The sequence below is a fragment of the Macaca mulatta genome, chromosome 11 (assembly GCF_049350105.2).
Source record: "Macaca mulatta isolate MMU2019108-1 chromosome 11, T2T-MMU8v2.0, whole genome shotgun sequence".
In the NCBI taxonomy this organism is placed as follows: Eukaryota; Metazoa; Chordata; class Mammalia; order Primates; family Cercopithecidae; genus Macaca; species Macaca mulatta.
Genome location: NC_133416.1, coordinates 1,221,286 through 1,450,000, shown reverse-complemented (window position 1 = coordinate 1,450,000; position 228,715 = coordinate 1,221,286). Strand labels below are relative to the sequence as shown.

Sequence of the window (228,715 nt, the reverse complement as noted above, 5' to 3'; positions counted from 1 at the left end):
AACTATTCCTGTGTTAGTTTTTTTTTCTCTCTCTCTCTCACACACACTCAGATGTACATATCTGTGTGATTAAAGGGATAGCCAGGAAGCTCATCTCGCAAGTCTCTAGTCCCACCTTAACACTGAACTGCTTCTCTCATTTGTAAAATGAAGTGGTGGTTGAACTGGTGCCTCCATTGGAGGGTTTGTGGTGGTTTTCTTGAGACTTTAAGCTCTGATTTCCATCCTCTACTCAGAACTCCATTCCTACGCTCCCACCCAGTCTTAAAGACTTGGCTGCTGTCTTTTCTGTCCACTCTCCATTGCCACCTCCAAGCTTGCATCCTCTCCTCCCCACACCCGGACCGGAGTCTGCTGTGCAATTTGAGACACAGTACATCAGTGACATTCAGGCATCTCTGTCTGAGGAACACTTTGTGGTTTCCCCGCCATTTAGAAAAGCTTTTAGTTATAGAAATTTTCCAACATACACAAAAACAGAGAGAATAATATATCTTCATGTACCCAAAACCCATTTTCAACAATTATCAACACACGAGCAATCTAGTGTCATCTGTATTCCCACTCACCACCCTACCACTGGATTATTTTGAAGCAAATACAACATATTGTTCCATCTCAAATAATCTCTAAAAACAATGACTCTTTTTATTAACATAGCCAAAATACCATATATCACCTAAAGTTAACAAAATATCCTTAATAATATTAGATATCTAATCAGTATTCAAATGTCCCTGGTTATCTGGTATAGGTTTTATTATTCAGTTGGTTTGTTTGCAACATAATCCAAAGTCTATACGCTGTATTTGGTTGATATGTCTCTTAGGTGGTTTTTTTCCTTTCTTTTTTTTTTTTTTTTTTTGAGATGAGTCTCCCTCTGTCGCCCAGGCTGGAGTGCAGTGACGTGATCACAGCTTACTGCAGCCTTGAACTTCTGGGCTCAAGCAGTCCTCCCAACTCAACCTCCCTAGTAGCTGGAACTACAGCTGCTTGCCACCACACCAGGCTAATTTTTTTTTTCGAGACAGAGTTTCACTCTTGCCACCCAGGAGGGCAATGGCACGATATTGGCTCACTGCAACCTCCGCTTCCTGGGTTCAAGCAATTCTTCTGCCTCAGCATCCCGGGTAGCTGGGATTACAGGCATGCACCATATGCCTGGCTAATATTTGTATTTTAGTGAAGATGGGGTTTCACCACATTGGCCAGGCTGGTCTCAAACTCCTGACCTCAGGTGATCCACCCGCCTCAGCCTCCCAAAATGCTGGGATTACAGGTGTGAGCCACTGCGCCCAGCCTAGGCTGATTAAAAATATATATATTTGTAGAGACAGAATCTCCTTATGCTGCCCAGGCTGGTCTCGAACTCCTGGACTTAAGTGATCTACCTGCCTCAGCCTCCTGAACTGCTGGGATTATAGATGTGAGTTGCTGCACCCGGGCCTGTCTCTTAAGTTTTCATCTATGAATTCCTTCTTCTTTTCTTTTTCCCTCTAATTTATTTGTTGAAGAAACCAGGTCAGGTTGTTTGCACTGTAGAATTTCCCAGGTTTAATCCATCCCTGAGTATCTTTAATATATTCCTATCTTCCCTGTGTTTCCTATAAACTGGAAATTAGATCTAAAGCATATTCAGTTTCAATATTTTTGGCAAGAATGCCTCATAGGTGCGGTGTCTGAGGAACACTTTGTCAGTGAAAAAGGCCTTGTGGGCCAGCATCCCGTCATGCCTGGATAAGTGGCTGTAATTTTGACTGTGCTTTGTAAACATTCTTTTTCCTATTCTTTTTTTTCCCCCTTATTTATTGACTTATTTTTATTTATTTTGAAGGAGTTTCACTCTTGTCGCCCAGGCTGGAGTGCAATGGCACGATCTTGACTCTTGAATCCGCCTTCCGGGTTCAAGAGATTCTCCTGCCTCAGCCTCCCAAGTAGCTGGGATTACAGGTGCCCGCCACCATGCCTGGCTAATTTTGAGTGTGTGTGTGTGTGTGTGTGTGTGTGTGTTTAGTAGAGACGGGGTTTCATCATGTTGGCCAGGTTGGTCTTGAGCTTCTGACCTCAGGTGATCCACCCGCCTAGGCCTCCCAAAGTGCTGGGATTACAGGTGTGAGACACCGCCCTGGCCTTTTTTTCCTTTTTTAAATATCACTTCCAGACTTGAAACCTCCACCCAATTTTGTGTGTCTTGGGGTTGCCCAGCCCACACACACCAGCCCTCAGAGGCTTATCGCCCATGCCTCCCGAGCAGAAGTCCATTGGTTCCCAAGAGGTGCCTTAAGGGGCAGCTTGAGAAATGGAGCGGGGCAGTTGGGCGGGGGGTGATGGAGGGGGTGGGACAGACAGGGCAGAGCTGGATGTGACTCTAGAATTCGAGCAGCTTCACTTTAATCTGCTTTATGTTCACTTCCACGTAAGATCACATTTAAGAGAAGGATTTCTCATCTTCAAAAAGTTTGCAAACCACTGATCTCTGTCTCTCTCCCATCACTAAGAAGAGATCAGCTATTCCTCTCCCTTAAGCCACCAAGAGAATGCCAGGCACTTTTTTTTTTTTTTTTTTTTTGAGATGGAGTCTTGCTCTGTTGCCAGGCCGGAGTGCCGTGATGTGATCTCGGCTCACTGCAAGCTCCCTGCCCCGGGTTCAATTGATGCTCCTGCCTCCGCCTCCCAAGTAGCTGGGACTACAGGCGCCGCCACCACGCCCAGCTACTTCTTTTGTATTTTTAGTAGAGACGGGGTCTCACCATCTTGGCCAGGCTGGTCTTGAACTCCTGACCTCGTGATCCACCCCACTCAGCCACCCAGAGTGCTGGGGTTACAGGCGTGAGCCACCGTGCCGGCTGGAGGCTCTGTTCTTAATCATTCATTGAACAGTGAGTCACAGTTAAAATCCCCCTCCTCTGGGAGCGAAAGAGCGAAGGGAAATTTTACTCACCACCACCAAGAGCGTGCCCAGGCCTCAGGGGCATTCCCACAAGGCTGTGTGCCTGACTTCCGATCGAGGCCTGAGCAGCCCGAACAGAAGTGACACATACGCAGTGACAGAATTCTAAATGTAGAATTTTGGTCGATAGCTCCACTGGCCAAGAAGGTAGCTACTAGCTGCTTAAATGTGACTACTTAAATGTGAATTCAGAGGCTGGGCACGGTGCTCACGCCTGTAATTCTAGCACTTTGGGAAGTCAAGGTGGGCGGATCACCTGAGGTCGGGAGTTTGAGACCAGCCTGGTCAACATGGTGAAATCGCATCTCTACTGAAAATACACAAAAAAATTAGCGGGGCATGGTGCATGCCTGTAATTCTGGCTACTCGGGAGGCTGAGGCATGAGAATTGCATGAAGTGCAAAGTGCGACTCTGTCTCAAAAAAAAAAAGGTGAATTTAGGCCAGGTGCAGTGGCTCACACTTGTAATCCCAGCACTTGGGGAGGCTAAGGCTGTGGATTACTTAAGCCCAGGAGTTCGAGGCTGCAGTGAGCTATGATTGTGTGCTGTACTCCAGCCTGGGTGACAGAGTAAGACCCTGTCTCTAAAATAAATTTAAACATAAATAAAATCAAAATATGTGAATGTATTGAAACTAAATCAAATTTAAAATTCAAATTCTTACTCAGCCAACCAAGTTTCATGTGCTCGATTGGCTAATGTGGCTAATGGTTACTATATTGAAGAGTGAAGATGGAGACGTTCAATAACACTGACTGCACTACTGGCTCCTTCCACAGACCCTCAGAAAGCTTCCCTTTGCCATCCCTGTTGGCCCTGGGATTCCTGGAGAAGTGAATTTGAAAGCAGCTGAGTTAATGTGTACATGGGCATAAGTGAGTTTGTAAGCATGTTCCGTAGTCCGCTTTTATTCTCACTTCTGTATCTTGTTTGACGTGGGTCTGCCCTACTCAGTCTCCATTAGCAGAGGCAACAGACTGTGGTAATTTTCCCTAAAATTTTTCTAATTACATAAATTTTCCATCAGGGAGGGTCTTATTGGTAAAATTAAACTAAAAGCATTCGATTCTTCTTGCTGTTTCAATTTTTTAAAAAGCCAATAATTTCTAGCCCTCAACTTTTACACACTGAAATTCAGACCTGTATCTGAGATCTTATACTGTTACACAGGAAGTATTTAATAGAAACATTTTTTTTTTTTTTTTTGAGACAGAGTCTCGCTCTGTCACCCAGGCTGGAGTTCAGTGGTGCCATCTCGGCTCACTGCAACCTCCACCTCCAGGGTTCAAGCCATTCTCGTGTGCCTCAGCCTCCCAAGTAGCTGGGATGACAGGCACGTACCACCATGCCCAGCTAATTTTTGTATTTTTAGTAGAGATGGTGTTTCACCATGTTGACCAGGCTGGTCTCAAACTCCTGACCCCAGGTGATCTGCCTGCCTCGGTGCTGGATTACAAGTGTGAGCTACCACACCTGGCCAAAACACACATTAGAAACAGAATTTAAGAGCTGGAAGGAATCTTAGGAATCAACTCTTTTGATAGCTTCACATTCACAAAGAAGAATGTAAACCCCAGAGAAGTTAAGTGACTTGCCGAAAAACACAGTGACTCAGCACACAGAGAGGAATCCAGGCCACTTGGCTTTCACCCTAGAGCTTTTCCCACAATTCAAAATTAAAGGATCTTCTTACTGCTGCCTTCTCGAGTACCCTGCAACAATGCTTTGCTCCTTCCACGAAGCAAGATCCCTAGGGCCTCATTGTAGGCCCCTCATTCCATGGAACTAGACTTGGAGTCGTTTCTGAGTCACTCTGAATGTCTACTTATCTGTAAGTTCAAGGATATTCTAAAATATACTTTCCAAGAGACAGTCTCCCTAAAAATGTCCCTCTGGCTTTACACCACAAAAATCACCCTGACAGTACAGAAAAATAGAAACCGTTTCCATCCAGTGATAGCCTCCGCGTAGGTGCAGTTTCAGTACCAGCCAAATGTCAGCAACTCTCTCCCCTACAACTTCCCTTGCCATCGAGTGTCTCACCAGGGCATGCATGTGGTGCTTTTATATCCCCACAGCGTTTAACCCAATATCGACATGGTAGAGACTCAGCAGTTGCCTCTCAAGTGGGAGTTAGACTTCAAAGACTCTGATCAAATTCTAGAGCAGCGGTCAGCAGACTACAACCTGTGGAACCAACTCTGGTCTGTTTTTATATCTGATTCTTTCTGTAAATAAAGTTTTATTGGAACACTCCCACACTCATTCATTTACATGTTGTCTATGACTGCTTTCACATTATTATAGAATTGAGTAATTGCAGCAGAAATCATATGACTCACAAAGGCTAAAAAATATTGGCTCTCTGGCCCTTTACAGAAAAAGTTTGCTCGCTGGGCACAGTGACTCACACCTGTAATTCCAGCACTTTGAGAGATCGAGGCGAGCGGATCGCTTGAGCTCAGGAGTTCGAGACCAGCCTGGGCAACATGGCGAAACCCCCGTCTCTACAAAAAATACTGAAATTAGCCAGGCATGGTGGCACGTGCCTGTAATCCCAGCTACTGGGCTGGAGGTTGGAGCCTGAGGTGGGAGGATCACTTAAGCCCAGGAGGTGGAGGTTGCAGTGAGCAGAGATTGAGCCACTGCACACCAGCCTGGGTGACAGAGTGAGACCCTGTCTCAAAAAACAAAACTTAAAATGAAAAAGCTTCATATAGCAATTTGAATTTTATAAAAAAGTAAAATGAAAAAGAAAAATTTTGCTGACCACTGGTCCAAGGTTACAGGTGGTAGATACGGTAGATAAACCGTTTTCCAAAGCCTTTTTTCTGTTTACTTCCAAACGATGCTTGTGAGATGGGGAAAGGTCCAAATGCAGAAAGATCTTGCCAAACCAAAACCATTATTATAACCAATTACAGCTGTTTCCTTTTCAAACTAATGTGCTTATTAATAGGAAATTTTTTGAAATATATTCAAGTCCTTTTCTCTTTTGCATTTTTTTTGTTCCTGTTTCCCTCTATTCAGCCAGATGTATCCATATTATCTAAAAGATAACGAGGATTTTCACAACAGGAGTGCAAAGAGAAAGAAATAGTTAATATGTTGCTTCTGGCATCCAAAATAAGGTTTTCCGGCAAGATTTTTTTTTTTTTTTTAAAGACATGGTCTTGCTCCATCACCTCAGGCTGGAGTGCAGTGTCATGATCATAGCTCACTGCAGCCTTGAGCTCCCAGGCTCAAGCAATTCTCCCACCTCAGCCTCCCGAGTACCTGGGACTACAGGTGCTGCAAGCTGCCACGTGTAGCTAAATTAAAAAAAAATTTTTTTGTAGAGACAGGATCTCACTGTGTTTCCCAGGCTGGTCTCAAACCCCTAGGCTCAAGTGACCTCCTGCCTCTACTTCCCACAATGCTGGGATTACAGGCATGAGCCACCAGGCCCAGCCAAAAATTTCTTGTACAGATGGGATCTCACGATGTTGCTCAAGCTGGTCTTGAACTCCTGGGCTCAAGAGATCCTTCTTTTTTTTTTTTTTTTTTTTTTTTTTTTTTTTTTTTTTTTGAGACGGAGTCTCGCTATGTCGCCCAGGGTGGAGTGCAGTGGCCAGATCTCAGCTCACTGCAAGCTCCGCCTCCCGGGTTTTTACGCCATTCTCCTGCCTCAGCCTCCAGAGTAGCCGGGACTACAGGCGCCCACCACCTCGCCCAGCTAGTTTTTTGTATTTTTTAGTAGAGACGGGGTTTCACCGTGTTAGCCAGGATGGTCTCGAACTCCTGACCTCGTGATCCGCCCGTCTCGGCCTCCCAAAGTGCTGGGATTACAGGCTTGAGCCACCGCGCCCGGCCGAGATCCTTCTGCTTTGGCTTCTCGAAATGCTGGGATTACGGGTGCGAGCCACATTGCCCAGCCAAGACAATATTTTTGACAACCAGGTTTTGTTAAGAGAGAGGATTTTCTAAATTTCTTCATTTCCCTTTGAATTGTTGTCATTGAATTCTACATCAGATATATCCCAGCCAAACAGGAGAAAAGAAAAAGAAGACACAGCATACCTTTTCTGATCCTGGATTAGGGGGACTATGGGAAGAAGTAAAGTCGTGGAAGAGAAAGGAGGTATTCAGACATAATGGTTCAGTTGTTCCTCTCTGAGCCAAAGTCATGGATAAGAAGATGGACTCTGAAACTAGATTTCCCGGGTTTAAACCTTGGTTCAACTTTGGGCAACTACGTAACCTCTTTGTGCCTCTGTTTCCTCACCTGTAAAACAGCGATAATAACATTACCAACTTCCCAGAACTGTTATGAAAACTCCATAAGATGAGTATACGTTAAAGTGCTCAGAATAGGCCCGGCACGGTGGCTCACGCCTGTAATCCCAGCACTGTGGGAGGCCGAGGCGGGTGGATCACCTGTGGTCAGGAGTTTGAGATCAGCCTGGCCAACATGGTGAAACCCCATCTCTACTAAAAATATAAAAATTAGCCGAGCATAGTGGCACACGCCTGTAATCTCAGCTACTCAGGAGGCTGAGGCAGAAGAATCACTTGAACCCAGGAGGTGAAGGCTGCAGTGAGCCGAGATGGCACCACTGCACACCAGCCTGGGCAACAGAGCAAGACTCCATCTCAAAAAAAAAAAAAAAGTGCTTAGAATAGTGCTTGTTACATGGTGGTATTATTATGAGGGGTGAGGTGATAGATATTACTGGGAGACGTTTTAAGGAGTGCTGAGAAGAGTGGGTTCTCATTCTCATTTGGGAATGTGGAAGGAGATCACCCCACAGGCTGCCCTGTGCCAACTGGAGCAGCCACATCAGAGCAAACTCGGCTGGAAGTCGGGCTGAGCTTGCCTTTCTCCAGCCCTTCGTCAGCAGCCGTCCGTTCCCATGTGTCCAAAGGGGCTCAGGAGCACTGGTCAAGCATCTCGCAGGAAAATTTCGAGGGGCTTATCTTAGAGATGGGGGCCACTGAGCTGCTGTAGTGGGATGGGGGCGCATACAAGTCAAAGCCAGGTCTCAGGACGGTCCGCATTGCCACGAGCCAAGGTAGCGCAGACAGCAAGGGAGACCACTGGATCTCAAAAGCAGAAAGAGAATCACCCATGAGTGACTCTAGCCCAGTATCAGACATCAGCCACCAGTGCCAGCAGGAGACCCTGGAGGAGGACCTGTGTCTCCTTAGCAGTCAGCAACTCGGGCAGGCCCATGGGCCCAGCAGCTCCAGGACAGAAACGAGCAGAGATGGAGAGGCCACAGGATAGATCCAAGAACCGTCCACAGCCCACTCGTCCCATGCAACTAGATGCCAACTTCTGCAAATCCGAAAGACTGAGCATGTGTCTAAAGTGGACTGTTTACCATTTAAATGAATAAATCCAACTATGCTTCATAGATTAGACTAAAATATGACCCCCATCCAATTGTCCAACCCTCCCTCGCACCACTGTCCAGAGGGATGGGAACTTATAAAGGCATTTCATAGAACTGAAGAAATCACTTTTTTTTTTTTTTAACATTTGAATGTGGTGAGAGTAAACGTGTGACTCTGCCTGTTTTCCTCCCGCCCGCACCTCTTTAAGCCCCGAATTGGATTACAGGTTAACACCCTGCCACGCACGTCTACGGACATCCCCACACCCACACGTGCACAAGCTTGTGTCTAAACCTTGCTTCAGGAACAAACCAGAAGAGTTTTGGGTTCTAAGGTAAACAGGAGAGAAAAAAAAGAAACTTTCTAAAAAAAGACTCGCCCCTGGTAAGTTTATTTTAAAAGCAGGGAGAATACTGCTACTTGCATAAACGGGCTTCGAAGGTACACCTTCTCCCTGCTCCCTCTATGGCTAATCAAGGGAGGAGTTGAAGGAATCAAACAATTTGTCAATAAAAACATATTGTTTACTCACTTTGTAGAATACAGCCTATGCTTTGGAGCCTATTAGGTAAACTACAATTTTTTAAAAAACTTTCAGGGATATAGGGAACGAAGCAAAGAACAACGGAAATCCCGATGCCTCAGTATTGAGACTTGCTGGAGGTCACCCCACCCGTGGGGACTGGGGACCCCACTCAGCGGTGAAGTCAGATAGTGTTGTCCTCAGGCTGTTTTTCCATTTCCTTGATAAATACCCAGGGTTTCTTTGCCAGCCGTAAAGCTCCTAGCTCAAAGCAGGCTGGTGACTTCAGAGGGCTCCGCTGGGACCGGAAGGTCACTGGAGCCACTGGTGAAAATCATGCTGTCACTACCAACCCAGAAGGCCACCTCTCAGTGTGCCAGGTGCCACCTCCTGCAGCACACACATGTGCACACACACACACACGCGCGTGTGCCTGTGTACACCTCCCCCAGGGGCTGCAGCCAAGACGGGCATCCCACATCAGAGGGATGAATGGCAGGTCTGTCCCGCCAGCTGTGTGCTCTCTCCTATCCGAAAGCCGCAGAGACTCAGACGGCAGAGCCTGGAGGAGCCCACGCAGTCTGTTCCCGGCACCCGGTGCGTGTGAAGGGACTTGAGGACAGCGAGATGGAATCAGAAAGAGAAGTCATCAACCTTCAAGTAAGTTCTCTCTGGAAGAGAGGCCGAGGGGAAATCGGGAGTAGAGGTGAAGCTGGAAGAACAGAGGGTTGATACTTTAGCCACTTGATAGTCTCCCTCCCCGTTCTCTTTCTCACTCACCCCCGTCTCCAAACGCTCCCTAGACTTTGTCTCTTTATTTTCTCTTTCTCTCCATTTCCCTGTCTGGTTCTTCACTTGTTTTGAAATATCTGAAAAACAGATTGGTTAAATCCCTTTTGGCCTCTGCTTCCTCGTCAGTCAAAAAGCTAATTAGCTCCGTATTACCAGAAAACGATTTCACATTCTGAGCTGTGCTTTCCCCAAGCCCCAGGACAGCAGACACTTCCCTCCGAGCTGCCGGGCAGTTCTTTGGAGACAGGAAAGATACGAGTTTTGAGGCTAGGAAGAGAGGCAGCTGGCCAACTTGGCATTTTACAGGTTGGAAAAAACTTGAGCCGTTTCTCGGCTGTCATCACAAAGCTCTACTGTGTGGGACAGAAAGCGTCTCATTCGGACAGTTGCAAGGAAAGGAAATCAGTCTAATCTCCTAGGAAGAGGCAGAGATGTGTGTCCCTCTCTAGCTGGAATGGGCTTGGAAGGCATCGGAGGTTCCAGTCCACCACTGGAGGGGAAAGGGGTGGGATGTTACGGTGAGAGGAGAGCCAGATTGCTGGGAGCTGTACTCCGACTCCCTGTCAACAGGTAGAATAGAATCAACCCTTCTATGACCACTGCTGTAACCACTGTGTAACATTTCAGAGAATCAAACAAAGTGTGGAAAAGGACTTTTGAGATCAAGAATTTCTGATCCTTGAACCTGGTCCTCGAACAAAATCTTAGGCAGCCACCCAATATAGACTTCAGATTAAAGAAGAGCTCTTTTGTTGAAGCAGAGTATGTGCATGCGTCTCTCTCTCTCTCTCTCTCTCTCTCTCTCTCGTTCTCTGTGTGTGTTTTGGGCAGGTTGGCGTGAGTCTGGCAGAGTCTCCGTCCTTGGCCCCTCCACCATTGAGGCACCACGAGGGAACTCGCAGGACTGCTTGGTGTGCTGTATCAAAACCATTCACCAAGTACAACTGCATACCCAGTGTTGTTCTCCTGGATTGGCAGCCAGCCCCGACAGCGGTCCCACCGCGAGGCTTGCTGGTCCCTCTGTCTGGAACCTTCTTTCCCTGGCTTATCTCCTGACTGGCCCTTCCTAGTACATTCAGGTCTCAGCTCAAATGCTACTTCCCCAGGGAGACCTCCTCTGACCAACCTCTTTACAGGATGCCTCCTCCCCAGTTTGTCTTTATCATTTGTTTAATTTCTTTCACAGCACTGCTCACCACCTAAAGTTACATCGCTTATTTATTTAGTATGTATTGCCTGTCACTCTCACTAGGACACAAGATCTCTGAGATCAGGGCCTCCCTGTTTTATTCACTGCTGCAGCCCTCGTGCATGAGGCAACTCTTGGTACACACTAAGTGCTTTAGAAAACATTTGCTAAATGAATGAGTTAAGGAAGCCATGAGTTGGAGAGGCTCTGAGATAGGAATAAGGTCACTTAATTGGCCCAAGACCTCCAGTCCATGTCTTCTGTCCCTGGTGTGTGTTTTCTTCTTACTTCTAGTTCTTGCCTCTATAAGATCCTTGGTTGTTAAGGAAACGGTGTTGCTGCTTATTATTCTCAGAAGAGCAAGTTTCTTATGTGCTAATGGGTTGAACAATCTAGAGTTACAGACTAAGGACTTTGCATCTGAACCAGAGGTTCAGAAGGAAAGAGGTGGTGGGAGGAAGGAGAAGGAAATGACTGGCTAGGCTTGATGAATGTCTATCTCTAGCAGGTAACTAAGGTGTCAGTGTGCCTTTCTCTTCATTTGTCATCCAGCCTCTTCCAATATGCTATTTGATTCTTGTATCTTACTCACATTTTCCTTTGGTCAGAAGGTTATCCATTATTTTCTACAATTTCTTGTCCACCTTTGGCTGGGCACAGTGGCCTACGCCTGTAATCCTAGCATTTCAGAGGCTGAGGCAGGAGGATCACTTGAGCTCAAGAGCTAAAGACCAGTCTGGGAAACATAGCAAGACCCTATCTCTATTAAAAATTTAAAAGTGATTAGCTGGACATGGTGGCGTGCACCTGTAGTCCCAGCTACTCAGGAGGCTGAGGTGGGAGGATTGTTTGAAGCCAGGAGTTCAGGTTGCAGTGATCTACAACCATGCCATTGCACTCCAGGCTGGGCAGCAGAGCCAGAACCTGTCTCTAAAAAGAAAACAATAACACTCTTTAGTTAAAACAATGTTTCCCAAAAATGTGGTACAATGATCACCAATGGGCAGTAAAGGTACTATCAATGACTGACAACTTCTTATTATAATGTTTATTTTTACAGTTTTTTTTTTTTTGAGACGGAGTCTCACTCTGTCGCCCAGGGTGGAGTGTAGTGGCACGATCTCAGCTCACTACAGCCTCCGCCTCCCAGGTTCAAGTGATTCTCCTGCCTCTCAGCCTCCCAAGTAGCTGGGGTTACAGGCATGTACCACCACACCTGGCTAATTTTTGTATTTTTAGTAGAGACAGAGTTTCACCATGTTGGCCGGACTAGTCTCGCACTCCTGACCTCAAATGATCCAAAAGCCTCGGCTTCCCAAAGTGCTGGGATTACAGGTGTGAGCCACCATGGCTGGCCATCTTTATAGTTTTAGTATTCATTAGAAAGAGCATAACAGGGCCGGGCTAGGTGGCTCACGCCTGTAACCCCAGCACTTTGGGAGTCCGACACGGGCAGATCAGGAGGTCAGGGGTTCGAGACCAGCCTAAAATAACATTAACTTGAGCCTCCATAATCAATGTTGCAGATGTGTCTCCAGGTCAGGACCTGTGAGACTGGGATGGGTAGCAGCAGCACAGCTGGCTGTGAAGAGTGGCCCACAGCACTCAGAGCAGGTGGCCTCCACCAGCTGGATGCCTGGAGCTGCTCCTTTTCTTCTACAGCCTGTGGCTGTGGCCTCCAAGCCTCTGCCCTTCTCCCTGCCTTCACTGGTAGCCCAGCCAGGGAGCTAAGCCTGCTCATCTCCCAGAGTCTGGATGTATGAAAGGTTGAGGATGATCCCTTTCTTCCCCTCTGAGCCAGCGTTGCAACCCTACCCCCAAGTACAGAGTTTAAGCTTCTAGCCTGGCTCCTTCTCAAAATGGAACTCCTCTTTGGGCTTCCAGGTTCCCCAGACAGATTCAGTTCTTGGCTCCTTTTTTTCTTCCTGTGCTGCATGTTGATGGAAATGTGAAGATGATCTGCTAAAAGAGGAACTAAGACTTGTCCATACCGAATGCAAATTCAGTATAGCTCCGGTTAAGTATAGCAAGATACAGATAGAATGAGATGGGAGTGGAGGTAAAAATACTTATGAATAGAAGAAAGTCTATAGACAAAGTTCTCTGGGAGTATTTCTGTTTGTTTGTTTTGCTTTTAAAGACATATATATATAAGCAGTTATATATGATATCTATATAATATATAATAGCAGTTATATATATATAAAGAATAGCAGTTATATATATAATAGCAGTTTTAGGTTCATGGCAAAATCAAGAAGGAAGGCAGAGAGATCTCCCATATAGCCCCTCACCCTACATGCATAGACTCCCCATTATCAACTTCCTCCACCAAAAGGGTACATTTTTTTTTACAACTGATGAGCCTTACATTGACACATCATTATGACCCAAAGTCTACAGTTTACATGAGGGTTCACTCTTGGCGTTAAACATTCTATGCGTAATAACATGTTTCCACCACTATCGTATAGTATACTAGAGACATTTTACTGCCCTAAAAATCCTCTGCATTCTGCCTGTTCATTGCTCCTTCCTCTCTCAACCCCTAGCAATGACTGACTTTCTGTTTTGCCTTTTCCAGAGTGTCATGTAGTTGGAATCATATAATATGTAGCCTTTTCAGATTGGCTTCTCTCACTCAGTAATGGCATTTAAGTCTCCTCCACGTCTTTTCATGGCTTGATAGCTCATTTCTTTTTAGCCCTGAATAATATTCCAGTGTCTGGATGTACGACTGTTTGTTTATTTATTCGCCTACCGAAGGACATCTTGGTTGCTTCCAAGTTTTGGCATTATGTATCATTCTGTATAAAGCCACTCTGGCCGGGTGCAGTGGCTCACACCTGTAATCCCAGCACTTTGGGAGGCTGAGGCGGGCGGATCACTTGAGGTCAGGAGTTCGAGACCAGCCTGGCTATTGCTAACATGGTGAAACCCCACCTCTACTAAAAATACAAAAAGTTAACCGACTATGGTGGCAGGTGCCTGTAATCCCAGCTACTTGGGAGGCTGAGGCAGGAGAATCGCTTGAACCCGGGAGGCGGAGGTTGCAGTCAACTGAGATCACGCCACTGCACTCCAGCCTGGGCAACAGAGTGAGACTCTGCCTAAAAAAAAAAAAAAAGCTGTGTAGGTTTTTGTGTAAACATAAATTTTGAATTCATTTGGGAAGACACAAATTGCAATTCCTGGATCATATGGTAAGAGTATGTTGAGTTTTGGAAGAAACTGCCAAACTGTCTTCCAAAATGGCGATGCTGTTTTGCATTCCCACCAGCAATGAATGGGTGCTCCACATTCTCCTCGGCATTTGCTATTGTCAGTGTTCTGGATGTTGGCCATTCTAGCAGCTGTGCAGTGATATCCCATTTTTGTTTTAATTTGCATTTCCCTGGTGACATAAGATGTGGAGAATATTCTCATATGCTTATCTGCTACCTTTGCATCTTCTTTAGTGAGGTGTGTGTTCAGGTGTTTTGCCTATATGTAGTGGGATTTTTTTTTTTTCTTTTTTTTTTTTTGAGATGGAGTCTCGTTCCGTCACCCAGGCTGGAGTGCAGTGGCCTGATCTCAGCTCACTGCAAGCTCCGCCTCCCAGGTTCAAGTGATTCTCCTGCCTCAGCCTCTCGAGTAGCTGGGACTACCGGCGCCCGCCACCACACCCGGTTACTTTTTCGTATTTTTTAGTAGAGATGGAGTTTCACCATGTTGGCCAGGATGGTCTCGATTTCTTGACCTCGTGATCCACCCGCCTCGGCTTCCCAAAGTGCTGGGATTACAGGCGTGAGCCACCACACCCAGCGGGTCTTTTGGTCGTCTATATAAACTAACTATACAATTAGTTTGTTGATATTCACAACTGATTTTGATTGAGATTGTTTGAATCTATAGTGAGTCCTCTTATCCATAAACATGGAATATCTATCTATCTATTTATTTTATATTTATTTATAAATTTATTTATTTATTAAGACGGAGTGTTGCTGTGTCACCCAGGCTGGAGTACAGTGGCACGATCTCAGCTCACTGCAAACTCTGCTTCCCAGGTTGAAGCAATTCTCCTGCCTCAGCCTCCTGAGTAGCTGGGATTACAGGTGCCTGCCACCATGCCCAGCTAATTTTTGTATTTTTAGTAGAGACAGGGTTTCGCCATGTTGGCCAGGCTGGTCTTGAACTCCTGACCTCAAGTGATCCACCCGCCTCAGTCTCCCAAAGTGCTGGGATTACAGGTGTGAGCCACCGTGCTTGACCTCTTCATTTATTTAGTTCTTTGATTTCTTTCATCAGAGTTTTGTAGTTTTCCTCATAATAGACATTGTACATATTTTGTTCGATTTATACATAAGCATTTCACTTTTTTAGGTACTAATGTAAATGGTAGTGTTTTAAGTTTCAGATTCTACTTGTTCAGTGCTGTTTCACAGGACAGTGATCGCATTTTATGTATTAACCTTGCATCCTGCAACCTTGCTATAATTGCTTATTAGTTCCAGCAGATTTTTGGTCAGTTCATTTGGACTTTCTACGTAGACAATCATGTCATCTGCAGAGACAGTTTTATTTCTTCACTCCCAGTCTGTAGTCCCTTCATTTCCTTTTTTTGAAGGAACTACATTGCATTTACTAGGACTTCCTAGCAAAGACGAGGAAATTGCTAAGATTTGTTCATACCGAATGCAAATTCAACGTACGAAGCAGTGGTGACAGGAGATATCCTTGCCGGTTTCTAATCTTAGTGGGAGTGCTTCTACTTTTTTATCATTAAGTCTGATGTTAGTTATAGGCTTTTTATAGACATTCTTTATCAAATTGAGGAAATTCTCTATTCCTAGTGTACTGAGAGTTTTTATCATGAATGGGTGTTGAATTTTGGCAACTACTTTTTCTGCATCTATTAATATGATCATGTGATTTTTATTTTATAGTCAGTTGATGTGATTAATTACATTAATTGATTTTCTTTTGTTTTTCTTTTCTTTTTTTCTTTTTTTTTTTTTGAGATGGAGTTTGGCTCTTGTTGCCCAGGCGGAGTGCAATAGTGGATCTCAGTTCACCTCAACCTCCACCTCCCAGGTTCAAGGGATTCTCCTGCCTCAGCGTCCCGAGTAGCTGAGATTACAGGCGTGCACCACCACGCCTGGCTAATTTTGTATTTTTAGTAGAGACAGGGTTTCTCCATGTTGGTCAGGCTGGTCTTGAACTCCCGACCTCAGGTGATCTACCTGCCTCAGCCTCCCAAAGTGCTGGGGTTAAAGGTGTGAGCCACCGCACCATGCATTAATTGATTTTCAAATGTTGAACCAGTCCTGCATACCTGGAATAAACCCCAGTTGGTGTGGTGTATAATTCTTTTTTTTTTTTGAGATGGAGTTTCACTCTTGTTGCCCAGGCTGGAGTGCAATGGCATGATCTTGGCTCGCCACAACATCCGTCTCCTGGGTTCAAGCAATTCTCCTGCCTCAGCCTCCAGAGTAGCTGGGATTACAGGCACGCGCCACCATGCCCAGCTAATTTTTATATTTTTAGTAGAGACAGGGTTTCTCCATGTTGGTCAGGCTGGTCTCCAACTCCCGACCTCAGGTGATCCACCTACCTCGGCCTCCCAAAGTGTGGGATTTACAGGCATGAGCCACCATGCCTGGCCGCATCCATTTCCTTTTAATCTGCATGTCTATTTTTTTTTTTTTTTGATACAAGATCTTACTTTGTCACCCATCACCCAGGCTGCAGTGCAGTGGCACCATCTTGGCTCACTGTAACCTGAAATGCTTTGGCACAAGCAATCCTCCCACTTCAGCCTCCCAAGTAGCTAGGACTACAGGCACACACCACCACACCCAGCTATTTTCTTATTCTTTGTAGAGACAGGGTCTCACTATGTTTCCCAGGCTAGTCTTACTCCTGGCCTCAAGTGATTCTCCCATCTCAGCCTCCCAAAGTGCTGGGGTTACAGGGGTGAGACACCACACCCAGCTGATCTACATGTGTCTTTATGTTTAATGTGAGTTTCTTGTAGACAACATATCGTTGGGTCATCTTTTTGTGTCCATCCTGACAATTTCTGCCTTTCAATTACGTATTTAGACCATTGACATTCAAAGTGATTACTGATATAGTTGGATCTACCACATTTGTTACTGTTTTTCTATTTGTTGCCCTCATTCTTTGTTCCTATCTTTGTCTTCCACTTTTTTCTGCCTTTGGTGGTTTTAACTGAGCTTTTTATATTACCTTGTTTTATCTCCATTCACAGTGTATCAGTGGTACTTTTTTTTAACTTTTTTTAGTTATCGCCCTAGAGTTTGCAGTTTACAAGTACAACAAATCCAAGTGCACTTTCAAATAACACTATACCACTTCATGGGTCATGTGAGTACCTTATAATAACAAAACAATCTTAATTCCTCCATCCTGTTCCATGTATCATTGCTGGCATTCATTCTACCCATATGTAAGCATATATATATGTGTATATATCATAAAACATACACATAAATGTACATAATCAAATATATTGTTGATATGTTGATTTGTTCATTTTGAACAAATTGTTAGATCAGTTAAGTATAAGAAACAAAATATTACTTTGTATATCACAAATATATGAAATTTTTCTTTTTTTTTTCCTTTTTTTTTTTTTTTTGAGACAGAGTTTTGCTCTTGTTGCCCAGGCTATAGTGCAATGGCGTGATCTCGGCTCACTGCAACCTTCGCCTCCCAGGTTCAAGCGATTCTCCTGCTTCAGTCTCCCAAGTAGCCGGGATTACAGGCTCCTGCCACCACGCCCAGCTAATTTTTGTATTTTTAGTAGAGGTGGGGTTTCACTATATTGGCCAGGCTGGTCTCGAACTCCTGACCTCAAGTCATTTGCCACCTCAGCCTCCCAAAGTGCTGGGATTACAGGCGTGAGCCACCGCGCCTGGCTGAATCTTTTCATTTGTTAATTTTAAAAAAGAATAGGAAAAAAAGTTTTTCTTTTACCTTCATTTATTCTTTCTTTGATACTTCCCTTTTCTTTACGTAGATATGAGTTTCTGGCCTATTTCATTTTCCTTCTTTCTGGAAGTCCTGGCCTCAAGTGATCTGCCCGCCTCAGCCTCCCAAAGAGCTGGGATTACAGACATGAGGCACCACGCCCAGCTTCATTTTCCTTCTTTCTAACTTTCAATATTTCTTGCAAGACAGAGCTACTAGCAACAAATTCTCTTAGTTTTGTTTGTCTAAGAAAGTATTTCTCCTTCCCTTTAGAGGGATAATTTTGCAAGATAGAGAATTCCAGGTTGGTGGATTTTTTTCCTTCAATGTTTTGGATATTTCACTCCACTTTCTTCTTCACATATGTCTGAGGAGAAATCAGATGTAATTCTTATCTTTGTTATTCAATAGGTAAGATTTTTTTTTTTCTTGTGGATTCTTTCAGTATTTTTCCTTTGTCTTTGATTTTTTTGTAGCTCTTTGGGCATTTATCCTACTTGATTTTTTCTGAGTTTCCTGTATGTATAATTTGGCATTAATTTGAGAGAAATGCTCAGTCATTATTGTTTCAAATATTTTTTCTGTTCCTTTCTGCTTCCTCCTTCGGTTATTTCTATTACATATATGATACGTGTTGTAGTTGTCCCACAGTTCTTGAATATTCTGTTCTATTTTTCTCAGTCTTTGTCTCTTTGCTTTTCCATTTAGGCCCTTTCTATGAGGTATGCTTAAGCTCAGAGATTCTTTCCTTAGCCATGTCCAGTCTACTAATGAGCCAATCAATGGCATTCTTCATTTCTGTCAGTGTTTTGGCCTCTGGCATTTCTTTTTGGTTCTCTCTTAGGGCGTCCATCTCTCCACTTATATTGCCCATCTCTTCTTGCACGCCATCTGCTTTATTCATTAGCACCCTTAGCATATTCACCATAGTTGTTTTAAATCCTTGGTCTGATAAAGTCCAATATCGCTGCCATGTCTAGTTCTAATGCTTGCTCTTCTCTTGCAATTGTGTTTTTTGCCTTTCAGTATGCCTTGTAATTTTTTCTGGATAGTCAGGTATGTACAAGGCAAAAGGAACTGCTATAAATAGGCCTTAGTATGTGGTGGTAAAATGTGAGGGGAGGGGAAGTGTTCCCCAGCTCTGTGATTGGGTGTCAGTCTTTTAGTGAGCCTATGCCTCTGGACTGAACATCACAACTGCTTCTAAGTACGCCCCGCTTAGGTGGGTCAGGATAGCTACGGTGTGCTGCAATCGGATCTTCTCCTTCCCCTAGGTCCCCTGGGCTCTAATAAAACCCCAGCAAGTTTGGCTCTGGTTAAATAGTTCTCCTGAGGTCAGGCCTTGTTAAGAAGAACCGACAGAATGCTCTGGCCTATTTTGAAGTGTTTCCTTCTCCCTTCCCCCTGCCAGAAGCATGAGATTGTTCTCTGACATTTACTATAGAACTTGGGCAGCTCCTAGAGGTAAAACTCACAAAAGCATTTCCTCCAACGCCCACCCCCATGACTGGGTCACCCTGGAGTTTTTAACTCTCAGACTTGTCCATTCTGAGCCTCCAAGCAATTTGTCAACTACAGTTCAGGGTTTCCTAGCTGGCACTGACTCCCAAGGAGAACTGCCCTTGTGAGTCTGCCCCATCAGTCACGACTCCCCGTATTCACCCGTCTGTCCCACAGATCTTAGAGGTAGTGGTTTGCCCTATGTTCTTATCTCTCTCTTGGATCCAAGAAGAGTTGTTGATTTTTCAGTTTCTTCAGCTTTTTACTTGTTAGGATGGCATGGCTAAGTCCAAGTGCCTTACATGCAGAACCAGAAATCTCCAGAAATTATTTTCAAATGGAAGTTCCAGAAAACAATTTGATAGTATAATGTGTGTCAAGATATCCATATATATATATGGTGTTTTTGTTTTTGAGACTGAGTCTCACTCTGTTGCCCAGGCTGGAATGCAGTGGTGTGAATCTCTTGGCCGAGCGCGGTGGCTCACGCCTGTAATCCCAGCTCTTTGTGAGGCCAAGGTGGGCGGATCACGAGGTCAGGAGTTTGCGGCCAGCCTGGGCAACACAGTGAAACCCTGTCTCTACTAAAAATATAAAAATTAGCTGGGTGTGGTGGTGTGTGCTTGTAACCCCAGTTACTCAGGAGGCTGAGGCATGAGAATCACTTAAACCTGGGAGGCGGAGGTTGCAGTGAGCTGAGATCATGCCACTGCCCTACTAATCTCACTTCTAGAATCAGCCTAAGAAAATGATCAAAGTTGTGTTTAGATATGCAAAGATGTTCACCAAAATATTATTCACAACAAAAAATGGAGAGTCCAATAATGAAGAAATGGTTAAAGTTTGATAAGTCTATAAATAAATATGGAATAATTTTTTATGTTTTGGAAGAATACTTAAGGGAATATCAAAATGCTAATCATACATTAGGTTAAAGAAATAAGATACACAAGCACATAAACGTTTCATCTCAATTTCCTTTAAATATCGTATACAATAAATATGTGTAGGAAAACTATTGGAAAAAATAAACCAAAAAGTTAATAGTAGTTATTTCTGGATTATGGGTTTATGAATGATTTATTTTCATCTATTACTTTTCTTTTCACTTTTTATTTCCTTTGCACATTTTCTACTAACCCATATATTATATTTAGAATAGAAAAAAACTTGTAGTTTAAAAAAGAAAATTAGAGAAGCAGGTGTGCCTATATGCAAATGAGTAGATTTCATGGGCTACTATATATATATACACATACACACACACGTATTTATTGACTGTTTCTGATTACCATAAAAACTCAACAGTTTATACTTAACTACTGTGTATAAGTAGGCATCTCCTTTTTTTTTTTTTTTTTTTGAGACGGAGTCTCGCTCTGTTGCCCAGGCTGGAGTGCAGTGGCACCATCTCAGCTCACTGCAAGCTCCGCCTCCCGGGTTTACGCCATTCTCCTGGCTCAGCCTCCCGGGTAGCTGGGACTACAGGCACCCGCCACCTCGCCCGGCTAGTTTTTTTTTGTATTTTTTAGTAGAGACGGTGTTTCACCGTGTTAACCAGGATGGTCTCGATCTCCTGACCTCGTGATCCGTCCATCTCAGCCTCCCAAAGTGCTGGGATTACAGGGTTGAGCCACCGCGCCCGGCCGGCATCTCCTTTTAAGTGGCTGTTCCACTTTTTAATAGTTTTACATAGGACAACTCTTGTTTTTTGTATCCAAATATGCTCCAAGACTAGAAATGTGATATCCCAGGTGGGCGCGGTGGTGCACGCCTGTAATCCCAACACTTTGGGACGCTGAGGCAGGCGGATCGTGAGGTCAGGAGTTTGAGACCAGTCTGGCCAACATGGCGAAACCCCATCTCTACTAAAAATACAAAAATTAGCTGAGCATGATGGCGCATGCCTATAATCTCAGCTACTCGGGAGGCTGAGGCAGGAGAATCGCTTGAACCCAGGAGGGGAAGGTTGCAGTGAGCCGAGATCGCACCAGTCGGCGACAGAGACTCCGTCTCAAAGAAAAAAAGAAAAGAAAAAGATAAAATCACTCCAGATAGATAGATAGATAGATAGATAGATAGATAGATAGATAGATGGATGGATTTGGGATGACTTCTTTGAAAAGATAGTCGTTGAATGAGCTCCGAAGGATGGATAGGACTTTGACTAGTGCAAGAGTATTGCACTATTGACTAGTGCAGAGAACAGTGTGAGCCAAAAGCTAGAGGCAGGAAAACACAGGGCATATCTGGGGAAGGATGAGTAGATAGATTTGTTTAGACTATAAGGTGAATGGAGGAGAAAAGTGAGAAATAGGATTATAAAGGTAAGTTGGAATCAGATTGTGATGAACCATGAAGGCCAAATTTGGTTTATTAGACTAATCGACCTTCCAGGTCCTGTGTAGAAGTCCAACTCTGACGGGGGCATGGGGTGGCTAGATTTGCAGGTGAAAGCCAAATTTTTTATTCCTTGCCCAGACCTTTCCTGGACCTCCATCTGAGAGCCCAGGTGCCTCTGCAGAGCAAAGAATACTCATGAACACAGCCATTCATTCGGTCAGTTCATCCCCGATGAACAGGTCTAGCTCGCGTTTTAAAGAGGAAAAAAATCAAGGTCCAGAGATGTGTGATGTTTAACTGGGCCTTGGAATCTTCATGGCATTGGGCAGGGTATCTAATGAACAACAGGCAGACTACTCAATAAATACGTATTTGTTAGGCTGGGCGTGGTGGCTCACGCCTGTATTCCCAGCACTTTGGGAGGCCGAGGCAGGCGGATCATCTGAAGTCAGGAGTTCGTGACCAGCCTGGCCAACATGGTGAAACCCTGTCTCTACTAAAAATACAAAAAAAAAAAAGAAAAAAAAATTAGCTGGGCATGGTGGCAGACGCCTATAGTCCCAGCTACTTGGGAGGCTGAGGCTGGAGAATCACTTGAACTCAGGAGGAGAAGGTTGCAGTGAGCGAGGCTCACACCATTGCACTCCAGCCTGGGTGACAAGAGTGAAATTCCATCTAAAAAAGATGCATTTGTTGACTAATTGATGTATCCAATTTGCCATGCACAGTGAAAGGGCGTTTCAAACACATGACACAAACGAATCCTCCCAGCTACCCAGTGGCCGTTACTACACCTTTAATGGATGCAGAACTGAAGCTAAGGAAGGTCAAAACAAGACCACAGAGCCTGGAAGCAGCAGGGCAGGACTGAAACCTAGGTTTTCTTTTTGCTCTACTCAGACTCAGTGGTTTTCAAATGTGGTCCCTGGAACAGCAGCACCTGTCACTCGTTAGAAATGCAGATCCTTAGACCCACCCAATCAGACACCCTGGAGACGAGAGTTTCTGCGATCTGTATTTCCACAAGCCCCCGGTGATCCCGATGCATACTAAGGTCTTAGAATCCCCACTTCAATCCATAAGTGACGGACATATGGGGGATATGGAGACTTCAAGACTGGCTCCTTTCTCCCGGGTAGTCCTGTAGCACTTGCACTAGACCTGGAGTAAGCAGCGCACCCAGAGTCACACAGAGATGGCAGCAGACCAACGCGCCCAGGTTGGAGCAGGTGCCAGGGAGGAGGAGCTGCCAGTCACTGTCTAAGAAGACAAAGGTTCTAGGCCTCTCAAGTCCAAACTTCTTGTTTCAGTGTGGGGTACCACCACAGTCACCGCTACTGTGTGCATGCCACATACTTGTGGGATTTACAGCCACTGACGAGAGGTGCTTTGGGATTCCTCCAGCCTAGGAAAGAGACATGTTTGACAGGCCCGCCCCCACTAGAAAGACTGAGCATAATGAAGGGCTCGGGTGAAGATGGACGTCTGTCTCCTGTCACCCAGCCTTGCCTCTCAGGAGAGGGGAGAGAGCTACTGAAGGCAAGAGCGGGCTTTCCCACGGGGCACCTGGGCACAGACACCTGAGGGATGGGGAAATATGCCTTTTACAGGGGTGGAAGAAAAGGAACAGAGGAGCCTGGCACCCCTGAACAGTTTGAGGGCCTTGGGAACAGGGGTAGGCAGGGCAGGGGGCAATGTGGAAATCAGGTGGGACAGAGTGCCAGCCCAAAGTCTGGAGCATCACCTCCACGCCTCTGTGAGAGAACTCCCAGTATCCTGGAACGGCGAGCCTCTGAGCTAGAAGTTGACCAGGCTCCACGCCAGGAGAATGGAAAACCCCTGCGCCGCTCCAGAGGTGAACTCCCTGTTTCCACAACCCTCGTCCAGGGAAGCAGGTTTGTTTACCCTCAGGTTTGAGGGGTCAGGCTTCTGTCGTTTGGTTTTGTGTGCTTGTCTTGTGCCTCGGGCATGGAGTCCAGAAACCAATTGTCTGCCCGGATACACATTTTCAGTCCTAATCTGTACACAGCCTCACTCACACAACCAGGACCTTTCCTCTTCAGCTGTAGTTTCCTAGAAATGTGACCGCCCAGTGTTATGATTCAAACAGGGCTCGGTCCCAAAGGATAGTGGGACAGGGTGGGGTTGGTAGTGTTGGATCTCTAATGCCGCACCCTTCCTCTGTTGCTGTCTCTCTTTCTCTGGTTTTCACAGTGATCTATGTAATTGAATGCTCACCCACACTCCTTGTTGTGAACTGCCTTCACTAGGGTTGGGAAGGGGAGCAGGAATCTTGCAGAACCCATGACCTAACCCGGTTGCTTCAAAGGCGTCTCTGTAAACGGGATCCTGGGCTGCTGCAGCCTTCCTGCCCCCAAGAGCTTCCAAGCTGCAGAGCTCTGTGCTTTTAGGCCCTCAAGGGGCAGTCCACAAGGTGGAAGCTCCTGTAAAAGCTGAGATTTCGCTTCACCATATAGGAGAAAAAAATACCCTGGGGGCTATGGAGTAGCCTGAAGAGGAGGCAGGTGGGATGGAGGGGAGCACAGGGTCGACAAGGCTTATCCTCAAGTTGCCACTAGTATCCTCAAGATCCAAGAAATCAGTATTGCCTGTGCTGTTTCCAGAATGCTAGTCACAGTAATAGTGGCTGGCAGGGGGCTGTCCCTGTGAGATTGTGTGAGAGAATTAGGAAAACAGAGAAACCCTGTTATTTTGTTTTCCATTCTCCATGTGACCTGCAGTATTTTTCCTCCTCCCATAAGAAGTCAGCTTCCTCCCTCACCATCCCAATGTGACCTACTTATCTGCTCCCTTGAAAGGGAGGTACCCTGGAAGCCATCCCAGTCTGGGGCGGTTCTGTCTGAGTCTCAGAGACAAGCTCTTTAATAAGGAAAATCCAGAAGCAATAAAACTGGGGGGCAACGTATTAGGGAGGCTGGAAAACGTTGGAGAAGAAGGGAAATGGAGGCCAGTGGCACCACAGCATTGTATTCGGTGGTGTGCCATCAGCCCTCATGGCTGACTCATGCCATGACTAAGGGAAATTGGTCATGGAGCCATCAAAGAAGGCAGATGTCAACTGCTGGAGAGAGTGCATGGACAGAAGTACAAGGAAAATAAAGCCCAGCTCTTCCCGGTTGACCACTTTGTGCCCCTACTTCACAGAGCTGTGATCTAATCTCTGAACCCTTTTCCTTATCTGCAAAATGAGGATAATAATTTTTATCTCAGAAGATTGATGAAAATACTAAATAATTTACCCTCTGTTCCTTCCTAGAGAAAACTTAAGCATATTTCAGAACAAAGGCACATAAATGATAACGGCTACCATTTATTTCTAAGTACTCCATAAGAAGTCCTATATACATAGTTTTCTCACTTAATTCTGTGAGGAAACCATTATGCTTATGTTACCAGTAAGGAATCTGAGGCCCAGAGAAGTTAAATCACTGTGCAAAGTCACACAGCTAGCGAGCAGCAGAACTGAGGCCCGTAACCATGTCTGCCTGGCTCGAGGCATGTACGGATTGACTGTAACATCATTTGCCTTCAAGGATTTGCCAAAAACCCTTGTCCCCAGACCTTAAGTACATTTAGAATGCTGAGTCAGATGGGGGCCGAAGGAATCAAAGAATAACTGGGTTATATAATGCTATGATTTTATGCTAATCTTGGCACTAAAGAGACATTCTCTCGCAATCTGGAAGAGTGTGACTGCCTATCTGGTCTCTGGCCACTGGGCCTCCAGTCTGGCCTCCCTCCAATCCATTCTCCTCACTGTAGCCACAGAGAACATTCTCCTGCTTCTATCAGTGGTTCCCAGCTGCCCTCAGGATTATATCCAAACCCCCTGCGGCCAGGGCTTGGCCTGTTCTTAGTAGGCCCTACCCCATTTTTAAAATCAAATGCCTTAAAATATACCCATATCACTTACTAAATATGAATTCTATCATTTAAATCTTTGAAACAATTCATGATTTGAATTTTGGAATTATTAATTTAAATGCTCATTTTTCCTATGTGGGTATCAATAAACTTTTTTCAGGTCTCAAATACTTGGGACCTTCAGGAAGCCCATAGCCCCAAGTACTATGCATATAATATCTGACGGTGAGACAGCTGTGTGTGTAGGCCCCGTCCCCCTGCCCTGTATGTCAGGCTTTCTGTAAATCCTTTTTCCTCTGCCTAGAACTTTGCTTCTGCTCCTTCTAAAACTGTACACTGCCCACACTATTCTCCCCTCCCTCCTTGCCCTGCAGTCTATTTATTTTGATGTAAGTTCATATGTACTTAACCTGTTTCCTCATCGGTAAAGTGGGAATAGCAGTGTTATTTCCCAGGATTATTAAGAAGACAGAATACGATAATACACCAAAGCCTTTCTACACAAAGTATCCTGGGAGCTTGTTGCAAATGCAGACTCTCAGGCCCCACCCCAGAGGCACTGAATCAGAACCTGCATTTCACCAAGATCCCCTGCGATTCGGACCCATTTATGTTCGAAGAGCACTGCACTCCCACACCGAGAACCGTGTCTGTTATCGAATAAGCACTCGATAAATGATGGCCAGTATGAAGGTGATGAAAGGTCAGGTTTTTACAGTTGTTTCTGGTTTTCCTTCTTGCCTTACGTTAACTTGCAGACTCTAGTTCAGTGGTTCTCAAACGGTGTTCCTGGGAACCTATGGCACCCCGGGAGCCGACCCATGGCACTTCAGCTACTGCTGCGGCGGCAGTGAAGCCATGGTGCCCGCGCTCAGGTCCCTTCGCTCCATCTGCAGAGGGAGACGGACAAGGAAGAGGGCAATTGCAATATCGCTCTTTTTGTATTATGAGGGCTATCAAATACTGTATTACGAGGGCTATCAAAAAGGGAAGTAGAGGGGCTGGAGCATCTTGTGGGGTCCAGGAAAGTGTTATCTAAGACCCGAGAGTTGAGTTGGTAACTCAGGATTCCCCCCGAAAGTGGCAAAACAGTTTCTACTGGAAGAGCAGACCGACTGCTCCCGTGATGCGAGCGGGGAGCAAGTTCCAGAAAAGATGCGACCTCTTGGCGGGTGGCAGATGCGCTCAGGCGCGGCTCCAACCACCGCCGCGGAGAAAACGTGGTGGCTTTGGCTTCGCGGCAAAGCAGCCGCCCGGTGGCTTCATCTCTCCGCGCCTCGGTTTCCTCGTCTCCAGCCCTAAAATGGCGACACGCCCCACAGGTCTCGGGAGGGTGACGTGAGGGGACAGAGTCGTGTTCCCGAATCCAATCGGGTGTTTCTTCCCTTCTTCCCTCCCTAGTTTGCGAGCCGCGTGGCCGCGAGCGGATGTAGGCCCGAGGGCGGGCGCGACGGCCGCGGCGACCCTTCCTTCCGCGGTCCCGGCTCCACGCGGCGCGAGGCTGGGAGGCTGCGAGGCTGCGACGGCGCCGAGGCTCCAGACAGCCGCGCCCCGGGGGCAGGGCAGGTGGGTCCCTGAGGGTCCCGGGGGGGCGCTGCGGGCGAGAAGGACGGGCCTGGGTGTGCCTGGAGCCCTCGGCGGCCCTCGCTGGAGGCCTGGGCGGCTGCAGGGGGACAGAGCGGCGCAGGGCGGCCGCGGAGAGGAGGTAGTCGCGGGGCGCGGGGCGTCGCGGGGAGCGGGGCGGCCGCGGGGAACAGGGCGGCCGGGTCCCGAGGTGAAGTCGCCTGTCCCGGGGAGGCGAAGGGTCCTGCGCTGAGCAGGCGGCCGCGGCCTGCGGGCCCACTCGGGGGAACTGCAGGACGGCCCCGGGCGCTGGGCTGAAGAGGCCGCGGCGGCCGGGCTAGCTGGGGAGGGAGGGCCGGGCCGGCGGGCGCGGAGCGGAGCGCGGGGCCGGGCGCGGGGCCCGCGGAAACCAGGTCAGCTGACGCGGGCAGGGGAGCGGGGCCCCGAGCCCACTTCCCGCATCCGGTCCCGCCGCGCTCGGGGCTGGGCTGAGCTGCGTCACGTGGCTGCACCTCTTCCTTCCCCCGCGGGAGGCCCGGGCCGCCCTCACCTTTCCCGACGCAAACCTCGCCGCGCAGCCCCTTCCCCTTCGTCGCCGCCGCGCCCCCCCCCCCAGCCCGCCCCGTCCGCGGGCAGCGTCGCCGGCTGCAAAGTCCAGGGAGCGCCAGTCCGGGCTATTTGGGTTCCATTTTTCTCACAAGAGTCCTTGATTTCCTGCTGAGTTTTCCCTAGGCGTCCCTCAGTTATTAATAATAATGGCCCCGGGCGCGGTGGCTCACGCTTGTAGAGGTGGGTTGTTTGTTGTTGTTGTTGTTTTGTTTTTGTATTTTTAGTAGAGACGGGGTTTCACCGTGTTCGCCAGGATGGCCTCGATCTCCTGACCTCGTGATCCGCCCGTCTCGGCCTCCCAAAGTGCTGGGATTACAGGCGTGAGCCACCGCGCCCGGCCAAGATTTTTTCTTTTTTCTTTTTTTTTTTTTTTTTTTGAGACGGAGTCTCGCTCTGTCGCCCAGGCTGGAGTGCAGTGGTCGGATCTTGCCTCACTGCAAGCTCCGCCTCCCGGGTTTACGCCATTCTCCTGCCTCAGCCTCCCGAGTAGCTGGGACTACAGGTGCCAGTCACCACTCCCGGCTAGTTTTTTTTGTATTTTTTAGTAGAGACGGGGTTTCACCGTGTTAGCCAGGATGGTCTCGATCTCCTGACCTTGTGATCCGCCCGTCTCGGCCTCCCAAAGTGCTGGGATTACAGGCTTAAGCCACCGCGCCCGGCCCGGCCTTATAATCTTAAAACATCTAGCAGTGTCGGTATACATCTGTTTGACCAATAGACCAGGCAACAATGTCTGAACTATATTTAGTCTTCAAACTTTCTAATTTAATTTTAACAACAATTTAAAAACTAATTTTATTTCCACCGCGCCCGGCCCTGGCTCACTCCTGTAATCCCAGCACTTTGGGAGGCGGAGGCGGGCGGACCTGAGGTCAGGAGTTCAAGACCAGCCTGGCCAGCAGGACGAAACCCCGTCTCTACTAAAAATACAAAACTTAGCCGGGTGTGGTGGCGGCGCCTGTAATCCCAGCTACTGGGGAGACTGAGGTAGAAGAATTGCTTGAACTCGGGAGGCGGAGGTTGCAGTGAGCCGAGATAGCGCCATTGCACTCCAGGCTGGGCAGCAAGAGCGAAACTGTCTCAAAAAACAAACAAAAAACTACCACTTCTGGGCCCTTTGTATGAAGCAAGCATTTTGCATAGACTCTTTTTTCTCTCTGATTTTTTAGGGCCACAGTGTAAGTATTATTAACCCCGACTTAAGATGAGAAAACTTGAAGTTCAGGAAAGTTAATGTGCTCAAGGTCACAGCTAGTCAATGGCTCAACTGGGATTCACATCTTAGGCTGTCAAACCGAAACTGTGTGCCCTTTTCGGCCGTCCACACCCCAAGGGGAGGTCATGCCAGGACCATGTAGAACGACGGTGTTCTGCTAGATTCTATGCTAAAGCGGCACTGTTCTCAAAGACAGATATTTTCTGAGCCAGTCTAGGAAATAACCTAGCTCCAGGGCAGTGTTAGAAGAGACTGCCCTTACAGCCTTTTTTTGTTTTGTTTTGTTTTTTGTGTTTTTTTTTGAGATGGAGTCTCGCTCTGTTGCCCAGGCTGGAGTGCAGTGGCATGATCTTGGCTCACTGCAACCTCCACCTCCCAGGTTCAAGCAATTCTCCTGCCTGAGTAGCTGGGACTATAGGCGCCTGCCACGACACCAGGCTAATTTTTTGTGTTTTTAGTAGAGACGGGGTTTCACCGTGTTAGCCAGGATGGTCTCAATCTCCTGACCTTGTGATCCGCCCGCCTCGGCCTCCCAAAGTGCTGGGATTACAAGCGTGAGCCACCGCACCCGGCCGCAGCCTGTTTCTTTAGCACAAGAGTCTGGTCAGAGCTAGTGATCTGGAATTCTTTCCTGACTCCGGGAGAAGCATTTTGATTTGGGGCACTCTCCTCCCATCCTCATGGCCTCTCCCCACCCCTTTCACCCTGAGGAGAAAAGTAGGCTTTGCTTTTGTCCAGAGACTGTCCAACTGGAACCCACCTGCAGATCAACGTGGACATCAACCCACTGCCTCCTGCAAAACAGGAGGTGGAGAGGGTGAGGGGAGGGGAGGGAAGGGAGGCAGGAGGGGCAACTCAGTGCAGCCACTTTCCCGTGCCCCCTTCCAAGTGGGAAGGTAGGGCTGTTCCGGAAGGGAGAAGCAGTAGTTTTGAAAACCAGAGAGCAGTCTGCACGTGGAAGGCAGAATTTTTGTTCTGATGAGACATTAGTAGGGCAATGGCTGGTTTTCATTATTTGAAAGCAGTACAAGCACATTGTCAAATAACTTCACCTCATAAACATGGTTACATAAGAGAAAAGCCTGAAAACCACCTGGAGTACCCATACCGTAAGAACTCTAGACGCAGGCAAGGCAAACAATTTCTGAAGATCACTTCTAACCCCAGTCTCTTAAGTTGCAGCCTTCCTTCCATTCTTCTGGGACTGAAGTTGGGAGTGGTCTGTAGCATTGGAGCCACGGCGGAGGGGTTGGAGTGGGGTGGTGGAATGGAGGTATGATTCTCCTTTTCTGTATGAGTAAACAAAACACAAACAGAACAATTAAAAATAAAAATGTGGCCTAGCACAATGGCTCACACCTGTAATCCCAGCACTTTGGGAGGCCGAGGTGGGTAGATCACTTGAGGCCAGGAGTACAAGACCAGCCTGGCCGACATAGTGAAGAGACGGGGATCTCTACTAAAAATACAAAAATTAGCCCTACTCGGAATGCTGAGGCATGAGAATCACTTGAACCCTGTAGGCTGAGGTTGCAGTGAACCCATATGGCACCACTACACTCCAGCCTAGGTGACAGGGCAAGACTCAGTCTCAAAAACAAAAGGAAATGAAAACAGGACCATTAAGAGGAAAGGAGGAATAGAAGTCAAGTACCAGGGATGAATTAATGACTGTAGCTGGGACTAAAGGCCCTGCTGTCATTGAAAGGGAGGTCTGAGTGAATTGTATTGGAAGAAGTACACTTTAACTTTGCTCAGGCAAGGAGCCCTGAGGCCTACCTTTTTTTTAAAGCTTCAGTTGCCACATTTGTAAAACAAGGACTTTGAATATGATGGTTCTGAAACGGCCTCCAAGTTTGGAAACTTCTGATTCTGAGATGCCAAGATATTTTCATTAAGTGATGCCCAATTCTTCCATCTCAGTACCTTGGTAGTCATGTGACTAACTGCTCAGCTTTCCTGCTTTTGTGCGATCATTACTGCCAGTTCCAAGTGCATTTGGCTGCCAGAGAGCAAACATTCCATGTGTGAACCAGGGATATATATTGCTATGACAGTAGGTCTGCACATTGGAGGGATGCTGACTTCACCTGAAACAGCACTAAACACAGTGTCATCTCCAGCACATTATTCGGGGGCCTAGGCCTGCGCAAAGCCTTCTAATTTGCTTTTAGATGGCATCAATATTTGTTCCTCAAGCTTTTGAGGAGCCAAGAATCAGAGTCCTAGGAATCTTATACTTTGTACCTATGTTTCTATAAAAGTTAGCAGGTCTACCCCTGCTGCTTTCAATCAGGTGGGATTTGTTACACCTGGACCATCATTAGCCAGCTTAATAGCTGAAGTTGTACTTGATATGACCTAGGGTTGGGGCTGGAACCCGTCCTCAGGAGGCGCTTGCTGGGGAGATCTATGTATATCACTTGACTAACACAGTCACAGCAAATGGTCATGTTCTCTCAGTAGCAGCCCACACATAGTTTCCAGAAGGCATCAGTAGCTCCTTATAGGTACCTCAAACCTACAAGTCCATAAACGGAGCCACAGGTTAGGGTGGGAATGGGGATTTTTTTTTCTTTTCCGTTAATTCTTACACAGCGTTCTGAGTGCCATCACTGAGGCATACACAAAAAGTAGAAACAAAGAAAAGCACCTTCAGCATAGAGGTTAAGGACACAGGCTCCTGGGCTTGAATCCTGGGTCTGCCGCCTCCTTGCTGTGCTGTCTGACCTAGGGCAAGTGACTTCACCTCTCTGTGCCTCAGTGTCTTATAAGACTATTGTGAGGGTTAAATGAGTTAATTCATGTAAAGCACTGTGAGTAATGACAGCCCCATGTAAGTGTGACTGTTATTGTGGCAAGTCCTATGGCAACTGACTTAGACATTTATTTAACATTAACTACAGTTCTTTTTGAAAGGGAAAATACAGGAAATTACTGAGTTCTGCCACACTGGATTGTAACAAATGTCTGTGACTAGGGGTACGTAGGAGGAAGGAAATAAACAGATGGATGGACCAGGCCCTTGTTTCTTTTACTTCCTGCTACATAAAGGGCTTTGTACTGTGCCTGATTGCTTTAATTTTGGGGGACTAAATAATATGAATTGGAAATCTCTCCATGTCAGAATATGTAGATCCACCTTATTATTTTAACTGTTGCAGAGTATTACTTACTATAGATCTACACTAGGTTATTTACATATTCCCATATAGTGATTGACACTGATCTAATGTTCATTGTGTACTGGATGTGGGAGGGAACATAGGTGCTAAAGCAGGGTTCCCAAGAGGTTTGTAATTTTGAGGGTTTGTAATTTTGAGGGGGAATTCAAGACTTACATAAAATAATTGGAAACCAGTACAAGAACCTGTGTATAAAATATTAAACTGGATTGAAAACTAAGTGTCAATACTAGTGTAATACTCAGTGGTGGGTGAAAAGATGGGATTTAATAGGAAATAACAACACAATGCATGCATATATTGGAGTGGAGGCCCTGGCTCCTGGAAGCCCTGGCTGGAGTAGAGAGGAAATTTACCCTCTAGTTCTTCCAGCCTCCCTGAAAAATTACTCAACACAAGGACAAGTCTACACTCCCTTAACAAGCTACAACACAGGAGCACACGGGTGTCTCTGCAGGAGGTGGAATGCAGCAGACCTAGGTGCTCTCCTGCAACTGGCTCAGCATGTGGGCAGCACCTTCCTCCTAAAGCATAGGGGTGCAGGGGAGAGTTCCCACTCCCACCTTCTGTTAGAGGCCAGTGTTGTTTTCCAGTGTTGTTTTCCCTGAAGCACAAATGGTGCCGGTCCTTCAAGGTACAGTGACTCTGCTGAAGGAACTGGATTGAGAACTCCCTTTTTTTGAGGTCCTTAATCCTTTGTTTGGCCCTGATTCCTTGGGAAGAACTCACAGGGTTGTGAGAACAGTTCCCCATAGGGCCGAGCTGAGGACATTCTGTGCCTAGGTATTCATAAGCCGAGGCTGTATTTCTTCTACCCCACCCGTAAGCACGAATCACTAACCTAAACCAGCAACACCGGGTTGCCACAGGGAATTGGGTTGTGTCAAAGCCCACACTTAGCATTCCTTCTGCAAGTCCCTACCCAGCAGCATTTGGGGTACATTAATTGTGGTAAACCCTTTTTTTTTTTTTTCTTTTTGAGATGGAGTCTCACTCTGTCGCCCAGGCTGGAGTGCAGTGGTACGATCTTGGTTCACTGCAACCTCTGCCTCCAGGGTTCAAGCGATTCTCCTGCCTCAGCCTCCTGAGTAGCTTGGATCACAGGCGCCTGCCACCACTCCCAGCTAATTTTTGTAGTTTTAGTAGAGACAGGGTTTCACCGTGTTGGTCAGGCTGGTCTCGAACTCCTGACCTCGTGATCTGCCTGCCTCAGCCTCCCAAAGTGCTGGGATTACAAGCGTGAGCCACTGTGCCCAGCCTTTTTTTTTTTTTTTTTTTGAGATGAAGTCTCGCTCTGTTGCCCAGGCTGGAGTGCAGTGGCACAGTCTTGACTCACTGCAACCCCCGCCTCCCAGGTTCAAGCAATTCTCCTGCCTCAGCCTCCTGAGTAGCTAGGATTAGAGGAATGCACCACCACACCCGGCTAATTTTTGTATTTTTAGTAGAGGTGGGGTTTTACCATGTTGGCCAGGCTGGTCTTGAACTCCTGACCTCATGATCCGCCCGCCTGGGCCTCCCAAAGTGCTGGGATTACAGGTGTGAGCCACTGCGCCTGGCCAGAATTTCCTTCCTTTCTAAGCCTGAATAATATTCCATTGTATGACTATATCGCATTTTGCTTATCCATTCATCTGCCAGTGGACACCGGGTTGTTTCTGACTTTTAGCTGTTGTGAATATGCTGCCATTAACATCGGTGTATGGGTATGGGAGTCCTTTCTTTCAATTTTTTTGGGGTACACACCTAGGAATGAAATTGTGAAGTCATATGGTAATTCTCTAACTTTTTGAGGAACTGCCAAACTGTTTTCCACAGTGGCTACATCGTTTACATTCTCACCAGTCATGCATGAGAATTTCAATTTCTCTATATCCTTGCCAAAACTTGCTTTTTTTTTCTTTCTTCTTTCGTTTTTTTTCAAATAGTCATCCTAATAGGTAAGAAGTTGTATCTCATTTTGTTTTGATTTGCATTTACCTAATGACTGGTGACACTGAGCCTTTTTTCATGAAGCTTGTTGGCCATTTGTGTATCTTCTTTGGAGAAATATCTACCCTAGTTCTTTCTCCTTTATTGAATTGAGTTGTTTTGTTTTCTCGCTGCTAAGTTGTAGGAGTTCTTTATTCTGGATTTTAATTCCTTAACAGAAATATGATTTACAAGTGTTTTCTCCCATTCTGTGGGTTGTCTTTTCACTCTTTTAATTTTTATTTATCTATTTATTTATTTATTTTGAGATAGAGTTTTGCTCTTGTTGCCCAGGCTGGAGTGCAATAGCATGATCTCAGCTCACCACAACCTCTGCCTCCCGGTTCAGGCTATTCTTCTGCCTCAGCCTCCCAAGTAGCTGGGATTACAGGCATGCACCACCACACCTGGCTAATTTTGTATGTTTAGTACAGACGGGGTTTCTCCATGTTGGTCAGGCTGGCCTCGAACTCCCGACTTAAGGTGATCCGCCCGCCTCAGCCTCCCAAAGTGCTGGGATTACAGGTGTAAGCCACTGTGCCCGGCCTATTTATTTATTTACTTTTATACAGAGTCTTGCTCTGTTGCCCAGGCTGGCATGCAGTGGCATAGTCTCGGCTCATTGCAACCTTCGCCTCCCAGGCTCAAGCGATTCTCCTGCCTCAGTCTCCTGAGTAGCTGGGATTACAGGCACCTACCACCATGCTCGGCTAATTTTTTTGCATTTTTATTAGAGACAGGGTTTCACCATATTGGCCAGGCTGGTCTCGAACTTCTGACCTCAGGTGATCTGCCTGCCTCGGCCTCCCAAAGTGCTGGGATTACAGGCGTGAACCACTGTACCCAGCCCTTTTCACTCTTTTAATAGTGTGCACAAGTTCTGTATTTTGATGAAATCTAATTTATCTGTTTTTTTCTTTTGTTGCCTGTGATTTTGCTGTCACATTCTAGAAATCACTGTGAAGTCCAATGTCGTGAAGATTTTTCCCTGTGTCTTCTTTTAAGAGTTTTACAGTGTTAACTCTTAAGTTTAGGTCTCTGGTTCATTTTGAGTTAGTTTCTGTATATGGCATAAGGTACGGGTCCAGTTTCATTCTTTTGTATGTGGGACTATCCAGTTTTTCCAGCACCATTTATTGAAAAGATTATCCTTTCCCCATTGAATGGTCTTGGAACCCTTGCTGACAATCAGTTTACCATATATGCCAGGGTTTATTTCTGGGCTCTATTCTATTCCACTGGTCTATATGTCTGTTCTATTGCGTTTAAATAAGTATACAGGGGCCAGGTGCGGTGGCTCATACCTGTAACCCCAGCACTTTGGAGGCCAAGGCAGGCAGATCACCTGAGGTCAGGAGTTCAAGACCAGCCTGGCCAACATGGTGAAACCCCATCTCCACTAAAAGTACAAAACTTAGCATGTCATGGCACGTGCCTGTAATCCCAGCTACTCAGGAGGCTGAGGCAGGAGGATCACTTGAACTGGGGAGGTGGAGGTTGCAGTGAGCCAAGACCACGCCACTGCACTCCAGCCTAGGCAACAAGAACGAAACTCCATCTCAAAAAAAAAAAAAAAGTATATGGGGACTGGGTGCAGTGATTGACACCTGTAATCCCAGCATTTTGGTGGGCCAATGGGGAAGGATTCACCTGAGCCCAAGAATTCTAGACCGGCCTGGGCAACATGACCAGCTCCTGTCTCTATTTTTCAAAAAAGAAGCGTATGGTTTCTTCCAACCTCTTGTACTTATACCATTCCCTCAAAGAGAAGGAGAATTAGGAGGAAAAGTCTCAAACACGAAAGAATTTAATGTTATGGTGTCCTGGGTTTGAATGTTCTGAAGATGCCAGTAGATGAGCATTAAAATGTCAGGGTTGGGCAAACATTTTATTCTGTCTTGAACTCATCCCCCCTTAATATCTTAGGTACAACCATTCTCTACATTTTCTGTCTGTGCTACTAAACTTAGAGGACCCAAGTCAGGATTGGGAGGAGACTGATTTTGTATGTGTTTGGCCTTTACTGTAGAAGAAAAAGAGCTGCAACTAGGCCAGGCACAGTGGCTCACGCCTGTAATCCCAGCACTTTGGGAGGCAGAGGCAGGTGGATCACGAGGTCAGAAGTTCGAGACCATTCTGGCCAACATAGTGAAACTCCATCTCTACTAAAACTACAAAAAATTAGCCGGCTGTGGTGGTGTGCGCCTGTAATCCCAGCTACCAGGGAGGCTGAGGCAGGAGAATCGTGTGAACCTGCGAGGCAGAGGTTGCAGTGAGCCAAGATTGCACCGTTGCACTCCAGCCCAGGCGACAGTGTGGAAAAAAAAAAAAAAGAACTGCAACTAATCAACATTTATTTACTGAGCACAACTTATGTGAGGCACTATAACTTACATAAGTTGTGCTCAACTCATGGTGGCTTATAGTCTTATCGGGGAGGTATATATATCAAGGCGTGACTTGTTACTTGGAGATAGAGAAATGCGAATTGAAGTAGTTGGCAAGATATCCTAAGGTGGGGTCTTTTGGTTTTGTTAAAGAAGAATAAATTCAGATTCAGGAATGAATGAGGAGAAAACTGGGAATGAAACAGGCAGGAATGAGTAAGCTATCTGGGACAGTGCAAAGGCCTTTCTGACCAGATCAGACGGTGTGTGGGGAGGAAAGAACAACTGGATAGGTGGGGTGGGGCCGAATTATGGAGGATTTTTAAATAACCAGGCAAAGGAATGTGTACTCGATTCAGTAGACAGTAGAAAACTCAAAAGTGGTTTGTTTGTTTTTTTACACAGTCTCACTCTGTTGCCCAGGATAGAATGCAGTGGGGCAATCTTGGCTCACTGCCACCTCCACCTTCTAGGTTCAAATGATTATCCTGCCTCAGCCTCCCAAGTAGCTGGGACTACAGGCATGTGGCACCATGCTTGGCTAATTTTTGTATTTTAGTAGAGATGGGATTTCGCCATGTTGGCCAGGCTGGTGTTGAACTCCTGGCTTCAAGTGATCTGCCCGCCTCAGTCTCCCAAAGTGCTGGGATTACAGGCGTGGGCCACTGCACCCAGCCTCAAACGTTTTTAAATGACAATTTTTTTTTTTTAATGGAGGAGTGGGGCACAGTTTTAGGTAGGTTGGTTCAGGAAGGGATGCAATATAGATTAGAGGGCAGAAATTGATTCAGTTCTCAGAGAACTTCCCTGGAAAAGAAAGTCATAGATCTTTGCCCCAAGCCCAATGCCAAGCTGAGGTATCTTTCACGACGTTTCTGACTGAAATCTACTGACAGAAAATACACTGGATCTAAGATCTTCTGAGATCTTGCCCAAGCTTAACCCGGCCCACTAACCTTTTGTGCTAATGGCATGAAATGCCCACACTTGGTTCTGGTTTGGGCTGGCACCCTCCCCGGCTTGCCTCACTGTGGTGCCATGTTTCCAAAGCTTCCACACTCCAGAAAGGGCTATAACTTTAGTTTCCTCATTTTTACAAAAGGTCAGGTTTTCAAAAGCTTGGATCAGCTGGGATTTGTCTATGTTGCTGAAGATACATGAAAATGGGGACATTGCAGTTGACCTTTAGGGCCTTCTCTCCACCCCCGCCCCCATCTCCATCACCCCAGAGCTAAGCCTCCTCAGGACCTAGTACTTCTCTTCATGCAGTGGTTTCTCACACTGCTGAAAATTACCTGTGACTCATACAAGTGGTTCAAGCTGCTCAGTCCCAGAAAGGAATGTTGAGTCTTGCCAGCTGACATGTTGGGGTCACAAGAAAGAGAGAGCAAGTGTCCTGTGGGCTGGAATCAGGGGAGATGCACAGACACCCTGTGAACATTCCAGAGTGCGGGGCTGAAGAATGGCCTGAGAGGTAGATTTCCCTGTGGTCAGAGGCTAGCTGCAATTTTACCCTCCCTTCCCTGCCCAAACACTCCTGACATTGGAATTTCATCAAATGGCTACCGTGTTTGGTTTTCAACCAGGACAAACAAAGAAAAGAGATTTGCTTTCCTGTCTGCTTTTGCTGAATGGAATCTCTGATTCTAATTACCAGCGTGCCTTAGACACCCTGGGGCTGGTTAGGACTTTAAAACCTTAAGCACACAGGACTCTCAGCTTTACTGAATCTTTTTCCATATCCTGAGCCCGAGTTCAAACTTATCCTCCCGGTCCCCCATGTCCCTTCAATCTCTGATTAATTCTCCAGTCAACTTCCTGCTAATAGTCCACCCACAAATTGCTATTTCAGCTGAACTTTCCCAAAACTTGAGCATCCTTACCAAATATCTTGGACTTCCTCACAACCTGGTTATCTTCTCATCTGCCTGCCTTTCTGCAATAATTTTGAAGTGTTAAAAAAAAAAATCTCCTCTAATTTTCAAGAGCATGCAGGAAACTCAGCCCCTAAGGAGCACTGCAGAAATCTGGAGTTCTACTCTGTTTATACCTAAATCTAGCCTTCCAGGAGTTTCAGATAGTGTCCTGGAAGCATTCTTAATTGAAAATGGGGTGAGGAGCAAGACAGGGGATTGTGAATTACAATCACAAACAGTACACACATAACACAGCGACAGTCTTTGCATTTCTCATTTCTGATCCCATGGATCAAGAGGTAGAGGCAGGCCGGGCGCGGTGGCTCACGCCTGTAATGCCAGCACTTTGGAGGCCCAGGCAGGCGGATCATGAGGTCAGGAGATCGAGGCCATCCTGGTCAACATGGTGAAACCCCCGTCTCTACTAAAAATACAAAAATCAGCCGGGCCTGGCGGTAGCGCCTGTAGCCCCAGCTACTCGGGAGGCTGAGGCAGGAGAACCGCTGGCACCCGGGAGGCGGAGGTTGCAGTGCACGCCACTGCCCTCCAGCCTAGTGACGAGCGAGACTCCGTCTCCAAATAAATAAATAAAGAAAGAAAGAAAAAGGTAGTGGCAGCTCTCAGGTGAGTACATTCGCAGATGCCCACGCGTGTCTGGAACACACCCCAGGGGTCATTAGAGACGCCCAGCAGAGGCGGGAGGATCTTCCGTTTGGTTTTCTTTCAGAACGTTTGTCCGGAGAGCATCCTGTTCTGTTACATGCATATCCACCGCCGTCTCCAAATTGCTAGGTTGAGCACAGGACTCAGGGCCCGGCACTGAGTTAGAAATAGAAAATGAGCTGACGAGTCCCGGCCCAAGGCCATGACAGGGGCCATTACTGAGCCCATTCCCCACCAACCTTTCTGCTGTTTCACTGCCTCTCCTCCTTCCCCTCCAGATCCCAAGCGCTTGACTCCTACCTCTTCTACGGCATTTTGAAACGTTTGCAAATGCACCCTTGATCCAAGCACGTACTGAAGAAGCAGCTCCCCCCAAAACATCTGGCGTGAAGTTGACCCCTTCTTCCTCCCCCGCCGTGTGCGTCTGTGCACAGGCCCCGAAGCCTACTGGGGAGGGGCACGAGGCGGGGCTGGGGCGTCTCCGCAGGGAACCCTTCGCCCTGCCCAGGGCGCACACCCCCAGCCTTTGAGGGAGGAAACTGAATGGGGCCGGCGGCTGGCTCTCTTTGGGGATTTGCATTATACAGGCTATATTTAGAAGGCCGGAGCGGTGGCTCACGCCTGTAATCCCAGCATTTTGGGAGGTCGAGGCGGGCAGATAACCTGAAGCCAGGAGTTCAAGACCAGCCTGGTCAACATGGTGAAACTTCGTCTCTACTAAAAATACAGCAAAATTAACCAGGTGTGGTGGCCGGAGCCTGCAGTCCCAGCTACTCGGGAGGCTGAGGCAGGAGAATCTCTTGAACCCGGGAGACGGAGGTTGCAGTGAGCCGAGATCACACCACTCACTGCACTCCAGCCTGGGCAACTAACCAAGACTCGGTCTCCAAACAAAAACAAAAACAAAAACAAAATCACCATGAAAAAAAGAATAAAAAAAAAAAAATAGAAGCAGCTTTCCTGCTGATAGAAAGCAGTGGCCAACTCTGCTATAATTACAACTGAAGAGTCACTTTCTTTCAAAAACTCTATTTTCAGATGTTTACCACTTTCTTTAAAAAGGAAAAAAAAAATTGCCTCAAAGGCAGGCAGTCCCCAGGGCGTTTCTGGTCTCCTGGGGAAGGAACCTAAGAGCGGTTTGGTAAAATTCCATTTTGCTATCTTGGTGTTACCTAAGGACAGGAACTGAGGTGGGGCTTTGGTGACGGCAGGGACTGAAGAGCGTTCTTTTTCATCGTCCAGGGTGTCCAGTTGTTTGGTTTTCCTGGGCCACACTGGAAGAATTGTCTTGCCCCACACATAAAATACAGTAACACTATGATAAACTCAAAAAAAAAATCATAGAAAAACTTCATGTATATATATATTATATATATAATTTTGTTGTTGTTGTTGGGACGGACTTTCACTCTTGTCGCCCAGGCTGGAGTGCAATGGCGCAATCTCAGCTCACCACAACCTCTGCCTCGTGGGTTCAAGCGATTCTCCTGCCACAGTCTCCTGAGTAGCTGGGATTACAGGCATGTGCCACTACACCTGGCTAATTTTGTATTTTTAGTAAGATAGGGGTTTCTCCATTTTGGTCAGGCTGGTCTCAAACTCCCGACCTCAGGTGATCCGCCTGCCTCAGCCTCCCAAAGTGCTGGGATTGCAGGCGTGAGCCACCAGCCCAACCAAGAACTCATAAAGTTTTAAGAAAATTCACGAATTTGCTTTGGGCTGCGTTCAAAGCTGTCCTGGGCTGCACGGGGCCCACAGGCTATGGGTTGGACACGTTTGCTAGACTGTCATGAAGTGAATTGTGTGGAGAGACCTGGAAGACAGGAATCCTGGGTTGTGTTGGACTCTCCCCGCCATTGGACCTGTGCTCCCTCCACCCAGGTAGCATCACAGTGGCCAGTGGAGAAGGGAGCCAGACTGCCTCGGTGCAAATCCCAGGCTCCTAGTCCTGTGGACCCTTTGCTCCTTGGGTGAACTTGGGAAGCTCCTCATCCTTTAGGCCCCAGTTTTCCCCCATGTAAAATGAAGATAATAATGGGACCTACCTCGTAGGATCATTGTGAGGATTAAATGAATTAGCACATGAAAAGAGTGTCATTACCGGAAAGGGGTCCCGATCCAGACCCCAAGAGAAGGTTTTTCGGATCTTGTACAGTAACTCTGGGCTATTCCATAAAGTAAAGTGAAAGCGAGTTTACTAGAGAAGGAAAGAAACACAAGAACGGCTACTCTATAGGCAGAGCAACCCTGAGGGCTGCTGGTTGGCTCTTTTTATGGTTATTTCTTGATCATATGCTAAATAAGGGGTGAGTTATTCACGAGTTTTTTGGGAAGGAGATGGAGATTTTCCCCCTCCCCCAATTGAGGACTCCTCCTTCTTTTAGACCATGTAGGATAATTTCCAGGTGTTGCCCTGGCATTTGTAAACTATCATGGCGCTGGTGGGAGTGTCTGTTAGCGTGCTAATGTATAATTAGCGTACAATGAGCAGTGAGGACAACCAGAGGTCGCTTTCATCGCCATCTTGATTTTGGTGGGTTTTGGTCGGCTTCCTTACTGCATCCTGCTTCATCAGCAGGGCCTTTGTGACCTGTATCTTGTGCTGACCTCTTACCTCATCCTGTGACTAAGAATGCCTAACCTCCTGGGAATGCCACCCAGCAGGTCTCGGCCTCATTTTACCAGCCCCTATTCAAGATGGAGTCACTCTGGTTCGAATGCCTCTGACACAGACACATATTATATAGGCATTACCATGGTTATGTTTTTTGCTTTCCCTGTCTGTCAAATTAGGAAATGCTGTTAATTGTGATGTTGGTCACTCTGTACCAGAGTCAGGAAGAGTGTCCGTTGTGTGCCAGACACTCCTTGTAGGTGATGCTGTGAGGAGACGCAGAAGCAAGGAAAGAACTGGCTCCTTCCTATGCAGTCTGAGATCTCTGTGAGAAGCCTTCTCCCTTCCCCTCTAGGAAGAGTGCTCATGGAGATCCCAGACTGCAGACGAAGGGAAACATCCACGCCCAGTTTTCCCTGGTGGAAAGGTGTGACACAGAGGTCTGCCAGAGGCTTGTGGCCCCTTCTCCACCCAGAGCAGCATCTCAGCTCAACCTGGGGATCCAATAAAGCGGTGCAGGGATCCTGCAGGCTCTGGCAGACTCAGCCTTGACCTTTGGATCCAGCTCTCTGTCCCCATGGCCAGTCTTCTCACTCCCAGGCCTTCTGTCTGGCACAGGGTGTGAAGGAGGAGCCGGCGGGCAGGGCGGGGAGGATGCGGCAGGGACAGGGACAGCACAGGAAGGACTCGGCCTAGCCGATTGAGATTTTTTTTTTTTTTTCTTTTTGAGACAGCATCTCGCTCTGTCGCTCAAGCTGGAGTGCAGTGGCCCAATCTCGGCTCACTGCAACCTCCATCTCCCGAGTGCAAGTGATTCTCCTGCCTCAGGCACCCAAGTAGCTGGGATTACAGGCGCCCAGCTCTAGCTGAGATTTTGGCAGGGGTCTCTTGAGCAGCTGATGGGCTCCTGTCACTGCCCAGTCTGTCCCAGGCCATTCTGGCTCCACTTAAGCCCGGTCTTCCTGCCCCACGCTCAGAGCCCAGGTCTGGGCACAGTGGTACCATCCTTAGTGTGTGTGTGGTATGCTGCAGCTGTGCCCACAAAGTCTGCCCCGGCCTCTCATGAACACCCAACCCATTCGAGGCTTCAATAACTAGAATTTTCCTTGCTTCACTTTATCTAAATCCTATCAAACTTGTCAAGGGCTACCTCAGTCTCACCTCCTCTAAGAAGTCTTCTCTCATTGCCCAGCGGATGTCAGTCTCACTGTCCTAAGTTTCCTAGTTCTCTATTTCATTCATTTAGAAATTAGAAATGTAGAAATGTACTGAATTATATTCTCAAAAAATATTTGAGCACCTGTTTGATCGCAAGGCAGCGGGAATGGGTGTTGGGGCATCCATGAAAATACAGGACAGGATCTTCTAACAAGAAGCTTAAATTCTAAAAGGATGAAAAAAATTCTAAAGGCATGGCCTAGATAATTCCTTATTGCCATATGTTGCTTTTCAGGTTGGATGCTATGAGTTAATTCAAAAATAATAGTTAACAGTTGTTAGGTGCTTGCTATGGACCATCACTGTATTTAGCACTTTACACAAATTATTTTATTCAATTAATGTATTTTTTTTGAGATGGGGTCTGGCTCTCACCCAGGCTGGTGTACAGTGGTGTAATCACAGCTCACTGCAACCCTGAACTCCTAGGATCAGACAACCTTTCCGTCTCAGCCTTTTGAGTAGCTGTAACTGCAGGCGTGTCTTACCACACCTGGGTAATCTTTTAATTTTTGTAGAGACAGGGTCTCGCGATGCTGCCCAGGCTGACCTTGAACTCCTGGGCTCAAGCAATCCTCCCACCTCAACCTCTCAAAGTGCTGGGATGACAGGCGCGAGCTACTGCACCAAGCTAAGTTATTTTATTTAACTCTTCAGAGTATCCCATTTCGTAGATACTATTATTATTATTCCTACTTTAGAGATGAGGAAACTAAGGGGCAGAAAGGTTGAGTGACTGCCTAGTATCAGCTAGTGAGAAAGCCAGGATTTGAGCCAGGCACCCTGACTCCATTGTTTATACCCTTAACCACAGCGCCAGATTTCTTCTGTGTTTCAGCTTTTATGTTCAGCTAGAGTGAAACTCTTAAGTCCTGGAGAGCCCTGTGGCACTTAGTGCATCAATGCCTTTGTAGGTAGGAGGCTGTGGTAGGAGGTAGTCAATATTCAGGGATGCCTTGATGATCAGGCCCTGCGGCAGAGAGAAGAGTGTCCAAAGTTTCGTAAGTTCTGGGCAATAGAATTGGGAAAAGCAACCAGGAGTCCAGCACCTAAATATTGCTGTATACTAACTCTTAGCTCCCACTACCTCCTTGCGAACGCAGCTCTTTTTTCAGGCCTACACCATGGTTCCCGTGAATGTAGCCAGCAGATATTAGGAGGGCTTCTTGTGAATACTTCTTCACTGGGTGGACACAGGCCCATTAGGAACAGGCCCAGAGGCCTAGTGACTTCAGAGTAACGCTCGCCAGGACCAGTGAGGTCAAAACATTACCCAGAACTGAGGCTTGATGTCCTGTCTCGAGGACAGACTCATCCCATCCTATCTGCCGAGTTATAGTGATTGTACTTCTGAGAGAACAGGGAACACTCCAAGCAAGAACGTATCAGTCCTCATTCAGAGGGAATGATTCTCCTACATTTAATGAAACTCTTACAGCCTAATCCCTCACCTATCATGACATCTATTTATTTCATATTCATTGATCATCTACTTGGTACAAGAAACTGTGGCTTCCTCCCCATAAAGGAGGTGATTCCAGTTTTAGACGCACATATCTACAAGATGAGTCATAGGATAACGATTATCCTATCAACCATTTATTAAAAATTGCTTATCCATTCCCTCTGTGCTAATAAGTGTTTTGTTAGACTCTATCTCATTTAATCTTTAAAACAAATCTGGATATAATTATTCCACATGGTGGACCAAGCTCTGAGAAGGGACTTTATAGTAGAGTCTGCTCCTAAGAACTATACTGTCCATGAGAGGTCCAGACGGTGAGGACCGTGGAGAACAGAGGCCAAGGTCCCTATTGGCTTAGCTGACCAGAAGTAACTTGCTGGAAAAGACTCCTGTAGATGTTCCCTCTTCTAATACTGCTACTCAATGCTTTCTTTTTCTTCATTGTAGCCTCCAGAGAACTCCCAAATTAATTTTTCTAAGATACAGCCATGATCACCACAAACTCTGCTCAAAAACCTGCAGTGATTCCCCTAAAATTCCCAAACTACTCTTCAGCCTGAAATGCAAGGTCTTGACTTCACCTTGGCTTTCTGACCTTGTCTCTGTCTACTCCCTCTCCCTATGTTCTTGCCAAATAGAACTACTTGCTAGTCTGCATGTAGGTCCACCCCGCTGCTTCCAAGGCTCTCTACCATTCCTACCACCTAGAATGCCTTTTCGTCATCTTTGCCTCTCCAACTCTTACCCATCCTTCAGTGTCCAGCTCAAATATCACTTGCTACATGATAGTTACTAAGCTAGGACCGTAACTTTTTTTTTTTTTTTTTTTTTTTTGAGACGGAGTCTCGCTCTGTCGCCCAGGCTGGAGTGCAGTGGCGCGATCTCGGCTCACTGCAACCTCCATCTCCTGGGTTCAAGGCAGTTCTCCTGCCTCAGCCTCCCGGGTTGCTGAGATTACAGGCACACGCCGCCACGCCTGGCTAAATGTATTTTTAGTAGAGACGGAGTTTCACCGTGTTGACCAGACTGGTCTTGAACTGCTGACCTCAGGTGATCTACCTGCCTCGGCCTCCCAAAGTGCTGAGATTACAAGTGTGAGCCACTGTGCCTGGCCATATATATTTTTTATACCATAAAATGTGGTTTGTATGTCATTTCCTATACTAGACACCAAGCTTCTTGAAAGTGAATCCAGATTTCATTCATTCATATATTTTCCCATATTCCAGTATCCTGGTATATCTTTGTATTTTTCGGTATCCCCATACACTAGTATCCTAACCTAATTAGAGTTCTGTAAATATCTATTGGATAAATTGATTTTTAAAATCAAAGAGTAAAATACATAAGCAGAAGGACTGGTCTTCCCTGCCAATCTTCCTTTGAAGTGCTCATACCTTTACACATAGGTTGAGTCTACAGATAGAATGGAACCCAGCAGGGTAACATTGTAGAGAACAATGAGTCATTTGCATAGTACGTTGTAGAGTAAGAGGATGGGAGGTAGAGTAAGAGGATGGGACGTAGAGTTCAGGGTGAGGGTAGAGGAAGGGCTGTAATAGCAAAAAATGAATTTCATTATTTGTCTTTTGCTTTTGTTTTTGAGACAGAGTCTCGCTCTGTCGCCAAGGCTGGAGTGCAGTGGTGTGATCACGGCTCACTGCAGCCTTGACCTCCTGGGCTCAAGCGATCCTCCTACCTCTGCCTCCGGAGCAGCTGGGACTACAGGCGTGTGCACCACCACACCTAGCTACTTTTAAAATTTTTTGTAGAGACAGGGTCTCACTATGTTGCTCAGTCTGATCTTGAACTCCTGGGCTCAAGCGATCCTTCTGCCTCAGCCTCCCAGAGTGCTGGGATTACGGGCATGAGCCACCATGCCCAGCCTCACTCTTTGAAATATTGCCCAACATCCTGGTATTTGAATTCACCTCCCTTGCCTGGTGCACATCGTGGCACCCCAGCCAAACCTAGCAGCCTGGCCTGTCACTAGTGAACCCCAGATCCCTTCCTAGCCTGTCGCCTCTCACTCATCCCAGGGTACGTGCTGGTTGCAAACTAAGTCCAAGAGTGGATTTGGACTCAAGCTGGTAAATAACGACTGGACTTTTAGATTCAGAGTTTGGATGATGAGAAAAGTGAAGTTTTGAGTGGGTGGGAAGAAACCTTCCCTGATTTTGGCTGGTACATTCAGAGACTCACAGCACGAACAGACAGGGCGGGCTGGCGGGGCAGGAGCCCTGGGGAAAGGTGTGTTCACGCAGGGCCTGAGGCGAAAGGAGAGCTGCATGTGTAGCCATAGGGGAGGGGGACGGAGGCTGGGAGATGCTTCCTAGAGATGGGAGGCGCCTTCCGCTTCAAGAACCGCAAGTCTGCAGGCTCGCAGCTCCTAGGACAGGAACTTACAAAACCGTCACTGTCAGGAGGGAGTGTGGCTCTCAGATGGACTCTGTTCCTCAGCCCCTCTCTTGCTTCCATTCACCTCGCACCAGCTGCGCAGAGAACCTAGCCTGGAGCTGATGTCTGCCTTTGCGGTGTTGCGGCTGAGTGCGTGCTGTCTTCTGCTGACCTGGTCTTCCAAAATCTAAGAAGCCTACAACAGCCTTTTGGGAGATGGGACATGTGGAGGTCTCATTACAAGTTCCGTGGGACTTTTAGAGCTTAGATCTACGGACAACTAAGGGAAGGCAAATTTAAACTTGTTGGAAACAATCCATACAAGAGTAGGTTTTCCTAACCTGGGCTGGCGTGTCCGTACATTCCCAAGGGAGTCCGTGTGAACTCAGGAGGTGATGAACCTGCTGAAATTACGTGACAAGTTATTCACGAAAAAATAAAAATTTAAAAAAAAAAAGAAAAGTTATCCGTATGTGGCTGCATCTAGGGTGGGGTAGGGGGTCCATCACCTTTATCAGATTCTGAAAGGGTCTGTGACCTGAAAAGTTAAAGAAACACATTTTTCTAGAGGATGAAGCTGGGAGCTGGGTGTCAGGGGAGTTTGGAGGACATTCTAACTCCTCCCACTTCCCATGTGCTGCAAACATGTGTGCAGTAGGAAACAATGACAAATACTAGGAAGTGGCAAAAAAGCACTTCTTAAAAAGGCCTTTAAACAAACAGAATCCTGAGCATTTCCCAGATTTTCTTATAAAAGTTGTCTTCCTCTCTGTAAGTGACCCACTTTCTTCCCTTCCTTCCTTTCTTCCTTTCTCTCTTTCTCTCTTTCTCTTTCTTTTTCTTTTTCTTTCTTTTTTTTTTTGACAGGGTCTCACCCTGTCACCCAGGCTGGAGTGCAGTGGTACAATCACAGCTCACTGCAGCCTCAAACTCCCAGGATCAAGCAATTCTCCCATCTCAGCCTCCCAGGTAGCTGGGACTACAAGTGTGTGCCACCATGCCTGGCTAATTTTCTAAGAATTTTTATAGAGATGGGGGTCTCCCTATGCTGCCCAGGCTGGTCTTGAACTCCTGGGCTCTAGCCGTCCTCCTGCCTCAGCCTCCCAAAGTGCTGAGATTACAGGTGTGAATCACCATGCCTGATTGTACACTACTCTTTCTTACTTGTCTCTCCTCCTAGTTTGTCTTCACTGCCACAGGGGAACCTCTTCTAGTCGCTGCTATTTCTTCAAGAAGGATGTGAGGCTAGAGACCCAGGACTGCCTGTTTGTTCGGTTGGACTTAGGAGCCATGTCCAGAAAGGACTGAGTAAGTCCTTCATCTCATCCAGTGGTAGCCAAACTTTTCAAGCCTGAGTACCTCTTTAAGACTTCAAATGTAATCCCAGCCCTCTGGGAGGCTGAGGCGGGTGGATCACCTGAGGTCAGGAGTTCAAGACCAGCCTGGCCAACGTGGCAAAACCCCATCTCTACTAAAAATACAAAAATTAGCTGGGCGTGGTGACGCACACCTGTAATCCCGGCTACTTGGGAGGCTGAGGTGGGAGAATTGCTCCAACCCAGGAGGCAGAGGTTGCAGTGAGCTGAGATCCTGCCACACTGCACTCCAGCCTGGGTGACAGAGTGAGACTCCGCCTCAAAAACAAACAAACAAACAAACTTCAAAATCACGTTTGGATCCTTCCAAGTCATTGTAATTGTACTTTTAGTATCTACAAATGAAAAACTGCGTGCTGATAAAAGCTACCATGCATTCAGTAATACTTTTCACATCTATCTTAAAAATTATAGCAGCATCTCTGTGCATTTGACAAACAGCACAGCCTTTCCGTGTGAGATGCATCATCTATTTGTTCTCCAGGCAACGTTTGCTGTGCGTCTGGATTCAGGGACCCCATATACTGTCTGAGACCCTCTCGCCTTCCTGCAAAGTGGGGATCGCTGGTCTAGTTTAAGCTGTTTTATAGATGAAGAAGCTGCGGTCTAGGAAAACAAAATTCCTAATGAAGTAGTTTGGGGCCCGTTTCCATCCAGGTCCCTTGGTTGTGTCCTGGGCCCATTGCAGGATGCCCACGAGCCATAGAATGGACACCCAGCGACGACATCTGGTTTCCCACTCCCACACTGCCTGCGCTCTCCCCTCACTAGGAGGTGTCCAAAGGGCACCTGAGGGATGAGAGGACGCTTCAGGGCTTGCCTGATCCGAGAAACAGTCAGACAAGAGGGCGAACCATGAAACACCAGGCTCTGGCAACAAACTGGAGCACAAAGCCATGATGTGGCTGCCGTGGGCTCAGGGTGCCAAGCTGGGAGCTAAGCCCTCCCTCACTTAGTCCTCACTATAACCCTGACTGTTAAGGAACATTATCTTCACTTTACAGATGAGGAAACTGAAGCTTAGAGAGGTCAATGACAACGTCACACTGTTACTAAAAGCTGCAGAGATAGTATTCAAAGCCAACTCTAAATCCAGACCCTGAAATGGTAGTCACTATGCAATACGACTTTATGCAAGGCTGCTGGGCTCAGGATACTTGGAGCTTCTTTAGGATCCAGTAATTTTGCTACCTCTTTACCCAAGGAATCATTCTAAACCCATCCCCAGCTCACCAAGAATGTGTAAGTCCCTCTCTTCCAGGAGACTATCTGCAGCACTAAGCATCCCGGCCACATCCTGCAAGGGCCCAGGAGGACTCCGCAGGCAACATGCAACCCTTGCAGGACACAGCGTTCTTTACGTTCTAATTCTAGCTCACAGCCTGTGTACAGAGGTAGAAAGGGTGAGTCCTATGCTCGTTCCCATCTCTCTCCTCGGTTCACACACTGACTGCAGGGTGTGGGGCTGTATACAGATTGCCCCGCTCCATGAAGCTCTTCGGAACTAGATGAGCCCACACGGATTCTTCTCATTCCCACTAAAGCATGTTCTCTTTGGCCACTAACATAGCTGCTGCCTTTTCTCTTTTTTTGAATCACATATGAGAGTCTTATATCCCCAGCAAGCACCTTGCAACCAGGGGCCAGGTCCTGAACATACTCTGTATCCTCTTCCCCAAGTGCCCAGCTTAGGGCTGGACACACCATCAACTCCTGATAAATACTTGCCGACACCATCCGACGGGCCTGACGATGAACTGCCTCCCTCCTGGACCATCGCTTCTAGTCACTGCTCTCCTCAAAAGAAATTGCCGGCACCCAACTCCCCAACTATTTCTCCGCAAGGCACATGACCTTTCGAAGTTCTGGGGTTTGGTTTTGCTGCCCTTTCAGAAAGAAGCCTGATCTTTCTGATAAGCTCTTGTTTGTGGGAGCCCATGGAGAAGACACGAGACCAGTTTTTCTGTACCTGAGCAGGGCTCTCTGAGAGCTCTGAGAGGCCGTTGGAGGCCTTGGCTCCAAACCATCCGAGTCTAGAGCCAAAGCCAGAGATGGAGGGAGTGGGTGTTTGCTCTTCTCCACTCTTGCCACCTTCTCAAGGGCTCCTGGTAACCAAGTGTGTTTGCCTTTTGCTACCCTGGGAGGCCGAGAGCCTCCTTTTCTCTGCAGACGGAGACAGAACTTCTGCAATAAGAGGCAGTTCGGCTCCTGATCTAAAACTGCAGTCTCCCTGGGGCCCGAGGCTCTGGCACCGTGACTGAAAGGGCCCCGGGCCACAGTGCTGTCAGACTGACCTTCACTGGGCCAACCCAGATCACTAACCAAAGCCTGCTGGTAGGATACATGCCTCTCTGAACCTCAGTTTCTTCCTCTGTAAATTAGACAGATCAGGCAAAACCAATCTCTAAAGTCCTTCCTGTGGTTCCAAAGTCCTAAAACGCCTCTGGGCATTGAGTCCTAAAATGCTGTTCCGGGGTTCCAGAATGGCATACCGCCTTCTCAACACTCCCCCCTCACCCCTACCTCATCACCAACTCTCCATGGGACTTTTAACCACACACTTCTAACCTTGGCATTGTCCAGCCAGGAGCTCCTACGGGTGCAGCTGGTCCTACTGACAGATCAGGGTTGCTGCCACCTAGCACCCTAGAAAACTTCCGAAGGGGAAAGAGGAGGCTTTTATGCAGTCTGACATTAAATCCATAATCAGATTCCCCCCTTATCCCTTTCAGACTATCAGAGTACGTTATTCACTGAATAATGTTAAAAACCGTCATAATATCTGAAAAATTTACCTCTTCTTTATTGTTGATGGAGTGATTTTACATCTATTATCTCATTGTAAAATCCTCATGATAATCCTATACAGAAGATAAGGATCGTTATTTCTATTTTGCAGACCAGATAAACTGACCGACGTACCTAAGTTAGCCAACCAGAATGATAAAGCTGAGTGTGGATGCTCTGTGTCCTAAACAGACACCACAGGGACCTAGAAGCCAGGAGCAAAACCCACATCCTCTTCTTTTTTGTTTTTATTTTGTTTTTTATTTTTTATTTTTTATATATATATATGTTTTTTAATTTTTTAAACATTAAAAAAATATATATATATATTTTTTTCATCCTTCTGCAGTTTTTTTGTTTTTTGAGATAGAGTCTCACTTTGTCACCCAGGCTGGAGTGCAGTGGTGCAATCACAGCTTGCTGCAGCCTTGAGCTCCCAAGCTCACGTGATCCTCCCACGTCAGCCTCCCGAGTAGCTGAGACTATAGGCACACACAACCACACCCAGCTAATTAAAAAAAAAATTTTTTTTTTGACCGAGTTTTGCTCTTATTGCCCAGGCTGGAGTGCAATGCAAAATCTCGGCTCACTGCAACCTCTGGCTCCCAGGTTCAAACAATTCTTCTGCCTCAGCCTCCCGAGTAGCTGAGATTACAAGCATGCGCCACCACACCTGGCTAATTTTTGTATTTTTAGTAGAGACAGGGTTTCCCCATGTTGGTCAGGCTGGTCTCGAACTCCTGACCTCAAGTGATCCGCCCGGCTCGGCCTCCCAAAGTGTTGGGATTACAGGTGTGAGCCACTGCGACCGGCCTTAAAAATTTTTTTTATACAGATGGGGTCTTGCTATGTTGCCCAGGCTGGCCTTGAACTCCCAGGCTCAAGCAGTTCTCCCTCCTCGGCCTCCCAAAGTGCTGGAATTGCAGGCATGGGTCATTATGCCCAGACTCCCTTTTCTGGACACTTACTTTGCTGTGAGAGAACTTGGTGTGAGCATTTGAAAGAATAACCTCAGTGTTATACAAATTATATGCAAATATCACGCAAACTTGGCTCTGGAGTGTTTGAACCAAGAACTTAGAAATATTTTACAAAGGAACAATGCAGGGTGGATTCTGTTCCTTCCCACAAGCAAGAACCAGAGGAACCAGAAGAGGTGGTGAAGGAAGAGGATATTGGGCCATTCCAACCTGCCTTTTTTTAGCTCTATTCTTTTTTTTTTTTTGAGATAGAATCTTGCTCTGTCGCCCAGGTTGGAATGCAATGGTGAGCTCTCAGCCCACTGCAACCTCCACCTCCCGGTTTCAAGGGATTCTCCTGCCTCAGCCTCCTGAGTAACTGAGGTTACAGGCATGTGCCACCACGTCTGGCTAATTTTTGTACTTTTAGTAGAGGCGTGGTTTCACCATGTTGGCCAGGCTGGCCTTGAACTCCTGAGCTCAAGTGATCTGCCTGCTTCGCCTTCCCAAAGTGCTAGGATTACAGGCGTGAGCCACCTCGCTGGCCCTACTTTGTTTTTTCTTCTGTTTTGTTTGGTTGTTTGTTGTTGATGTTTGTTGTTGTTTTGAGACAGAGTCTCGCTCTGTCACCCAGGCTGGAGTGCAATGGCGTGATCTTGGCTCACTGCAACCTCCGCCTCCTGGGTTCAAACAATTCTCCTGCCTCAGCCTCCCAAGTAGCTGGGACTACAAGTGTAGCTGGAATTACAGGAATGCGCCACCACGCCCAGCTAATATTTTGTATTTTTAGTAATTTCACCATATCGGCCAGGCTGGTCTCGATCTCCTGACCTTGTGATCCTCCCACCTCAGCCTCCCAAAGTGCTGGAATTACAGGTGTGAGCCACCACACCCGGCCTGTTCTTTCTTCTGATAACATCTGTGGGAGGGAGAGGGAGGCCTTTGGTCAGTCGGTGCCTGGGAAGACAGAAAAGAGCTGCCTGTGTTGGCGCCATTCCCTTCCTCTTCTTGGCCTGTGGCTCTTGTCTGGAGTGAGGCAGGATACGGGAGCCCCCTGGAGAACTGAAGCTATGGATTTCCCTCATGAAGCCCCGTGCCCTTGGGCGTGGTGGGGACGTCAGTACACAGCTGGGGCGGAGGAGGGGTTCGGTCTCTCTGCGGTCTCTCCCCAGGCCCAGGTCTCTGGTTCCTGCCCCAGAGGAGGCTCCCTGTGAGAAAGTGGCAGAGCTATTCTCTCTAGAAAGGAAAACACTGAAAATGGCTACCAAGGTAAACTATGTAACCACCTTAACTCCAGTGAAGGAAAATGAGGTGATCCTTAAGGAAGTGAAGCAGGGCTGGGCGTGGTGGCTCAGGCCTATAATCCCAGCACTTTGGGAGGCCAAGGCAGGTGGATCACCTGAGGTCAGGACTTCGAGACCAGCCTGGCCAACACGGTGAAACCCCGACTCTGCTAAAAATATAAAAATTAGCTGGGCACTCCAGCCTGGGCAACAGAGGGAGACTCTGTCTCAAAAAAAATAAAAAATAAAAAATAAATGAAAAGTGAAGCAAAGCTGGCATGGTGGCTCATGCCTATAATCCCGGCACTGTGGGAGGCCGAGGTAGACGGATTGCTTGAGCTCAGGAGTTTGAGACCAGCCTGGGCAACATGGTGAAACCCCATCTCACAAAAAATTAGCCAGGCATGGTGGCGCAGGCCTGTAGTCCCAGCTACTTGGGAGGCTGAGGAAGGAGGTCCAGTTGAGCCTCCAGAAGGGAGAGGCTATAGTGAGCCGAGATCGCACCACTGTACTCCAGCCTGGGTGACAGAGAGAGACCTTGTCTCAAAAAAACAAAACAAAACAAAACCAAACCCAACCAAACAAAAGAAAGTGAAGCAAGACCTTCATACACACAACACGGTCCTACCCGGAGAAGCTGACCAGGTGGGCTCTGGGCGCCTCTCCTGTGACTTTATATACCATCCGGTAGGCCAGTCAGAAAGCGTGGCAGTCCTGAGGCAGGAAAGGCACTGGAGGAGGCATGAGAAGCGGTTTTGTTTTTTTTTTTTCGGCTCTCCAGTGGTGACTTTCTGCTCTGAATCCACAGGGCAGCTGTGAGGCCATAGCAGACACTTCTCAGAAGATAAAACCACTTTGCTCTCGCTTACCGGATGCCAGCACTTTAAACAAATGATTACATTTAGTCCTCCTCTCTCTGTAAGATAGGAACTATTCTGAACTTCATTTTCCTGGGATGTCAAGGTCAACGTCACACAGCTAGCAGGTGGCAGGTCAGGGAGGTGACCCCAGAGCCCGCACTCCTGACCAGGGCACAGCACTGCCTCCACGTGAGAGCTGTGTGGATGGGACAGTGCCAGAGAAACAGGCACCTGGTGTTGGATGGACTTGAGTGTCAGGGCCCTGGGGTGAGCACGGCCTCTGGAGAACAAGTGACTTCAGGCTGACCTGTGAGGGAGGGGCCTCAGGCTGACCTGTGAGGGAGGGGCCTCAGGCTGACCTGTGAGGGAGGGGCCTCAGGCTGACCTGTGAGGGAGGGGCCTCAGGCGGGCCTGTGAGGGAGGGGCCTCAGGCGGGCCTGTGAGGGAGGGGCCTCAGGCTGACCTGTGAGGGAGGGGCCTCAGGCTGACCTGTGAGGGAGGGGCCTCAGGCTGACCTGTGAGGGAGGGGCCTCAGGCGGGCCTGTGAGGGAGGGGCCTCAGGCTGACCTGTGAGGGAGGGGCCTCAGGCTGACCTGTGAGGGAGGGGCCTCAGGCTGACCTGTGAGGGAGGGGCCTCAGGCTGACCTGTGAGGGAGGGGCCTCAGGCGGGCCTGTGAGGGAGGGGCCTCAGGCTGGCCTGTGAGGGAGGGGCCTCAGGCTGGCCTGTGAGGGAGGGGCCTCAGGCTGGCCTGTGAGGGAGGGGCCTCAGCCTGGCCTGTGAGGGAGGGGCCTCAGGCTGACCTGTGAGGGAGGGGCCTCAGGCTGACCTGTGAGGGAGGGGCCTCAGGCTGACCTGTGAGGGAGGGGCCTCAGGCTGACCTGTGAGGGAGGGGCCTCAGGCGGGCCTGTGAGGGAGGGGCCTCAGGCTGACCTGTGAGGGAGGGGCCTCAGGCTGGCCTGTGAGGGAGGGGCCTCAGGCTGGCCTGTGAGGGAGGGGCCTCAGGCTGACCTGTGAGGGAGGGGCCTCAGCCTGGCCTGTGAGGGAGGGGCCTCAGGCTGACCTGTGAGGGAGGGGCCTCAGGCTGGCCTGTGAGGGAGGGGTCCTTTCTTCCGAGGCAGGGCCCCCACCTCACTGCCCAGCAGAAGTTGCCCAGTCTCTGTGGCTGAACAAAGAAAGCTGAGATGAGGAACAGGACATCCTGGGGAGCGAGCACAGAGCACAGAAAACACGCGGATGCCAGCGGGGCTGAAGCTGGGAGTGCTCAGCCAGCCGGCCTGCTGCGTAGGAAGCCCCCGGGGGAGCTCAGGGACCTGTGAGAAGAAGCACAGCAGCCTGAGCCTTTCGTCCTCGGGAGCTTGAGAGCCGCACAGGCAGCCCCTAATGACAAGGCCAGGAAGAAAGGGGATGTGAACTGCTATGCTTTGGCCAGGACACTTGCCTCATCAGCTGTCTTGGAGACGGGTCTGGAGGCAGAAGGAATGCTTGGGCCGTGGATATGCAGGGGCAGGATTAGAAAGAAGGTTCCTCAGCACGCGGCCAAGGCTTTAGGGAGAAGCCTGGCAAGCCTCTGTGAGGGGAGGACATGCTCTGACTGCTGTGGGCTCTTCCCCCAGTGTCTTTCCTCTGTTGTCCTCTTAGCACGTCCCAGGCTTTACTACGACAACTTTGCTTAGGTTAGGGACCTAGGACAAGAATAGGGGGTGAACACAGTTTTTTTTTTGAGATGGAGTCTTGCTCTGTCGCCCAGGCTGGAGTGCAGTGGTGCCATCTCAGCTCACTGCAACCTCCGCCTCCCAGGTTCAAGCCATTCTCCTGCCTCAGCCTCCCGAGTAGCGGGGATTACAGGCACCTGCCGCCATGTCTGGCTAATTTTTGTATTTTTAGTAGAGGCGGGGTTTCACCGTGTTGGCCAGGCTGGTCTCGAACTCCTGACCTCAGGTGATCCACCTGCCTTGGCCTCCCAAAGTGCTGGGGTTACAGGCGTGAGCCACTGCGCCCGGCTGAACACGCTTTTTTAAAGAACTGGAGGCAATGTTAGCTTTGCAAGTGCCTGAGATGCCAAGCTAAGCTTTTAGGGTCTTTGGATCCTTCATTGGTTCAACTAGGGATTCTTGTCTCCAGACTTAGGTCACATAAGATGCGACTGTGTAGAAAGGTGTCTCATTTTGGATAAATCTTAAAGGCACAAGAGAGGAGAACACTAGCAGTTTCCTGACACCACTCAGAAGTCTTGCTTCTAATTTATAAGTTGATCGCTAGCCCATTTTGTAGTGAAGAAGTTCCTTTTCTTGGCATCGTGGCCTCTTTCCTACTTGGAGAGGGAATGGGGTGGGTTTCCTGGTGCTGCTGTATGACCTGTAGCACTGTCACTGTCACTGTCATTACCCCGGGACCGGAGCAATCCCCTTTTTCACTGTAACGAAGCTCACACACAGGTGATTGTCTAGATTCCATCTCCAAACGTTTTGTTCTGCCACCACCCAACGACCCAGTCTTAGGTTCTCCCAAGACCAATCCCCTGGACCTACACACACTCCTCTCTCTCATGCAGTCTAGAATATTCGGCAGAATGTCAGAAGTCATGAGGTGTAAACCGTAGTGGGATTAGTGACTTACAGGACTTACAGGACACAGCCTGGTTACTCAGTGCAGCTTGACACAGTTTATCCCAATGGTCAGGTCATTACCGTGGCCTTTGCTTCCTTCTTTCCTCCTCCCGCCTCTGTTCCTGGAGAAGTCCAAGTCTCTGCTCCTGGAATTTTCCTGACTGCAGGACTTTGCTTCAAAATCTAGTCCAGGCAACCCTTTGAAATGGCAATGCAGTCCTGGTTTTTTATACTCAGAAATTTCCTTGAACTGGTCCTTTACCTTCCTGAGAACTTCCTTAACCCCAACAAATTCTTTTTTTTTGAGACAGAGTTTCACTCTTGTTGCCCAGGCTGGCGTGCAATGGCGTGATCTCGGCTCACCGCAACCTCCACCTCCCGGGTCCTGGTTCAAGCAGTTCTGCCTCAGCCTCGTGAGCAGCTGGGATTACAGGCACGCGCCACCACGCCCGGCTAATTTTTGTATTTTTAGTAGAGACGGGGTTTTGCCATGTTGGCCAGGCTGGTCTTGAACTCCTGACCTCGTGAGCTGCCCGCCTCAGCCTCCCAAAGTGCTGGGATTACAGGCATGAGCCACTGCGCCTGGCCCTGCTGGCAGCAAATTCGTATCAGCTTTCTCTAACCACTATACCTCTGGCCCGTTACAAGTACTCCTTTCTGTAGCCCCTCACCCCAGCTAACCCCGCTGGAATGACACTCCAACTCTCAGAGACTCTGCCTCACTTTTCCTTTCAGCCCTTTCCTCTCACATGCTTCCTACATCAATACAACCGCTCTGCCAATTGCGGGATTTCCCCTTGCTTGTCAGATGACCCGGAAAAGGGCATGTGAAGTCGTGCGAGGCACACTTCCTGTGCTTGGGAAGAATGCAGCCCACGGGATGACAGTCCCACACGTAGCCTCTAATCGCCCGTGGTACGTGCTGCAGTAGCGGAGTGAAGCAAACGCTCTGGGAGAACTGAGAAAGAGGGATAAATGTAGCCGATGGGAGCTGAGGAAGGCTTCCCAAGGCTGTGACAGTGGAGCTGGACTTTGAAGGGTAAGCAGAGTTTCTTTTTTCTTTGTTTTTTGAGATAAAGTTTCACTCTTGTTGCCCAGGCTGGAGTGCAATGGTGCGATCTTGGCTCACTGCAACCTCTGGCTCCCAGGTTCAAGCGATTCTCCTGCCTCAGCCTCCCGAGTAACTGGGACTACAGGCATGCGCCACCACACCCAGCTAATTTCGTATTTTTGGTGGAGACGGGATTTCTCTGTGTTGGTCAGGCTGGTCTTGAACTCCCGACCTCAGGTGATCCTCCTGCCTCGGCCTCCCAAAGTGCTGGGATTACAGGCATGAGCCAGAGTTTCTTAGTAGAGAAAAGAATGAGAAGCAGATCTAGCCTTTGGAAGGGCTGTCTGTCATTTAAAAACATCCTGCTCCTCTTGGTAAATATAAGGTGTTCTCATTTAGCAGCCTGATCGCCGAGATTCAGATGGAGCTTCCTAATGCGGCCTGCATATCTCCTTCGAGAGCCACTCATTTATCGGAGCTGAAAGATGACGGCAGATTATTGTTTCAGTAATCCATAATGCAATCAGAGCGGGTCTCCCCTGCCTTACAGGTTCACACAAACCGTGCAGATTATCATTTCTATAATCCATAATGCAATCAGAGCGGGTCCTCCCCTGCCTTACACGTTCACACAAACCGTTCTCCCGACTCCTCAGAGAGACCTGCAGGACCTCTGTGGCTGGCGTCAGGGACACGGGCTTGTGCGCTAAATGGAAGCAGTCAAGACCTCAAGCCTGCATCTTTTGAGCCTGGGACCACAGCCTCCGCGAGCCAGCAGTTTCCTTGTCTTTGCATAACTGCGATTTGTTTTTCATAGAGCGCTGACAACGCACACGGCCCGGCGTGTGAAGACATGGTCCTGGCCCTAGGCCTCTGGGAACCTGAGCTAGACAGACACTCAGCTCTGGGTGCAAACACAGCTCAAAAAACAGGCAAGCTGAGCCCTGAGGTGTCAGGCCTTTGTTCCCTTCTCTGGGGGAAAAATGAGCTAACTAAGTGACTTCTCTGGATAAGAGAGAAGCAGGAATCCTCTTAGAGCACAGGTACTAAAGAACATCTAGGGATGGAGGAGGAAGACGTGTTTAGAGGCAAGTAGTGAATGCAAGGGGAAGAAGACAGAGGGAGGGAGCCAGGCCTGGTAGGACTGTGAGGGAAGAGTAGTGCCATCTGCTGAGCCCCCCGTGGGCACACAGGCACACCGCCCCCCCCACCCCACCCCACCATGGGCATGAAGCTCACGCACAGCTGACCGTCTAGATTCCATCTCCAAACGTTTTGTTCTGACACCACCCAACGACCCAGACTTATGTTCTCCCAAGACCAACCCCCTGGACCTACACACACTCCTCTCTCTCATGCAGTCTAGAATATTCAGCAGAATGCAAGACGTCATGAGGTGTAAACCACAGTGGGATTAGTAACTTCCCAATACCCGTGGACCCGAACCAAGCCCTGCTGAGCAGGTGCCTGTGGAGAAGGCTGGAAAGTCAAGGCAGCAACCATCGCTAAGGATGGTCTTTAGGAGGCAGTAGGACATCGTGTAGGACATGGGGTTTCCAGCCAGAGTAGCCAGGGCTCCTTCCCTAGGACCGTTCTTACTAGCCATGTGCTGTGGACAAGGAACTTGGCCTTTCTCCATCCCACATACCTGTGGCTTCTGGAAGGGTTTAAATGAATAGCACCTGGAAAGAAAATGCCAGCGTGGGGCCTGGCACACGGTGGAAGTACAGTCATTGCTCCTTTCAGAGAAGAAAGGCCTTTATTTACTTATTTATTTATTTATTTTTGAGACCACGTCTTGCTCTGTCTCCTAGGCTGGAGTGTAATGGCACAATCTTGGCTCACTGCAACCTCCGCCTCCTAAGTTCAAGCAGTTCTCCTGCCTCAGCCTCCCAAGTAGCTGGGATTACAGGCACCTGCCACCATGCCCAGCTAATTTTTTGTACTTTTAGTAGAGACGGGGTTTCACCATATTGGCCAGGCTGGTCTCGAACTCCTGACCTCAGGTGATCCACCCGCCTCGGCCTACAAAAGTGCTGGGATTATAGGCATGAGCCACTGCACCCAGCCCGTTTATTCTTTAAAATGCGTGATGAGATTTAGAATTCGAGAGAAAGACCCAGAAAAAGGAGAAAAGGATACATTTTCATTTTTCTTAGGAGCCACGGATATGCTAGATTTGACATAGCTGTCACAGGGAGTTTGCTCTTTAGCATGGGGAAACTACTCCTGGTGTGTCAGAGCACCCTCAAATTGGGCCAGCCAGGGATGGCGGGGGAGGAGGAGTGAACCTGGGGGTGCTGGGTTGGGGTCCAGTTGAAACTCTGCCACTGAATTGCATGCTTTGGACATGTCACTAACCCTTTCTGGTCACACCTTGCCTGATGCCTTTTGTCCCTTTCACCCTGATTCTGTGCTTCCGTGAGGCCTGTTTAGCATCCCTTGGAAGACCCATGGATTGATTTACCAACCAGGCCTTCAGGCGATCATTCTGCCAGTCCACCTAGTTCACCTCAGGACCTTCTACGATTGCAGTGACAGAGAGGTCCTGGTGTGCCAAGGGTGTGCTGCAGACGCATGGGTCCCCTGGCTTCGGAGGATACACAGATCTTTACAAGGATCAGAAGAGACTCAGGTACTTTGGGTTACAGGTGATAGAAAGGAACCTGAAGCATCTGAGACCAGAAGAGGGAGTTTATCATAAAGTGTCAGGATCTCTCCCAAGAACCACACGGCAGGGAGATCCGGGAGGTCATCCAAGTGCCTGGGCCAGAACCTCGAGCCCCACCAACCTAGACAGTTCCTTCCCTCTGCTTCTCTAGGGCTGCCTGGCCTCTCATTTCTGCTTCTCCTGGTGCATCTTGATTCATGTACTCCGTAGGGGTTGAATAGCAACAGTGAATCTCGGTTCCAGATTAATGGAAGGGAAAATCTGATTGTCTCTGCTTGGACAGGGCTCCTGCCCCTACTCTACGCAGCCTGAGCCAGATATCCCTGGACTGGATATAACGTCACTAGGCCACCTCCTAGGTCCGTGGAATCGGGGGTATCTCGGAGAACGGGAGGTTGCGACTGACTTGACACCCCACAGAGTGTTGTGTTAGGATGCAGGTTTGACTGACACCAGACTCTAAATACTAACAGCTTAGACCAAATGGAAGTTTATCTCTCCCCTGTGTGTAATCGTCTGCGTGCAGACAGTCCAGAGATAATACAGCAGCTCCACAGTGTTTGGGACCCAGGCTCCTTCCAGCTTGTTGCTCTGCTCCTGGGATATGTACCTTTTACGCATGATTGAAGATGCTCACCACAATCTCCACATTCCAGCCTGGGAAAGAGGGAGGGAGGGGATAGAGGAGACATGTGCCTTCCGTTTAGGGGCACAGTTCTTCTTGCTAAGTTCTCATTAGCCAGACCTTGGTCATACAGCCTTGCTGCAAGAGAGATTGGAAGTGCTGACTTTAGCTAAGTGGTCAAGCGTCCAGTCAAAAATTCTACTATCCCGCAAGATGGTCAAATAGATATTGGGGGGCAACCTCCTACAACAAGTAATAATGGCCTCGCCTCCTGGAAACTCCGAAAGTTTTTGTCTCTTCTGACTTCTAGCCTTGGGAGCAGGTTATTTATTGCCAAGAGAGAGGTATGGTGGGCATGGGAAGAATGTCTACACGGAAATGCTTCCAAAGGTGTGACCAGGAGGAGTTTAGACTAAATGATTTCTAAAATCCGTTTTTATTTTTATGCCACTTCAGGAAGGGCCTGGGAGCCGGGCGCAATGGCTCATGCCTGTAATCCCAGCACTTTGAGAGGCTGAGACAGGCAGATCACTGAGGTCAGGAGTTCGAGACCAGCCTGGCCAACATGGTGAAAGCCCGTCTCTACTAAAAATACAAAAATTAGCTGGGTGTGGTGGCGCACACTTGTAATCTGAGCTATGCAGAAGGCTGAAGCAGGAGAATTGTTTGAACCCAGGAGGCGGAGGTTGCAATGAGCTGAGATCATGCCACTGCACCCCAGCCTGGGTGACAGAGCAAGACTCCTTCTCAAAAAACAAAAAAAAAAAAAAGAAAGGAAGACCTGGGGATGATGTGCCTCTTCCTCTATCGTAACTTAGGGCACAGAGAAGGAAGTTCTTGGGACAGATTGCAGAAGTGAATTTGGTAACACAGTTATTTAAAGAATAGATTTCCAGGCCGGGTGCAGTGGCTCACGCCCGTAATCCCAGCATTTTGGGAGGTCAAGGCAGGTGGATCACCTGAGTTCAGGAGTTTGAGACCAGCCTGGCCAACATGGTGAAACCCTGTCTCTACTAAAAAGACAAAAAATTAGCCGGGTGTGGTGGCGGGTGCCAGTAATCCCAGCTACTCGGGAGGCTGAGGCAGGAGAATCACTTGAACCCGGGGGACAGAGGTTGCAGTGAGCCGAGATCGCGCGATTGCACTCCAGCCTGGGCAACAAGAACGAAACTCTGTCTCAAAAAAAAAAAAAAAAAGAATAGAATAGATTTCCAGTGCTGTGATTGTCCTTGTCATAGCCCAGTTCTGCTAAACAAGGGTGAGTTGAAGTTGTCTCCTTCAGATTCTAGAGCCGCATATTAAGTCCCTGCCTGGTAACCCCCTCCTGTGGCTGGGCTGAACAGAGTTACTCAGAGCAGCTAACCCACTAGTGAAGCTGTGGTGGGCATCTGCTGCATGCAGGGCCCTGGGCTGGCTGCTGTGGGGACCCACGGGGGCAGCAGGCTGTGCTCGCTGACCCTCTTCCTCTCAGCCACCAGGCTGACCTCATTTTCCGTTGAGACTTCCTGTTCTCCAGTAATTGCTTGGTGGGGCAAGAGGCTTCAGTTCCAAGTCAGCAAATGGGATCTGAGTCATGATGTATATGGTAAGTGTGCCTCTGCCCTCGGTACCTTCACCAGATCAACACTGGGTGCTGGGCACTGGGGACTGGGCAGGTGAGGAGGGCTGCCAGAGGGGCTGATTCTCACTCATGCAAAAGCATTGATTCTGTGTCTGCTGGGTGTCCGGCAATGTGTGTGCATGTGCACTTGTCAGGATGTGGAAGGCAGAAGGTTGGAAACGACTCTGCAAAGTTAGAGCTCAAAATGTTCTTTGCAGCTTTTGGCCCCAGTGTTGCCAAGATGAAGTAGGCTAGTAGGACAGCTGGGAGCACAAAGAGGCCCCGACTCGGAGTCAACTTGGGATCACACTCTGGCTACAACTAAAATGTGTGACCTTCCATGGTCAAACGTTATCTCTCCCCTTCATTTTTTTTTTTTTTTTTTTAAGACAGAGTCTTGCCACTCTGTCGCCCAGGCTGGAGTGCAGTGGTGCCATCATGACTCACTGCAGCCTAGACTTCCTAGGCTCAAACAATCCTCCTGCCTGAGCCTCCTGAGTAGCTGGGACAATTCCCCTATTGTTGTTGTTTTCTCCTATTTTTTTTTTTTTTTTTTTTTTTTTGAGATAGAGTCTTGCTTTGTCGCCCAGGCTGGAGTGCAGTGGCACGATCTTGGCTCACTGCAAGCTTTGCCTCCCGGGTTTACGCCATTCTCCTGCCTCAGCCTCCCTGAGTAGCTGGGACTACAGGTGCCCACCACTGCGCCCGGCTAATTTTTTGTATTTTTAGTAGAGACAGGGTTTCACCGTGTTAGCCAGGATGGTCTCGATCTCCTGACCTTGTGATCCGCCCGCCTCGGCCTCCCAAAGTGCTGGGATTACAGGCGTGAGCCACCGCGCCTGGCATTTTCCTCTATTGTTTTAAAAAAAGGGATGATAATGCCTTGCTCAGCTCACAAGGATGTACAAAATGGAAAAGAGAATTGGGCCGTGGGCCTTGCAGAGGCCAGCTCTGCGTTTTGCTCATCTCTGTGGCTGCTTGGGCACCCGGTGGAGCACTGTGCACCTGCGGTCGTTCTTCCCTGAGCGAGTGTTGCCCAGATTGAATTAAACAATAACCCAGAAAGCACCTGGTCTGCTTTCCATGTTAGAAAACAGAGACCCAGGGAGGGACAGTGACTTGCCTAAGGTCACACAGGCTAGCCGGGAAGATTAAACCTGGACCTGATACGTACTCTGCATTCAGTCAGCATCAGTGTCCTTCTTTTCCCGGTGGCAGCATCAGGACGTAGAACCCACATCTTTTCCTCTGACGCCTCAGCTCTTGCACCTCACCGCATTGCTGAGTTATTCATAGTTAGCTGAAGTCAGCTAGCTAGTGAGGGCGGCGATGGGATTAGCTAGCAAGAGGACTGTTGCTGACACCCTGTCCACCAAGCTGCCACCGTGCCACGGCTTGGGTACTGTAGCTAAAAGTCAGGAGCTCTGGAGCCAGATCGCCTGGGTTTCGCTCCCAGTTCTGCCATTTGCTAGTTGTGTCATCTCATGTAATGCTTCATTTATGTCTCAGTTTTCTCATCTGTAAAGTGAGGACTGCAATTGTATTTGACCTCATGAAGTCGCTGTGAGAATCAGATGAATTAAAATATGTACTTAGAAAAGTGCCAGACAGGTTGTAAGCACATTATTAAGTGTTTGCTATTATTCAAGGGGAACGTTTGGCTTTTATTGCGGTAGTGGTGGCTGCAGAGTTGACGACTGTGGTCAGCCTTCACAAGGACAGCTGTTGGATGATGGTAGAGTTTGTTGTTGCTGAATAGGATAAGATTCCTAAAGACAGTCTAAAGGACCGGGGACTCTAGCATATAAATTCTTGGAGGGCGGGTGTGCTTGGTAAAGACTCTTAAGGGTTGAGTACAGCGCCATGCAATTGGTGGACAATTGGCAAACAATGACTGCTAGCTCCTAGGGAAGATCCAGACCTTGGATACTCATCCTCCATCCATCCACAGCACACCGAGGGCCCAGAAGGGACACCCGCTCCTACAAGCACATTTCCTGTTAAGCCCCAGTTTCCATTCAAATTTGCTTGCATTGGAAAGTCAACGGAACCCCCGGCACAAAGACGGTGGCTGACTGCCCTAGGACTGGAGCCAGGAAAACTATGTGACAGGGGCTCCTGCCAAGAATGAGGATGTGATTTCCTATCTCCACCCCGCAGCAGGCCCCCAGCCTCCTCTCATCCCCATTCCCCTTCTACCCCCAGTCCTATGGGCCACAGGTTTTTGCCTGAAAAAGCAATTTGGAGCTGCTCACGCAGGATATCTCCTCCTGACCTACTTCCTGAGTGCTGGGGCAGAGTGCCTGCTCTGCTGAGAAAGGCGGCATTAGCTCAGCACTCCCCCAGCCAAGCATCATACCGGAGCTGACTGTCAATCACTCACTCACAGCCCAGTGGCCACACCTGAGAAGGGCTTTCTTAATGGCTTTCCTATGTCAACACCTGGGCTGAGTCACCCGACAGGCTCCCGGAGCAGAGCTGAACCTGTTTCTTGGGATATCGCGCTTTCTGTCTTTTCGGTTGTGTGCTTGTTTTTGTAATCTGGTGCAAAGCCACCATTTGCCATGGTCCCAGGAACTCTTTTTGAGATCGTAATTCCAAAGTATTTCTACTCCAGTCATCCTCCTCCTCGTCATCCCTTACAGAATGCCTACTACGTAGTCAAACATTTTACCTATTATCCCTAATATGCTCATTACCCAACCTTGCAGGGTGGATCTATCAGGACAGTGCGTCTCAGACTTGGATGTGCCTGTACGTCACCTGGGAATCCTGCTAAAATGCAGATGCTGGTTGAGTAGATCTGGGGGAGGCCTGAGGTTCTGCATTTCCAACAAGCACCCAGGTTTTAATACCCTGAGTAGCAACATATCAGGAGAAAATTTTTGGTTGCAAGTGACTGAAATGCAATGCGAACTCGTTAAGCAAGAAGCGGAATTTATTACAAGGGTATCTGGTGTCTCACAAAGCCAAAGGACAGGATTGCAGCTGGGCCTCAGGAAGAGTTGGGGCCAGGGATTCAAATGCCAGGAGGAGCCTCTTGGTTTCCCAACTGCTTTCTCCATGCACTCAATTCAAAGTGTCGTCCCCTCTCCCTCCCTTCCTTTGCTCCACTCTTTCTTCCTTTCCCCTCTGTTCTGCTTAGTGCCAAAGCAACTTGGCCCACAGTCCTGTGGGTTCCGTGTCTTCTTCCTTGATTTTGGGGGCGCACATCTTCCAGTGACTCCCTAAGAAAGTGAGGAAAGGAAGGAAAACTGTTGTGAACTAACTTACCTAAACCGTCTTCCCTCAGTTGCTAGTGGGTTGAGTATAGAATTGCAGCTTCTAGTGTGGCTGCTGTGACAGCCAGGGCCATTTCACTCCTCTGTCCTCTGGAGCTCATGTCTGGAAGTTCTTAGATTCTCTCTGACCTCCAGTTCCAAAAGTTGACAATGATGTGGCTTGGGGTGAGTTGTTCCTCATTCATTATACAGGAAACTTGATGAGTCCTTTAGACCCCTAAATTGATGCTTTCTGCTCTAGAAAAAAAATCTGAATTGTTTATTTAATAATTTTATCCTTTCTCTTTTCTTCGTTCAACCCATCTTGAACTCTCAGTGTTAGGACATTGGATCTTCGATGTGATCCTTTAATTTTGTCTTTTGTATCTAATTTTTTATCTCTTTATCTTTTTGTTTTACTTGCTATGAGATTTTATAAACGTTTTTCTAGCCTAAGTTGAATTTTCAATTTTTATATTTTTAATTTCATATTTTTAGTTTCCGAGAGTTATCTTTTCTTTGATCTCTGAATATTCTTTTTTGAAATAGAACATTGGCTGGGCAAGGTGGCTCATGCCTGTAATCCCAGCACTTTGGGAAGCTTAGACAGGCAGATTGCTTGAGGCCAGGAGTTCTAGACAAGCCTGGGCAACGTAGCAAGCCCCCATCTCTATTAATAATTTTTAAAAATAATAAATAAACTAAAATAGGACCCAATTATTATTTCATTGATGGAATAGCTTCTCTTTTTTCTCCGGAGATATTATTATTCTTTTCCCTTTTTGCACTTTTCTTCTGCTCCCTACATTCTCTCTCTCGCTCCTCTCATTTCTTTATTTTGGTCTCCATCTTTCGTGTAGGCTTTCTGTGTATATTAAAGAGTGAGGCACCAAAAAGCTTACTGGAAGGGGAACTAAGTTGTGAAGGACAGAGTGCACCTTTTCATTTCACCTGTTGAATCTTTTGAGTTCTGAACCGTATTAATATAAAACCCATTCAAAAAACAAACCCAAAACCCCTCATCTTCAAGGTGATGTTAAGCTTTACGTGCCTGGGGAGGGCTCGTCCGCTGGGGAGCTTCACTGCGGAAAGGTAGAGTGGGTGTTATAGCTCCTGTGCTGAGTGGACTCCAGATGTCAGTGTTTTAATGTCGTCTCTCTAGGTTATGTCATCTTTTTCATTTTTTATTTTTGTCTTGCTCTGTCTCTCTGGCTGGAGTGCAGTGGTGCAGTCATAGCTCACTGCAGCTTTGAACTCCTGGGCTCAAGCAATCCTCCAGCCTCAGCCTCCCAAATAGCTGGGACTACAGGCACATCCACTATTCCCAGCCCCAAGGTAGTCTTTGCTGATAGTCATCGTCTGGACCTTCTGCCTGGGGATAGGTGTTGGGGGAGGGTATAAGCCCAGCTGCCAGGTTTCGGGAATGAAAGTGGGAGGACAGCTGAGTATCCCACCCAGTGTTCTGAATGCAGATTTTCAGCAGGTGCCTCGGCCCTCTCCCCATTACACACAGCTGAGCCTCTAGAGCAGACTGCCTATGGGGAAGGAGCAGTTTTCAAACTTCAGTTCTCTCAGGGACATGTACATGGTCTTGCCGTGCATGAGTAGTCCACATTTCACACGGTACGTGTCTCGCTCTGGGAGTTCAGACATCCAAACTGGCCTGTATGCTTCAGTGAGGAGAACCCACTGATCACACACCTGAGTGCTGAGGCAATGTCAGATTTCTGTGAAAATCCTAAACACATATTCTTGCTTCCTGTACTTACTGGCGCTAGTAACAGTTTGTGGACCTAAACCAGTTCCTGGACCACACTGCAAGAGCACTGCTCTGGAAAATAACAAACCTCTGGTCCCTTGCCTTGGGGAGGGTCTGTCAACAGGCTTTGAGGAGGTGGTGAAGGAATCGTGAGGGTCGAACTGCTCTGTAAATAGACTTTTCAGCCTGTCCTCCATCTCAGGTCTATACCTCGCTCCTACCTCCCTTGCACCTGTGTCTCCACCTCCAGTGCCTTCCTGGATTCCTCATATCCTGTTGGTTCCCTCCCGCAAGCATCAGGCTGTGGCTTTTTTTGCTGCTGTTGTTGTTGACACTGAGTCTTACTCTATCGCCCAGGCTGGAGTGCAATGGAGCCATCTCAGCTCACTGCAACCTCCGCCTCCCAGGTTCAAGTGATTTTTGTGCCTCAGCCTCCTGAGTAGCTGGGATTACAGGTGCCCACCACCACACCCGGCTAATTTTTGTATTTTTAGTAGAGACGGGGTTTCACCATGTTGGCCAGGCTGGTCTCAAACTCCTGACCTCAAGTGATCCACCCACCTCAGCCTCCCAAAGTGCTGGGGTTACAGGTGTGAGCCACCGCGCCCAGCCAGGCTGTGGCCTCTATTGCTCGGCCAAGACATTCATTTACTATTCCTTGTTCTACTTATTTCCTCTTCCAGTCTTTTTTGTCCTCGCAGCTTATACTTTAAAAAATCCCTTTACTATTGTTAAAATAGCAATACTTCCCAAGTTGGTCCACAGATTTAACGCAGTTCCCATCAAAACCCCAGCAGACTTTGCAGAGCTGATCCTAAAACTGTACGGAATTTCAAGGAACCCAGAATGGCTCAAATGATCTTGAAAAAGAAGGCTGCGGAACTCACATTTCCCAACTGGAAAACTTACTATGAAGCTACAGTAATCAAGACAGTGTGATGCTGGTGTAAGGACAGACGTATAGATCAAATCTGTGACGATTCAGTGGGGGAAAGAAGTCTTTTTGGCCGGGCGTAGTGACTCATGCCTGGAGTCCCAGCACTTTGGGAGGCTGAGGCAGGCAGATCACCTGAGGTCAGGAGTTCAAGACCAGACTGGCCGAGATGGCAAAACCTCGTCTCTATGAAAAATACAAAAATTAGCCAGGTGTGGTGGCGCATGCCTATAGTCCCAGCTACTCAGGGGGCTGAGGCAGGAGGATTGCTTGAACCTGGGAGGCAGAGGTTGCAGTGAGCCGAGATCACACCACTACACTCCAGCCTGGGTGACAGAGTGACACTCCGTCTCAAAAAAAAAAAAAGTCTGAAAAAAAAAAAAAAAGAATAGTCTTTTCAACAAGTGGTGCCAGAACAACTGGATGTCCACATGGAAAAGAATAAAGTTGGACTCCTACCTCATACCATGTGCAAAAATTAATTCAAAATGGATCACAGACTTAAACGTAAAAGCTAAAATCTAAAATTCTTAGAGGAAAATATAAGTAAACCTTCATGCAGCAAAGCCTTCTTAGCTATGACACCAAAAGCACAGTAACAAAGGAAAAATAAATTGGGCTTCATGAATATTAAAAAATTTTGTGTTTCAAATGACACCATCAAGGAAGTGAAAAGAGAATCCAGATAATGGGAGAAATATTTACAAATCATGTATCTTATAAGGGACTTGTATACAGAATACATAAAGCACTCTTACAACTTTATAATAAAAAGACAAATAATCACATTTTAAAATGGGCAAATGAACTGAATAAACATTTTTCCAAAGAAAATACACAAATGGCCAATAAGCACATGAAAAGATGTTGAACATCATCAGCCAGCAAGAAAATATAAACTCAAAACCGCAATAAGGCCCAGTGTGGTGGCTTGTGCCTGAAATCCTAGCACTTTGGGAGGTGGAGGCAGAAGGATTACTTGAGCCCAGTTGTTCAAGACCAGCCTGGGTGACACAGTGAGATCTCATCTCTACAAAAAAATTAAAAATTAGCTGGGCGTGGTGGCATGTGCCTGTAGCTCTAACTAGTCAAGGGGTTGAGGTGGGAGGATCACTTGAGCCCAGGAGGTCCAGGCTTCAGTGAGCCATGATTGCACCACTGCACTCCAGTCTGGGCAACAGAGTGAGACCCCGTCTCAAAAAACAAAACAAAACCCACAATGAGACAGCACTTGATGCTTATTAGGAGACTGTTATTTTAAGAAACCAGATAATAACAAGTAGTGGTAAGGATGTGGAGCAACTGGAATCTCCTACGTTACTGGCTGGAATGCAAAATGATGCCGCCACTTTGGAAAACAGTCTGGCAGTTCCTCAAAAAGCCGATCGCAGAGGTGCTGTATGACCCAGCAATTAACTCCACTCCTAGGTATATCCATTCACACGACGAATGAATGTGCAGAGCAGCATTATTTATAAAAGTAAAAAAACGGAAACAACTCAGATTCCTGTAAGCAAAATGTATATCCAAGGAAATATTTATTCAGTGATAAAAAGAAACGGAGTACTGAAACATGCTACAGCATGAACTTTGAAAACATTACGCTAAATGAACATCACAAAGGACCACATAGTATGTGATCCCACTGATAGGAGCTCTCCCGAATCTATACAGACAGAAAGTAGGTTGGTGGTTGCCGAGGCGGGGGCTGGGGAGAAGGCAGGGATGGGCACTGGGTTTCTTTTGGGGATGATGAAAATGTTCTAGAATTGATTGTGATGATGCTTGCACAACTCTGTGAGTACTAAAAGCCACTGAACGGTACGGTTTAAATAGGTGAACTGTGTGGCGTGTGAATTATGGCTCAGTAAAGCTGCTCTGGTGGAGTTTCTGGTCAACCCTCCAGGTCTGACTGCAGTTCCCCAGTGTCATCACTGCTGAGTGTGGAGGCCTCCAGCGTACCGTATGCATGGGCTCCTCAATCAAAACCAGATAGGACATCACATCTGAAGTGACACATCTGTTCTTAATTGAATGGTTATAATTAAGGGACTGCTACTGGCTTCATCTGGGGATGTCAGTACCTTACAACGGTGTTTATCAAGTCAGACAGATAAATAAACTGGGTCAGACTCTACTCCCTTATTCCCACGGAGATCATTTTATTTCATTTATTTATTTTTTTGACACAGAATTGCACTCTATTGCTCACGCTGATCTTGGCTCACTGCAACCCTGGCGTGATCTTGGCTCCCTGCAACCTCCGCCTCCCAGGTTCAAGTGATTCTCCTGCCTCGGCCTCCCAAGTAGCTGAGATTACAGGCACCTGCCACCACACCCAGATGATTTTTTTTTTTTTGTATTTTTAGTAGAGATGGGGTTTCGCCATGTTGGCCAGGCTGGTCTAGAATGAACTCCTGGTCTCAAGTGATCTGCCCACCTCGGCCTCCCAAAGCGCTAGGATTACAGGCATAAGCCACTGCACCTGGCTATTTGGTTTTTTTTTTTAAGTTAATGTTTAAAAAGATATATTTTTAAATTCATGGTAAATAATACAAAAAGCACCTACTTAGTTCCATGCATTCTAAATGAGGATGCAAACCCAGTTCATGCATTTATTCAACAAATACTGAGCATTCTCAATACGCTGGCTTCTCTGCCAGATTCTGCAAATGCAGCAGAGAGCAAATCACAGGGAGGAGAGAGCTAAATAATAAGTCTTCTGGTCAAGGTGGACCTACCTTTCAAAGGACGGACAGAGATCTCCCTACCAAAGGAATTGGGAGTGTTTTAACTACTGAGAGTTCAGATAAATTTCTACATATCTCGTTTTCACCCTTTGAAACCTTAAGATTGATTTTTAAAAATTATGTAAATACTAGAACAACCCTAACAAATAGAAAAAAAGAAATTTACAACAATTCTGGGCCAGGCATGGTGGCTCATGCTTGTAATCCCAGCACTGTGGGAGGCCGAGGTGGGAGGATTGCCTGAGCTCGGGAGGTCAGCGCTGCAGTGAGCTATGATCACGCCATGCACTCCAGCCTGGGCAGCAGAGGGAGACTATCTCAAAACACACACACACACACACACACACACACACACACACCCAAAAAAATTTGCCACTCACCTTGCCTTCCATCTAATTTCAAACTGTTTCTCCACTCCACCCATTTTTAATTTAATTTTGTTTTATTCTTTCTTTGTTTTTTGAGATGGAGTCTCCCTCTGTTGCCCAGGCTGGAGTGCAGTGGCATGATCTCAGCTTACTACAACCTCCACCCCTCGGGTTCAAGTGATTCTCCCGCCTCAGCCTCCTGAGTAGCTGGGACTACAGGCCTGCATCACCCATGCCCGGCTAACTTTTTTTGTATTTTAGTAGAGATGGGGTTTCACCGTGTTGCCCAGGCTGGTCTCGATCTCCTGAGCTCAGGCAATCTGCCCACCTTGGCCTCCCAAAGTGCTGGGATTACAGGCCTAAGCCACTACACCTGGCCTCCACCCATTTTTGTAAAGCCTCTAGCTCCATTTCCCTCATTATCTTGACCACCTTTTCCCCTCATAGCCTTGATCACCTTCACTGCATGTCTCCCAGAAGGACCCAGCTGCAAGGACCTCCCAAGATCGCTGAGAAATTCAGGCCTGAGGAATCGAAGCTTGGAGGTAGCCAAGACCCCCCAGTGGCTCGGGCGTTCGGAAGGAGTAAAGGAGGAAATGTGAATCTCAGTGCCAATTTGCTTCTGGGCACATTCCTCAGACTCAGAAACCAGGCAGGGGAGGGCTGAGTATCAGGACCCTGGCAGCCGGGCAGAAGGAGGTGGACTGGGCCAGAACTGCGCAAACCTTGGTATCAGAGCTATCCTGAGAGCACGGCTGCTCCTGTGCCCAGAGACGGACAATGTGAACACTGGCGCCATGGTGAGTCAGTGGGGGCATCTCGGGGAGGAATGTGGGCCCCCCTGGGCATGCTGGGGTGCAGGTCTGACCAAGCTGAGGAGGAGAGGCGGTAGGCCAAGTCAATGGTGGGGCTGGAAGGGCCCCCACACTTCCAGACTTGCTGGGACCGAGTGGTCCTGATCTCCCAGCTCTACTGAGGCAAGTCAGGGTTCAAATCCCAATGAGGCCATCAACATGCGTGGTATCCCAATAAGTCTCTTAACCTCTCTGAGTTGTTTTCTCGCCAGTAAATGGGGGGGCTAACCCCCCCTTGCAGGACGTTTGCAGAGATCATGCCATGAAGTCTCACACGGCTCCGCTGCCCAATGCGTGATGGTTTGCACTGTAGCTAGGACACTCCCCTTTTCTCGGGGGCTATGACCCCCACTAAATGTCTAAGATTTAGCTTTGTTATTCTCATTTCTTATCCACTAACAAATTAACTGGAGCGGGGGGAGGAATACTTTTTTTTTTTTTTTTTTTTTTGAGATGGAGTCTCGCTCGTGTCCCCCAGGCTGGAGTGCAGTGGTGCAATCTCGGCTCACTGCAACCTCCGCCTCCCGGGTTCGAGTGATTCTCCTGCCTCAGGCCCGGCTGAGTAGCTGAGATTACAGGTGCCCGCCACCACACCTGGCTAGTTTTTTGGTATTTTTAATAGAGATGGGGTTTCACCATATTGGCCTGGAATACTTTCTAAATTTGTGCTTTATTTATTTCAGTATTTCTCTCTTTTTCGGCTGGTACAAGAAATAAATCCTTGTAACAAAAATACAAGCATTGTAGGCCAGGCATGGTGGCTCATGCCTGTAATCCCAGCACTTTGGGAAGCCAAGGTGGGTGGATCACTGGAGCCCAGGAGTTGGAGACCAGCCTGGCCAACATGGTGAAACTCCGTCTTTACCAAAAATGTGAAAATTAGCCAGGTGTGGTGGTGCACACCTGTGTTCCCAGGTACTTGGGAAGCTGAGGTGGGAGGATGGCTAGAGCCCGGGAAGTCGAGGCTGCAGTGAACCGTGACTGTGCCACTGTACTGCAGCCTGGGTGACAAACAAAGACCCTGTCTCAAAAAAAAAGTTAAAACTAAAATGTTGTAGAAAATAATAATAAACAGGATTTTAAATTTTCCTTAATTCTATCGGCCAAAGATAATTGCTATGAACAGTTTGATGTCTATCAGGTGTACCTCAAATGACTCTAATTAGGTTCAGTTGACGACCGTGTTTTAAATGTCTCCCTCCCTTTCTCCTCATTTCTCACAGCCCAAGCTGAGTCATGGGTGAGCTCCTTCGAAAGTGGCCTGTGGCCAGGTCCACAGCACTCACACCTTAGACATAGCCCTGTCTGGTAAGATGGGCAAGCTCGGGCAGCCCTCTCCAGTCCTCTCTGGAATCCACTGCCAGTTTCCTCCCTCTGGGCAGAGGAAGGGCAAGGAGGAGGGTGGAGGCGGAACGGAGCTGTGGACACAGCTACCTGCTCAAAGTAGATCCGCACTTAGCCCCTGGGGAAGTGAGTGAAAACACCTGTGAAGGAGCCAAGCATGGAAACATCCTCGCACATACCAGAAACAGGGTGTTGGCAAAGTGCTGTCTGTACATATCTATACACACACACACACACACAAAGATTATACACGATGTGTGTGTGAACAGCTCTTCCCTTTCCCACCTGTTAACAAGCTCATCTCCTTAGAGGAAACTTATCCGCAGATGCTTATGTTTATATATGAGAGAACAAGCTTTCTCCTCAGGGGACCTCCTACCTACACAAATGAGCCCAGAGTTACAAAGAAAAATCCTACTAGAGATAATAAATGGTCCTTTATACCAGAAGGGTCCGGCATTATACTAAAGGGCTTCAACAAGGCAAAGGCCTCTGGCCCCCCTGGCCTTTAATAGCCCGGCATTCCCCGAAAGCAACAATGCCCCAGACCCTCCACACCTTTAATGCAGAGTTGGTTGTCCTGCAAAGGTGCAGCCTCCCGCGACACTTCTTGGTGTTCATTGTTAGTGGTAACTCCCACTAATACATTCGCCTCTTCGGCTTCTAAGATTCTATCTCCTCCATGAAATGTTCTTGGCCAATGGCAAGAGAAGTAGAAATTTCACTTGGCTTTACTTTGCCTCAAGGTACAATGTCTTCAAGACTTCTTCAATTCGTCATATACAAGGAACAGCTCCTTGGTTTTATGTCACATGAATAATATGTGCTGCCTTTATTCTTTGATTTGTCTGATCTATTTTCACTTGTGTGTTCCTTATAATCTTTAAGTCTGTCCATGTCAGACTATGTTCTCCTATGTCCCCATGCTCTTAGTACAACCCTTAGTATCCTGGGCAAACAGTGGAAATCTCACAAGCCCGTCTATAAGAAACTTATAATAATAGCTACACTAAGATTTATTGAGTACCACACACTCTTATAAGTACTTTACGTGCGTTAACCCATGTCGTGCTCAGAGCCACCCTGTCAGGAAGGTACCGTTATCATTTTCATGCTACACGTGAGGAAACTGAGGCACAGAAAGGTGAACTGACTTGCACAAGGTCACACAGATGGCGGAACCAGACATCACCCAGAAACCCACAACCTACAACCGCTGACCACTTAGTGTCTCGCCTTCTATTTTTCCCCTTTGTATATAAAGGCATTTTGTTTTATTTTAGAAAACTGGGATCATAATTGTACTTAATAGGTGTGTTATTCGGTTTAGGGTATAAATTTGTAATAGTTGTGACATGACTTTTAAAAAGTTTTTCATGTGACAGAAGTTTAACTTTTTTTTATGTTCATTAATCTTTTCCACTGTGAATTCTGCCTTTTTGTTTTTGTTTTTTGAGACGGGGTCTCACTCTCATCGTCCAGTCTGGAGTGCAGTGGTACAATAACAGTTCACTGCAACCTTGACTTCCTGGGCTCAAGTGATCCTCCCACCTCAGCCTCCCGTAGCTGGGACTACAGGCACACGCCATCACGCCCGGCTAATGTTTTGTATTTTTGGTAGAGACAGGATTTTGCCATGTTCCCCAGGCCAGTCTCCAACTCCTGGCCTCCAGGGATGCCCCTGCTTCAACCTCCCAAAGTGCTGGCATTATAGGTGTGAGCTACCGCACCCAGCTTGCCACTTTTTTATATTTGGAAAATTTTTCTCCATTGAGTCACTCTCTTGTCTTTGGTTTTATTGTTTGTTTCTTTCTTTTTAAACTTTGTTTTTTTTAGAGTAGTTTTAGATTCACAGCAAAACTCACAGCAAAATTAGGAGGAAGGTAGAGAGACCCCCATATGCCTCCTGTCCCTACATATGCACAGCCGCCCCCATTATCAATGTCCCCAGCAGAGGGGTCCATTTGTTGCAGCTAATGTGGCTGCATCGACACATCATTACCACGCAACATCTATAGTTTACGTTAGAGTTCACTCCTGGTATGTTGTGCATTCTACAGTTTTGGACAAACGCATAACGGCATGTTTCCACCGTCATGCTATTCTACAGAGTATTTTCATTTTGGTGGCTTCCAAGTTTTGGCAATTATGTATAAAGCTTCCATAAACATCCATGTGCAGATTTTTGTGTGAACATAAGTTTTCAGTTCATTTGGGAAAATCCCAAGGAGCGTGGTTGCTGGATCGTGTGGAAGAGTATGTTGAATTTTGAAAGAAATTGCCAAACTGTGTTCCAAAGTGGCTGTAGCATTTTGCATTCCCACCAGCAATGAACAAGGATGTCATTCCACATCCTTGTCAGCATTTGGTATCGTCGGTGTTCTGGATTTTGGCCATTCTCATCAAATTGTTGTTTTAATATGCACTTTCCTGATGACATATCATGTGGACATCTTTTTATATACTTACTTGCCATTTTACGTCTTCATTGATGAGGTGTCTGTGAAGAGGTCTTTGGCCCATTTTTTCAAATCAGGTTCATATTCTGATTGTTGAATTTTAAAAGTTTAAGAATTTACATATTTTAGATAACTGTCCTTTATCAGAAGTTTTGTTTTGTTTTGTTTTCCCGAGACGGAGTCTTGCTCTTGTCCCCGAGGCTGGAGTGCAGTGGCACAATCTCGGCTCACCGCAACCTCTGCCTCCCGGGTTCAAGCGATTCTCCTGCCTCAGCCTCCCGTGTAGCTGGGATTACAGGTGTGCACCACCTCGCCTGGCTAATTTTGTATTTTTAGTAGAGACAGGGTTTCTCCATGTTGACCAAGGCTGCTCTCGAACTCCCGACCTTGGGTGATCCACCTGCCTTGGCCTCCCAAAGTGCTGGGATTACAGGTGTGAGCCACCACGCCTGGCCAGTATTTTTTGCAAATATTTTCTCCCAGTCTGTGGCTTATCTTCTGATTCTCTTGACATTGTCTTTTACTGAGCAGAGGCTTTTGATTTAATAAAGTCCAGTTTATCAGTTATTTCTTTCATGAATTGTGCATTTAGTGTTGTATATAAAAAGTCATTGTCATGACGTAACAACCTAGGATGGAAATCCTATGTCATCCTATCCTATGTTATGTTATGTCATCTAGATTTTCTCCTGTTACTGTCTTGGAATTTTATAGCTTTGCGTTTTACATGTAGGTCTATGATTCATTTTGAGGTAACTTTTGTGAAGAGCGCAGGTCTGTGTCCAGATTCTCTTTTTTTTCTTTTTGCGTGTGGATGTCCAGTTATTGCAGCACAGTTAGTTGGAAAGAGTATCTTTGCTCTATTTTGTTATCTTTGCTCTTTTGTCAAAGGTCAGTTGACTCTATGTGGGTCTATTTCTGGACTCTATATTCTGCTCCATTGATCTACTTGTCTACCCTTTTGATAATATCACACTGTGTTGATTACTGTAGCTTTGTATTAAGTAAGTCTTAAAGTTGGGGAGTGTCAGTCCTCTGACTTTATGTTTTTCCTTTAATATTGAGTTGACTATTCTGCATCTTTTGCCTCCGTGTAAACTTTAGAATTGGTTTGTTGATATCTACAAAATAACGTGCTGGGATTTTGATTGGGATTGCACTGAATCTGTAGATCAAGTTAGGAAGAAGTGATGTCTTGACAGTATTGAGTCTTTCTATTCATGAACATGGAATATCTTTCTATTTATTCCGTTGTTTTCTTTCTTTCTTTTTCTTCTTTGTTTTTGTTTTTATTTTTTTTTTTTTAAATTGAGACAGGATCTTGCTATGTTGCCCAGGGCGGTCATGAACTCCTGGACTCAAGTGATCCACCTACCTTGGCCTCCCAAAGTGTTGGAATTATAGTTGTGAACCGCAGCACCCAGCCCAGTTCTTTGATTTCTTTCATCAGAGTTTTGTAGTTTTCCTCATATAGATCTTATAAATATTTTGTTAGATTTATATGTAAGTAGTTCATTTTTATTGATATATAATATCTGTACCTATTTATGGAGTACATGAGTAGTTGATTTTTTGAGCACTAATGTAAATGGCATTGTGTTTTTAATTTCAGATTCCACTTATTCATTGATGATATATAGGAAAACAATTGACTTTTGTATATTAACCTTGTATCCTGCAACCTTGTAATAATTGCTTATTAGTTTCAGGGATTTTCTTTATTATTTTAGATTTTCTGTATTATTTTAGATTTTCTACATAGACAATCTTGTCATCTGTGAACAAAGACAATTTTGTTTCTTTCTTCCCAATCTGTATACATTTTTTCCTCATCTTATTGCATGAGCTAGGAGTTCCCGTATGATGTTGAAAGGAAGTGGTGAGAGGGGAGATCTTGCCTTGTTCCCCGTCTTAGTGTTAAAGCTCTTAGTTTCTCACCATTAAGTATGATGTTAGCTATAGGTTTTTTTGTAGACATTCTTTATGAAGTTGAGGAAGTTTCCCTCTATTGTTTCTTTTTTACTTTTATTTAAGCTATTTGAAATTTATTTGATAACTAATTTGCCCCCTTCCCTGATAAGTTTGTGATTCTTCTTCTTCTTCTTTCTTCTTTCTCCTTCTTCTTCTTCTTTCTTCTTCTTCTTCCTCCTCCTCCTCCTCCTCCTTCTTTTTTCTTCCTCTTATGCTTCCACTTCCTCCTCCTCCTCCTTCTCCTTGTCCTCTTCCTCCTCCTCCTTCTGCTCCTCCTTCTTTTTGAGACAGGGTCTCACTCTGTCATCTAGGCTGGAGGCAGTGGCACAATCACGGTTCACTGCAGCCTCAGCCTCCTGGGCTCAAGCGCTCCTCCCACCTCAGCCTCTTGAGTAGCTAGGACTGCAGGTGTGCACCACCACGCCTGGCCAATTTTACTTTTTGTTGAGACAGGGTTTTGCCCTATTGCCCAGGCTAGTCTCAAACTCCTGGGCTTAAGCGATCCTCCTACCTCAGCTTCCCACAGTGCTGGGAAGCTGTGATGAAGCTGTAAGCTTCATGAGCCACTGCGCCCTGCCTGTGATGCTTCTTTAACACTCATTGGGTTTTAAGATCTGTTTCAAAGTTGACTGGGTAGTAAATGTTGACGTATCGCAGGGAAATTCTTGCCTTCTTATTCTTTTCTGCCCCTAAGAGTTCTTAGTAATTGTGCCTTAATATTTTACCAAATAAACAATATAGTCATTACACCAAGTCAGTATGGCAGTAAACCTAATACATTGAGAATGGTTCCTATATTTAACATAGATTTCTGGATTTTTTTCCATTAAAAATATCATCTTTCCTACTATATTTATAACATCTGTATCAACTCTACTTTTGTCCATTTTTTTCCCTGTTTTTTTTTTTTTTTCTTGATTGCATTTTTAGGGAAAGGATTTATTTTACTTTTCTTTAAAAAAAAATCCATTCCATAGTTTTGTTTACTCAATCTACTGATATCCTTGTAACTCACAAATTTCTGTAATTATCTTAATTTTGTTCTTCTTTGCTATTTTCCTAAGGTGTGTTTAATTGTTCTTTTCATAACTTTTCTGAGACGAATTTCAGTTTGCTTATTTTCACTATTTTTTATAATGACAGTATTTATCCCTGAACAGAGCTTGAACTTGGACTACATTCCTTAGTATGCTCTGGTTCTTACAACTAACCAAATAATCCATAGTTGAATATTATTATTATCTTTTTTGAGATGGAGTTTCGCTCTTGATGCCCAGGCTGGAGTGCAATGGCATGATCTTGGCTCACTGCAACCTCCACCTCCTGGGTTCAAGCGATTCTCCTACCTCAGTCTCCCAAGTAGCTGGGATTGCAGGCATGCGCCACCTCACCCAGTTAATTTTGTATTTTCGGTAGAGACAGGGTTTCACCATGTTGGCCAGGCTGGTCTTGAACTCCTGACCTCACGTGATCCCCCCGCCTCGACTTCCCAAAGTGCTGGGATTACAGGAGTGAGCCACTGTGCCCGGCCAGAGAAGCTAGTTATTCTGTTTCTTCATAATCTGTGTCCAATATCCTTCTTCTTTTGTTCAACACCTTTTTGTTGGATATTCACAAGAATGTACCATGATGGGTCCACTCTGGACCCCTCCAGCAATGATAACTCCCTCGTGTTATCTAGCACACACCAAACTATTTTAAATAACGTTTCCTACGGTTGTCCCAGCGACCCAGCGAGGTAGGAACTATCTTTTACCCCATTTTGCACTTGGGGACACAATGGCTCAGACAACTTAACTTGTCCGAGGTCACCTAGCTAGCAGGTAGAAAAGCCAGACTTGACCCCATTCGACTTCAAAGTTCCCATTTTTCATCTGTCACCGATTAATGGAAAGTTCACCAAGAATGCAAACAAGATATGCATTTGGCTACAGCCTGGTGGCTGGGGCTCCAGGCCTTCAGGCTAAAGGAACAGTTGGAAGGATGAGCAGAGCAGGAGGGGCAAGGGGGTGACCTGGAAAAAATGCCGGGGGGCCCTCTGTTTGCTCAAAATTGACTAGTTAAGTCACATACCATACCTGCCACTGGCCACTTCGCTCTTTCAGAAGGTTTTCCTGTGCAAATGAGGCCCAGAACCTGGGAAATATCTCTGAAGAAACACCCTTGGCCCTCGCAGCCAACTCCCACAAAGCCTGGCAGCACCCCCAGCCCAGCTGCACGATAAGATAAGACGTGCCCAAGGGACCTGGGGAGAGAAGCCAGACTGGTGACACTGCACTGCTCCCTCCGTGACATCTGTTCACAGCAGACACTGTCCCTCCAGGGACCCAGAGCTCAGTCAAAAGGCCTCTGGTTTTAAGACCAGCTCTATGGAACTCCTCTAGCACTGCCCATCCGGAGGGCTTCTGCTCTCAGAATTGCCCCCAACCCTCGGACCAACATAGCAGGCGAGTCAGCACTCAGGCCTCGGCAGCAGGTGGTGGTAGTCATGACTAGGAGAAAGGACCTTGCATCAGGAGAGCGCACAGCCCCAGGTTGTTGATGTGGGCATGAGTGGCAGGGCTATTTCTGCCCAGCTAAGTGCTGTCAGCAAGCAGAAGGTGAGGGGAGATACTGCCAGGAGTTGTAAGATCTAGGCCTGGCACCGGCTGCTTGAACCCTGCTGAGGACCCAACACGCTGTAGTACCTAAACCGCCCTGACGGTTGGTTCACACAAACCACGTGAAGGTGAGAGGCCCTAACAACACTGAATCCAGAAACAGGAGCCGGAGAACCTAGGGACTGTCACACCGTTTTGAAAAGAGGCACCGCTCTCACTGAACTTCTTTTCTCTGCTACGTCCCTATAACCTTGACAGTAAGTGGTGGTGTCCTGGGCTCCGATCAGCAGTAAGCATCAGCCTCAAAGGACTATGCCCTTGACAGGCTTCCGAGTGCCCTGGGCAGTGGCTGGGCAGCCTGCTGTAATCCACACCAGGCAACTGTGTCTGTGCAGATTACCGAGGTGCCCCTTTTACACAAGAGCCACATTCCTGGAAAGTTGTTCATCAACTGAGTCCTACTAGGGCTGCAACGCTGAGGGTACGTTTTCAGACTGTGAAGGCACAATGTTGCCACCGGCCAGAAGCCCAGGGTGTCGTCCTCCACCCCTCCCTTTCCCACACCCTCAGCGTCGAATCACTCACCCAGCCCTGCCAGTTCTATTTCCTCACCCTGTCTTGGGGCAGTCCCATTTTTATACCCACTGCCCAGGCTGTGCTGCAGACCCCCAGCAGGGCTCCCTGCGCATGGCTCTCCGCTCCAGCCCCTCCTTGGAGCTGCTTCCATCATGTTCCTGCTAAAATGCTGCTGCAGCACATTGCAAAGCTGAGGCCACTTGTTGGAGACCAGGAGTTCGAGACCAGCCTGTGCAACATAGCAAGATACCGTCTCTACAAAAAATAACAAAAATCAGAAATAAAGTGCTGCTCTAAGGATGCCTCTAGCTGAGGAAAACCTTCCTATTGCTCCCTGCCACCCTCAGGGCAAAGCCTAAGTCCCTCACCAGCCCCAGCCTGATCCGCTGCCCCTCACCGCTCCACCTCTGCCTTCTACCCGTACCCGAGGGCCCCTTGGGTCCTGACAGTGAGCCCCCGCCCTCTCTGAGACGGCCGCCACAGCAGCCCATCCACCTCATCCCACGGAGGAAAACTGAGCCCAGGAGACAATCCTCCCCCAAACTTACCATCTGTTTCCCCCCTTCCAGAAGTTTCTTGAGAGCAGGCGCCATATGGATTTGTCTCCGCGTGCCCAGCCTGAGACATCAGTGCCTAGGACTCAGGCGCATACCCAGCACATGCTTGTAGAACAAAGAAGTAAACAGGGAAGGGTAGTTTTTTGCTATTTCTCGTATATTTAATTTCATCATTATTATATTTTTCCTGATTATAAAAGGATGATGTCTTAGTTGTGCAAAATTAGAGTTGGAAGGATTACAGCTCTTTTAGGATTTGTCTAGCAGGTTTCCTGATTTTTACTGAAACCAAACTCCCATGAGAAAAAGACCTACAATTGGGAAAACATATAACCTAGAAAGAAAGGGAAAGTCCTTAGTGTGATATAAATTCCTCCCACGTTTGTTTCCTATGCTTATGCTAATGCATAGAAATATAAAGCAGATCCTCTGAATATTTTGTTTCGTTTTTACCAATATAGAATCATATCATGTTCTTACCGACTCACTCCCCACGAAATACATTTTAGATATTTTCTGTATCTGTACAGGGGGATCTACCTCATTCTTTTTTTTTGTTTCATTTTGTTCATTGTTTTTTACTGATCGAACAAGAACACCTGTCTCTTTTCAAAGACGTACGTAGTATTTAATTGTGTGGGTGTAGGCCAGTTTATTTAGCCCACACGCCATCGATTACAGTTTGGCTCATTCCCAGGTTTTGACATTGTCGATAATGATGCGTTGAATAGCTTGTCTTTTTGAGCTTTGGAGAGCATTTTCTGTGGGAGACTTATTCTGGGGGAGGCTCCTAGAAGTGGACTTACTAGGTAAGACTATTTTAAATTTTAAGAGATAATTGTCAAATTGTCCTCCAAAAAAATGATTGTAACAATTTTGGTACATTTGGTAGTAATTTGCATTTCTACCAAGTCTGTGAAAGTGCTTTTTAGCCACGTCTTCACCAACACTGAGTGTTATCAGTCTCTTGAATCTTCACCAATCGTGTAGGCTACGCATATGTCTTATACACATTTGTGATATTTCTTCAGGGGCTTGCTTGTTTGTACTCTCTTTTTCTGTTGGCTCACTTTTAAGGCCTCCACAGACTTCAGGAAAATCAGTCCTTTGTGCTCTGTGCAGCAGTGTTTCCCCTGTTTGTCTTTGTCTCCTGATTTTGTGTGGTGTGTGGCGGTCGAGGGAGTGGCTGGAGCACACGCTCTGAAGGCAGGCTACTTGGTCACCCTGGTTTTGTCCATGACGTACTAGCTGAATGACCTTAGCCCAGTTACTTAACCTCAGAGTCCCTCAGATAAGGACAGTACTTATTCTATGGGATTGTCACGAGAATGACATGACTTCAGATATGTAAAGTGTTCTGTGCAGGGTTTGACATGAAATAAGCGCTATAAGGGGATACGCTATTATTATTTTGCATTCAACTAATTTTAATTTTATGCAGTCAAATGTATGGATCCTTTATGGCTTCCGGATTTGATGTCATGCTTATAAAGGTTTTCCTCATTCTAAGATTAGAAAGATATTCACAAAGGGAACTATTTGAAGGAGACTGCGGGGAGTCCATTTGCAACACAGCTCCTCCTCCTTTCCTTCCCTCCCTTCCCTTCCTTCCCTTCCTTCCGCCATTTTGCCGTCTTGTAAATTGATTTGGCTTTTCACATCCTGGGGATTTTTTTTAAGGGGAAACCTATCTAAGTGTACATAGTGGAAGGATGACATACAGGTCTGGGGACTGTGGTGGCTGTCGTTTCATGTCTAAAGTGTAGCCTGCTAGGTCATCCCCTCCCTTCATGGATAAAACAACTGCTAGTTGTCAGTAAGTGCCAGCCTCACGCTACGGCTCCTACCCTGATGGAGTTCACCGTCCAGTGAGAGGACAGATAGTGACAGGTGGGAGGTGTCCTCAAGGCCCTGTGGTGGAAATAACCAGCTTAGTGGAAGGAAGAGCTTCCTGGGTGGATAGCAGGAGGGGCCCAGAGGGCATTTCAAACACGGGGGATGGGGCGTTCAATCCGCTCTACAAATCCTGGTGACCTGCCTGTGATGTGTGGGATCCCTGGCCAGCCCCGCCCCCCACCCGCACAGAGGCCCCGGGACAGGGAAGAATGTCCCAGCGCTGGGCAGGGTGAGATGGACAGTGGTCAGAGGCCAGACCACCAGCATCAGACCAAGACTAGGAAAGCCCAGCTCCCGTCCCAGCTCTAGAACTTCTCTGGTCAGAGAGCCTAAGAGCCCTAAAAGGGACTTCATTCCTCTGGGGCTCCCTTTGCATATCCTTACAATGCAGCCTCAGCTTCTGTCGTTAGGCAGCTGTGCAGATTCTGTGAGAGGCAAGTGCAGACATTCTGTCCCGCACAACAAACCGTGGACACCTGGGGGCTCTTTCTGCCGCCGCTCGACTGGGAGTTGCTCCTGCCATGGGGACTGTGCTGTGGGTTCAGCCTGTCTGCGTTCCCAGGGGCTCCTGGGCCTGCTTCCTCTGGAGGGGCAGCCTCACCCTGGATCCAGACCTCCCCGTTTGCAGCCCGTCCTGGTAAGCTGGCTCTTGCCTCCTGCTCCCCTAGTCTTTTTGTTGACCCAGGTCCGGACTCTAGTCCATTACTGTTGAACCTCGGCAGAGACGCTCCTCAGGAAGGGCTGAGTCTCCTCCTCCCACAGGTGTTCAGTAGCAGGAAGAGAAACTGCGCTTGGGGAACCTACTCGTTCCCGTTGGCCTTGTTCATCCCAGATGTTGGTATGAACCCCTCTTGGCACGGGCAGGGCTTCTGCCGTCTCCTCACACTAAGGGTTAAAGGCCTGCAGCGGGGACAGTGAGCTCTTCCACCCAAACTTCAGCTCCGTCCACGACACCAGAGCCCCGTGAGTGGCGTCCCCCGTGGGCGGCAGTGATTCTCACGTGAGCAGGGCCACGAAGGCGAAGGCCACTGCAGAGGCGTCGGCACACCTGGGTCCCTACCATCCAGTCAGAGGGCACGGGAGGGCACCTGGCTGCTGGGGAGAGGACCCTGGTGGGAGCCACAGAAGCCTTTGTCCAGTTTCAGCACTGCCCAGTTCTCTTGCCTTGGAGAGATCCTTGCCCCGATGGTTCTGTGTCCTGACTTATAAGACGGGAAGGTCGGACACAGGGCTGAAACGCATGCCCTGTCGGCGGATGGGAGCTTGTGCACTTTGAGGTTGGATGCCTTTGAGTGGGTGTGCGCTGCCCAGGGAGAAGCAGTTCCCACCCCTTCCACCAGTGAAGGCCTTTGCGTGGGTGTGCGCTGCCCAGGGAGAAGCAGTTCGCATCCGTTCCACCAGTGAAGGCCTTTGAGTGGGTGTGCGCTGCCCAGGGAGAAGCAGTTCCCACCCCTTCCACCAGTGAAGGCCTTTGAGTGGGTGTGCGCTGCCCAGGGAGAAGCAGTTCCCACCCCTTCCACCAGTGAAGGCCTTTGAGTGGGTGTGCGCTGCCCAGGGAGAAGCAGTTCGCACCCGTTCCACCAGTGAAGGCCTTTGAGTGGGTGTGCGCTGCCCAGGGAGAAGCAGTTCGCACCCGTTCCACCAGTGAAGGCTTTGGCGTTTACATTTTGTGCTGTTCCCTGGCCCTGGCTTTTGAGAGAAGAGCCAGCAGCCTCTGGCCTTGTTGACACCATCACGTGAGACACCAGAGGGAAGGGCTAAGGACCGAGCCAGATCTGGCTGGGCCATCTCACCTGGAGGCCGACCTTTGATCCAGGATGGAAACAATGAAGTGGTCACTGGCTTTCCCAAGGCCTGCGATCCTCTTGATAACCAGAAATCCCAAATCCTTATCTCCTGCTCCTCCAGGCAGGCTGGGCTGGCTTCCCAGGGCCTGCTTCGGAGGGCCCTGTGCTGAGAAGCGTCCTGCATTTGGTCTAATGCTCTGCTTTTGCCATCTTGAAATTCTGAATCTTTTTTTTTTTTTCCCCTGTTTTAGACTTCATTCCTGAGGCTCACTCTTATCAGTTTGAAGGAGGGGCCCCATATGTTCATTTTTACTGGGCCATGCAAATTGTTGTGAATTACATTAATACTCATTTGGAAACCTGTTACCAGTCTCCTCTATTAGGCAGAGCTTCAGTGATTACCAGAAGAACACCCTGAAGGAGGCTTCTTGTCTGTCTGGAGCCAGCTGAGATGGCCCTGAGATCCACAGAACCTCCTCCACACCCCGGATGGAGGCTCTCCTGCTCTTCCACCCGTCGTATCTCTCACTTGGCACCTGTTCCTGTAATCAATCACAAACTCCGTCTGAGCTCTTCCTTTCTGAGCCATGCCCTCTGTACTCTGACTTGCCCCAAATAGACAGATGCTCAATACATATTTGCTGATTGGCTGGAAAGCAAACAGAGCTATCATCTCAGCACAGAGTTCAGGGCATTGCACACAGTGGGTGCTTAATCGACGCTGCTGACTCATCTGCGGAGCAGGCCAGGGTGCTACACAGTGTGGCCGTGCCTGTGCTCAGCCCAGGCTTCACATCTCCCTCCAGCCATTCCCTTCCTCCAACCATTGCCTTCCTCCAGCCATTGCCTTCCTCCAGCCATTGCCTTCCTCCAACCATTGCCTTCCTCCAGCCATTGCCTTCCTCCAACCATTGCCTTCCTCCAGCCATTGCCTTCCTCCAGCCATTGCCTTCCTCCAACCATTGCCTTCCTCCAGCCATTGCCTACCTGATGAGCACAGAACTGACGCTGAAATCCTGGGCGCCGCTGTTGAATTATGGGGCTTCCTGGTGTGAGATTGTCCCCGGCAAACCTACTCTTTCCCTTTGGCCTTGTTTATTCCAGAAGTTGGTGTGGACCCTCTTGGCACGGGCAGTTCTACCATCTGCTCACGCTAAGGGTTAAGAGCGTGCAGCAGGGGAGCCCGGAGCCCCAGAGCCCAGGACACACAGCACCAGAGCCCAGTGCACGACGGGGAGAGAATCACTGGCGGCAGCCGTTCTCTCGTGTGAGCAGGCTCCTGCAGATGAAGGTCGCTGCAGAGAGAGCCTCCATTTCATGGTGGTGGAAATGGAGCCTTAGCAAAAAGAAAGATTTGCTTTATTTATGTGTTTATTGAGAAGGAGTCTCGCTCTGTCATCCAGGCTGGAGTGCAATGGTGCAATCTCAGCTCACTTCAACCTCCGCCTCCGGTTCAAGCGATTCTCCTGCCTCAGCCTCCCAAGTAGGTGGGACTACAGGGGCCCGCCACCACGCCTGGCTAATTGTTTTTTATTTTTAGTAGAGACAGGGTTTCACCATATTGGCCAGTCTGGTCTCGAACTCTTGACCTCGTGATCCACCCGCCTCCACCTCCCAAAGTGCTGGGATTACAGGTGTGAGCACACCCCTGGCCTGCTTTTATTTTTAATTAAATTTTTGTTTTTGTTTTTTTTGTTTTGAGAGAAGTCTCGCTCCATCCCCTAGTTTGAAGTGCAGTGGCACAATCTTGGCTCATTGCAACCTCCACCTCCTGGGTTCAAGTGATTCTCCTGCCTCAGCCTCCTGAGTAGCTGGGATTACAGGTGCCCGCCACCACACTCGGCTAATTTTTGTATTTTTAGTAGATACGGAGTTTCACCATGTTGGCCAGGCTGGTCTCGAACTCCTCACCTCAGATGATCCACCTGCCTTGGCCTCCCAAAGTGCTGGGATTACAGGCAGGTGCGAGCATGCTCGGCTGATTTTTTTATTTTTAGTAGAGATGGGGTTTCACTATGTTGACCAGGCTGGTCTCAAACTCCTGACCTCAAGTGATCCGCCCACCTCAGCTTCCCATAGTGCTGGGATTGCAGGCATGAGCCACCGTGCCCAGCCAAAAGAAGTTTTTTATGGAGACAGGGTCTTGTGATGTTTCCCAGGCTGGTCTTGAACTTCTGGGCTCAAGTGATTTGCCCACCTCAGCCTCCCTAAGTGCTGAGATTAAAGGTGTGAGCCACCGCACCTGGCCAGGAAACTATTCTCTCACCATCCCTGTAGTTTCAAAATGCCCTTGGAGAAAATTATAAGAACTATTTACATTTGCAAAGAACTTTACAGTTTGTAAACCAATCATGAACATGATTCTCAAACTCTCCTGTAAGTCAAGACAAATACTTAAGTACTAATTATATGGTTGTTGCTTTAACATTTTGGGTTTTTCTTACTCCAAATGTTCATTGAAGAAAAATTGGAAAATACAGATAAAGCAAAAAAAAATAATATCTGATATCCTATTGCCTTGAGATGATGCTTAATATTTTAGTCCGTATCCTATCAGATTGATCTAAGTATATAAATATAGATCTTTAAAAATAGGTTAATACTATCACTGTTCTGTAATCTTATGATCCCCATTTTTAGTAGGTGACTGAGAGAAGTCCCAAGCCATGCAGCTATGAAGGGGCAGTGCCAGGTCTCAACTCCTTGTCCTGGCTCTAAGTGTCCACGTCCCCAAGCCAGGCTGCCACTCACACTTCGAGGTTTTGTGGGAGTTGACTGCCTCCATTTCATGGCCCCAGCAAAAAAGAAGGGTTTGCTTTGATTGGACTCGGGGTTAGAGACCCCCAAGTTGTCCTGGCATCCCACAGTTCAGCATGGGCGAAGCTGGGCCAAGCCTCCTGGCCGCCCAGGAGTCCCCACCTCTGCCAAACTGGACTTTGCCTTGCAGTGAAGTCACAGGGATGACAGGGGTCAGCTGTCGGGCGGGAGGCCCAGAGGCAGCAGATGCCAGGTGGCAGCCTCGGGCTGTGAAGGACTGACCCCAGAGAGCGACTGTGTATCTGCTTGGTGGCCTTGGAGGTCTCCCACTCATTAGTATTTTTAGAAAGAGGGTGAGGGCCCAGCAGGGACCTGACACTTGCCCGGCTGCCCTGGGGCATCACCCTGTTCTGCGGAAAGGGCGCTTCCAGCCTGGATCTGGGCCAGCGCCAAGGGCAGGACTAGCCTGCCTGCCTGCATCCGTCCATTCAGTCGCTCCTGAGCACACACTCCCCGCCGAATTCTGTGTTAGGCACTGGCGGAGAGGTTCCCCCGGGGCCCTGGCCTAAGAGCTGTGGGAGGAGGAACACAGTGGTGAGGAGTTTGAGCTGTGGCCTCAGACGGACTCGGGTTCAAATCTTGCCTCTGATCTCCTAGCCATGTGACCTTGGGTAAGTTCTGTCCTCGCTGGAGCCTGTTTCCCCTCACAGGGCCTCTGCAAGAAGTGAAGAGGGATGCACAGGGAGCCTGGCAGCGCGTGGGGTCAGTGCAGGGAGCCAGGGAGAGGCTGTGGATTGGAAGCCCTCTGGGCCTGGGCTGTTTGCGAGTTCAGCATCTACGGAGAATCTGGCTCTCAGGACACCTTGGGGCTGAGTCAGACAATGCCTGGGATTTGCTGAGGGTTTTGCTGAGTTCGGCAGCAGCTCACCTATTTCACCAGATACAAGCTTCTCACCATGAGGAGGAGAGGGGTGTCTCCTCGTTTTATAGACAAGTGAGCTGGGAAGCACCGAAGCTGCGTGAGTTGGACGGTCCGCAGCACAATCGGGTCCCTGCACCCGCCTGCAGGCCCTCCCCCGCTCACCTTCTCCCCAGACCGGACCCTGGCCCACTTCACAGAGCTGCTGCTCAGGTGCGGGTGTGGGGGCTGGGAGGATGTGTGAGTGGCCACCTTCGAATCACGAGGGAGAACAGGAGAGCCGCGGTGTGAGGACCCAGGCTGGGCCTGCTTTGCTGGCAGGGAAAAGGCTTGAGTCCTCGGGCCAGGGCAATCCAGACAGGCTGGCTCCAGGCCCAGGCCTCCTTGGATTGGCTGAAGCTGGCAGGGGCAGCTGATTCAGGCTGGTCCACCAGTCAGGAGGGGTTTTGATCCCCGGACTCAGTGCTCAGGGACTTCTCTGTCGTGATCTCCTTGGCCCCCTGAGCTCCCTCCGGATAGTGCATCAGTAACCCTGCCTTGTCTGTCTCACCTATGGGTCTATGGCCAGGACCCAGGAGACTGCTGAGCTCAGGGACAATAGATACACACCTGCACACAGACACATGTACACACACACACAGACACACACAGACACATGTACACACAGACACATACAGATACATGTATACACACACACAGACACATGTACACACACACAGACACATACACACAGACACATGTACACACAGACACATGTACACACACAGACACATACACACAGACACATGTACACACACACACAGACACAGACACATGTACACACACAGACACATACACACAGACACATGTACACACACAGACACATACAGATACATGTATACACACACACAGACACATGTACACACACACAGACACATACACACAGACACATGTACACACACACAGACACATGTACACACACAGACACACACAGACACATGTACACACAGACACATACAGACACATGTACACACACAGACACACAGACACATGTACACACACAGACACATACACACAGACACATGTACACAGACACACACATGTACACACAGACACACAGACACACGTACACACACACACAGACACATACACACACGTACACACACAGACACACAGACACATGTACACACACAGACACAGATACATGTACACACACACACAGACATGTACACATACACACAGACACATGTACACACACACAGACACATACAGATACATGTACACACACACACACCCAGACACATGTACACAGAGACACACAGACACATGTACACACACAGACACACAGACACAGACACACATACACAAGACACGCACACACACATACACAGACACTGACACACACAAACACATGAATACACACAGGCACACATGCACACACACAGACACATACACAAGACACGCACACACACATTCACACAGACATACGCAGACACGGACACACACAAACACATGAATACACACATGCACACACAGACACATGGACACACACATCCACACAGACACACACATGCACACACACACACACACACACGGACACACACATCCACACAGACACACACACATGCATACACACACAGACACACAAGACACACACATTCACACAGACATACGCACAGAGACATGGACACACACACACACATGAATACACACATGCACACACACACAGACAGACACATGCACACACAGATGCTCACGCACTCACAGATGCACACAGACACACACATGCATACACACAAACAGACACACAAGACACACAGACATACAGACACGGACACACACACATGAATACACAGGCACACATGCGCACACACACACACACAGACACATGCACACACACAGACGCTCACACACAGATGCACAGACACATGGGCACATACACATTCGCACACACACACATGCATACACACACAGACACACATGCATACACACACACAGACACACAAGACACACACACACATTCACATAGACATACGCACAGACACGGACACACACACGAATACACACAGGCACACATGCGCACACACAGACGCTCACGCACACACAGACACACAGACACATGGGCACACACACACACACACACAGAACACTGTGGCTGCCCTGGTGTACGAAGGGATCAGCAGTGCAGTCGAGGTGTTGGTGTTCTACAGCCATTGGCGGGCAGCCCCAGAAGGCACCATAGAAGAGGTTCAGCGAGTTCAGCTCGCCCTGGTCCTGCCTTTGAAGTCTCTTCGGAATGAATACAGTGAATGACAAATGGATCCTTTTTTTTTTTTTTTTTTGAGACAGGGTCTCGCTCTCTCATGCAGGCTGGAGTGCAGTGGCGTGACCTTGTCTCCCTGCAACCTTTGCCTCCCAGGTTCAAGTGATTCTCTCACCTCAGCCTCCTGAGTAGCTGGAATTACAGGCGCCCACCACCACATCTGGCTAATTTTTGTATTTTTAGTAGAGACGGGGTTTCACCATTTTGCCCAGGCTCGTCTCAAACTCCTGACTTCAAGTGATCCACTCGCCTCGGCCTCCCAAAGTGCTGGGATTACAGGTGTGAGCCACTGCGCATGCTGACAAGTGCATCATTAATTCACTCCTTCATTCATTCAGTACTCCAGGCTAGGTGCCCCCTTGTTCCCATGCAGCTTTTCCATTGGGGAGGGATGGATAAGTTCTCTTTATCGCCTGGCTTCCCCCTTTATACACTTATTCTCTGCTAAGCTTTGTCATTTTAGGGTATTAGGAGAATAGGATGTAAACCGAAACAAGAGATTTATTTTGCCAAGGTTGAAGGTGAACTCAGAAAAAACAAACACCATAAGATCTGTGACCTGTGCTTTTTCCAATGAGGATTTTGGGAATTTCACTATTTAAAGGGAAAGAGCAAAGCAAGAAGGGAAGATGTTTTAAAAGGAGGGTGGGTAGGCTGCAAGGCTACGGTTGCCTTCCTGTGAGGCTGGGATAGTGCTCCACGAATCTGCATTTTACGTGTGAAAAGAGGGAGTGGGGACGGCTCAGTTATGAATTGGTCCTGGGCTCAGTGACTCCGCGTTTTATGTAAGGTGAAGTAAGCCTGTGAAATGACTGCGGTTTGGGAACACAGGGAAGGCAGTTTTGTCTTTTGGTTTTGGTTTGTTTTGTGTGACTCCATGTCCAAGCTGAACTTTCTCTTCTGCTTAGTGAATTTGGGGGTCCCAAGATTCTAGTTTTCTTTCACAAGGGCTTTGGGAAGGCAGAGATCTTTGTTGTCTGCTAGGTGCCTAGCTCAGGCTAGGAGCTGGAAACAGGTTTGCTGACCTGAACTCAACAGGAATCTTGGCAGGCTGTCTGCAGGGCTGGGTGGGGTGGGAAATTCACCACCTTCCCTTTTCCCATCTCACTGTCAGATCTGAGCTACTTCATGAGGTCTCACCTGGACGATAGCCAGAGACGGTAGGCTCAGCTCTCATTGCTTCTTATTCTAATTGCCTTGAATCCCGAGGAAATAACTCTTACCTTTTGGAAATGTATAATCTAGTGGGGACGTACAAAACTCATAGACACCCTTATGTGGAATGTTGATATTTTGCTTCATGATAATTGTTCCGAAAGTCCTTTCCACTTACCCGTGTTTAGGTTCCTGTCTGGAATTAGGCTCCACCACAAAATCTAAGATTCAGCAAAAACAAGAGAGGCTCTAAGTGCTTCTGAGGGAGGACACGAAAAGGATCTGTGAATAAAAGCACTAGACCCTAACAGATCCGTGAGGAACGGCAGCCGGCAGCACCGGTGGGGGAGACAGGAGCTGCTGGGGCTTCTGGCTACTGGTTCGAAAGACGGTTTTGATCAATTCACTCCTCTCTGGAATGATCTAGATATGCTATCTGTAAATATTTTAGACTGGTCCCCATCGTTGAGGGGTTTACACAGCCTATGCTTCCAGGGCTGTAGCAGTTAAGGACACAGAATCCAGAGCCTGCCTGGGTTCAACGTCCAGCTCTAATACTTAAAAAATGGATGATCTCGGCCTGGTGCAGTGGTTCCTGCCTGTAATCCCAGCACTTTGAGGGTGCAAGATGAGAGGATCCCTTGAGGCCAGGAGTTCAAAACCAGCCTGGGCAACATAGTGAGACCACATTCCTACAAAAAATGTTGTAAACATGTAGTGTAGTGGTGTGCACTTGCAGTCCCAGCTACCCAGGAGGCTATGGCAAGAGGATCCCTTGAGTCCAGGAGTTTGAGGCTACAGGGAGCCATGATTACACCACTGCACTCCAGCCTGGGTGACAGAGGGAGAGCCTGTCTTAAAAAAACATAAAAATAGGCCAGGCGCGGTGGCTCATGCCTATAATCCCAGCACTTTGGGAGGCCGAGGCAGGCGGATCACAGGGTCAGGAGATCGAGACCATCCTGGCTAACACGGGAAACCCCATCTCTACTAAAAATACAAAAAATTAGCCAGGCGTGGTGGCAGGTGCCTGTAGTCCCAGCTACTCGGTAGGCTGAGGCAGGAGAATGGCGTGAACGCAGGAGGCAGAACTTGCAGTGAGCCGAGATCGCGCTACTGCATTCCAGCCTGGGCGGCAGAGCGAGACTCCATCTCAAAATAAATAAATAAATAATAAATAAATAGATATATAATAAAAATAAAAAAGGGTGATCTCGGGGCCTGGTGCAGTGGCTCACACCTGTAATCCCAACATTTTGGGAGGCTGAGGCAAGAGAATTGCTTGAACTCAGGAGTTCAAGACTAGCCTGGCCAACATGGTGAGACCCCATCTCTATAAAAATTTTACAATTTTTCATTTCTAGTAAGTTTTCAGGCGATGTTGCTACTGCTACTTCAAGGACCACATGTGGGGAACCACTGGTATATAGGAGAAAAAAACGCAGGCTTAGGATTTAGACAGTGGGGCCATCCCTTAGTATCTGGTGACTTCGGGCATTTGATGTCTTTGAGCCTCAGTTTCTTCACTTGTAGAATGGAACTACATCCCAGCTACTTGGCAGGCTGAGGCAGGAGAATCGCTTGAACCCAGGAGGTGGAGGTTGCAGTGAGCCAAGCTCATGCCACTGCACTCTAGTCTGGGCAACACAGTGAGACTCTGTCTCAAAAAAATATATATATATACATGGGAGTACAGTTGCTTTTCAACTTATGATAGAGTTACATTCTGATAAACCCATAGTTGAAAATATCGTAAGTCAAAATGCATTTAATACCCTTAGCCTACTGAACTTCATAGTTTAGCCCAACTTAACTTCAGTGTGCTCTGCCCACTTACACTAGCCTCCTGCTGGGCCAGATCGTCTAACACAAAGCCTCCTTTATAACAGAGTACCGAATATCTTCTGTAATTTATTGAATAATGTACTGAAAGTGAAAAAGAGTGGTTGTGTGGATACTCGAAGTACAGTTTGTAAAGTTTATCGCTTACGATGGTGAAAAACCGGGGACCATCTGTATTCCTACCTGCTTTGTGGAGTCGTGCCTGGCATACAGCATTATCGTCATTTAATTACCACCGTTTAAATTTTAGCAATTTTGTTAGCCCTTGAGGGATGAGCAGGATTGAAGTCAGCAGAGACTGGCTGGGAGGGCTTGGGGGATGTCTCTGAGAACCTCAAAGCCGAAGTGGGTGGAGAGCAAAGAGCAAAAGGCCAGACGGGTCTGGAAGGCCCAGGACAAGGCGCGGATTGGGAAAGTGCTCTTGTGTAGGGTGGATATTGAGAGGCAGCAGATCGATTCTTTGGAAATGCCTGTGTGGTGGGTAAATCCACGTTAACTCTGAACCCGGAGAAGACAAGTCTTTTCTGAAAGCCACTGACAAGGTGACCTCTTGCAGGGGAGGTGGAAACTGCTCCCTAAGAAAGAGCAAGGAGGCTGGGGGGGTGGCTCAGGCCTGCAGTCCCGGCACTTTGGGAGGCTGAAGCAGGAGGATCGCTGGAGCCCCGGAGGTCGAGGCTGCGGTGAGCTATGACCGGGCCACACACTGCAGCCCGGGCCACAGAGCAAGACCCTGTCTCAAAAAACCAGTAACAACTAAAATAAAAAAAGCAAGCAGGCCCCTCTGCGCTCCCGTTTCAACGCACGTGCTTTCCTGTTCTTCCCTACACGCCCTGCTTCTGTTTGCAAGCTGTGGCCCCTTTTGTTGCAGGGAAACCCGTGCACCTCCATATCACAAAGGGGTCAACGCCCGGGGAACGCCCGCGCTGGCGGACGCTGTTTCCTGGCGCCCCCTGGCGGGCAACGGCGGCGCCGCAGGCCTTCCGGGACGCCGCTCCCCACGTGGCCTCTCGGCGCTGCAGCCCAGGCCTCAGTGTGCAGCCCCGGGCAAGGGCTGGAACTCGCAGTGAGACTGTGCCCAGGGCCCGGAGGAGGTCTCTGGACCAGTCACCTATTATTGCTGGAATAACACGCAAAAGACACCCCACCCCGACGTGGATTAGAGACTGTTGATTTTTAAGGGCGAGATCACCGCTCTTGGCAGAGGAAGGCTGCAGCCGGGGAGCCTGCATGCGGCCTGCCCCAGACAGAAGGCCTCAGAGGTCTGAGCTTTTACAGCTTTTGGCCTGAAGACCAGCTGCAGCTTCCAGCCCCAGTCATTCATTCCCTGAGGCTCCCTCAGGACTGCTGAGCAAAGGCGGGATCTAGGGGAAAAAGAGCTCTGCCTGCAGTGGGGGCATTTATTTTAAGAGCAAAGGTTCACTTCGCAAAGTTCTCTCCCCTACCCAGAAGCCATTGTGCATGAAGCCCCACCCTTAAAAAACCTGACTTTTGCCTTTTTTGAAAAAGCTCTCTCGTAAAAATTCAATGCAATCATCATTCATTGTGCACCTATTGTGGACAAGGTGCTGAGCTAGGCTCCATGGGGACTCAGGCCTGTGGAGATGGGGTCCATGTGCTAAAGTGGGCAGCAGAAGGAGCCGTCTCAAGAGGTCTCAACAACGCCAAGGCCAGCACAGGCCAGGGAGCAAGCGACCTTCTTTCAAACAGGGCCTTGGTGGAGTGCACTTGGGGACAGGGTCTACAAAGGAGGGAAGGCTTTCCCCAGGGGGAGCATGGCGGAGAAAGAAAGGCCTTTAGTCCCGGAGCAGAGCAGGAGCAGCTGGGAAGGGTGGGGTGTGTTCAGGGAACAGTGAGTAATCTGGTGTGGCCCCGCACGTCTGAGCATCACAGAGTCTGGCACAGGGTTCGCTCTCCAGGGGTGGGAGGAGGAGCTGGGGACCAGGCTAGAGAGGTGGGTGGGGGCCCCAGGAGAGAGGACTACACTTGAGTAACAATGACCCTGGAGACCCAGTGCAGGCGGGCTTGTGTGAGCATTTCTCTTCCTGCTGGCGGCTCAAACGTGAGAGCCAGCAGGAGCGAGGAGAGAGGCTGCCTAATGGGTACAGGAGGCACTTCAAACACAGTGGAAGTTGTTAGGACCATAAATGGTGACTACTTCGAAATTGGGGCTGGGACGGGCCCTGAGTCACAACACAGTATTTAAAATGCCTCTAGGCCCACACGTGGGAGTATAATCCTGTGTGGGATAGATTTCCTTCTCGTCTCATATTTGTTTAATACTTCACAGTTTTCAAAGCACATTCACCCACATTATCCTATTGATCTTTCTAGCAGCCTTTGTGCTAGACAGGGCAGATATTATTCCCACTTCAGAGAAGGACCAGCTAGGGTCTGGGTGAGATGAAGTCATAAATTCGGTTTTGTTTTAATAAGTTTATTTTAACCACTGGCCTTTTGCAGGGTATGCCTCGGTTTGTTTTGTGTTGCTGTAACAGAATAACTGAGACTGGGTAATTTATAAACAATAGAAGTTTATTTGGCTCATGGCTCTGGAGACTGGGAAGTCCAAGAGCATTGCACTGGTATCTGGTGAGGGCCTTCATGCCACATCCTTCCCTGGTAGAAGGTGGCAGGGCCAGAGAGCTTGCAAGCACAAGAGAGAGGAAGGAAGCCAAGATCATCTTTTATTTGTTATTATTATTATTATTATTTTAATCAGGAACCCACTCCTGAGATAACTTGACCCACCGCCATGATAATGGCATTAATGCATAAATGAGGGCAGAGCCCTCATGACCTGACTGCCTCTTAACATTATTACAGCAGGGGTTAAGTTCCCAACCCATAAACTTTAGGGGGCACATTCAGACCGTAGCAGAGTGCGTATTTGCTTTTGTTACCAATTTATTGATTTATTTATTTTTGAGATGGAGTCTCCCTCTGTCACCCAGGCTGGAGTGCAGTGGCACAATATCAGCTCACTGCAACCTCCCCCTATACCTGGCCTATTTATTTATCTTAGAGACAGAGTTTTGCTCTTGTTACCCAGGCTGGAGTACAGTGGCACCATCTCGGCTCACGGCTCACTGCAACCTCTGCCTTCCCAGGTTCAAGCGATTCTCCTGCCTCAGCCTCCCAAGTAGCTGGGATTACAAGCAAGCACCCAGCTGATTTTGTATTTTTAGTCGAGACGGGGTTTCATCATGTTGGCCAGGCTGGTTTCAAACTCCTGACCTCAGGTGATCTGCCCGCCTCAGCTTCCCAAACTGCTGGGATTACAGGTGTGAGCCACCTTGCCCGGCCACAAATTTATTTTTTAAGATAGTTCATTCACACGGTTCAAAATTCAAAAGGTACAGATAAAATTCCCTCTCTCAACCCTATTCTTCCAGTCACCCAGGTCCCTTCTTACCCGTTTGAACCCAAGCCTTTTGCCTTTGGGTCTAGTGCCCCTTTTGCGGCAGCAGACAGCCCTACCGCAGATTCAGGAAAGCCTCGCGCAAGTTTCACTTAGGTAGAGGTTATGCCTCCTCTTAGTAAGTGTGCATGTGTACCCTATGGGACTAGTCTTCTTTCATCTTAGGCCGCATATGTTTTTGTTTTTTATCTGTTTTTTTTCTTTGAGATGGAGTCTTGCAGTGTTGCCCAGGCTGGAGTACAGTGGCGCCATCTTGTCCCACTGCAACCTCCACCTCTGAGGTTCAAGCAATTCTCCTATCACAGCCTCCTAAATAGCTGGGAGTATAGGCATGGGCCGCCACACCCAGCCAGGCTGTGTGTGTTTATCTTTAGATCTTAAACTCCTTGGAGTAGGAAGTATGTCTTCTACTTCTCGGGGGCAGTAGAGTAAGGGTGAAAATTACAGGCTCTGGGCCTGGCGCGGTGGCTCACGCCTATAATCCCTGTACTTTGGGAGGCCAAGGCAGGTGAATCACCTGAGGTCAGGAGTGCGAGACCAGCCTGGGCAATATGGTGAAACCCTGTCTCTACTAAAAATTCAAAAATTAGCCGGGCGTGGTGGCGCACACCTGTAATCCCAGCTACTCGGGAGACTGAGGCAGGAGAATTGCTTGAACCCAGGAGGGGGAGGTTGCAGTGAGCCAAGATTGTGCCACTGCGCTCCAGCCTGGGCAACAAGAGTGAAACTCTGTCAAAAATAAATAAATAAATTAATTAATTAAAAATTACAGGCTCCGGCACATAGAGGATTGGAATTAAAAACTGTGTTGTGTGATTGTGGGCAAGTTACTTAGTCTCTCTGAGCCTCTATTTTCTCAACTGTGATGATGATACCCTCGCCTGCTTCGCAGAACTGCTGTGAGGACTACATAAGGCGACTCATGTTCTGTGTTTAACCCTGTTTCAGGCACAAGGTATGTCCTCTGTAGGTGGGAGCCACCATTGTTCCCATGCACTGAGAGCCCACTATGTGTGTTCACAGCGGGACAGGCCCAGGCACCCTTCCCAGCTGAATTCTGACAAGGGACTGACACCGAATTAAAAGCTCACCTAAGCCCCTTCCTTTGAACAAATCACTCTTCCCAGGCTGGGACCCACCCTTTCCCTTTGTGAGAAATCAGCTTTCCAAAAGCCTAGGTCGCCACTGTCTCCTTCTCGAGGGAGGCCCGGCTTTCCCAGGCAGTCGGTCATTTTGAGGCCACCAGAAGGGCCACTGGCCCCTGTTCCTCTGGGCCTGTCTAGTGTGTAGCCCTGAGTGCGAGCTGGCACACAGGAAGCTCCCATGCAGGTCTTCTCGGGGCCGGCAGGAATGACTCATGAGAGGGTCACCCATGCCCTGCAGCTGCCTCTCAGCGATGTCCTCGGCCCCCGGGATTCTCCACTCAGAGCCGGCTTTCCCATCCCTAGACCACTCCGTGCTAGGAAGGACCCAAGGAAGCCTGTGTTCCAGTCCCTTCAGTCTCACAGATAAGAAAAGGAGTCCAGTGCTCCGGGCCCCGGCTTGTTCAGTCATTAAAGCAGAGCTGGAATGTGGTCAAGGTGCCTTTGGTGACACCCTCCGGGCTGCTACAACTCCCCCTCACCAGCCTACACCTTCCCATGGGACACACACTGCCTGCCACAGGCCCCAGGGCCTAAACACACTGATTTGCGGGCTCCATGGCTTTTCGGTAGGGCAGTTACTTACCACTCTGGGGTTTACTGAACCTCCGTGGCCCTCTGGGAGAACAGCCCTGTAATCTTGTTTCCAAGAAAGAGCAGAATGATCTGTTGGAGCTTATGGTCTCCACTGACCATAATATCGATAAACAATGTAAAAACATGTTTACTTTTTTGTCAAAAAAGGCATTCCTTTCCTATCCAACCTAAGTTCTGTAAATAAACAAAAATATAGGCCAACAAGGATTAAGGGATAAAGGGCTGTCTGGGAGAACAATGAAGCAATCCTTGACTTCAAGGGATGGAATTGCACCAGCCTTAGGAGCTGGGACTTGGCAAGAGGCCTAGGTGACAGGGAAGTCTGAGCTGGAATGAGAGAGGAGGGTGTGGAAGAGGGAGGAAAATGACTGTGCCGGGCAGGCCCAGGAACGGGGCAAACTGGCGACCGCTGAGTCTGTGGTGTCCCCCACCCCCTGCCTCATCCCCATGCCAATCACCAAACCCATGTCCTCTTGTTGCCCAGAGGCGTCCAGATCAAACTCTGGATCTACTCCCACCTTCCCTGCACTAGCCGGGCTCCAGCTTCATGCCGCCCCAAATTCCCCGTCTGTCCGGGTGTCATCGGTTGGGCAGATTTTGATGGGCAGCCTTTCCCACAGGCAACCGCGCCTTGAACAGGGACTCTGGGAGCCCAAAGCAATGAGTCTTGGGTCAGTGTCCTGCTTCCCTTGAGTGGCAGGGGAGGGGTGAGCAGGGTGGGGCAGAATGAGACCAGAGCCAGCCTCATTGAGAGAAGGATCTCAGGCTGGGAAAATGGGAACCGCTTGGATTCTGTCCTTCCTTCTGTGGAGGAGCAAAGTGTGGTTCTGTCTGTCCGTGGCCTCTGCCCTCCAGAGACAGGATTTTCCTCCAGTTTTATAGATGTGGAAACTGACCACCAAAGCGCCAAGCCCAGAGGCAGAGTTGGGCCCGGAATCCTAGCCCACCGGCCCCTGCTCCTCGAGGATCAACACCAAAGGAGCCGGGAGTGGGCAGAGCCCTGTGTGCTTGTGGCGGGTGGAGGCCGCCAGCCCACGCGGGCCAGCTCTGCAGGGAGGGCGCAGAGGCCAGGGCCAGGGCCAGGGCCAGGGCCAGGGGAGGGCGGCAAGCGAGAGCCAGCTGTGAAGAGTCCGGTGAAACACCAATGACTCATGCGGGTGGCTCTGCTCCTCAGTCCAGCCCACATTCCCGGGTCTCTGTTCCCGACCCGCCTGGGCCTGGCCTTAAAGGGCCAGCTCTTCCGTGCAGGAGCGGGGGCCACCCTGCTGCGCTCCCCACGCCTCGGTCACCCTGGTCCCTGTGGAGTTGCTCCCAGTCCCTGGCTGTGGGCGAAAGGATGGCCCCCTGCAGGGTTTAGGGCTTTATCGGGTCCACTCCTCCCACTATAAGGGAGGGCCCTCGGGTCATTTCATCCATCCCCCTGCCTCTGAGCAGGGCTGCACCTAAACGGGCCCGCAAGGATAGAGAAAACCGTTCCCTGCTTTTACAGACGTTGCAATGAAAGGGCCCCTCTCCAGGCCCCCAGCTCCAGGGCCTCTGCCCGCCTTTCCACGCGCCGGCCCCGGGCTGCAGGTGGCGCCGGACGCCCCGCCCTTCTCGTCTCCCACCCCACGTGGTTCCACTTCAGCTCTGGCTGATTCTTGAGCTCTGGCTCGACACGCGTGTTTGGAGGGTTTCAGGTCGGCCCATCCGGACTCGCGGGCGAGGCTCCCGTCCCGGGCCTCGGAGGGGTCACGCCAACCCCGTCCTGCGCGTGGCTTCCCGGGGCGGAGACACCGTCCGGCGGCCGCGGTCCCGCCGCTTCCCCGGACCCTGCGCGCCACCGTGTGGACACCCGGGGAACTGGCGCCCGCGGGGCCGAGACCCCGCCCAGCACCCACAGTTCAAGGCGGTCCGGAGTCGGCCTCAGAGAGAGGAAAGCGGGAGGCGCAGCCCCTGAACACACTGCGAGCCTCACATTCTCTGCGAAACAATGGCTTTTAGATGAATTTAACAACAAAAGCCAACCCGCTCTGTTAAAACTTACAAATAGCAATACTTTCCATAGAGGTTTGGGAAGACCTGTGTGGCCCAAGTGCCCACCCCTTCCACCCACTGCCGCCTCTTCGCCCACTAACTGGTCAGTGCTCAACACGTCCCACTGGAGGTCTGGGTTTAAGGTTTTGTTCACTGTTAACAAATTTGGGGGGAAGGGGCTCTGTCTTCCTCTAAGCTAGACCAGGAACGAGGAGAAAGGGCAAAGCTTGCTGCTACGGGACAAACTGGAGGATGGGGAAGAGAGCGGAGGGGTGGCACAGGCATGGGGCAGGGAGGCCAGGGGGCACAGCTGAGCCTGGGCAGAGGCACTTTGAATTTGGGGGCAGGGGGTGAGACTCTCTTGCCTAATGAGTGCTCTTGGGGACCGAGGACAAATCTTCACCAAACGGGCTATGGCCACAGGTTGCAGCCTTGGTGCTGACACCGACCATGGGCCTTTGTGGAGTGTTGGCCCTGGGATCCCTGGCCCTAACCAACCAGGCCAGCTGGCCCTAGACAAGCCGGCCTTGCTTGAACTGGATTTCCAAAGGCCCTGAATGCTGTGTGTGGCCTCCGAAGTCCACACAGCTCCTCACTCACCCTCTGTCCCTACCTCCTCCAACCTCACTGGCTGCCCCCAGCACCAGCTGAAACCCCGGCCCCAGCAAAATCAAACACAAACGAAGACAGGGGAGAGAGAGTGAGCACTCCATTCCTTTCGTGCCTACGGACGTTTTCCTTATTTTTGTGGGCCCCGGACCCCAGCCTGATTTTGGTGGCCGTCAAAAGGAGCTTGCCAGGGCCTGTTGCGAGCAGCCTGTGGCTCAGTGCTTACCCAGGATCCCGGGGAGGGGCAGCAACTATGCCTTGTTCGGCATTGGGGTCCTCACAGCCCCAAGCACCGCCTGGCATGTACACTCAATCTATTGAATGAATGCTACCCGCTGGTCTCCGTTCTGATCTCCCAGGGAAAGTGTTTAAATTGCTCCACTGGCCAAAGTGCACACTCCTGATTACCCTCGGCGAGTCCTGCCCCAACCAGAAGTTGAGGACACTTGGAATCTTGATAATGAACCACCCAGGTGCAGGGAACTGCCCCGTGTAGGAAGCTGGTGGCCTGGAGTGTGGTCAAAGAGCCACTCCTGTGTGCTTGATCCTCCAGTGACTGGTCCACAGAGTCAGAGAGGGGCAGCCTGCGGGGCATAGGCTGCCAGGGGGGATTCCATCAGAGCAGGTGCTGTTAGCACCCATGACCGCCCTGTGCCTCTTGAATGTGTCTGTGCGTGCACACCCTCCTGGCAAACAGAGCAAAGGGCCAGGAGCTGGGAAAGGAAGCGAGAAGAGCAGGGTGGAGACATTAGGCTGAGCTTTGAAGGCAAACTTTAGGAGACGGACCGGGGAAGAGAGGCCCCCTTCTGTTGGACTAGGAGAGGACTGGTCCAATCTGTAGCCAGGCATGTGGATTAGAGCTGGGTCTCCAAAGACGAGTGCCCAAGACCATATTGTAGGATAAGAAAATTAAACTTCTATTTATATTGAATGTTATGTAATCCTCTCAAATGTTTCTACTTTTTACTATATATATTAGTGCCATAAAAATATGTATAATTGATAATGGAAGAATGTACATGTATTGAGGATGCATGGCCAAAACAGTTTTTAATGCTGAGATGACACTATCAAGAAAGTCTGGAGACCACTGCATATCAGAGTTTTGTTTTTGTTTTGAGACAAAGCTGTCGCCCAGGCTGGAGTGCAACGGCGCAATCTCCACTCACTGCAACCTCCGCCTCCTAGTTCAAGTGATTCTCCTGCCTCAGCGTCCTGAGTAGCTGGGATTACAGGCATGTGCCACTACACCCAGCTAATTTTTTTGTATTTTTAGTAGAGACGGGATTTTGCCATGTTGGCCAGGCTAGTCTCAAATTCCTGACCTCAAGTCATCCACCTGCCTTGGCCTCTCAAAGTGCTGGAATTACGGGCATGAGCCATCGCACCCAGCCTCATTGCAGGGTATCCTCATAGAATCCAAAGGTTCTGAGAGATAGGATAAATCAGTTAGCCTATGTGTAAATCAACTGTCCTCTGTGTAACTCCCTGAGGTACAGAGAAGTGAAGCGACTTACTGGGGTTGCATGAAGTACAAGGAACATTCCAGACCCTCTGAGACCTGCCCATCCACTCATCCACATATCCATCCATCCATCCACCCACCAATCTCTCCATCCATCCCTTAATCCATGAAGCTTTATACTTCAAAATCAAATGTAAATTATGCTTCAATAAATCCTAGCCAAAAAAATTAAAAACAAATTAAGAGTGTTTAACTAGTATGCATCACTGTGCATATAAGGTATGCATCCATCTATCCATTCATCTGTCCTCACTTAGCGGGTATCTGTCCTGTCATGGTGATCTGCTGGGTCATCTTCCCTACCTCCAGGCTGTAGCATCTTTCAAAGTCCTCCCTTCCTTCCTTTCTCACCTTGTTCCACTTCAGTTCCTTTTCACTCTGATCCTAAATCAAGACACTAACTTTTAAATGACTCTCCCTGCTTCTAACCCTTCCTGGCCCAATCTGTTCCAAGCAGCACTGCTAAATCAATTTTCCAAGTACTCTTGAGTGACTGCAGATCGCCCTTGGCCATGGCGCCCAGTCTGAATTTCTTGGCCGAACCCAGAGGCCCACAGCATATGCCCTATATTGTGATTCTTTTGGAGTTAGTGGCTTCTTGAGAAGCTTTAGTTTAGACTTCAAAATCAAATCGAATGTAAATTATGCTTCAATAAATCCTAGCCAAAGGTAATAATTAAAATGAATTAAGAGTGTTTAACTAGTATGCATTACTGTGTGTACACACTCATGCATGCATGTGTATGCTGACAGCGTGTGCCTGAGCAGGGCGGCAGCTCCAGTGCTCCTGAGGGATGGAAATCCAGCCACGACCAGCTGGTGAGCTGTGCACCCTGCCTTGGGGGCCACGGCGTTATGGAGAGTAGGTACCTTTCTCTATCTCACCCAAAGCCACCAAGCTCCTTTTATTGTCTTCTCAGGTGCTTTCCTCTCAAAGGAAAAGAAAACAGCCCAAAGCTGAGGCCTGGCCCAGGTAAAATAGCGAATAGGATGAGGAAGGAGCATTTTACCAGCAGCAGAGAACCCTCTCCGCTTTCTCCAGCCAGGTGTGCGAAGGTGTGAGGGAAGGGGCGACTCTCCAGGAAATATCAACTGCAACAGGACATCATTCCAGAGTGCAGAGGTCCTTAACGGGTTTTCTAGTCCAACCCTTAATTTTATCAGGCCCTGAAACTGAGAAGGGTGTCACTTGCCCTGAGCTTCCCACCTGGTTTGGAAAGAGCTTTAAAACCTCTCTCCTCTCTCCTCTGTCAACTTCTTCCCTTCCAGAGCCCCCCTTGGTAAGTCTGTGCTCTCTCCCCTACAGCCTGGAAGCTCCGACCCCAGGAGGAGCCAGCCCATCAACCTGAACCATTACGCCACCAAGAAGAGCGTGGCGGAGAGCATGCTGGACGTGGCCCTGTTCATGTCCAACGCCATGCGGCTGAAGGCAGTGCTGGAGCAGGGACCGTCCTCTCACTACTACATCACCCTGGTCACCCTCCTCAGCCTCTCTCTGCTCCTGCAGGTGGCCATCGGCGTCCTGCTCGTGGTCATCGGTGAGGAGCCCAGCCCGCAGTCAGACCTTCTGCCTTGGCACCTGCGGCCGGCAGAAAGGCCCCCCCGTGTTCCCTGGGCCACCCTGCATTGGCGCATGCAGCTTTGCAACCACACACTGACCTGCAGTGCGCCCTCTGCTAACACAGGCCCAAAGAACAACTTCCTGTCCTATCTCCTGGTATCCCACGCCACCCCACAAGGGCAGGCGCCCTGTCCTATCTCCTGGTATCCCACGCCACCCCACAAGGGCAGGCGCCCTGTCCTATCTCCTGTATCCCACGGAGCAGACACTCCACAGCACCTGCCGAGTGACTGTGCCAGCACCTTGCTAACTGCTCACTCACCCACTCGCTCGCCCGCTTCTTCCTTGAGCACTCATCCCACGCTTAGAGGACCCAGCTTAAGTTCCCAAATCCTGGTGGGATGAAGCACACGAGGGTGCCCCATGTGCTGGTTGGCGAGGGCAGAGGCATTTTGGCCCAATTTCGACCACCTTCCTGGATTTCTGCCGCATGGGTTTCTGAAGGGCCCCTCTCTCCAAACTCTGGTGGGCGTTGTGGGGGCAGCTCCGTGCTGTGGCCCCATCTCTGACCCTTCCCCCTACTCCACTTCCCTGCAGCACGGCTGAACCTGAATGAGGTAGAAAAGCAGTGGCGACTCAACCAGCTCAACAACGTGGCCACCGTCTTGGTCTTCTTCACCGTGGTCATCAATGTTTTCATTACAGCCTTCGGGGCACACAAGACAGGCTTCCTGACTGCCAGGGCCTCAAGAAATCCTCTCAATACAACCCAGGACCCAGGTGAGGGGGGATGGGGGACCCAGCTTCAGGGGCTCCTCAAGCGGCCCTTCTCTCCCCTCTGGGGCTTTCGGGCAAGAAACAGATCCCCTTGCCAAACAAAGGGGGAAGGCCTGTAGCTCCGAGAGCAAGGAGGGGATTTGCAAGAGCCTGGCCTCGGCAAGGCCTGCACAAAGCCCCATTGCTGTGTTAACGGGCGGCTCTCGGTTCTTGGCTCAGGGTCTCCCACGGTCTGGGACAGGGTGGAGGCGATGCCATTAGTGGTTAACTCTGCCCCTCCGGCGAAAGGAAAGGTGGAGATGGGGAATTTCTCCCTGCCATTGTCTAGCAGCCTTTGCTACTGACTGGTCCCTGAGCCAGTGGCATCCACAAACCACTCAGAAGCTTGCTGGAAAGGCAGCATCTCAGGCTGTGCTCCAGATGGGCTGCAGGCACGTGCATGAGGAAGGTGGCCAGGTGCACCCTGGGCACGCTGAAGGTTGAGGGGCACCGATCTGGCCTGCCCTCCTCATTGCCTCTTCTCTGCTTCCCCAACAGGTACTGGGCCTGGAACTCCTACCTCCTTCCTCCGTGACCTGCCAGGCTCATGGGCACTGTCCACAGCCCAGGAGAGCTTCTGAAAGGATGGTAGAGCTGCCCTTGCTCCCTACCCACAGCACCTGAGTTAAAAAGTGATTTTTTTGTTATTGGTCTGAGGGATTTCCATCTTAGTCTGGAGTCCTGAGCTCAGATGCAGGTACTGCCAGCCATACCTCCCTGGTAGCAACCCTGGACCTAAGGCATGTCTGTCGAAGGCCAAGTCTGCCCAGCTTAAGGACTCTGGTTCTGACTCTACCCTACTGCTCTAGGCCTCCGTTTTCCCTTTCTGTAAAACGGAATCTATATCTATAAAGGTTTCTTCAAATCTACTCTCGAGTCCACGTATTTGTCTAGTCCTGCAGGCTCAGGCATCCAGGCTGGTCTCCCTCTGTGCCTTGGAGAGGGCTGAAGAGCATAAACCCCAGGGCTGGAGGGTGGGAAGGCTTTTAAATTACTCCCTCCTCTGTGGGTTCTGCTCGGAGCCACAGCGTTCCTGGCCCAGATGGGCTTATTGTCATCTGCCGCGTCCGCTGTAGATGAGTCCATTGCAGATGGACGCACACATGCACAATCTTCTCCATGAACCTGCTGTAAGCTATTCTCGCTTTCAGTCACAGCTTCCCTTAGGCATGTGTTTAAGGACTGCAAACTCACTTTAACCTTTGCCTGGGCCAAATGTAATAAGGAAGGTAGATCTGCACCTGCAAAGCATTAGCAGAGCACTGCCAGCTCAAACAGAAATGATTTTTAGACGGTCTGCCGGTTTAGAAGCAGCCGTTCCTTGGCTTCTCTCGACTGCTCACCGAACCATTCTGGCTTTATATCTAGCCTTCTCCACCCAGGGCAGCCATAGCTTTTCTCAGCTAAAACCACCAGCCTCCGTCAATCTTCCGAACAGAAAACGCCTGGTCTGTTACACGGTGGGCTGCTCAGACAGGAACAACGTTGTCTTCTTCCTGAGTAAACCACAGTGCAGAGGCGGCCATCCCCACACGGCAGGCACCACACTTGTTGTAAGGGTGGAGGGTGGTATAGGAGGGTCCTTGGCACACTCACCTGGGCCCCTCAGCCCAATCCTTTACATCCGTGAAGAGCAACAGGAAAAGACAAGCACTTATTTTTTTCTAAGAAGTTGCTGTATTTAATGCTTCCCCTCCCACCATCCCACACCCTCCCCTACCCAAGACATTTCTCTAGAAAGTAGGGGCCTTGCCCGGCCCTTCCTCTTAAGGCAGATGGTGTGGAGGTAACAAACATCAAATGCAAGGCACTGGCCCAGGGTGCAGGGGTGGAGGGCAGGGTAGTAGGCTGGGCTGGCTCCTGGCCGTTGGAAGTGAAGCAGGCGGGCAGTTTGGGCTGGTTCCAGCCTTCCAGTGCAATGCCCGAGGACAAGAGTGGTCCCAGAAAGAAACTGGCAGCCCCACTGGCCAACTGCAGCCCTAGCCTATGCCCCGTGATCCTTCTCCAGCGGCCAGTCGGCCTCAGCAGGGCACAGAAAACGCCACAGCCCAGGGAGCAGGTATGGCCTTCCTAAGCCACAACCTGTAACTCAAAAGTCTTGGTCCTTCATGATTCCTTAAAGGAGGCAGGGATTCTCCCCGATCCCCAAAGGGTTCTCCACGGGCTCCATTCTCCCATTGCCAGACTCGAGCTCTCGGGGAATGCAGAGCCCGCTGGGCAGACCGTGCAGCTCCAGTGCTGTGGTTTGAACTGCCACAGCCTGGAGCGGGGGCTCCGTGGCCTGGTGGTCTGGGCCCCGCCACCCCTCCCCAAGCCCTGTGCTCACCTCCCTAAACAGACTCTGGAGTTCAAGATCCAGCGTCCGATGCACCATGGACAAATTCACAGCAGTGGCGGAGGCAGCAGCAGCAACAGGAAAACCCCCAGCCACAAAAGCACCGGGGGTTATTAGTGCAAGAGAAGTACAAGGTCACCAGGTGACAGAAAGGGTGGCATCGGCTAAAAAGGCCAAGGGCTATTTTCCCTGAAACCGCCCCACCCTTCAGTTCCTCCTGCCCCCGCTCCTCTCCCTGCTTCCAGGGGATATCTCAGGGCAGTGTCCTCACCTCCCCAAACCTCTCATCCTGCACCCTTCTCATCCTGTGCCCTTCTCATCCTGTGCCCTTCTCATCCTGCACCCTGGTCCCTGCTCCAGGGTTTCACCCCCATACACCCTTTCCTCTTCTTCCACGCAAGGCCGGGGGGCCAGGGCTCTCCCTGCAGAAGGGCAGGTCTGCAGCGGAGCTGGACTGTGAGGCTCATGGCTTCCACTTCCCTTTTCATCCCTTTCTGTCCAGCCCCCACCCGCTTCTGGTCTAAGGAAATTGACAGATTATGTCCCCATCCTCTTTACCTCGTCTCCACGTCCTCTCTGGAGGCCTCACCCACAGGCACGCCGGGAGGAGAAAGGGCGTCTCTCCCCTGCCTTCGTCACCTGCCTGTTCTGCAGGCCTGAATGTCCAGTGCCAGGGAATGGCAAGCCCATTGCCCACCAGCTCCCCACCTCCCAATGCCCAAGCGCCAGAAACAGCCCGTTCTGTGCTTCTGGTCTGAAGTGAGCCATCCGGAGAAGGTTAATGCCCTAATCAGTGGCCAGCTGTTTGGTGGCTACTGGGAGATGTGTGTCTCTGGAAGGCACGAGCCCAGGGTGGAGCAGAGAACTGCCCCATGTGGGACCAGCCCCGCAGCCAGGGACAATGCCCAAGGGACATAGGAGTGGGTGGGAGGTCTGCATGTGGGGACAGTCCCTCAGTGGCAGCCTCACCCCCGCTCTGGACAGCAGTTTTGATTTTCTGTTTTAAAAATCCCCGCCCCCCAATAAAATACGTCCACTAGAAGAGTGTCTGGTGGTCAGCGCGTGGTGTGAGGAGCGCTTGGTGTGAGGAGCGCGTGGTGTGAGGAGCGCTTGGTGGATACGGGCGTGTACCTTCATGGATAAGGATGGTGTCGCTCAGCCAGATCTCTCCTTCCTGATCGGTCCTTCTCAGGAGCTGTCCTCATTCTCAACTGAGCAGGTGGCCCCTCCTGGCCTCTCTCTCAAATTCCTCCCTCCTGAAGGCCCAGGAAGCAGAGACAGGAGCCCTGGAACCTGCCTCTGTGAGGGGACAGCTCCAGGTGGAGTGGGCTGTCAGCTTCAAGGCCTCTTGGGGACCAGCCGTCGCCCCACTCCCCATCCCCGAACAGCAGCAGGGCCCTGGGGAGCTGCTGCCAATCCAGGAGCAGGGAGTGCTGGGCCCAGCAGACACCCTCCGGCTACAGCATCTTCATCTGGCGGCGGCTCCACATGCCTCGCTTGGAATGGAAGTGATGGAAGAAATTCCTGAGGGAGAGACGCTCCACTTCCAGGCCGGCTTGGAGGATCCTGGAGGAGGAGGAGCCGGATGAGCCAACAGAAGCACAGGAGGCACCGGGGGGCCCCTCCACCTCTACCACAGACCCTCTGCTCGCTCCCCACGGGGCAGGGAAGGCAGGTGCAGTGGAAGGGTGTGGGCTTTGAAGCCAGGTGGCCTGGGTTTGGATCCAGCTGCATGGCTGGGTAAGTCATGCCTTCTTTCAGAGCCTGTCTGCTCATCTCCGGGAGGAGGATGATTATCACATACGTGTAATGAGAGGATAACGTGTGATAGAGAATTCTATCGTTACAGTGGACATACTATATATACATCAGAGATGGTGAAGACGAGAAGGATGGATGCTGAGGGCTCAGCACAGCTCCTGGCACACTCTGAGTGCCCCACAACTGGCGCCTCCAGGGGACACGTCGCAGACGGAGGGAGGCAGGGCTGCACCGGGACATCGCCCAGGCCCTCCCCATGCCTCTTCTGCATGCGCGGCCTGCAGGGTGTTCCTCCCACAGGGAGGCCTGCACTTCTGGCAGGGCCGAGAGTGGCCGACCTGGATTCCTGAGCCTCCAAACAGGCAGGAGGTTCAGGGCTGTACGGGAGCCGTGCATCGCAGCAAAAGCCCAGCACAAACATCAAGGTGGAGGTGACTGCTGGGCCTGGCTTCCCAAATCAAGGCTTCCAGCTGCCTTGGGGGCTCCTTTGATCTAAGACCCTTTTTACGAGATCCCAGTTATCTAAGTTCCTTTAACTTCCCCCTTTTCACCTCAAATTATCTTAGTTTGTCACCCTCCTTTTCTTTCTTCCCTCAACGGGAAAAAACAATAGACCTAGTTTTCAAGCCTCGAACACTTTAGTGAGTGAGATTTGGGGCAAGTTATCAGCTTCTCTTCAAGACTCAGTCTTGTCATCTGGAAAACGGAGATCATGATGCCCACCTCACGGAGATCTGGGGAGAAATAAACAAGGTAACGGATGTGGATGGCCTGCCAAGTGCAGGGACCTGGTACCTGGTGGATGCATTTTGTCCTGCCTCTCGAGAAGTGAGCGCCTTCGTGTCAAGGTTCTGCCCCCCGTGCTCCTGACCTTGCCCTGCCCACCTCCTGTAGACGCTGTTCCAGCACTCAGAGCCTTCTGAAGGGCGCCCTCCCTTCTCCTTTGCTCCCTCCTCAAAGGCTCAGATCTCAAGGTGGCATCCTCTCTCTGCCCCTTCTCTTGGCAGCACATTTCTTGAAAAAGGAACCTCACGCAGAATGGCCTCCGCCTCCTCACCACCCATGGCCCGGTGTCCCCGCCCAATCTTGCTCTCCTTGTCCACCTGCCAAGGCAGCAGCTTGTACTCTGTTCTCCTCTGAGGCTTTTCATCTCATGGACCCTTTCCTCCTGCTCCAAACCCCCAGGTCCCCTGGTGTCTCATGACTCGGCACCTCCTGGATATCCTCTTGCCCTTTAGTGGTCTCCGCTGTCTCTTCTGCTGGCCCCAAAGTCTTTCCTGACCTTTGCCAGGTCTGCTTATCCCACAACTCTGGGCTCCCCGCTCGGCAGCTGAGGCAGGTGCGCCCCCCTCGGGCCGGGAGGTCTGCTTATCCCACAACTCTGGGCTCCCCGCTCGGCAGCTGAGGCAGGTGCACCCCCCTCGGGCCGGGAGGTCTGCTTATCCCACAACTCTGGGCTCCCCGCTCGGCAGCTGAGGCAGGTGCGCCCCCCTCGGGCCGGGAGGTCTGCTTATCCATTCCCACAACTCTGGGCTCCCCGCTCGGCAGCTGAGGCAGGTGCACCCCCCTCGGGCCGGGGAGGACGCCGTCTCTCCCACAGTGCCCTGGCTGGTGCTGAGAACATGACGGTTTACGTCTACACTCCATATACCTGCGACACAGTGTACCGGGCATGTTAACTTTCACACCAACCCTGTGACACAGACAGAGGGCGAATCACACCCCTCTAATAGAGAAACTGAGTCCCAGCGAGGCCAGCGATTTGAGGGCGTCCTCCGAGTTCACTGCTCTTTACCACACACTGGGACTCCGCAGCCGAGGGGGACCAGGCTGCTGTAGCCTGGCTGCCTGCCTAGAGCACCTGAAGGGACGGAATTCCCAGGCCTCGTGGATGCCCTCCTCTTCCCAGTCACCTGTCCAGCAGCTCCCAGTCTTCCCCGCCCCAGCGGTCTCGGAACTCCTTGGTGTTCATGCCCCCAATCCTGTCCAGGTCAGACTTGTAGATGCCAAGCAGCCCGAAGCCATTCACCTCCCAGTAGCCTGTGGACAGAAGGAGCTTCGGGTGAGGTGAGCCAGAGGCAGGAGGAGGAAGGAAGGGGGCTTCCAGGCCTAGAGCGTCTTCTGAAAGTCAGAGGCTGGGGGTGAGGGAGGCTGAAAACCGTCTTAGCTGAACAAGTACTTCGCCTGTTTTGGAGGAAAGCCCCCTAACTAAGGTTCAGGGCTCAGCAGTGATTCCAGGCTGTGCCCACGGGCTGACGACGGCCCCACAAAGGGATCGGACAGTGGCAGCCACTGAAGACACAGCTGTGTGTCCGTTTACCTGCCCATTTCCCTTTCCACGGGCAGGGAGCCTACCTTTCCATCTTTGGATCCTCACAGGGCACAGCATCTGGCACACAGCAGTGCTTAGTACATGTGTGATGAAGGAACGAAAGAGAAGACGAGGCAGGAGGTGTGCACTGCTGCACCTGCTGTGTGGCTGTCAGCTCAGCCCAAGGGGACCCTGTCTGGTGAGTTTTCCAGGGGAGTGAAGGCCACAGGAGGGCAGGGTGGGGCAGGGGAGGAGGATGCTGACGCTCATAGATAGGACTGCTCCCAGCTCTGGAGTTAAGAGCCAAGATCGGACAAGTCTTTCCTCCCTCCCCAGTCTGAGCAGGGCTCACCCTCAGGCCACTGGGGGGTGGCCCCACAATGCAGCCTCATCACCATGGGGGCAAAGGCCATCTTTCCCTCCACGCAGTGCTTCCGAATGGCATCGATGACTCCAGCTGGGAAGTGGATGTGGAGGTCACAGAGGAAGATGATGCTGTGTGGGTCCTGGGGACAGATGTGGGCAGGGTCAGCAGACCCTGCAGACCAGAGCTAGGAGGTCAGGCCACGCTCTAGGAGAAGCCTCGGAGTCTTCCCTATTGAAGTGATTCACAAACTCCCACAAAACCAACTGCTGGGCAGAGATCCACAGTGCTGAACATCGGAGCATAGTTCTTAACCATCAGAGCGAATTCTGACTCCTCCCCACTCTTTACGGGCTCCAGGGACCCTGGACAACTGGGCAAATGCTCCACTGTGCTCTGCTGATCCCACCCCGGCACTGGCCTGCAGCATAGCAGAGAGGCCCTCCTGTGTCCTCACTCCGGTGCTCCCTGAGGGGCTCACCACCCCATACACCCCAAATGTCTCTCTACCTCTTAACCAGCCTTTAATTCCATCTTGCAAGCCCCATCCGGGCCCTTTACCTTCACGAGGTCTATGCCAGCCTGAAGTCCAGCTGAGCGTTCAAAGTTTCCACTTAGCTTCACATACTGGTAGCTGCAGGAAGGGGAGAGAGGGCTGAGTGTCAGGACTTAGCTGTGGTGGTCCCCCGGAGGAAGCTGGCAGGCACAGAATAGAGATGATGTGTGCTCCCGAGAAGGGATTCTGGGCAGGTGAGCCCTCTGGGAAAAGTTAGAGCTAGGAATGAGGAAGGCTGGGCAGGACTCCTGGCTCTCCCCCGGACCCAGCAGCCCTAGGACTTTAGGACAGACGCGGCCCAGCCACCCCCTGGCTGGCGTCCCCCTCACCTCCGCAGCTTGGACCTCTTCAGTGCCGTCTCCACATCCATGTCCTCACTGCTATAGTCAGTGACGATGACGTTGAAGTGTGGGTCGCCGGTGACCTGGAACAGGTTGTCCATGTCTGTGATGAATTGCTGTACCCAGCGTGCCTGGTTCTTCACTACCCCAGGGGGTCAGGCAGGAGAGAGAAACACAGACGAGGCAAAGATGAGCGGCTGAGGCCTCCACTCCCAGTTCCCACGTGAGTCAGGAGGGCCCGTCGGACCTCGGCTGAGGGGACAGTGCAACTCTGCAAAACCATTAGCAACGCAGCACAGACACACGAGGCAGAGGGAGTGCTCACCGGTTAAGGGGGCCTCTGCATCCTGCTCCCCACGCACCCTCCTCCCAGGCACGGGGGCCCACGAGGCGGCCTTGGCTGAGACTCGCCATCAGGAGCCCTGCCATGTTCTACTAGTGAAACCGTTACCTGTCCTATCCCCGTCGTGCTATCTCCATTGTTACACCCCTGCCTGTTGTGTGTTCCTCCTTCTCATATAAAACCCTGCTAATCACTTCATAAGTACCTCCCTGTCTTACTTCCCCAGACCAACGATCATCCCCCGTGCCAGCAACCCCAGTCATCACCCCCAACCCTGAAAGCCCGTGTGAAAGAGCGAGCGCTGGCCTATGAGGCAGGGTTTGTTTTCAGCACCAACATTTCCTAGCCACATAACCTTAAACTAGTGACTTTCCTGTTGTGAGCCTCAGTTTCCTCAACCATAAGGTGCTCTTTCTCAGAATGATGCTTATGGGATCAACTCAGCGAAAGCAGACGTGGGCGCTCCCGACAGTGCTAGGACCCCTTCCCTGAGAATGCCGAGGCTCGGCGCGAGGCTCACCAGGCACAACGAAGTGGACGACGGCTCGGTGATTCCAGGAGAAACCCTGGGGCCAGCACAGCTTGGGTTCTTGGGCCCGGGTATTCAGGACCTGTCTCCGACGGCTGTGTGGGTCCCAGACCAGGCCTTGCAGGTTCCGGGCCTCGGCCTCCTCGCCACCAGCTGGGCTGATGCCCTGCCAGCCTCGCGCAGACACATACTCCGAGATCCGCACCACACGCTGGCCTTGTTCTAACAGTTCAAGCTCCAAGAGGTAGCGGCCGCCACGTAGCTGGTCCTGACGCTTCTCCACGTTCACAATACGCTGTAGCTGGTACCTCCTACGGCAGAAAGCGTGGGGAGGTTGAGTAACTCCTTTCCACACTGTGAGGGTAGCATATTGTGTCAGAAGCCTGCAAGGCTAATTGTCGGGAGACCCTGGTTTTTGTCCCAGCTTTGCCACTGGTTGGCTGTAGGGCCTCAGGCGAGATTCGCAGTCTCTCTGGGGTTCGCTGCCTCGGTCTTTAAAAACCTACCTACTGAACTGTGATGATCTCGAAGGTCTCTCACAGCTCCCAGATTCTAAGCACATGAGGTGAGTAAGAGGGGTCACACTGAGGAGGTTCCTTGAGAAACCTCCATAAAAATGGTCGCATCAACATTCCATAAGACAAAAGGAGTTACAAGATAAATGTCAATTGGTTGGCTCTAAATCATTAGTCAGTAGAGAAATAAAAATCAAAACCACAAGGTGATACCATTTCACACTCATCAGGATGGCTATCTAAAACAAAACACGATGCCGGGCGCGGTGGCTCACACCTGTAATCCCAGCACTTTGGGAGGCCGAGGCGGGCGGATCACAAGGTCAGGAGATCGAGACCATCCTGGCTAACATGGTGAAACCCCGTCTCTACTAAAAATACAAAAAACTAGCTGGGCGAGGTGGCGGTGCCTGTAGTCCCGGCTACTTGGGAGGCTGAGGCAGGAGAATGGCGTGAATCCGGGAGGCGGAGCTTGCAGTGAGCTGAGATCCGGCCACTGCACTCCAGCCTGGGCGACAGAGCAAGACTCCATTTCAAAAAAATATATAAATAAATAAAAATAAAAATAAAAAATAAATAAAACCAATGAAATGAAAAGAAACAAGTGTTGATAAGGACGTAGGAAAACTGGAATCTTCATACACTGCTGATGTGAAATGATGCAGTGGATTCGAAAAGCAGAGTGGCAGTTCCTCAACATGCTAAACAGAGTCACCATATGACCCAGAACTTCTGCTCCTAGATATATACCCAAGATAACCGAAAGTATGTTCACATAAAAGCTTATGCATGAAAGTTCATGGCCGGGCGCGGTGGCTCAAGCCTGTAATCCCAGCACTTTGGGAGGCCGAGGCGGGCGGATCACAAGGTCAGGAGATCGAGACCACAGTGAAACCCCGTCTCTACTAAAAATACAAAAAACTAGCCGGGCGCGGTGGCAGGCGCCTGTAGTCCCAGCTACTCAGGAGGCTGAGGCAGGAGAATGGCGGGAACCCGGGAGGCGGAGCTTGCAGTGAGCCGAGATCGCGCCACTGCACTCCAGCCTGGGCAACAGCGTGAGACTCCGACTCAAAAAAAAAAAAAAAAAAAAAAAAAAAAAAAAAAAAAAAAACCACTGAAAGGTACATCCTAGAATGGTGATTTTAACGGCATATAAATTTTATCGTAAAACATGTTGATTGGTTGAATGAATGGGTGCAGGAATGAAAAACAAAGAACTCCAGTCAGGCATCATGCCCTAGCCCTTCCAGCCCACATGCAGGGTCTTGCATTTTTTTAGTCTTTGTGTTGCCTGTTTGTCTATTTGCCAACTCTTTCCTTGGAGGAGGGGATCTCATCGACCAAGTCCTTCCAGTCCTCAACACATGTCCTGGGCCAGGCACCCAGGACTTCAGACCCTTGCCTAAGGGTGGGACAGAGACCTGCCTGGTCAAGATCCTCTCCAGGGACAGGGGCCCCGGGCACTTGTCCTTCCCAGGAACCTGAGTTGGGGGTGAAGTTCCAGCTGTTTCTGCAGCGGGGGGACCCTCTAGCCGCCCCTAGGCCCCTGCCTTCCAGGCCAGCTGGCCCCAGGAGAGCCCTTTACCTTACCCCCGGCTCCTCTGGTTGAGCTTCTTCAAGAAGACCCGCGTGACCTCAAGAGCTTCCTGCTCCGGAAGCAGCAGGTTGCCAGACGTGTTACAGTTCAGATCGATCCAGTCAGTCCTCAGGGCTTGGAAGTCAAGATTCCGGGCACTGAAGGTCTGGTCCCAGTTTACTACCGGGTCAAACACAGGTACGTACTCGAACACCTCACTCATATCCTCTTCCTCTTCCTCTTCTTCCCCCTCTTCCTCTCCCTCTACTTGTCCTTCCGGGCCTGTGGCTGCCACCACTTCCTCCTCCCCGTGCCAGCCCCTGCCGGGGGCCGGAGGCTGCATCCTGTCACCCCATCTCTGCTCCGCGATGTACGACTCCACCTGGTTCAGCCACTGAGACTGCTCCAGAGTCTTCCTGGGGCCGTCACCCGCGGGCTTGGGCCGGGGCCCCCGAATCGGAGGCGGGTTCTTCGCAGGGTGCCCAGGAGGCCACGTGTCTCGGCTGGGCTCAAGGCTGGGTTTCTGCTTCCTCTTCTCTGGCTGCCGCGCTGGAATGTCGCTGGTCCTCCCTGGGAAGGACGCTGTGGAGTTCCGTTTGGAGAGGGGGGCCGGCAGGCCGTCCCGAGGCTGAGCCAGGAGTTTCCGCAGGCTTCGGAGGTGGTAGTCGGTGACATCTTGCTCCGGGGTGGAGGCAGGTGTCCGTCTTCCCTCGAGCATCCCGGCATTCTGGTCGTTGGAGGCAGGGGTCTCCTCAGCCACTTCTCCATACTGGGCCTCTTCTAGGCTTTCCTCAAGACCTGCTGTTAATAACAACCATTCCTCAGGTCAGGAGTTTCCAACCCTTTCCAAACAAGACATACAAGACAGAGGATGATCATACGTGTGATGCACCATGGGGCTCCAGACTGGGGTTGAATCCAGGCTCTAATCTATCACTTACTGTGTGACCCTGGGCAAGGTACTCAACTTCAACTAACCCCAGTTTCTTCATCTGCACAAAGGGAATAATACTGCGTCTCCCATGGGTGTGTGAAGACTGAGTGAGATAAACAGCATCACGTGCTCGGCAGGTGCACAGGCTCGGCAGGTGCACGGCACCTGAGGGACCCAACAGATGGTTCCAACCATGCCCTAATCCCCCAAAAAAGGCCCCAGAAGACAGTGCTTCTCTATATCAGAGCCTCCCAAATGGTGCGCCAGGGACAGTGATCCCCTCCAGCAGTCCAAGGAACCTCCCCCGGGCTCTCACTCTCCTCCAGCCGACCCCAGCATGCTGCTAAAAATAGTGTCATTTTCCATATGGGCCTGGATACGGAAGAGGCAAGAGTCATGCTCTCCACTCCCTTGGGCATGAAGGGAGAGGTCATGGGATTTGGATCTTGAGCTCCTCAGGGGCGGGGCTGGCATGGTCCAAACTTCCCCTGGAAACAGACCATGGTCGCCCCTCTCAGTCTGACCTGGAAGCCTCAGCTGTCACTCTACCTGGCTGCTCCGGTCCCTGCTTCTCAGGCTGGTCAATCTTGATGTACTCCTGAAAGCCGAACCTGCAGGAGGAAGGGAGGTGTGCACTGGCACCAGCTGCTCTGCGGGCTCAGCCCTGGCTCCGCTGGAAGTCTCAGCAGGAGTCTGACGTTTTGCCCCAGACTAGAGTGGAGGAAGGAGGCTGGGTGAGTGGTGTGTGTGTGTGTGTAGGAAGGAGGCTGGGTGAGTGGTGTGTGTGTGTAGGAAGGAGGTTGGGTGAGTGGTGTGTGTGTGTGTGTAGGAAGGAGGCTGGGTGAGTGGTGTGTGTGTGTAGGAAGGAGGTTGGGTGAGTGGTGTGTGTGTGTGTGTAGGAAGGAGGCTGGGTGAGTGGTGTGTGTGTGTGTGTAGGAAGGAGGCTGGGTGAGCGGTGTGTGTGTGTGTAGGAAGGAGGCTGGGTGAGCGGGGTGTGTGTGTGTAAGAAGGAGGTTGGGTGAGCGGTGTGTGTGTGTGGAGGAAGGAGGCTGGGTGAGTGGTGTGTGTGTGTAAGAAGGAGGTTGGGTGAGCGGTGTGTGTGTGTGGAGGAAGGAGGCTGGGTGAGTGGTGTGTGTGTGTAAGAAGGAGGCTGGGTGAGTGGTGTGTGTGTGTGTGTAGGAAGGAGGCTGGGTGAGTGGTGTGTGTGTGTGGAGGAAGGAGGCTGGGTGAGTGGTGTGTGTGTGTGTGTAGGAAGGAGGCTGGGTGAGCGGTGTGTGTGTGTGTAGGAAGGAGGCTGGGTGAGCGGTGTGTGTGTGTGTGTAGGAAGGAGGCTGGGTGAGTGGTGTGTGTGTGTAGGAAGGAGGCTGGGTGAGCGGGGTGTGTGTGTGTAGGAAGGAGGCTGGGTGAGTGGTGTGTGTGTGTGTGTGTGTAGGAAGGAGGTTGGGTGAGTGGTGTGTGTGTGTGTGGAGGAAGGAGGCTGGGTGAGCGGTGTGTGTGTGTATGTAGGAAGGAGGCTGGGTGAGTGGTGTGTGTGTGTGTAGGAAGGAGGTTGGGTGAGCGGTGTGTGTGTGTATGTAGGAAGGAGGCTGGGTGAGTGGTGTGTGTGTGTGTAGGAAGGAGGTTGGGTGAGCGGTGTGTGTGTGTGTAGGAAGGAGGCTGGGTGAGCGGGGTGTGTGTGTGTGTAGGAAGGAGGCTGGGTGAGCGGTGTGTGTGTGTGTGTAGGAAGGAGGCTGGGTGAGCGGTGTGTGTGTGTGTGTAGGAAGGAGGCTGGGTGAGTGGTGTGTGTGTGTGTAGGAAGGAGGCTGGGTAAGTGGTGTGTGTGTGTGTAGGAAGGAGGCTGGGTGAGCGGTGTGTGTGTGTGTAGGAAGGAGGCTGGGTGAGCGGTGTGTGTGTGTGTAGAAAGGAGGCTGGGTGAGTGGTGTGTGTGTGTGTAGGAAGGAGGCTGGGTGAGCGGTGTGTGTGTGTATGTAGGAAGGAGGCTGGGTGAGTGGTGTGTGTGTGTGGAGGAAGGAGGCTGGGTGAGCGGTGTGTGTGTGTATGTAGGAAGGAGGCTGGGTGAGTGGTGTGTGTGTGTGTAGGAAGGAGGCTGGGTGAGTGGTGTGTGTGTGTGGAGGAAGGAGGCTGGGTGAGCGGTGTGTGTGTGTATGTAGGAAGGAGGCTGGGTGAGTGGTGTGTGTGTGTGTAGGAAGGAGGCTGGGTGAGCGGTGTGTGTGTGTGTGTGTAGGAAGGAGGCTGGGTGAGTGGTGTGTGTGTGTGTAGGAAGGAGGCTGGGTGAGCGGTGTGTGTGTGTGTGTAGGAAGGAGGCTGGGTGAGCGGTGTGTGTGTGTGTAGGAAGGAGGCTGGGTGAGCGGTGTGTGTGTGTGTGTAGGAAGGAGGCTGGGTGAGCGGTGTGTGTGTGTGTAGGAAGGAGGCTGGGTGAGCGGTGTGTGTGTGTGTGTAGGAAGGAGGCTGGGTGAGTGGTGTGTGTGTGTAGGAAGGAGGCTGGGTGAGCGGTGTGTGTGTGTGTGTGTGTGTGTGTGTGTGTGTGTGTGTGTGTAGTACTCAGAAGAGCAAGAGCCAAGACTGGTTGGGCTGGGATGCCACCACGGCCACTCTGGTCCAGGCGCTCCCCTGGCTCCTGCAGAGCCTCCTGCAAAGCCACCTCCTTCCCCACTCAGTGTGTCACCTGTCTTGGTAGTAGGCGTTTTCCTGGTAGAAGCATCTATTGTGGGTCTCCATGTGGCTCAGGCGGGTATAGTCATTGGGGTAAACAAAAGACAGATGAACCTGGAAGCGGAAAAATCAGCAGCAGGGGTCAGAGAGTGAGATCCTGGGAAGGCTGCCCCGCCTGGGATCACACAGGGCCGCGGGGGACCCGCCCTTGCCAGGGAGAGAAGGGCTGCTCTGAGCGCTGAATGAAACGTTTGGCGATGCAGATGGGGCTTTCATGCCACTTGTTATGCCAGCTCTCCTGGGCTCTGTGGACCAAATGCAACCCGAGTCAAGCCCCTGGTCCACATCTCTCCTGAACCAGCTCCCATCCCTCAGCTTCAGCCAAAACCATTTCTTCCTCCCTCTGACACCTGATCCTCTCCTGAAACCTCTGAGCCTTTACCTGTAACCTCCCACAGTCCTAGAACAACCCCTCTTCTTATTTACTTCACTGCTTCCTTTGCCCCCCTTAAGCATAGCTTGTGGTCACCACCACCAAAGAACTTCTCAATTACACCCCAGCCATTCTCTGACCTGGCGATGCCTCCTGACCTCTTTCTTCTGCCCTCCAGCTCTTCCTTACAATCATCTCTAAATCTGGATGGACAGGAGAGTGGCCACCCTGCCCGTCTGGCTTCGACATGGGTTCCGGGTTCTTTAAAGCTAACTTCCCCTCCATAGTTCTTTTTCCCCCAGTGCCTGGTCTCCGGGTTTAGGAAGTCCTGCCGGCTGACTGGCTGGCGGGACTGACCAGGCAGGGTAGGGTTGTGTGGTCCTCGGAGCAGGACGCGTAAGAAGCCTCAGCCAGGCCACCTGATACTATCACTGGGGCAGAGGTGGTGTGTGTGTGGGGGGCCTGACGCAGAGCACCCACGAGCAGGCTCTGATGGACAGACCATTCGGGCCAGTCCATCCGGGAGTGCAAGTTCTTCCCAGCCCAGGGACCTGTGAGGCCGTCCTATCTGGTGGGATGGGATGTCAGGAAGACGGGAAAGGCAGCCTCACCACCTCCCCTCCCAGTCACAGGCAGCGATCCCTCTGCCGGCCCCGCTCGCCACGACCCAGGCAAGACTTACAAACCGGAGTCCCTGGTAGCGCTGCAGAGGGAGCCCGTCCACCAGGTAGCTGGGTTTGTAGGGACAGTTGGGCAGGACGTGGCGGAGACGCGACTTGGGGATCAGAGGCACTGAGGACAGTGGAGGAAGAGGAATGAGGGTGAGGGTGGGCCCGGAAACTGGGGCTGAAGCTTCTGCGCCGAGTAGGGCCCTTTCTGTATCCGCAAGGGGCAGCTGTGGTCTGCCGATGTCTGTGGCTGAGGCTGCCAGCCGGAGGCTGCCCCACGGACCTGGAGCAGGGCCGTTTGAGGAGCACCCTGGCAGCAGAGGACTCAGGACACAGCCCCAGGTCCAAGGCACAGTTTGACTTTAGAGTCACTGCAGGGATAGCCTCAGTAAGGTCTAGAAAGTTCTAAGAGGCCAGATAGGCTCCTCCCTCATGCAGGACCAATAACCGGATTTCCTACCATGGGCTGAACATCCCCTTAGCGCCAGTTGTCATTTTTTTTGAGAGGGGTGAGGAGTAAAGAAACTTTGTCTTTTTTTTTCCTTTTCTTTTTTTTTTTTTTTTTTTTTTTGAGACAGGATCTCACTCTGTCGCCCAGGCCGGAGTGCAGTGGTTCAATCACAGCTCACTGCAGCCTCAACCTCCTGGGCTCAAGCGATCCTCCTGCCTCAGCCTCCCGAAGTGCCAGGATGACAGGAATGAGCCACCATGCCTGGCCATCTTTGCCATCTTTTAAAATGTAAACACTCCCAAGAGGAAAAACGCATGAGACTTTAACACTGTGGTGTCAACATTATTTCTCTCCTTGGATGACAAGAGCTGGAATCCAGTAAGAGGCAAGGACACGTGAGACTGGGAAGGGACAAGAGCTGGAATCCAGTAAGAGGCAAGGACACGTGAGATCGGGAAGGGACAAGAGCTGGAATCCAGTAAGAGGCAAGGACACGTGAGATCGGGAAGGGACAAGAGCTGGAATCCAGTAAGAGGCAAGGACACGTGAGATTGGGAAGGGATGTGCGGGGGACCTTCCGGGTTCTAATTCTATTTCTTCTCGTGGGTGGTGGTTCCACAAACGCACGCTCTGTCATGACAGGCAGAATTGTAAAATTACACGTAAATATTTTCACACGTATTTACATACTCTCTTTTCCGTATGCATGTTCTATTTTATAAGGAAAATAAAAGGTACTACGGTGTTTGGGATACTGTGACGGGTCTCTCAAGTCTTCTCCACCATCAGCAGCGGACCTGGCAGTGCGGTGTCCCCAGACGGGATGCCAAGCGCTGGCCGAGGCCTTACCTCGGTAGAGGGTGTCCCGGGGGTCAGGCCGAAGCATGTCCGCGGGCGGCTGCTCGTCCCTGGGAAGAGCGTTGGAGGAGCCCACGTGGCTGGCTGCTGTCTGTGGGATGTGGCCCACCTCATCCATCTGTAGGAACGTCTCATCTGGGCGCAGGGAGGAAAGAACAGCAGGAGGCTGTGGGGCCTGGAGCACAGCAGCCCACTGCCCTTGAAGGGGAGGGAAGAGATGCAGACGGGGCTCCTGAGTCCAGCGGCCTCTCTCTGGCTCCCGCCACAGCGGTGGCTTCACGATTCATCTCCCTTTGGCCCCCTCTGCCGGTCCCATGGCTGACCCACATGACTGTGTCGTGTACTTGGAAAACGACACCTCTTTTTGAAAATGTGTTACTGCGGACTGCTAGAAATTTGTCATTATGTACGCCTAGTTTATTGAACATTTACAGAGCACTTAATAATAGGCCAGGCCCTGCTCTAAGAATATCCCAAATATTAACCCATCTAATCTCTAAAAGCACCACATGCCTTCCGTACTACTATGATTCCTAGTTTACAGATGAGGAACTCTGGCACAGAGAATCTAAGTCATTTGCCCAACATCATACAATGGATGGGTGGCCAAGCTGAGTTTGAAACCAGGTGATCTAGTTTCAGTGTCCAGGTTAAAGCAAGCCACAGAGAAGGGGGGTGGGGGGCTGGCTGCTGCTTTGCTCTCTGTCTCCCGGGTTCATGCATCTGTCTATACCTGCCACGGAGGCCTATGGATGGCATGTTTTTCAGTGGGACCTCTGGCTGGGAGTCTCACTGGGGAAATGATATGAAATGGAAAATGCCACTGAAGAAAGAGGTCACTTCCTGCACATTGAAGGCAGGTGAAAAGGTTTCCTCTGCCCTGGCTATGGCTCTGCAAGAACCATGGTTACCTTATCTGTAAAACAGGGTTTTGTTTTGTTTTGCTTTTGAGACAGGGTCTTGCTCTGTTGTCCAGGCTGGAGTGCAGTGATCCAATCACAGCTCACTGCAGCTTCAGATTCAAACTCCTGGGCTCAGTTGATCCTTCCCAGTAGCTGTGACTACAGGCATGAGCCACTACACCCAGTTAATTTTTAAATTTTTTGTAGAGATGAGATCTCGCTATGTTGTCTGGGCTGGTCTCGAACTCCTCCTACCTTGGCCTCCCAAAGTGCTGGGATTACAGGTGTGAGCCACCACACTCAGCCTCAGAGTTTTTGAATCTGGTGTGAGCCTGACAGTCTCTGGACTCCCTTGAAGCTGTATTCAAAATGTTGTGTGTGGGTGGGTAGACAAAGGCATTTTTCTGAGGCAAGGGCTCAGAGAGCTTCTAGCAGGTTCTCAAAGGGGTCACTGACCCTGGGGAGTTAAGGACTCCTGGTCATAAGGTCCCACTCTTTTCTGGACCCCTTCATACCCGTGTCCCAAGCATCTCAAGCTTCCCTCCTCCCCTCCAGCCCTGCCAAATCCCCCAGGGTAGGCTGGCCCCACCTGGCCTCCATCTCCAGGGCAGGGCCAGAGCCTACTCACTTGTGAAGAGGGACAGGGAGAGGGAGTCAATGATGGTGAACTTGGCTCCAGGGTCATTCCGTCGCCACTGGAAGAGAAGAGAGAGGGTAGATGCAGAAGGTGGGAGGTGGCTGGATTTCCAACAGGGGTCAAGGGACAAGGGGAGATGAGTGCCAGGACCTGAGCTGGGAGAGGCATGAGCAGCAGGAAACTCACCGCAACTTCCACGTGGTCGGTGCCCTCCTCATTCTGCTTGTGCAGCACCTCGAAGTAGTACCTGTGGGAGGCTGACAGGCTGGCAGGAGAGAGCGCAGGAAAGCAAACGCTGTCTCCATGGGCCCCGGGGTCGCGGCTCTGTCCCATCCCCTCGCAGCACCTTAAACTTCCTCATCCCTTCTCCTTGCTCTTAGAACCCCAGGAGTTCACTGCCTAGGTTCGAGCCCCCACTCTACCACTTGCTAACAGAGTGAGCTGTTTTCTCTCGGTGACATGAGCATAATCAGAGTAACCATTCCACAGGATGACAGGAAGAACCCAAAGAACGGTAACAGAAGCCTTCAGAGCGCAGAGACTGTGGCAGATGCTGTTCTAAATGCTTTCTGTATGTGACCTCATGTAATCCTTGTTCGTAGAGGAGAAGAGAGGCACAGAAGGCTTGGCTAGTTTGCCAGAGTCACCAGGTGATGAGTGGCGGCGGTGGGATTCCACGGCAGACCTGCCCCAGGGCCGTGCACTAGGTGCGGAGCTCCACACGGAGCGTCCACTCGCAGCCGGCATGTGAGCGCCCTTTGCAAGGGAGATGGTCTCCTTAAAATGTTTAAATGCATTTTTATTGACACGTAATGCTTGTGCAGATTTATGGGGTGCACACGGTGTTTTGTTGCATGCATAGGATGAGTAAGGATCAAGTCAGGGCATTTAGGATCCCATCACCCACCTCGAGCACTTGGCATTCTATGTTTTGGGAATATTCCAAATCCTTTTTTCCCGTTGTTGGGAAATACACAATACATCGTTGTTACTACAGTCGCCCTATTGTGCTGTCGAGCATTAGAGCGTATTCCTTCCTTCTAGCTGTGTCTGCACCCCGCCTCTCCCCTCTCCCCGCCTCTCCCCTCTCCCCGCCTCTCCCCTCTCCCCGCCTCTCCCCCTCCCAGCCTCTCCCCACCCAGGCCAAGTCCTTCCCTGCGTCAGCACGCGCGGGCCAGCAGGGGGCGCTCTGAGGCCGGGCCACGCGCCCTTCCCCGCCAGCAAAAGCGATTCCTCTCCCGGCCGGGCCGACGGGGTCACCGCGGGCAGCTCCCTGCAGCCGGGTCAGAGCCGTGTCCAGGCTGCCGTCGGTGTGGAGAAAAGGGGAGCGCGAGGACTGGGAGCAAGGAGACCCGTTTTCCAGTCCCGGGGGTCACTGAACAGCGGTGCGGGCCGGGCGCGGTGGCTCACGCCTGTAATCCCAGCACTTTGGGAGGCCGAGACGGGCGGATCACGAGGTCAGGAGATCGAGACCATCCTGGCGAACACGGTGAAACCCCGTCTCTACTAAAAAATACAAAAAACTAGCCGGGCGAGGTGGCGGCGCCTGTAGTCCCAGCTCCTCGGGAGGCTGAGGCAGGAGAATGGCGGGAACCCGGGAGGCGGAGCTTGCAGTGAGCTGAGATCCGGCCACTGCGCTCCAGCCTGGACGACAGAGACTCAGAAAAAAAAAAAAAAAAACAGCTGTGTGACCTGCAATGAGTCTTGGCCTTCTGGGCCTCAGTTTCCCCATCTGTGACATGAGGAAGGATGGGCCAAAAAAAAAAAAGCTGTGTGACCTGCAATGAGTCCCCGCCTTCCGGGCCTCAGTTTCCCCATCTGTGACACGAGGAAGGTGGGCCAGTGGGTGCCGAGCCAGAGACCCGGTGGCCTCGAACGCGTGGCGCAGGCGGCCGGGGTACAGCCGGGGGCAGACGGGGTACAGCCGGGGGCGGACGGGGTACAGCCGGCTCCACCACCACCGGCCTCCGCACTGAGGCGCGCACGAGGCCTGCCCTGACCCTCACTCACCTCACCGGCTTGGAAATCTGGCTCCGAAATTTCCCAAACTCTCCAGGGGCCGTCCATTCCTTCCCAGTCTGGAGGCGTGGAAGGGAGAAGTGGAGGGAAGGAGGGACGCACAGAGCAAACAGGAGGCCCGAGGCGGTGAGTGCACAGACCAGGAGGGAGAAGAAAGGAGAAAAGTGAGAAAAAGAGGGAGGAAGAGGAGCAAGAGGAGAGTGGTAGGAGAGAAAACAGAAAAGAGTGGAGGAGGGTGAGTGTTGCCCACGCAAGAGGCGCCCGCCTTGCTACGAGGCCGGAGCAGAGCAGCCGGAGGGCCCCAAAGATGCTGCGGCTGGGCCCCCACAGCCGGATCGCCGGGGCCTTTCCCCAGCCTCAGACTCGCTCCCCGCTCCTCCCCGTCCGCACTCCCTGCCCCACTCCTCCTTACTCGTTACTCCCAACTCCTCCCTTTTCCCACTCCTCCTCTTCCCCCCAACTCCCCTCCTCCCTATACCCCCCTTCTCTTCCCTCCTCCCCACTCCTTATTCCTCTTCCCCCCAACTCCCCCCTCCTCCCCACTCCTTACTCCTTTTCCCCCTCTCCCTCCCCCTTCCTTTCTCTCCCTCCTCCTCCATCCTCCCCACTCCTTCCCACCTCCCCACTCCTCCCCACCTCCCCACTCCTCCCCACTCCCCACTCGTTACTCCCAACTCCTCCCTTTTTCCACTCCTCCTCCTACCCCTTCCCCACTCCTTACTCCTCTTCCCTCCAACTCCCCCCTTCTCCCTACATCCCCATTCTCCTCCCTCCTCCCCACTCCTTACTCCTCTTCCCCCCTCCCCACTCCGCCTTCCTTTCTCTCCCTCCTCCTCCCTCCTCCTTCCCACCTTTCCCTCCTCACTCCCCTTTCCCACAACTCCCCACACCTAACTCCCAACTCCTCCCCACTCCTCTCACCTCCCCAATCCCCACTCCTCCCCACTCCCCATTCCTCCCCACTCGTTACTCCCAACTCCTCCCTTTTTCCACTCTTCCTCCTCCCCCTTCCCCACTCCTTACTCCTCTTCCCTCCAACTAACCCCTTTCTCCCTACACCCCCGTTCTCCTCCCTCCTCCCCACTCCTTACTCTTCTTCCCTTCCCCACTTCCCCTTCCTCACTCCCTCCTCCTCCTCCCTCCTCCCCACTCCTTCCCACCTTTCCCTCCTCACTCCCCACTTTCCCACAACTCCCCACACCTAACTCCCAACTCCTCCCCACTCCTCTCACCTCCTCACTCCTCCCCACTTCTCACTCCTCCCCATTCCTCACCTCCCCACTCCTCACTCCTCCCCACTTCTCATTCCTCCCCATTCCTCTCACCTCCCCACTCCTCACTCCTCCCCACTCCCCACTCCTCCCTCCTCCCCACTCCTCACTCCTCCCCATTCCTCTCACCTCCCCACTCCTCCCCACTCCTCCCCTCCCCACTCCTCCCCACTCCCCCCTCCTCCCCACTTCTCTCACCTCCCCACTCCTCCCCACTCCTCTCACCTCCCCAATCCTCCCCACTCCTCCCCCACTCCTCGCTCCTCCCCACTCCTCGCTCCTCCTCATTCCACTCACCTCCCCACTCCTCACTCCTCCCCATCCTCAGTTTATCCCTTCGTAGAGGGGTAGGGGTGAGGGAGGAGACTTCCTTTCCACCCCTTCTTCCCTGCTGTCACACCAGAGATGCTACGGTAATGAGCGGCTGCTGGCGGACTCAATGAACAGGCCCCAGGAACAGATGGGAGGGCCCGGGGCTGAGCTGGCCCTACCTTGCCCACACTGGCCAGCAGCTGGAGGCCTGAGACCTGGTCATCGAGGCTCAGCCAGAACTCCGCGTTGTCATCAGCAGCAATGGCAAACTGGATTTTCCCTGGGCAGCGGGGAGAGTTTCCAGATGAGCAAGGAGGGCATCAGCATAAAAAGCCGGAGGCTTTTCCGAGTGTCTTAGCAATTAAATTCCCTCCAGGGCTGGATGCCGTGGCTTCCCTCTCTGTTAAGTGGGGGTCTCTACATCCTGGGAGACAGTGTGAAGATGGAAAAGACTTATAGAGAGAGAGGAGCTGGTTCCAGGCTACAAACCAGGGAGCGAAGCAGCAGCCTGTGGGAGTTGGACGAGACCTCAGTGTGACTCGATTTCCCCTCTCCCCTGAGGGGGGACTAACAGGAAGTTAGTCCCGTCTACCCGTAGCCTTGTGTGGTGTTCTTTGGGTCCCGTGCAGCACTCTAGAGCGGGAAGAAGGATGGGTTTTGGGCTGGCCTCACCGTCAGTGAAAGGGTGCAGGTAGCCAAAGATGCGGAGGCCATAGTTGGTCCATCTGGGGGACACGGCCAGCTTCCTCAGGGTTGTGCGGATCTATGCCAAGAAAGGGGAAGGAAACAGTTACCCAGAAGAGGGAAGAGGAAGTCGGTCCACCCAGGGCTGGTGGGAAGACTAGGAGGGGACTATGACAGGAGGGACCAGGGCTGTGGCTTCGTGAGTGGAGTGCCGGCTCAATTTCAGCTCCCATTTGCCTCTTTGTCCAGGAGACTTGTACAGTGCACAACCAGCACAACTGTACATGGTGGCCCTGGGTATACTATATTGTGAGCCAGAGAGTCTGAAACAGAAATGATGCAGAAGATGAAATTGAAAGAATCCCTAGGAAGGAAACAAGGGAACTATTATGGGCAGACAAAAAGAGAGCTCAAAAGATAAAGGAGAAAATATGGACCAGAAAAGAAGCAAGGAAAGATACGAGACAAGTGGGCAGAGGAGGCAGGTGTGGAGGGAGGTGGGCACGGCAGCCTTCAGGCACTCACGTGGGGGTACAGCGGGAAATGCAGGTTCCTCCTGAGCTGCTGGATAGAGCTGCCACACCAGTCCTCAAACACGTGCAGGTTGGCACGGCCCCGGAACTGCAGGGTGGAGGCACCGTGGTGAGTGTGAGCACCCCATGCCCGCCCCAGCTCCTCAGCTCCGGAAGGCTGGGCAGAGAGGGGCCAGTGCTCCTCTCACTGTGCGGGTCCGGCCCACTCTATCCCATTCCTAGCCCAGCACCTGGCACTTATTTCAGGAACCTGGTGCTGATGTTCACCCCACGGCCTGGCCTTGAGGACAAGGTCTGCTCTGGCCGTGCACGCACATGCACATACTCTCCCTGGTCCTCCCATGCAGGAAGGGGGCTGGTTTTCATGCCTCAGGCAAGGGGGGCAATGGTTGTGAGAGAATAGCTGAGAGGACAGGGAACTAGGAGGAGCCTGCTGGGGTCTCAGGGAAGACTTGCTCTGCTCCCCTCCCCGTCCCTGATGCCTGAGGAGAGGAAAGCTCCACAGCTGTCTGCCTGTGAAACCCTATCTACCCAGGGGTCTCCACGCTTCTGGCTCCCCTTGGGAAGCAGCTGGGAGGCACCGCAGGAGGGAGCTGGGGCCCATCTGGGCTTGCCAGCATCTCGGTCTCCCACAGCTCTCGGAGGCCTCCAAGACTCATTCTGAGCAAGCCGTTCCTGGGACAGCCTCGGGACAGTGCCAGTCGGGTCGGATCCCCTCTCTCCTCTGTAGGACTGGGCTTGGAGGCCCAGAGCAGAAGGCCCCCTTCCCCAGAAAGGGCTAAGGCAGGATCCAGCACTCTGAGTGGGTGGCGGGGCTGGAAATTTGAGAGGAGAGGGGAAGCGTGGGGACTTTGTGCCAATCATCCTGACAGTGGGCCCCGGATCATCCCATATCCTCTCCGCCCCCAAGGCTTCTGTCCAGGTTGTGGGAGGTGGGGCCTGATGACTCCCTACCAGTAGCCTGCCCTGGCCTCCTTGCCATGCCCACCAGATAGCAAAATCTGGACTGCCCTTAGGAACTATGAGGGGACACCCAGATGAGAAGAAGTGGCGCAAGTTCAGCAAGAGATCTGTAGGAGGGAGGATGGGCAGGCGGGGAGAGGAGTGGGGCAGGGGATAACTCCTCAACAGGAGTGCCCACGGTCCCAGGTGTGGCTGGGAGGGTGGGCGCAGCCTCCGGGGAACACTGCCCCAGCGCTGGATCCGGAGACACAGGGGAACCTATCTCTCCCCGCCCTCCAGCAGTGCGGCGCTAACGGGGCACACTGGCCTGCTCAATGCTAGGAATGTGGGCCTTGGGAAGCAGCCGCCACTCACAGAAACCGAAGTGGGGGACGGAACGGGTGGGAGCGGGAATGTGGGCTGGGTAGGTGGGTGGTGGGTTAAAGCTTCAAGCAAGGAAAGAATGGGGACATTGTGCGACTTCAGGGGAAAATCTTCAAGTCCAGTTTATAAGACTCAGCTGTCTCCTCCAAAGGCCTCCTTCTGCCCCCTCCCTGGGAGATACGGATCCCAGGAGGGAGGGCAGCTGGGGAGGGCACGCCACCAGAGAAGCCCGTTGTGTTCAGCCTGGAGGCCGGAGGCCAGAGGCCACGGGGACCGGGCAGGGAGAGGAGGGGCAGAGGGAGGCACTGGAGGCACTGGCTGGCCGCTCCTGCCTCACCCTCAGGGTCTTTCTTGCCCGAGCAATGAGATCATCAGATGCCACAGGCGGCCCCAGGCAGACAGGGTGGGAGTGTGGGAAGAGGAGCTACCTGTGCTAAGCCCAGGCCCTTACGCAGCATTGGGCCAGCCCTCAAACCATGCTGCACCCACTCTCAGGCTGTAGGTGGGGGTCTCTGAGGGGCCAGTGGGCACCCACTTCCTCCCTGGGCCTGGGATGAGAACCCCCCGCCCCCCAAAGATTTGTGTCCCTCTGAGTTTTGGAGGCTTTGTATCTGGCGGGGACGTGGGACTCCAGCACACCAGCCCTGCCCTCTGCCCACTCGCTCCACTGTCCAGCAGTGACTAAGGCCCAGGGAGGGGCACTGGTCACTCCAAGCGCCAGAGCATGTCTATGGCCAATGGTGGTTTTGAAACTTCCAAAGTTCCAAGTACAGGAGAAGGTATCTGTTGGAACCGTGTCATTTTAAGGGTGAGGACACTGAAGCTCAGAGAGGTAAAATGACTCCCCAAGGACACACAGCAAGTAACCCTTGGGGAAGGGGAGGGCATCATGCAGGGCTGTGGGCCACACAGGAATATCCACTGCCCCTGCCGGGCCCTCACTCGGCCGCAGCAGAGCCTCCACCTGGATCTCGGCTTCTCCCCCACACGGAGCCCTCACTGCCTCCAAAACGGTCGTCCTGAAGCTCGGATCTGACCGAGCCACTCTGCTGTTTGAAACCTCCGAAGCTTCCCAGAAGGCTTCAGAGCGGAGCCTCGCCCAGCACACGAGTCTGACCTACCTTTTCCGCCTCACCTCACACCACTCCCCGTCACACACCTTTGCTCCACCCACACCAAACCCCTGTCTTTGCCAAAATCGTCCTGCTGTTTCACTTCTCCATGCTTTTACAAATGCGATTTCCTGATTGGAAGGCCCATTCATTTCTTCCTTACGTGGCAAACTCCCGCTCATCCTTCAAAGTTCTTCTCAAACAGTTCTCTCTGAGGCCGGCTATGAACAGCTCCCTCCCGGGTGTTCCCTGCACATCCTAATTATTTAAATAACAAACACTTGGAGGAGCTAAGCCCAGAACAGTATGTTCCTCCATTCTATAAGCACTGAGTGTCTGCTCTGTACCCCTTCAAGATGAAAGACAGATGGTCCTCAAAGGAGGCAGACACGTAAACAAAAGGGTGTCACCTGCGCCAGGGGCTCTGGCAGAGGTATGAGGTTCAGAGGGGCACGAAGGCAGGAGCCGTCAGCCTCCTCCAGGAGCACTCGGAAGTGCCCCTCACAGGACGTGGGCTCTGACTGACCCTCTGCTTCCGCTCTACCCTCTGCTACTCAACCAGAGGCAAACTCGCAAGACCAAGCATACCTGACTAGTGGTTCAGTTTTAACTCACCGGGCAGTGGGGCCTCCCCCGGAGGAACACAGCAGGGTGATTAGGTCACCGGTTCCTGCACACCAGGAACTCCTATGTCCTGTTCAGAGTTTCGAGGACTCCATCTATTTTATTTTATTTTATATTTCATTTTATATTATTTTATTTTAATTTTTCATCGTCCCGTCCCGTCCCGTCCCATCCCGTCCCATCCCTTTATTTTTAAGGTCAGGGCCTCACTCCACTGCCCGGGCTGGAGTGCAGTGGCACAATCATGGCTCTCTGCAGCCTCAAACTCCTGGCCTCAAGCAATCCTTTCTCCTCAGTTGCCCAAGTAGCTGTAACTACAGGTGCACGGCACTACACCTGGCTAATTTTTTTATTTAGTAGAAATGGGGTCTCCCTATGTTGTCCAGGGTGGTCTCAAACTCCTGGCCTCAAGCGATCCTCTCGTCTTGGCCTCCCAAAGTGCTGGCATTACAGGTGTGAGCCACCACACCCAGCCTTGAATTGCACACTTTAAATGGGTGAAATGTACGGTATGTGAATTACAGTTCCATAAGCTGTTTTAAAAAAATAAATAAATAAATAAAAGGAAAGGCTGAGAACAGGAAGGAGCCTGTGTCACAGCTCTGTCCACAAAAGACAGACGTTGCCTTCTCAAAGCCTGTGTGAACAACCCATGAAAACTCTGATCTCACTTGCTTTGATCTGACTTTGTACTCACCAAATTTCTTTCTTGTAACTATTTTGGGTTTTGGGAGTGGCCTGGCTGGCAGACACAGCATTTTGGTGAATGGAGCAGTGTATTTACCAAAACATGAACAGACTGTCACTGGGGTTTGTTAATGAGTGTCTTGGGATCCGTGTCGGTGTGAGAAGTTTCGAAACAGTCACTCCATGAAGCCCAGGCCCCAAGTCAAACGTCTGAGGCCGCTGAGTCTCCAGAGTGACTTCTGGTCTCAGAGACCCTGGGCTGCCAGCCAAAGCCCGGGGCAGGGAAGCAGTGAAAGAGGAAGCCATTGTCATCTTCCTCATCTCCTGCCCTTGCTCACCTTTACAGCAGGGCCCTGCACTAACTCTGTGACCCTGAGCTGACCTCTCTGGGCCATTATCTGGAAGAGGGACATCAGAACAGCCTGACAGCTCCTGGACACCAGTAGATGCTCAATAAATGACCTGTATTATTAACCTGGGAACCTCCTGCTGGCCAAGGACGGGCAAGGGGATGGGAACAGAAGTCCCCACGATGTGGAGAGACTGCAAGGCTGGGCTGGAAGCCAGTTGGCACCATTATGCCGCTGTGTGACTGCTGTGTTGTTTGGCCTCTCCAGAGCCTTCCTTCCTTATTCTCCTCATTGATAAAATAAAAGGATTGGATCAGTGAATCCCTGAACATCCATGAAGACTGTAATGATGATTTTGTAAGCTATTTTTAATATTTAAAAATGGAAATCAGTCATTTGCCACCAAAAGGCCATACACACTTACTAAAATAGCCAATATTTCTTCTTTTTTTTTTGGGGGGGGATGGGGGTCTCACGCTGTCACTCAGGCTGGAGTGCAGTGGCACAATCTCGGCTCACTGTAGCCTTAACTGCCTACACTCAAGCAATCCTCCCACCTCAGCCCCCCCAAGTAGCTGGGACCACACGCGTGCATCACCACGGCTAGCTATTTTTTTTATTATTATTTGTAGAGACAAGGTCTCACCATGTTGCCCAGGCTGATCTGGAACTCCTGGGCTCAAGCAATCCTCCCACCTTGGCTTCCCAAAGTTCTAGGATTCCAGGCTTGAGCCACCAAGCCCAGCCCAATTTTGATCACTATTTACTATTTGTTCGCTGTTTTTGTTTTATTATATGTTTATATATATGTTCTCGATTAGCAAAAACAAGTGGAGAAATTAGTTATTCAGGCGGGCGGATCATGAGGTCAGGAGATCGAGACCATCCTGGCTAACACGGTGAAACCCCGTCTCTACTAAAACTACAAAAAAAATTAGCCGGGCGTGGTGGCGGCGCCTGTAGTCCCAGCTACTCGGGAGGCTGAGGCAGGAGAATGGCGTGAACCCGGAAGGCGGAGCTTGCAGCGAGCCGGCCGAGATGGCACCACTGCATCCAGCCTGGGCGACAAAGCAAGACTCTATCCCCCCCCAAAAAAACAACAAACAGAAAAAGGATCCGAGCTATCCTTAAAGGAGAGTAGGCTGGATCATCAGACCAAATGATCTGTAAGGCAAGTTCTTTTCAAAGTACTATCTCCAGGTAGGGCGGGGCATAATTACATAATTACCTGGTGATGTCATCTAGAGCAGGTGCCAGCATTGTACTCCATCCTCTCCCAGGGCTTTAAAAGGAGGCAGTTTCACCGTGTGGACAACTAACATCACATTCAGTACAATACCGCCTCCTTCACTCTTGCCCCAGAGCAAGTGGGCGGACTGGAAATGAAACCGCCCAGGCTGAAGAGCTCAGTCTATGAGGTGTGGATAAAGACAATACCAGCCAGCACCACCCAGCCAAGAAAAGTCACCTGGGTCCGCAGGGCCTCGAGACTGAAGACACTGGGTTCTAAACAAGTTGTAAAATAGGAAACTCAAATTTGAAATTTTCACCCCCAAAGTGCCGTGCTACTTGGAAATCTTGGCATAAGGATTTATTTACTCAAGGTGATCTCATGTATGTTAATTAACCTCCGAGCCTCAGTTTCTTCACCAAAAGAAAAAGAATCTGGGGCCAAGCCTGGTAGCTCACGCCTGTAATCTCAGCACTATGGGAGGCCAAGGCAGGAGGATCGCTTGAGGCCATGAGTTTGAGATCAGCCTGGGCAACATAGTGGGACCCTGTCTCTACAAAAAATAATTTAAAAAATTAGCCAGGCAATGGTGGTACACCCCTGTAGTCCTAGCTACTCCGGAGTTCAAGGTGCAGTGAACTACGATTGTGCCACTGTGATTGTACACTCCAGCCTGGGAAACAGAGCAAGACCCTGTCTCTAAAAAATAAAAAACGGGCCGGGCGCGGTGGCTCAAGCCTATAATCCCAGCACTTTGGGAGGCCGAGTCGGGCGGATCACGAGGTCAGGAGATCGAGACCATCCTGGCTAACATGGTGAAACCCCGTCTCTACTAAAAATACAAAAAATTAGCCGGGCGAGGTGGCGGCGCCTGTAGTCCCAGCTACTCGGGAGGCTGAGGCAGGAGAATGGCGGGAACCCGGGAGGCGGAGCTTGCAGTGAGCTGAGATCCGGCCACTGCACTCCAGCCTGGGCGAGAGAGCAAGACTCTGTCTCAAAAAAAAAAAAAAGAGAGAGAGAAATTGAATCAACCTGGAATGCTTGGAGTGAAAAATTTTCATGAAACCGCTAAGCTGGATGCAGTCATGCCCACCTGTAATCCCAGCTCATCAGGAGGCTGAAGCTGGAGGATTGCTTGAGCCCAGGAGTTTGAGACTAGCCTGGCCAACATAGTGAGACCCTTTCTCTAAAAACAATAGCAATGAAAAACTAACTACATAAATAATTTAAACACTTTTTAAATTCACTAGTAGAAAGTTTTCCGTGATCTCTGGAATTATCTGTAAAAACTATTTTTAGCTCTCTCAAAGAGCAGGTGCAGTAGAAATTCCCTTACCTCCGAGAGCCAGGGGACAGGCTTGTTCCACTTCAAGTAGCTGCTGTTACTGCTCCCACCTTGGTCCATTTCATGGTCCTAGTGGAAGAATGAAGAATGAACTTGGTAGGAATATTAGGATGAGAAACCGCGGGCAGGACAGGGTTCAGGCCCCTTGGAAGTGCCCGTGGGGAAGCAGAGGGCCAGGAGGCACAGTGCCTGCTCCCAGGGGTGTCGGCTCAGAGCATGCTGCCATCTGCCATTCACACCATGTCCCTGGGAATACGTCTCCGTAGTTTCATCAATGCACGCTCCTCAGGTTCCTTCACTTTTCTGAATTTTCTGTCTTCCTCATATGGGAAAAAAGTTTACCCTCATTAGGTCAGGACCTCTTGAGGGCAGGGACCTTGGCTCCCTCTTCCTCCTTATCCCCCAGCTCTCTAGATTTGGGTTCCAACAAGGGGGAGCCCCTCGGGGACACCCCCAAACCCTCCCTATCGTGCAGGTCCACAGGCTCAGTTTGGCTGTGGTCCAGCTCTGGGATACATGTCTGTTCCAGGCTCAGCCTTGGGGCTCCTGACTGAATTACACCCCAGTTTCTCTCATCTGCCTCCTTAGGGACCGTCGGCTCAAGAAACACTACAGGGAAATGTTTCACTACAAGTCTCTACATATCCCAGCTAAGGGCAGGGAGGGGTGTCCATCCACCTCGTCGCCTCTAATCTCAGCAGCAAGCACAGCACAGCCCAGCCCCCACCCGAGTGAGAGGCACCACATGCCACTGGTGATGGAGGTCACAGGCGCGGGGTGGTTCTGGCACGGGCAGACTGAACTAGGGCACAAGGGCAGACTCCAGAAAACCGGGCCAGTGGCAGCCCAGGCTGGAGGAGGCAAACCAGGCCAGTGGCAGCCCAGGCTGGAGGCGGCTGGACGGACATCGCTATGGCTCAGCTAGGAGGTCCCGAGGCCAGACTAGGATTCCGGGGGCTGTTTCTCTTCTGCCTCTCCTCCCAGAGTAGCGGGGGTTACCTTTAAGGCAGCTGGGCAGAGTACCTGAGGACCCTTGTTGAGGCCCCGGCAGGGACAGTGGACTGGCCGGCCACCTACCTCGAGGTTCGGCCTCTGGGGATGGTAGAACTGGAGGTGCGGATCCACAGCGGGAATGTTCCTGCTGGCCAGAGCCTTGGCCAGTTCTCTCCAGCTGCCGTATCCTGTGGAAAGGGAAGAGAGGAGCCCTCAGGTCAGTGCAATCTGGAAACCTCACACATCTAAAAGATTTGGAAGGTTAATGGAGGGATTCGTCTTCCCTTGTGCTTCTCACCTCTCTTCAGAGGGTGGGTGGGAAGAGGGCGGGGCTGGGGGCAGGAGATAGCTGCAGATTGGCCAAGGTCCAGAGGGCAGAGAGAGGAGATGAGCTTACATCCCATCAGCCGTCACCGCCTTCCAGAAACCAGAGAAGGAGCCAGTCCCGGTGAGCATGGACCACGGGACTCCCACTACCAGCTCGTTCTCCCCCGGTTGCCTCTGGAGGCCAATTTCTCCCAAGAGCTGCTGTGGAGAGATGGTTGCAGGCGGTACACTCTTCCCTTCCTGCTCGGCTCCTGTGCCCTGAGCCCAGGGAACAGCAGGGGTTACTAACGGGTGGGGAGCCCTTCCATTGATCACTGGGTTGCTGGATGGAGCCAGACCTGAGAGGCAGGAAGGGGTGGGCCTGGGATATGGTGTCTGTCAAACAAATTTATAAACCACTGGAGGTACAAGATTAGAGGCCCTGCGACTACTGGCGTCATCGGGAGGCTGCGTGGGGCTGATGCAGTCTGCCCTGAAGGCTCTGGGCCAGGTCGGCTTACACACATCTGGGAAGGCGAAAAGTCAAACCACGGCGAGAGGGAGGGAGGGAACAGGAAAGTGGGGGGTGCACACGCATTCACACCAAGTCAGGAGGCAAGGGCTGCACCAGGGTGAGGGCCGGGGAGCATCCGTCCGGCGGCTGGCCGCCGCTGACACTCCCAAAGGCTGGGACTCCCGTCTGAAAGGAGATTGCTGGGCTTTGAATAAGCAGAACCAAACTACTGTTAGTCACAAACCAGAACCACAGACCACTGAAAGCTAGAAGAGGCTTTCGAGATCACCTCGTCCTCTCTTTGAGTGAGGAAAATGGGACCCAGACTGGTCAAATGGCTGATCAAGGCTCACTCAGCAAGTAGTGGCAAGGCTGAGACGAGGACCCCAGTGTGCAGGTGGATTTCCACCGAGCCTCCCCTTTCCCTCCAACAGCTTCACCACGATGTCCCCAGGATGCTGTGGTGAGCACTGCTTGGAAGGAATTAGCCTGACAGTCCCTGACCCCTGGGAGCCAAGAGTCGACAGTAGGCAGGAGTGTCACAGGAACCCCTATGTGAGCACCAGCAGGGACACAGACAGCCACGCGGACATGGACACAGACAGCCACGCGGACACAGACCACAGACAGCCACGCGGACACAGACCACAGACAGCCACGTGGACACAGAACACAGACAGCCACGCGGACACAGACACAGACAGCCACGCGGACACAGAACACAGACAGCCACGCGGACACAGACCACAGACAGCCATGCGGACACAGACCACAGACAGCCACGCGGACACCACAGACAGCCACGCGGACACGGACACAGACAGCCACGCGGACACGGACACAGACAGCCACGCGGACACAGCCAGCCACGCGGACACAGACACAGCCAGCCACGCGGACACAGACACAGCCAGCCACGCGGACACAGAACACAGACAGCCACGCGGACACAGACACAGACAGCCACGCGGACACAGACACAGACAGCCACGCGGACACGGACACAGACAGCCACGCGGACACGGACACAGACAGCCACGCGGACACAGCCAGCCACGCGGACACAGACACAGCCAGCCACGCGGACACAGAACACAGACAGCCACGCGGACACAGACACAGACAGCCACGCGGACACGGACGCAGACAGCCACGCGGACACAGACACAGACAGCCACGCGGACACAGACACAGAGCACCGCCCACGAACACGGGCCTCACCGAAGGGGGCCACCCACGCTGCACACGAGTGTTTACGTAACAGGCCTGGGGAGGGGGTGGGAACGGGGGCCGCATGCTGGCAGGCAGGTGTGGGGTGAGAGTGCTTTTCTTACATGGTTATGCTTTGTGTGGGCCCTTTCGTGCTTGCTGAGTGTCTCACAGGCGTGATTGCATCTGAACCTTCTAAGAATCTCCCGAGAGGCCAGCTCCATCACCCCATTTTACGGATGGGGACAGAGCGCTCTGAGCGTAAAGTCACAGAGCTCGTTGTTCTGCAGCCAGGATTAGAACAGAGAGCTCCTCTGTCTCCCAGGCCCAGGTTTTCTCGTTCTGCCCACATTTTCTCCTGTGGGCACTTTCTGGCATAGACTTTGAGCAGTGCCGGTGCAGGGGCCTCCGCGGGGATCTGCCTTTGGGTTTCTGCAGATGTTAACCCTCCACTCAGGCTACGGTTACAGGGACTTCTGCAGCTTTGTCATCAAGGTTTCTCCTGTTTCCGGGCTGGTCCAGCTGTGGCAGGAAGAGGTCTGGCGAGTTCAGGGCAGGGGCGTGTTCTGGGGAAGCAGGATGCCGGGGCCACTGAAGTGATGTGAAAATACGAGGAGTGAGGGAGAAAGAGAAAGAACGCTCCCAGACTCTACCCGCCATTTCCGGATGAGCTCAGGAGAAAACTGCTTGTTCATCTGCTAATCCCAACCCAAACACATGAGCTAAAGCAAGAGCTCATCCCTTCCCAGCCCCGGGGAGCTGCTGGCTAGCAGTTGTGGGTTCAGGTGTGCCTGGGTGACATAGCAGTTGTGGGTTCAGGTGTGCCTGGGTGACATAGCAGTTGTGGGTTCAGGTGTGCCTGGGTGACATAGCAGTTGTGGGTTCAGGTGTGCCTGGGTGACATAGCAGTTGTGGGTTCAGGTGTGCCTGGGTGACATAGCAGTTGTGGGTTCAGGTGTGCCTGGGTGACATAGCAGTTGTAGGTTCAGGTGTGCCTGGGTGACACATGAGTTACACTGTGGGGAGGGGGAGGACGGGCCCTGCCTCGCTCCTGCATCTGAATGACTGGGTCATCTTCACTCTTATGACTAAAAGCTTCCTACTCAAGAGAAGCTTGTGGGGAAATACCCCCGAAATGCTGCCTGCCAGGTCAGTGGGAGTTACAGCGCGTCTCAGGTGCACGTTCCTTCTCCAAGGCAGCCTTCAGCTCAGCCAAAGTCCTTGACTGTTGGAAGTCACCCCGAGGGGAGATGACTCACCCTACAATCAACTAGCACTGTGGGTCTTCAGCTGCCTTTGTCCTGGCATCTGCTGGGGAGTGACAAAGACTCTCTCCTTGACCAAACCTTAGATGCTCCTCTGAGCACTCTCGTCTATGTGACCTCATCCTTGGGCCCTGTCCTGGGCCTGCCTAGTCCAGTTTCCAGCAAGAATTCTGCTAGGTCAGTTTAGCAGGACCCCCCACCCCGACATCTGACCAAGCTTCTCATCTCCCACCCTTGCCGTTAGCGAGCGTCCCATTAGGCCAGTTCAGCAAGAATCCCTCCATTCTTTTTTTTTTTTTTTTTTTTGAGACGGAGTCTGGCTCTGTCACCCAGGCTGGAGTGCAGTGGCCGGATCTCAGCTCACTGCAAGCTCCGCCTCCCGGGTTTACGCCATTCTCCTGCCTCAGCCTCCCGAGTAGCTGGGACTACAGGCGCCCGCCGCCTCGCCCGGCTAGTTCTTTGTATTTTTTTAGTAGAGACGGGGTTTCACCGTGTTCGCCAGGATGGTCTCAATCTCCTGACCTCGTGATCCACCCGCCTCGGCCTCCCAAAGTGCTGGGATTACAGGCTTGAGCCACCGCGCCCGGCCTGAATCCCTCCATTCTTGACGTCTCAGTCGCTTTCCAACCACTGACCCCTCCACTCCGCTGGCTGGCAGTGAATCCCCAGTCACTGCTGCTGTATTCAGAGCTGAGCTCCGTTCTGTCCTGAAGCCTCTCCCCCGTGTTGCAGCAGTACTACATAAAACCCGTCTTCACGACCGGTAACTAGTGTGCGGTTCTGTTTTCTCTTTAACAGAAGGTAAGAGGCGGCTCTCTCAGTGACCAAAGACAAATCCATTTAGGGAGGTGAGTGGATTCCAGGTAGGAAATTCGGTGAAGTTAAACCCAGTCAGGTCTTGCCCCTGGGTAACAGGTGGGTCTAGGTGGCTGTGAGATACCTAAAACTTGGGATAGTCAACGGCCCAACCCTCACTAATTTAAGGAGCAGGAAAATTCCTCTGCAGGCCTCATGATGTAGCAGGAAGACAAGCAAAGCCTTCTGAGTCAGAAAGATCTAATCGTGGCCTGGCGCGGTGGCTCATGCCTGGAATCCCAGCACTTTGGGAGGCCGAGGCATCAGGATCACTTGAGCCCAGGAGATTGAGACTAGCAACATATGGGCAACATAACAAGACCCTCCCTTTTTTAAAACAAAAATAAAATTTAAAAAAGGCCGGGCACGGTGGCTCAAGCCTATAATCCCAGCACTTTGGAAGGCCGAGACGGGCGGATCACGAGGTCAGGAGATCGAGACCATCCTGGCTAACACGGTGAAACCCCATCTCTACTAAAAAATACAAAAAACTAGCCGGGCGAGGTGGCGGCGCCTGTAGTCCCAGCTACTCAGGAGGCTGAGGCAGGAGAATGGCGGGAACCCAGGAGGCAGAGCTTGCAGTGAGCTGAGATCTGGCCACTGCACTCCAGCCTGGGCGACAGAGCGAGACTCTGTCTCAAAAAATAAATTAAATAAATAAATAAATAAATAAATAAAATAAAATAAATAAAATTAAAAAAAGATCTAATTGTATATCTACCACTCATAAACTGTGACTGCTTGAACAAGTAATTTAACTTCTCTGGCCCTGGTTTCTTCATCTGAATGGTGGAAATAAAAACACTTGCCCCACAGCGACTGCTATGGAGATTAAATTATGTGGGCCAGACCTAGCATGGGGTCTAGACCCAATAAACGTTTTCTTCCTAAAAATTTCCGAGTTTGAGGTTTTGGATTTAGGAGTCAGAAGATATGAGTTTCAACTGCTTTAAAAATATTCAATATTTCTCTGACTCTTTTCTCTCTATGCTTCTTTTTTTCTTATTTTTCTTTTTTTAAGAGACAGGATTACTCAGGCTGGAATGCAGTGGTACAATCATAGCTTACTGCAGCCTTGACCTCCTAAGCTCAAGTAATCCTCCCACCTCAGCCTCCTGAGTAGGAAGGACTACAGTGCATGCCACTATACTTGTTTAAAAAAAAATTTTAGAGATGGGGTCTTTTTATGTTGTCCAGGTTGGTCTTGAACTCCTGGATCAAGTGATCCTCCCACTTCAGGCTCCCAAAGTGCTGGTATTACAGGTGTGCGCCACTGCGCTCAGCTTTCTCCATGCTTATTGACCAGAGTAGTAAGCAGTGGGCCAGGAGTGGCAGCAGGGAAACAGGTAACACCCCCTCTTTGTTTCGCAGGGTTGCTCTTTGCCCCCCACCCTTCCTCATCCCCCACAAATATTCACTAAGTGCGTCTCAGGTGTCAGGAGCCGTGCTGTGCATTGGGGTATCTCCTCTTCCTGTATCCTTGCCTCTGTGTTAATCCTGCCGGTGAATAACCAGGCATTGCTTAGCCCCCCTGGGGGAACGTGGAGCTGAAAAATGTGCTGATTTAACTACTGACATTTGTCACTTGCCCTCTGGGAAGCGAACTCCTCCTGCTCCCGGCCAGACCTCTCCTCCCAGAGCGCCAGCTGCCAGGGCCTGTTTCTGCTACAACAGGTGACACATTTGTGCCAGGAGACAGACACCCCAATCTCAGGTGACAGATAAAGCACCACCGTGGGCCTCATATTCTGCCCTCACAAAGCTGGGCTATCAAATTCACCATCAGCCGGAGCTTTGCCAACATCCCTCCTCTGTGCAATGCAGACTCTTCAAAGGCCTGAAGATTACCATCTTTCTCGCTGGTAAAAATATGGCATGCATATATCCCTTTGTGCTTTTTGCTTTTTTCTAAGACTCTCGCAGACGTTATTTCATGAGCTCTTCTCAACCTCCCTGTTAGGTATCGTCATCTCCATTTTCGAGATGAAGAAACAGAAACAGAAAGGCAAAGTCATCAGCTCAAGGCCACACAGTGAACACGATAATCCATGTCAAGGATTTATTACCCAGAACATCATCAGCCTTTAACACACGGCAGCTTATTATTTGCGTTATTAGTCATGATGCTGCAGATCTGGAACTCACAATTATTTCTCCTGACGCCTGGTCTGATTCACACACAAGAGAAAGGGAGTCTGTCGCTGCCCAGGCTGGCATTGGTGTTACAGATTCTGTGCTGGGACTGCAGGCCTGAGCCTCCCAACTCCACTCCAGGGCTAAAACACTTCAAAGCACTTTCAACTTAGCAAGCAAAACATTCAGATTAAGTTCTCATGTTAATAAAGACCCGGGACCAACTAGCTGACCCACAACACACCAGAACCACGGCCCATGACGGGAAAATCTCCCCTGAGTCAGCCTAACACATAGCAATGCTCAAATTCCTACCAATGCCCAACAGGGCATTTTACAACATACGTGGCAAGAGGTATTGCTTTTGCTCCTAAGTAGTTGTGATAATGGCAATATTAATAGCAGCTAACCTTTACCGAGCACTTATTATACGCAAGGCACTACGCGAAGAGTTCGACTTCACTGCGTGAAGGTGCAGATAACGTGCGCATGTGCATACACGTCACTTCATGGTAAATGGCAAGGGAGCCCAACATATATCTCCAGAATCTGTTCGAATCGTCTGTGATCTACGCTGGGAGTAACATCATCGGCCCCAAACGAGTTGGGTTCACCTCACCCATCACTCCCACATCTTACTGCTTGCTCATGTGGAAATGAACTTTGCCACCTACAGATGTGACTGGGTGTAGACTGCTCAACCCGGTGGATGGCACAAGTCCATCACAAGGGGAGCAAAAGGGTTAACCCCAACCCCAGCTACAAGCAAGCGCTCCGTATCAGTAGGGAACCTGGAAGCAACTCATGAATGCCAACAGGAGAGGTGGAGCTGAGAGTAAGCCGGAAAAAGAGGTGGAAGCAGTGGGTGTGGGGGTAACACCTGCAGGCAGAGACGCAGAGAAGCCCTTCTGAAGCTCTGACTCCAGCCTTGGGGCAGGGATCCATTAGAAAGGGCTTGCTCCTGGGCAAGGGTATGCAAGAGGGTAAGGACTGGCCCTAGCAGGGCCCTAGGAAAGCGAGGGAGAAGGAGAGGCCTGGGAGGGCTGGTTCCACGTACACCACCACATGGAAGGACCCGAAGATCCAGGGTGAACGTAGATGACTGGCTTAGAAGCCCCAGGGTCTGTAGAGAGAACTGTCACCGGACACTCAAACTGGAATGAGAAAAGGTGATGAAATCCAGAGGAACTGAACAGAAACACAGCCCTTCGCCCACTAGTGAGCAGGAGGTTGTCAAGGGAATGGACAAGAGGCCATGACATCCAGGCACAGTTCCACAAAGCCAGGCACCAGCACTGAGTCCCGGGAGGGAAAAGCAGGGCCTGCGGCTCTGTCCTTGGAGAGCACGTGGGGCCAGTCACACGTCCTCAGCAGGGCGAAGCTGCTAGGGGTAGTAGCCAGCAGGGCAGGGCCTGAACCCCACCAGAAACCTCAAGTGGCGCAGAGAGTGAGGGGCGAAGCCAGGGGCCTGTCACCTGGGAGGGAGTCTCTAAGGCAAACCCAACGCTCCAATGGCAGAGTCCGGGTGTGTGGCTAAACCTATCCTTTCTAGTCCATGATGCCCCAGGGAACCTGATGCAAGAAAAATTATTAGTAATCCAACAGTAATAGCTAGCGCTGAGATATTAGGCATTTATGTAAACATACATAGGCCTGTTATGTTTATAGTAAATGAAACATTGGGTGTTTTATTTCATATAATAAACCTCCCTGGGTGCAGTGGCTCACACCTGTATTCTCAGCCACTCAGGAGGCTGAGGTGGGAGGATGGCCTGAGCCCGGGAGTTCAGGCTGTAGTGCGTTAGGACCGTACCTGTGAATTGCCACTGCACTCCAGCCTGGGCAACATAGTGAGACCCTGTCTCTAAAAACATTTAAAAATTAAAAATTAATAGAATAAACCTACAGGAAAGGAAGACTTAGAGGTTAAAATTCTTGCTAAAAGTCACATAGGCCGTAGGTGACCAAGCCAATATTTGAACCCAGGACAAAAGCCTGGGTACTAAATTCCACTACTCTCTATGGAATGTGCTTGAGAATTTGTGCCTGCCTCCACTATCACCCTCATTATCACCTGGTGTCAGGTACCACCGAGTCACCAGCTACCCCTGTTCCCCATCCCCTCTCCAGTGACCTCCTCCTCACCCACACACCCACACTTCACACACACACACACCCCCACCCCAGACCATTTTCTTATATTCTCTCTCATTTGGCCACTAACATCTCTCCATATAAGCCCCCCAAATGCAAGGGAGAGTGTGGAGACCCAACTCCATTGTCCCATAGTCCCAAAACAGCTGGAGAATTGGACACGAGCGCATTTGAGCATGGGCCTGCTCCCCTCTTCCCGCTTCCAAGCTCTTCCTTCTCAACGTAAGCCACCCAGCTGTGTGTCTGCAAGCAGACGCTGCCCTGGCCCCATCTCACGCGCCCTCGCAGCACAGGTGTGCACAGGGGTGGGGCAAGTGAGGAGCAGCAGAAAGGTGGACTCCTAAGGCCTCCCAGCTCCTCTAGACGAGCAGATGGATATGGGTGGGGCCATGATAAGCCTCTTCTCCACCCTCCCCTGAGCCTGCTGATGCTCACAGCCAGGGCCAGAAACCTGAAGAACAGCCAGCTGTGCCTTCCCCCGGCTTCCTGCCAAGCTGGCACCTGAGCTACTGAAATGGCTGTGGCTGCAGGCAGGCTGAGGTGTGCAAGCTACGGGCACAAGGGACTATACCTACTGCCCCACTGGGTGCCACCTAAGGGGGTCCAAGAGAGGGTATCTGAGCCCACACCAGGTGTTTGCCTGGGTATTTCTGCCCTGCTGTCAGTGCTTCCTGTTCACCCAAACGTCCCTGCTTGGCCCAAACATCCACACTGAAGTACAAAACCAGCCGGGTGTGGTGGCTCACACCTGTAATCCCAGCACTTTGGGAGGCGGAGGGTGAAAGATTGCTCGAGCTCTAGAGTTCGAGACCAGCCTGGACAACATGACAAAACCTCGTTTCTTAAAAAAACAAAACAAGGCCAGACACAGTGGCTCACGCTTGTAATCCCAGCACTTTGGGAGGCCAAGGCAGGTGGATCACCTGAGGTCAGGAGTTCGAGACCAGCCTGACCAACATGGAGAAACCCCGTCACTACTAAAAAAAAAATACAAAATTAGCTGGGCTTGGTGGTGTGTGCCTGTAGTCCCAGCTATTCGGGAAGCTGAGGCAGGAGAATCACTTGAACCCGGGAGGTGGAGGTTGCGGTGAGCTGAAATCACGCCATTGCACTCCAGCCTGGGCAAAAAGAGCAAAAACTCTGTCTAAACAACAACAACAACAAACTAGCTGGGCATGATGGCACGCACCTGTGTTCCCAGCTACTCGGGAGGCTGAGGTGGGAGGATCCAGCCCAGGAGGTAGAGGCTGCAGTGAGCCACAAGTGTACAACTGCACTCCAGCCTGGGTGACAGAGGGAGATTCTATCTCAAAAACAAACAAACAAACAACAAAAACACAAAGTCTAAAACCAAGGGGGCAGATGAGAGGAGGTAGGAAGAGGGGGCAGACGCCCTTTCTATTCCACTGCCGCTGCTCTGGGAATGTGGAGTCCGTCTGGACCCCGCCCGGCTCAGTAAATAGCCATTCCCCAGGCCGTGAATTTGATCAGAAGAGGCCACAGAAGGTTTGACCAGGCCATGGGATCACCTCTAAGATATCGTCATCATCATCATCATCATCATTACAAAAAAATAAAACTAACACCTACAACATTTAAGGGCCCATTTAGCAGTAAGTGCTGTGACAATCACAGCCACAAACACAGTCCTGTGAAGGGGAATTCTGACTTAAGACCCTTAATAAAATGGGATGATTTAGGAAAATCTAGAAGTAATAGAGTCAGGGACTTCTAAGACCGGCCGAAGCCCATGGACCTAGCGAAGGCCCACAGAGGCGTTTCCAGGGTCCCTCAGATCAGTCCTGACTTTTCTGAACCCGTCAGGCTGGTCTTTTCCGATCTTCTTTCTGCCCTGGGAGAGGACGAGCTTCTGCATGCAGAGGGAAGATGGGGGGCAATCCTCTTCCTTCCTGGAGTCTTTCAAAGAGGACGTGCAGGGGTGGTCAGGAGTAAGCGATCAGCAGGCTGAGAAAGAATGAGCTAATGAGTCAACCAACCACCAGCAGGCATTTACTGAGCACCTGCTGTGTGCGGTGCTTAGTCCCACCAGCAGGCATTTACTGAGCACCTGCTGTGTGCGGTGCTTAGTCCCACCAGCAGGCATTTACTGAGCACCTGCTGTGTGCTGTGCTTAGTCCCACCAGCAGGCATTTACTGAGCACCTGCTGTGTGCTGTGCTTAGTCCCACCAGCAGGCATTTACTGAGCACCTGCTGTGTGCTGTGCTTAGTCCCACCAGCAGGCATTTACTGAGCACCTGCTGTGTGCGGTGCTTAGTCCCACCAGCAGGCATTTACTGAGCACCTGCTGTGTGCGGTGCTTAGTCCCACCAGCAGGCATTTACTGAGCACCTGCTGTGTGCGGTGCTTAGTCCCACCAGCAGGCATTTACTGAGCACCTGCTGTGTGCTGTGCTTAGTCCTCTGCTAACCACTGTGATAACAGAAAAGTGCCAACGGAGACATTCAGCTGCACCCTTCCCTAGGTGCAGTTAGGACGGACGTCCACGGACCTGTGGATGTGCCCTGGCACACTTACTCATGCCCACAGGCAGGGCACACACAAGCCAGTTCTGCATTATGCAAACAAGCAGACCTCATTAGACGTCAGGGCTAACTGGATGCTAATGACATGATGCCGCTCATTACGTTTCCATTTCTTAGGCCTGCAGGAACCTGGGGCAGAACGTTCTGCAAACAGTTTCCGGGACTGGGAAACTGGTCTTCAATGTCCTAAAGAGTCCGGGAAAAGCAACGGAGATGTAGGAAAACCCTGACTCTGTAAGACGGTGATGGAGAAGTCTCAGCAGAAACATCTTCAGAACTCACCTCACGTTTACCACTGAACATGGAAGCTCTGAACGGTTTGGGGCCACAGTGGGACAGTAGCCCAGTAGCTGGTCAAAAGCCTGTGCTCTTCCTCCTGTTCCTTTCCAGGTGAAAGGAGGGAGGTGCTTTCCATAGTTGGAGGCCTACAGGGACACACGCGTTATAGAAACAAAGAGAAGGAACCAGCATGAAAAAACTGACGATTGGAAAAAGAGTGGGAGAGGAGAAGAATGTAGTCAGGAATGTGGCTTTGAAAAGAAGAAAAGATCACGAGGTCAGGAGATCGAGACCATCCTGGCGAACACGGTGAAACCCCATCTCTACTAAAAAATACAAAAAACTAGCCGGGTGCGGTGACGGCGGCTGTAGTCCCAGCTACTCGGGAGGCTGAGGCAGGAGAATGGCGTAAACCCGGGAGGCGGAGCTTGCAGTGAGCCGAGATCCGGCCACTGCACTCCAGCCTGGGCGACAGAGCGAGACGCCATCTCAAAAAAAAAAAAAAAAAAAGAAAAGAAGAAAAGAGAGCATCACCTCACCAGCAACCGAGAGACATGGGGAACAGTTGATGATAACTGTGTTATTGGCTGGGCATAGTGGTTCACATCTGTAATCCCAGCACTTTGGGGGGTTGAGGTGGGCGGATGACCTGAGGTCAGGAGTTGGAGACCAGCCTGACCAACATGGTGAAACCCCGTCTCTACTAAAAATACAAAAATTAGCCAGGCATGGTGGCATGTGCCTGTAATCCCTGCTACTCAGGAGGCTGAGGCAGGAGAATCGCTTGAACCCAGGAGGTGGAGGTTGCAGTGAGCCAAGATCGCACCACTGCACTCCAGCCTGGGCAACAGAGCGAGACACCATCTCAACAACAACAACAATCAATCAATCAGTCAAATTGTGTTATTTATGAAGAGGTTAGACTTGTAGGCTGACTACAGTAAGATGCCAAAAGGGACCTGGGTGGGAAACAATACTGTTTACAAAACCCTCCTCTATACATTAACCCACTTAACCCACCACCAAGTTTAACAGAGGATAGTGGCAGGTTTAACACAACGAGTTTAACCCACCACATGCATTTAACAGAGGATAAACACAACAGCTAGCGAATGTGCATTTGCCCAGGGCAGTCATCATGCTAAGCACTTGACATAAATGGTCTTGTTTAATCTTCATAACAATCCTTTAGATAGGTATTAATATTATTCCCATTTTACAGATGAGAAAACTGAGGTCCTGACTGGTAAGGATGGTGCATACCTGCCCAAGAACTCACAACATCTAGATAATAGAGCTGAGATTTAACTCGTTCGTTTTCTTTTCTTTCTTTCTTTTTTTTTTTTTTTAACATCTCTTAACAAGTATCTTACACAGACCCTTTTGTTTGTTGAATACAAAAGCAATGGAATCCGAGGAAAGCAGAAAGAGGTATGGCCCTGAGGCCAAAAAAGTTTTCCAGGCCCACACAGGGACTGGGTTTGGGACCAGCAGCCAGGAGCCACAGCCACCCCGCCCTCTCCCCACCTGATGGCTCCTTTTGGAAAACACACTGTGATTAAGCCCTTTCTCTTTTCTGCATCAGGCTTGAAAACAAAAAAGGTACGTTATCTGATCTGGAGGGCTGCCAGCTGCTGGTATGCGGGGTCTGACGATTATAACTTGCCAAAGTCAAACTGAGGTTGTTGTAACCTGTCCTTGGTAGCAATAAGTGGGACGGGGAAGGCAAGTATGACAGTAACTTTGTTCTCCAAGAAAGGAATATGGGGATCTGCTTTCCTCCTCCCCATGAAACGTCATTTTAATGGGACTTCAGGTTAGCCCACCGCGGGGTGGAGGAGTGCGTTGTATATTGTTTTGTCAACCATCCCACCACGGATCGGTCGGTCTATCGGATGTGTGATTTTTTGTTTTTGTTTTTGTTTTTGAGACGGAGTCTCACACTGTGGCCTGGGCGAGAGTGCACTGGCAAGATCTCAGCTCACTTCAACCTCCACCTCCCAGATTCAAGCAATTCTCCTGCCTCAGTCTCCCGAATAGCTGGGATTACAGGCGCCTGCCACCACCCTCAGCTAATTTTTTGTATTTTTAGTAGAAACGGGGTTTCACTATTTGGCCAGACTGGTCTCGAACTCCTGACCTCGTAAGCCGCCTGTCTTGGCCTCCCAAAGTGTTGGGATGACAGGCGTGAGCCACTGCGTCCAGCCTCTATCCGATGTTTTCCATCAGAGCTGATTCATCTTCTTATTCTTATTTTTATCCCAGTGCCATAAATCATTTCCATTTTGGGGATGGAGACAGAGAGACCTGCAGAAAAGTTAACTGATTTGTTCAATGTCAAAGCGAAGCCTGTGCTAAGGACCGGACTGGAGACGAGGCCGTTGATCCCCGGCCCAGGACTTTGTGCACCACAGCACAGCACCCGCCGGAGCTGCTGGAGTTAAGTGAGCTGCAGGCAGAGCGTTCCCGGGGAGGACGCCGGCTGAACCTAACCTAGGCAGGGGCTGAAAATCAGCACCATGCAGAGGCAAAAACCAGGTCTTGTTTGTTACCAGATTCTCACTGTATAAATGAGTTAAAATCAGTGGTTTCAACACATCCCCGCTTCAGAAAAGGATTAAATTGCCTGGGCCTTTATATTCTCATTATATAAACCAGGCATTTGATGCACGTGGAGTGAACGAACGAACGAAGGAAGGACAAGGAGGGTTGAGAGGCCTGGCGTACTGATCATGCTAGAACCGATTAGGCATCGTGACCGATTAGGTCACGATTCTGGGCTAGGGACCGAATGAAGTGACAGACACTGGCCCTGACATTGAGAAATTAACAACCAGCTGAAGGCTGTCCCAGCACCCTGTGGACACTCACAATGGCACACATGTCAAAGGCACAGCCCAAAGGTGCTTCGAAGGAAGTGCTTTCTTTAGGGAATGCTTTCTCTCTTTTTTAAATTTAATTTTTAGGGGGAGTGTGTATTTAGTAAAATACCTACAACATAAAAGTTACCATTTATTTATTTATTTTTTTTGAAACAGTCTCCCTCTGTCACCCAGCTGCAGTGCAGAGTACAGTGGTGTGATCTCGGCTCACTGCAGCCTTGACCTCCCAGGTTCAAGCAATCATCCCAGCCCAGCTCCTAGATAGCTGGGACCACAGGCGCGTGCCACCATGCCTGGCTAATTTTTTTTTTTTTTTTTTTTTTTGGTAGAGACGGGGGGTTTCTCTGTTGCCCAGGCTGGTCTTGAACTCCTAGGCTCAAGTGATCCTGCCTTCTTGGCCTCTCAAAGTGCTGAGATTACAGACGTGAGCCAACATGCCTGGCCCATTTTAACCATTTTAAAGTGTACAGTTTAATGGCATTAAGAACGTTCACACTGCCGTGCAACCGTCACCACCATCCACCTCCAGAACCTCCCCATCTTGCCGAACTGAAACTCTGTTCCCGTTAAGCACTAAGTGCCACTTTCCCTCCCCCCAGCGCCCGGCAACCACCACTCTACCTTCTGTCTCTCTGAATTTGATTCCTCACAGGATTTGACCTCACAGAAGTGGAATCAGACAACATTTTTCCCTTTGTGTCTGGCTTTTCTCACTTCACATGTTCGCAAGGTTCGCCCATGTTGTGGCACGTGTCGGAATTTCCTTCCTTTTTTAAGGCTGAATATCCCATTGTATGGATAGACCACATTTCGGTTATCCATTCATCTGTCATATACACTTGGGCTGTTTCCACCTCCTGCTATTGTGGCAAATGCTGCTGTGAACATGAGCGTGCAAATATCTCTCAGAGCCCCTGCTTTCCATGCTGTTGGAAGGCATGTTTTTTTTTTTTGAGACGGAGTCTCGCTCTGTCGCCCAGGCTGGAGTGCAGTGGCCGGATCTCAGCTCACTGCAAGCTCCGCCTCCCGGGTTCACACCATTCTCCTGCCTCAGCCTCCCCAGTAGCTGGGACTACAGGCGCCCGCCACCTCGCCCGGCTAGTTTTTTTGTATCTTTTAGTAGAGACGGGGTTTCACCATGTTAGCCAGGATGGTCTCGATCTCCTGACCTCGTGATCCGCCCGTCTCGGCCTCCCAAAGTGCTGGGATTACAGGCGTGAGCCACCGTGCCCGGCCCAGCACGTTTTTTTAAACTGCACACAAGTAGCAGGTGCTGCAGGCCAAGGGAGGCCAGGCTGCTCTCTTCTTTGGTGGCAAAGCCCATGTTCGATGGAGAAAAGCAGAAAGTCCGGGAAACCTTGGGTGGAAAGAGGAGGAATGGCAGGTGAGTCGAGTCAGGTTGGGGCAATCCCAGCCAACAAGTTTAAAAAAAAAAAAAAAAGAACTTCTGAGTGAGCCTGGATTAGGGCTCTCCCCAGGGACAGGGAGGTCCTAGTCCACTAGCCTGTGTGGAAGTCAGCAGTTCCAACACATCCTAGCTTCAGAGAGAGGCTAAGTTACCTGCTCCCGTGGAAGCTCCAGCTCAGTGCCGACAGAGGTCTGCACACTGTTGGTTGCCTGTCCTCAGTAAGGCCGGTACAGGAACTTAGAGCGAGCATGTAGAATTAATGCAATTTGACACTGCGGCAACATCAACGTGTGATGGTGGAATCATCTCGATGCACATGTATTTTGGATGTTTTGAACCCCTGTGGTGAGTCTCATGTTGTGCAAGCCGCATACCGGGATTGTGCAGCAGGACCATGTCGCTCAGTGACGGACCAGAAACTGCAAACAAGGCGGGAAAAACTGGTTCTTCACAGTAGTTTCTTCCAGTGAGCATCACGGGCCTGCCTCCCCGCCCTCTCTTCCTTCCTAACTCAGGACAAGAGTAATTCTGGGAAAGACCACAGAGTAGAATCACAGAATCAAAGACAGAACCACACCACAGGCCCCGGAAGGGCCAGGAACCACAGCAGTGATGAGGATCTCCGCAGTTACCCAGTGACCCGGCTCCAGACACCTCGGTGTGTCTCCCCTTAGGATTCACATTCCCAGGACAGTCTAAGTGACTTTAAGACGTAAATTCCTGGGAAAGAGGGTCTCAGTGACCCCAGGATTCAAATCCCCAGACGTCCCATGGTGGTGGAGGGTCGGCCACATCAGCAGGAGTGATGACGAGAGCCCTGCTGGTAGAAGGACCACACGTCCTTCTAACTCCATTAGAATCGTGGGTGGGGAGCGGGCGATTTTCTGAATCTTCCCTGTGAAAACAGCCTAACTCTGAATAACTGATTGTTACTCCTAAACCAGGGGTGCGACTTCTCTGAGAGTCATTACGTGTTTAATGCAAACGCACATCAAATGCAGCTGAAGGTATCAAAGATACAAACATATGGAGTTAGTTTTCCAATACTGGAGAAACTTTGCAGGACACGTGGAAGATGGAAGAGCTGACTATTCAGAATGTCCCCTGGAAAAGTGGGTTCCCGCACAGGCAGACAATGCACAAGTATTTCTCGGAAAGTTAAGATAAAACAGTCATCTGTCAGAGCCTTTGAAAGCGACACTCCAATTCATATAGACACATTGGAGACGGGAGTCTCGCTCTGTCACCCAGGCTAGAGCACAGTGGCACAATCTTGGCTCAGTACAACCTCCGCCTCCCGGGTTCAAGAGATTCTCCTCCCTCAGGAGAATCTCCTACCCTCCTGAGTAGCTGGGATTACAGGCAGGTGCCACCACGCCCGGCTAATTTTTGTATTTTTAGTAGAGACAGGGTTTCACCATGCTGGCGAGGCTGGTCTCGAACTCCTGATCTCAGGTGATCCGCCTGTCTTGGCCTCCCAAAGTGCTGGGATTGCAGGCATGAACCACTGAGCCTAGCCTCCAATTCATTTTTAACTATAGTTTTTTTAAAAAAGAAAATTTAAGAACTGTTGCTGTCTAGAGAAGCTGAGAGATCATCATTGCAAGCTCTAACATTCGACATGTTAGTAAACTGAAGCTTTGAAGACGGAGACCATTGTCTGAGGTAACAAAGCAAGTCAGAGGCAGAACCAGGACTAGAGCCCAGGTCTCCACTCTCTGGTCTGAGAATCTTCAGCTCAGACCACACATCCAGTCTCTAACGTGTGGGGCTGTTCTCGGTTTTGAGCCTGATGAGGACGCACAGCGGTGTCAGGAGTGGTAGTAAAGCATTTAATAGTTTGGAATCCTAAAACTGAACACAGCCCCTCTTGGGGAAACAGTCCAAGTCTAAAGAGGCAGCCTGGAGAACAAGCTTCTCTGAGAATCCGAGACCCTACAAGCTTAAGTCCAGACTAATTATAAATCTAGAATCATTTTTTCTTTCTTTGAGATAGCGTCTTGCTCTGTCACCAAGCCTGGAGGCAATCACGGCTCACTGCAGCTTCTAACTCCTGGGCTCAAGCGATCCTCCCACCTTAGCCTCCTGAGTAGCTGGTACTACAGGCATAAGCCACCACGCCCAGGTAATTTTTATTTTATTTTATTTTTTGTAGAGATGGGGTCTTGCTATGTTACCCAGCTCGGTCTTGAACTCCTGGCCTCAAGCGATCCTCCCATCTTGGTCCCTCTAAGTGTTGGGACTACACATGTAAGCCATCCCGCCCAGCCTAGAATCTTTTATCATATAAAGCAAGCTTTTGAGCTCTTCAGAAGCATAAGCCACGTAACACTCACCTCTGAGCCCTCCTTTGGCTTTAGCCTAAAAACTCTTCCTGTGCACTCACAACGGTGCATTCTTGGCTAACTGGGGTATAAGAGGCCTAGCTTTCGGCCTGTCTTGGCTTTGGACACGCCTTCCTCACTAAGCTTAATCATTTCCAGCTAGTGACTTAAAGGACAGGCGCGGGACTCTCCCTGACACTTGAACACTTGGAGGCCAGTGCAGGGTTATTAATTGGCCTGATTTCAATATTGTTGTGCCTCAGGGAAGAGGGAGGTCTGAGGAGAGGCAGAGAGATGGGAGAACCGTCCATGAGTGGGGCAGTTGGAACACACACCACATTTATTAAGTTCACCATCTTCTTTGGGTGCAGTCTGTGGCACCCCAAAATAATTACAACAGTAACGTCACAGATCACAGATTACCACACCAGATGAAATAGTAATGAAAACATCAGAAGTATTGTAAGTATCACCAAATGTGACAGACATGGAGCAAGCGCACACGGCTGGAAACACGGCGCTGATAGACTTGGGGCGCGCACGGCTGGAAACACGGCGCTGGGAGACTTGGGGCGCGCACGTTGGAAACACGGCGCTGGGAGACTTGGGGCGCGCACGGCTGGAAACACGGCGCTGGGAGACTTGGTGCACACACGGCTGCCATGACCTTCCATCTGTAAACAAAGCAGCATCTGTGAAGGGCATAAAGCAAAGCATGATAAAATGACGCGTGTACCACTCCGTGATCTCTCGTAACACGCTACACGGAGGGAGAAAACACCTACTCTGTGTGCACGGACAACTACTTTTTTAAATAAACGAGCAAATGCAAGTATACTTGAGAAGAGAGAGGAGTGGAGACTCACTGGCTGGAAAGCAAGCTAGGAGGGAGCCCCCACAGGCACGTCGTCGATGTTATTTATGTTTTCTTTTGACCTCTACAAATAAGAATCTGTTCCCTGGACTGCAGTGTCATTGTTGAAATATCTACTTTAGTTCAGGTACTATTAGTCACAATCTCATAAGGTAATTTCTACTGATCCACTCTTACCTTTCAGCAATGCAATGAGACGTCGACCCTTATGACGGCTGATTAAACTACCGAGCAGGGTTTTTACATCCCGTACAGCTCTATGTCTATAGAGAAAAGTATAGCAATAGAAAAGTGAGAACCTTACTAAATCAACTGGTTATTCGATGTGTTAGTGACCATATTTTCTGAACTCAAAATCAGGATATGTGATCTGGCTATCGCAACAGAATGTGTGAAATAGTTCATCTCTCCTGGAAAACCAGGCCGGTTACACTGTTTGACACCGTTATCAGTTTCAAAGACCTCTATTGTCCTTAGTCTCTCACATTCACTAAAATCACTGGTCAGAGGACCAGACGGGACTGCTCCACACAACTCTATCTAACCCATGTACAGCTGGGTCAACAGACATGTTGCTAAAGACACATGGATAGCTTTAGAGGATAAAAGTTTACTCCAAGGCCGGGCGCGGTGGCTCAAGCCTGTAATCCCAGCACTTTGGGAGGCCGAGACGGGCGGATCACGAGGTCAGGAGATCAAGACCATCCTGGCGAACACGGTGAAACCCCGTCTCTACTAAAAAATACAAAAAACTAGCCGGGCGAGGTGGCGGCACCTGTAGTCCCAGCTACTCGGGAGGCTGAGGCAGGAGAATGGCGGGAACCCGGGAGGCGGAGCTTGCAGTGAGCTGAGATCCGGCCACTGCACTCCAGCCTGGGCGACACAGCGAGACTCCGTCTCAAACAAAAAAAAAACAAAAATCAAACAAACAAAAAAAAAGTTTACTCCAAAACCCCATATCCCATGTCGTGTCTTGCCCCTAACCCCCAGCAATTTCTCCCACCGCTCCCTTTTCCCCGAGCCAGTGCATGAATCCAGGGCTACCTCCATGCTGGCAGGACATGACCGCTGGCCCAAACCATATGCAGAAGTGGAAACAGCAGTAGAACCAATGCTAGGTCAAATATATGTTGAAATTCCCCCACACAGAGGACATAACGAGAGGGTAGAAAGCTGAGAACATGAAAGGGGCTAACCTGGCCAACGAGAGAATACTTTCCGCAGAAACAACCCTAGGGTTATGGCAAGCGCTGCTGAGGGCTGAGTGAGGAGCTCACCTCTTGCTGATGAGACTGCAGTCGCTAAGTTGCTAAGAAACAGCAGTCGTTCAACTTAAATTTGTGTCCCTGATTCGGCTGAAAGAGCCTCAGTGAACCAACACATCAACAAGGTCTGGTGGGAATCAAAGAGAAAATCAAGGATATCTAAGAAGATGAGCTGATAAAAAGCTGCTCGGGATGGGATGGATGACTCTGATCCTTACCAAAAAAAAAAAAAAAAAAAAAGCAGAAAGGAAAAGAGAGACGCTTTGGGGAAGGAGCCAATGCTCCGAGAAAGCTCCAGGATGAAAGGCGAGGGAGCCTTATTGCCAATGAGCCGGATTCTGCCAGCAGTGAACATTTGAACCCTTCAGATCTGTGTGACTCTCATTTTACCTGCATGATGCTTAAATGGTTTCTGAAATGTTCTCCTAGTTGAGGTATTTGTGAAGACAACTGAGGCACAGAGAAGTTGCATTGTTTTTCTTTTGGCTTCTTGAGCATAAACTTTGATATTTAATGACCTGTGATAGCTGCCGGTATCCTAGGAATACATAAAACCCTTGAGAAGCTATTAACTGTTTAGCCTTCCCAGGTCTTAGGGGAATATGTTTTCCATCTTTCAAAGAGCCTGTTGTAGGCAATTTGTAGGGTAAGATGCAAATATTCCCTTGAGTGGGCTGAGGCACTGAGCTAGGTTTCCCTGGAGTTCACCACCATATAAAAAGATACAGGCTTCTCACAAAGACTGCACAGTCTGATATTTATTTGGAACTGGCTTCTTGGATCAGTTTATTAGCATTCTGATGGTTGCACGAAATGGCTTACGGTGGGAAGAAAGCTTTAAAAGAGACCTGAAAGAAGAAGCCACATGGACAGACAACAAGCTAGATTTTCGAAGCATCTATTAGGTATATAGTCAGTCCTTGGCATACACAGGTTCCATAGGTTTCAGATCCATGGATTCAACCAATAGCGATTGAAAATATTCAGAAAAATAAAAATAAAAAACAATATAACGATAGAAAATACAAATCAAGAATATACAACATAACAACTATTTACAATGCTATGTAAATGCAAACGCTATTGCATCGTATTAGGTATTAGAAGTAATCTAGGGATGATTTAAATATATGGGAGGGGCTGGGCACAGTGCCTCATGCCTATAATTCTAGTACTTTGAGAGGCTGAGATGGGAGGATAGCTCAGAGCCCAGGAGTTGGAGACAAGGCTGAGCAACATAACAGACCTCATCTTTACAACCACAACAACAACAACAACAACAATTAGCCGGGCATGGTGGCACACGCCTGTGGTACTAGAGGCTGAGGAGGGAAGACTGCTTGAGTCCCTGAGTTGGAGGCTGCAATGAGCTATGATCACCACTGCACTCCAGCCTGGGGAACAGAGTGAGACCCAGAGTCTTAAAAAAATTATATGGGAGGATGTGTGTAGGTTATATGCAAATACTGCACCATATTTTATAAAAGGGACATGAGTATCCTCGGATTTTGGTATCCATGGGGAATCCTGGAATCAACCCCCCGTGGATACCAAGAGACAACTGCACATAGCTGCCTTGTCTGGCTCTGAGTGGATGTTCAAAGATGGGTAAGAACCACCTGCAGAGCCAGAAAGATCTGGAATTGAATCCCCGCCCTGCCACATTTTAGCTTGTGACCTTGGGCAAGTTCCTTAATATCTTAAAACCCAGTTGTTTCACCCCCCTACTCCCACAATTCAGCTGGAAAGATGAATTAGGCACATGAATGGATGAATTTCCAACGTACAACAGCCCGTAAGGTACTATGCTCCCCACTCTCCTAACGATAAAACTGAGGTTTAAAGGTTCACATGGTCTGTCCCAGACCTTACAGGTGGCTAAACTGGGATTCAAACTAATTCTGTTTGGTTTGAAAGGCCACGCTCTTCCCACTACTGCCTGGTTAATCCTCATTCCGACCCTGTGAAGCCAGCACTGTGGAGCCCCACTGGTGAGGAAATGGAGGCCAAGGAGCCGGTTTGGGTCAGGCAGATAAGTCACGGCTGACGGTTCTGCATGGCCGCTAACGCACGGCGGGGCTGGAGCTCACACCCGGCCGCCTCTCCTGTGCTTTCCCCGCGGCACAGCCCTGCTTCACGCAGGAAGGAGGGGTTTGATAACGTGACAAGGACATAACTGCGCACTGAGTCAAGTCTCCTGGAATCGAGAGAGGCGGATCCTGGTGGTCAGGGAAGACATCATGGTGAAGTAGGTCATGAACAGGCATTTTGGGGAAGGTGGAATTGCTGGGTCTGGGAACATAAATAAATCCTGAAATCAAGTAAAATGGAAATAAAACCACTGTCCCGGAAGAGACCTAGATTTTACAGAGCCATCTCCAACCCCCTGGCCTCCCACAAGACACCTGTCTTGGGTTCCTGACTGAAACCAGAAGCTTTGTTTCTAAAATACAAGTAACATACGCTTCCCTCCCTCCCCCTAGATCACAGAGTGCAGAAGCGTGTGAAGCAGAAGGTTACGATTCTCCTGCAATCCCTGATCTTCTCCCATGGGCTACTGCTCATCTTTTTGCTAAATGTTCCTCATTTGTCCTTTAACCTTTGAACACTGGATTGCTCCCCTTAGGGTCAGTCTCTGATGATCGTCTTTGCCATCAACACGGCTGCCTTGCTGATCTCAGCAGGTGTTTTGGAAAACCGTCCGTACACTGATGAGTTCCCAGCCTTAGCCTGACCACTCCCTGCGCTCCCCACTTATACAGCCAATTTTCTTACTCACTGTCTCACTTGGATATCCAAGGCATCTGAAACGTAACCTAACTCTTGATTTTTCCTCCCAAACCTGCACCTCTCCATCCTGTAAGTGACAACTCCAGCCTTCCAACCACCCAGGTCAAAAATCTTCAAACTACTTGATTCCTCTCCCCATATCCAATCCCTCAGCAGGTCTCGTCAGCCACACTTTCAAAAGCCGTGCAAAATCTGACGACTTCTCCCTCCTCCATCTCCACCACTCCAGTCCTAGACATCATCGCTCTTGCAGCCCCCTTGTATCCACCCCTGCACCTATGGTCTAGAAGCAAGAGGGACCCCACCAAAATGTAAGTCGGGCCATGCCAATCCTTGCTTAGAACCTTCCAGTGACTTCCCAGACCACTCAAATACAATCCAAAATCCTTCTGATGGCCAATGAGTAAAGTTTCTTGGGGAAAGACCCAGTTTACACTGGTTGCCCTGACAATTATTAATAGTACCTGCTTTCACTCTCAAAACTATTCCAATTTAAACAATCAATTATATGGTTGCTCAACTAATAAGGCCTTACAGATTAAATCTCCGACCTTGTCTCCTATCTCTTTATCACCATTTCATTCCAGCTACCCTGATCTCCTTGCTGTTCTTCCAATATGCCAGGCATGCTGTACCCCGGGCCTTTGCATGTCCTCTACCTAAACCACACTTCCCTGAGAAAGTTTCTTGCCCTCTTTACTCAGATCTCTGCTCCAATATCAGAAGACTTTTCTGATCAACCTATATATAATAACACTCTACCCCCAGCCTATCACTCTATCTTTCTAACTCTGTATTATTTTTCTCAACAGCATTTATTACCACTTGACATATTATGTGTGCATGGGTATAAAATCTGTCTTCTCCCCACACATAAATATTTGAATATATGTTCCACGAAAGCAGGATTTTTGTCTACTTTTTTCATTATGCCTAGCACATAGGTACTTGTTCAACAAATAATGTTACTGATAATAGTATCCATCTAGGCAGCAGGGGGAAGAACTTTAGAGTCAGGTGCTAAGACATCTAGCTTAATCTCTAAGCCTTGGTTTTCATCTCTGTAAGACAGCTATATTGTAGTATTTCCCATATGGGGTTATGAAGATCAAATGAGAGTGGCATACGGTAAATGTTCGATAAATATGAGATGATAAAAATAATAAGAGCTAACACATTTAGCATTTATAATATGCCAGGCAGTGTCTTAAACATCTTACAGATGTATCCCTTTTAATTGTCATTAAAAACCCTTTGAGGCCGGGCGCGGTGGCTCACGCCTGTAATCCCAGCACTTTGGGAGGCCAAGGCGGGCGGATCACGAGGTCAGGAGATCGAGACCATCCTGGCTAACACGGTGAAACCCCGTCTCTACTAAAATACGAAAAAAAAATTAGCCAGGTGTGGTGGTGCCTGCCTATGGTCCCAGCTACTCGGTACTTGGGAGGTTGAGGCAGGAGAATCGCTTGAACCCTGGAGGTGAAGGTTGCAGTGAGCCGAGATTGCACCACTGCACTCCAGCCTGGTGACACAGTGAGACTCCATCTCAAAAAAAAAACAAAAAAAAAAAACAAAAAAAACCCGAAACCCTTTGAGGTAGGTACTATTATTGTCTCCATTTCACAGATGAGGAAATTGAACTTCAGAGAGGTTAAGCACTTGCCACATGGCTAGTAAGTTGTGCAGCCAGGAACTCAAGGTCTTTGGTTCCAGAATTTGTGTTGTTTCTTTCGTTTCTTTCTGAGAGAGAGCCTTGCTGTCGCCCAGGCTCAAATGCAGTGATGTGATCTCGACTCCACCTCCCGGGTTCAAGAGATTCTCCTGCCTCAGCCTCCCGAGTAGCTGGGATTACAGGCTCCCACCACCAAGCCTGGCTAATTTTTGTATTTTTAGTAGAGACGAGGTTTCACAATGTTGGCCAGGCTGGTCTCGAACTTCTGACCTCAGGTGATCCGCCCACCTCAGACTCCCAAAGTGCTGGGATTACAGGCGTGAGCCACCGCGCCCGGCCAAGGAGGGTCTATTTTTAAAATATAGATTGGCTTATACTATTACATATTATCCTGCAATTTGCTGTTTTTCCTCTCAACAATAATGTCACGAACATCTTTTCAATTATTTAAAAATTTTGCTGTTTGAGTCATATAATTCATCTGTGACCCGGTGCATGCTTCTTTCCTGCCTGGGAAAATTGATGTGTGGCTGAAATGGGAGTGACAATGTTGATCTACCTTAACTGGCAAGAGAAGAAGAAATTATTTACAAACAAGTACAGAACCATTTCACACCCACTAGGACAGCTGTCATTAAAAAATCAGACAATAACAAGTGTTGGCAACAGACAATAACAAGTGTTGGCACAAACACAGAGAAACTGGAACCCTTGTACATGGCTGGCGAGAGAGTAAAATGGTGCAGCCGATTTGGAAAAATCTGACAGTCCCTCAAAACACAGAGTTACTATTTGACCCAGCAATTCCATTCCCAGGTATACACCCAAAAGAAATGAAAGCCTCAGAGCATTATTACTCCCAATAGCCAAAAAGCAGAAACAATGCAAATGTCCATCAACTATGAATGGAGAAGCAAAATGTGGTCTATCCACACTGCAGAATATTACTCAGCAATAAAAAGAAATGGGCCGGGCACAGTGGCTCATGCCTGTAATCCCCATGCTTTGGGAAACTGAGGTCAGAGGATTGCTTGAGGCCAGGAGTTAGCGATCAGCCTGGGCAACACAGGGAGACCCTGTCTACACAAAATAGTTGTGAGCTATTGTCAGAGGTGTTGGAGCAGCTCCACCTTGAATAGGGGCTGGCTAAAATAAGGCTAAGACCTGCTGGACTGCATTCCCAGTAAGTTAAGGCATTCTTAATCACAGAATGAGACAGGAGGTCGGCATAAGATACAGGTCATAAAGACCTTGCTGATAAAACAGATTGCAGTAAAGAAGCCGGCTAAAACACACCAAAACCAAGATGGTGATAAAAGTGACCTCTGGCTGTCCTGGCTGCTACACTCCCACCAGCGCCATGCCAGTTTACAAATGCCATGGCAACATCAGGAAGTTAACCCTATATGGTCTAAAAATGAGAGGCATGAATAATCCACCCCGTCTAGCATATAATCAAGAAATAAGCATAAAATGGGCAACCAGCGGCCTTCAGGGCTGCTCTGCTTATGGAGTCGTCATTCTTTTACTCCCTTTACTTTCTTAATAAATTTGCTTTCACTTTACTCTACAGATTCGCCCTGGATTCTTTCTTGGCAAAATCCAAGAAGGTGGAAGGTGGAAGATGGTGGAAGGTGGTGGAAGGTGGAAGGTGGAAGGTAGTGGAAGGTGGGAGGTGGTGGAATGTGGAAGGTGGAAGGTGGTGGAAGGTGGGAGGTGGTGGGAGGTGGAAGGTGGTGGGAGGTGGAAGGTGGTGGGAGGTGGAAGGTGGTGGGAGGTGGAAGGTGGTGGGAGGTGGAAGGTGGTGGGAGGTGGAAGGTGGTGGGAGGTGGAAGGTGGAAGGTGGAAGGTGGTGGAAGGTGGAAGGTGGTGGAAGGTGGTGGAAGGTGGAAGGTAGAAGGTGGTGGAAGGTGGTGGAAGGTGGTGGAAGGTGGTGGAAGGTGGTGGAAGGTGGTGGAAGGTGGAAGGTGGGAGGTGGTGGAAGGTGAAGGTGGAAGGTGGTGGAAGGTGGAAGGTGGTGGGAGGTGGAAGGTGGTGGAAGGTGGAAGGTGGTGGAAGGTGGTAGAAGGTGGTGGAAGGTGGCAGAAGGTGGTGGAAGGTGGAAGGTGGTGGAAGGTGGAAGGTGGTGGAAGGTGGAAGGTGGTGGAAGGTGGAAGGTGGTGGAAGGTGGAAGGTGGGAGGTGGTGGAAGGTGGTGGAAGGTGGTAGAAGGTGGAAGGTAGTGGAAGGTGGAAGGTATCTAAAAAAGAAATTAGCCGGGTGTCGTGGCACACGACTGTAGCTCAGCTGCTCAGGAGGCAGAGGTGGGAGAATAGCTTGAGCCCGGCAGGCAGAAGTTGCAGTGAGCTGCCACTGTACTCCAGCCTGGGCGACAGAGTAAGACCCTGTCTCAAAAAAAAAAAAAAAAAAAAAGAATAGGCAAATCCATAGAGACCAAAAGGAGAGTCGTGGTTGCCAGTGCCGGAGGTGGGGAGAATCGGGAGTGACCGATGTGGGTGCGAGGTTCCTGTCTGGGGTGAGGAAAGAGGTGGGGAGAATTGAGAGTGACTGATGTGGGTGCGAGGTTCCTGTCTGGGGTGAGGAAAACGTTCTGGAATTAGGCCGTGGCGATGGCTGCACAGCCCTGTGGATACAGCAGCACCAGCAAATGGAATACTCAGATGGGCGCTGAGAACCTGAGGCCGACTTACGGCCTCTACTCCTCATTCCACTTCAACATCTGGGGCTCTCCCTTCTCCCTGCTTCCCAAAGCATCTCCACTCCCAGTTTAATTAGGACCATCCCCAGAGGGCTGGCAACAGGTTTCTTTTCAAAGCAACTCTGTAGGGTTTGCACCGCCCCTCCCGCTCATACCCAACCCCCTCCTCTTTGTACCCAGACCGTTTACTTATTAAACCAATTAAATTAAATGACTCACATTGCACCCCTGGGCATGAGGCGGGTAAACAGCTCACCTGAGTCTGACCGGCACTTGAAAGGGCCTGTTTCCCTCCCAGCCCGGCCAACTCCCCTTACCAGCCCCCCAGCGCCCAACGCCCCCCCCACGGAGTGTTTCTCAGATCACAGTGGGAAGAGGATCAGGGGGAGCTGCTAGCCCTTCCCATTGTACTTTCTCACCCCCAAGGAAGACCACACCCACCCCTCAAAGAGTTGACACAATAGCCTTCTTATTCCACTGCTCACAAAGCCAGCAGGCAGCCAGCTCAGCATCGCAGAAATCATCGGGAGCCCTCTTGCCCGCCCTTTGCTGCCACATCTTACCCCTGCAGCAGTACTGGCGCCATTTCTCCGGGTGCCCCGCCCCATCATGCCTGCTTTGAGCTGGATGCTCTGGAGATGCCACGCAGCTAGCTAGGTTAGGCAACCTGGGCCCACCGCTCATCTTGCCTGAAGAGGAAAGGGAATGGTTCCAATGATTTCTCCAGGCTCTAAGACCTGTGAGTTTTCAGTGCAATAAATGTGGACTGAACTCACTCAGCCCTGGAAGGGAACAGAGGTATGCCAAACAAGGACTCAAGAAGGACACAGTAGGTCTCGTAGGGGTGAGTGCATAATTTTAGTGAAATGCAGCAAGGGATGAAACTGGGTGTGTGCGGAATAGTGTCCTGGTCTCTCCTTCTTGCTCCCACCACCCACAGCACATTTCTCTGCCCTGCTGAGCAGGGCACTGGGTGGGGACACACATTAACAAGTCTGGCAAGATCTTCCCTAGGCCACACTTAGAATAACCCAGCTCTCCTCTCAGCACCTCCTTCCAAACACCGCCTCGGAGGCATCCCTCTGGCAGAGTCTGGAATCCAGGAGGGAAGTGTGATTTGAGTCAGATGCTGTCCTGGAGGGGAACCACATCCTCCTGCCACCCCGCTACCCAGGCATTTCCGGCTTTGTGTATTTATAGGACTCTCTTAAACTAGGTACCAGCATACAGGAGCGGAGACCTGATTTAGGTCAATGAAATCAGCACTCGGGAGAATAAAGACACCCTGAGAGCAAGATGCTGTTTTTTGTCCTGTTCCATATCCGGGTTTCAGTATCATCTGAATCCCCCCGAAAGCCTCCCTCTGTCTCCATTCGGTGTTGCTTCCCAAGTTTCTCCTGCCCTGGAATTCTCCCTTTTTCCTGTCCTCTCCGTATGAAGGAGTTTCCTGAAGCATAGCGGCCCCAGGCCACCTTCTAATGTTCATTTATGATTAAGTCGTTGCATTTTGCAAAGCACTTCTCAGCTGTTCACAAGCCCATCCATCCCCTCCTAGGTGGGATCTGAGTTCTCAGAGGGGGCTGGGGGTGGGGCAAAGGTACAGCAGTTGGTTCGTAGGTGCAGGTGTGCAGGTGTCCTCCACCCCATCAGCCTCAGACACGTTGTCCATCACCTTTACTTATTTATTTTGAGTCGGAGTCTCGCGCTGTCGCCCAGGCTGGAGTGCAGTGGCCGGATCTCAGCTCACTGCAAGCTCTGCCTCCCGGGTTTACGCCATTCTCCTGCCTCAGCCTCCCGAGGAGCTGGGACTACAGGTGCCCGCCACCTTACCCGGCTAATTTTTTGTATCTTTAGTAGAGACGGGGTTTCACCGTGTTAGCCAGGATGGTCTCGATCTCCCGAACTCGAGATCCGCCCGCCTCAGCCTCCCAAAGTGCTGGGATTACAGGCGTGAGCCACCGCGCCTGGCCGTCCATCATCTCTGAAGTGCTGGATGACAGGCAGTGATGGGGAAAGCAGTGTTGTCTAAGTGTGTCTGTCTTACACACCTGCTGGGTAAGAAAAGCCAGTAGGGTTACGTCTCCACCTCTCCTTAGTGGGGCACCTCCCCAGCAAGGCTCTTAAAGGCATGTGCCTCTGCCCAGGCACGGGTCACACGCTGTCCGGCCAACCTCACAAGGCTGCGTGAGAGGAGAAGACCCTGGTTCCCTGGCTCCTCAGTGAAAAGTAATTGTGTATGGGAGGCCTGCTGGGGCACTTTGTAGCATGAGACAAAGAGGTGTCTAGCTCTCCCTTACTGTGGGTGAAGCCCTAAGTCTGGGAGGTTCAGTCCTCATAGTACGTTTGTAATCTCTGCTTGGGTAAGAACAGCCTGGAGCTCTGCTGGAAGGGCCTGTGCAAATGAGAGGTCAGAGGGAAAAGGTCATGGGCGAAGAGCTGAACACGGGGTTTGGATTAGCGGCAAATATTAAGCGAGAGGAATAAGGCCGATCGGAGGCTGTGCCCAATTCTGGGGGACATCTGCAGAGAACCAAACCTTAGGTATAAACATTAAAAGGCTGTTTTATTCCTTGAGACCATGAGTTTGAGACCAGCCTGGGCAACACAGTAAGACCCTATCTCTATAACAAACGTTTAAAAATTAGCCAGGCATGGTGGCGCACACCTGCAGTCCCAGCCACTCGAGAGGCTGAGGCGGGAACATTGCTCAAGCCTGGGAGTTCGAAGCTGAAGCAAGCCACGATTGTATCACTGCACTCCAGCCTGGGTGACGGAGCAACACCCCGTCTAAAAAACACAAAAGTTGTTTCAAAATATGCACTGGTCGTTCTGAGGTAACGGCGACACTGTGAAGGATCTGGAAGCTTTCTCTTCATTAACGAATATGAACTGGATGTCCTCCTAGGGACAGGTCTGGGCTGGCGGGGCCAGCGGAAGAGGCAATAAGAGAAGACATTCTGTCTCCACTGGCTGTGGGACCTTGGGCCAAGTCATTTTTCAGATCTCTTCCAGTTATAATGGATGATCATCAGAAATTTCTTTCACAGGTTAATATCAACCCTCTACTCAAGCACTCCTGACAGGTGTCCACCAAGCTACTCCTGGATTTCCAGGGACAGGTGTCCACCAAGCTACTCCTGGATTTCCAGGGACAGGTGTCCACCAAGCTACTCCTGGATTTCCAGGGACAGGTGTCCACCAAGCTACTGCTGAATTTCCAGGGACAGGTGTCCACCAAGCTAGTACTGGATTTCCAGGGACAGGTGTCCACCAAGCTACTCCTGGATTTCCAGGGACAGGCGTCCACTAAGCTACTGCTGAATTTCCAGGGACAGGTGTCCACCAAGCTAGTACTGGATTTCCAGGGACAGGTGTCCACCAAGCTACTCCTGGATTTCCAGGGACAGGCGTCCACTAAGCTACTGCTGAATTTCCAGGGACAGGTGTCCACCAAGCTAGTACTGGATTTCCAGGGACAGGCGTCCACCAAGCTACTCCTGGATTTCCAGGGACAGGAATGTTCTGTATGCCATAGTCACGGGCTCTACAGCTGGATGACTCATGTTGCTACCTAGAGCTTTTCTTTGGTAGGGCCTCCTAGAATAAGCACCACCGTTTTGTGAGAAAGTGCTTCAACCACAGATGTAAACTCTTGTATATAGACACAGAGCCACTCGCAGGGTGTAGGGTGTGGGGTGAGGGATGTAGGGTGAAGGGCGTGGGGTAAAGGGTCACCACAACAGCAGGCCACATGGCTCCTTTTCTCTGAGCTCTGTCAGTTCATTTACATCCATGTTCTGTGTTCCCACAGTGTCCAGATTCCAAGACAGCGGAAGCGTCTGTCTAATCCACCAGACAGCACCCAGGCCCAGTGACACTTCCAGACAGGGGCTCTGTGCCAAGGGCAGTGTGAAATGATGGGGTAGAGCCACTCAACAGAACACCGTGGTGAGTGAAAAGGGTGTGGAAGGCCGCACACACTAACCCAGAAAGGTGTTCAAAACATATAGTTATGTGAAAAAAGGTTGCCATATATATATTACAAAAGGGACGCTATCAAAAAAACACTTAACACTGTCACGGCCGACAGGAACTTAGGGAGACCCGATGACTACAGAGGTCCCGGAACAGAGAAGGGACATCGGAAAGGAATTCAGGATACAGTATGAACTTGAGTTAATAATAACATCCGATATGGGTTCATTAATCATGACAAAGGTACCGGGGCTAATGCAAGATGCTAATAATAGAGGAAACTGGGTGTGAGCGAAGTGAGAGCTCTCCAGACTACCTTTGCAATGTTGGGTAAATGTAAAACTATTCTAAAATTAAAAATTCATTTTAAAATTCACTTATAAGTATCGGGGCTTCCATGTGTATTTGTGTAAGTATCACAGAGGCATAGAAAACACTTAGAAAGCATATTACATTTTTTATGGTGCTTACTTCTGGGAAAGTACCTTTTAATATTATATACCTTTGAATTTTAAAAAATAGAAATGTTTTTAAGTAGAAAAAAGAGATGGAAATGAAAATATAGGAAGATAACCACCTTAAAATTCTGCCATATTTCACTGTTCCTGTGACTGAAAGAGCAGTGGGCTAGAAGTCAGGAGATTGAGGTTTTGGTCCACGTTCTTTCACCAGCTTTGTGATCCCAGGGACCTCTTGATCCTTGGTTTTCTTAGTTATAAAATGATGATATTTAGGGACCATTGTAAGTGTTACACTCTATGATTTGATAATAAACACACAAATGAAAGAACTATTTTCCTGTTGTTAGCAGATCCATCATGGGGATGCCTGAAATAATAAAGCCTTCCTAATGAATTTAAAATATTTCAGTTCCTAAAAAAAAAAAAAAAATCTGAACTGCATAGAATGTTTCAGGGACATAGCTATAGGTATATACTGTACCCGTGCTGTATAAGAGGTTAAAAACACGAGAGAGACAAATTGGGTTACACTCTGATTTATAAGAAGAGTATCAGCTGATGCTTACCTGGCTCAGATCTATGCAAATGAAAGAAGACAAAAATAGATGGATGGAGTTGCAAATGGCAGCTCTCCCACTTGTCACTGATCTAGGGCTCTTCATGGGAGAGAGTTTAAAAACCTTGGCGGGCTCCACAGAGCTTTGTCTCCAGCTCCTCGGCCTCCTCCCCCAACTCCTATCAACCCCAGAAGCAGGATAATTTGAGAGGCAGACCTATTCAGACCCCTCTCTCTCTGCAGATAGCAATCCTGGGCCCCAGTAACATGAAACAAGGGTCTTCAGGACACTCTCCCCCATGACAATGAAGGGTGGCAGGGAGACAAGACTTCAGGCAGTGGGAACCTTCTGAAAATGGACAGGAAAGCATGAGAAAGGCCAGAAAATGCAAGTCCAAACTCAAGCACGGGGCAAATTTTCCCCCCGGCAAATCTCAGCAGGTGCCAATTCTTGATTTCAGGCTTCTCCAAAGCAATTCTCCAGTCCAAGAAGGATCAGGGTTCAAATGGGTGGGCAGACGGCCCTGCCTTTCCCCGCCGGGCTTAGGGAGTCCGGGGCTGGAGGCTGCAGTGGGAACAGAGGAAAGTGGGCTGCTGTAAGGGCCACTGATGCTGCTGTCAGTCCTCTGGGCGAGGTTGGCCTGGCGGTCACTGTCCCTCTGCTCTTTCACCAGCTGTCAGTTATTCTAGGAGGAGCGTGAAGCCCCAAGTTGTCTCAAAACAGAGCTACCAAATAACTAATTAATTCACTCATTACATAGTATAGAACATCTGTGAAAATCTGTGGTGAGGCTGGGCGCGGTGGCTCACACCTGTAATCCCAGCACTCCAGGAGGCCAAGGCGGGCGGATCACAAGGTCAGGAGATTGACACCACGTTGGCTAACATGGTGAAACTGTCTTTACTAAAAATACAAAAAAAAATAGCTAGGCATGGTGGTGGGCACCTGTAATCCCAGCTATTCTGGAGGCTGAGGCAGGAGAATCGCTTGAACCCAAGAGGCGGAGGTTGCAGTGACCCGAGATCGCTCCACTGCACTCCATCCTGGGCAACAAGAACGAAACTCCACCTCAAAAAAAAAAAAAAAAACCTGCGGTGAACTCTTTTTAAGACGATATATTCACATAAGGGTTTTTGTCGGGGAGGGCAGAAGGGTTAAGAAAGGACAGAAGGGTTAAGGGAATTAAAGGCAGAAGGGTTAAGAAAGAGAAGATTTGACAACATGGTGATGATAGTAACAATATGTGGATTTTTTTTTTTTTTTGGACAGAATCTCACTCTGTTGCTCAGGTTGGAGCACTGAGGTGCGATTAAAGCTCACTGCAGACTCAAATTCCTGGGCTAAAACGTAGCCAGCCATGGCAGCCGGTGCTTACAGTCCCAGCTATTTGGGAGGCTGAAGTGGAAGGACGGCTTGGACCCAGGAGGCGGAGGTTGCAGTGAGCTGAGATCACGCCACTGCACTCCAGCCTGGGCAACAGAGTGAGACGCCGTCTCAGAAAACAAAAAAGGGGGTGGGGGGGCGGTTGTTGGGTGGAGAGAGGAGGCTGGATTCGAGACACATTTCATGATTGTATAGAGGTGAGAGGACTAGTGGTTTTATATTTTACTTAAATTCTGGTGTATAGTGTTGGATTTCTTTTTTTTTTTTTTTTTTTAAATTGTGGGTTTTTTTTTTCTTTATAGACAGGGTCTCGCTGTTGCCCAGGCTGGAATGCAGTGATGCGATCTCAGCTCACTGAAGCCTCGACTTCCCAGGCTGAAGTGATCCTCCTGCCTCAGCCTTCACTTTTCCTTCTTTCTTTTTAAGCAATGAGCATGTGTTACTTTTACATTTTTTTAAAATTTTTTTAATTGAGACAGAGTCTCACTCTGTCTCCCAGGCTGGAGTGCCTTGGCATGATCTCGACTCACTGCAACCTCTGTCTCCGAGGTTCAAGCGATTCTCCTGCCTCAGCTTCCCAAGTAGCTGGGATTACAGGCATGCACCACCACACCTGGCTAATTTTTGTATTTTTAGTAGAGACGGGATTTCACCATGTTAGTCTGGCTGGTCTCGAACTCCTGACCTCAGGTGATCCACCCACCTCGGCCTCCCAAAATATTGGGATTACAGGCGTGAGCCACCGCGTCCGGCCACTTTTACACTTTTAAGAAGAAGGCAGTAGGTGGTCAACAGTGTCAAATGCTGCCAGGCAGCTGTTCAGAGATCAGTGCATTGGGGAACTGAGGTCCACCCAGGTTCACAGACCTTAAATGACTCGCTCTGGTCATCAAGAGCTTATCTGTATGGTAAACAGTAGGAAAGGAGCAGGGCTTGGCTGTTAGGAGTGCAGGTGGGGGTGGAGGAGCAAAGCTGACTTTGGCATCTTTCATCCAACAAGCAACAAGTTCCTTAAGGACGGTAATTCACTGCTCCACACAGCAAGAAGGCGTGAGCGGTGAGCCTGAGGTTCATTTTACAGGTCAGAAATCTGAGACGCAGACAGGAAAAACGCTTTGTGCAAGAGCCTGCGGAGGATTTGACAACTGATAGCAGAGAAGTCACAGCTCCCAGGAAACACGGGCTTTGAGGAGGGAGGTGGCTGTCAACAGAGCGAGACAGAGGCTGTGTGAGTGGCAGCCATGGCTTAGTGGCTGGGGCAGTCGAGATCATGAGGTGTGGTCACTGAGCGGACAGGCGTGTCGGTGAAAGAACAGGTATGCAAGGCTGGGACTGGAAACCCAGGCTGTGGTCATGTGAGTCACTGCACATGTGCCTGCAATCCCCAGGATTTCCTTGCTGGGAAACAGGGTAGAAAACAGCAGCCAGCAGCAGCAAACCCAAAACTTCCTATTATTGCCTCTGTTGAGTCACTGCATCTTGTCCAGCTCCTAGTTCCCACTCAAGAACTTGTTTAGGAGGCCACAGTGGCTCACGCCTGTCATCCCAGCGCTTTGGGAGGCCAAGACAGGAGAATAGCTTGAACCTCGGAGTTCAAGACCAGCCTGGACAACACAACAAGAATCTATCTCTACAAAAAATAAAAATACGAAAATTAGCCAGCGTAGTGGGTCACGCCTGTAGTCCCAGCTACTCTGGAGGCTGAGGTGGCAGGATCGCCTGAGCCCAGGAATTAAGGCTGCAGTGAGCTATGATCGCACTACTGCACTCCAGCTTGGGCAGCAGAGCAAGACACCCTTCTCAAAAAGACAAAATGAAAGAACGTGTTTAAACAAAAAGGAAAAAGTGCTCACATATGGCACTACTCCTGAAATAATAGCAAGGGTTACTACCCTCTGCAAATCTGTGCTAACACCACTCACTGCCTTCCAGATTTTAACTTCCCTTGCTTTACGTCTTTCTCTAACATTTCATCTCTCACCCCTGCTTGCTTCTCCTTTCTCTTTCCAATCCCTTTGTATCTGTCTCTCAGCATCTCTCTCAGCCCTGTGTCCCTACACCTCTTCCCTATCCTCATCATTTGGAACTAATGCAACACCGGGAGCAGACCCCTAAGGCTGTGATATAGTATTTTACCTCCAAGGGAGGCCCCAGAGTGTATAAAGAGGAGGCAATGAGTGCAGCTGCCAGGCAGAAGAGGCACTCAACCAGGACAGCTGCTGCAAGTCAGAGCACCTGACGCCGAGGGCTGCAGGATGCTGGGACACAGGAAGCCCTGTCAACAGGTGGCCCACACAAGGTCAGCCAACTGGGCCCATGCCCTGGGGGGATGCAATGGAGAACACCCTCAAAAACAAGTTAATCTGCCTAGCTCGGATCTCCACCTCCTGGGAAGGCAACCCAATCCTCGTTCTGTGTGTCTGGTTTATCCTGAAACCCAGCAAGAGGCTCAGGTTTGTTCTCCGGTGTCCTGTACTCCCAGCCTTAGGAGAGGCCTAGATCCCACCTCGGAGATGCAATGAGGTCTGTGACAGAGGCAGCAATAAAGGGCGAGGGGAAGGCCCTGCCTCAGCTGGCCCAGGCCCACGCACGGATTCACGTGAATCCGTCGTCACCGCGGTGGACCGAGCACCGACCTGCACGGTTCTGTGTGAAGAAGCAGAGGCAGAGATGCCCAACAAGAGAACAGCACAGTTCCCAGATTCAGCACTTAATCAGGATCATCGCAGGGCACTTGGTAAAAACGACGATTCCTGGACTCCACCCGGACCTCCTGAATTACAATTTCTAATTCTAAATGTAGAGGCCTCTATATTTAACAACCTCCCTAGGTGAGTAGCCAACTGGGCACCACCAACTTTTGGGACCCAGGGGTCATGTCACAGCGCAGTCCTCAGCCTCTAGTTCTCTGACCGCTATTTCTTTTTTCTCTTTCTTCTTTCAAGAAAGGGTCCCACTCTATTGCCCAGGCTGGAGTGCAGTGGCACAAACATAGTTCACTGCAGCCTCGAACTCCTGGGCTCAAGTCATCTTCCCGCCTCAGCCTCCCGAGTAGCTGGGACAACAGGTGTGCGCCACCACACCTGGCTAATCTGATCCCTATTCCTCCAAGCCTTTGTATAAAGGTACAAAGGATGCTGTTTTCCTGTTTAGAGCATAGAACATAATAACAGTAGCCTTATCTCAGCTACACACTTACTTTTCACAACAACCCTGCAAATAGATTAGTTTCAGTAGTAGAATTCCTCTTTCATGGAGGAAAGACCCTCTTTTATGGAGGAAGGAAAATAAGCTGAAAGACAGTGATTAAGTAATCTGTCAGTGAATACTCAGCCAAGTAAGAAGTGGAGCGAGCACGGTGGCTCACGCCTGTAATCCCAGCACTTTGGGAGGCCAAGGCGGGTGGATCGCCTGAGGTCGGGAGTTCGAGACCAGCCTGGCCAATATGGTGAAACCCTATCTCTACTAAAAGTACAAAAATTAGCTGGGCGTGGCTGGGTGTGCCTGTAATCCCAGCTACCCAGGAGGCTGAGGCTGAGCCGGGAGAATGGCTTGAACCCGGGAGGCGGAGGTTGTAGTGAGCCGAGATCTCGCTACTGCACTCCAGCCTGGGTGACAGAGCGAGCCTCTGTAGCAAAAAAAGAGAAAGAAGTGGAGCCAGGATTCAAATTCAGATTTATCCAGGGGTGAGTTCAAAATGCTTACAGCACCATAATACGGGAATTGACCATTGAGAATGGATGGCAGCCCTGGCCCTGGAGCAGAGTCCTAGAGAAACACGACAGCCAGGCATGGCCCCACTCACTGCTGGATAGTATGAAGGCCTGGAGGGTCCTCGATTGGGGCACCCAGGGGATTCAGGGCAGTAGCTATTTACCTCCCAATACAGAAATATTTCAGTATTTCAGCACGAGTGGAATGACCGGAAGGTGTGTACCAGCTCAATGTCCATCCTGTAAAGCCAAGGTTCTGCCACTACACCGTTCTGCCCAGCTCAGTTATCCTGGCTCCCACCACCTGCCCCTGGAGCTTTGTTACACGCAGGACTAGATTCAGCAGAAAGCCATTACAGAAACCAAGCCACAGCCACAATTTAAGGCATCAGAATCTTATATTTCACCCTCTCATGAACCTCCTATTGAAACTTGCTTTCAGGACCTTTATTCAGGTTGATAAGTGAAGGATAACATTTTAAAGAGTGGCTTCTGGCTGGGCGTGGTGGCTCACGCCTGTCATCTCAACACTTTGGGAGGCCAAGGCGGGAGGATCGCTTGAGCCCAGGAGTTTGAGGCTGCAGTGAGGTATGACTGCTCCACGGCACTCCAGCCTGGGTGACAGAGCAACATCCCAACACTTAAAAAAATTAAAAATAAAAAAATAAAATCTGCTTCTCCTAAGAGTTTGTGCATCTGCTGGAGATGAAAGCCTTACGTTAGAAGTTGCAAAATCCTAACGTTAGAGGATGCTGTGCTGTCAAACAAGAGAAAGGCCAGCAAGCCTCAGCAAGAACAGCCCAGGGATGCAGCGCTGGGAAATGCTGGTGCTGAAAACAAGAAAAATAAAACGGCTACCTCCTGACTTTAGCTCGCTGTATTTTAGATAAATTAGAGCCAACATTTTAAAACTTGGAAAATGTCACGTAAAACTCTCAATTTCTTGTTTCTCTTGAAAAGTAGGGCAAATGGGCAAAACAGGGCCTGTAACCAAATGGAAAATAAGGGCTAGAGCCAATAAAGTGACCGCTCCTGTATTCATTCACTTAACAAATTTTTTTTTTTTTTTTTTTGAGTGCCTACCACGGGCTACTACTGTTCTAGATAGTGACAGCACGGGCTCCGCCTGCACCACAGTCCTCACACCTCACACAGACTACGTGTTTGCACTTATATCTGCTGCTTTTATTGAAGTTACCTGCATGGATCTTAAGTTTTTGACTGCCCTAAATTAAATACACAAAGAGAAGAGTGGCCACAGCCAGGCAGGCAATTTCCACGATTCCACCCACTCACCACCTCAAACTTCCTGAAGGGACAGCACCAACCCCTAAACGCCCCCCGTCCTCCCCCAAAACTCTCGTCTGAAATTAGACATGATGAAGGGCTCTGGGCCCTGCTGTGGAACAGCCCACCAGACTTTGTGTCCTCTCTGTGTGCCAAAGCTCCACTGTCCTGTCCCCAGATCCACCAACTTGCCATTCATCACTGGATTTCCCAATTCTACTGCCCAGCTGACACCATCATGGAGATTCTTTCCAGGGTAGGGCAGTGGAAACTGGGAGGCCACAGCCTGCCGGCTTTGGACGTGCCCAGCCCTCTCCCATGCACTAGAATCGGTGCTCTCTGACCCAGGGTAAAACCCTGGCTGTCCAGCGTGCTGGAAGGAACCTCTTAAAGACAGACGCGGGAACATCCAAAATGACAAAGTTACAAACGCGGCTTTATCAAGGTAAATTCCTCCACCTTCGTTTTCCAGGTCTTCTCCCAGCTAAGGTAACCCCACATATTGCTTTTTCTCAGCTTGTCATTCCAATCTGGAACTTTTCTTCCTTCTATGGTGCCTGTCCCTCCTGCCCCAAGACCATTATCTCACACATGCAGGGACCCTTGTCTCCTGAAGCTAATAAAAAACTAGCAATGTGGGTGGGGACACACACACAGGAATCAGAACAAAATAAAATCAAGAAGTCAGCTAGAGATGGGGCCACAGATGGAGTTATTTAAATTAACCATGGTCCAGAGGGCATCATTCCAGCACACGGTAGAGGGTTTGGAGCATCCAAAGCCAGCACACAGTGGCCTCTCAGTGAGCTGCTTCTGAAGTGCCTGGGCTCTGGGTGACAACTGGACGTGGGTGGACATGGTGGAGAGGTAGCTGGGGAGGGAGAGCATCAGCGGTAGGGAGAGCCAGTGACAAGCCTGGCTTCATGATACGCAATCAGAAACGGCATCGAATGGAAAGAGAGAAAAACAGTCTCTCTTCAGGGGCAACTGTGGGGCACTGTGGGGCACTGCCAAGGCACTAGTAAGCCCAGGAGACAGCACGAAGAGCTTGGCAACCGACAGGGCAGTGAAGCGGTGTGTGTGTATAAAACGAGAAAAGTAGAGGAACGTTTGTTGTTTACTCACTGAATGGGAAGTCGGGGGTGGGTTTGGAAGTTGCGGGTGGGGAGGCATCAGAAGAGACTAAGAAATCCAGTGTGTATCACATCCAGGAGGAGACTTTAGGGCCACGGTGGTTGTAAACAGGCTAGGAAGTGGTTAAAGAGTCAAACACTTTATAGAGTGGCTGTGCTACTGAATAAGACAGCAACAAGGGAACGGCCAGCAGGCCTTAGCAAAAGCAGCCCAGAGATCAGGGCTTGGCAATGCTGGTGCTGAAAAGCAGACAGAAAGTGACGGCCTCCTGACTTACATGAGAAGAGCGGGAGGTGAAGCATGAGGAAGAGTGACCACCTGGCTCAGTGCTCAGCAACAACGAACAAAGCCGGTGTTCCAGAAAGTTAAACAGAGTTACCATAGGACCCAGGAATTCCGCTCCTGGGTCTACACCCAAAAGAAATGAAAACAGATATTCAAACAAATATTTGTATACCAGTCTTTACGGCAGCATTATTCACAATTCACAAATGTCCATTGACAGATGAATGGATGAACAAAACATGGTATATCCATACAATGGAATATGATTCGGCCTTAAAAACATATGAAGGGGCCAGGCGTGGTGGCTCACGCCTGTAATCCCAGCACTTTGAGAGGCCGAGGTGGGTGGATCACCTGAGGTCAGGAGTTTGAGAACAGCTTGACCAACATGGAGAAACCCTGTCTCTACTAAAAATACAAAATTAGCTGGGCTTGGTGACGCACATCTGTAATCCCAGCTACTTGGGAGGCTGAGGCAGGAGAATCGCTTGAACCTGGGAGGCGGAGGTTGCAGTGAGCCGAGATCACGGCATTGCACTCCAGCCTGGGCAACAAGAGTGAAACTCGGTCTCAAAAAATAAAAATTAAAAAAAATAATAAATGAAAGCCAGGAGTGGTGGCCCACGCCTGTAATCCCAGTACTCTCAACGGCTGAGATGGGAGGATCGCTTGAGGCCAGGAGTTTGAGACCAGCCTGAGAAACACAGCAAGAGCCCATCTCTACAAAAAATTTAAAGTGAGGGAGGCTGAGTTGGGAGGATCCCTTCAGCCCAGGAATTGGAGGCTGCAGTGAGCCGTGATCTGTACTGCACTCCAGCGTGGGCGACAGAGCAAGACCCTGTGTCTAAATAAATAAAATGAATAAATGAATGAAGTACTAACATGCTACACATGGATGAATTTCGAAAACATCATGCTAAGTGAAAGAAGCCACACATAAGACTAGGTAAATCCACAGACACAGAAGGCAGAATAGAGGTTGCCAGGGTCTAAGGAAAGGGGAAGGAGTGACTGCTTAATGGGCATGGGCAGAGTCTCCTTTGGGGGTGATGGAAATATTTTGGAACTAGACAGAGGTGATGGTGGTACAATATTGTATATGCACTAAATGCCGCTGAATTATACTATTTTTTTTTTTTTTTTTTTTTGAGATGGAGTCTTGCTCAGTCGCCCAGGCTGGAGTGCAGAGTGTAATATTGGCTCACTGCAACCTCTGCCTCCCAGGTTCAAGCAATTCTCCTGCCTCAGCCTGCCGGGTAGCTGGGATCACAGGTGTGCACCACCACGCCTGGCCAATTTTTGTATTCTTAATAGATACAGGGTTTCACCACGTTGGCCAGGCTGGTCTTGAACTCCTGACCTCATGCAATCCACCCGCCTTGCCTCCCAAAGTGCTGGGATTACATGTGTGAGCCACCGCTGAATTGTACCCTTTAAAAGGTTAACGTTCCATGAAATCCAGTTCAATTTTTTTTTTTTAAGAGTAAATGACACCCAGGGAGCCCAGGCAACAGGGCTGCTGGATACCAGAATCAAAAAGCGAGAGCTAGAGATGGACAAGGGACTACATTGCTACCATTTGTTCGCTAATTCCACAGCTCTGGATCTTTTTTCTGCCATGATCCTGGACAGGGGACATGGCATGCCACATATATGGGCATATTTAGGGTTCTCGGCAACTCCCAAGGAGCTAACAAAGTCCAACCTTTTATGTCCCCTTCAAGAAAGTGTATTTGAATACAAGGGAGGAGAATGATGTGAGTCAACTTTTCTATTTATAGATGTGCATATATAAACACAGGATACTGTCAATAAAGTTTAACAAATGTCAACGTTCCAAATGTGTATCATTCAGGAACATTGATCTTGTAATTCTTGGTAGCTGAGCACTGGCTGCACTCCTCACACTAAATGCAAGACGGCACAGCTGCAGACCCCTGCTTCCGTTACTTCCTGAGGATACTTTTCTAAATAAAGATAAGAAAGTTACCCAAGGGCCAGACTTACCCCTGAGCCCAGCAGAGTCAGGGTTACCACTAACCCATCCAGTGTCCTTCTGCCTTCCCCCAAGGCATGCAGTTTGGCAAGTGGAGCTCATGCTAGATTGTGCTTCGCACTCACCCCCTAAGAAGGGAGCATCTTTGCAGTGAACAACCTGCACAGCTGTACACAACAGCCTCAAGCACAGGCCTAGAAATACAGCAGGTACTTCCAAGTGCTGAAAATAGGAGGCAGCCTTAGAGGTGATCTTATCTCACCTATTGCATGCCTGAGGTCTAGATGAGCCTTTTGTTTCTTAGGGTACATTTGGCGGAGGGTACACTGATCAGCTGAACTAAGGTTTACAAAGAAAGTTAGGGGAACTAAGGGGAAAAAGAAGGTCCCAAGAATTCAAGAGGAAATGAGAAATCTCAAAGAGGGCACCTGGAAAGCCCTCCCCAGGAAACTGAACCCCTAAAGCAAACTCTTTTAGGGGGCAGTACCTGAGGTGACTAGGAGCATGGGTTCCGAAGTCAAGATAGACCAGGTTTCAAATCCTGGCTGTTACAGTGTGACTGTGTAACTTGAGACAAGTTATTTAACTTTTCTGAGCTTCTGTTTATTTAATCTGTAAAAGAAAAGGAAGCTCTGAAGATTAAAACGAGCTACCACACACAAAGGGCAGCCATTGTGCCAGGAACACAGAGGGTGCTCCACACGTTATTATTATTTAATAGTAATATGCCAGCACTGTGCTTACGCTATGCAGAGCCAGAGCAAAAACTCCAGACCTCCTTTTCATACCCCACGTTTCCTCACTTGTAGCTAAAGGGGTAGGGGCTTTTCACATTCTCAACTTAACGAGTGAAACCTGAGACTAAATCCTGACAATGCTCTCACTGATTCTGTTACTAAAGAATAAAGATTCCCCCACACACATCACGCCCCAGGCAGCCTTTCCGGCTTACTCCCCCATCACTGCCTCAGGGGCCTGCTGCTACCATGTTTGGTGTGCAATGACAGGACTGGTGACAAGGGGCCAATCTGTGGGTCTTCTCCTACATTCCTGTTCCAATGTCCCAGCTTCCAGTACCACATGGGTCTCCGAGATGGGGAAAACCCTACGCTCAGGAAATTCTCCGAAGCCATACAAGTTATACCTGGGTGCTGACCTCAACACCTTAAGCTATGGTCCCACCCAATCCTAGTAGCTGGGACTACAGGCGCCCACCACAACGCCTGGCTAATTTTTTGGGTATTTTTTTAGTAGAGACGGGGTTTCACTATTTTGGCCAGACTGGTCTCGAACTCCTGACCTTGTGATCCGCCTGCCTTGGCCTCCCAGAGTGCTGGGATTATAGGTGTGAGCCACCACTCCCGGCCTGTTGCCTTGTTCCTGATTTCAATGGGAAAGCTTTGAGTTTCTTACTATTCAGTATAATGTTAGTTGTAGGTTGTAGATATTGCTTGTCAAGTTGAGAAAGTTCCCCTCTGTTCCTAGTTTATTAAGAATTTGTATCATGAATCAGGTTGGGTGTGGTGGCTCACGCCTATAATCTCAGCACTTTGGGAGGCCGAGGAAGGCATATTGCTTGAGCTCAGGAGTTCAAGACTAGCCTGGGCAACATGACAAAACACTGTCTCTACAAAAATACAAAAATTAGCTGGGCATGGTGGTGCATGCCTATAATCTCAGCTACTCAGAAGGCTAAGGTGCAAGGATGGCTTGATCCCAGAAGGTTGAGGCTGCAGTGAGCCAAGATGGCACCGCTGCACTCCAGCCTGGGCGACAAAGCGAAACTGTCTTTAAAAAAAAAAAAAAAGGGCCGGGCGCGGTGGCTCAAGCCTGTAATCCCAGCACTTTGGGAGGCCGAGACGGGCGGATCACGAGGTCAGGAGATCGAGACCATCCTGGCTAACACCGTGAAACCCCGTCTCTACTAAAAATACAAAAAACTAGCCGGGCGAGGTGGCGGGCGCCTGTAGTCCCAGCTACTCTGGAGGCTGAGGCAGGAGAATGGCGTAAACCCGGGAGGCGGAGCTTGCAGTGAGCTGAGATCCGGCCACTGCACTCCAGCCCGGGCTACAGAGCAAGACTCCGTCTCAAAAAAAAAAAAAAAAAAAAAAAAAAAAAAGGAATTTTTATCATGAATAGATGGCAGATTTTGTCAAATATCTTTTCTGCATCTATTGATATGATCATGTAATTTTTCTTCTTTTGCCTATAAATGTGATTACATGATTTTTAAGTGTTGAACCACTCTTACATACCTAAAAAAATGGCCATGATGTGTAATCTTTTTACACATGTTGGATTCAATTTGCTAACATTTTGTTGAAGATTTTTGCATCTATATTCATAAGAGATATTAATCTGTAATTTTCTTTATTGTAATGTCTGTCTGGGTCTGGTATTAGGGTAATGCTGGCCTCATAGAATGAGTTAGGTAGTATTCCCTCTGCTTCTATCTTCTAGAAGAGATTGTAGAGAAATGGCATAATTTCCTCCTTAAATGTTTAGTAGAATTCATCTGCAGACCCATCTGGGCCTGGGGCTTTCTGTTTTGAAAGGTTATTAATTACTGTTTCAAATTCCTTAGTAGATATGACTATTCAGATGGTTTATTTCTTCTTGTGTGAGTTTTGGCAGATTGTGTCTCTCAAAGAATTGGTCCATTTCATCTAGGTTATCAAATTTTGGGGTGTACAGTTGTTCATATTTTTTTTTGGGGGGGGGGGACAGTGTCTCGCTCTGCCGCCTGGGCTGGAGTGCAGGGCACGATCTTGGCTCACTGCAACCTCTGCTTCCCAGCTCAAATGATCCTCCAGCGTCAGCCTCCTGAGTAGCTGGGAATATAGGCACAAGCCACCATGCCCAGATAATTTTTGGATTTTTTTGCAGAGATGGGGTTTCGCCCAGGCTGGTCTTGAACTATTGAGCTTAAAGCGATCTGCCCACTTCTGCCTCCCCAAGTGCTAGGATTACATGCATGAGTCACCATACCCGGCCCATAAAATTATTTTATTATTCTTTTAATGTCCATGAGATCTGTAGTGATGTCTCCTTTTTCACTTGTGGTATTAGTAATTTGTTTTTTTTTTTTTCCTTAGTTAGCATGGCTTAGAGGCTTATCAATCTTATTTATCTTTTTAAAGAAACAGCTTTTGGTCTCATTAACTTTCTGTATTGGTTTTCTATTTTCAATTTCATTGATTTCTGTTCCAATTTTCATTATTTCTTTTCTTCTGTTTTTGAAATTTAATTCACTCTTTTTTCATAGTTTTCTAAGGTAGCAGCTTAGGTCACTGATGTTAGATCTTTCTTCTCTTCTAATATAAGCATTCAGTGTTATAAATTTCCTTCTAAGCACTGCTATCACTGCATCCCACAAATTTTAGGTTATATTTTCATTTAGTTCAAGATTTTTATATCTCTTTTGAGATTTCTTCTTTGATATATGTGTTATTCAAAAGCATGCTTTTAAGTATCTATATATTTGAGGACTTTCCAGTTATCTTTCTGTTAATGATTTCTAGTTTAATTCCATTGTGGTCTAAGATCAGACATTGTATAACTCTATTCTTTTATATTTGTTAAGGTGTGTTTTACCACCCAGAATATGGTCAATCTTGGTAAATGTTCCACGTGAGTTTGAGAAGAATTAGTAATCTGCTATTGCTGGATGAAGTAGTTTATAGATGTCAATTACATCCAGTTGACGGATGGTGCTGTTGAGTTCAATTATGTCTTTACCAATTTTCTGGCTGCTGCATCTGTCAGTTTCTGAAAGAGAGATGTTGAAGTCTTCAACTCTAACAGTGGGTTCATCTGTTCTTCTGCTTTCTTTTTATTAGTGTTAGCATGGTGTATTTTCCTCCATTCCTTTACATTTAATCCATATGAGTCTTTATATTTAAAGTGGGTATCTTGTAGAAAATATACAGTTGGGTTTTGTTTTTAGATGCACTCTGACAATCTCTTTTAATTGGTTTATTTTGACCATTCACAGTTAAAATGATTATTAAAATACCTGGGTTAATAATATCTACCATATTTGTTACTATTGTCTACGTATTGCCCTTATGCTCTCTTCTTATTTTTGTCTTCCTTTCTTTTTTTGTATTTTGTGGGTTTTTTTTTTTTTAAGTTCTGGGATACATGTGCAGAATGTGCAGATTTGTTCCACAGGTATATACGTGCCATGATGGTTTGCTTCCCTTATCAACCCATCATCTAGATTTTAAGCCCTGCGTGCATTAGGTATTTGTCCTAATGTTCTCCCTCCCCTTGCCCCCCCTCATCCCCTGACAGGCCCCAGTGTGTGATGTTCCCCTCCCTGTGTCCATGTGTTCTCACTGTTCAACTCCCATTTATGAGTGAGAACATGTGGTGTTTGGTTTTCTATTCCTGTGTTAGTTTGCTGAGAATGATGGTTTCCAGCTTCATCCATGTCCCTGCAAAAGACATGAACTCATCCTTTTTTATAGTTGCAGTCTTTTGTGGTTTTAAGTGAGCATTTTAATGATTCCATTCTTTCTCTCCTTTGTTAGCATATCAGTTATACTTTTTTTTTTTTTTGCTTTTTTCAGTGGAGCCCTAGAGTTTGCAACATACATTTACAAATAATCCACATCTGTTTTCTTTTTTCTTTTCTTTTTTTCCTTTTTTCTTTTCTTTTCACAGGGTTTCACTCTGTTCCCTAGTCAGGAGTAAAGACATGCAATCATAGCTCACTGCAACCTTGGGCTCCTGGGCTCAAGCAATCCTCCCGCCTCTGCCTCCCAAGTAGCTGGAGCTACATGCATGTGCCATTATGTCCAGCTAATGTTTAAATTTTTTTGTAGAAATGGGGTCTTGCTATGTTGCCCAGGCTGGGACACCCACTTTCAAACAACACTCCACACTATTATAAAGTGCAAGTACTTTATAATATAAAATCAGGAAACAACAGGTGCTGGAGAAGATGTGGAGAAATAGGAACACTTTTACACTGTTGGTGGGACTCTAAACTAGTTCAACCATTGTGGAAGACAGTTATATATTATATTATAGAATATATATTATATTATAAATAGATTAAATATAAATATATATAAATATATTATAAATATATTAATATATAATATATATAAATATATTATATAAATATATATTAATATATAATATATATAAATATATTATATAAATATATATTATATAAATATATAAATATATTATATAAATATAAAAATATAAAAATATAAATATATTATAAATATATTAAATATAAATATATAATTATATTATATATATTATATTATAAAGTGCAAGTACTTCATATAATAACAAAATATTCCTAATTCTGCCTATTCATCTCTTGCGTTAATGCTGCAATTCATTTCACTTATATAAAAGCATACATCAGTATATATATGAGCATACATAATTGTATACAATGTTATAATTTTGAATAAACCTATCTGTTAGATCAATGAAGAAGAATTAAAATTTTTATTTTACCTTCAGCTATTCATTCTCCAACATTCTTCTTTTCTTTATATAGATCCAAGTTCTGACCTATCATTTTCCTTCTCTTTAAAGAACTACTTTTAACATTTCTTGCACGGCAGGTCTACTGGCAACAAATTCCCTCAATTTTTGTTTGTCTGAGAAAGTATTTATTTCTACTTCACTTTTGAAGAATAATCTCACAGGGTTCAGAATTCTAGGTTGATGGGGTTTTTTTTTTTCCTCTCAACTGTTTAAATATTTCACTCGACTCTCTTCTTGCTTGCATGGTTTCTGAGAAGATGTAATTCTTACCTTTGCTTCTCGATCGGTGTTTCCCCCCATCTGGCTACTTCCAAGTTTTGGGTTTTTTGTTTGTTTGTTTTGGAGACAGGGCCTTGCTCTGTCACCCTAGCTGGAGTGCAATGGTGTAATCACAGCTCACTGCACCTCAGCCTCCTGGGCTCTAGTGATCCTCCCGCCTCAGCCTCCCAAAGTAGCTGGGACTATGCCACCATGCCTGGCTAACTTTTAAACTTTTTTTGGTAGAGACAAAGTTTTACTATGTTTCCCAGCCTGGTGGTCTTTTTTTTTTTTTTTTTTTTTTGATAGAGTCTCGCTCTGTTGCCCAGGCTGGAGTGCAGTGGTGTGATCTCGGCTCACTGCAACCTCTGCCTCCTGGGTTCAAGTGATTCTCCTACCTCAGCCTCCCAAGTAGCTGGGACTACCGGCATGCACCACCACACCTGGCTAGTTTTTATATTTTTAGTAGAAACCAGGTTTCACCAAGTTGGCCAGGCTGGTCTTGAACTCCTGGCCTCAAGTGAGCTGCCCACCTCAGCCTCCCAAAGTGCTAGGATTACAGATGTAAGCTACCACACCCACCAAGATTTTTTTTTTAATCTTTGACTTTCCTTAGTTTGAATATGGTCTGTCTGGGTATTGTTTATTGTTTCATTTTGGTGTTTATCCTACTTGATGATTTCTGAGCTTCTTGGACCTGTGGTTTGGTGTTTATCATTAATTTGGGGGAAATTCTGGTTTTAATCGTTTCAAATATTGCTTCTGTTTCTCTCTTTTCTGATATTCCATTATGTATATTTCACCTTTTGTGATTGTCCCACAGTTCTTGGATATTCTATTATTTTTTGTCTTTTTTCTCTGTGCTTTTCAGTTTTGAAAGTTTATACTGTCGTATCCTCAAGCTCAGAGATCCTTTTCTTAGCTGTGTCCCATCTACTGATGAGTCCATCGAAGACATTCTTCATTTGTTACAGGGGTTTTGATCTCTACGGTTTTTTTTGATTCATTCTTAGAATTCCCATCTTTCTGCTTACATTATCCATCTGTTCTTGCATGTTGTCTACTTTTTTCATAAAAAATTTTAATATATTAATCATAGTTTAAAAAAAGGAAAGAGGATAAAAAAACAAAAACCAAAAAACAAAAACACTAGTTTTGGTTTGGAGGATGCTACATTGCTCCCAATAATGGTCCCAGACCTTTCCAGTGGCATGTGTTGTGTGAATTCCAGTGTGTTCTGAGCTCAGGTCCATCCTGTGGTGTGTGTGGGTTTCAGGAGATACAAAGTAGTGTGAACGCCAGGCCGAGAACCACTGTGAAAGCTCAAGGATTTCAAAGCCTCAGCCTTCTCAGCAGAGGGTGATGGCCCCAGAGATAACCGTGGAACCTCCATGTGCCAACAGGATGGCACTGCTTGCATGAGCGGTGGGGTAAGGACCGGTACTTCATATCTCTTACATCTCAGCCTCAGAATGACCGTCACTGACAAGTGAAAGCCAGCACCTCAGGGAAGGCAGGGTGGAAAGAGTTGTGTAACTAGAGGATGCTAAGAGCAGGGAGGCAGTCTGCCTGTGAAACAGGGATCGTGCCCTCCTGATGGGGTCAAGGAACGATTAGAGAGGGTGATACCTGAAAAGTAGCTGGTACAGGATTAGTTCCTCATAAATGTCCGCTTTTACACTGATATCGTGCTTTCATATTCAAATTATTTGGACAAGGAGGAGCAGCAAGTAAAATTAGTTCCATTTTATGAACTGGGAAACAAATTAGAGAGATTTAGTAACTGTCCTTTTTCCTCCCCTATCCCACCCCAAGGCCAGCTCACTGTGCGAGTCAACTCGCCCCTCCTCCATTGCAGTGTAATGGCTAAGATGTGAGCACTTGAATCTGACTGCAAAGATGATTCACCATGAAACTTTGAACAAGGTAAGTACCTCTGAACTTCAATTTTCTCACCTGTAAAATGGAAACAACAGAACGTGTGCATTGTGAGGATTAAATGAGATCATATGTGCCAAGTGCACATAACTGGGCTATTATTTTTTTGTGGGGGACAGGGTCTCACTATGTTGCTCAGGCTGGAGTGCAGTGGTGCGATCTCAGCTCACTGCAACCTCTGCCTCCTGGGCTCAAACGATCCTCCCACCTCAGCCTCCTGAGTGGCTGGGACCACAGGCGCACACCACTACACCCAGTGCATTTTTTGTATTTTTGGTAGAGATGGGGTTTCACCATGTTGCTCAGGCTGGTGTCAAACTCCTGAGCTCAATGATTCATCTGCCTTGGCCTCCCGAAGTTCTGGGATTACAGGTATGAACCACTGTGTCCAGCCAGGCTGGGCTGTTACTATAGTAGCTTTGCCATGGTTCTAATCACCCTGCCTTGTAACAGCAAAGCTACTTGTCTTTCTCCTTCCCTAATTCCTAACTCCCCAGGGCACTTTCTCTAGTTTTCTCACTTTCCTTTCTATATTTATCCATTGCTATTTAAAAGAAATATACATCTAAAGGAATATATAGGATGGTTTAAAGAATGACACCTACAACCGGGCATCCTGGCTTACGTCCATAATCCCAGCACTTTGGGAGGCTGAGGCGGTAAGACTGCTTCAACCCAGGAGTTCAAGACCAGCCTGGGCAACACGGTAAGACCCTATCTCTCCAAAGGGAAAAACAAAAATTAGCTGGATGAGGTGACATCTGCCTGTAGCCCTGGCTACTCGGGAGGCTGGAGTGGAAGAATCACTTGAGGCCAGGGGGTTAAGGCTGCAGTGAGCCATGATCATGCCACTGCACTCCAGCCTGGGTGACAGAGTGAGACCCCGTCTCGAGAAGAAAAAAAAAAGAGAGAAAAGAAGAACACCTGTGTACACTTTCTTTCCTTCTGAAATGGGGTCTCGCTATGTTGCCCAGGCTGGAATGTGGTTGCAATTTACAGGCTCTATCATACATCACTTCAGCCTCAAACTCGAGGGCTCAAGTGAACCTCTCGCCTCAGCCTCCTGAGTAGCTGGAACTGTGGGTGTGTGCCACGGTGCCCGGCTGCATACGCTTAAGAAATAGACATGTTTTGAAGCCCTTTGTGCCTCTCTCCAATCCCATCCCCATCTCTCTCTCCAGAAATAATTCCCTTCCTGAAGTTTCCTGGATTTTCTTTTTACCAAATACAGATGAATCCCCACAGCTATTCTTCGCCATTGTATCCTCCAAATATTCATCTTTATAGGAACTCAATAAATGTTGGATAAATGAAGGAATGACTGTCCTAGGAGAACTGGAATCAAAACTGGGATTTTGACTTACTAGCTGTTTAAACTTGGACAAGCCTCTCTCAGTCTCAGTTTCCTCATTTGTAAAAAGAGAGCACAGATCCAATGCTCTCTGGGTTCCCTTTCAGCACAGGTCTACGATTAGCCAAGATGTTTCCTGAAGCTTGGACTTGGCGTACATGGACCGTAGCAAGCCACTGATGGACGATATCAGAGCTTCCCCACTGGTGTGCTGTGGCTGCCGGTGGGCTCCAAGTGGTAACGTGTCCCAAAGTATCAACCCTCAGTGCTTGGGGCAGCAGAATCTGAGGGTTGGCTACATCCAACCACAAACCTCTTTATACCCCATGTGTGTTACAAGTGTCTTTTCCTGTCATTTGCTCTGTGTACTAACAGGAAGGAGGTTGAGAAGCACTCAATTGGATTATTGGCTCGGGGTTGAGTGGGAGGCTGGATTTAGCCTATAAACCCACAACAATTTGTGGACACCCTTTTCTCCCTGTTGCCTCTACCCGCCCCATTTCAGAAGCCCACTGACCTACCATCTAAGATGCCATATCCGTGTTTTCTGGTCTACAAAGTCACCTAGAAAGAGGAGATGGAGGACAGAAATATCTTGATGCAAGAGGGAGGAAGGAAGCCTTGGAGAAAGTAGAGGCTTCAAGGTCCCACCCTCTGTGTAGAGGAACCCTCACCCAGGCTTCCCCACAGCTGAGGCTGAGGCAGGAATATGCCCCCAAGAGCGGACCTGGAGGGCTGTGTCCAGGGCTCCCTGCAGGGTGGCTGAGACTCCCCCCAGCCATCCAGCCCAGCTGCCTGGGCCCGGCCACGGCTGTTGGCAAGGAGTCTCCAGGTCTAAAATTAGCTCCGCTCTCCACCCAGGCAGCTCCATCATGCACTCTGGCAGACAGGGGCCCTGCGGTGAGGTAATGACTGGGGCCTGTCTGCCCAGCCTCGGGACAACACAGGGTTAGGAGAAGCAGCACAGAGTACTTCCCACTTTCCCACCGCAGCCATCCTCGGCTGGGCACTGGAGAAACCACGAGAAGCACGAGTGACTGGGTGTGGACAGCTGGACTCCTGCTTTGCCTCTGGTTTTCCTCCATGTCTGCATCCCTGGCGTCCACCCTGCCAGACCCTAAGGCACACCAAGGAAAGTAAACCTTCGCGGACAGCTTGATGTGCTTTTCAACTTGCTGCCACGGCATTGTGAGGTCAGGGCCATTCTTCCCACTACACAGAACGCCACGGGGATGCTCGTCACCTTAGCCAACCTAAGACAGTGACCCTGGGAGGAAGAACCCGGAGTTCCACCACTCTTCTTTGGAGGGGAAGCCTGCTTCCTCGAGGGGCACCTCTAGCGTGAGCTCCCTGCCTCCCTGAGGCATGGCCGTGACTCACTAACTCCCACCTCTCCTTCCCTCAGCTTCGGATGGTCTTTGTGGGAGCTGCCAAAATAAGCAGCCAATTCCATGGCCAATCCCTGGGCAGAAATCCCTCCCACCCCTGGCTAAGCACACAGCAGGGTTTCTGTGTTGGCTGCCGAGCGGGCAGGGAGAGATCGAGGCAAGGCTGAGCGGGACTGGTGCAGTCCTTGGCCTGGAAGGGCAGAGGAGGCGGCTGTGACAAAGATGACCACGGTCACCAGGGCCTGGGGAAGGGCCCCCAAGTCCCTGCGCCTCTCCAGCCAAAGGCTCCCCACAGATGTCTAAGGACCATCATCCATGACCCATGCAACTGCACCCCTCCTCACAGCCCCCACCTATGGAGCCTACCCTTTGATTCTCAGGTGAGAGGAGGAAGGGTGAGGAAGAGCCGCGGTCCCAGGGATAAGGCTGGGCCTGGGTCCCACTCCCCGTCCTGCTTGAACGAGAAGGCGAGGTCACCAGTAGGAACCAGGCATCTCCCCAGGGATCCTTTCCATAGTCTTTCTCCAGCCACGGCCAACTCAGAACCCCCAGTGCTGAGGCAAATGCCATTTTCTTTGAGAATAATGTCAGAGTCAGAGGGACCTCAAGAACCACGCTGTCAAGCCTTCTGTGTTTACGGAAAAGGAAACTGAGGTCCGGGGGGCAGAGCTGGCCTGCTCAAAGTCACAGAGCCAGTTCACACAGAGCCAAGACTGGACCCCACACAGCCTGAATCCCACAAGAGTACTCTTACCCTAACCATATGCTTAAGAGAAAAAGGACTGACTATTTTTTTTTAATCGGTCATTTCTGAATAGAACTCCCCATCCTGGTTGCTGCTGGTAACGAACTCCAGGATCCACTGCACTTGGACACGAGCAAACACGAGAGACAAATCGCCCCACCACGAAAGGCCTCAGCTGAACACGGTGCTCCCCTCCAGCCTAAATACTCCATGATTCCACAACACGGCTTCTGCCGTCCTCCTGCTACGGCTGGTCTCAGTTATCACAGTTCACCAGTGACTCTCCCTGTTCCTTGGCCACACGTGCTGGTTTCTTCCCGGGTATCATTCTTCTGGACTTTTTACCTGCACCTGACACGGTTGGTCAACTTCCCCCTTATCACGTGTCCTTAGAAGTAAGATCCCCTGCCCCATATTTCCCTAACTTCACTTTGTTTCTCTTCTTGGCTAACTGTGGGGGACCAAAGGTTCCCTAAGTATATCCCCTTTTCCTGCTGATGACCAGATTCAAAGTCCCACTGCCCCTACCCAGTTTGGCAGTCCAAGAACAACAGTTCAGGGAAGGGATCCGGGCAGAGTGGGGCGGTGACACCATCAAAACCACAGCCATCACCGAACATGGTGGCACGTGCTTGTAACCCAGCTACTCTGGCGGCTGAGGTCGGATGATGGCTTGAGCCCGGGAGTTTGACACCAGTCTGGGCAACATGGTGAGACCCTGTTTCATTAAAAAAAAAAAAAAAAAGCCACAGCCATGAAACAAAACACCTTCAGCAACAGTTAAGTCACCCCAGAGAGACTCTAAGTTGTCTCCTGTGGCCTGCTGAGCTTCTGAACGCTGCGACATCCCCGACCTGGAGCTGAGTCAGAAGCCTGGATTCCTTCAGGACTTAATAGGTTTGTCCGTGCCAGCTCCCTCCTGCCTTCGTTTCCCCTCTCTATAAACGAGGCTGTAACCTCTGTCTTCCCAGTGAATTCCAGGATTCATCATGCTTGGGTGGTGTCATTTTCCACTTCCGTTGTCCATAAGGACACCTTCCCGGATGGGTGGAAAAGGACAAACTTCTTTCAAGGAGAAGAGCGGTAGCAACCTCTGAGCCTAAAGGTAACCACAGCTGTGACTTCCCAGGAGAAAAGTTCTACGCAAAAACAAGGTGCTATTGTTCGCCTGCCCTTCCACCCCTTCCTTCACAAGATTGGTTCATGAAAACCCTGCCAGCTGGAGAAGGTGCTCACCACCCTGGAACTTTCCAAACCTTCTCAGAGATACAAAGAATCAGAAAAAGATAGAAAAACTCTCTCTTGAGGATTTTTTTCCCTTTGAAAAAGCTGCTAGAAGAATCACCACTGAAAATATCACAATGAATTTCTATATCCCAGAAACTGAACTTCCCTCTTCTTTTTTGTATTAACAAGTACCTTGGGTACGGCCGGGCGCGGTGGCTCAAGCCTGTAATCCCAGCACTTTGGGAGGCCGAGATGGGCGGATCACGAGGTCAGGAGATCGAGACCATCCTGGCTAACACAGTGAAACCCTGTCTCTACTAAAAAATACAAAAAACTAGCCGGGCGAGGTGGCGGGCACCTGTAGTCCCAGCTACTCAGGAGGCTGAGGCAGGAGAATGGCGTAAATCCGGGAGGTGGAGCTTGCAGTGAGCCGAGATCCGGCCACTGCACTCCAGCCTGGGCGACAGAGCGAGACTCCGCCTCAAAAAAAAACACAAAGAAAAAACAAGTACCTTGGGTAGTTTATACCCATTTCTTTTTCTCAAAATGGTAAATGTTGACTTCCAATTTGATAGCTCTTGCTTCAATCAATAAATACTTCCCCAAAACAGACAGGTGGCATTTCCTAAGCAACCTAATTAAAGCTTTACTACTGTAGAATTTTCTTCATGCAAATCTTTTTTTCAATTTTCATGCATCAAAGCAAAATTGAATTCCTATTCAACAAGCTAAATCAAGCTTGAATATTATTGTTTTTTTAACCTCCTCTGTGTAATCTTCTTCTTCTTTTTTTTTTTTTTTTTAAAGACAGAGTGTCACTCTGCCACCCAGGCTGGAGTGCAGTGGTGCGAACATGGTTCACTGCAGCCTTGATCTCCTGGGCTCATGCAATCCTCCCACCTCAGCCTCCCAAGTAGCTGGGATCACAGGCTTGAGCCACCATGCCCGGGTAACTTTTAAATTTTTTGTAGAGATGGGGTCTTGCCATGTTGCCCAGGCTGCTCTAAAACTCCTAGGTGCAAGCAATATGCCCACAGCGGCCTCTGAAAGTGCTGGGATTGCAGGCGTGAACCACTGTGCGCACTCTGTAATCTTCCAAACACGTTCTGAACCTATTTGTTGCTACCTCTCTGCAAGTTTTCTTTAATCTGTCACCCATTTCACTTTTTACCCTCACATTGCCAACAATGGACTTCCATTTGCTAAGCAGAACTAGGATTACGAAAATATCTGTCCTCGTCAACTTGTATATTTCTACACAGAGAGACGAATAACGGAGAAGACAACAATGTTTTAAATACATCATGAATCTGTCTACCAAAGGGCTTCATCATTCGTGTGTTCCAGGATTCTTTTGATTTAAAATCAACTTCATCTATTCATTATTTCCCATCCCTCAATTCAAGAAAGTGAGATAGGAAGTCATGACTCCGTTTGCCTGTTATTTAAGAAGGTGTGGGCCGGGCGCGGTGGCTCAAGCCTGTAATCCCAGCACTTTGGGAGGCCGAGGCGGGTGGATCACGAGGTCAGGAGATCGAGACCATCCTGGCTAACATGGTGAAACCCCGTCTCTACTAAAAATACAAAAAAAAAAAAAACTAGCCGGGCGCGGTGGCGGGCACCTGTAGTCTCAGCTACTTGGGAGGCTGAGGCGGGAGAATGGCGTGAACCCGAGAGGCGGAGCTTGCAGTGAGCCGAGATCACGCCACTGCACTCCAGCCTGGGAGACACAGCAAGACCCCGTCTCAAAAAAAAAAAAAAAAAAAAGAAGCTGTGCACCGGAATGGGCTGTTTCTCAGGGTGGGAGTGTGCAACCAAGGAACCTGTTGGATGAAGAATGTCAAGCCTTGGCCTTTCTCTAGCAATGTGAGAATTCAATTCAACATCAGCAATAGCTTCTCTGCAGGTTACTCTCCACCATCAATGCCAGTGCAGGGTGTCAATGCATGGATCACCCCTAAAGGCAGCTGAGTTGGGAACATGCATGATCCACCCCCAACCGAGTGGCAATAACTTCAGCGAGCTCACTGGTAAGAAAAAACTAGATCAACAGACTTGAGGTTGGCCTATATGCGTCATAATATACTATCAGATTGCTAGGGCGGTTAGCAAAAGAAAGGAGCTTCCCGACCTCGTGAAACGCAGACGTTAAAAGGAGGTAACCTCAGCAAACAAAAAGGGAACGAGCGAAGGCGGAGGGTGGGTGGCATGGTGTGGTGAAAACTATCGTCTAGGCACCAGGAGTCCTACAAACTGCTATATGAGCAGGTTGATTAAAGCTCTCCAGGCTTTAAATTCTTCACTGGTAAAATCAGGAGGCTGGATACATAGTTAACATTTTAAGGGGCAGCTCAAGTCAATCTGTAGTGACTGCCTGGTGAGCAATGTTGAGATGATGCTGAGACTGCACCTGAGCTCAGTAAAAGAACTTCATGTTCTATTGGAGATGTCTGCCATGGGCCTAGAATACGAAACGCAGGTATAAATCCATCTCAGAATTTAACATCTCTGGACTTCTGCTTTGCTTTTGGTTTTCTTCCATTCTGTACCCACGGGGTCCACCCTGTCCTAGGATTCTTTGATATGTGAAAGTCAGCATGCTAAAACCAATCAAAACAGAGACAAAGGGTGTTTAAAAGCTAAGTTATAATAAACAACAGCACCTAACATCTACTGCATGCATCTTCAAATCAACATTCAATTCTGGGCACATACTAGGCGCTCAGATAAGCATTTATTTATGTATTTATTATTTTTTTTTATGAGGCAGAGCCTTGCTCTGTCACCCAGGCTGGGGTGCAGTGGTGTGATCATAGCTCACTACAGCCTCCAACTCCTATGCTCAAGCGATCCACCTGCCTCAGCCTCCCGAGTATTAATAACTAGGATTACAGGTGCACACACCACCATGCCCAGCTAATTTTTCTTTATTTTATTTTTTGGTAGAGATGGGGGTCTTGCTATGTTGCCCAGGCTGGTCTTGAACTTCCGGCCTCAAGGCATTCTCTTACCTCGGCCTCTAAAAGCGCTGGGATTACAGATGTGAGCCACTGTGCCCAGCCACCAGCTAACACTTATCAAACACTATGTATTAGAAACTGTTCTAAGTACTTTATTATTTCACTTAATCGTCACAACAAAAACACAATGAGACAGGTACCATTAATAGTCCCATTTTACAGAGAAGAAACGGGGGCATATTGAGGGTCAATAATATGCTCACTGAGGCACAGCTTACCAAGGACAGGAACCAGGGTTCAAAGTCAGGTAGTCTGACTTCAAAGCTTCTCACCACTCTGCCACGATAAAGGAAGGAAGGAATGGAGGAGCCAAGACAGCAGCAGATGGCCTGGAGGGCACAACAGCAATGCCAGAAGTTAAGGCGGCAAGGATGGCCATGTCCATATGGAGGAAACACGGGCACAGCATAGCCTGCGCCGACTCGATTCTAAGAGAACTGCCTGCCTCTTCCAAGCATTCCATCCACGCTGTGGAGAGAGTGAAGCAAACCGTCCTAACCAGATACTCTGGAGCCACCTTTGGCTTCTCTAACAACCCAGCTGGGACACACAAGACCAACCCAGATGAAGTAAACGAAAGTCAGTCAGTACTCAATTGTAAGTTTCAGAAAAGTGAGGTGCAACAGAAGTTCCAAGAAGAACGAGGTCAGCTGGTTCTAAAATAGCTGAGGAAGGCTTCAGGGAAGGGATGAGAGAAAGGGGTAAGCGGAGTTTTGAAAGGCAAGCAGAGGGATGTCATGAGACTGGAGAACAGCAGGCACAAGGCGAAGGGGAGGCACGGCAGAGCCCAAGGGAAGACCAAGCCCAGGGAGGAGACCCCACCTCCGGTTCTCCCGGACAGGAAGTGAGGTGAAGCTACTGCTCTCTGGATGGCTGCTTCCAGATGGATGATTTAAACACTTTTCTGCATCTCCCAGCAGCGGGGCTCTTCCTGGCTCTCTTTCTCCCACCTAACATCTGTCCCCTGCAACTAGAGGAAGGAGATTTAATCAGGAGAATATTCCCAAGTCACCCGACTCCAAGAACTTACCACATACCAGGCACTGGGTAAAGCTTCAGGCAGAGTTCTTAACTAGGGATCCACGGATAGGGGTCAGAGGCCTGTGTACCTCCTCCCAAAATAGCAAAATACACAGGAGATGGGCAGACTTCTGAGGACAGGGCACACCGTTTCTTCATCAGATTCCTTTTTTCTTTTCTCTCTTCTCTTCCCTTCTTTTTTCTTTCTTTTTAGATAGGATCTCACTCTGTCACCCAGGCTGGAGTACAGTGGCGAGATCATAGCTTACTGCAGCCTCAAACTCCTGGGCTCAAGTGATCCTCCCACCTCAGCCTCCTGAGTAGCTGGGACCACAGGCATGCACCACCACACTTGGCTCTTTTTTTTTTTTTTTTTTTTTTTTGAGACAAGGTCTCCCTCTGTCACCCAGGCTGGAGTGCAGTGGTGCAATCTTGGCTCACTGCAACCTCTGCCTCCCACGCTCATGTGATCTTGAGCCTCCCGAGTATCTGGGACTACAGTAGTGCCACCACTCCCGGATAATTCTTGTATTTTTTGTAGAGACAGGGTTTCACCATGTTGCCCAAGCTGATCTTGAACTTCTGGACTCAAGTGATCTGCCCACCTCGGCCTCCCAAAATGCTGGGATTACAGGTGTATGCCACCATGCTTGGCTGGGGCTAATTTTTAAACTTTATGTAGAGATAGGGTCTTGCTATGTTGCCCATGCTGGTCTCAAACTCCTGGGCTCAAGCCATCCTCCTACCTTAATCTCTCAAAGTGCTGGGATTACAGGCGTGAGCCACCGTGCCTGGCCTCTTCATCAGATTCTTACAGATGTATGTGATCCACAAAAGGTTACAAATCTCTTCACAAAGAGGGGGAAATGCCCAGGTCCAGTACTCTAGAAATTCCCAATCTCACAGAGGAAGACAAACAGACAAAAATAACTCTGATGCAAGGCTGACTTTGGTAAGTGCACTAATGGAGGCACGGAAAAAATGTTGTGAGGGAGGGGACGGGGTTAATTCCAGTCTGCCTTTCAATAAGACATCCCCTATCCCCCCATACTGGTTTTGGGATCTGGGTTTGTGATGAAGAAGAAACAGCCACGATCATTTTCTGCCCAGCCCAGACAGTCTTTAGCCAGTGCTTCTTTCTCAAGCGCTCCTGGTAGAAAACTCTAAGTCTGAGGCTGACTCTATTCCTTCCTGAGGTAAAGGAGAACACGGTTTTCAGGACAACAGGATTAGGAAGGAGACGCTTATCCTGAAAACCAGCAACAACTCTGCTCTACAATTTTTTCCTCTTCTACCCAGCTCCCATTCTCCAAATTCCTGAGGTCTTTGTAATCCTGACACCCTTTTGATGTCATGTCCTCCAGCCCTCAGTTATCTGTCTTAGGAGCTATCTGTCTGGGAGAGCCCCCTCAGCCTCCAAGCCAGTGCGATTATTGCTTCTTTTTCTTCCCAGATAGCATCACCATCTCAAATCCCCATCTGTTTGTTTACATGATTATCCTCTCTCTTCCTCACCAGAAACGCATGCTCTGTGATGGCAAGCTCTTTCGACTTCTTCTTCCCCATGATCTCCCTAACACCCAGAGCATAGCCTGGCAAATAACAAGTGCTCAGTGAACACCCTCTGAATGAATGAGTGTCTGCCTCCCCACCCTTTGCATTCTTCTGTAGGCCCACCATGGTTCCAGAGAATAAAGTACAAGGACAAATGAAGGCATGTTTTTCTCAGGAGACCATTTCTGAGATGCTGGGTGCACAAGACAACCCATATTTGAATGATCGTGGCAGAGTACAGTAGCCAGAGAACCATGTATGAAACCCGTAACTTTGGTATTCTATCACCTTCTCCATCAACCCTACTGCCAAACTGTCACGTCCTGCCTTGACATGTCTCAGCTTTCATCTGCCACTCCTTCCAGCTAGGCACTCGCCACTCATCCGCTGGGTCACTGCAGTCACCACCTCACTACGTCCTAGCCATCCTGCAAACTTCCAACAGCCTAATCAACCTACAGACACAAGTTCCCGGGATGTAGAAGGGGCTGGTAAGTATTTAAAGGCAGTGGGGTGGCTCACGCCTGTAATCCCAGCACTTTGGGAGGCTGAGGAAAGAGGATTGCTTAAGCCCAGGAGTTCAAGACCAGTCTGGGCAACACAGTGAGGCCCATCTTTACAAAAAGTTTAAAAATTAGCTGGGCGTAGTGGTGTATGCCTGTGGTCCTAGCTACGTGGGAGGCCAAGGCAGGAGGATTGCTTGAGCTGAAGAAGTCGAGGCTGCAGTGAACCACTGGACTCCAGCCTGGGTGAAAAAGCAAGATCCTGTACCAAAAAAAAAAAAAAAAAAAGTGTTTGAACAATTAAAGTACAAATCAGTGGATGAAAAACAGAAAACACTCCCTCCATAAGAAATTCCTGCTTTAAACAATTTATGTTGGCTAGACACAGTCACAGTGGCTCGTGCCTGTAATCCCAGTGGTTTTGGAGACAGAAGCAAAAATGTTGCTTGAGTCCAGGAGTTTGAACCAGCCTAGGCAACATAGTGAGACCCTGTCTCTACAAAGAAAATGTTAAAATTAGCAGGCATGGGCCGGGCGCGGTGGCTCACACCTGTAGTCCCAGCACTTTGGGAGGCCGAGGCGAGCGGATCACCAGGTCAGGAGATCGAGACCATCCTGGCTAACATGGTGAAACTCCATCTCTACTAAAAAAAATACAAAAAATTAGCTGGGCATGGTGGTGGACGCCTGTAGTCCCAGCTACTCGGGAGGCTGAGGCAGGAGAATAGTGTAAACCCGGGAGGCGGAGCTTGCGGTGAGCCGAGATCCGGCCACTGCACTCCAGCCTGGGCAAGACAGCGAGACTCCATCTCAATAAATAAATAAATAAATAAAATCAGCAGGCACGGTGACATGCACCAGCAGTCCTGCCTACGTGGGAGGCTGAGGTGGGGTGATTGTTTGAGTCCAAGAGTTTGAGACTGCAGTGAGCCCTGATCATGCCACCAAACTCTAGACTGGGCAACAGACTGAGGCATTATCTCTAAAACGAAAAAACATCAGTTAATCAATAAAATAAATTTACGTTGCTCCCTACCAAGTCCAGACTCAGCAACCTGGCCCGCAGGTGAGTCTACAATTAGGTTGCAACTACCATTTCATCTTCATCTCCTTCAAGCCTCTGCACTACAGAACTTGTGTTCCCTACAAAAGTTTGTATTCTCCAGACTTTCCACTTAGCTTGCGCTATATTCCTCAAATGGAAATATTCACCTTTGCTTAGACACACACACCCGCATAACAGCAGCCTGCTGTCGCTGGAGGAGGTATTAGAAATTCAAGCCAGAGGACTTCCTTTTGGAAAATACCCACAGCAAAATATTAAAAACACTAGATGAAGGATGACAAACTGCTGTTTTATTTACATAGTAAAGCCCTCCATAAGGTAAGAGAAAACTCCAGCAGCCAAAATATGAAGATGTAAAAATCAGAGCAGTAAGCAGATGCTAACATCTTGGCAGCCTCTTGCAACCAACAATTTTAGATAATTAAATTTGTTTTAAATTTTTAAATGCAGAAGAATGATGGAGTTTATTTTTATTTATTATTATTATTATTATTTTGAGACAAGAGTCTTGCTCTGTTGCCCAGGCTGTAGTGTAGTGGTGTAATCTCGGCTCACCGCAACCTCTGCCTCCCAGGTTCAAGCAATTCTCCTGCCTCAGCCTCCCAAGTAGCTGAGATTACAGGCATGTGCCACCATGCCTAGCTAATTTTTGTATTTTTAGTAGAGACGGGATTTCACCATGTTGGCCAAGCTGGTCTTGAACTCATGACCTCAGGTGATCCACCCACCTCAGCCTCCCAAAGTGCCAGGATTACAGGCATGAGCCACCATGCCCAGCCTATTTATTCATTTATTTACTTATTTATTTATTTGTTAAGTCAGAGTCTCACTCTGTCACCCAGGTTGGAGTGCAGTGGCACAAAATCAGCTCACTGCAACCTCCGCCTCCTGGTTCAAGCGATTCCCCTACCTCAGCCTCCCGAGTAGCTCGGATTACAGGCATGCGCCACCACGTCCAGCTAATTTTTATATTTTTAGTAGAGAAAGGGTTTTGCCATGTTGGCCAGGTTGGTCTCGAACTACTGACCTCGAACTCTGCCCACCTTGGCCTCCCAAAGTGCTGTGATTACAGGCATGAGCCACCTCACCCAGCCACAATGTAGTGTTTACAAACCCAACAAATTTGAAATAGAACAAAATAAAACTTACAGATATGAAAAATACAGTCACTACACTGGGTGCGGTGGCTCACACCTGTAATCCCAGCACTTTGGGAGGCCGAGGCGGGCGGATCACCTGAGGTCAGGAGTTCAAGACCAGCCTGACCAACATGGCAAAACCCATCTCTACTAAAAATACAAAACTTAGCTGGGCGAGGTGGCACATGCCTGTACTCCCAGCTACTCAGGAGGCTGAGGCAGGAGAATTGCTTGAACCTGGGGGACACAGGTTAGAGTGAGCCGAGATCACGCCACTGCACTTCAGCCTGAGTGACAGAGCGAGACTCTGTCTCAAAACAAAACAACAGTCACTAAAATGAAAAAATGGGGTAGGGGTCTCTCCTCATTTCTCTGCCCATTTTCTGTGCCTGTGCAATGTCCCCTGCCTTCTGCTGTTGGAAGCCTTCACCCATCTCCATCGCCCTGTCCCAGGCCCTCTACTCAGCTGAAACGGAAAGAAACCCGGGACAGAGAGAGCGTACTGCGCTGTGTGCCTGGTCCACGAGGGGATCCTCCACGTCCTCACTCCTCCCGCCCACCTTTGCTAAGAGGTGCTGGTGAGCAGTCGGGACCAGCTGGCTGGTGAGGGAGGTGTGTGTGAGTACACGCTGCACGCATTCGTTTGAACCTGGGCTTGGCAGGCAGGGTGGAAAGGAGCGGATCAGAGGATTTGTAAGAAGATCTCAGCAGGGAGGCCTTTAATCTTTGAGGCAACTGCTTGTACGGAGACCGTGGTGTCAGAGATGACCTTGGAGGCCAAAGCGGTCAGAACTACTGGGAGAGCTGCCATCTCTTGGTTCAGGCAACTGAGCCTTGAAAGGCCAGCGCCAGAATGTCAAAGATACTCCTGACTGTCCCTTTCACCCCTTCGCGACACGGGCAAGTTCCAAATCTACTCCCGCAGGGAAGCATCTCACTCCAAAGACTATGGAACCGAAGCCCCCAAAAGGACAGGAAATTAGTTACAGGTAAACTGATTTCCTGGAAACAGGAAACCAGGCAAATCAGTTACAAAGCTAGGATGTACAAGGAGGTAACTGGCCAGGCACGGTGGCTCATGCCTGTAATCTCAGCACTTTGGGAGGCTGAGGTGGGAGGATCTTTTGAGCCTAGGAGTTCAGGACCAGCCTGAGCAACATAGTGAGACTCCATCTCTAAAAAAAAAAATTTTTTTAATAAAGAAATAATGAGATAACTGCCAGGTGTTCCTGCCTTTTAGTCCCAGAAATCTTGGTGTGTACTCAGGGGCACGCAGCAGAATGAGAGGTTATCGCTTCCCAATTGCTGTGCTTCTGTGCCCTGGTACGGCCCCCCAGATAGCTCTCATTCTCAGCAAAATCCTTGACTCCTAACTGGGCCCCCACCCCTGATAAAAATTTCTGCCTGGGATGGAAAGATGCAGGCATTGCTGAACATCATGGAGGAAAAACGTGATTGAAGAATGTGTATTTGGTGGCAGGTGCTGGGTATGGATGGCATAGTGATGCTGGGGTACTGGACACAGCTGTGTCATGGGCTGAGAAGTTTAAGAAGTATTGGCGGGGGCCAGGTGCGGTGGCTCAAGCCTGTAATCCCAGCACTTTGGGAGACCGAGACGGGTGGATCACGAGGTCAGGAGATCGAGACCATCCTGGCTAACATGGTGAAACCCCGTCTCTACTAAAAAAATACAAAAAACTAGCTGGGCGCGGTGGCGGGTGCCTGTAGTCCCAGCTACTCGGGAGGCTGAGGCAGGAGAATGGCGTAAACCCGGGGGGCGGAGCTTGCAGTGAGCCGAGATCACACCACTGCACTCCAGCCTGGGCAACAGAGCAAGACTCCGTCTCAAAAAAAAAAAAAAGAAGCACTGGCAAAAGGACCAGTTGAGGAATGTGCCTATTTGCCCCCTCCTGCCCAGCCATTCTCTAATTCCTATCAGACTGAGAGGGAAGAGATGAGAACCAATATCCACTGAGCTCCTAATATGTGCTATGCTCATAAATCTCATTTAGTCATAAAGAAAGCTCTACAGGAAGAGCATTACGGCTCCACTACCCAGCTAAGGCTCCTGAGACTTAGAAAGGAGTAAGTACCTTCTGCAAGGTCTCACCACTGGTGAGTCACAGAGCTTGAACTTGAACTTTGCCCTGTCTTCAAACTCCAGTTTTTCCAGGAATTATCGACGCTTTTCAGTCCACTCAGTCTACCACACAAAGTGAATGCTCCGTAAACGTTTTGCTTTAAGTTTAGAATGAATCACTTCTGCAGCCATTCAAGGTTTGCAAACTAAATAAAGATTGCGAAATACCCCACACTCAATTTCCTGAACATTGATACCTAAAATCCTTGGTCGGCCTGGAATGTCATTTCTCTGTTTCCACTCCCCACTCTCTCTATTCTCTTCCATTTCCGAGCCCTCTTCCTGGGTCACGGAATGTTAGCTGTGCAGACTGAGACACACACATAGCCTCTGCTAGGGACCACAAGAACACAGTTTCGAAGAAGAAATGGGTGGAAGAGACAGACCAAATCTATTCCCTGGGCAGGGATTCCCAGCTGCTAACAGAGGAGCTGGATCTCTAGTTTGTGACTTTATGCATCCAAAAGCCACAGACTGGCAGCGGCCACAGATCTTCACACTGAGATGTCCTTGCTGGCGCGAGACGCTTCCTCCCAGACCTTTGCAGGGACGGGTGCCCACATGATAAACCGGGTTTCTGGCCTTCCTAGCCAGTCTCTCAGTTGTTCTCTCGGTAATGTCAAGGATGAGCCCAATTTTATTGAACTTGCCTTGTACGGTGTCACTGTTTTCAACAAAAGTGGCTCAGGCCCCAACATCTGTCAGTAAATTCTAAGCTTTTGGTAGTCGTCTTATACGGAAAGATAATTTATTTGTGGATGTGATTCAACTTTTCAGTACCTAAATAAAGACCCCCAAAAAGGTCAGGGCAATACTTTTGTTGGCTTTTTAAGTTTTTAAATCCAGACTTTTTGTCTAAAGCGTCCTGGAATCCAACATCTGCTTATCACACTTCATTTTTTCAACACTGTCTAGGTCAGAGTGGTGACATTTTAGGTGATTGTTCATTTCTTCTTCATACTTGTATGTATACCACAGCACTTTTGTTTATTGATTTTATGCCTTGATTTGGTCCAGGAAAAACTAAAGTAGCTTACAATGACCATAGAATACAAGATGACATAAACTGGAAGTAGTTGCTTGTGGGGGTGGGGAGATAAAACAAAGGTACAGTTGGCCAGACGCAGTGGCTCACGCCTGTAATCCCAGCACTTGGGGAGGCCGAGACCGGCGGATCACAAGGTCAGGAGATCGAGACCATCCTGGCTAACACGGTGAAACCTCGTCTCTACTAAAAAATACAAAAAAACTAGCCGGGCGAGGTGGCGGCGCCTGTAGTCCCAGCTACTCGGGAGGCTGAGGCAGGAGAATGGTGTGAACCCAGGAGGCGGAGCTCACAGTGAGCCGAGATCGCGCCACCACACTTCAGCCTGGGTGACTGAGCAAGACTCCGTCTCAAAAAAGAAAAAAATAAATAAATAAAATAAAATAAAGGTACAGTCACAAAATTAGTAGAAAAATACAGATCATAAAATCCTTTACACTTTTCTCCAGGTGAAGACAAAACTGAATCCTAAAGCTTCCTAGTAACCAACACGAAGGCAGCAATCAGAGTGATTATGCAACTTGCGTGACCAATAAAAATGAAAACAAACTGCTCAATAGAAGCACAGCTATTTCTAAGATCAAGACCGGAAGAAACACGTTTAGAGGGTTCTCATATGTGGATGAGCAGCAGTTCTCGATTCCACCCTGGCAGAGCGCTGCTAGAGGATTTCAGAGACTAGGTATCCTACAGCCTTGAGGCCCCTGGTCTTCCTCGGCCGTAGGTTATTTTATTCCTGATGCTGTGGTGCCTAAAGGCAAACAAGTACTTTCACGGGGGTTAATGTAGTCCAGATACACAGCTGTTGTCTAGTATAATGAGCACGGATTATTTTTATCCTTATTTTATTTATTTATTTACTTATTTAAGACACCGTCTTGCTGTCACCCAGGCTGGAGTGCACTGGCGCAATCTTGGCTCACTGCAACCTCTGCTCCCCAGGTTCAAGCGATTCTTGTGCCTCGGCCTCCCAAACAGCTGGGACTACAGGCGCCGCAACCACACCCAGTTAATTGTTGTAGTTGTAGCAGAGATGGGCTTTCATCATGTTGGCCAGGCTGCTCTCGAACTCCTGACCTTAAGTGATCTGCCCACCTTTGGCCTCCCAAAGTGCTGGGATTACAGGTGTGAGCCACCGTGCCTGGCCGCATTATTTTTATAATCATAAAGAATGTGGGCCGGGCGCGGTGGCTCAAGCCCATAATCCCAGCACTTTGGGAGGCCAAGACGGGTGGATCATGAGGTCAGGAGATCGAGACCATCCTGGCTAACACAGTGAAACCCCGTCTCTACTAAAAAATACAAAAAACTAGCCAGGCGAGGTGGCGGGCGCCTGTAGTCCCAGCTACTCGGGAGGCTGAGGCAGGAGAATGGCGGGAACCCAGGAGGCGGAGCTTGCAGTGAGCTGAGATCCGGCCACTGCACTCCAGCCCAGGCAGCAGAGCGAGACTCTTGTCTCAAAAAAAAAAAAAAAAAAAAAGAATGTCATTTGTCATTTTAAAATGAGGCCGAGCACAGTGGCTCACTCCTGTCACTGAGCCCAGGAGTTCCAGGCTGCAATAAGCTAAGATCACACCATGGCACTCGGGCTTGAGAGACAGTAAGACTCAGTCTCAAAAAACGCTTTCATTAATTTAATTTTAAAAATGGTTACTAAAAAGAGAACCACAATCTGTATTATTCCACTTATATAAAATATTAAAATATGCTAAATTAATCTATGCTGACAGCAGTGATTCATAGCGTCCCCCCATGGGGGCACTGGGGTGCTGGTGATATTCTGTTTCTTCATCACGGTGCCCGTAACACAGGTATTTTCAGTTTGTGAAAACCGCTCATCCAGCTTTCAGTACACATACTTTAATAAAAAGAGGGACCACAGCGACGATTTGCATGTTTATTTTCTTAAAAGTTGGTCAGTATCAGGCCTTTTGTAGTTATGAAATAAAGAACATGTTGAACATAAAAATAACTTATATACTAAAATATTACAAGAGGCCGGGCGCGGTGGCTCAAGCCTGTAATCCCAGCACTTTGGGAGGCCGAGACGGGCGGATCACGAGGTCAGGAGATCGAGACCATCCTGGCTAACACGGTGAAACCCTGTCTCTACTAAAAAATACAAAAAACTAGCCGGGCGTGGCGGTGGGTGCCTGTAGTCCCAGCTACTCGGGAGGCTGAGGCAGGAGAATGGCGTGAACCTGGGAGGCGGAGCTTGCAGTGAGCTGAGATCCGGCCACTGCACTCCAGCCTGGGTGACAGAGCAAGACTCCGTCTCCAAAAAAAAAAAAAAAAAAAAAAAAAAAAAAAAAAAAAAAAAATATATATATATATATATAAAACAAGAATACAAAGAATATTCATTTTTGCCTATCCAATGGATACTTCTAACATTCAAAGTAGCACTTGTTAACTTGAGTCTGTAAAAATGGAAAGATCTGTCATACTTTGCTCAGAATATATAATACATGCAGCCCAGTGCCCTTTGGAACCACTATCCAACTATTCTCACCTCTTCCACTCGCATTTTTGTATATCGGTTAACATGTAAATCTATTAATTCTATGAATCACGAGGTCAAAGAATCGTCTGTAAACTCCAATGTCTGTTTGGCCTAGTTGAGACCACATAATCTTTACATATCACGAAAAGCGCTTGTGAAAAATAAAAGCGTAGTTCTTGAGACTGGTGGAACGCTGCAGAGGAGAACTACACGGTGAGTGGCCAACTCCAGGAACAGCCTCTAGGACCCCTTCCAAAGCAAACTCTGCTATGTTGGCTACTCTGCTCTGCTCCATAAAGCCCAGCACTAGAGGGCAAGACCAGGCTCCATGGCCTGGAAAATTACTGCAGTGCAGTTACCAGAAACCAGCACGGAAGCACTATCAGAAGACCTTGTGCCACAAAGCAGTTATCACCATGCACAGCGTCCGAACAACTCCCAGGACAGGGAGTGGCAGACAGCCCCAGCACACCCAGCAGGGGAATGGGACTCAACTCAGATTGAGGGTCCCTGGGTAGTAGGCAGGGTAAAGATGGCAGACACATTGCTGAGGTTCCACCGGCCACGTCAGCACAGGGACTGAGAGACCAGGGAAAAGAGAGACTCTAAATATGGGTAAGGTCACCTATTGTCAAAAACCGCATTCCTCGTATAGGCGATGCCCAAAGAAAACACGCTTACGATTTAAAAAAAAAGAAAACCATTGATGTCTTATCGCTTATCTTCTGTATTTGTATTCAAAGGCTATTGCTGTGTATACGTATTATGGTACAGGGAACAAGAATTCCTAGGTTCTATTATTGGATCAGTCCCTGATAAACACAGTATCTGCCAGTGGAAAATATCAGGTGCTTGGAAATTCAGAGCTGACACATTCATAACCAGAAGGTACTTATCTGAGCGCCTAGTGTGTGCCCAGAACTGAATGTTGATTTGAAGACACACATAGTAGCCTGGTGACTGGAATATCAGCATAAAGAGAGGTAAAACAGGACACGTCAAAAGGAGCTAGAGGTTCCCTGGGACAGAGAGGCAGCCCAGCCAGAGCTGCATGAGACACAGTCCCTGCCCACAGGAGCACACAAGGCAGTTGTGCTTGTTGCTTCACTGGGTTTCAACTCCACGCCACACTATCCCTCCTCTGCCCACACATCTGTCTCATGTGCTTCTCCCTCTCTCCCTGCCTGCGTCTCAGATTACTGCTCTGCCCTGTATTACCTCTGTTACTGGAGGGTTTGTATCCTTTCCAGATCCGAACGGCTGTGGTGGCCAGAGCTGCAGTGACTGCCTCTCACTGTGGATGTGCCTCCCTCAGCCCACTCAAGTCAGCCAGAAGTCACAAAGGCCAGCCAGAGAGATGTGGTACAGACAGAGGCAGGGCAATGGAAGCCAGTGGCTTCCTGAGCTTCAGAATACTTTGGGATCCAGCAAGTAATCCTGGCCCTTAAATGGGAGCTCTAAAAGAGGCCAGTACATGCCATCCTTCTGTCTTGGATTTGAGCCCAAATATCATCCCTTGGCTCTGAGATATTTCATCTCTAGAAACCCATTTTTTTTTTAAAGTGGAGTCTCGCTCTGTCACTCAGACTGGAGTGCAGTGGTGCAATCTCAGCTCACTGCAACCTCTGCCTGCCGAATTAAGCAATTCTCCTGCCTCAGCCTCCCCAGTAGCTGGGATTACAGGCGTGCACCACCACGCCTAGGTGGTTTTTTTTTTTTTTTATCTTTTTTAGTAGAGATGGGGTTTTGCCATGTTGGCCAGGCTGGTCTCGAACTCCTGACCTCAAATGATCTGCCCGCCTTGGCCTCCCAAAGTTCTGGGATTACAGGTGTGAGCCGCCACCCCCGGCCTCTAGGCCAGAACTCTGCCTTCAAATAGAATCTTTGCTGATCCAATATGAACAAATGGGTATATAACTTGTTAAAACCTGCCTAATCAGAGAATCTTTAACTTCCAACAACAATTTGTTCCCAGGGCTGCTTTTCAGCCAGTACATACCAGGATAGCCGCACCACTTACCAAAACACTGAAATCCTTATGCATGTGTTAGAACAGTGGCTGCCCCAGGCCCTCTGAGTGTCCCACTGCCACCTGGACCCCTCCCCAGGACAGCTCCATGATCCAGCAGCTAAAGAGTTAATGTTGGGCCCAACAAGGGGAGCCCAACATTAACTGGTTCAGGACCCTGTCCCAGAACCACCATGCCACACCGAAAGTATTGTTACCTTACCTGTCCCATTCTATGATGCTACCGTATTCTAAAACTTTCAACCGCTTTCTACCAGCTACTGAATAAACACCACTCTTCAAGGTTTCTATTCAGCCTTCCACACATAGCATCATCCTCTGTCCTCCTTATACCCTCTGTTTCGCCAAACTCAGCTGCTCAATATTCTCAAACACAAACTTTCCCCGATGCTGGGTCTTTGTTGACGTTACTCTTTCTGTCTGGAATAGCCTTTCTGTATCCCCCAAAATCTAACCAACTCTTCAAAATGTCCCCAAATGTCACTGTTTCCATGAAATATTAGTTGGGAGAGCTGTGCCCCCATTTCGAGAGGTGTCACAGAAACATATGGGTCCTATGTTTGCAAAACTCAATGACTGCTTTATATTACAACTATTTTGATATAGGCATCTTAGCTTTCCCCCTAGATAAAGCTGTAGATGCTAGAAACCACGTCCTGGTCATCACACCTACATGGCCTGGCACAATCCCTGGCTCAAGGTATGCACTAAGTAAATATTTGTGTACATGAATGAATGAACAGTCCTAATTCTTTTGTCCACTTTCTATTTGTTAAGGATTTTGCTTGTTTTTCTCTGAAGCCACTCCAGTTGTGGTTGTATCTCCTTCTGCACATGGAGCCAAATTGTACATCTTTCACATCTTAAACTACTGGGTTATTTCATGAAGATAAAGAAGGAAGTATGCTCCCCTGTCATTACTGGTAACCCTGGAGTTTGTGACTGCCATCTCTCCATACTCTTCTTCCAGCACCAGATCCAGCACAGGGACAGGCAAATGAAAGGTTGCTGGTAATGGGGGCTGGCCTTACAGATGACAGGGAGCTGTGGGTGGTGGAGTGAGTTGGCAGGGATTGCTAGAGAGGGGAGGCAGGGTGGTTTGCTGGAAAGCAGAGCCAACAAGCTGGTTCTGGTTGCTGTGGTTGAGGCCGGGGGTGCAGGGCTGGGAGGTGCAGTTTTACTACCCTGGTTCCTGTTGGTATCCAAGAGTGCGGAGCTGGGAATGCTAGCAACCCCCTTTCCACCTCTCCTTTCCCAATGCCTCCTCCCCGGCTCTCCCTCCAAAGGAAAAGCTCTGAGCTGGGAATGAAACCTACAGGAAAAGAGGGAACTAACTTTGATGCAAGATGTCTGGGCTTCTTAACAACAAAAGGATGGGAGACAAGGAGGCAGAAACCACAGCTCCTGTCTAACTCTCATTCCACAGGGAAATCGAGAGTAGAATATAAGGGGACAGCCCAGGACAAAAAGACACCCTGCACAATAGACGAATTTCAGGGTTCTAAGAGGAGAGAGGACACAAGGTGCATCAGTGTGCAAGCTTAGCCTCCTGTTAAAAACCATGAGTAAGGAAACAGTCGATTCTGGAATAGAAGGCTGGGGAGAGCTTTCTGGATAATTGGTTCGGAAAAGAAAACAAAAAATAAGGAAACTCAGTCAGAGAGTCAAGATTCATCTGGGAGGGGAACCCAACAGACTCAAGAACTGATGGCTCGGAATGAGACAGGCAACAGGAGACAGGCAGAGGTCGAGGGCCAGAGTGTAAGATTATGACTGTGGCAAACGAGATCCAGGTTTGAGAAGAAAACACACCTGAGGTAAAAGAAAAGTGAGGAGAGGGAGAAAGGGAGGTCACTGATTCCAAGGTCACAAAGCAACTGCTTTCCTCTCTGCTTTTAATTTGTGCACAAGATCCCACCGGTTAAACAAAATGATGGCTACATTGAGAACAGGTGTCGCCTCCCAGGCCCCCACCCACACACACTCCAAAGGAGCTCATCCATTTGGGCCTGAGTGGCCATGGCGGGGGAGAACAGACTCACTCTCTGTCTTTCAGAAGGAAGAACAGGGCCCAGAGGAGGGAAGAATTCGCTACGGGCAGGCAGGCTGTGGTCATCAGAGGAAAGCACTGCTGTGTGGAGCCGTGGCCCCGGGGTGGAAGCTGTGGCTTCCAGGTGATGTGCGGAGCTCTCTGGCCCTGCAAATGCTTGCGCGCACATCAGTCTTCGTATCCAGACTGAAAGACACCTTGGAGACCATTTAGACCAAAGTTCTGATTTTCACCTGAGAAGCTGTCCTTTTTCCCTTGACTCCCCCGCTAGTTAGTAGCAGAGCCAGTCTCCTCCAACTCACAGCCGGAATTATTTCCATCACCACAGAAAGGTTAGGCCATAAATACACATTTCCAACCTGAACCAGCTCAGCGACTGTCCCTAGTAATTCTGTCTGTCTGGCCACAAGAGAAGGCACAGCACCACACCCAACTCTGGGTAGAAAGCTGCCGATAGGTCAGAGTCAGAGTATCTTCTCCGCAACTTGCTCAGCCACTCTGTCCGAGCTTCCCCGAAGCGGGAGGGAAGTGAAGGCATGGGAGGCCAGGTGTCAGAACTTTGAACCTCGGCTCCTCGGGTTTGGGTTGGGCACCTGGTAGTAATGGGCGTTTCTCCATTTCTTTTCCCAACTATTCCAGGATCTTTTACAGCCCCTGACACTGAGTTTTACTTTGTTAGGCCCATCCACAGTACGTTGAAAACCGCCTCGCACAGCCATACCTACTGATGTAAAAAGGCAAAGAGACCACGCTCTCCTGTTTTCCTAGGAGGAAACTGAGGCACGGAAATATTAAGTGGCCTTGGCTAAGTTAGAAACGGAAGTAGGAATCTACCTGCTGCCCGGTCCACTGTGCTGTCCATCATCTCCTTAAAATGGGGAGTTTGCCAGATCGCTCAGGGTTCAGAAAAGTAGCAGAAGGGGCGGCCAGAACAGGAGCGGGAGGGCGCAGCGAGGAGGTGGGAGACTCAGAGGAACCGAGGACGGGGCCGGGAGAGGAGTGACGCAGGGGAAGCGGGGAGGAGAGGGGACTCTCCGAGGTATGGAAAAAAAAGAACCCGCTGGAAGATGCAGCAGGAGAGGAAACAGTGAGCCAAAGAGCAGGCGGGGGGCAAAGTTCGGGCTGCGCGGACTGGAGCGCGCGCCCGGGCGTGGACGGCCGAGGGCATCCCGCACTCGAATCCCCAGCTCGCGCGTGGACCCCACGGACCTCCTCCCCGGGAGCCGCAAGCCTGGAGCGGCTGGAGGGGCCCGGACGCCGCCAGCGTCTCGGCGGAGAGGGGGAGCCTCCGTCCCGGTCGCTCTCCGCGGGGAGCCGCGAGGATGCCCCGAGGATGCCCCGGACCCACACGGCCGGCGGGCAGGCCCGGCTCGGGGATTCTGCGCTCGGCCCCGCGGCTTCCCCCGAGTCCGCGCGGGGCGACGCCGGGCACCTGGGGCGGGAAGTGGGTCCGGGGACGGGGTGAGGCGGGTCCCCCGACGCAGCAGCCGCCCCGCTCCGCGCCCCTCGCCTGCCCTCGGCGCTACTTACTCCGGTTCAAGGGGTTCCCGCCGCCCTGGGCCGACGCCACCAGCTCCAGATACAGAGTCCAGAGCCCCACGGACACCGCGGCGAGCGCCAGCAGCAGCCGGAAGCGCCTCCGCAGCAGCCTCACCGGGCGCAGGAGCAGCTGGAGCCGCGCGGCCCGGGGGCTCCCCATGGCGCTGACCGAGGCGGCCGCCGCCCCCCGGCCGGGCCCCGCGCCCCGCGTCCCGGCCCAGCGTCTCAGGGCTGCGCCGAGGCCGTCTCCCCCGGGCGCTCTGCGGCGGGGCGCGGGCTCATGCTCCGGGCGCCAGGGGTCTCTCCGGGAGCGGGGCCGGCTCCTCCTCCGCGCGCGTGTTCCGTGCCGGGCTCTCCTCCCCACGCCGCTCCCGTCGCTCTCCCTCTCTGCGCGCCGCCCTCCCTCGCCGCCCGGAGGAGGCTTCCCCGGCGCCCGCCCCCGCCCCTGCCCCCGCCCCCGCCTCCGCCCCCGCCTCCGCCCCCGCCTCTGGCACCCCGGCCCGGGCTCCGGACTCTCCCGCTCGCCGCACCTGGCCCGCCCCCGCCCCGCCCCGCCCCGCCCCGGGCCCAGGTGGGCTCCGCCCCCGAGAGCCTGGGACGCCGAGGCCGCTGTGGCTTCCCGAGGGGAGCGAGGGGGGCTGGAGAGCTGGTGCCGGTGCCTCCGCGGACGGGGCCCGGGTGGGATGAGCAGGGGCGAGCGCTGGTCTGGACTCGGTGACCGAGGGAGACGTGGTCCCCGCCCCGACGCCTGGCGGTTTTCAGCAGAAGCGAAGGCGAGGCTGGTTCGGGCCACGCCCGAGGCTTTAGCTCAGAGCCTCTCGTCGCCCACAGCAACGACCCGACTCCTACTTGGCGATGTTCGTGGGGAGCCGCTGGACACTTATCTCAGACACAGCCTCGTTTTCCGGGTGAGATTTGCAGACCTTTGTTCCCCGCCTGAGCCACGTCTCCGAGGCCCCGAGGAAGCCGTGCAGCCCCCACGGCGAACCCCAGCGCGCAGCTGTCCCCGGACCCGGCTGGAATGGCTGTTTGAAGAGAGTGGGTGTTTGAGGGTTCCGAAAAAGAATTTTAAAAGGAAAAGAAAGGTATTCAGTCTTAGAGTTGAAAAGATCCGCAAGATAAGCCAGGCACCGTGGCTCCCGGGGGCAGTCCCAGCACTTTGGGAGGCTGAGGATCTCTTGGTCTCCGAAGGTCAAGGCTGCAGTGAGCCGTGATTGCCTCATTGCACTCCAGCCTGGGCCACAGAACAAGACCCTGTCTCAAAATAAAAAACAAAAATAAAAAAAATCAGTATTCCAGTCCTCTGCTTTCAGGCAGGTAAAGCATTATTATCTTATTTAAATTAGATAAAGTATCAAGGGGCAGAATGAACTGCCCAGGGTCATTCAGTAGGTTATACTGCAGTTTTCTTTTCCATTATCTCTTCTGGGAAAAATGGTCAGGAGACTATGGGAAAAGCGAAGGGTCAAAGTGTTCCTGGACATTTTTAAATCAAATGAATATCACACAAGTACTGTTCCAAGACAGAGGTTCTCACAGAATTGAGAGCTGTGTTTGCCTTCTCTCTGTTCTCACCTCAGTTGGATATTCAATAGTTTCTACAGGACTGTTCCTAATTAGCCTCCCCAACTCCAAGCTTCCCATCTCATCCTCTCCACTACCGCCAGATGGTCTTCATAAAAAGCCAGGCATGGTGAGACGCACCTGTACCCCTAACTTACTAGGGAGGCTGAGGCAGGAGGAGTGTAAGGCTGGAGTGAGCCACAATCATGCCACTGCACTCCAGCCTGGGTGACAGAGCAAGACCTTGTCTCAAAAAATAAATAAATAAATAAAAATCTCGTATGTATTTACACACCTGCTCAAAAATATCTGATGGCTTCCAATGCTTATTAAGATGCACACTGTAAATCCAGAATTCAAGGCCTTCCAGAACCTTTTCCAACTTTATGTGACCACATGAAACCTGCTCCAGCTAAAACGAGTTTATTCAGCACCCTCCAACATATTTTCTTTTCTTTTTTTTTTTTTTTTGAGACAGAGTCTCGCTCTGTCGCCCAGGCTGGAGTGCAGTGGCCGGATCTCAGCTCACTGCAAGCTCCGCCTCCTGGGTTTACGCCATTCTCCTGCCTCAGCCTCCCAAGTAGCTGGGACTACAGGCGCTCGCCATCTCGCCCGGCTAGTTTTTTTTTTTTTTGTATTTTTTAGTAGAGACGGGGTTTCACCGTGTTAGCCAGGATGGTCTCGATCTCCTGACTTCGTGATCCGCCCGTCTCGGCCTCCCAAAGTGCTGGGATTACAGGCTTGAGCCACCGCGCCTGGCCCATATTTTCTTTTCTAGTTGGTCAACTTGTACCCTTTATCCAAGGTCCATTTCAGATTCTATAAAGCTTTCTTGGACCAGCCAAGTCCTGAGCAACTCCTTCCTTCTTGGAGCTTTAGTAGAACTTGCCATCTGTCTCACCATCTGATATGTTGGAACTTACTTGGAGTGTGTGCGTCTTGTTTCCCCAACCTCACTGTAAGGCTTCAGAAATGGGAGCTACATTTCCAGTGGGTCGTACAATGTCCATTTAGCACTTAGGAAAGTTTGAGGATGGGGTAGCACTTTGAGCAAACATCTCCCAGAACTTTCACTGTAGTTCTTTAGCAAAGGTGAATCCAAAGGACAGTTCTCTAATTGCAGCCCCTGGGAAAGGTCTCTGTGAAGTTCCAAAGCCACAGATTCCTGCACTTCTCATGTTCTTCTTTCTTTCCACAAGTCCAAGATAGGAGCAGCCAGCATGTGCACAGCCTGTGCAAGCTCGGCTGAGTCAAGTGGGAAGTGACCGGGCCCTGTAAATACAGTCCCTGTCTCATTAAGGGCAACCCAACTGGATGTTAGGCTGAGTCACTCTTAACACTTTGTCATAGAAACAGGTGGCAGCCTTGCCACAGTTCTCTCCTCAAGACTGAGAAAGCTCATGCAATCACTTCAGTCAACCAAATGCTTGAAGCATCTATTATATAGGAACTGGGAGAGATCTAAAACAAGAAGCATGCTGTTTAGTTGAGGAAAAAAGATAGTCCACAGGAAAAGAAGTCTGACAGTTTAAAGGCCAAATTTATGGTCCAAACATGAATCCCAAAGAAATTTAGAAGAGGAAGGAGATCACCCTGTACCTCTTGATTTTCTGTCCTCCTCTTATTTCTACTTTGTTTTTATAACTTGAGCAGATCATTACTTTCCTGGCTTACGGTGAGAGGGTGTCAGGAGTTGAAGAGAAAAGAGGCCAGGACATTCTTGTGGCTCTCCTCTCTCCCTCTTCTGTTCCCTTCTCTTCTGTGGGTGACACCTTGGCACTGAGATATCCCTCACAGACCCCACTTGCTCCACATCCCTTTTTGACTCCTGGTGATGTCACAGCAGGGGAAGAGCTGAATTTTGAGACTCAAATTTCCCAATTAGCCCAGCTCCAGAACTAAGTATATGGATTGAGGTATCATGGTGGCAAATTTTGGTAGCATCATCTATTGTCACAAATGTCCATTGTCAGCGTCATTTTACCTGGCTACTCATCAGTTCTTCTGACGGTTTTCACTGTCCTTTCACCCTCCCACTTCGGCTGCAGCACCTGACCCAGAATGGCCCAGGGTCACATTGTACAAATTGCACCAAAAAGGAAACATAATTTCCATCATACACCTGCAATAATGGTAGAAGGGCCTGGTCTTTGCGTGGCCAGAATATCAGAGGCAGGGCAGGTCAAATCATAAAGTTTCTTCTCCCAAATTACACAGGCATTGTAAGAAAGTCTGACCAAAGTTTTCTAAAATGGGCCAAGGTTAGCACAGGGACCAGAAAATTCTGGTTTGTGGAGAATTCAGAAGGGAAGGTTGTTTAGTGACCTATAGGTATGGCCTGTTGTCTGCAGACCAAGTCTTATTCTACTCTATAGAGATGTCAAAATATACTAAGTAACTCCAGTGACCTCTGTGCCACCTGTCCTTTTCCCTAAAACCTGATACCTACATTATAAGGTAGCAGCTTTGAGCTTAGAGGGCATTTTTACATCTATATTCCATATGTTTTGTTCCTCACAACCATATGAGAACAGCAGGGGAAGTAGCCTCCTCTCATTACAAATAAGCTTGGCAAGCCTCAGTTTCTTCACATGACCAATAAGTGATAGAATCAGAACCGGAACCAGATCTTTAGCCTGCTGGTCCTCTTTCCCTTGTCCCCAGAGACTTCCTCCTTCTGCAGTCTGACCTTCCATATCTATATCCATATCTGTCTATCTGTATCTATATCTATATTTATATCTACATCTGTCTTATCCCTGTCTATATATACCTGTGTGTTTGTTGCGCAGACTGTGTTCCATTACTTTGAGGCAATTCCTAAGAGAGAAAAGAACAGTGCTGGAGATATCCACAAAGACCTGTTCCCCAAGTGCCAGGGTCATTTTGGCAAGCATTTATTTGTTTTATCTCTTTCAACTGATGCAGATCACATATCCTGGAAACTGTCCTTTCACTGATTCCATTTCATAGATAAAGAAATGGGCTCGGAGATGTTAAATAACTCGCTCAAGGTCATACACGTGACCTGTCACTTAGGACTCAAACTCAGGCTTTGTAACTTCAGATCCAGTGCTATTTTGCCTTTGCACATGCTGCGCCCCTGGAAACTCCCCTGCAGAAGTATATTCACTCTGGAAACTCTGAGCTCACTTTCAGCACATCCATAACTCACTCAGCCACATGATCATTCTTCTCATCCCCCACCAACCCACCCTCCCCAGTGCTGCCTGCTCTGCTCTTTACAGAAGAGAACCTTTTTCCTAGCCCTCCTTCCATGAGTCCATCTTTTACAAATCTTTCTGCATGGTTTGCTACTACGGAGGCCAATCCCAGAAGAGGATGGATGCCCCCAACCGAATGCTTCTTATTGGCCACTTCCCTTGCTTTTCCAAACAGTTGGGCTCTTCTGTTTGGTTGATGGAAAGAATGGTATGAGCTCTGGCAAGATCTCAAGCCTCAGTTTCTCTCTCTGTGGTCCTAAGTAATTTTACAAACTAGACTAGGAAACAGATGAATATCCCGATAGAAGCATCCCTATAGAAGAACACGTTCAAGATTGCATGGTAAAGCGTCAAAGGAATCAGATGAAAGGAGTTAAAGAAAAGATGAAGAGAAGGTGGAGATGTTATGCTGAGGGTCAAACTAAAGCTCATCAGCTGGGAAAAATCCCAGGCAATTCACATACTTCATCTCACTCCCCAGCAAGTGAGTTGTTGATATAGTCCTCAGCAAATGGTGAGGGGTGACCCAAACCAGAACTATGTGCTTTGAAGTTCTAAGTTTGGCATCTATTGCTGGGCCTTGCTTCCTCTTCCAATCTGCATTATGAATGCCTCCAAATTATTCTAACGTCTCTATCTGCTTTCCTCCCTCAGGGAGAAGGATTCCCCAGCAAGAGACAATCATCCAGGTCAAAAAAAAATTATCTTTGACTTGTTCAGGCTTTTCAACTGAGCAATACCAATTATTTCCTACCACTTAGGTTTTCTTTGTTGCTGGCAAACCCAGAGGAAGACAGTGTGAACAGCGCTCTAGTTGGCTCATTAGTTGGTGCTGAGACCATCGACACGGGCCTCCCCAAAGCTCTACCTCCTGTCTCTCTGACCACTAAACCCCACTAGAAAGACATTATCTCACACTTCTCTAGAAAGGCACTCTTCTGTCTGCACTCTGTAGTCTTCTGCTGCAGATACTAGTGAGGGGGTGTGTAGCTGGAGCTAAGGCATAATGACCCACAGCTCTGAGTAGCTTCTTCCCCACTCCCAAGTCATGGCACATGTTTAATGTCTGGAAGCCGTATGGCTCACCATGGTGCCAGGGTAGTGCCATCCCTCTGAGTGAAGTCTTAGTGCTTCCTTCTCTTCTCCCAAGGACACATCCCAGGCTTGGTCCCTACAAGTTTGAGCACACACAGATGTGTGTCTCAGCATTTTCAGAAGAGGGCATAGGTCCCTAGGACTCTGAGTGAAGCTGGATTTCCTACCGCTATTCTTCCATCCTGAAGAAAAAAACTCTCATGCACCCTTCACTCCTGACCTCACAGTTTCTCGAGCCCCTAATAGGGCTTCTAAATGACCACATCTTTTCTACATTTGATGGTCTGTACTCCTTCTATAGGCTTCAGTCCAGAAGCCATTTAATAAATACTCTGTAGTAATCAAGAATGTCCTTACTCCGCGTTCATATGAGGTTCTGTCAACTTGAACGCCCACTCATTTAAGGAGGCTTCCCCTAAGAAAACAGAAGTGGTCATGCCAGGCACTGGGTCTCAGGCCTGTAATCCCAACACTGTGGGAGGCCGAGGCAGGTGGATCATGAGGTCGGGAGTTCCAGACCAGCCTGACCAACATGCTGAAACCCTGTCTCTATCAAAAATACAAAAATTAGCCGGGCGCGGCAGTGGGCGCCTGTAATCTCAGCTACTCGGGAGGCTGAGGCAGGAGAATGGTGTGAACCCGGGAAGGCGGAGCTTGCAGTGAGCCGAGATCATGCCATTGCACTCTAGCCTGGGTGACAAAACAAACAAAAAAAGACTTTGGGAGGTCGAGGTGGGCCGATCACAAGGTCAGGAGTTCTAGACCAGCCTGGCCAATACAGTGGACCCCTGTCTGTACTGAAAATACAAAAATTAGCCGGGTGTAGTGGCAGGTGCCTGTAATCCCAGCTACTCGGGAGGCTGAGGCAGGAGAATCACTTGAACCCAGGAGGCGGAGGTTGCAGTGAGCCAAGGTCATGCCATTGCACTCCAGCCTGGGTGACAAAGTGAGACTCCGTCTCAGAAAAAAAAAAAAAAAAAAAAAAAACTTTGGGAGGTCGAGGTGGGCCGATCACAAGGTCAGGAGTTCGAGACCAGCCTGGCCAACACAGTGGAACCCTGTCTCCACTAAAAATACAAAAAATTAGCCGAGTGCGGCGGCGGCGCCTGTAGTCCCAGCTACTTGGGAGGCTGAGGTCGGAGAATGGCGTGAACCCGGGAGGCGGAGCTTGCAGTGAGCCAAGATCTCACTACTGCGCTCCAGCCTGGGCCACAAAGCGAGACTCCGTCTCAAAAAAAAAAAAAAAAAAAAAAAAGAAAAAGAAAAAGAAAACAGAAGTGGGGCGCGGATGTTCTTCCCTCGCCTTGAACACGGTTGAATTCACAGCGGAGCGCGCTGCATTCACCTCCCTCGCGGCCCGGCTTGGGCAGAACGACGGTCCTAAGCCCGGGGCACGTGCAGAGCGCCCCGAACAGCTCGAGCGCCCGCGGCCGGACAGGCTTCCTGAACAACGTCTTTGTCTAAGTTCACAGGCCCAGGCCGCTAGCGCCGCCGCGAGGGCCCCAGCGCGGCCCCGAACCCGCGTCACTGCGGCATCTCCGCGGCCTCCGGACGGCGGCGCCGGCGCCGGGCGGGCGGGGCTGCGGGGTTCGGGTTTCCCAGCCGCGTTATCTGAGGACCGGCTGCTGGGATTTGATCGGGGCCGGTTCGAGAGAGAGGCCGACGCCGTCTTTGCCCCAGAACAGACTCGTCTTTGAGCTCTGCCGCCGCCCGGGCTGGGCACGGAAGAAAGAAAACAAACTCCGCGCTGTGTGCGGTTCTCCGGAATCTCTCCTGGCCCCGGAGCGGGAGAAGCGGAGCGGCCTTGAGTTCGGCCCCGGCGCCCTCTGCAGGCGGCAAACGGCGGCCACGCTGAGCCGGGCCCAGGCTGGAAATTAGGGTGAGAACAAAAATGACTGGGAAGGGGTTAGGGTGAGAACAACGACGATTGGGAAGGGGTTAGGGTGAGAACAAAAATGATTGGGAAGGGGTTAGGGTGAGAACAAAAACGATTGGGAAGGGGTTAGGGTGAGAACAAAAATGATTGGGAAGGGGTTAGGGTGAGAACAAAAACGATTGGGAAGGGGTTAGGGTGAGAACAAAAACGATTGGGAAGGGGTTAGGGTGAGAACAAAAATGATTGGGAAGGGGTTAGGGTGAGAACAACAATGATTGGGAAGGGGTTAGGGTAAGAACAAAAACGACTGAGTGGGAAGGGGTTCGGGTGAGAACAAAAATGATTGGGAAGGGGTTAGGGTGAGAACAAAAACGATTGGGAAGGGGTTCGGGTGAGAACAAAAATGATTGGGAAGGGGTTAGGGTGAGAACAAAAACGACTGATTAGGAAGGGGTTAGGGTGAGAACAAAAATGATTGGGAAGGGGTTCGGGTGAGAACAAAAATGACTGAGTGGGAAGGGGTTAGGGTGAGAACAAAAATGATTGGGAAGAGGTTCGGGTGAGAACAAAAATGATTGGGAAGGGGTTCGGGTGAGAACAAAAATGATTGGGAAGGGGTTCGGGTGAGAACAAAAATGATTGGGAAGGGGTTAGGGTGAGAACAAAAATGATTGGGAAGGGGTTAGGGTGAGAACAAAAACGACTGATGGGAAGGGGTTAGGGTGAGAACAAAAATGACTGGGAAGGGGTTCGGGTGAGAACAAAAATGACTGGGAAGGGGTTAGGGTGAGAACAAAAATGACTGGGAAGGGGTTAGGGTGAGAACAAAAATGATTGGGAACGGGTTCGGGTGAGAACAAAAATGACTGATTGGGAAGGGGTTAGGGTGAGAACAAAAATGATTGGGAAGGGGTTAGGGTGAGAACAAAAACGACTTCGGACCCTCTCAGCAGTAGTGGAGTAAATGAGATACATTTACCCAGTATCTCATTCCTGGGTAAACGCTCCGAGTGAAGCAGTCTGATTGAAAGTCAGCCTGGTCTCCGGGCACGGTGGTTCACGCCTGCAATTCCAGCACTTTGGGAGGCTGACCCCAGGAGTTTGAGACCAGCCTGGACAACATAGCGAGACCCCATCTCTACAGAAAATAAAATAAAATAAAATAAAAAATAGTAAAGTCAGTTTGCAAGAGCTGATTGAAACAGAACATCCTCACTGGCTGAGCTGTAAAGAAAGACGATGAACCCAGTTTAGGGATTTGGGTCAGGGACGGTTGGTGACACTGCATAGTCACGTGGTGAGGCTTTCTGCTCTGTTTTCCTATTCTCTCATATATTTGCCACTTACACGGTGTGTGGGTGTTGGAGGGTGGTCAAGACATGTGTATTTGTTTCGTTCTTTTTTTTTTTTTTTTTTAATCTGTCATCCAGGCTGAAGTGCAGTGGCACAATCTATGGCTAATTCCAGCCTCAATCTCCTGGGCTCAAGCGTTCTTCCCGCCTCAGCCTCCTGAGTGGCTGGGACTACAAGCATGTGCCACCATGCCTGGCTAATTTTTTTTTTTCGAGACAGGTCTTGCTCTGTCACCAGGCTGGAGTGCAATGGTGCAATCTTGGCTCATTGCAACCTCTGCCTTCCGGGTGCAAGCAATTCTCGTGCTTCAGCCTCCCGAGTAGCTGGGACTACAGGTGTGTGTCACCACACCTGGCTAATTTTTGTGTTTTTAGTAGAAACGTTTCGCCATGTTGGCCAGGTTGGTCTTAAACTCCTGGTCTCAAGTGATCTGCCTGCCTCGGCCTCCCAAAGTGCTGGAATTATAGACGTGAGCCACTGTGCCCAGCCCTTGGCTAAATTTTTAAACTTTAGTTTTTTGTAGAGATGGGCTATGTTGCCCAAGTTGGGCTCAAATTCCTGGGCTCAAGCAATTCTCCCAACTCAGCCTCCCAAAGTGCTAGGATTACAGGCGTGAGCCACTGCACCCCACCAAGGCAGAAGCATCTTTTAGAAGCTCCAGGGCGCTGAAATCCCAACACTTTAGGAGGCTGAGGTGGGATGATTGCTTGAGCCCAGAAGGTGGAGTCTGCAGTGATCAGTGATCTGCACTCTAGCCTGGGTGATGGAGTGAGACCCTATATCTAAACTTAAATACATCACAAATATTCTTCTGCCTTGATGAGGATTCTGCTCTTCAGCCAGGCACCTTACCCTCAAAAGAGGGCGGTCAGAGCAGGCCAGTGAGAGATGCGCATGGTGAAGCCTTGCATTGTGTCGTCCCATATGTTATCCAGGTGTTTATAGGAGACATTTCACACTCTGAATTTTCCTTCAGAGAATTAGAAAGTGACCTCAGAGACTTCACATCAGTCTCTGAATTATTTTGTTAATCTAGGTCAGAGGCCTTGGCGCTGCATTTTCAGATCCCAGCGTTATCTCAGCTTTCTAGGCCGAATACACTGCTTTCAGGAAGGTTTTCCCTTAAATGCCATACTATTCTCAAGGGAGATTTCTCCAGCCTTTAAAGACCTGTAGAAAAGGAAACCCCACAGCATTCTTTCCACGGGGAGAGAGTGAGGTGTTGGCATCACAGAGAGGAATGCCAACACCTCAGGAGAGGATGCGGGTGGCTTGTGAAGAGAGCCCGAGTCAGAACTCCTGGAAACACCAACACTGGTGGGACAAGCAGAAGCAGAAGCAGAGACCAGGAGCAGGCAAGTGCACCAGGTGCCGAAGTCAGACCAGGACAGAGACCGAGGAAGCAGGGAGAGCCAGAGGCAGTGCCGGTGCATGCTGGCACTGACAGGGTGTGGTTCCTTACCCTAGCCTTGTCTCTTGTGTCACTCTCCAGGCTGGGCCGGCACCGGATAAGCTTCTGTGGAAAACAGCTGTGTTCTCTGTGTGCAAACAGGTTCTCTTGCTTGTTTTGTATCAAAGCAATGAACTCCTAAGGACTCATGATCAGCGCTCAGGAGGCAAGGGCAGGAGACTGGGTGGGAAGCACCCCCAGAGGAGAGGGGTTCGGGAAGTTAGAGGGCAGCCTCGTCCGACTGACTCAAGGTGAAATATAGAATCTGGTCTGGCGCCATGTCTCACACCTGTAATCCTGTCACTTTGGGAGGTCGAGGCAGAAAGATCGCTTGAGGCCAAGAGTTTGAGACCAGCCTGGTCAATATAGCGAGACTCCGTCTCTATGTAAAATTTTAAAATAAATAAATAAACAAAAGTGTTGGGGGGGAGAAATACTGAATCTCAAAGATGAGGACAAAGTAGTCAGGCTTCAGGAAATGAGCAGAGAATACGTAGAGAAAGAAGAATTTCCTAAGGTCATTTTTTTGGGGGGAAGGAGTTCATTGCTTTGACATGAAACAAGCAAGAGAACCTGTTAGCACACAGAGAACAGTTATTTTCCACAGAAACTTATCGGGTGCCGGCCCAGCCTGCGGAGTGACACAAGAGATAAGGCTAGGGTAAGGAACCGCCTCTCTAAGTAAAAAGAAAAACCCAGGCACACCGGTTCAATCTGCACTGATTACTGAGCTTTGGGCCAAATGAAACCTTACAAAAATGTGCATGACGATACTCCTTAGGCTCATTCCTGTTCGGGATCCCTGTACTTAATATTTAATTATCCTACAAATGCCAAGGCAAGGTTGCCAACTAAGAGACTCTGGAAGAGTCAACATAAGCAATACTGAAATGGTCATTTAAAATCAGCACTGCTGTCATTGAATGCTGAGGATGTGGCAACTGTGAGCCAAAAGGGGAGGAAAATGTCACAAGTCAACACAAGGCTAATCACAAATATCGTGGTCCAATCTAGAATTCCCAGGACTCGCTAGCTGCAGACTAGTCAAAAAGGAGTGAGTCAATGATTGGGGATAAACTGGGCAAAAAGTGCGTAAAATCACTGTATTATTCCTTAGAACTGCATATGAATCTACAATTATCTAAAACATAGAAAGATGAGCTGAATCATCAAGGAGAATAAAATAAATATTTGTCCAAACTGAAAAAAAAAAAAACATATTTAGCAGGCCAACTCAAGATGCATCTATTATAATGACATATATATATATGTCTATTCTGTTCATGTGTCAACACAATTTATTTATTATTCATATATTTTATTTTTTTATTTTTTTTTTTAGAGATGGGGTTTCACTCTGTAGCCGTGGCTAGAGTGCAGTAGCCTGATCATAGCTCACTGCAGCCTCGACCTCCTGGGCTCAAGCGATCCCCCAGCCTCAGCCTCCCAAGTAGCTGGGGCTATAGGCGTGCACCACCACACCCAGCTAATTTTTTATATTTTTGGTAGAGATGGAGTCCCACTGTGTTCCTAGACTGGTCTCAAACTCCTGGCCTCAAATGATCCTCCCACCTTGGCCTCCCAAAATGCTGGGATTACAGGCCTGAGCCACCGTGCCCAGCATTAATTTTTTGAAAAATAGAGTGGCTGGCTCAGTTTGAAAAAAATAGGCCATGCAGCTGAAGAGGCAAAGAGAAAGAGAGCTAATATCTGCCAACAGAAACAATCGTAGCTGCCACTTGGAGGTTGAGCTCCCAGAAGGCTATTCTGGCAAGGATGGTGGGTTTCTCAGCGACAATCTGACCCCACAGTCACCTACATAGGTACCTGCGTTCACTTAGATGTGAATATTCTCATCTGGTAGTTTCCCCCAGGAAGAGCATCATCTGCAAACTGAGGGATTTCCTACACACAATAACACGGGTGCATTGTGGTGTCATCTTCAACGTGAGGCGATTAAGTAAGTAATCTCTAGAAGTCTAGGTTGTGTTCACGTTGCTTTTTGTGTGGCTAACTTGAAAATAAGCTACCAACCAGTCCAGGAGTGGAATATTTCACAGCTTAAGCTCATAAAGCAATGTTTTCACGTAGAGATTTAAAACCCCCCTTTCAAAATGTTGTCTTTGCAGGGCCTCCCTTCACTTTGCAGCCAAAGCCTCCTTCCAGTTCTGTCTCTTCACCTCCTTTTTTTCTGCTGGTCTACCTATTCTAGGTCTTTTTTGGCTCTGTGCCCTTACCGACTTAGGAAGTTAGAAGGGCAGAGGAAGCAGACTGTGACTTGCTGAGATTCTAGACATTTTCTCCCTGGCAGGCAGTTCAACTCAATAAATCCTTCATCAAGACCTACTCCTAACAACTCTATCCCTTGCCTTGTCTCTTGTCAGCTCCCTCCAATCTTTCCAGCATCCACTCTTCTCCTCAAGCTCCCCGTCACGTCAGTGCCCTATCTCACTTTCAGGGGAGGGTTTAACTTTAGTTCCTCCGTGAAAACAGGGTAGTTACCCCTTTAGAGTTATTATACCAGCTCATCTGCTCTTCCTGCGCCCATCAGTACCAGCGCTCATTCTCCCCGGCGTCTTACCTAGCAACACCTCTCACTCTTCTGTCTTCAGTTCCCTCCTCTGGCTTTTCCCTTTCAGCCTACAAATATGGCGAAGTCTTCCCCAGCCTAAAACTAACAAAACTCCTCTCCTTGGCTTTATCAACTTTGAAGCTATTTCCCATTTTCCTTCTGGCCTCATCCCTCAACCGAATATAAGCCAACTTCCATCTCTATTTCACGAAGTTGCTCTAAATTCACCTGCTGCTAAATCCCCAAACCTCAGTTCTAATTTACATGGTTCTTCTGGAGCATTTGGCAATGCTCCCAACCACTGGCTTCTAGAAGTTCTCATTCCCTGAGCTTCCAGAACACCACGTTCTTGTTATTCAGATCATTCCTTCCTTACTGGCTACCCCTCCTCTTACTGTGAAGGTTTCCCCTCTTTGACCCTCTTCTCTTCTTATTCTGTATGCTTTTCATCTCGGATCTCATCCGTATCCAATTACCTTTTATATATTAATAATTCCAAATCTTTAATACTAACTTATCTTCCAGGTCTCTATTCCCAAATTTACTAGAAACAGGCTGCTTCTCCTATACATTGAAGCTCACTTAATGGTGTCACTGGACACGTGGTACCTCAAGCCAGAAACTTTGAAGTTAGAGAATTATCTTTTTTTTTTCCTTTGAGATACGGTCTCGCTGTGTTGCCCAGGCTGAAGTACAGTGGCACTATCGTAACTCGCTGTAGCCTCAAAGTCCTGGACTCAAGCAGTCTTGCCTCCTTAGCCTCCTGGGTAGCCAGGACTACAGGTGCGAGTGACTGTGCCCGCCTAATTTTGTTGTTGTTGAGCCAGGGTCTCACTACGTTAGCCAGGTTGGTCTCGAACTCCTGGGCTCAAGCGATCTTCCCACTTCCTTAACTCTTCCCTGACTCTCACATGTCATCCATCACCAAGATAGGATGACCATTCTACTCCTAAATGATTCTGAAATCTGTCCCTTCCTCTTTATTCTCAATGTCTCCCTTTAGCTTAGACTCTGAATTTCTCTTCTGGATGAGGACAGCAGCCATCTTTTTCCTTCTGTCCCTAGACACAGTGAGTGATGATAGTGCAATCTGCTGTGTTGCAAATATTACAGTAAGTCTCAGTAGCCCAACTAACGTGATGTGGGTGGAGAGGCAGCGAGAATCATAAGACTGGACCAAAAATAACATAGCCAGAGGCTATTTTATTTTGTGAAAAATCACGTAAGTTTCATGGATAAAAAGGTGACTTATTACCAAGTTACTCGTATATATGGTTAAAAGAAAGTTTAAAATGCAAAGGAAATGACGATGATGACGCTTTTCCAAGATCTTTGGCACTATCCTTTGATTTGTTCCTGCAGATACCGCAATACATCCTAGTATGAAGTGATTGTGCCTTAGCTTGATCTGAAGTACAACGATTGACCAGGAAATAAATATTTCATATATTTATTATTTCATGGTCGTTCCTATCCCCCCTCACCTCACTTTTTTTGAGACAGGGTCTTGCTTTGTAGCAGAGGTGCAAACATGGCTCACTGCAGCCTCAACCTCCCAGGTTCAAGTGATCCTCCTGCCTCAGCCTCCCAAGTAGCTGGGATTACAGGTGTTCACCACCACACCCAGCTAACTTTTGTATTTTTTGTAGATGGTTTTTTGCCATGTTGCCCAGGCTGGTGTGGAACTCCTGGGCTCTATCAAAGCCTCGGCCTCCCAAAGTGCTGAGATTACTAGATTATGGGTGTGAGGCACCACACCTGGCCCCCTTGCCCCTGATTTTTAAGAAATGAGTTTGCATTTCAAATTATGTTTCATGCGCGACTTCGTGTCACAAAATATTTAAGTTGTTTTTCTCCAGTTTTAAGTAATCCCAAACATTTTCAATTGATCCAAAGGGTCTTGGAATATTTAGCAGGTTTGCATAATTGTATTAAATGAAATTTCATGCTATTTATGTTGTGTATTACATAACTCTGTCTCCTGTACTTGCATTTCCCTAAACATTCTGTTTTTCCTTGTCTTCATACATGTTGTCCCTCTGCCTACAAGGTCCTCTACCTACAAAGGTCCAAATTCACTTTTGAGGTTCAGTTCACATGCATCTCCTGCAAGTCACCGTCTCTGTTGCTTTCTATCCTGCACACCCACAGAACTGCACTTCATTACTGAGTTTTTCTATGTTTATCTTCCCCACCAACCTTGGGAGCACAGGTATTTTACTGTTCTCTGTAAACTTAAGATCTAGCATAATTTCTAGAACATAAAAAGCACTTAGGGGCCAGGTGCAGTGGGATGCTTGTAATCCCAGTGTTTTGGTAGGATGAGGCAGGAGGATTGCTTGAGGCTAGGAGCTCAAGACCAGCCTTGGAACATAGTGAGACTCTATCTGTACAATTTTTTTTTTTTTTTTTGAGACGGAGTCTCGCTCTGTCGCCCAGGCTGGAGTGCAGTGGCGCGATCTCGGCTCACTGCAAGCTCCGCCTCCTGGGTTTACACCATTCTCCTGCCTCAGCCTCCTGAGTAGCTGGGACTACAGGCGCCCGCCACCGCGCCCGGCTAATTTTTTGTATTTTTAGTAGAGACGGGGTTTCACCGTGGTCTCGATCTCCTGACCTTGTCATCCGCCCGCCTCGGCCTCCCAAAGTGCTGGGATTACAGGCTTGAGCCACCGCGCCCAGCCACAATTTTTTTTTAATTAAGTGGGTGTAGTGGCATGCCCCTGTAGTCCTAGCTACCTGGGAAGCTGAAGGGGGAGAATTGCTTGGGCCCGGGAGCTCAAAGTGGCAATGGGTTTCGATCGCACCACTGCCCTCTAGCCTGGCAACAGAGCAAGAGGCTGTTTCTCACAACAACAAAACAAAACAAATAGCACTTAAGAAATAAATTGCTGGCCGGGCGCGGTGGCTCACGCCTGTAATCCCAGCACTTTGGGAGGCCGAGACGGGCGGATCACAAGGTCGGGAGATCGAGACCATCCTGGCTGACACGGTGAAACCCTGTCTCTACTAAAAAATACAAAAAAACTAGCCGGGCGCGGTGGTGGCGCCTGTAGTCCCAGCTACTCGGGAGGCTGAGGCAGGAGAATGGCGTGAACCCGGGAGGCAGAGCTTGCAGTGAGCTGAGATCCGGCCACTGCACTCCAGCTTGGGTGACAGAGCAAGACTCCGTCTCAAAAAAAAAAAAAAAAAAAAAAAAGAAATAAATTGCTGAATGAATAAATGAATGGTATTAAATACATCATGGAATCTGATTGGCAGTGGTAAGCAATTGGTAAGTCAGGTGAAGCCAAAATACAGATAATAGCTAATTGTAACTGAATGCCTACGATACGTGCCAGACAAAGTCATTCCATGGAGGTTTTTTTTTTAACTGATATAGGCTGGGTGCGGTGGCTCATGCCTGTAATCCCATCACTTTGGGAGGCCGGGGCGGGAGGATTGCTTGAGCCCAGGAGTTCAAGACCAGCTTGGGCAACACGGCAAATCCCTGTCTCTATAAAAAAAAAATTACAAAAGTTAGCTGAGCATGGTGGCACGTGCCTGTAGTCCCAGCTACTCAGGAGGTTGAGGTTGGAGGATTGCTTAAGCCCGGGAGGTTGAGGCTGCAGTGAGCCAAGGTTGCGTCATTGCACTCCAGCCTGGGTGACAGTGAGACCCTGTCTCAAAAAAAAAAAAAAAATTGATATATAACCCACATACCATAAAATTCACCTTTTTAAAGCATTCAATTTAGTGGTTTTTAAAGTATATTCACAGTTTGGGAAAAGAAACCTTGTACCCAATAGCAGTCACCCCTTATTCCCCCCTCTTCTCAGCACTTGGCAATCACTAATCTCCTTTCCATATGGATTCGCCTATTCTGGACGTTTCATGTGTACGGGAATCATACAATATGTGGCCTTCTGTTTCTGCCTTCTTAGCAAAATGTTGCAAGGTTCCCCGTGCAGTAGCATGTATCACTACCCCACTTCTTTCCATGACTAATATTCTGTTGTATGGATATACCACACTCTGTTTCTCCATTCACCAGCTCATGGACATCTGGATGGTTTCCACTTTTGGTCTATTATTAATACTTCTGTGAACATTTATGCACGAGATTTTGTGTGGCAGTATATTTTTATTTATCCTGGCCATGTACTTAAGGAGTGGAATTGCTGGGTCATATGGTAACTCTATGCTTAACTTTTCAAGGAACTGCCAGACTGTTTTTTGAAGGGGAAGCATCATTTTACATTCTCGTCAGCAATCTATGGGGCCTCTAGTTTCTCCACATCCTTGTCCACACTTGTTACTTTTTGATGATAGCCATCCTAGTGAGCATGAAGCCGTATCACATTAGTTTCCATTTCCTTAATGATGTTGAGCATCTCTCCATGTACTCATTGGCCATTTGTATAACTTTTTTGGAGAGATGTCTACGCAGATCCCTGGCCCATTTTTGAATTGTGTGTTTTTTAATTCTGTTGTAAGAACTCTATATACTCTGGATACTAGATTTTCTCTTTCTTAATCCTCACAGTCACCCTGCTGAAACAGGTAGCTTTTCGTCTCTTTTACAGATAGAGACTAGAGCCTGGAGAATTTTAGTAAGAGGTGTGATT

General features: G+C 49.4%; 2 protein-coding genes and 1 non-coding gene across 13 annotated transcripts; 2 read left to right on the top strand and 1 right to left on the bottom strand.

The window, feature by feature from the left end:
• The first annotated feature begins 9,255 nt into the window (after positions 1–9,255).
• On the top strand, positions 9,256–107,198 carry NINJ2 (ninjurin 2). 7 transcript variants are annotated; one of them, XM_028829078.2, is made up of 5 exons: positions 9,391–9,510; positions 26,939–27,103; positions 105,261–105,492; positions 106,113–106,295; positions 106,830–107,198. In XM_028829078.2, the coding sequence occupies exons 1-5, from the start codon at positions 9,478–9,480 to the stop codon at positions 106,910–106,912; spliced, it is 696 nt and encodes a 231-aa protein (XP_028684911.2). In that variant the 5' UTR covers positions 9,391–9,477; the 3' UTR covers positions 106,913–107,198. The 7 variants fall into 7 exon arrangements, with proteins under 7 accessions (XP_015006198.3, XP_028684911.2, XP_077809385.1 ...); XM_077953259.1 differs by lacking the exon at positions 9,391–9,510 and adding an exon at positions 104,875–105,077 and having other exon boundaries at positions 27,031–27,103; XM_028829079.2 differs by lacking the exons at positions 9,391–9,510; positions 26,939–27,103 and adding exons at positions 62,472–62,542; positions 72,076–72,428.
• LOC114671169 (U7 small nuclear RNA) lies at positions 82,223–82,282 on the top strand. Its single transcript, XR_003721058.1, has one exon. It is a non-coding gene; the product is annotated as a U7 small nuclear RNA (small nuclear RNA).
• Positions 107,199–107,988: 790 nt separating the features above from the next.
• Positions 107,989–211,382, bottom strand: B4GALNT3 (beta-1,4-N-acetyl-galactosaminyltransferase 3). 5 transcript variants are annotated; one of them, XR_001447853.3, is made up of 20 exons: positions 210,970–211,382; positions 137,069–137,172; positions 135,983–136,060; positions 129,309–129,404; positions 128,772–128,862; positions 128,279–128,379; positions 126,508–126,575; positions 124,684–124,762; positions 124,489–124,555; positions 122,950–123,093; positions 121,664–121,773; positions 120,562–120,662; positions 118,446–118,507; positions 116,977–117,763; positions 114,863–115,182; positions 113,988–114,136; positions 113,664–113,736; positions 113,091–113,244; positions 112,341–112,467; positions 107,989–110,232 (listed from the first exon to the last, which is right to left on the bottom strand). XR_001447853.3 is itself a non-coding variant. In XM_001094974.5 (20 exons), exons 1-20 carry the CDS (start codon positions 211,136–211,138, stop codon positions 110,124–110,126), a joined length of 2,991 nt encoding a protein of 996 aa, XP_001094974.3. In that variant the 5' UTR covers positions 211,139–211,381; the 3' UTR covers positions 107,989–110,123. The 5 variants fall into 5 exon arrangements, 3 of the variants coding, with proteins under 3 accessions (XP_001094974.3, XP_015006197.3, XP_077809372.1); XR_013400760.1 differs by having other exon boundaries at positions 116,977–117,760; XM_001094974.5 differs by having other exon boundaries at positions 113,988–114,141; positions 116,977–117,760; positions 210,970–211,381.
• Positions 211,383–228,715: the final 17,333 nt, after the last annotated feature.

Excerpts from the sequence above, each read along its gene's own strand:
- NINJ2 (XM_028829078.2), top strand. The coding sequence starts at position 9,478 with ATGGAATCAGAAAGAGAAGTCATCAACCTTCAA. Across the intron at positions 9,511-26,938 it reads GAGAAGTCATCAACCTTCAA|TTTGCGAGCCGCGTGGCCGC; the intron begins GTAAGTTCTCTC and ends TTCCCTCCCTAG. Across the intron at positions 106,296-106,829 it reads CAATACAACCCAGGACCCAG|GTACTGGGCCTGGAACTCCT; the intron begins GTGAGGGGGGAT and ends CTTCCCCAACAG.
- B4GALNT3 (XM_015150711.3), bottom strand. The coding sequence starts at position 211,138 with ATGGGGAGCCCCCGGGCCGCGCGGCTCCAGCTGCTCCTGCGCCCGGTG. Across the intron at positions 124,556-124,683 it reads CCGACCACGTGGAAGTTGCG|TGGCGACGGAATGACCCTGG; the intron begins GTGAGTTTCCTG and ends CTTCTCTTCCAG. Across the intron at positions 112,468-113,090 it reads CACCCCCCAGTGGCCTGAGG|GCTACTGGGAGGTGAATGGC; the intron begins GTGAGCCCTGCT and ends TTCTGTCCACAG.